The following is a 288,358-nucleotide window of genomic DNA, read 5'->3' as shown; positions in this document are numbered from 1 at the left end:
CCTTTCTCTCCCTGGGACACTGGTCACTTATCCTAGTGCATCAGTGTCTGCTGGTATAGGGACCTCATCTTCTCAACTTCTTTGGTTCTTGGTAAAGGATTATTGGTAAACACTATTAGTTGTTTCAAATGCCCCCTCAAATGCCATCAGTTGAAAACTGAGTCCAAGGTTTTCCCCTTGTTGAATCTGAGAGATGGTAACTATTGTGCTTTCCTTAAGGAATGTGGACTGTTTGAGAAGAGACACAGATATCCAAACAGGGTTACATTAGAGGGGAGCTGAGTTTGAACCTGTGGTCAGAGTGAAGCTTCTGAAGGCACCTTCTCAAGCTTGGACATTGGGGCTCACATGGTGGCAAACCCACACACACCAGAGAACACAGGACATTGTGGCCTTTCTAAGCAGGAACCAAGAATGGCAGTTCTCTGGCAGGGCCTGCAAGGGCACCCTCAACCCAGACCCACATGGAGGAAGCACGAGAGCGTTAGCCAAGGGAGAGAGAGTCACTGCTATGATGGGTCGTAGAGTGAGGTGGACCAGGAGGGGCTCAGTTACTAAAGGCTCAGGCTGTTTTCTATATCTCAAAAGTGAGAGGAATCACTTGCAGCCTCAAGTGAGAGGAGAAACAAAGTCTTTTCAGGAAAGGAAAGGACAAGGACATAGGATTGCATCCAACATGCTCCAAACCCAGTGTTCTTCCAGCATTGCCCCTGCAGGCAACTGTTTTGCCATTTATCAAGTATGAACATGTAGACACCCATCCACTCTGATCCAACTGATCCCAAGTCTTCCGTGAATCAGTCTTCTGAACAGGGTTGATTTTTGTTATTTGTGGGGGCTGGGTAGTTACATTCTACAAAATTCCTGAAATTCAGAGTCACAACATTTTTTAAAAGGTTTGCTTGAAATGCAGAGTGACAGAGAGGAAGAGGGGGCAGTAAGGAAAGAGTGAGAGGAGAGAGAGTGAGAAAGAGAGATAAACAGAGATCTTGCATACACTGACTTATTCTTCAAATGTTCACAACAATCAGGTCTGGACTAGCCCCATTTCAGGAACCAGGAATTCCATCCAAGTCTCCCACATGCGTGGCAGGTGCTCAAGCACTTGAATCATCTTCTGTTGTCTTCCCAGAAGCATCAGCAGGCAGGTGTGTGGAAAACAGAGCAAGTGGGATTTGAATCAGCACTCTGATATTGGTTGTAGATGTTCTAAGTGGTGGCTTAACCTAGTGTGCCACAACTTGCTATTCCTGGTCACAGTTTTTTGTCAACCAACCCATACATACTCTTGTTTTCTGTATGTTTCTGTTTAAATACATCTTTTATAAATTAAACTGTTGCTGTGTTGATATTGAGGACAGAGCCAACAGCATCATAACCCATGTTTGAACAAAGCTTATCTCACAGCTCCTACCTAGTCCAACAGGTTTCCCTACACCCACTCTGTGTGATTACTTAATTACCATCCTCATCTTGCAAGAGCCTAGACCCATGGCTGTTGTTAATACTGTATCCCTCCAGGATCTAGTAGAGGACTGACACATAATAGCACTTTATAAAAAATGTTTGAGTTAATCAACAAATAAGAGCAAAAGGTAAAATGTCTAGTCATCAAATGAATCCACAAATTTGTTACATGTATTTTTGAAATCAAGGGTAGAAAATATGTAAACTCTGATCAATTGGAGGGTACCGTCTGGAGCCCTGAGATTAGGAATGGCTTCAAAGCTCGGTGCACCAACCTCAACAGAAAAATGCACCACATATAAATGCGCAAGTCTGCCACAGGGATGAGAGGTTGCCACTTGGTTCCAGTGGGTGGGTTTCATCAACAGTTGCTTAGTCTTCACAATAATGCTTGGAGATTGAAGTTGTGCTCCTTGCTTTATAAATGAAGATGCTGAGGCTCAGAGAGATTATGTCATTTGCCTTGTGTCATTTGCTGGCAAATGCTGGAGCAGGGCTTCAAAGCTAGATATTCAGCCTCCCCTTTAAACCTGAGCCCTGGATGGAGAAGGGCAAGAACAGGGCAGTTGGCCATGTTGGGCATTCAAGGTGGACGTTTCACACGGGACCTGGTCATCAGAGGAGAAGACACAGTCAGGGTTGGACCAGCAGGAGGGATGGCCTGCTGCTGAGTTCCTATGCATGAGGCTTGGCTCCTTCTAACTCTTCTTCCTCAATTCTACAGCTGAGCACTTGGGTCCACATAAGCGAGAGCCAGGCTTCACAGGAAAGGGAATGGTCTGCCCATCTCCACCATTCAGCAAGGATGGGGGGAGGGACAGATCAAATGTGTCCTGGGAAAGGGAAAATCTTCTTGAAGGAGGCAATTCCAGCCTGTGGGTGAAATTGCAGGCGCCAAAACTGCAGCGGCTCTGGCATTTACTCCTCTGGACTTATTGTAAACATTAGCTCTTCTGAGAGCTGGCTTGAGGTGCAGGAGAATGAAGACTTCCTGAAGTCCTCAACCGAGAATAGCCAGGCTGGAGTCAGTGATGACTATCCAGCCTTCTACCTTCAGTTAGGACAACGTAGAGGCTCTTCTACATCAGGGCCTGGTGAGCCATGACCCAGGATCCAAGTCCAGTCACCACTCATTTTTGGAAATAAAGTATCATTGGCATACAGCCAGGCTCATTTGTTTGCATGTTGCCCATGACTTTTCAAACTCCTTTGGTCAGAGTTAGTATTTGTGATAGAGACAGGTACTACCTGACTCTTCTCAGTAAAATGTGCTGCCCCTATTCTCATGTGGTCTCTGAGGTCCAGGTGAGACTGAGTCGCTGCTGCCCCCTTCCTTGCTAGCACACTGCTTACACTGCATACTTCTGTTTCCTGTCTTCCATGCCCTGCTCTTTGGCTACTGTTTACCTCTTCAACAAACTATTGGCATTTGAATTCTTGTAGCTTGGTGTTCTTTTTTTTCCCTAAAGATTTATTTCATTTATTTGGAAGGTAAAGTGACAGAGAGAGAAAGAGGAAGAGAGAGAGAGAGAGAGAGAGAGAGAGAGAAATTGGTTGCTGGATCAGTTCTTAGTGGACAGGAGTTGGGCTAGGCCAAGGCCAGGAGTCAAGAACTCCATCGCAGACTCCATGTGGGTGGGCCATCTTCTGCTGCTTTCCAAGGTGCATGAACAGGGAGCTGAATCTGAAGCAGAGTAGCTGGGACATGAACTCTTACTCTGATATGGGATGCTAGCAGGCAGAGGCTTAGCCTGATGTACTACAGCTCCAGCCTGAGATTCATGTTTGTATGGAGGAGGCCAGAGCTCAGTCTGATGCTCCTTCTGCCACGTGAGGACACAGCAAGAGAAGGCACGGTCTTTAAAACAGACACCGGATCTCCTGGAACCTTGCTCTATGCCTCTGTGTGCAGTAAGCTTCTGTTATTAATAACGGACTCAATCTCAGGTATTTGTGATAGCAACTGGACCAAATAAAGGAAGAACGCTTTCCAAAGCATCAGAAGATACTCTGTTCTTGGGAACTAACCAGATTCCTGGCTAGCTTTGCCGTAACTTTCACCCTTTTCTTTTGTCCCTGACCTGTGAACTTTTGGTCCTTTTTTTGATTCTGCCTCAAATCTCGAAAGAACTGACACAGCTGATGCATTGACTGAGCTGGAAGCAGAGCTGAGTGCCATGCCTGTGGAAGGATGTCAGCTGAGCTCTCCCAACCCTTCACTCTTGTAGGATGTGAAAGCCCTGTCTTGCGGGGTGCTCACATACTGCTCAGAGGGCCAAGAGAATGGCTCATGGCTGTCCGACAGAAGGGGCAGACACCTCTGCTGCTCGTTTGTTTCAAACCAGCCCAGAGTGGCAGGCTGGGGACAGTTCCTTCAACTGCAGAACTTGGAAAAAATGATTCCTCCAGGATTTAGCAGGAGGATTTACCTACATGGAAAAGTTCTTTAGAAGTGCCTGGGGACTCAGCATGATGGCTGAGTGTCTAAATCCTTGTGTTGCAGATGTTAGGGCTCCATACAGGCACTGGTTTGTATCCTGGCTGCTCCACTTCCCATCCAGCTCCCTGCTTGTGGCCTGGGAAATCAGTAGAGGATGGTCTAGGGCCTTGGCACCCTGTACCTGTGTGGGAGACCTGGAAGGAGCTCCTGGCTCCTGGCTACAGATCAGCTCAGCCGCAGCTGTGACAGCCACTTGGGGAGTGAACCAGCAGATGGAAGATCTTTCTCTTTGTATCTCTTTCTGCAAATCTGCCTTTTCAAAAAAAAAAATAATAATAAACCTTAAAAAAAATTGCCTGGGACTAGTAAGCTGTTGCCTGACAGAATCATTGCTGCTGTTGCTCTGAGTTCTCCTCTTGGGAGTTCTCTTAGCAGGAGAGTATCAAGCACAGAACTAAATCTTTGCATCCACTAAAGATCAAAGTGGATGAGGCATCAACACCTTCTTAAAAGTCCCACCAGGCGCTGCTGGCCCTGCTTTTCTGCCCCGGATGCTGGAAGAGAACCCTCCTCCTGTGTGAGGTATTGTGCTTGTATAATCTTCTAACTGAGTAGTTGTTGACCAACGTGCTATTTAGAATGTCTACACAGTACATTTAAACAGTGTCTTGTAATCACGGGTGTATTGGAAAATCACTACACCCGCCAGCCAATTACTGCAGGATCACAGGGCTGAAAGGAACAGCCGATGCCATCAAGTCCAGCCGTGGGTTCCCAGCCCCAGCCTGGAGGCAGGACCCCGAGCTCAACTTCCAGTGGGAGCTCAGATCCAAACCTTATTTCACAAATGAAGCTTGTCTGAGGACCTTTCTTTGTGAAAACATGACCTTGAACAGGATCATTTCCTGAGACAGAAAAAAAAAAATCTAGCTCTATACTTAGCTTTGAGCTTGCCACAGCCCCTGGTTAATTTCTTATCCCTGATGCATTCTGCTCTCCTGAATTTCACTTGGGTCTCCAGTCCTGGCGCCTTGGGCCTTGCGAGACTGACACTCTTCTTGGGTAGCAGGCCTGGAGTCAGCTGGGCTCTGGAGCCGGCCAAGATTCCATAGCCCAAGGATGCCCAGCTGGGCGGGACAGAGAACACTGATCTTTTTAAACCCTGTATCTTGGGGCGCCCAGGTCGTGTGTCAGTTGCACCTCCTTCCTGGCCCAGCCTTCTGCCAACAGTATCCACAGAGCCACATCCATTTTCCTGCCGACATTTTCCCCGAGTCCAAGGCCTTCATTCTTGGGGTTCATTTGCACCGTTTCCATAGTGACAGCCACTTGTGGAGTTCTGAATCTCCCATCGAGATCCTTGCAATGGGCTGGCTAAGTCCCCGCGCGCCAGGCGTTGCATGCCAGGTTAATAAGACAAAGTCCGTTCTATTTTCTCCTTCCCTTTCTTGTCTGCTTTCAGCTGGAGGCAGCCTCACAAAGACAAGGGTCCTTTGGCTCGCAGGACCCTCAGGCCTCTGCTTATTATCCCAGGCGATATTTGGGACTGACCCAGCATGCACTCCATTTCCGCACTGGCTCCAGACGGCTGCTGGTCTGAGCGAGCCATGGCAACGACTAGAAGTGCACGCATCTGAGCAGGCTGTGAGCTGCTGCCCACGGTGCGGGGATGTGCCATCAGCTCAGGCTCATGCTTCCCTCTTCTGAAGGTCGGCTGATCAGAATGAAAGTGGTTCCATCATGAGGCATGGATTTCTTTATTGAAGGTTGGAATTAAGCTTATTTTGCTTTTTTTTTGTTGTTGTTTGCTTGTTTTTAAATCAAAAGTCAGTGCCAGGCCAGGGCTGAAGCTGGGAGCTGGGAACTCAATCCGTGTCTTCCATGGAAGTAGCAGGAACCCAAAGACTCGTTCAATCACTTGCTCCCTCTCAAGAGTGTACAGAAGTTAGGATTAGGAACAGAGCTGGGAATCAGACCTGGACCCTGAGGACTAGTCTAAACTGTTAGGCCACATGTCTGCCCCTTACCTTTGAGAGACACAGAGTACGTGTGTGTGTGTGTGTGTGCACATGGTCACAGTCACACACACACACACACACACACACACACACACACACACACTCTGTTCTCAACTGCTGGTTCACTCCCCAAAAGCCTACTGTGGCTGGGACTGGACTGGGCCAGGTGAGTCCAGGCTAAAGCAGGGAGCTGGGAATTCAGTCCGGGTCTCCCATATGAGTGGCAGGAACCTCGTAACTTGTGTCATTCTGGCTGCCTCCCGGAATGTGCAGTAACAGAAAGCTGAGTCAGGAGCCTGAGCTAGAGCCAGGAATTGAACCCAGGCTGTCCAACATGGGACATGGACATCCTAACTGGTGCCTTAACAGCTAGGCCAAGTACCTACTCCTACTTGAACCTCCTGGGAAACTTCCTATCAGTGGCCTTAAGCAGAGAAGCCTGAAGCTCTGTGTGTGCCCACTGCACGCATGTTTTATACATGTACAGAACCCAGTTGTCCCCTGCTTCCCAGGCTGTGTTGGTCTCCTAGGCTGTAAGACCAGACTTGCAAGAGGTGCTAATGATTGGAGGCAACAGTTCTACAAGGAGAACAACCAAGGACCTGTCTGATAAGAGGATGGTTGGATTGCAGCCCTCACCTGCTGCGGTTCCTGCCAACTTCAACAGAAGCAGCTCCTGTGTACCCCGAGCCCTTCTGCACACGTTCATGAGGTTTGGAAGCACTGGGAAAAATCTCTGCCTCCCTGTATTGTGCAAGTTACATGGCATGATTTTGTTGCTTGTTGCTGTTGAGTTGTTGAAATGTTGGAAGACTCTTAAAGGCGAATCCCTCTGCCTGGTGGATATTCTATTTTGTGTATGGCTGGAGCTTTTGTAAGGACACCCCAAAGAGCAGCATTCTTCTGTTTGGGAGACGCCCAGTCTGCTGAGGGGTGCAGGAGGGAAGGGTTCAACCTTCAGAAGAAAGCCTGAGAGCTCTGCCTGTCTGCTTTCATTATGGGTTTTCGCTGAGCACTTGAACTGGGATAACAGAGGAACATAATGAACCAGAGCCCGAGGCTTCTTGGCTGCAAATACAGCAAACGCTCCAACCAATGAACACGGGAATCAAACGCCCTGTGGAAAGCAGTCCCCTAGTGCTGATCTGTTCTGAAGGCAGGCAAGAGAAAAGCAAGAAAATTATCTAAATTAAAAGTAAATGCTCCTAATTGCAAATAAGAAAATGGAAATGTGATGATAGAATAAAGCAGCACATCAGGCTGTGTCTGGAGTCAGTAGGCTCTGTCAGCTAGCTTGGCACGCCATGGGCCCTGGACACGCTCAGAGCCTCCTGGGTCCTGAGCAAGTGGGGCTTAAGCACCTTGGGTTGGATGACCCACTCTTGTCTGGAGTGATCCTCCTGGTGCTGGAGGCACTGAGGTCCAGACTGGTTTCCTGGGTGTGTTCTGCAGCTCTTCATCAGCAAAGAACGTGTCTGTTTTACCATGCACCACTGCAGACTGTTCCAAGCAATAAGGAATCATTGCTCTGCCTAGCACAGAACCTGAAACAATGCAAGATTGGGCTGGTGATCCTGTGGCTCAGTGATATCACTCACTGAAGACTGGGTTTCTTTTTAACCTTCCTGCTCTGCCTACAGTGGTATCGGATTTATTGTAGGGCTAGCTTCTCTCCTAGTTGCAAGGTGACTGCCAGCTGCCCTAAGGGTGGCATACTTACTTGGTCATTTTCAAAGAGAGTGAGTTTGGCTTCTTCTATTCCATCTTAGCCCACCTCTCCATGGTAGACATTGGTGATCCTGTGGCGAAACAAACGCATAAGCTTTGGTTAGTAACTTTCCCTAGAACCACCACTGTGGCGAGTGTGGCGTAATTCTAATGACTAAGGCTAATTAGGACCTCCCCAACAGCTGAGTGTGAAGGCCAATCCCACTACCACCTCAAGTGCAGGACTGTGCCGCCAGCAACATGGACGTTCCCTCAAAGGAAGAAGGAGAGGAGGTAAGGCGGATGCACACAGAAATAAAATAGATGCAAATATAGAGGTACATATTCCCACACTTTATACATATGTACACACATACCACATATACACACATCACATATACACATGGTATATCACATATACACAAACCATATTACATCATCTACACATACCACATCTGTATATCACATATGCGTACTCTCTACACATATATCCACACCATGTATATGTGTCATACACAGCTTATCACACATATGTCATCATACATATACAGTTCACATATATATCACATATACACACATAAGTATAAGTGTAGTATGGAATATATTTTACATTGCAAGCTTTCTGGGTTTGGGTTCCCGCCGAAGCAGCACCTGAGATACGATCTTGTGGGGGAGGTGTTTGGAAGGAGATTCCAATAAATAGGAACAAGCAAGCAGGGAGATGGTTTTCTCCCTCACCATCTCCCTGCTTGCTTGTTCCTATTTATGCGATATATAGATGTGGTGTGTGTAGATGATGTAATATGGTTTGTGTATATGTGATGTGTGTATATGTATAAGTGGTGTGCGTATATATGTATATATGTATAAAGTGTGGGAATATGTACCTCTATATTTGCGTCTATTTTATTTCCGTGTGCTCCTTTTCACTTCAGCTTGCTTGTTAGTGCTTGTGGAAACAGACCATGGCCTGAACCCCTTTAGTATTTCTCAACATGTCCAGCAGTGACAGCGAGGACACTGTTCACCTGCTGCCAGGTGGCAAGCATTTTAGGTGATTTTTCTCATCGGCTCCTCGGCGGGAGTTGGAGGGTCTCACCACTGCTGCAGTGTGCTTCATGAAGCCTTGGCTCAGCTAAGGGAGCTGAAACTCACCAGGTTCTCTGAGGACCACACGGCCCCTGACTTGGCCAAGGACACAGAGACGGTCGCTGGCAGAGTGAGGATGTCTTTAGGTGTGAATCTTCAGGGTTCATGGTAGAGACATAGAAGCAGTGCTCGATGGTAAACTGTGGCCACATTGAGACTTCTTTTGCTCGGTGATTTTTTTTATTCCAGAAACCAAATGATCTAATTTTAGAAGCAAATTGTCAATATATAGCACATTGGGAAAATAGAATGCTGATAAAAGTTTAGCAACTGGCACTCTGGGGAAAAAAAGCTCCATTTTTAGTGCTGGCCATTTCTTTTATGTCAGTGCTCCCACGTGGCCAATTCCAAGCGAGCAGCGTGGAGCTGGAAGGAGATGCATGGAGCTTACCATTGTAGACGTAATGGGTCTGGATAACTTTACAGCACAGATGGCAGTAAAATGCAGAAAAATGAGGGAGCAATAAATTCATTACTCCGTTCTTCATATTACTTTTACATTTTAAGTTTATGAATCTGTCATCTAATTCTTAGTAATGCTACTGGTATACAAACCCCAGCAGATTGGCCACACAGTTAATCCCAGGCCTGCATGAGCTGCCTTTGGCACATCTCTAGAATGGCTTGGACAGGAAGTAAAAAAATTTGCTAATGCATTTCCGCTCAGTGATGATCAGAGAAGGTAGGAGGTAAACATTTACAGAGGGCGGATTGCTCTCTGTTGGGAGAAGTCTGAAAGGAGGTCTAGTGGTACAAAGGAACTGCTTTGGTTCAGCACTGCCTAGAGAAGCTACTCTGATAATGCAGCTCCATATGGCAGCTACTCGCCATGTGTGGGCTCCAAAACACTAAAGTTAATTGCACTGAATCTAATGAATTTAAATGAAATGTGAGCAGCTGCATGTGGTTGGTGGCTCTTGTATTGCACAGCACCACTCAGTCCTCACTGTGTAATCCATAGGCATGTCCACTGCTCCAGTCACATAACCCAATTCTGACAGACTCTGCCTCTCCATTTATTTACTGTATTTATTTCTTTTTAAATATTTGTTTTATTTTCTTGAGACACAGACAGTAGCAGGAGGGGAGGGGAGAGACAGCTGTGCGGGGAGAGAGAGAACCTTCACACTCCAAATGGTTGTAACAGTGGCCCAAGTACTAAGGCCAGCTGCTGCATTTTTCCAGGTGCGTTAAGTGGAACTGGATTGGAAGCTGAACGACGGGGACTTAAACCAGTGACATTATCTGGTATGCCAGCGTCAGAGGCAGCAGCTTCACCACTACAGCAACCCCTCGCTTCTCCATTTTTACCTTCTCCTCCTTCAGCCAGTCCTGGAGCTCCTTTTTTCCCCTCCTTCCTCCTGTGTATATTCAGCTGATGTTCGTATCTGGCCTCCACATCTGTCGCATTCACTTCACTGCTCACAGGTGCCACTTGTGGGTTACACATTTGCCTGTGAGCTGCGACACTCTTCAGCTGACAGGACCGGGTATGATTGGGCCTTCTGTATTGCCTTCTGTCTCAACCAAGGGCAGAGAGCTCCAGCAACATCACATTCTGATGTTCCACATCTGGCTCAGATGTGTGGCTATCGAACGAGGTGCCTGTCATCTGGTCTGTAGCTTCAGCAGCCGGTATCAGAGTGGACCAACTATTGTGGACAAGCCCTGGTGTGTCCTGTTTCTATTCCAGATCATGTTCAGGGAGGCAGGCCTGCGGCCCTAGGCTGGGCAGTCAGGAGAAGGCTGTGTGGCAGGTAGATGGGGCTGCCTAGTGGCTAAAGCTCCAGGTTGGCTCCTAACTGCACTTCAAAACATTTGTAGAAAGTAAAATTAATGGAAAAGTGCATTTTGGTGCAAAAACTCAGAAACCTATGTGTGATTTTTTTCACTAATACACACTTTCCATGAACTGTTCTATGCATAGGTTTCAGAATCTTTTACACCAACTTGTATGTACCTTTTAATTCTAATTTCCATGAAGTTTTTTCAAATATTGTTTGTATTTTACTTAGGTCTGTTTTGTGTCAGATTGACTCTTTTTTTTTTAATTTTGTTTATTTTTATTGCAAAGTCAAATATATACAGAAGAGGAAAGACAGAGAGGAAGATCTTCCATCTGATGATTCATTCCCCAAGTGGCTGCAATGGCCAGTGCTGCGTTGATCTGAAGCCAGGATCCAGGAACTTCTTCCAGGTCTCCCACATGGGTGCAGGGTCCCAAGGCGTTGGGCCACCCTTGACTGCTTTTCCAGGTCACAAGCAGGGAGCTGGATGGGAAGCGGGGCTCCCAGGATTAGAACTGGTGCCTATATGGGAATCCGGAGCTTTCAAGGCGAGGACTTTAGCTGCTAGGCCACTGCGCCAGGCCCATTGTATCATATTCACTCTTGCTGTGGTCTGCAAAGTAGCTGCTGGATAATTGCCTTAACAACGCATACATGCTTTGTGAGTTAAGATTTCCACTATTATTTTGAAATTCTACATCTGGAAAGGTCTGATTGAATTGGAAATCTCAGAGCAAGTGTTGCGGTACATTAAGCCACCACCTGTGATGCCAACATCCTGTGAAAGTGCTAGTTTCAGTCTCCATTGCTGTGCTTACAGCCTAGCAGCCTACTGATGCTCCTGGGAGGCAGTGAGCGATGGCCCAAGTACCTGGGCCCCTGCCAGCTATGTGAGAGACCTGGATGAGGCTCCAAGCTCCTGGCTATGGCCTGACCCAGCACTCATCACTGTGGTCAATTGGGGAGTGAGCTAGTAGACGGAAGATCTGTCTGTCTCTCCCTCACTCTCCCCTGTAACGCTGCCTTTGAACGAAATAAAACTTAAAGCAAAAAGGGTTAGAAATCTGTTGTGTTAACACAAAATAATTACATGTTTTATCAATCAACAGGAATACCAATAACTAGTGGTTTTTAAAAATTTCAACTGCTGTACATTTTTGGTGGATGTAAGAAAGACTACATTTTTGGCGTGTGTTTATGCAAAACTTTCATCTAAAGCACTGAAAGTTTCTCCTTTAAAAGTTATCTCATTAGTGACAACGTTCAAGCATTTGAAGAGCTCATCCTTTAAAGGTTAGCCTTTTTGTCAGCATTGGCAAACTTGGTGTATAAAACTGTATATTCTTAAAAGTAAAGTCACGGTTTCTGTTTAAATTCAAAGCAGTTGATAATATCCCGGCTCTTTTCAGCATGCTGAGCCAGTAGTTTCGTCTTTGGATGTGATGGTTTTCAAAGGGCTGGGCAGCAGTTTCTGCATTGGTTTGAGACACCTGTCTCCCGCATCTGGGTACAGCACTGGGGTGGTCTTGCATTCGTGGGCAGGACCTACCATTCTATGTGCTTCGTTGTGGCTTTAGTTTTATATATTTATGTCAGCGAGGTGGTACATTTTAAAAGTGTGTTATCTACCAACTTGCTTCTTTTTAAATAATTCAGTTCCTTAGAAGTCTCTCCATCAAATTTGCAAGATCCAAAATTAGTTTCATGTAAAATTGAAGGAAATTTGTGTTTTCCCTATCAACAGGCTAATAAAAAAAAAAATCTGTCCCCACCGCCTGCTTCCATCCACCTCTTCAGCTAACTGTCTGAGCTGTAAATGTGTTTCCTCTGCTCTTGCCTGCTTCCAGTGCCCTGTGACTGTCCACCTCTTGTGCTGGCGGCATTTCCTTGCCTTGGGGAGACTTTGGATTATTACACAGAAGTTGCAGAAAGAAATAATCAGTGTGGGGCCCAGCGCGGTGGCGCAAGTGGTTAAGGTCCTCGCCTTGCACGCCCGGGATCCCATATGGGCGCCGGTTCTAATCCCAGCAGCCCCGCTTCCCTTCCAGCTCCCTGCCTGTGGCCCGGGAAAGCAGTCGAGGACGGCCCAAAGCTTTGGGACCCTGCACCTGCGTGGGAGACCCGGAAGAGGCTCCTGGCTTCAGATCGGCATAGTATCGGCCCGTTGCGCTCACTTGGGGAGTGACTCATCGGACGGAAGATCTTCCTCTCTGTCTCTCCTCTCTGTATATCCGCCTTTCCAATAAAAAAAAATAATAATAAAGAAATAATCAGTGTGAAGTGTTTGATATCCAAACTACTATGTGTGAGTTCACTGTAACATGATTGAAAACGAGACTTTGAAATAAGAAAGTTTTTTTGTTTTGTTTTGTTTGTTTGTTTCTTAAGCTCCCTTAAGACATCGCAAGCGGGGGGGACTTGAACACTAGGCCTGTCTTTAAGCCAAGGCGGAAGTGTGCTTGGAAAGTACCAGAAGCTGCTGCCTGTCAGTCTCCTGTATGCGTGAAGTGGAGAGGCAGCGGAAGCAGAGGCTGGTGGCGGACGCGTGGAGCGCTGCTTCTCTCCACTGGGAAGGCAGATAGGAGGAGAGACAGAAAGATCTGCTGTCCCTGGTTCACTCACAAAGTGGTTTCAATGGCTAGAGCTGAGCCAATCTGAAGCCAAGAGCTTCCTCCAGTTCTCTCACGCGGGTGCAGGGTCTGAAGGCTTTGGGCCGTCCTGGACTGCTTTCCTAGGCCACAAGCAGAGAGCTGGATGGAAAATGGGGCCGCTGGGACACGAAGCGGCAACCATATGGGATTCCGGTGCGTGCAAGAGGAGGACTTCAGCCACTAGGCTACTCTGCTGGGGCCCCTGTGCTCATTTTGAGATCCTAGTCCTTCGTTTTTCTACTAGGAAAGGAGAATCATTAGAGGATATCAACAGGCAGTTCTTTTTAGGTGCAACTTTCTTTTCAACCACGAAAAGCAAGGAAAGGTTAAAAAATAAAGATTTTATTATTTAGCAAAATAAACATACCATATTGTCCAGTGATTTAAAAATATTTAGAACAGGTATGAGACTACTCTGTCACAAAGAGCATTTTTAGGGGAAAGAGCCCAACGTGGAATGTGACTTCTTAAACGGGAAATGCAAAGAAATCTTTCTTGGGCTCTTCTTAGATGTCGCCTTAAACAAAAAGCATAGTAACAATTTGCAGTTTGAGCCTTTGTGTGAGAAACTAGAAAACAACAGTCTAGATATCTAACTTTCTTAGGTAAAAAGCAGAAAATCTGGATGTGGTGCTATCTGATATGGTAGCCATTAGCCATATGAACTTGTTTAAAACATAAATTAGATAAATAAAATTGAAAAATTGATTTTCTGCCATGGTAGCTGCCGTTCTGCCGCTCAACAGCCGCATGAGACTTGTGGCTGTGATATTGGGTTAGGCAAAGAAATTTCTGCTATGCAGAGTTCTAGACAGATTCCAGAAAAATGTAGGGATGTTTCCTTTGGGTAAGAAGTATTCTGCAAATAATTTATCATTGAGGTTGTGAGAAATCTATGAAGAAAGCTTTAAGAATGTTTTGCAAAGCAAATTGAATGTATGGATAATTACTTTAAGTATGTGACTGTATAAAATGTTGAATGTAAAATTGTGAAATTTTTTCCTAAAGCATACATAAAAATTAACTCAAAATGGATCTACATCTAAATGGCAACAATAAGACCTTAACTATCGAAGATTATTTTAAATTAAATGGATTCAATGCTCCAATGAGAAGGTGTGGATTGATCAAATCGATTTTCAAACAAGAGCTAACTGTATGCTGACTTCTTTCCAAGGAATATACATTACACATAAACTGAAATTGAAAGGATGGAATAAAATATTTCATACCCAAAAGGAAGTAAAAGTAGTCATACAGCTGTGTCAGATTAAATAGATTTCAAATCAAAGACAATACAAAGAGACTATGGGGGTCATGAATAATGACAAATGGTTTAACTCAGTAAGAGGAAAATGCCAAACGTAAATGGATATGCACCCTATATCAAAACACTCAAATGTGTAGAATGAAGTTAAATAGACTCCACTACAATAATGGGAGGGGACTTCAAAGTAGAATGAAGGCAGTTTATAAAAGTCAGTACTTGCATCCCCAAAGCAGAAAGAGCTCAGAGAGGACCTCAAGGAGCTGCAAAAACAGGAACAAATTAAACCCAGAATTAATAAAAGAAAGGAAATGAAAAGCAAATGATCTAGAGATTAAAAAACAAAAACAGAGCAAGTCAATGAAACAAAAAATCTGATTCTTTGAAAAGTTAAAATAGACTAATACAAAAGGAGAGAAGATTCAAACACATAAAATCAGAAACGAAAATGGAGGTACTGCGACTGATGCCACAGAGGCAGAAAGCTTGTCAGACATGACTGCGAAAAACTCAACGGCGACAACTTGGATAACATTGAAGAGATGAACATACACACCTTACCTAAATTGAGTCATGAAGAGCTAGAGTATCTGAATAGACCAGAGAAAAGTAGCATGATTGAATTAGCAATGAATGTCTTCCATCAAAGGAAAGCCCAGGACCAGATGGTTTCACAGTTGAATTCTACCGAATATTTATGAAAGAATTAACACATCATCATCATCATCATCATTTTAAAAATAGAACAATAGGGAATTCTTCCAAACCTTCTATGAAGCAGATATTGTGGCATAGTGCATTAAGCAGTTGCCTCTAATGCTAACATTCCCATGTTACAGCACTGATTTGGATCCCGACTGCTCCATTTTTGATCCAGCCTGCTATTAATTTCCTGGAAAGCAGCAGAAAATGGCCCAAGGCCTCGGTCCCCTGAACCCACATAGGAGACCTAGATGAAGCTTCTGGCTTGGCCTTGACCCGGCACTGGCTGTTATGACCGTTTGGGAAATAAACTAGCAAATGGAAGATTCCTCTCTCTCTGTATCTCTCTGTCAAGTTACTTCAACATAATGAAGGCTATGGATAAGAAAAGCACAGGTTAACATCATGCAAAAAGTAGAAAAACTGGGCTTTCCCAATAAAATCCAAAACAAGAGAAGGATACCCCACATTCACTGTTTTCATTTAACAGTGTTCAAAATCCTAGGCAGGGCAGTTTGGTGAGTGAAAGAAATAAAGAGCACTCAGAGTGAAAAGAAGGGTTTGCAAATGATATGATGTGGTAGATAGAAAATCTCAAAGACTTCGCCAAAGTACTGTTAGAGCCAATCAATTCAACAAAATTCCAGGATACAAAGTCATTGTGCAAGAAATCCATGATATTGTTCCACAATGAAGTGGATAATCTGAAAAAGAAATCAAGAAAGCAATCCATTTCCAATAGTAAATTAGGGGAAAAAAGCCCTAGGAATATAACCAAAGTGGTGAGAAAAGAGTTTAACAATGGAAATTTATGAAAATCATTGAAAATTACCAGTATGGTAACCTAGTGGCTAAAGTTCTTGCCTTGCAGCGCCAGGTTCCCATATGGGGACCAGTTCTAATCCCAGTAGCCCAGTTTCCCATCCAGCTCCCTGCTTGTGGCCTGGAAAAGCAGTTGAGGATGGCCCAAAGCCTTGAGACTCTACATCTGCTTGGGAGACCAAAGCTCGGCTCCACTCGGCTCAGCTCCAGCCATTGCAGTAACTTAGGGAGTGAATCATTGGATCAAAGATCTTCCTCTCTGTCTCTTCTCTCTGTATATCTGCCTTTCCAGTAAAAATAAACATATCTTTTAAAAAGCTCACTGGAGAAAGAAACTGAAGGAGATTCAAAGTAGAAAGGCATTCTGTGTTCGTGGATTGGAAGAATCAATATAATAAAAAATTGTATGCTACTCAAAGTAATTTACAGATTCAACATAATACCAAAATTCCAATGACATTTTTCACAAAGCTAGAAAAACACCAGCAAAATCTGTATGAAACCACAAAAGACCTCACATATAGTCAAAGCAATGGAACAAAAAGAGCAAAGCAGGAGACATTACAATCCCTGACTTTAAAATATATTGCAAAGCCACAAATATTAAAACAGCAAGATGAATTTAATCTTCTATGAGTTTAATGTTTTCAGGTTTCACACACAAGTGGAACAGAATATAAACAATAGAAACAAACCCATGTATTTGCTGCTGCTGATCTTTGACAAAGGTGCTGAAAACTCACACTCATGAAAGGACAGGCTTTTGAAAAAATGTGCTGAGAAAATTGTATCTCCACATGCTGAAAAAGGAAATAGACACCCTTTTGGACATGATGAGACATGTCTGATCACCCCTGTCTCATCATGTCCAAAAGTCAATTCAAAACCGTCATATACTGAAGAACTAAATGCAAACCCCAAACTTTTGAAAACCAGAAGAGATCATGGAGGGTACATATCAGAACACCGGAATTGACAAGGAATCTTTTATTTGATCCCATAATCAATGGGAAGCAAAAGCAAAAATGCACAAGCGAGATTTCATCAAATGAAAGAGTTTCTGTACATTGAAGGAAATAAAGAGACAACATATAAATGGGAAGAAATATTAGCAACCTATACATCTGGAAAAGGGGTTAACATCCCTAACGTAGGGATGTTGTATTAAAGGACACGGTGAGTAGAATGAAAAGTCAAGTCTCTGGATAGGAAGAAATCTATTTTTTTTTTAAAGATTTATTTATTTATGTATTTGAAAGGCAGAGTTATGGGGAGAAGGAAAGACAGACCCTGTATCCACTGGTTTATTTCTCAAATGGCTGTTAACAGCATGGACCTGAGCCTATATAAAGCCAAGAGTCAGGAACTTCTTCCCAGTCTTCCACATGTGTTCAGAGGTCCATGCACTTGAGCCATCTTCTACTGTTTTCCCAGGCTACAAGGAAGGAACTGGATCAGAGATGGAGCAGCCAGGACACAAACAAGCATCCATTTGGGATGCCAGTGTTGCAGATAGTATCTTAGCCTACCCTTCCACAGTGCCAGACCCAGGAGGAAATATATCATATATATGATAATTAATAGCCAAAATTCATAAAGAGTTTCAGAGACCCATAAACAAAACAAAAAAAGATCCAATTAAAAAATGGACAAAAGGCTTGAAAAGACATTTCCATTTAAAAAAGTCTTAGACATTTTCTAAAAACAACCAATAGGCACATGAAATGATGTTCAACAGCTTTAGTTATTAGGGAAATGCAAATCAAAAGTACAGTGATATACCATTTGCTTTCCATTATTGGATGGTTATTATAAAAAAAAGTCCAGTGTTTATAAGCATGCAGAGTAATTGGAAGATTTGTGCATTTCTGATAGGAATGTGGAATTTTCATGTGAAATAATAGATGGGTCTTCAAAAAATTCAATTTAGAACAATCACAGGATCTAACAATTCCCAGAAAAACTGAAAGGAGGAACTCTGACCAGGTCTGTGCATATCCATGTTCATAGCAGCTTTATTCACAACAGCCAACAGGTGGAAGCAACCCAGGTGTCTATTAGTGGATGAATGGAGAAAATAATGTGATGTATAAATATTGTGGAATATCATTCAGTCTTATAAATATTTTTCAGTGTTTTTGTAGGTGTCTTAATGGATAAGTTATACGTATTTTGTGTAACTATGTTTTTTTTTTAAGATTTATTTATTTTTATTATTGGAAAGGCAGATATACAGAGGAGGAGAGACAGGAAGATCCTCTGTCCGTTGGTTTACTCCCCAAGTGGCCGCAATGGCTGGAGCTGGGCCAATGTGAAGGCAGGAACCAGGAGCTTCTTCCGAGACTCCCATGCAGGGTCCCAAAGCTTTGGGCCATCCTTGACTGCATTTCCAGGTCACAGGCAGGGAGCTGGATGGGAAGCAGGGCCACCGGGACTAGAACCGGCACCCTTGTGGGATCTCAGGGCATCCAAGGCGAGGACCTTAACCACTATGCTATCGTGCTGGGTCCGCAACTATGTTGCTTTGATACATTATGGAATGGCTAACTAGAGCCAATTAGCACATACATGTATTACTATGATTTTTTGTTGTTTTTGTGAGAACACTTAAAGGTTGACTTTCTATCAGTTCTTAAGACTACAGCTGGTGACATTTGGTGTAGCCATTAAAAATGTATCCTGGGACACCTGCATCCCACAATAGAAAGTACAGGTCTGAATTCCAGCACCATTACCAACTCCAGTTTCCTGCTAATGTGCACATTCAGAGGCAAAAAGTAATGGCTATCATCATTTGGTGGATCACAGTTGAGTGCTTGGCTCCCGGTTTGGGCCTGGACCCAGCTGTTGTAGGCAATTGGGGTATGAACCAGCAGATGGCAGATTTTTCTGTCTCTGTCTCTGTCATTGAAAACAATACATTTTATTATTAAATATAGTCAACATACTGTACAATAGATGGTCAGAACCTGTGTAACCAAAACTTTGTGCGGTTTGGCCAAGATCTCTCTACCCCATCAATGGCCATCATTCTATTCTCTACTTCTATGAGTTTAATGCTTTTAGGTTCCATATATAAGTGAGGTCATGTGACATTTGTCTTTCCAGGCCTGGCTTATTTCACTTAACATAATGTATTCCAGGTTCATTCACACTGTAGCAAATGACAGAATTTCCTTCTTTTTAAAGGCTTTTTAAAATTCCATTATCGTATTTTCTTTATCCATTCATCTGTTTCTGGACATTTATGGGTTTTCCATCTCGTGGCTATTGTGAATAATGCTGCAATAAACTTGGGAGAGTAGCTATCTCTTCGACATACTGATTTCATTTCCTTTGGATATATGTACCCAGGAGTGGAACTGCTGCATCATATGGTAGTTCTATTTTTACGTTTTTGAGGAATCTCTGCTATTTTCCTTAACAGCTGTACCAATTTATACTCTCACTGCAGAGTGCAAAGGTTCTACGTCTCTGCAGTGCTGTTTTCTCTTGTCTTTTTGATAACAGTCATTCAGACAATTATGAGGGTAAAGCTCATTGTGACTGTAATTTTCATGTATCTGATCATTAGTGATTTTGAACATTTAAAAATATACTTGCTTCCCATTTGTGTATCTTCTCTTGTGAAGATTTATTCAGGTAACAGGGATTTTTGTTAAAGATCCATTTGTTAATTTGAAAAGCAAATCTTGCATCAGCTGGCTTACTCCCCAAATGCGCACAATGGCAGAGGTGGGTCAGGTCCAGGCTGGGAACCTGGAGCTATTATGAGGTCTCTTATGAGGTGACAGAGGCCCAAGCATTTGGGCCACCTTCTTTTGCTTTCCTAGGTGCATTAGTAGGGGGCTGAATCAGAAATGGAGCAGTCAGGACTCGAACTGGTGTTTATATGGGATGCTCGTGTTGCAGGTGGCTGCTTAACTTACTGTGCTACAATGCAGGTGTACAAGGAAAAAATCTCAGGCATGCTATGACATGGATGAAATCTAAAGCCAGTACACTCAGTGGTTAAACTAGACGTAAAAGGACAAGTATTTTATGATCCACTTGTATGAAGTAATGACACTATTCGAATTCATGGAGGCAGAAGGAAGGCTAGTTACTTTTAAATGGTGAACTCCAGTATTCTGCTAATTTGTGTGACACACACTATTTTGTAGAGAGCACAATGCACTAACAATTTAATAGGGTTTTGTTGAAGATCTGTTTTTTTTTGTTGTTGTTGTTTTTTGTTTGTTTTTTTTGTTCCCCTGGTCAAGAAGGTCCTGTTTCAGAACACTCTGAACTTGTAGCTTATTTCAAGGAAACAAGTAAATACAAGGATAAATCACTAAAGCCTTGTAGTCAATAGATAAGTTAATTAATAACACCTGCTGCTAAGTTTATATTATCTGTTGAGCGTGATATTCAAGATGGAATAAAATGTCCAGTAGTTCAACATGCAACTCAAGTGATAAATTCTCTCGTGTTTCTCATATATACATACCCAAGTCTGTTTCTGCTCATGGTTAGGTTTTCCGCTCTCTTGGGTTCACTGCTCCCTCCAGCTTCACAGATGTTTCCTTTCAGAACACAGATTTATATTTGCAGGTTTTTACCCCCTGAAGTTGTGGACTTCCTTCCTGAAAGGATCAGGCCACTGCCCCCTTTCTCCACGAGGGTTAATGTGGTGCCAATGATGTTTTCCCTGCAAGGCACACCAAGTTTTGTTTACTGGTTGGCTGTACTGTGACCGGCACTGACTAATTGTAAATTGATGGTCATCAGCTGGAGGACAGGCTCATGGTTTCATGTCTGCTTTCTGGACACTGAATTCCTCAACACTAAGTTTAGACAGCTTTTCTTAAGTCACTTCTTACATTATTAAGGGGGCTATTCAGCTGCTATTGCTGCACTGGAAACTAAAAAGTAAATCTGAAACAGGCTGAAGGAAGCCTTTTCCTTTTGTTTGTCAGACTGGCTGCCTGGGTTAATCAGGTCTTGGAACAATGGTGTGAGGTAGGGCTGGGCAGTGTCTCCTGTGCATTTGTAAACCACTGATCATGTTTCTGCCTGGTTTTGAACCGGTGAGAGGCAAATGTGATAACCACTCCTGTGCCTTTTTTAGCCACCTTTGGGTGGCCCTAGTTGACTAGGAAGGGTCCTTGTGCTGGGCAGTTTTGTTTGGGACAGGTCACCAGCTCTCAGAGGGAAGGGACCAGCAGCAGGAGTCACTACATAGAAGCTACCAACTGGCAGGAATTGCAGACTCTGACCCCATAGAAGCTACTGGGGTGGGACCTGGGAAAGTGTCTTGTCACAAGCCTTCTGGGTGATTGTTTTGCACATTGAAGTTTGAGAATCACTGGATAAAGGAACCTCATGTTGCTTTCCTGGAATCTGTAGCCTGGGTGGAGGCCGTGTCTTTCTGGGAGAAGCAGTTGAAAACAAGGTCCTAAGACATCAGTTTTACATTTTAACCTAGATCCACCACTTATGTGAATTTAGGCAAGATGCTTATTTTCTCTAAGCCTCAAAAAAAAATTTTTTTTTTTTTTTTTTAGCTCTCTAAAGAAGATAAGGTAAAAACAAAATTTCAGAACACAAACCGGGAGTGTCAGAACTTAACTTCCTTGCTTTGGTTAGCTGATCGTTATTGCTATATTGAGGTCATAATCTACTAGGTGGAAAAAATATTAGTCAACAAAGACTAATAATTATGCAGGAAAATAAATGTAAGTATAGTACATTACCTGGCCATGAAGAGAAATAAGACTTCCATAATGAAAGGCTTATAAAATACTGACTTAACTGAAACTTGTGATAGAATTATTTCCAGATGGAGAGGGCAGTTGGCATAGTGGTTAAGATGCTGCTTTGAATGCCTACACCCTGTGTAAGGATGCCTGGGTCTGAGTTCTAGCTCTGCCCCCACGTCCAGTCTCCCAGGGGCAGCACATGATGTTCAGGTGGCTGAGTCCTTGCCACCATGTGGCAGATGTGGATGGAGCTTCTGGTTCTGAGCAATGAACTAGCAGACAGAAGGGCCAGGTCTCTCAAAGTAAATACAATACTTTAAAAATTAAAAGTAAGTTGTTTCTTTGGAGGTTGGAGGATGGAGAAGTCAAGGCAGTGATATGTGAGAGCTATATCTTCATTTATCATAAGTAGGGGTCAATAGAAAATGTTAAATTCTGAGAAAGCAATAAATGTATATAGCAGTATGTACTTTGAGAATAAGAAATCAGGGCTAACAATAAGCTTAAAAGGTTGAACATTGTGACATTCACAATTTGGGTTAGGGAAAGATTGAAAGATGTGGGATAGAGAATTGCTGATTTTTACTGTAATTATTTTGGCTAAAAATGAACAGCAATGACATTTTGATAAAAATATGCTTTTCTCTCAAATGATTGTCTTTGAGTTGCCAAAGTGTGTTTTAACTTGAAGATAGATTCTGTGTTTCCGCCATGTTTTCCTGGCACTGAGGGATGTGAGGGTGGCGTGTCCTCATTGCTGCCGGATGAGGGGAAGGATGGGGAAAGGATGCTGGTCAACGTACTGCCCCATGGGGACCAAGTGATGGTAGATAATGCATGTCACCTGCTTGGCATGGTTCTTGGCATGTTGTAAAAAATTAATACGCATTGTTAGTTAATCATAATTTCCTGGATAAATCTCTCCACTCCCCCCCTGCCCCCCGGCAGCCCATGTAGAGGGGCTAGATCCTTCTTGTTCCTCAGGTAGAAGGCCTGGGAATGTCCTTCTCAGCAAAGGCTGGGACGTCTTTAATGGGACAATATCATTCACTGGACACTTCCTGGTCCTGGAGCGTGGGAAACTCCACTAACTGGGGACTCACTACCCTGGGTCATCAGTTTTATTATCAGGAACCTTCATTGTTCCTCCTCCCCACTTATGGCTAACGAAGCCAAGGTCAAATAATTCCAGGACTCTCACAAGGCTGCATCCACTCCTGACCTCAATGCTACCACCACCTAAAGGCTTCTGTCTGGATTCCCTGGGCAGCAACATGCTCAGAGCTTGCTGCCTCTTTTTCTGGTTAGATTTCCCCCAGCGACCCCTCCCTAGCTCAGTATTTGCTTGTGAACATTCCATGTGCCAGTCTGCCTGAGACTTGGTTTACAGTCTACCAAGATAAAAGTGTTTGAACAAATACTTGTTTCTCCAACACTGTGTTGAAAAGCAATCAATCTTTCTGGCTATTTGATATGCTGACATGCTCCAAATACTTTCTGCTGTGGGGTTATTAGCACATTGTTCTCTTTCCACTGTTTGCCTGAGTAGGTTTTACACATCCCTTAGCCAGTTCAACAGATTATTTCTTAGATGAGAAATGGGTCAGGTGAAGGACTAAACTATCAAAACAGAAGTAGAATCCCAGGTCTGAAAAGAACAGGCTGATTCCATGAAGCATCACAAGCTTAGTATCTCGCTGCTCCTCTTCAGAACTACATGGACTTGCTGGTGGTGCTGAACTCAGTAACTGGTTTCCCTATTGGCAGAGGAAATCTCGTAGCTTAGCATCTGGCTGTCCAGGTGTGAGCCCTGTCTTTCATGTCACTGTTTCCCAGTCTTTAGTAGATTGCTTCCTGGGAACATGGCAGTCAAGCGTAAATCACAGATCATTTTGGAAGCATATGTAACTGTTTAAAAAAATGTGTAGGAAGTCACTGGTTTTGACTGAATTCATGCACCAGAGCCAGCAGACCAAACCAAAATGGAGTTACTTTTGGTAACCTTTTCCATCGCAAAACTGAAAGTAAGCTGTTCATCTGATCTTCCAAGAAATTGGGAGGCAGAGCAGCTGGGAGTGAACACGCCAGAGAGCAAGCTAGTCAAACTCCCAAACAGGCCAGGTTCAGTTGGTGTTACTGAAGTTCTTCGTTTCAAGCTTTAGGGAAAAAATTAGCTGATGTCAGCCCATCAGTTGTTCTGTTTGCTTTGTTTCTGTCGTTCTGTGTTTCTCATGCAGAACGACATGAGAAAGCAACTTGGAAGTAACCAATGCACATTTTGCTCTAGTTGAGCTTTCTCAGTCTTCTCTCTCTCCTCTGCCCAACTCATTGGAATACCTGATCTGTATTACAGAATGAGGTGGTGTCTGACTCACAAATCAAGCCAATTAAGATCTCTGAATGCATAGTCATTTTGTCCTTTGACAACATGAAGAGCGTTTTCCAGCAGGAAGGCAGCAATGTCGAGCCATGGTTGTGTTCATGCTGTGTAAACGGCACTGTGCAATGCCCTGTGCATCAGGGGGCTGGAAGCCAGGCATTTCCAAAGTCTGCAAGAATGCTGCCTGGGAGCTGCAGCAGTTCACTTCAGAGCCGAGTGGCCTGGCTCAGGCCTGCCCAGCCCCTTGTTCCTCTTGTTTTTGCTGGCATCAGGGTTTTCTTGCTCCTGAACTCTGAGGGAGGAGGTCTAACCTAAAATTGAGACATAAGCTTGGGTGCATGCCAAGGAATAAACACGTGAAAGGCGAGAGAAACATATTTCCATCTGGGAAGAACTCCTCTTTTCACAAATCTGTGAAGCTGATAAAAATAAATCAACGGAAGAAGCAAGAAATATGATAGTGCAAACCTTGAAGACTGGGCTCAATAGGAAATGTTTAACATGCCAAAAGTTGAAGACAGTTTGATACTGTTTTTTGTTCTCTTGTTCTGTTTTTGAAAATGAGTGTCCCTCCTTCTCTTTTCCAAGGAGACAGAGCTCTGTTTCCTTCCAATCATACAATTTTGCTTACTTACCATAGACTGGAAAAAACTAAGAGATGATACAGTATTTCATATTCTGAGCTTGTCATGCCATTTGCTATAAATTTAAAACATTAAAAGACAAAGCCAATAATAACTTGTAATGATAATGAATGTAGTTTTATATTTAATACATCAAACATAATGACTTTTTAAAACACAAAGCCAGTGATTGATTTTCTTCAGACTGTATTTACATGCCATGTATCTTTATGATCTTAAACTACTGAGAGAATTTCCAATGTGTCAAGTGCATTGAGATGCTAGAAATATAGGCAGATTCCAAGTGGTGAATATATCAGGTTCCAAGAGTCTGTAACTTAGCTGACTTGGACTTGGAAAGCATTTCTGATCAGTCATGCAAGGGTTATTGGGCCAGTCTATAAGATTCTATTTAACTTTTATGTACTAACATCCATACAACTGGGAGGAGGGGCTTCAAAAAGTTTGTAGAAACATGTTTATGAAAAACTAGGCAAGAGTTTCAAAAACAGTTTTGCACCCAAATAAACTTATCTTCTATTTCCATTTTATTTTTTTTAACATTTAGTTATTTTTGTTGGAAAATCAGATATACAGAGAGGAGAGACAGAGAGGAAGATCTTCCATCTGCTGATTCACTCCCCAGGTGGCTGCAACGGCCAGAGCTGAGCCAATCTGAAGACAGGAACCCAGAGCCTCTTCCAGGTTTCCCACGCAGGTGCAGGGTCCCAAGACTCTGAGCGATCCTGAACTGCTTTCCCAGGCCACAAGCAGCGAGCTGATTGGGAAGCGGGGCTGCTGGGATTAGAACCTGTGCCCATATGAGATCCCAGTGTGTACAAAGCGAGGGCTTTAGCTGCTAGGATACTGCGCTGATCCTCTTCTATCTCCATTTTCTGCAAACTTAAAAAACATTGTGTATTTATTTATAGGCAAATAAATAGTGATGGAGAGACAGTGAGCTAGAGTGTGCAAGAGAGAATGAGTGAACTCCCACCAAATGCTGGCTCACTCTCCAAATACTCACAGCAGCTGAGGGTGGGCCAGGCCAAAGGCAGGAGGTGGAGCCGAGTCAGGACCCCTTCATGCAGGGGTGGCAGGGACCCAAGTATTCACACCATTACCTGCTGCCTCTCAGGGTGCTCATGAGTAGGAAACTGGAACTGAGAGCAGAGATGGGACTAGAACCCAGGCAACTGGGATATGGGATGCAGGCATTCCAGGCAGTACATTAACTACTCCCACCAAGCACCCACATGGTGCATGATGTTTTTAGACTGGGCAAGTCTTTTCTGGGTTTGGACAAGGTTGGTCAAGATCACATTTCCATCAGCAGTCCCAAGAGAGAGGCTATTGAGTGTCAAGTGCTGTGGGAATCAGGAGTGGTATGAGGTCAAAAATAAAAAGGGGGTCCCCACAGAGTTTTGGGAGGTATAGGGAGCAGGGCTTCAGAGATTCTAGTTGTGGGGCCTTACATTTAGAGGGTTCCAATGGGCTTGCCAGGAGCTGGGAAAGACTCAAGGAGGACTGAGGGAATGGATGGAAAATGGGGGTGTGGAACAGGACAGGGTTTCAAGGGTATCTGTTTTCCCTGGGTGCCAGTGGCAACAGACTCGATCCCTGAAGAAATAATTGGATCTCTTCGCATTAATGTTTCTTGGCATTCTTACTTCTGGTGAAGAGTAAAGTATTCAGGATCTCCGTATTAGGCCAGAGCTAATTATAATTGTGCTTGCTAAAAAGAAGTACAATATACTGTTTGCCGTTTGACCAGGGCAAATTGGAACAGAATTAGGAGCATTATTTGGGGACTTTGGGCAGTGGAGATAAACAAGCCGTGCAATTCAAGATAGGAGGCTCAGCTTATCAGAATTATTAAAGCCGTGTAACTGTATCCATGAAACAAAAGATGCATTTATCCTGAAAACCACTTCCAGTGTGGGGGTAATCTATCACAGAAACAAGAGTTTCAGGCATGTAGTTCTGATAAAATGGCTCTATGTCTGCCATGGCCTCGCAAGGGAATTTAGAGTCAAACATGCTAACGCTGTGAGTTTTTGGTGTTGTCAAGGCAACCAGAGCCTTCGTCTTCTCAGTAACTAGAATCTTCCAAATCAGCATTAAAGACACCTTGTACATTAGCTGCTTAGCCACCTGCCACCAAATTACACAGATCTTCTGAAGGCTAGGATCTGCAAAATTAAGTCCAGTCGCTATGATGCGCCTCTCGCTTTGGCCTTTGCCTTCTGTGTTTTAAAGGAATAACTCCACCATCATTCACATAAAGTTGCAAAGCTGCTGTGATATATCTGAGCTCCTAGGGACAAGGGCTATTTTGGATATTCACTTAGCTATTGCTCCATGACAGTCACCAATCCACACAGTTATGGTTTTTTTTTTCAGAAATGATGGGATTTACAGAATATGTGGAGATGTTTTCTTGGCTTTCAGTCAACTGTTGGCTGAAGCTGACTGACATGGCACAAGGCTAGGCCACCTGATCTTATGTCCGAAGTTCAGGTTATTTCTGTTTGGTTCTATGGGAAAATTCAGACCAGAGCAAGACAGGTTTCATTAAGTGAACACAGTTGTTGCATGTTCTGCATGTTCCAGGGAGTTTGTTGGCTACTGCCTAGGATGCTGGCTTAATGGCAGCTGAGAGGCTGTGTGTAAGGGTTTAGACAGGAAGATGTGAAGAAAACAGGGTCTGATCTCCAGGGAAGACCAGATGTCAGTGAGATGGGCAAGGCCGAGATATACTATTTGAAGTAGGCTTCATAGGATTTTTATGGTTGCTTACACTGGAGCAGGGTGTTAAAATACAGGGATGGGAAAGGTGCATGAAATAGGTAGATCAAGACATGTTAGGGATCCAGATCAAGGGCCTAAACTTACACTCCAGCTCTACTATGTTCTATGTGTGACCTTGGGAATGGCACTCTCCTCTGAGCTATCCTCTGTCAAGATGTGTGAGATCTGAGGAACTGTTGCTCATCATAAGTACTCTATTATGGTGGTGGTGTTTTGCTAAAAATAGTTGTTTATTTATTTGTAAGAGTTAGAAAGAAAAGGAGAGATGGAGAGAGATAAGGAGGCGGGGAGGTCTTTTGCTTGTTGGTTCACTTCCCGTAATATTAATAATAACCAGGGCTAGACTAGGCTAAAGCCAGGAGGCAGAAACTCATCCTGGTCTCCCACTAGGATGGTAAGGATCCCAGCACTGGCGTTATCTGCTGTTGCCTTCCCAAGCATGGTAGCAGGGAACCAGTTCAGAAGTAGAACAGCTGGGACTTGAACTGGCATGGCACTCAATATGGGATACTGGTGTTCCAGGTGGCAGCTTACTCCTTCCCTATACCATATCTGTAACCATTTTCACTTGAAAGATCCGTTCATTTATTTGAAAGGCAGAATGACAGGGGCGTACAAAAGACAGAAATCTCCAACCTACTGGTTCACTCCCCAAATGACCCTAATAGTCTGGGGCTGAAGCTGGGATCCAAGCACTCCAGCCAGGTCTCTCTTCTGGGTGGCAAAGGTCCAAGTCCTTTCACTAATTACCCAGGAGTATTATCAGGAAGTGAGGTAGGAAGTGGAGCAGCCGGGACTCAGTATGGATGCTGGCATTGCAAGTAGCAACTTAACCACTGTACCACAACCAGTCCCAGGGCCCTAATCACTTGGGCCTCACCTGTGCTTTCTGTGTTCTGTGATGGCATAAAATGTGTGGCAGAAGATGGAGCCAGGTGTCAGACTCAGGTACCCTGACGTGAAATGTGGAGGTCTGAATTGTAAAGTCAAATGCCCATCCCCTTCCCTCTTTTGAAGTAGCACCACGTATAGTAAGCACCAGAAAGCAACCACAGTGTAAAAATCAGTTGTTAAATTCTTGATTTACTGTAGTTTTTCTTTGTATTTCTAGCCATAACCCCAAACTACTAGCCATGCTAAGTTTTCTTCACCATAACTGAGAATGTGAATCATTGTGATTTGATGTGAAATAACCTGAAAAAAGAATGACTGAAATGCTAATCTTGTACAGGTAAATAGGAAATTGGTTTTGAGGGAAAGATCCTCTATTTTATCATATCAATAAAAACAGTGGGGGCTATGAGTGTCCAAATCAATGGCTTTGAATCCTTCTTGACCAAAATGGGCTACAAGACTGATCAATATATCATTTTTAAAAATTCATTTCTTTTCCATTTTGCAAACTGTTCTGGGAAGTTTGATGACTATATTTCAGAAAGCATGAATGATTTCCACATTACACATGAGATAGGCATGTCATCAATCAATGTATGGTGTGGTAAAGCACTGTTTCTGCTTTGGCACACCCCTGATCCCTAATTATACATAATAAATATTTTTTTTTAGCAGCCAGCAATCTCAAAGAACTTTATTGACCCCAAATATTTTTATTAACCATTCACAGATACAAATTCACCTGCTCCCAAGTATTTATGTGACCTCACACTCTCAGTAGATGAACTATTGGGTTCTAAAAGCTCCCATGTTTCTGGCTCTATAGATTTCTGGGTATATTTTTATGATTGCCTCTGGCCGTGTTCTTTGGTGCTGGATGACCCTCTGTTTCTCTCTGGTAAGAGGGCGTGGCTGTGGGTGAATGCACACAGTTAAGCTTTCTTTTGGCCTATTCTGGAGGAAGCTGGCAGTTCCTCATCCCTTTCTTCCAGATGGATCCCATGACTTTCAAGTGTTCTGATGTTTCTGGGGAGAACACTGCTGAGTGGTGCATTACTGCAGGTGGCTCCTGTGTGTGAAGTTGGCCTCTCTGGATCTGTTGGTGATAGTCTGGTCTCTGTTTAGGAAGCTTGATTTGTGCTCCACATCATCTTGGAGATGGCCGATGATATGAGGGGAAAGAGTGGGGACTGAGAACACACAATGCTGTGGGGAAGGATGGTGCTGTTTCTCTGAATCCAAGCCTTTTATGGTCCAGGAAAGTCTGATACATTCATTTCTGCATTCCTTCACCAGGTGGTTCTTAAGACACTTGTATTTCCCACCCAACAAATGATGCTTTCCTGGTTTGTTAGGCATCTTAGGGGATTTATATTTATGCTCATGGTGTGTTTGGATGGAAGTGTGTATCTTCACTATAGCAAAGTCAGGGCAACCAAATGTATCCTTAAAATTCTGGACACTGGGTGAGAATTTAGAGAAAATTTAGAAATATGATTGTATCCAAGCTAGGAAAGAGGGTCCTGTTCGCAGAGCGCTGAGCCCAGACGCCCCCAAAGGAGTGATTTATTGTGAGCCGAGCCATAGAAACATTTGGATAAAAAGGTCCACCAGAACTATGTTGAATAGGAAACTTTAAACACCTTGAATTTTGAAATAATTACAGATGTACCAGAAATGACAAGAATATTGTGTAGCGTTTTGTGTTCTTTTAGCTTATTTAATTGTAGTATAATCCCAAAAGTAGAAAAAAGTTACTTTCTTCTTCTGCAAACTTACCATCTAGATTTCTGAATGTGCACTTGAGTGGTAATTTGTGTAACAGTCACCATTAGCTATCTCCAGAAACTTTATCATTTCCATACTGACACTCTGTGCTCAGTCAACCATAAACTCTCCATTCCTTCCTTTACCCAGTCTCTGGTGACCACCATTTTAATTTATGTCTCTATTATTTGCTTGTCCCATGTGCCTAATATAAAGAGTATTTGTCTTTTGGTAACTGGCTTATTTATACCCTGTGTAACATCCTCAAGTTTCACCCAGGTTGTAGCATGTGTCAAAATTGGGGAAAATGTTTGGTCACACCATTCAAGACTGCACTTGAGACATACGCGTTCCTTATGAGTGTCAAGACGCAGCGTTCAGGACCCATGGGTCTCCCACATGTGTGGCAGAGAGCTAACTACTTGAGCCATCTCTTGCTGTGTCCTAGAGGGAATGAGGAGGAAGTCGGATTTGGAAGCAGATCCAGGATTTGTATTCAGGCACTTTGAGATGGGATGTGCGCATCTCAAGTGGCATGTTAACCACTGTGCCAAATGCCGCTCTTGAAAGAGACTCTTACTCCACTGCCTGTTGGGGGGGTGGGGACAGCTGCATCATGAACACTCACTAACGACGTAGGAACGATGGGATCAGCATGTGTACTTACGCCTACTCACAGTGCGTTATTGAGAATCAACTGACTTTCATTTGGTCAAGCCATCTCACTTCATTTGTACAGCAAGTAGAACAAAAAATTGAATAATTTTAAGAAGCTACAGATAGAACAAAACTTGAGTCGTTTTCAGTTCATTTGAATGATTAGGAAGCAATTAGCCCATCTAAGGTGGTTTCCTTACAATAATGACTGTTGGTTTCCATTTTGCAGATGATGTTAAAAGCTTAATGTTCAAAAGCAGGTAGAGGACATTTTTTTTTAAATGAAAAGGGACTAGAAGGAGCTCTAAGAAAGTGAGCTTGTTGACGTATCCAGGCTCAAAACTGTTGCTGTGTTCACAGTCCTTTAATTTTTAACAAACTGTCGAAAACCCAGAAGCACAACAGGAGAGTAATGTCTTTTTTTTTTTTTAAAGATTTATTTTTATTATTTTTTTGTTGGAAAGGCAGATATACAGAGAGGAGAGACAGAGAGGAAGATCTTCCATCCGATGATTCACTCCCCAAGTGAGTGCAACAGCCGATGCTATGCCAATCCGAAGCCAGGAGCCTCTTCCGGGTCTCCCACGCGGGTGCAGGGTCCCAAAGCTTTGGGCCGTCCTCAACTGCTTTCCCGGGCCACAGGCAGGGAGCTGGAAGGGAAGCGGGGCCGCCGGGATTAGAACCGGCGCCCATATGGGATGCCAGGCGTGCAAGGCGAGGACCTAACCACTTGCGCCACCGCGCTGGGCTTGTCTTTCTTTTTTTAAGTGAGTGGTTGCTGTGTCTCTGGTACTGTGCTTTAACAACACACTCAGTTCATTTCAGGGCAACGTTTCTGCCTGGGTAGCAGACCCCTGCTAGAGACAGAGAAGCTGAGAAATGGAGAATGCCACTGTGGCCACAGGGCTCCGTGAGGAGCTGAGTGGGATTCACCCCCTGGCCTGCTGCTGCTGAGCCCATGTTATCTGTCTCCTTGTTCTGCCCCCCATGGGGAAGAGCAGGGTGAGAATTTAGTAGGTGTATCTGAATTATTTTTATGGGCTATCAAAAGTCCAATTTAAAAATGAAATGGAATGTTTACATTTGAAAACGCCACAGCAGGGATCTCTAACCCAAGAGATGGAATTATCTGATGAACCATGAACTGGAGAAAGCAGAGCGGATTCACTTTGAAAACCATTGTTGGCTTAATCATGTTAGCTGAGGGGGCGCCCCTGGCAGACACAGAGCTGTGCAAGGTGGGTGAATGGCAGAACAAAGCCTCCTGCTCTGAGGAGCTTCTAGAAGATTTATTTATTTACTTGCAAGGTACAGCAGAGGGAGAGAGAGAAAGTGCTATATTTTCCATTCACTGATTCACTTCCCAGATGACTGCAATGGCCAGGGCTGGTCCAAATCAAGGCCAGGAGTCTGGAATTTCACCTGGACCACCCATCTGCACATAGGGGCCCAAGCACCTGAGCCTTCTTCCACTGCCTTCCCAGGTGCATTAGCAGAGAGCTGGATCTGAAGCTGGAGCAGCTGAGACTTGAACCAGTGTTTGGATATAGGATGCTTGCCTCCCAGGCAGCAGCCTAAGCAGCTGCAGCACAGCATGGGCCTCTCCGACCATGTCAGAGAGATTCATGTGTGTGAAATTGACCAAGAGCCAGCCAGGCTTCCTAGCTTAGGCACTTAAATTTTTTTTTTTTTAAGTTAGAGTCTGCTATAGCATAGAAAAACGTTTTTATTATTATATAAGGTGAACAGGTTTCATGTATTTCACACTACGATTTTAGGAGTGTAGTGGTGCTTTTCACCTTGCCTGTGTTCCTGACCCACTCTCCTTCTCCTTCACTTTAAAAAAATTTTTTTTTTTTTTTTACAATGACACATTTTCAGTTTGCTTCACAACCACAGACTCCCATTTTATATATAAAAAAGGCATGTGATGTGGTCCAGGTGGCCATCAGTGTGTGGATGACACTTACATTCTTTAGGGTACCTCCCCTCTTGACTTCCAGAGAAACAGCCTGGAAATGAAGCCACAGGGAAAGAAGTCATTAAGGAGAACATGACTTAGTCTGCATCCAGATGACCGCTGAGAGAACGCCGATGGACAATGAGCTCGTGTGGCTTCATTCCCCAGGCGTCAGCGGTCAGAGGGAGCATGCACTCTGAAAACTTCAGCCAGTCAAAGAAGTGACTGATTCATTGTGGTTTTGTTTACATAATTGCAAATTGGTGAGATTTCATTATTGCATTTGAAACTTACAGGGGTCCCCATAGATTAGATTACATGGAGGCAACACAAGGTATCAACTGTTACTGTTCAAAAGCAACAAGAGGCTTTTTTCTCACACACCCTGTGTGTGCATGGAGGCTTGGTGGGAGCATGGCTTCAGGTCATCGTTGTGCTAGCATCACCTGAAGGTGATGGAGGTAACTGGAACATGAGCCCCGGAGGCTCCGACACCTCACTTCCTTCTCACACTGTTAGTAGCTCTGAGTTTCCCCTGAAAGGCAAGGGTAGTAGGAAATACAGAGTTGGACATAGTACATGAGCAAAATGAAAGATTATCATAGCTCTGGAGTTAGGATGATGGTTTTCTAAGATGAAAGCACATACTAAAATCCATTGTACTTCTATGTTAGAAATTAGACTTAGAGGCATTGGTGTTCTGGAGTAATAGGCTAAACCACCACCTGAAAAGCCAACATCCCATCTGGCCACTGGTTCAAGTCCTGGTGGATCCACTTCTGATCTAGTTTCCTGCTAATGGCCTGGGAAAACAGTAAAGGGTGGCCCAAGTCCTTGGGCCTCTGCACCCATGGGGGATATTTGAGCCAAGTTCCAGACTCTTGGCTTCTGTCTAGCCCAGCCTTGGCTGTTGTAAACACCTAGGGAGAAAACCAATGGATAGAAGATTTCTATCTCTGCTTTTCAAATTAAATGAAATAAATACATTTTTTGAATTTAATTTTTATTAACATTTAAAAGTGATTAAAAACACTTTCACTTTTGCTTGAAAAAAATATTTTAAAAGATTTACTTATGTAAAAGGCAGAATTACACAGAAGGAGAGACACACAGAGAGAGGTTTTTCCATCCGTTGCTTCACTTCCCAAATGGCTGCAATGGCCAGAGCTGAGTCATCTGAAGCCAGAAGCCAGACTGAGCCACTCTACAGCCAGCAGCCAAGGGCTTCTGGGTCTCCTGCATGGGTGCAGGGCCCAAGTATTTGGTCCTTCCTCTGCTGTCTCCCCAGGTGTACCATCAGTGAGCTGGATCAGAGGTGGAGCAACCAGCCCTTGAAATGGTGCCTATCAGGATGCTGATATAGCAAGTGACAGGTTAACCCATTATGCCATAATGGCTGCCTCCTAAATTCTAATCTTAGCATGTGCAGCTACTTCTACTTGTCCTTAGCAACCTACTTGGAAGACATTTCTACCCACTGACATGACAGCCTGGTTGCCTTGGGGCAATTCAAAGAAACATCTATTAAGATTTATTAGCTTCTCAAACTGAAAAGTTAAGTAAAACGAAATATCCTCTCCAGATGGGAACACTATCATTCTCTGCTTTTGTAATTCTGATTTTCGAAATCTGAACATTCTGGAACCAGCTTTAAAAAATTGTAAATACCTACTTTAAAAATCAATGCTGATCTGGATTGTGAACTTCCATTTACATTTTTATCAGAGTTCTGTCAAAGTGTCCTGAGACAAAAAGCTCCAAACCAAAACAATGGGAAGAAGTACTTTTTAATGATCCTGAGTGACATTTGGGAATAGGTGAATGTTTTTTGTTTTGTTTTGTTTTTCCAAAGTAAAATGCTCTTTAGAAAACTTATAGCTTATCTTTGACTTAGACAAGAATTTTTGTGTGTGTGTATGTGTGAAAGGTTTAGAAAGGTTTATTTATTTTACTTGAAAGGCAGAGTGATACACACAGGGAAAGACAGAAAAAGAGAGAGAAAGAAAACTTCCTTCCACTAGTTCACTCCCCAAATGGGCAGAGCTGTCAGAGCTAGCTTGGGCCAAGCTGAAGCCAGAAGCAGGAACTCCATTCCTTGTCTCCCACATGAGTTTCAGGGGTTTAGGTACTTAGACCATCTTCTGCTGCCTTCCCAGGAGGCATTAGCAGAAGGCTGGATTGAAGATGAAGCAGCTGGAACTTGACCTGGAACTCTGATGGGTTGGCTTGTGTCACAAATAGTGGCTTAACCCCTTGTATCCTATGGGGGAGATGGTTTATAACACACAGCATAAAGGCATCTCTAAGAGAAATGCTTTTGTTTCCCTGGAGACAATTTCTAATGATCAAAGAGAAAAATCAACGTTTTACTCTTTGTTAGTTTTTTTTTAAAGCAGAGGATGGCAGGACAAAAAGGAGCTTCCATCTACTGCTTGTCAGCCTGATGCCTGCAGTGGCCAGGACCGGACCCAGTAGAAACTGGGGCCTGGGATCTAATCCATGTTTCTCATAAGAGTAGCAAAGACCTAACTGCTTTAGCCATCACAGCCACTTCTTTTTTTTTAAAGATTTATTTTTATTATTTTTTCATTGGAAAGGCGGATATACAGAGAGGAGAGACAGAGAGGAAGATCTTCCGTCCGATGATTCACTCCCCAAGTGAGCGCAACGGGCCGATACTATGCCGATCCGAAGCCAGGAGCGTCTTCCAGGTCTCCCACGCGGGTGCAGGGTCCCAAAGCTTTGGGCTGTCCTCGACTGCCTTCCCAGGCCACAGGCAGGGAGCTGGAAGGGAAGCGGGGCTGCCGGGATTAGAACCGGCGCCCATATGGGATCCCGGGCGTGCAAGGTGAGGACCTTTAACCACTTGCGCCACCGCGCCGGGCCCTACAGCCACTTCTTATGGTGCCCATCAGCAGGAAGTCGGAGTCAGGAGCTGGAGCCAGATTGAACCCAGGTTCTGCCATATGGAACTTAGGTGTCTTTATAATCATGTGGACCGCTAGGTTCAGAATCAACATTTTCAATACAAAACAAATACTTGCCTCCTTTATTTTAAAAATGTTTCATGCTTCGTTTCCTTTATATTAGAAATGTATTATGTGCCGTTTCTTAAGAAGTCATTTATATGTCTAATAAATATAGTATTTTTGTATCTATAAAATCTAAAATAAATATATAAAAATATTTATAGAAGTATAATTTATATTTCTAATAAATGCAAGGATATTTCAGAAAGTTTGTAGAAAGGATAATGTTTATTCTGGTGCAAAAATAAATTTAAAGTTATGCATCATTTTTTTTTTTGGTAATACATATTCTCCACTAACATTTGAAAGGCCCTTTATAGGTGTGCAGATGCTATATATTAATGTCAAAACTACTAAAGGTTTGGGAGTTTTTGTAGCAAACAGAAACCCTGAAACAAAGTTAGCTGAATGAAGGCAGGATGAATGTCTTGAAAAGAGCTGTTTACTCGACCAGTGCAATAGCCTATTGGCCAAAGTCCTCGTCTTGCATGCACTGTGATCCCATATAGGCACTGATTCTAATCCTGGCAGCCCTGCTTCCCATCCAGCTCCCTGCTTGTGCGTTGGGAAAGTAGTTGAGGATGGTCCAAAGCCTTTGGGACCATGTACCCACATGGGAGACCTGGAAGAGGCTCCTTGCTCCTGGCTTCAGATTGGCTCAGCTCTGGCCATGGAGGCCATTTGGGAAATGAATCAGTGGATAGAAGATCTTCCTCTCTGTAGATCTGACTTTCCAATAAAAATAAATAAATTTTTTGGGGAAAAAAAGGACTATCTACTCCTGAGCGAGGAAAAATACAACCAACTGCCCTGTGAGTGGTTTATAAATTCACATATCAGGAAATATCCCCCTTGGAGCATCTTATGCATACATTGAGCTACCAACAAATGGCAAAAGACTATTACTGATTGGAGTTTTCAGCTATTTTGTGTGAAACTATATTAAGAATTAAATGAAGCAAAATCTTATCTGTGAAATCCTGGAGGTAAGGGATATAATGTTTTATTTATTTAATTGCTTATTTTTTAACATACAGTTTTTTTTTTTTTTAATTTGAAAGCTCAAGTTACAGAGACAGAGAGAGGATCTGAGAGAAAGCAACCTGGCATATGCTGATTCATTCCCAGATGGCGGCAATAGCCAGGGCATGGGTCAGGGCCAGGCTGAAGCCATGAGGCAGGAATCTGAGCTGGGTCTGCCGTGTGGGCAGTGGCATTATTGGCCCCTTTCCCAGGTGCATTAGCAGGGTACTGAGTCAGAAATCAAGCCAATGGGCCTCAAACTGGCATACTAGTACAGGATATGGCACATTAGTATGGGATATGGCAACATGCAGGTCTAGGATATAATATTTTAAATAAGGCAGGAATTTGGCAGGTTTAGAGCCTTCTGACTTAACAGCAATAGGTATTTGTAGCAAAATTTTCTGTAACACTATACACCAAAATCAGAGGCAGCTACAGCAACAACAAATCTTTCAAATGTGGATTTCATAGGAAAAAATGAGATTTGAAGAGTGAATGCAAGGCAATCTAACATTTATTTATTGGAAAGGCAGAGTAACACTCCTGTAAATGGCCACAACATCCACAGTTGGGCCAGAGTGAAGCCGTGAACCAGGAACCCCTCCTGGTATCCCACATGGGTAGCAAGAGCTCAAACACTTGAGTTATAATTGGCTGCCTCCCAGGATGTATGTTAGCAGCAAGTTGGATCAGAACTGGCAGCTCTGAAATGGGATGTCATCAATGTAGGCAATGGCTTAACTTACTGCACACAATGATGGCCCCTGGATTATGCTCCAGGGAATAAGCAAAATGAATATGAAACAAGCCTGGTTTAATGTAACTAGACTTTTTTGAAGATATCTTTTAATGTTGGATACACCACAGTCTGAATAGCATAAACTTCAAAATAAGGTAATAGTGTAAAAAGTCCTGGGAAAGTTGATGGAAAATGCTATTATGAAAAAACTATGCATAGATTTTAAGAATTTGTTAAAAGCCTACATTTAAATGTATTTATTTATTTGAGATGCAGAAGGACACACACAGAGAGAAACAGAGAAATTTCACATCCACTAGTTTACTCCACAAATGTCCACAACAGTCATGACGGGCTGGGGCCAAAGCCTGGAGCCAGGAATTCAATTCGCTTCTCCCATCTGCAGGGATTCCATCTACAAGGATGGGCTGGAAACAGAAGCACAATGAGGGCTTGAACCCAGGCATTCCTATATGGGATGTGGGCAACCTAAGCAGTGTGTTAACCACTGTACCAGACCCTGCCCCAACTTTGAACACTTTGATCCTTATCCACCTGTCTCCCCCAGTTTCTTATGTTCAGTGAGTTCAACTTTTTTTAGATTGCTCATGTAGGCGAGATCAAACATTAGTTGTCTTTCTGTTCCTGGCTTATTTCACTTGCCATCATGTCCTCCAGGTTCATCCATATTTTACCAAATGGTAGAGTTTCCTTCTCTTTTTGGCCCAAATAGTATTCATTTTCCTTATTCCTTCATCCATTGGTGGACATTTTCATTGAGTGTGTATCTTGGCTATTTTGTACCTATTAGTCTGCAGATATCTCAACATCCTGATTTCATTTCCTTTGCTTATATACCCAGGATGGTGTATCCTACGGTTGCTCTATTTTTAGTTTTGAGGAACATTCAAATTGTTTTCCATAGCAGCTGTAGCAATTTGCATTTGCTCCCATAATGTACAAGGGTTCCAATTTCTCTGCTCTTGATACACTTGTTATCTTTCATCTTTTTGACAATAGCTGTCCTAATGGATGTGAGGTGACATTTCATTGTGGCTTTGGTTTTTCATTTCTCTAATGTTCAGCGATGTTTAACACACTCTTGGCAGAAAGCTAGAGAGGAAGAGACTGAGAGAAAGAGCTCGCATCCACTAGTTCATCTGCCAAATGGCCACAACAGCCATGGCTGGGCCGGACCGAGGCCAGAAGAGTCTCCTTAACCTGCTCTACGACATGGCTGGTCCCTGCATTCATGATTTTATATCCTTTTCCCTAGAAAGCCCTTTACTTTAAGTTGTATACAATTTAGGCACCTTGAGTGCTGAGTCCTGTTCCTTGGAGTTGTTGAAAATTCTTTTCCAAAGGCAACTGCTCCAAAGATTCCCTGCCAGAAGTAAATTTCATGAAACCATGAAATGTTACAATAAGATAGCTCATACACACAATTCAAAAAATCTAATCAAGTTAATAATTATGTTGGATATTAAGAAAACATTCTTAATATGTAGTTAATAACCAAATTGTATGTTAGATGAGAACAAAGAAACCAAAAGTTATTCTAATGGTTGATTCTGATCTTCTTCAAGTTTTTGAGATTTGTATTTTGAAATGGAAGCTGACATCTCTTCCTGGACTTGGCAGGATCAAGGTGGAGTGGAGTGAGAGTGTGCACAAGAGTGGGTGTGTGCATTGGGATTCAACAGCAGGTAGAAGGGAACGAGATTCAAGAAAACACAGTGGGAGACAGTAGAGCTCTCCTTTCATTTATTATCTGTTCTTTTTTGGAAAGAACACAAGATGATATTTTAAAACTGAAATGTAATTAAAATAAAAAAAGAGCCACTTAGTAGCGGGCATTGTGGCATACAGGGCTAAGCTGCCTCATGGGACCCCTGCACCTGGTATCGGGGAGTTTCCATTGAGTCTTGGCTCTGTTTCCAATCCAGCATTCCTGCTTATGCATCTTGGGAGGCAGTAGGTGATGGCTTCAGTAGCTGTCTGTTGCCACCCATATGAGAGACCAGGATGGGCGAGCTATTGGCTTCAGTCTAGAATTTGAGGAATTAGCCTGCAGATAGAAGATTCTCTCTCTCTCTGCTTTTAAAAATATACCTAAAAATACTTGTACTGATTAATTCTGGGAGTTTGAATTAAAAGCTATTTTGCTTTTTTACCATATAGCATCTCTGTTCTTTCAGTAAATAGCATATATCAGGAATCAAAAATAAGCACCTATGCATCCCTGCTCTCACTGCACCCAACAACCGTGTGTGTGTGTGCGCGCGCATGTGCCATTCACGGAAGCAGTTACTCTACTGAAAAAAATCACTTTCCATTCTTCTTTATTTTCTCACTTCTTCCCAGTCTCCCTCTCTTTTTCCTTTAGAGTAAATACATAAAGGTTTACTAGCATCTTACAAATCTTCAAAAACCTCAAAGAATGCTTTATCTTATACCATTACAAAATGTAAGCCAGATACAAATTTTCAACTGGAAGAAATTTGAGGTAGGAAATCCCCTGGTTTGACTTGCGTATCTGTATGTGCGCATGTGACATACATGCAAAGGGGAAATTCATGTGTAAATTACCAATGAGTTGTAGAGAGAGAACACTGAGGCAGAAATTAGGCTCTAATTATCTGTCTATATTAATATGATTCAAGACATGAAATTGCCGAGTTTTATAATTGTGGGGAAATCTATTCCATCTGTGCCAATTCCCTAACCGGTTGGAGGACTTTTTATGGAAGTCCTGGATGGCGTGGTTTATTGCTTTTGAAAGTGTTCTGCCTGCCCCTTATAAATGATCAGCAGCGTCTCAGACTGGTGCACGCCCTGGGTGTAGGTCCCGGAAGACAAGCCAGCACAGTCATCCACAGGCATAGTGAGCAGAATGCATGTAGGTAGTCACTAGTTCTATTGTACACAGAAATGCTCAGAGGAAAAGTCGAATAATTCATTGAAAAGATAAGCTCCATTTAGAGTACAGCTCAAGGCTGCTATAGACCTGTTTCTATGGATTTTCTCTGCTTATTTTCTGCTCCTCAGGCTGCCCCAGGCCTTCTTCTGCCCTGGCTCTGCGCCTCAGGACATTTTGATTGCCAAGTCCTTAGAGCATCTCTACTAAATGCCTCATTAAGATTCCCTGGCTACTTGTTAACAAAGTTAGTGTCTGGTCCCCTGGTCCCATCAGATCTCCCGGTGAACCCACACCTGTATACAGTAGGTGCTCAGACATGGTCTTCCTGAGCATTCACTGCAGAGAGCCAGTCCTTTAGGTGGGGTTTTCCCTCTTCCAGTTTCCCCTCCCTCCCAACAGCCGATGCCACCTCCCCATCTGTCTCTCATCCTCCCCAGAGCCCACTCCCTCTGGGTGAACCACACAGTGAGACCAGACACTCTGTATTCTCGTTTCTGAATTGAGCTGGTATTTTGCCGCAAAACTGAGTACAATTTTAAGGGAATCCAACCATGAAGTGAAACTTAATTTTCAAAACCCTCTCTTTTCCAACATCCTTTGCACTTTAGTGAATAAACAGAAGCTCCATAATAAACTATCATTTTAAATCCAACTTCAAGCAATGGTTTGTGTGCATACTTGGGGAAGGGTGGGATTCAGTGAGATGAAGTGAGGATGGCCTCTGACGTGGTGTCTGGCGGCCAGGAAGACCCTGACTGCCTCTTGTCAGGGTGGTCCGGCCACATTTGTTTTTGTGGTGCTTGCAGTGAGTAGCTCTGCTTGGTAAAGAATCCTGAAGAACTTAATGAGCTGCATTTCCTCCCATGCCATGGGCTGTGTCAACACGATGCTAAACATTGTGACAATTTTTGACTGAATTGAATTAACTGACTGAATGTTTTGAAGTATTGACACAGCAGCAAAAGGAGTGAGAACCACAGTGAAGCCAGCTATTTGGGAGAAAAGTGGCAAGTTTTTCAAAAAGAAAAAAATTAGAGCCAAAGTATAAGAAGCCAGTGGAAGGTGTGAGTAGCCATTGGACTGTTGGAAAGCTCTCACCAAAGGGGCCGGCATAGGAGGTTTGCAAGGACATGAAAATATGTTCTCTGGGTGAACCATTGAACAGTGTCACTCCTTTATAAACAGAGCTGCCTTCATCGATGCTGAAGACACATAAGTGGAAAATGGAAACGTGCCCTAATTCTGGGGCTGATGGCTTCCTCCTTCTGTCCTGATGGCTGCTCTGTGCCTTGAGTTCCCTGCGCCACCCTCTCGTCCCCTCGGTGTGGGGGGTGGGGGCTGTCCCCAGCTTGATGCCTCCAAATATCCTGGATGTGGGAAATCTTTGCAAAGGACAGTTGGGGCAAGGGTAGCATTAACTAGGAAATATTTGCTCATTGTTTCAATTTTCATATGTTTAAAAAAATTGTTTTACATGAAAGGTCAGGTATATATGTACGTTTACAAGTCATCACCTATGTTGTTTTTGATGCATAAGATGTAATAAATAGTATAGTCATATTATCCCAGATGAATATACAGTGCACATAGCATTAAATATTATGTACAGTATTACCTCTTAGATTGTACAGTATCATCATACTGTGTTATTATACAGATAATACTGTATGCTACATATAATATAGAAATGTTATTTAATAATAATAAAGGTATAATATATAACTCCTGTTATACATAGTTCTCGTATTTTAAATAAAAGAACATTTATTATCCATATGCTATAGCTATATATATATACTCATATATATGTATATTAGTATACTATGTATATTAGAGCGAGAAAGAGAGAGAGGGAGGAGCAATGTCAAAGGTGCATTGTGCTCACTCACACAGGTAAGTCTAGGTAAGAGCAAATCAATTTGAGGGTCACCTGGCAGGTCACTGCTGAAGGCCCGTGACCTATGCAGCAGAGAGAAGGCATGTGTTTCCTGGCAACCTTGGGGGAATGAATGACACCGGGCTGCAGGCCCATCTCCGTGCACACAGCATGCTCGTCTGAGGCTCCCTCTCTCACAAAAAGATCCCCTTCAGCCACAGCCAGCTCAGTTGACAAAATTTCAGCCTCATCCAGAGGCCTCCGACGGCTTTCTGAAGCTGATGTAACTGGGTTTGGCACCTCCATGCGCTGGATGGCCATAGTTAGCTGGCTGCCCTCATTAGCAAAGCGAGACTTTCAAGGGGGTCAGTCACAGCAAGGCTGTGGGAAGGGGCTTTGATGCCCCTCGTCAGACAACTCAGGCAAACAACGGGTTTGACTGTTTTCTCCTGCCCTCCCTACATGGCGTTAATGAGCAAGATCCAATCAGTCTGTGTGGACACAGTCTTGAGCCACAGTCTGGCACCGTCTGCCCCTGGTGGCCTTTCTTCCGATTGAGTTTGTCACACACTGCTTATGTCAAAGAAAACCTGAGGATATAGATCCTTTTTTTTTTTTTTGTCACAGTATTTTATAGGATTTCTGAAGAACCCAGAGGGCATGCATGAAACAATAAGTGCAGCCCAGCTAAAATTAACTCCTGCTGGCTAGGATGGCTATAAATGTCAAGCTCTGGGGTTTTAAAGACACACAGTAGCTCCTACATAGCTTGTACATTTATAAGCATTATTGAGTTGGAAGATAATGACAGTCACATGTTGAGAATAGGAGATGACATCTTAACGTATGTTCTTCCTCTCTATGAGTCTCAGGAGTCCAATTAGTGAAACTTAAAAATGCAGCAACTTTAGTGCATGACTACAGAACCAGTGGGAATAATTAATATTAAAACTTTTGTCTATTTACAGGCCATACAAAACACAGAATAATGGGAGAGAAAACACGCTTGACAAAGACACTTAATTGTGTGATTTCACTCTGGGCTGCGTTTTTTAAAATGTACGTTTTCCTATTTTAAAATGCCTGCCATGTTATATTGTCGAATGTAATTGTATTTCTTTTGTCTTGTTATAATGAGATAAATGGCAAATCCATTAGAAGTATATGTATTAGGCTGAAGGATCTGGTTTTATCAGTTAGGATGCTTCTCCTGCAAGGGACAGAAAGTCCAACTCAGATGATCATGAACAACAAAGGCATCTGCTGGCTCATGTAACAGAGACGCATGGTGAGGCTTTTGGATTAGCTTAGCCAGGTGGCCTGGCTTTGTCTGGGGAAATTGCATCAGCTCTGCTCTCTTTCAGACTTAGTTTAATTCTTAGGCTACTTCCTATCCTGACAAAGAGGTGTAGCACTTGCTCCTGGCTCTGCATCTGACAGCACTTCAAAAAGCTGATGGAGAATGAAATTAAAGGCAAGTTTATTTTGGTGCAAAAAATTCGAAACCCATGCATACGCAAGTTTCTAGTAAGTTCATGAAAAATGTGCACTATGAAAAAATTATGTATGGATTCCAGGATTGATATGGTTTCATGGGTTATGTTGCTGTCTGTGATACTGGTATACTGTATGAGCACAGGTTCAAGTCCTGGCTGCTCTGCTCCCTATCCAGCTCCCTGCAAATGTGCTTGGGGAATCAACTGAAAATGCTCTATGTACTTGAGCTCCTGTCACTCATGTGGAAAGTTCCAAGCTCCTGGCTTCTGCCTGGTCCAGGCCTAACTGTCATGGCCATTTGGAGTGTGAACCAGTGGATGTAATCTCTCTTTCTGTCTGTTTCCATATTTCCACTGTAATTCTGCCTTTCAAATATACAAATGTTTAAAAATTTAATCTTTTCATGTCATTTTCCATCAATGTTTATAGCACCTTCATAGAATCATGGAGTACAAAAGGCACATATTAATTAGGAACATGTTATGCTGAAGATAAAATAAATTTACAAAATGAAAGGGAAGGGAGGAAATGGGAGGATAAGGAGAGAAGAGGAATGAACCACTCAGCAACAGCTTGTGCTCCCTAAGGAGGCTGGGCTGGGACAGAGCATCCAGCTTGGCACAGCAGGGCAGCAGTCCTTCTGGATCCAGGTTCTTAAGTCTTCCTTCTCTCCCATACCTTGCTGGGTAGGCCTCTCTTCTCAGGCTTTTTACCTCTGGGTTGGTCTCAAGGTGGCTGCTGAGTCACTAAGACTCACATGTAGGATTTTGTAGAAGTCAAATCAGCCTTCTAGCATCCTTGTATTAGGAGTAAGATAGAACTTCCTGGAACCTCAAGCTGCAGACTTCTGCCCATGGGTTTTCAGCAAGCATGGTCACCTGATTACCGAGGCACACACTTCCAAGTGCTCGCCTAGGGCCATTGCCTCTTTTTCTTCATCCACAGAAGCTTGATGTGTTTTCCAGAGAGGCCAGATGTTCATTAAAAAGTGCATCTCTCTGGGATAGACTTAAGATTTAGCAAAAGACAAGCACAAACCAGAATACTCAGCATGGGACATACTGTCTTGTTTTTTTCGTTTGTTTGTTTTTGTTTTTCTTTTAGTATAAGCAATTATTCGTGGTTGATCTGAAATTTGCATTTAACTGAAGTCCTGGATTTCTATTTGGCAAAATCTACAGTTTTCCTGCAAGTTATCATGGCTATGAGAAAACAGCTAGCTTGGGGCTTCTAGAACAATCTCTTTAAAAAGGGACTAAACTTGCCAGACACATTCCTTTTCATCTTTGCACTTTGCCCTTCTACCTTCCTCCAGCCTGGAATTCATAAAGAATAGCTAGTGCAGTCTTGCAACTGGGAGGGAGAATTCAGCCTTTGAGGAATGCAGAGAAGCAAGGAGAAGCCAGGTTCCCTAAGTAGCTCTGAATTGCCTCCTCCCAGATTCCTTGTTATAGAAAAGCAAACAAAGGAAGCTCCCATTTCTAAGTTACTTTAGTTCAGCTTCTGGTACATGGTGCCTGGCCTAGTCCTAACACAGCCACACCCTTGTTGGAAGAGCAAGGTAGATGGGCTGACCGTTCACCAAATTATTGTGTTTTCTTGCTGGCCACACAGTGGGGCTACATACCTCAGATTCCAGTAGGTCAGTGGGGCTGATAACTGGGTTCTGATGTGTGACCTGTGAGTGCAAAAAGTGTATGGACAGGCCCATGCTCCTGCTCTTCCCACCTCAACAAGAGCACAATTGATGCAATCGTGGAGACTTTGGCTAGCATCAACCTGGACCCCTGAAAGCTCTGTGGAGTAGATTCCATTTGCCTTGGGTCCTACGGTAAGAAAGGCATAAATTTTCCTTGTTTGGACCCTCGGTTGCGTTTGGTTCTTTGGGGTCCACTAAGTCAACATTATTGTCACAAGACAGACTGAGTCAGTCCTAGGACTCCAAGCAGGAATTCTGAGGTTCACTTTCATTCTGTCTGCTCCTTAATTAGCGGAATGGAATGTGCTGATTGGCTTAAGAAAAACCACAGTGAATTGCTGGGGTTGGAAGAAGAGGCCAACTTTCCTCCCTGAGGTGCATGGATCAGTCAGGGTACCAGGAAGAAGCAGATGACACACTCAGTTGAGAAATTGGAGGAGATAAGAAATTTGACGGGTAACAATTCTACCCAAGAGTTCAGTAGCCTGCAATGAGGGAGAGCCAAGCCTTAGCACCCCCTGGATCTGCAGGACCCTGGGTGAAGGTTTCTAGAACTGGAAGGCAGAAGTAGCCTGGGCCCAGATGGTGTGTCGACAGAGAGCTGCTTCTCCAATTCCAGGGTCTTGCTGGTCCACAGAGAGGAAACCAGGGCAATCATCACAGCTTGTAAGGCTCCCAGGTCTTACTTTCTTACTATGACCTAACCAAGAGCAAACAGTGTTGGCTGCTCTGTGACTCACCACCTGAATGTTTTTTCCAACAGGCTTGAATCCAATCCAAGGCCTTGAATATTTCTAGGCCTTGATAAAAGCACCTAGTTTGCTATCCAAAATACTGAAAGGAACTGGTCCCAGCCCTAAGCCAAATTGCTTAAATCTTTATAGGTGGGAGTCTTCAAATGGAAAATTAGTATTATGGAAACACTGATCATGAGGTTTTTTTTTTTTTTTACCAAAATAGTATGTTACTAACTTGGCAAGCTACATCAGAACAGGATCCAGTTTGAGGCACTAAAAAGGGTATGATATCAGTTTGAAAAGAGCCCTTCTAAGAATGGCAAGAATTCTTGGGGCCAGTGCCATGGCCACCAGGCTAATCCTTCACTCTGTGGTGCCAACATCTCATATGGGCACCAGTTTGAATCCTGGCTGCTCCACTTCTGAGCTCCCTGCTCATGGCCTGGGAAAGCAGTGGAGAATGGCGCAAGTCCTTGAAACCCTGCATCCACATGGGAGACCCAGAAGAAGCTCCCGGCTTCAGATCAGATCAGTTTTGGCAGATGCAGGTTGGGGAATGAACCAGGGGAAGTAAGACATTTTCCATCTTTCCTTCTCTTTGTATATTTATCTTTCAAATAAAATATGTATGTATATATTTCAAAGAGTATCATGGATTTTGTTAAAGACAATTCTAGAACAGCAATCAAAATGCTGGTCAAGTTTTGGTGGAAGAAAGATGAAGTCATTGATGCTTTATGAAAAGTTGGTGAGGAAAATGCCTGAAATCCGGAGTTTACAAGTGGATAATTTGTTTTAAGCGAGGAGGGTAGTGGATGGAGGATAGAGGGAGGTTGGACAGAAGTAACAAATTCTAGTGTTTCACAGCACAGTGGTTTGACCATGACCATAGTTTGTGATAATGTTATATTATGTGTAAAAAATAATATCATATTCTGTGTGAAAAACTGGAGAGAGGAGCTTGAAGGCTTCAAAAATAAGGAAAAGATAAGAAAATGAAAATGTAAAATACTGGATCTGATCAGTTACACTATATACATGTGTAGAAGTATTACACTGTGTCACCCCAGATGAATATATTTTCTGTGTTAACAACTTGGAAGACAGTCGTGTAATTGGGATTATAGATAGGGAGGATAAAGGTTACCAGGAACCTGATGGAGAGGATAAGGGTGAGTCACTTAACAGTACTGAGTTTTTGCCAGGAATGATGAAGTTCTGAGTATGGGTAGTCATAATGGTTGCACAGCATTGTAAATACATTGAATGTCATTGTATGAAACACCTAAGACTGGCATTTTAGTTGCAATAACAAAGTAGAATAAGAAAAATAATTACATTTAAATGTACATGTGTGTGGGAGAGAGAAATACAGTGAAACAGAGAGAGAAGAAATGATGTTGAAGATGTAGTAGTAGCAGATCGACCACACCAAGTTACTAGAGAAAAATGAACATTTAGCAGGAAATGGAACATGGAGTTCCTAGTATGATTCTGAAGACAGAAGCACAGTCAATGTAATGACAATCAAGAGGTGGAGCTCATGCAGTCTAAGCAGTAGCAGATGGGTCAAGGGCAAAGGGCGTCACAGTAGGTTCTGGGGATACTGAAAGCATTTTGCTTTTTCCTTGCTGGGAGGCCAAAGTTTGGGGCACTGTCTGTGGGTGCTTCCATGTAGCTGCTTTGGGGACTTCTGTGGACACAGTTGTGGCCTGGAATAAATCAAAGGCCTTTCTTTTTCCTTGCCCTGTGATCTCCTGTGTGGTCTCTGCAAAGACAGCTTCGTCTTGGAGCTTAGGGTCACAGGAGTTTGCGATGAAGCATAAGCAGGTCAGGCTCCCAGGGCAAAGCGTCTTGGAGAAGGAGGACGAACATAGGGGTGCCAAACCAGAAGCAGTCTTTATGTTAGGAGGGTGGAGAGGGAAAGGGAGAATGGGGAACCATCTTTCATTTTTACCCTGCTGCTTAAGGGTCAGAACCTGGGGGGCCAAACCATGACTCTAGCTAATTCTTTGATGTAGAAATCTCTTTGTCCATATGACATGTACATAGAAGGAATGACTTCTGAATTTCCATTAACCCATGATAGATTCCACGTTTTGTAGGTTGTCCAATAACTTATTTATCGAAGCATTAGTGTTGCCAGGACAACAGAATTTAATTTAGTAGTATTCGATTTACACATTTACTTTAATTCTTCCAGAGCTCTTTATTTAATTTTATCTTCTTAGGGTTTAAAAATGTTCCTGGTAATAGCAACTGGGGTATCAGTAATATCTATGGCTTTATTAATATATTTATATAATCTAATGACTGTTTTATTGGCCAGGACTTTTTGATCTCCTGCAATTGGCTTTATTCCATGATATTTTAATGCAGTGGATGCTGAAGACAATCTTAGATTGGTACTTTAGTGCTGAATGAATTTCCAATATTGATTTGTATTTGATGGTTAATTGTGTATAATCTTGGCATTATTTTTGTGCTTGATGATATTAATCTTAGCAGCACCAGTAATGCATTATTAAATCATATGTTGAATTGTTTTAGGTCTCCTATATATTTTCTGCTGTGGAACTTTTCCTTAATCGAATGATTTTGAAATTTTTAGTGACAAAAAAAGAGAAATTTTTAAATAACAGTCATGCTTTCTTACTCTGTACCTATTGAGTGAAGTGAAGCAGGTATTATGATGGTTACGATGATGATATATAATTTGCCAGGTCACTAATGCTTATTTTAGAGAAATTTAAAAATCAAAATATAAGGTAAACGTAGAAGTTATCTTTGTTCTATTTCTCAGATAATATATTGGTATTTTTAAATTTTTTAAATTTATTAAATGCTCCCTTGATTTTGGACTTTTCGGTTTGTTTATCAATTTTTATTGAGTTGTTTCTAATTTTTACTGTAATATAAGGGTACCTCTGAAAGTCTGTGGAGGGCCAGTTGTTTGACATAGTGGTTAAGACTTTGCTAGGACAGGAGGGCCTTACATCAGAGTAGCTAGGCTCAGTTCCTGACTCCTGCCCCTCATGCCAGCTACCTGCTACCACTGACTCTGGAATACAGCAATGATGACTCAGGCAGTTGGGTTTTTTGCTGTGCCGATGGGTGACCTGGATGGAGGCCCCTGCTCCTGGCTCCAGGCTTGGCCTGGCTGTTGTGAGGCTGTGGGAAATGCTGTTTAGCATGCAGGCCTCATCTCTTTGTCTCCAAAGCCAATAAAACATTTGTTTGAAAGTTCATGGATAAGTGAGACTAAATGGAAATGTACTTTATCCATACACTTTTTTTTTTAAAAGATTTATTTTTATTATTTTTTCATTGGAAAGGCGGATATACAGAGAGGAGAGACAGAGAGGAAGATCTTCCGTCCAATGATTCACTCCCCAAGTGAGCGCAACGGGCCGATACTATGCCGATCCAAAGCCAGGAGCCTCTTCCGGGTCTCCCACGCGGGTGCAGGTTCCCAAAGCTTTGGGCTGTCCTCGACTGCTTTCCCAGGCCACAGGCAGGGAGCTGGAAGGGAAGCGGGGCTGCTGGGATTAGAACCGGCGCCCATATGGGATCCCGGGCGTGCAAGGTGAGGACCTTTAACCACTTGCGCCACCGCGCCGGGCCCTATCCATACACTTTTTGAAGTACCCTATTTCCACTACCTTATAATCATGGTAGATACTTAGTTTGGTCGATTTAGTGTGAAGATTAGAAATAAGGTCTTAGAAATAAACTTTCCATGCTCTAAAAGATCCCTGAAGAATTGACTAGCAGTAGGCCTAGAGGTTAATTCACCCTTGCCCAACATCAGAGTGCCTGGGTTTGATGCTTGGTTCAAATCCAACTCCTAATTCTAGCTTCCTGTTAACGTAGACCATGGGAGGCAGCAGAGGTGTCTCAGGTCGTTAGGTACATGCTGCCCTCATAGGAGACTGTAACTGGGTTTCCAGTCTCACTCATTATGGTTATAAGGAGGGTGAATCAGCAATTGCAAAGACTCTCTCTCTCTGCCTTTCAAATGAATAAAGACATTCTTGAGTCAACTAATCATTGTAGATTCTTTCTAAGTCTGCCTCACTTAACGTGCAGTTAGGATTGTTGGTGAGACCAAAGCGTGCTGTTGTGCTTCATCACTCTCTGCCAGGGTGTGCCCTGTTGGATCTTTAGGGCAAGATGGCCGCAGGCACACAAATCTGAACTTCAGAAACTCCAAGCCAGGTCTTTTCCCTACCCACTGTCCCTTACATAAGTTAATATAAAAACAATGTGAAAGTCTCCAGCTCACGGACTGAAATCCTTTGGGCAGAAGAAATTTCTTACTTTGTTTCTCAGCTTCGTGATGACTAGCAGATAATTTTCTGTTTTGTAGAACTTTGCCAAGTTTGTAGAACTTGTGTCTTGTTATTCCCTCTGTAACTCAAACAGGAGACTAGGGGCAAATAGTGATTGCAACCACCAGCGTATGCATAAGCTGATTGGGGCAATGGACTGTGTTGGACCCTATATTGGCAAGCACATACAAGAATCAGGTCTGGGATCACCTCAGGTGAAACTTCTTCGGGGATTCCCCCCAACTGAACTGCTGGACTTAGAACTCCATCCATGAATAGAACTGTAAGTTCCATGATCTGACTGTGGAGTGCATGAGTCAGAGCTGGACCTTCTCAGTGGCTCAGATGCAGCAGTGGACAGCCTATCCAGATGCACATGGAGGGTATGGCAGTACATTGGAACCTGCAGAGGATACCTGGTACCATGCAAAAGATGGAGGACAGAACAAATTGATCAGCCACCCCAGGCAAGCATTGGCAGTGAATATCTGGGCAAACAGAGACTCTAGGGTAGACTATGTCGACCAATAGATTCTGGAGTGATTTCATTGTGCTTGGAATGGCGAGATTGGCAGTAATTCAGAACTGCTGAATTATTAAAACCTCTTGAGCAGAACCCTAAGAGCATGCCCCACATCAGGGACCCTGGGATGGTATCAGATGGCTATCCATCCCTGGGTGCAGAGGCATTTGGGAGGTTGGGTTTGGCTTCTTTGCTTATCCCACCCCTTCCCCCCCCAGATACAGAAAGGAAAAGAAAGAGAATATAGAAATGGTATTCTTATCCACATTCCTGTAGCCCTTGATCCTTATAAAGGCAAGGACCCAGTGTGGTAACCTAGTGGCTAAAGTCCTCTCCTTGCATGCCTGGGACCCCATATGGGTGCTGATTCATACTCTTGCTGCTCTACAACCTATCTAGCTCCCGGTTTGTGGCCTGGGGAAGCATTAGAGGATTGCCCAAAGCCTTGGGACCTTGCACTCGTGTGGGAGAAGTTCCTGGCTCCTGGCTTCGCATTGGCTCAGCACCAACCATTGCAGCTACTTGGAGAGTGATGAAAGATCTTTGTCTTTCCTTCACTCTGTAAATCTGACTTGCTGATAAAAATAAATAAATATTTTTAAAAAATTAAAGCAGAAAATTACATTAATAATTTATATGGCTTTTGCAACAGGTCTGAATACAAATCTGTTTCCATAATGGGAAAACAAAGTAACCCGGTGGAAATACACAGTGGACCCTTTGACAAAAACATTTCTTGTTTTTTTTTGTAACTGCTCAGGACCTGCAGCTCTTTTCCTGCATCAAATGACCATCCCACCAGTGCGTCAGCTGTGTCAAATACTTGTTTTCCCAGTCTCCCGTACAGCCAGTATGCAGGCAAGTAAATCATCACTCCTCCTCCCCACTTGACCAACCTTGACCCTGAGCACCAGAAGCAGAGATAGTGGCATATGTTCCCACTCTGATGTCAGCACCCTTGTTTCAGGAACAAGTTCATTGGCCATGAAGCAAACTCTCAGGTAAGACTTTGAAAACAAGTGTTTTTTTGGGTCCTAAGCTCAGGAAGCAATGGTTGGGAAGTTAGGGAACAGAAGGAAGCCAGGTACTCACTAACAGTTTACGTCTTTGAACACGAGCTTCAGTTCTCTGGGGATCACTGACAGGTGGGTTAGGCCAAGTCTCAGAGTTACCCTTGCTGAGTTGAGCAATCCAGCCTGAAGTCCTGCATTACAGATTATGTGTACTCCCAAAAGCCACAAGTAGCAGTCCTAATCCCATTGTGGGTGAATTTATAGTAAGGAAATTAGTAAGGTTGAATGAGCTCGTAAGGGCTGCACCCTCTCTGATAGGACTAAAGGCTTTCTGGGAAGGAATGTCCTAAAGAGAGGGTTGCTGGCTTAGGAAGACACCCTGTCTGAATCAGAATTCCTTGGTTAGAATCCTGGTTCTAGCTTCCTGCTGGTACAAACTCTGGGGGGCCACAAGGACGCCACCCATGGGAAAGACCTGGGTTGAGTTCCTGGCCCTTGACTTTTCCTTTGAGGAGTGAATCAGTGGATGACAGCTCTCTCAGTCTTTCTCTTCCTCTGTCTCAAATAAATAAACTTGAGAAGGGAGAGAGAGAGAGACTCTCCTACATATGAGAGACCATGTGGGGACATAATGGAAGCAGTCATCTACAAGCCTTCACGAAGCCCAATCAACCTGAGCCTTGATCTTGAACGTCCAGCCTCCAGTCTGCCAGGCCCTAAAACATCATCTCCTGCTCCCTTGTCCTGAAGGCCCCCTCTCGGGATGGTATCCGATCTGTCCCTCTGGGCATGGGCAGAGAGCCTTGCCACAGGGAAGGAGCTGCAGGTTCCCAAGGGCTCCAGGTGATGCCTGGATGAGTCCATTGCCAGGACCATCTGGAGGCCTTGATGTGTCCATATAGTCTTCCGTGGTAGCAGAGCAGGTTTTCCAGCAGACCAGTTTTGCACGGTTTTCATGCCTATTCCTTGTACTAAGTTGCTACCACCAAGGATTTGGAGAGCCACTTTCTCTGAAGCTACTTTCCCATGTTAGTCCATCACAGTTTGTTCCTGGTGTTTGCAACTAAGAACACTCACTGTTGTTTCTGAGTTCGAGCTGAAACCAGAGCTTATCAGTGCTATTTTGATCTCCCAGCCCAAACTGCAACAGTGGAGGTAATTCCTGCCTGAAACAAGGCGCACAATTAGATGACCCTGAGAGAGGCTTGCTACAGAAAAAGTTGACAGTACCTGCCTCAAATACTGTCCACACATGGACATTGTTTTCTCACGTGGCCCAGATGTTTTATTTCTAGCTAAGTAGTGTGAAGGGTAAAAATTGAGCAAGAACTGAAATATGTACAAATTTTTTTCAGAGCATTTGTGTGAAAGGTCTTCGAAAATGTATGAAAAATGTGTTTTGAAAAAATGATGCCTCAATTTAAAAAATGACTTGCACAAAAATGAACTTATTTTTTAATTTTGTTTTCCCACAAACTTTACTTTGTTTAAAGAGAGACAAAGACAATGGACCTCCCATCTGTTTTACTCCCTCAAGGCCCTCAATGGCTGAGCTTGGACCACTCTGAAGCTGGGCACTATGAACTCAGTCTGAGGCTCCCATGTGAGTGGCAATCAATCATTCAGGGATGGCTCCCAAGGTCTGCATTAGCAGAAAGCTGGAATAAGGAGTTTAGGGCTGGATATTGAGTTCAGGTAATTGGATGTCATAAATGACATCTTAAGTGCTGGGCTAGATGCCTTCCTCCTAAGTTAGCTTTTAGGAGAGACTCACTCTCAAGATAACCCACTAATCCATTAGTTCATGAATGCATTAACCTAGTCCTGAAGGCAGAATTCTTGTGACCTAAACACTTCTTAAAGATCCACCTCTTGTGACCCACAATGGAAACTGAATTTCAACTTGAACTTTAATTAAAAACTGTTTTTTGAATCTTATTTGAAAGATAGGAAAATAGAGAGATCCTCCATTATGATTCACTTTCCAAATACCTGAAATGGGTAGGACTGGGCCAAATCAAAGCCAGGAGCCCGGAGCTCAGTCTGGTTCTACTCTATGTGTGACAAGGACCCAAGTACTTGACTGTCAACTGCTGTCTCCCGGAGTGTGCATTATAGAGGAAAGGAGTCAGGTGTTACTAAGAACCCAACCCAGGCCCGCTGAAAGGGGATATGGAAATTCCAAGTGATGGCTTAACCAGTATACTAAATGCAGGCTCCTCAGCATGAGTTTTGGAGGAAACCCTACCATCCCACATGTATTCCCTCCCACACGTATTTCTCTCTCACAATGCAAATTATGATCACATTGTACCAAATAATCTCCCAAATCCATTTTTAAAAATCCATTGTACCAAATAATCTCCAAAGTCTGACCTGAGACTCTTTCCAGCTCCTGAGCCAGCAAACTCAAAACAAGTGATTTGCTTCTGGGAGGGAATGTCAGAACAGGCCGAGAGCAAACATTTACATTATCAAAAGGAGTAGACCTAAAGAGAGAGGTAACAGACTCCAAGCAGGGCAGACAAATCTTAAGACTCTAGAGGCTAGCTTGTTTACATGTTACTTTTATGAACACATTGACCACTAGTTTCAAATATTACCCACCATTTATAAAGTGCTTCTCACATCTATTAATAATTCGTACTAACACTACAAACAACAAAAACGAAACAAAACCAACCCAACCCTTTATGCAATGTGTGCATATTCTCTCAATGCCACCTGTACAAATTTTCTCTACCTGTAAGTATTATGGACCACTTGTTGCCATGAAATGTAAATGCTGGGATAGATGTATCACAACAGGAAACTGGAATCTGAGGCAAGACCCTGGAAGGATGCAGATAAGAGGAAGATAAAGTTTGAAATGCATAAAGCCATAGCTCCTCTGTAGAACAGTTTTTTGAATCTATATGGAAAAAAAGAGCTTATTTCCCAAAACTTGACAGAAGTCTTAGAAAATATATATTGCATTCCCAGTAACAATTTGTGATGTTGAAGGAAACTTTGCTAAAATGTCAGTGATTAAAATCAAGACTCGATTAGCCATGCACTAGGAAAGAATTACCTTGATATCCTCAGTGAAAATGCTACAAAATTGAGGCTATCAAAGAACTTGAAATAAAAAATTGTATAGAAAATGTTATCAAGGTATGTCATACATTCAATAAGGACATCTTAATTTCTAGATTTTAAACAATTTATTTATTTTAATTATTCATTTGAAGGACTGTGTGACAGAGAAAGACAGAGGGAGAGAAGTCTTCCATCTGCTGGTTTATTCCCTAAATGCCTGCAATACCCAGGTCTGGGCCATTTCAAAGGCAGGAGCTCGGAACTCCATCCAGGTCTCCCAAGTGAGTGACAGGGGTCCAAGTGCTGGGGTCAGATCCTGCTCCTGTCGCAGGCATGTCAACCTGGATTTGATGCAGAGCATCCGAGAACTGATCTGGCATTCTGATGGGGGCTTCAGTTAATGGCTTAGCCTGGTTAACTGGCCTCTAATTTCTAGATTTTTGTGATACTCCTGGTGTTTATTATTTTAAAAAAAATTCATAATGTTTTTATCTTCTTAAAAATAAATTTGGTCACACCTGTTTTTATGCTTAGACTTTTTATAGTGTTTTCCCTGAAGAAAGAAGAGCTCTTTAAGTTTAGGATCCCAAACATCTGCTTTCTTTGGTGAGCACAAGTATACTCCTTATGCCTCCAGCACACAGGGGAGACTCGTTTTAGGTTGAGCTGTAGGAATTCTGTCTCTAATAGTGTATAAAGACCATGCTCTGTTGATCTGGTCACTGTGTAAGAAATTCATTTTCTTCACAATATGCATGGTAGAGACAGAGCCCAAAACAATTAAGGAGGGGATGCCTATCTTCACAAAGGAGTGGCAGTCATATTCTATCACTGTGAATTTGGCAAGCAGTTGGAGTATTACTGTAATCATAGCTGTCATAGAATCCTGGCCTTAGCATTTGTCTCTGTGGATGCAGTAAACTAAATCCTACAGGAGAAAATTGGACAGATGCTGAAAAATGTACTTTTAATGTCATCTCCATCAGTATCAGCTTAGGTCACTGATGTCCAGGATAACATCCAGCTGCCTTGCATTGGTCCAGGTGCCTTGGCTGACCCTGCTTGATTTTTCTGATTCTGAAATGCCTACTTACTTCAAGAGGCTAAACATTCCAAAACAAAACAAAACAAAATCCCATCTTGTAAACACCCCTCAAGTTGTGGCCATCTGATAGAGCTAATCAATACACGTAGCCAGTTGTCTCAGGTTGTGTTCGAGCAGATGGCAGACTGCCCAGTACTCTTGTTGACACTCGTGAGGCAGAGAGGGATACAGGATAGGGCTAAGAATGATGTACAAATGGTATGAAGTTGTAGCTGAGACTTCAAATGGTTGCTGCAGAGTTCTGGAGCTGGGGTGATCATCCAAGGGCTATTCTTACTGAGAGATGTGGAAAGCCTCTGGTCCTCTGTGTTAACCATCCTGCAGGTGGGCTAATGTATTGCTGTGAGAACATGGTGCGGATCATCTCTTGCTAGACCTATGCTCAGCTATGACACGTTATACCTTGAAATGCACTTTGACAAGAGACTTAATAGCTTGGAAAGCCACAAGTCAGACTTCCTCCTCTATCCTGGAAACAGTTGACAAAATTTACCATCTGTTATTGTTGAGTGGGAGGGAGCAGGCTCTGTGGGAGACACTCCTATTACTCTACAATGATATGTGGGGAGGTAGCTGATGGTGAGCTCTCTTGGCACAATGCTCTAGTTCCTTGGGTCAATTGCTTCTCCAAGTCACACCTCAGCTGTGCACATGTGTCCACACATGACAGAGTGCATTGTTGATGCTGCATTTCAGGAAGGTTCCATACAGAGGGAAAGCGTTCAGATCCACTATGTTCAAGCATCCTAGTTTAGCCACTAGAGGACTACATGGATTTTTCAAGATGCTATTGGTTGGTGGTAGGACTTATTTCTTTGTGTTTACTTTTAAGAGTTCAAGAAGCAAATCTGGCATTGGTAGATTAAGCTGCCGCCTGCGATGCTGGCATTCCATGAGAGTGCTTGTTCAAGTCCTGGCTGCTCCACATCCAATCCAGCTCCCTGCTTATTTGTGAGGTTGAAAGAAACTTTTCTAAACTGGGCAAGCAGTGGAAGATGACTCAAGTGTTTAGACCTCTGAACCTCCTTGGGAAACTTGGGAAGAAGACCCAGGCCCCTAGCTTCAGCCTGGCCTAGTCCTGGCTATTGCCAGCAGATGAAAGATGTTTCTCTGCCTCTGCCTCTTTTCTTCCTTCCTTCCTTCCTTCCTTCCTTCCTTCCTTCCTTCCTTCCTTCCTTCCTTCCTTCCTTCCTCTCTGTCTCTCTCTCTCCACTCTGACTTTCAAATAAATCAAAGAAAGAGTTCAAAGAAGCTTATGTATTTTAAAATAATAGGCTGATGGGGGACCAGATTAATGGCAAAAAAAAGAGAAAAACATATTAATTTACAAGGAGTAAATGTCTTTGCTCTGGGCCACCCCCTTCATCCCATGCAATGTGGCATTACCGTTTGTGATGGTGTAGTTTGGGAGTAGGCGGTGCCAACACTTTTCCTGGAGGGGGCAGCAGCACAGGGATAAAGCCAGAGGACAGAGAGGGAATCCAGAGTGAGCAGTAGCTTGGAGATCCAAAAGCCTAGGAACAGGACAATGGCCTGTGCACCTGTTGCTCCTCTGGATACAGCCCATGCACTCATGGAATTGGGTTCAAGTCAGTGTTATCACTGTCTTGGAACAAAGTTCCTAGCAGGGTGAAGGGTGTGGGGATGTGCAGGCAGTAGATCACTGTGAAACTAATTTTTCTTGCTTATTAAACTGGTCCCCACTGTGAAGCAGGTGTTGAGAAGAGCCTGCTGAAGGCTGGGGCCTGTGGGATGTATGACTCCTCATCAGAACAAAGTCCCCGTCTCTGGTCTCCATATCATCACTCCCCTTCTCTGTTGGAGTGGTGAAATATGGGTCAACATGTTATGACTACTTTCATATCTCAGGAGTTATTTGATCTTTTAGGCTTAGAAGAAATGCTTTCAGACATATTGTGCAGCAGCAGTTCTCAATCCTGGCTGGCCATCAAAATGACGCGTGGAGCTTTTAAATATACACATAGCAGCAGCGGGTTCCAAGTTTCTGGCAGCAGTGGTTAGGGCTGCTGTGCATTTGAACAGTCTCATAGGGCTCTGACATGGAGCCAGGGCCCCACGCCATGACTGTGCAAACTCAGGTGAGAAAAATCGCAAGTAGAGAAGTCACTGTTTTCCCCAAGCCAAAGAACAAAGTCCAACATGTCATAATTTTGAGAAAAACCTGTGTCATTAGATCCTCCTCATTTGTCAGTAGGAGCTCCAGCACAATGGCTATGGGGATGCAAGGAAGTTAAACAACACCCTATAAACCTACACCTTACAAAAAGTGCTGCATTGTCCTCCCTGCTTTCAAGGAAATATAGATTTCTTTAAAAATTAAGGCAAGATCCTGAACTTTTTAAAGAAGGAGCAATTTTGTTGGTATAGGCAAGGTCAAAGAGTGTTGAAAAGATTCTGTGCAATGCATTGTTAGGAAAAGTCATGGGGCAATGAGGAGCTGAGCAGTGTCCCTGAAGTTCCTGCAATAGAAATGATGGCAGCTGTGGTCACATCAAGATGTAGTCAGAGACACAAGGGATTCACTGAAGAGCTTTGTGTTAAGTACAATTTCAAAGGATCACTTTAGTTTTGGCTGTGTAAAGATGCAAGGGAACTTCAAACAGTTCATGGACAATTGAATTTAAGATTTTTATATTGGTGCAAAATGTATTGAAACACATGTATAGTTTTTTTCATAGTATGCAGATCTTCTGCGAACTTTTTGGAGTCTGGGGCTCCCATGCAAGTGGGTGCCTTGGTCTGACTAAGATGTATTCTCTGGTTTCTCCTCTCTAAACTAGCTTACCTACCTATGAGTATAGTGGCCCATTCCGTGGAAGTCCCAAGAAGTCATTCCTCCCTGTTTAGCATTCCTTGAGCAGCTCCCATTCCAACAAGTCCCCAGACCTCCATCCCTGGGCAATCTATAGACCCCCATGCCTCCTGGGGACCTGGGTAGCATGTCCCACATATATTAAAAAGAAAGAAAGAAACTAAACAAAAAGAAAAGAAAATGGGATAGGCAAGTATGCTGTCTATTTTATAGTTAACACAAATTTGGCATTAACCAAGTCCAGAATGCCCACCAGTTACTTTCTTCTAGTGGTGTAACACCTGCCGAGGTACAAGGCAATCTAGGCTGTTGCCTATGGCTGGGACAGAATATGTGACTTTGAAAATTATTTGAGAGAATCAAGATGGTGGAATAGGGTAAGGACACATTGAAAAAGATAGAGAAATATTAGCCAGTGTGAAGCAGACAGGACACATTCCAGGAAATGGGAGAAGAGAGAACAATAGCAGAGGGATCTCCGGATACTGATAGACACAGGAAAGCAGTGGCAACAATGGTGTGGCATTGCAGTGACTGATATCCTAATGACATTCAGCGAACGGCGAACTGAACTCCACCAGCAGCTGGAACTACACCGGAAACAAGGTGGGAAGGGATTTTTACCAGAAGCTCAGCAGTAAACACAGAAAATAAACAGCTTGTCCTGCTGGCCTGTTTGATTTGACCAGCAGCAGAGACAGAGCAGCGGGTCCCAAACAGATGGTGTGGGAACAGCATGGATTTCACAGCCCAATCGGCCTCCTAGAGCCATTAGGCACCATTTTGTTTAACGAGGCAAGGACTAGGGGGCAGGACTGCACATGCACAGAGCTGGGAGTGAACTCATTTTTGACTCAGTGAACTGCAACAAAGTGGCATCCTAGAGATTCCACCCAAGACAAGTCCCAGTAGCCCTCAGACTTGATGGCCAGCAGATCAAAAATTCTAGTAGTGGCACATCAGGCACCATTTTGTACAGTGTGACAAGAATTTAAGACTGCAGGGGACAACAGTGAACTGTGCATGCACTGAGCTTGGCGAGAACTCACTGAGCTCTGTGCATTGCATTGGTCCCACAGGAAAGTAATACCGACTATGGCATCATAAGTATCAAATAGGTCCGTGTAGCCCCCAGACCTAACAGCCAACAGGTTCCGGCAAGATCAGCACCACCAACAAGCTAGCTATCTAGGACACCTGGTGTCTCCCTAATCCTGGGAATTGCTCCAAATAGAAGTGGGAGAAAGGTTGCAGAGACAATGGTGCAGCCTCAGCACAGTGTCACAAGAAGTGGAGACTGGTGAGCCAGGAGCTGGGGCTACAGAGACCATGGTGGAAATCTAAAATAAGAACACTGGAGGGAGTGGCACAAGTGATTGCGAAGAGTTGTGTACCAACTGAAATAAGTAAAATCAAACTGTAGACCTGTGGGTGACAGAGCTTAGAAACCTGCCCCAAGAAGAATCTGATAACCAGAAGTACAATGACCAAGAGTAAAAGAAGAGACAAAGGCTCAATGAATATTACTGAAGACTCCCCTGCAAAGGAGCAAAACCCTTTGCCAACCTCAGAATTAACTGAGGAAGACATTGAGAAAATGGGGGACACAGAATCAAAATGCTTGTTATAAAACTTCGTGTCAATAATGAGAAGTACATAAAGGAGGCATTCAAGGAACTCAAGGAATATGTCACATTGGAAATAAATCAAATGAAAGCTGACATATCAGAAATGAAGAATACAGTGCAAATTAAAAGCACAATGAAGAGTCTCCAAAATAGAATGAAGCAAGCAGAAGAATCTCAGAATTAGAAGATATTTCTTGTCACCAGGAGGAAAAAAAACAAAAAGCTAGAAGCAGAGCTGGATCAGGCCAAAAAAAAAAATTTCAAGAATTGAAAGACACTATTAAAAGGCCTAATGTAAGAATTATAGGAGTCCCAGAAGGTAGGGAAAGAGAAGATGGGTTTGCAAATATATTTAATGAAATAATCAAGGAAAATTTTCTTAGTCTAGATAAAAACTTGGGAAACATCAATGTTCATCAGAGAAATAGGTCTGTAGTTTTCCTTCTCTGATGGTTCTCTGTCCGGTTTTGGGATTAAGGTGATGTTGGCTTCATAGAATGAGTTTGGGAGGGTTGCTTCCTCCTCTATTGTTTTGAAGAGCTTGTAGAGGATTGGGGTTAGTTCTGTTCGGAATGTTTTGTAGAATTCTGTAGTGAAGCCGTCTGGGCCTGGGCTTTTTTTCGTTGGGAGATCCTTGATGACTGTTTCAATCTCTACCTCGGTTATGGGTTTATTTAATTCTGCAGTTGCCTCCGGACTGAGTTTTGGTAGGTGGTGGGAGTCCAAGAACTTTTCTATTTCTTGGTGGTCCTCAAATTTGTGGGAGTACAGTTCTTTGTAGTAATTTCTAATTATTTTCTTAATGATTGCAGTGTCTGTTGTTATGTTGCCTTTTTCATCTTTAATGCTATTGATTCTCACTTTCTCTTGTTTTTTTTTGGTCAATCGGGCCAGTGGAGTGTCTATTTTGTTTATTTTCTCAAAAAACCAACTTTTTGATTTGTTGATTTTATGTATAGTTTTTTTGATTTCTATTTGGTTTATCTCCTCCCTTGTTTTGATGATTTCTTGTTTCCTATTGTGCGTGGGACTCTTCTGCTGCTGTTTTTCCAGATCCTGGAGGTGTGAGGTTAGTTCCTGTATTTGGCGTCTTTCTTGGGCCTTGACATGCGCTCCGATTGCGATGAATCTACCTCGTAGCACTGCTTTGGCGGTGTCCCACAAGTTTTGGAATGTTGTATCAGAGTTTTCATTGGTTTCCATAAATTTTTTGATCTCATCTTTAATTTCTTCTCTGACCCATTGTTCGTTTAATAGCATATTGTTCAATTTCCAAGAGTGCCTATACTTCCTGGGGAGTTTTGAGTTGTTGATTTCCAGTTTCATCCCATGGTGGTCTGAGAGGGTACATGGTATGATACTAATGTTTTGGAAGTTGTTTAGATTCGCTTTATGTCCTATCATGTGGTCGATTCTGGAGAAGGTGCCATGCACCGCTGAGAAGAAGGTATAGTCTGTGGCCTTAGGATAAAAAGTTCTATATATGTCTACTAAGTCCAGTTGTTCTATTGTTTGTGTGAGCTCTGTTGTTTCTTTGTTGAGTTTTTGTTTCGTAGACCGGTCCATTGTTGTTAGAGGTGTGTTGAGATCGCCTACAAGAATTGTGCGGGTGTCTATGTCTTCCCTTAAGTCTGTAGTAATTGCTTTACGTAAGTAGGTGCATTAAGATTCGGTGCATAAACATTAATGATGGTGATTGCTTCTTGATGGATCTTTCCTTTCACCAGTATAAAATGGCCTTCCCTGTCTCTTTTGATGTTAGTTAGAATGAAATCTATCTCGTCTGAAATTAGGATAGCTACCCCAGCTTTTTTTTCTCGTCTATTGGCGTGAAATATCTTTTTCCATCCCTTCACTTTCAGTTTCTTTGCATCCTTTCTGGTTAGATGCGTTTCTTGTAGGCAACAGATGGTTGGGTCTTGTTTGATGATCCATTCTATTAATCTCTGTCTTTTGATTGGTGAATTTTTGATGCTAAAATTCTCAACAAAATCCTAGCCAATAGAATTCAAAAAATCATCAGACAGATCATTCATCCGGATCAAGTAGGATTCATCCCTGGAATGCAGGGATGGTTCAATATTCGGAAATCCATAAATGTTATAAACCATATCCAAAAACTGCAAAACAAGAACCACATAATAGTTTCAATAGATGCAGAAAAAGCCTTCGACAAAATCCAACACCTCTTCATGCTAAAAACTCTAGCCAAAGTAGGCATAGACGGGAAAATCCACAACATAATCAAAGCAATTTATGAAAAACCCAACGCCAGTATCATACTGAATGGAGAAAAGCTAGAACCCTTCCCACTGCGATCTGGAACAAGACAAGGGTGCCCGCTATCACCACTGCTATTCAACATAGTCCTAGAGGTACTTGCAGAGGCCATAAGACAAGAAAAAGAAATCAAAGGCATACGTATAGGAAACGAAGAAGTCAAGCTTTCACTATATGCAGATGACATAATCCTATACATAGAAAAACCAGGAGACTCAATACAGAAACTGCTAGAACTTATATGAGAGTTTGGCAGAGTGGCAGGGTACAAAATTAACGAACGAAAATCAACAGCCATAGTGTACGCAAATAACACCAAGATGGAAGAAAATCTAACCAACAGGATACCATTCAAAATAGCTGAGAGAAGTATGAAGTATTTGGGAATAAATCTAACCAAAAGCGTAGGAGACCTATTCGAAGAAAACTACAAACTATTTAAAAAGGAAATTGAACAAAACCTCAAAAGATGGAACAACATCCCGTGCTCCTGGATAGGCAAAATCAATATCATTAAAATGTCTATACTGCCACAAGCAATATACATTTTCAATGCAATTCCAATCAAATTGCCCAAAACATTCTTCACGGAACTGGATACAATGATTCAAAAGTTCATCTGGAAACACAAAAAACCACGAATAGCTAGAACCATCCTGAAAAATAAGAAGTTAGCAGGGGGACTCACAATCCCGGACCTCTGGACATACTATAGAGCAGTGGTTATCAAAACAGCCTGGTACTGGCACAAAGACAGAAAGGAAGATCAATGGAATAGAATAGAAGCTCCAAAAGGGAACCCACACAAATACAACCAATTAATCTTTGACAAAAAGACCAATGACAACTCAAGCAAGTGGGAAGGCCTCTTTAGTAAATGTTGTTGGGACAACTGGCTGATAGCCTGTAGAAACAAAAAGATAGACCCACATCTATCACCATACACCAAGATCCAATCTACATGGATAAAAGACCTAAACCTACATCCAGAAACCTTCAAACTCTTGCAAGAAAATGTAGGAAATACCCTGCAAGACCTAGGAGTAGGTCCCAACTTTCTAAGAAGGACACCAAAAGCAATAGCAGTTGAGAACAGAATAAACAAATGGGACCTCATCAAACTAAGAAGCTTCTGTACAGCAAGGGAAACAATCAACAAAGTAAAAAAGCAACCCACAGAGTGGGAGAAGATCTTTGCACACGATATAGGCGATAGGGGGCTAATTTCCAGGATATACAAAGAACTTCAAAACAACCAAAAAACCAAAACGAACAAGCCACTCAAGAAATGGGCACGGGAAATGGGCAAACATTTCACAAAGGAACAAATCCAAATGGCAAACAAACATATGAAAAAATGTTCCAGCTCCCTAGCAATAAGGGAAATCCAAATTAAAACATCGATGAGGTACCACCTAACACCAGCAAGATTGGCCCACATAAACAAGAACACCAACGACGCCTGCTGGCGAGGATGCGGGGAAAAGGGAACCCTACTCCACTGCTGGTGGAGCTGCAAATTGGTACAGCCTCTATGGAAATCAGTCTGGAGAACACTCAAACAACTCAAAATCTGCATACCATATGACCCAGCAATAGCACTCCTAGGAATATATCCAAAACACCTGTTTTACGACAAACCAACATGCATCCCTATGTTCATTGCAGCACAATCAGTAATTGCAAAAACATGGAAGCAACCAAAATGCCCATCAGCAGAAGATTGGATAAGAAAGCTTTGGTTCATCTACTCCATGGAATACTACTCAGCTATTAAAAAAAACAAAATGCAGTTCTTTGTGGCTAAATGGGCACAACTGGAAACTATAATGCTAAGGGAAATGAGTGAATCCCAAAAGATTAGATACCACATGTTTGCCTTGATTTAACGTGTAATTTTTGTTTGGTTGTTTGTTATTTTTTGAACCTGTCATTGATACTGTCTCAACCCAGATGTCTCGAAGAATGGAACTTGCATTATTTTTAACATATTGTTTACCCAATACTATGTCAATTAATTCCATAATGTTGTATAATGATACTGAGGCCTTGTTGGGGCTTTTAACTGACCGGATCTTTACTCTGTTAGACCTATCTTCAGACCATAGAAGGTCTCCCCAAGAGGCCACTGAACTTATCTGGACAATAGGACACGGAACTTTATGCTAGGCATGTGTTTGCAAGCAATGAATCTCAACTGAACTTGATCTATGGTTATGCAACAAGGTGGAGGAATCCACCATGGGGGGAGGGGTGTGGGAGGGGTGGGGGGAATCCCCAGCGCCTATGGAGCTGTACTACATAATACAATGTAAGCAACAATAATAAAAAAAAAAAAAAAAAAAAAAAAAAACTTGGGAAACAACATCCAGGAGGGTCACAGAACACTCAACAGGGTTGACCAAAACAATCTTCACCAAGACATATGATAATCAAGCTCTCTTCAATTGAACATAAGGAAAAAGTCCTTAAATGTGCACGTGAAAAAAAATCAATTGACATATAAAGGAATGCCAATTAAACTCACAGGAGACCTCTCACAGAAAACTCTACAGGCAAGAATAGAATGGAGCTATATATTCCAGATTCTAAAAGAAAAAAATTGTCGGCCCTGGATAATGTACCCAGCAAAACTTTCCTTTGTCTTTGAAGCTGAAATAAAATGCTTCCACAGTAAAGAAGAGTTAAACGAAAATGCCTCTTCCAAACCTGCCCTCCAAAGGACACTTAAAGATGTTCTTTTGACAGAGAAAAGGAACAGCACCCACCAAAACCAAAGGAAAATGCAAATAACATCCCAGTAGAATGAAAACAGAAGACTAAATCAATGAACAACCCATTGCTAAAATGACAGAATCAAGTTACCACCTATTTGCATTAATCCTGGATGTAAACAGGTTTAACTTATCAATCAAACATCACAGATTAGTAGACTGGATTTAAAAAAACAAAGCCCATCTATTTGTTACCTACAGGAGACACATTTCACCAACAAAGATCAGTGGAAACTATAACTCATGGATTTGACTTTTTTGTTAGTTTCATCTCTTCAAAACATTTTCTTCTGATTAAATTCCTCAGTGATTCATAAATCATACAGTAGCAGCATTTTCTTCAGGAAGGTTCTTGATTTTCTTTTTCATTGCTTCAGAGACACATTAATCATTCAGTAGCATGTTATTTAACTTCATGGTGTTGTTAATTTCTTTTTTTTCTTCCTGTTGTTGGTTTTGTTTTGTGTCTTTTCATTTAAGGGGATGTATAGGATCTGTGTAATAGAGACTGTCATATCCAGATGTAAGGATACAATGCAGTATGCATCTCTACTTCCAGATAAAGATGGACTCCCAATGAAGCTGTTTGCTGTATCTTGACAATAGGATGCTGGACTCTGCTATTGTCCTTGCCTGTAATGATGAACATATGACTGTGTATGAAGAACTATACAATAGTAATGATATATGGAAACTCAGTGAGGGGGAAGGGAATTGGGGAAGGGATAAGGAAAATCCCAGGGCCTTTGGAACTGTATCATAAAATGATAATAAAAATAAATTATGTGATAATACAATCACATAATTGTAATTATAAAACAATAAAAATAAAATAATTATAAAATAATAAAAAGCAGCAAAAGAAAAAAAGAGAAAATTATTTGACACAAAATGAACTTGTTATTTAACTTCTCCCAAACTTCAAAAAATGCTATTTATTTTAGAATCAGAGAGCCATACAGAGAAAGGAGGCTCCCATCTGCTGCTTCACTTTCCAAAAGCCTGCAATGGCTAGGACTAAGGCTGGAATGGGGCCAGAGCCAGAAGCCAGAAATGTAATTCAGATCTCACATGTAGGTGGCAGAATCCCTACCTGCTCCATAAACTTTTTGAAGCACCTCCTATAATCCTTATGGAATTAATTTTTAAAAAGTATCTTGCAGAATTTTTGAAAGTGATATCCAATGTCACCAGTATTTCTATTTGATTATAGAATATTTTGGAAACTGTGAATTTGCTCAGAGCTAATGGAATAATAGCATGTATTTCCACCTCCATAGATAGTGGGAGGGAGTTAAGTAGTTACAGTATACAACAACAATGAAGATGAGGTTGTTTTTCAACTCTTGGAATTAGAATGATGCAATTAAGCAGCTGACATTCAGATTTAGTCACTGGAAGCACCTGTCTTGCGTTTGAGGCAGGCTGGCAGGTTCAGGGGTGGAACTCGTTCAAAGGAAATAAAAGTCCTTTCTGGTGACAGTCAGTCAATTTAATTGCTAGCTTATGTTGTGTATCTGGATATGTTGGGATTTTTCTGCTTAACATCACCCTGACAAGTTGAGATTTATGTTTTTAGAAAACAACCTAAGTAGGGTTAATTTTATGGCTGTCACTCAAGTTGAGCCAGGTGTATTTTCTCATTTATTATTGTATTTTTCCTTGTGGTTTAGTCTTGGTGAGTGATGTCTCTTCAAAAATTGGAAGATCTTCCTTTCATAGGGCTGACTGTGTTTAGCTGACATTTCTGGGGTATCTGAATTGATTTAACAATAATCCTGATAGGAAAAGAGGGGTAGGCCAGAGCCAGAAAATGCTAATTTAATCAACTAATAATGTATGAAACTCTAAAATGCACTCAGAAATGTGAGTCAGCTTAGATGGCTCCTTTGTCTCCTCACACTTGTCCTATTACTCTAGGGCTCATCCACCTGGTGTAATTCTTGATTATCTCTTCAGCCTGTGCCTAGTGTGGGTACCTTATGACGGCCACCTCATTTTATCTCCCCTCCACTATGTCTTTAGATATTTAATACACTATGTATTTAGATACATAACATCGGAATCTTTATGTGATTCCACTCATGTAGTCACATAGGAAACAGTCAGACCCTGTTGCTGTGCAACAGGATTCTTTTAGCAGCAAATGATGGGTACGACATTCGTACATACAGTCCTCCTTTAGCATCCAAGAAAGCTAGTTCTGTGACACCCATGGATAAGAAAATCTGCAGCTGCTTGAATTCCTTATATAAATTAGTGCAGTTAACCTATGCATGTACTCCCATATGCTTTAAATAATCTCTAGGGGCTAGTGTTGTGGTGTAGTGGAAACAGCCATCTGAAATGCTGACATCTCATACTGAAGTACCAGCTTGAGTCCCCAGCTGCTAATCCAGCTCTCTGGTTCTGTGCTTGGGAAGGCAATGAGGGATAACCCAACTACATGGACCCTTGCTTCCCGCATGGGACACCCAGACAGAGTTCCTGGCTCCTGGATTCAGTTGACTGGGCTCCAGATGTTGTAATTTGGGGTCGTGAACCAGGGAATGGAAAATTTCTCTTTTTCTCATTGCCTCTTCCTCAATCTATTTTTTTCTTTGTTTTTGAGAATATGCATGGGACTTATTTATTTAAATAAACAGGGTAAAAATTCACAAAGTAGACATATTTTTAAAAATACGGGCTGATGTATTAAGTTTAGCCTCCCAGATAATTTTACACGTAGACTAAAAATGCATAGGAAAGGAGTTAACCGAGAGTTGGCAGCGTGTTTACCTGAAGTAAGACACTAAGGGTTACTACAGTGATGCTGACATTGAGGCTGACATCTGTTTTCTCCCCTTGAGGGAGAAATTTCTACAGAAATTTCCAATGCCATTGCTTCTTATTTTGTGACATGATCAATGCAGAGTCATAGCTACCCATATTCCAACAGAAGTCAGTGTCCTGTACTTTAGCGTGCTTTTGATCTTGAATGTGAATTACCAGTTTTTGATAAAAGCTGAAAATTGAGACCTCTACCAATAGTTGATATTTCCAATTTATTTGAGATTTTACTTTTAGATTGAGATGATATGATGTACTGAAACATACCCAATAATCAATCCATCATACCAATGACTTTGTGCCCTTTCCTTAAAAAATGGAGTTTAAACTGGCGCCTTCTTTAGTTCCTGGATAGTAGTGATTATAAAATCATTCTGCAAAGTTAGACAAATGAGTTATTGAATAAGGAATCATAAAAATTAGCAGGTTCAAGCCAGTAACGGAAACTCAGAAGCCCATAATTAAGTAATTTGTTGTACTACATTGTCATGCATCTTGCTTTTGTTCATTTCACTGTTTCAAAATACATGTCTGAATTTGACAATAATTCATGTAATTTCATAAGATTAAATCTTTAAAAATGTAATTTCATTTAAGATGTTTTTTGATAAGGAGTAATATTTTAACAATTCAGTTTTTAGCTTCAAATTCGTAATGTTCAAGAATAATACGAGATCAGGTGTTTGGCACTTTAGTTAAGTTACGACTTGGGATAGCCACCAGCTCACACTGGAGTGCCTACATCTGACTCCTGGCTCCCCTCTCTATTCCAGCTTCCTGCTCGGCTGCAGTAGGTGATGGCTCAAGTAGCTGGTACCCTGCCACTCCTGGTGGGAGACCCAGATTAAGTTTCAGGCTCCTGGATTTGGCCTGTCTAGTGCATTTGGGAAATGAACCAGCTGATGGTAGATATCTCTGTCTCTGTATCTCAACTTTGTCTCTCTGCCTTTTAAATAAATAAAGTAAAATATTTGGCTTCCCACATGAGATGAAATTGAAATAAAGACAATTTTTAAATGCATATAAACAACTGCTAAATTTTTTAGCAGGCAATTTTTGTACTGGACAACAAGAAGGCAGTCCAGGATGGTATAAAGATGTAAGGGCACAATGCCAAGAAGATGTAGGGTGCTGTGTTTAAACATTCCAATTGATGTTGTTTCAATTATGAGCCAGACTTGGTCACAGAATGCATAGTTTTCTCCTTTCACCCTTCAGGTTTTTAGTGTTCACTCTAGAATGCTTACAGAGAAGAGCTATGGAAAAAGAGTCTGTCTGGAAGGAGCTCTGCAGGACTTGGTTTGAACAGCTTTTGCCCAGCAAACTCAATGCTTCCTAAACCCTGAATTACATTCTTGCAAACCTGAGTGATAAAGTGAGGGCTAAGGGCAATTTCAATTGTGGATAGGTCCTGAAACTTCTCCAGCTCATCATGTGCTGTATACCAGCAGGTGGGCCACTGATGCTGGGTTTGGGCTCTGGCGTTTGGAATTTCAGCAGCCGTCAAACACAGCTGTCTAGCCATTTCTAGCCACTGGCTCTGCTTGCCTAGGTTTCTGATCTCCTTAAATCTTGGTATTTCCTAGGTCTCCAGGCACTGAACCCCCTCAGGCCCTCATGCTTCTGGCTTCCCCTTCATGCTACCCTCTTCCTATTGATATCTGAGTTTGGTTCACCACCTTCTGAGAACACTGGGTCACTCCTCAGTACCTTTGGAGATGCTGTTTTGGAAAATCTGTGCTTTCTTGTCAGTCTATCAAATTTCTCATCCTTTACTAAAATGTATGTATATGTGTATGTATGTATGTATGTATGTACATTGGAAAGGCAGATCTACAGAAAAGAGGGACAGAAAGATTTTTCCATCTGCTGGTTCACTCCCCAAATGGCCACAATAACTGATCCGAAGCCCAGGAATCTCTTCCAGGTCTCCCCAAATGGGTGCAAAGTCCCAAGGCTTTGGGTCATTATCCTCTGCTTTCCTGGGCCACAAGCAGGGAACTGGATGGAAAGTGGAGCAGCCAGGACACCAACAGGTGTCCATATGAGATCCTGGTGCTTGGAGGTAGAGGATTAGCCAATTCCCAAACTTCTCATCCTCGAGAACTCAGCTCAGAATTGGTCATTAAGATTTTCTACCTCTGAAGTAAGTTACAGCTTTAGTTTATCTCAAGGGGCCTCTTATGGCATGTTGTTGGTATTCAGGGTGTTTGTATAATAGCTACCCCCTTATCTGTGCTTTTAATTTTATCATTTAAGTTACTGTGCGCAACTGTGATATCAACATATTAAATGGAAAATCCCATATTTTGAGAGGGAGTGAGAAACCCATTCATATTGTTTTTTATTATAGTGCATTATTCTAATTGTTCTTTTTTATTAGTGTGCCAATTGCTTTCTATGCCCAGTTTATAAATTAAAATATATTATGTTGATATACATGAAGGTACATCAAAAAGTTCATGGAAAATAAATGTTATGAAAAAATTATGCACTAATTTCAGCTCTGTTTTTGTACTCATGTTTTAATTCCATTATACTCATGTTTAATTTCATTTTTTCCATGAACTTGTGAAGTACACTTATGTATAGGAAAAAAACAGCATGGTTCATTGCTATGTGAGATTTCAGGCAACCACTGGAGGTCTTGGAACATATCCCCAAGGCTACTTCCCAGGGATTGGTGGGTGGTGTGAACAAAAATGTATATTTTTGACAATTTTAAATTGTGAGCTCTTTGAAGCCAGGGCCTTTATTCTGTTACTTTTTTTAAAGTGCTATTTATTTATTTATCTTTAAAAATTTAAATGAAGGCAGAGTGTTGGGTTAGGGAGAGATTTTTGGTTCACTCTCCAAATGTCCATGACAGCTAGGGCTGGGCCAAGCCAGAGCTGGGACCTGGAAACTCCATCTGGGTCCCCTTATGGATGGCAGGAACACAAATACTTGGGCCATCATACCAGATGCATTAGTAGAAAGTTAAATTGGAAGCATAGGAGTTGGTATGTGAGTGGGCACTGCAGTATGGGTTGCAAGTGTCCCAAAGGACCACTTATCCCACTGTGCCTTAACACCTACTCTGTGTTCTGTAACATTTTGTTACTGTGCTTATCACAATGACTGAATTAGAGCAATGAATGAGATGCCTAGAAATTCCATTGCCTAGATAAATGTTGAAAACCTGGGATAATGGGTTACCCTGAGACACCTCTGCTGCCATAAATTGTTAAGGAAAACAAAGACCTTGGCGCCCCTTTAAGAAGTGCAATCAGCAAGCCTCTTCTCTCTAATGCTCCTGCTAAGCCTGTGAAAGAGAAATTCTAAAGACTTGGCTGTGTAAACCTTTTACTGTCATTCTTTCAAGTCCCCAGATCTCTAGTTCATTTCCAGTTCTGCAAGTTGGAGAAGCTCTCCATAATCAAGTGTTTTGTGGGAAAGCATGTTGGGCTTACAAAGGGAGGGGCTTGGATTTGTTTTTCTGATAAGAATGAGTCAGAATAGAATACCTTCAGCTAAAAACAACAGTATTTTTAAATGTACCTATTGTCAAAGGCTTTGGGCATAAGGTCAAATCATTGTATAATGGAAATATAGAAGCCAGTAGCAGATGCTGGGCTCATGCTGACTAGGCCTCTCCCACATATGCCAAAATAATAGCACAAGTTCCCACCAGGAAGCTCAAGTGCTGTCCTAGCAATGGGATAGGACACTCCAAAGATAAGACCTTTCATCGATGGGAACAGTCCTGGCTCTGACTTCCTCACCTAGTATGCAAGTGCTCTAAAGAAGTTTGGGCTCATTCTAACATTGAGTGCTAGGTGAGAATTCAAACTCCAAAGTCAGATGGCCTAGATGAAAGTCAGGTTCTTGCCTTAATGACTGTGTGATCTTGCACAAGCTACTTACCTTCCATGTGCCTCATTTTCCTCTTACGAAATGGGTTGTCTCGAAGAGAAATTAGTCAATAGATGTGCAGAAGCTGAATTAGCACCTGACAAGTCACAGGCACACTGGGAATGTGATCCAATACAGAGCTCTCAGGTTGGACTGGGATTGTGTCCCAAGAAACCCACAGTGAGTTGAAAGCATCATGAAGCAAAAAAAAAAAAAAAAAAAAAAAAAAGGCATTTAGAAAACCTAATGTCTGGAGTACCCTACACAGTTAAGCTCTCTAGTGTCAGCTTACCTTCAGTAGTAGGAGGGCTGACTGGGAGCTCTGACTGCCCCTGCTACCCAGGGTCAGCAGAGAAGAGCTCGCCAAATTCCAGTAGCCTGGAGAAAGCACAAAGCTCAACATCTCAAATAGGGTTTCTGCTGAAAATGTATCCCCTTCATACCACCATCACACTGGAAAATTGTTAAGTTTTCTAAGTCCAGGCTGTGGGGAATGTCTAGTCTGCAGTCTCTGTAAGACCCACTGATTCGAACCATTTGGTCTGGCCCTGCCAAAGCAACTGTGAGTGAGACTTGAAATTCAATAAATTTCTAGCAGACTAATTTTTAAGTTGATAATTTTGCATGGCTTGTGAATGATGCTCTAAAAGAGAAATTTTCCTTGGCAGAAAAACGACTGTCATTTCAGGAGAATGTTTAGGGGTGGACTGCAGGTGAGAAACTGAAAAACTAAGTAAGTACGTCTGTGAGTACCCCTGAACTAAGCACTGAGGAGGTTTAAAGCAGTGTTTAAGGTTCCTCTGTCCATGGAAAACAGCTGTGGTGTTATCAACTACACATGCGGGAAGCATCTACAAAGGGAAAAAACAGAGAGCAATGGCCATCTTGTTTCTGAAAATATAACTATTCTCAATCCTGAGTGAGGGCTAGGTTGAATATTGAGAAGGCAATCTGCAAGCATTCAGCTATCACATCTCGTATAGCTGTTTAATGGATAGGACACATGTAACATAGTTATATTCACTTGCTGGTTAAATTACCATCTTATTACATCTGTAAGTATCATAAGTTCTTTTATGTCCAATAGAACATTTCAGTCACAGTTTGTACCCCTATGTGTTTTGTTCCTAATGAATCTGTTCTTGATGATTCCTCAGATATAATCAGTTAAGGGAATCAAAATTGCATTACAAGATTAATTGCATTGTAAAACTCACTTGTAATAATCAAAAAATGGATCACCTACTTTCAATTAGTTTTAAATAACATTGCTTTCTAAATTCTTACTAATGTAATGAAGCTGAGGGAGTACACAATCTTTGTGTTGTCTTTTCAGCCAACTAGCAATTGAATATTGTATGTCTGTAAAGGGCTAAGTTTTGTGATGCTATAGCAAGATGAGTTATCCGTAGCATCCTGCCATTCAACCAGAGATTACTGCCTTTGCCTTTTCTTTTTTTTTTTAAAGGATTTATTTTATTTTTTATTGGAAAGGCGGATATACAGAGAGGAGAGACAGAGAGGAAGATCTTCCATCTGATGATTCACTCCCCAAGTGAGCACAATGGCCGATGCTATGCCAATCCGAAGCCAGGAGCTTCTTCTGGGTCTCCCACGTGGGTGCAGGGTCCCAAAGCTTTGGGCCGTCCTCCACTACTTTCCCGGGCCACAGGCAGGGAGCTGCATGGGAAGCGGGGCTGCCGGGATTAGAACCGGTGCCCATATGGGATCCTGAACGTGCAAGGCGAGGACCTTAACCACTGCGCCACCGTGCCGGGGCCCTGGCCTTTTCTTATTGTTAATTCTAGACATTTCAGCTCTGGCCAGATGTGCAAAAGAGTAACTTGATTTAAGCTGTTATTTTGCATCAACGATAGACAAGACACTGCGATCTAGTGAGGAATTCTGAGCAGGGGCTACAAAATGAGAAAAAAGGATGGTTTAGCAAACCCTTCTAAATAGTTGGATTAGTTTCCTGAGGATGTCTTGCAAAGTTTCACAAACATGATTGCTTTAAACAACTGAAATTTGGAACTTCCATGGTTCCCAGGGAAGCAATCTGAACTTGAGGTGTCAGCAGACCTGTGCTCCCTCAGGAAGCTCCTGGGAGATGCACTTCTCACTGCTGGTGGCTTCTGAAACCTGACCACCTTATTTTGGTGGTGGCTGCATCCCTCCAATTGGCCCCCATGGTCACATTATCTCCTCCTCTGTGTTTTCTGCTCTTCTATCTATCTCAAATATTCCTCTCATTTTTTCTCTTAGCCACATTTGTTTTGATTTTGGGCCATGACCTAGATAATCTAGAATGTTTTCTTCATCTCAGGGTCTTTAATTCTGTTCACAGATCTTGGGGGTTAGGCTGTGGATATAGTTTTTGAGTGGGGTTACCATCCAATTAAATATACTTCTTTGTAACGTATTTTAAATATACATATATATTTAAAGATTTATTTACTTTTACTTGAGAGAAAGGGAGAGACAGATAGAGGGATCTTCTATCTGCTGGTTCATTTCCCAAATGGTCTTATTGCCTAGAGCTGGGCCAGTCCTAAGCCAGGATCCAGGATCCAGGAGCAGCTTCTGGTTCTCCCATGTGAGTGCAGGAGCCCAAGGCCTTAAGCCATCTTCCACTGTTTTCCTGGGTCATGAGCAGGGAGCTGGATCAGAAGTGGGGTAGACAGAACTCGAATAAGTGTCCATATGGGATGCTGGCACCAAGGCAGAAGACTAGCCTGATATGCCAATACGCTATCCCCACATATTTTCATTGAAAAGATCTCACAATGCATAAAACAGTGGTTGCGGGCCCCGGCACGGTGGCGCAAGTGGTTAAGGTCCTCGCCTTAACCACATAGTACCGGCCGTTGCGCTCACTTGGGGAGTGAATCGTCAGATGGAAGATCTTCCTCTCTGTCTCTCCTCCTCTCTGTATATCCGCCTTTCCAATAAAAAAAATAATAAAAATAAATCTTTAAAAAAAAAACAGTGGTTGTTAGAGGCTAGGAGGGTAAGAAACAGAAGCAGACTGGTTAACAAATATTTAGTAGAGTTATACAGAAAGAAGATGTTCTATTGTTCTCCAACATGATAGGGTATTCATGGGTTATAGTAATTTGTTTTTACATATTTTGCAAAGAACTGGAAGATGTCCACAGGTTCTGAGCATAAAGGAATGCTACACGTTTAAGGAGATGAAAGTGCTAATTTCTCCCATCAGATCATTACATAGTATATATGCATCAAATTATAACACTGTACTCCATAAATATGTACGATTGTTACACATCAAAAATAAGAAGGAAATAAATAAATAAGAAGAAATAGTTGAAAATAATTAGTAAGGAAATAAAGAAAAAATGAGAAAATTGTCTTCAGGAAAATCTTAAATACCCTATTAAAGTATTGGTGCCAAAGGATGTCTCCTAAAGTAGCAGTAATTTTTGAGCTGCTCCATTATTTTTCCTCTCCATTTGTGTGGATAATTAAGAGTTCAGTATACTAAGGCAGTTGAACAGTTTGTGAAAAATGGAATTAAAATATACATTTATTTGGTTCCAAAGTTTTTTTTTTAAATGCAGAGTTTTTTTTTTTCACAATGTGCCTTTTTCCCCAAGGTTTTAGATGATCACATTTTTATGTACCAATTGCAAGGTCTAATTTTCTTTTACATTTGCTACAGTTTCTCAGCTACTCTGTTTATACATATTGCAATTCTAACATGTGTTAAACTTTGAGGAGAAATAGATCAGACTTAGTATGAGGAATATAAATTCCCAAACTGTGACAAATCTTAGTGAGCAGTGACAACTGTTTTTATCTCACTCTTGGTAAAGATGATGCCCTGGCCCCGGGATTCTCTCAGTGTTCCAGATCGCTGAAGTGCCATCTGGTCATGGGATAAGAGAAGAGAAATCATGCAAAGTGCTGCATAGAGACCTCTCACCTTCTGATTGTGGATATGGTGAGCTTGGGAATTACTATTCCTGTCCACACAGCAAGAGAAAAACTGAATAAAGTCGAATAAACAACTCTTCTTAGAGCTGTCATAGAACTGAAGTCACACGGTAAACTAGTGCCCTCCAAGTCTTCTTGGGGCTTATTTCTGCCAGCAGGCCCTGAGGTCAAGGGTGAGGCAACAGTGTTCTTTGTAGAACCACCACAGACAAACTGGTAAGGGATGTCCATTTATTCAGCACAAACTCCAGGGTTTTAAAGGTTAAGGAAGGGGAGGGCAAAAGGGCACAGACAAGTACATACAGGAGTCACACAACACGCTGGAGCAAGAGCCCCTGAACAGAAGCCTCCCTAACGGCTGGTGCAAAACCATCATCCCAGATGGGCTGCAGTTTGAATCTCAGCTGCTCTGCTTCTGATCCTGGAAAAGCAGCAGAGAATGGCCCAAGTGCTTGGGCCCTGCCACCCATGTGGGAGACCCAGATAGAGTGCCTGGCTCCTAGCTTCAGCCTGGCATAGCCTAAATATTGTGGCCATCTGGAAAGTAAACCAATAGCTGGAAGCTCCCTCTCTTGCCACCCCCCTCCCTGTGTCTTTTAAATAAATGTTTACAATAACAATAGAATTTCCTGGGACCCATACAAGAGTACTCAAACCTGAACTGTGGTGATTGCTGGTGGTTCAATGTGAAGACACTTGAGGGGATGCAGATCTTGTGCGGGACACATTTTGTATTTTCTTTCCCCTCCCCCCCTTTTTTGAAAGATTTGTTTATTTCTTTGAATGGTAGAGTTACAGAAAGAGAGCAGGGAAAGAGAAGGGTCTCATATGAGCTTAACTTGCTGGGCCACAGTGCTGGCCCCTGTGAGTTTTATATCTAAGAACCTTACCAGGTTGTTGCAGTGAAGATGACAAAGTATATTTATGTTTCTGGCAGGGTAAGAGTTAAGGAACTATCTGGAAATTTTCAGCACATTCTGTCTTCCTAGTAAGGTTCACCTTCAAGAGCTACTGTGTTATCAGAGGTTGGGCCTGTCCCCTTTGGGAAAGGTCAGACTACTCAGGCTCAGCCCCCCATTAACCTCTGGTTTCATCGAAGGGGACAATGGTCATGGGAACAAGAGACACGTTTCTGAAGGTTTCTGCCAATGGGCATAGGCTTATGAAAGGACTAATGAGCCTTTGTCATGGGACAGTAGACTACTGCTTCCCTCACTCCCACCTTATCAACGTATTTCAGGCTTCTGTATAGTAACTAAGAGTATCTCATCACTCAGACCCTACTGCAGAAGTCTCTATGGGGAACTCAGTCACAACACAAAGGAAAGAAAGAGGGGATACCTACACTTAACAAGAAACAGGTGCAGTCTACCCCCTAGCCACCTAAACAAAATCCTCCAAATGAAGACCTGTTTACTTCAGGCTGTTTGAGCAAGTACAACATGTTCAGCTTCCAAGAAAAAAAAAAAAAAATCCAAGGCGCATTAAAAGGTAAATGACACAGTCTGAGGAGATAGAACATCAAGAACCAGGCTCTGATATGGCAGGCATATCTGAGTAAAATTATAGATTGGGGATTTCAAGCCACTATAATTAACAGGCAAAAGGCTCTAATGGAGAAAGTGGACAGCATGTGAGAACAGATGGCTAATGTAAAGCAGAGATGGAGACTCTTACAATCAAATAGAAGAGCTAGAAATAGAAAAAAAGCACTTAACAGAAATGAAGAATGTCTCATCAATAGGCTGGAAAGAAGAATCTGAGCAAAAAATAAAGACTTCGTATTGAGGAAATTTGTTGATACTGGACTTGCCATGCAAGAAGTGTTAAAAAGACATTCTTTAGAAGGAAAACAAATAATATATATTAGAAACTTGGACCTAGATAAATAATGGAAAAGCATTTGAAGTTGGAATAAGTGAAAGTAAAATAAAACTTTTTTTTTCTTAATTTACCTAACTGGTAACAGCTGGTTAATAATAATAATAATAGTGATAACGTAGTATATTTGGCAACTGCTATTTGCGGGTAACTGAAAGGAAGGAAAGCAATATTATTAGGGATGAGGAAAAACTGGGAGCACTCTAAATTGCTTGCACTACATGTGAAGCCTGGTAGTAGTGTTTGACACAGGAATCGGATTAGTTGCAGATGTCTGATGCAAACTCAAGGGCAGCCACTAAGAAAAGCATAAATCAATATGTCAAAAGGAGGGGAAAATGGAATCATATCAAACGTTCAAAAGAGAAGACACAGAAGTGGAAAACACACACACACACACACACAAAGCAGGAAGGGCAGTAGATAGGGAACAATTCCAAACATGGTGTATATGAATTCAACTCTGAAGAGTTCTTACTCAACCATTACACAAGGTCATTTCCTCCAGCGGTGCTAAGAACAAGGATTGCACTGAGACTGCCTGGAGTACAGCCCTGGTGCTGCCACTCCCGGTTCTGGGACTCTGTGTTACTTCTTACTCTATACCTCAATTTTTTCATCTTCTATTATTTAATAGGACAAACTTTTTAATGCATGATAGCTATAATTTATATATTATACATATCACACACACATATATAGTACATAACAAGCACTCAATAAATGTTACCTGCTCTTGTTTTTTGAAAGAATCAGAACTGACTCTGTTAGGCCTAGTGTAGGTGATGTGCTGATTAAAATTTGAATTGCGTTTGTTTTGTTAGATAAGAGCACTATTTCATCTGTGCACGTAGAAAATCAGAAAATATATACAGCAAGTATATGTAGGTTCATTGTGAGACAGAGGAGAGAAAAAATAGCCCACTGCTGTGGTATGACTGTCTCTCCCTCCAGAATTCCTATGTTGAAATCCTAAACTTCAAAACAATAGGATTGGGAATTTGGGACCTCAGGGATGAGTGGGATTAATGCCCAGAAGGAACCTCACCTTCCACCTTTGGAGGACACAGCAACTGCTGTCATCTATAAGCTAGGAAGTATGCCCTCACCGGGGAGCCAGCCTGTCATGGCCTCGGAAGTCCTGGCCTTCAGAACAGTGACAATGAAGTTTCTGTGCTTTTAAGCTCTCCAGTTTATAGTACTTCATTATCCTCATTATGGCAGCCTGGATGGACTAACCAGTGTCATCGTGTCAATAAACATACTTCACATCTTTCCAGGCGTGTGTATGTAGACAGAATCTCAACATACATATACAAATGTATAAAGCAAATTTTTAAAAAAGATATAATTACGTATTATCTTGCCTGCTTATATATTCAATATATTCTTGAAAGTTTTCTATGGATAAAGATGCATTTATTTATTTATATTAATATGAAGAGAACAGATCTTATGAATACTACAGGATAAAGTTACATTTAAAAAATTTTAAATGTGTACTAATTTCACCTGAAGTTTAAAATGTATATATTATACATATCCCACACACACAGGTATATTGTCAATTTTTTCTGGGCTACTTTGTTGAGCCTTAGGAGTGCAGAGAGGTGCAAATGGGAACAGGACTAAGCAGCAGTCGTCTCGCCAGGAACTGGAGCCACCGGAGCACACATCCCTGACCTCTTCCAGGGCACTTCTCTGGGGACTCAAGCAGCAGCCGGCAGAAAATTGAAATCCCTGCTTCCAACCAACATGTTGCAATAGAACAGAGAGACAAAGTAGAGAATCTACAAAGGTCAGACATGAGGATTTTTCAAATGGCAAAGCCTATTGCATAAATAGCCAGAATTGTATGAAGGCCATTTATGGGCAAAGTGGGCTGAGGAAAATGAAGCAGAAAGTGAAGTTGAAATCCTCTGGGTTTAGCTTGGCATGGACCTCACCCAGAAAGGAGGTGGATTTTGAGGAGCCACGCCCTCTTCCATTCCCTGGTCCACTGGAGGCTCAGGGATGGGCTGGCCCTGAGGTTGCTTCTCATCAGCCTTTGCCCTGCAGATCTCAGCTGTCCATTAGTGGAGTGACCTCTGGATGCCCTTCCGTGTTTTAGCAGCTAGAACGAGGGCTGTGGCACACAGAGGTTGGGTGTCACCAGGCACATACTTAACAAAGCAAAACAGAGGCCCACACCCTAAAGCCTGTCCTGGTCACTGCTTTCTCTTGCTTCTTCTTTTTCCTCTAGCAGAGGATGGGTGGGGCCGCCATTTTGAAACATGGTTGAGCCTGAAGGAGCGTGGGAGGGTGGATATTATCAGCCAGTAATCTCAAAAACAAAAGCTTTTTATTGCTCTATAAAAAGCTTACTTCTGAAAAGTATGCTTATTGTTGAAAATGTGGGAAATAGAGATAGAAAGGAACACACAAAAGTTGTCATCCCGCCTCTGTGAACACTTTCGTATCCATCAATTCAGTGTTTTCTGTGTATGTTTATTTTTACAAAATGAATGAAAAATGACATCAGAGGGAATCAATGGTTATCTGCTCTTTTCCCTTTGCAAAATGTCGGAAGCATCTTTCCATGTCGCTAAATTCTAGTGGACAATCTGTTTTTACCTTTTCACTTTAATTTTTAAGAGGTGCGCGGTGACAACCTTCCATCTTTGTTTTATTTGAGCGTGAGGACTCGTTTTGATTGGATGAGGTTGCTGGAGCAGCTGCCAGAGCAGCAAGAGCTCAGGTTTCTCTTTTCTATAAGAAAGGCTGTTTTCTTCATCCACCTCCACGAAGCCAGTCCCATTCATTTCAGTTAATTCACGTTACTCATGCTGAAGAACACTTGCTTGCCCTGGTGCCTACCGCTAATGGGCACATTTTGTTCAGTGCACGTTTGTGAAATGTTGGTAAAGAGCAGATGCCACGTTTCCCCTTGTTGGATGAGTCACTGTCAGGAAGAAAAAGGCCACTCTTCCAGATCTGTCTGTGAGACTTCAGCCCTTTCACTGAGCTCCACTGTAACTGAGTGGTTACAGGGGTTGTTTGTCTCTGGGTAGGACCCAAGTTTTATTATTTTATTTTGCTGTATTAATCGAAGTAGACAAAGTATCTTTTGCAAGTTTGTGCCCACAGACCAGTGGAAAAAATGAAACAGTTTAAAAATGATAAAAACCTTGACTGCTGAGCAACTCGGTTCCCATGAGGGATAGCCTGCTCTTCTTCACTCATATAAAAAACAACAAGCAAACAAACAAAAAAACACCTGCCCAGAATTTATTTTCTCATGTGAGTCCTGCAAGTGAGCCTCAATATCAGGGCCTCAAATCACTAATGCTGGAGCCCAGTTGAATTAATCTGTTCCTATGAAATGCAACGTTCAGCTGTTGTCAGTAATGTCAGTGGCATTTGACTTTGATGCTGCTGTGTTAATTTTTTTTTTTTCCACCTCATTTTTGTGAGGCTCATTTCCGGGCCCAGCTGACTACAAGGCTCAAGCTCATGGCCAGGCCTGGGTGAGTTAGCCAGTCTTCACCTGTTTCTCCTGTTTGGTTCTTGTGTGTTTCTGCATGCCAGTGACCTTCCACATGTCTCTATGAACTTTGTGATGCACAAATTCCGTTATGGCTCATGCCTTTCTTTCTTTCTCTGTGTTTTACTTTTTTTCCCTCCCCAGTTTTGGCTTTCTTGACCTTTTTGCTTTTTTTCCAGGGAACTCCATCATCTGCCTCCTGCCCTCACACTGCTGGACCGAGGTTGCACAAGCCACACTGGGGGCACTGCAGCTGGCACTTTGGATGTCAGCAGAGCATGGTGCTGTTCCTGCTCGGTGGCACCAGTGTAATCATTCCTCCCCACGGCTCTTCAAAGTCAGCCCAGGCCAACTTCTGTCTTACTTTGTCTGTGTGCGATCCTGTACTGGCTGCCTACTTTCTGTCTTTGGCTGAACGTGTGTTTACTGTCTACATGACAACCAAGGCTGTGAGGCATTGTGGTTAGTCCAAACTGAGTCTCACTCTAGAGTAGAATCAGAGAAGCCTTCAGGAAGTTGGTGGGTGTGAGCAGTACAATGGGAGTCCTCCCTCTCCTGAGAGTGCCCATTCCATAGGCAAAATCCTAAAAGCAATGCTCCCTTCATTTTGGAGAATTTTGAGAGTTACCCTTTTTCTCCCTAAAACACTTTTGAATTTTTAGGTCCATTCCTTTCCTAACCCCAACCCCACCCAACTATCTATACAAGCATCCATCAACTACTGCTATTTCATGTAACTTAATAATAATGCTCTTTAATATGATTATATTTTATTTGCTTTTGAGTCTATTAAGAGGCTGATGATCCCTTAATTTCTCAGTGAACTTAATTGCAATTCTTGCCAAGCAGGTTGGAAATAGACTTCCTCTGTAGTTTGAAATGGATGTTAATAAGTGAGTCAGACCTTGGGTGTAAAAAGAACCTATTACAAGAATTAGAAAACAATTTATCTTTATTTGTAACACTACTTTTATTGAGCAGGAGGAATGTTTTCCTTGAGCCAGTTCTCAGCTGGTTGCAAGCCATGCTGTGGGAGCGTAATCTTCAACATCCTGCCGGTTCTAGAAGCTGCAGGGCTAGGAGCAGGGGGTCAGCAGGGCAATGATGAGCCCTGTCTTCCTGGCTTGCAAATGGGGCTCCCCAACCCTTGAGTCTGCTCATGGAGGGAGAGGAGGAGGAGGGAGAGGAGGAGGAGTAAGAAAAGGAGAGGGGAAGAAAAGAAGAGAGCAACTGGCTCCCATATGGGATCCCAGAGTGTTAACATGAGGACTTTAGCTACTAGGCCACCGTGTTGGGCCATGGATTTGCATTTTATCAAGAAGACCATGTTATTATTATTTTTCTTTTTTGCTCTAGTCATTCAAAGATTAAATATTTACCAAGTTCCTATTGGATGTTAGGTGCTATGTTCAGTACTTTGCTGAATTAATTTTATTTAAAAGAATTATAGTGTGGGGTCTGGCGGCGTGGCCTAGTGGCTAAAGTCCTCACCTTGAACGCACCGGGATCCCATATGGGCGCCAGTTCTAAACCCAGCAGCTCCATTTCCCATCCAGCTCCCTGCTTGTGGCCTGGGAAAGCAGTCAAGGATGGCCCAAAGCTTTGGGACCCTGTACCCACGTGGATACCCGGAAGAAGTTCCTGGCTCCTGGCTTCAGATTGGCATAGCATCGGCCGTTGTGCTCACTTGGGGAGTGAATCATTGGACGGAAGATCTTCCTTTCTGTCTCTCCTCTTCTCTGTATATCTGACTTTGTAATGAAAATAGATAAATCTTTAAAAAAAAAAAGCTTTTGGCTAGTTGGGAGTTTCGGGCTTATCTTTAATGAGCTATGCCAATTATTAGAAATGCTTTATCCTTACGTGAAGTTTGTTCTTATATTAGGCTGAGTTCAGACAGTGAAGTGACATAAATGTATTTTCAGCATGTACCCCTAGCCGGGCGTCCCAAGGCACTGCCATTGGGTGGGCACACTCCACCTGTGCTTGCTTAGTACATGTCCGTGTGAGAAGCCCAGTGTGGGGGCTTGGCCTTGGAGATAGGGAGGAAAGGTACCTTGTGGGCCTAGGCACTGCATCTGTCCCCAAAGTGGACACCAAAGTGGACATGTTCTCTCTCTCTCTCTGGTCTTCAGCTTCCTCACCCGTTCAGTGACTAGTACATGCCCTGGTGAGCCAAAGTCTGGCCATTCGAAAGGTCACTCGATATCAGCATGGGGCTCGGGCTGGTACATTTTCAGCATGTGCATAAAGGCAGAGTGACTGAAGCAGGGGATAAAAGGGGGTCATCCACCAAATCCTCATTTCAGGGGGTCTTGGGAAAGGGATAAACAGGAAGCTCCTATTTTCTGAAATGCCAGACTGAATTAGAAAGGGACTTAAGGGAAAAGGTGTTTCTTTTGGTGCCTAATATTGAAATCTATGTATAATTTGAATGAATTACATTTCCATGAACTTTTTGAAGTGTGTCTGTAAATTTCTCCTGTTTCTGCCCGGTGCCTACAACAGAACGTTACTCTAGAGCACTGGACATGTCATACTGTAACTCTGTGCTTACTTATCTGTCTCACTAGATTTTAATACAGGAAGAGATCATGCCTTATTCTCTGATAGATCCTCTTTTGCCTAATATGCCAAGTTATATACTGATTGGATGAAAATAATTTTTTAAAGGAATATTTGTTTACTTATTTGAAAGGCAGAGTTACAAAGCAAGAGGGAGAGTCAGAGACTTCCGTGTGTTGATGCACTCCCCGGATGGCCACACAACCAGCAGTGGGCCAGGCTGAAATCAGTAGTTTCATCTGGGTCTCTCATGCAGTGCACAAGAACCCAAACAGTTGGCCCATGTTCTACTGCTTTTCAAGGCCATTTGTAGGGAGCTAGATCAGAAGTAAGGAGCAGGGCCTGGCACGATGGCCTAGTGGTTAAAATCTTGCTTTGCATGTACCCGGATCCCATATGGACAGAGGCTCGTATCTCTGCTGCTCCACTTCCCATGCAGCTTCCTGCTTGTGGCCTGGGAAAGCATTAGTGGATGGCCCAAAGCCTTGGGACCCTGCACCTGTGTGGGTCACCCAGAAGAAGCTCCTGGATCCTGACATTGGATCAGTTTAGCTGCAGCTGTTGTAGCCACTTGGGGAGTGAACCAGTGGATGGAAGATCTTTCTCTCTGTCTCTCCTTCTCTCTGCAAATCAGCCTTTCAATTAAAAGAAAAAAAGAATCATAAAAAGCAAACAAAAAAGAACTGTCAAGCAGCTGGTACACAAACCAGTACCTATACAGCATGCTGGCCTCACAGGTGATGGCTTTATATGCAATGCCACAACAGCAGCTTCAGTAATTCTTTCTGTTAACAGCTTCAAAATGCAGAATTTTCTTAATATCTTTATTTTATAGTTCTCATTGGCTTGCAGGCATACTATACTGGTAAATAGGATAATTTCTCTAAAGTGCTTAAGATTTTTAGAGAAATTCTATATTATGCTACCAAGCATCTTAAGAGTTTATCAAATGAAACTGAGCACTAAAATTCACCATTTTACTTTCATTTAATTTACCTAAGTTGTTGCTTGGGAAAATTTGCTTCCATGGTAAGTTAGAGCCAACTGGGAATAAAGTACCCAATTTTACACAGTGCCTGGTAAATGGAAGGCATTTGATAAAACTTGACAGAGAATGAGTTGGTTAATAAAAAGTGCTCTAGGATTCACTGTCCACTACACTGAAATTAAGAACTCTATGCTTTACTGACTACCACACTTCCAATAGCACACTTTCTAAAAAAGTAAAACAGATAGAAAAACATAATGTTTCAATCTTGCATGTAAATGCATTAGTTGCTCATTGATGAAGTAGAATGTATTTCTCTTCGTTTTTCATCATTCATTGAAGTATTCAGAAAGTTCATGGAAAATGAAATTATGAGAAAACTGCAAGAATTTCAGAGTCTTGGGCATAAAATGAGCTTTTAAAAATCTGTTTTCACAGGAACTTTTTGAAGTTCCCTGTGTTGTGAGCTTTTGCTGCAGGGACTAACAACCTCACAGGTTTCCGTGATGGACTATACCATTGCCTCTTCTCATACGTGAGGGCTGCCGGCTTGCTGTGGCTCTGCTGGGCATGCATTGGCTTGTTGGTTGGGCTCCACTGCTTCTCCAAAAGCAGCCACAGATCCAAGGGGTGGGAGGACAGCGCTAAATACCAAAGCTTCTGCTGACACAGTATATGTCATGTCCACTGACATTCCACTGGCCCAAGGAAGTTACATCGTCACACTTGGCATCATAGCAGAAAGTAGGGAAAAACTCCCAGGAAGTGTTGTGATGTGGAATCAACAATAAGCACATCCAAGCTGACATTTATCAGAGCCACTATTTGGCCTTTTGAAATACTGGGGCCAGCATGGGCAGGTTAAGCAGCCACCTGCTACACAAGCATGCCATGATTCAAATCCTGGCTACTCCACTTCAGATCCAGCTCCTTGCTAATACTGCACCTGGGAAAGAAGAAGGACATGGTTTGAGCACTTGGACTCCTGCACCCACATGGGAGACCCAGAAGAAGCTCCTGGCTCTTGTTCTTGCAATAGCCCAACCCTGGCTGATGAACCAACATCCGGGGAGTGAACCAATGGATAGAAAATCTCTTTCTCTTTTAGTCTCTGTATTTCTGCCTTTCAAATAGATATTTTTTCATATATATATATATTTTAAAGCAAAAAGAAAAGCTGTTACTGTTTAAAATTGTAAATTTTGGAGTTCTGTTTATTTAATCTGAGCAATATTCATGGTTATAAGATCTTCATGAGGCTCTGTATAAATAGCACTCAGTTAAAAGTAGAGATCTGGGAGTTTTAGCAAAGGAAGAAACTTAACTTTGTAAATAGATTTTCTTGTGTGTGATGATGGTCAGTTACTTTTTTGTCTGTATATTTTCATGCCTGCAGAAAAGGATTTAAATTCAAGTGGACATATTGGGGTATAGCTACCACAAGGAATGATTTCTTGGCCAGCCAAATGAAAAAGACATGGAAGGACAAAGTTCTGCCTTAGTGGAACAATTAAATCATTTATCTGCTTGAAGGAAGGAGGCTGGCCCGATGACAGGTCTCTGCCAATTCTCTGTTTACAGGACTCTGAATTTGGAAATAAAGAAGTTCTTTTAAGACAGATGGTATTAAAATTCTTCTTACATCAGTAAGATGGCATTAAGAAATTCAGAAGCTAACTTGAAACAAAAGATGAAGAGTGAGAAAAACAGAAAAATATCATTTGGAGCATTTTCTAAGAATAACTTCTTCCGAGAACAAACACCACAGTTGCTTCTAGTTTTGAGGTATCCATTTGTTTTCCTCATACGTCCAATTGACATTTAATTAACACCTTCTGTGGACCAGGCATTGTGATACGTGCTGCTCGGGCAGGAAATGACATTTGTAGCTTAAGAGACCCAGTGAAATCAGCTATCCATGTCAAAAGCCACCATGATCCTTCCTCAGGATTTTATGCCTGTCATTTAAAAATGAGAAGTAGGCATTTCTATTGCATCTTACTACCGTTTTGGACATGCAGATGGTGAAAAACATGCCCTTCTTCTGGGGGATCACGTGAAGACGCCTTTCCTCAGGCATTGCTGAGGAACTCTGAGGCGACTTTCAAAGACGACCCATCACCGCTGACAGCAAGGGCTGCCTGTATTTGCGTTGGAGGCAGATCTGTGTACTCAGGGGCTGTTTGCTGGGGAAAGACTTAGGCAGAAGTTTCCTCAGAAGCGTCAGTGCCCCCTGGCAGAGATGCTCGGAGAGACCAACAGTTTATTTATTTATTTCTTCTTCCATAAAGGGCTGTAGCTGTGGTTCCCCCCAGGCCCCAAACGATAGAAACATGTGTCACAGCAATTGCTATGTGGCATGATCGAATCTTAACTGGTGTGCTAGCATCGGAATCTGAGTCTCGGTTAGAACCAATTCACAAGTAATCCTGGCAACCCAGCCGGCGGATCGAAGACCCCAGTCAGCCCTGCTGACTCACCTCCTCCTCCCCGCAGGGGGCCAGCAGCCGCTGCGGAGTGCCACCCTCACCCCCATTTTGTAGATTTGAAAATAGAGGCACAGGGAGGCTAAGAATTTGCACAAGGGCCAAAAGCAAAGGCAGCGTAGCTCCGGTTTCGCGCCTCTCCTCAGGCGAACCCTGAGCGCTGACGGAGAGGAAAAACGATTCCCGATGCCCGTTTCCCTTTGCTTCTATCCGCCTTCAGTGTGATTTTCCGGCTCGTCTGATCTGGAGCAGGAGTTTGTTAACTGCCTCCCTTATTTCAGGCGAAGAACTTTTCGCCGATGGCTCCTGGCGTTCCAACAGCAAAGCAGGCTTAACAATGAACGCTGATCCATTTATTACTGGAGGGAGGCTGGTTTCAGGCCTAAAATGACCAGTCTTCCTCTGAGGACAGACACATAGAACCCAGGAGCCGCAAAGCAAGCTCTGCCCCAGCCTGGTCAAAGCACTTCCCGCAGGCACGCGGGGACGCGTCCTCTTTGAGGAGAATCCGAGTTGTCGGCGGGGGCTCCCGGCTCCGGGCCCCGAGCGCGTCCCTGCGCGCGGCCAGGACAGCTCCCGCCCAGGGATGGGCGCTGCCCGCGGTCCCCTGGGCTGAGAGAGAGCGCGCGGGCGCACCCCCGGCGGCGCGCGCCCCGCGCTCTCAGGGTGCCAGGGCGCCGCCGGGGACCTGAGCCGGGCCCGGGGGAGAAGGTGCGGGAGGAGGAGGAGGAGGGGTGTGGGTGCGCAGTCGGCTGAGGAGGAAGAGGGAGGCGTGCGCGGGGGCGAGGGCCCGCTTCTCAGTCTCTGCCACCCTCAACCCCCCTCACCCTCCTCCTCCCTGCCACTCCCCCCCACCTCTCGCACCGCCACCGCCCACCTAGGGAGGCACAGGCGCAGCGGGCAGAGGTTCCCGGAGCCTACCGCGTCCCTGTCCGCCCCCGCCGCAGCCGCCGCTCCCTCCCTCCTCTGGTGCCCGACGTGCTCGTTCACCGCCACTTGGGTCGGGGCGCGCCGGTGGGTTTGGCCTGCGCGGCGGCGGCGAGGCGGGGAACGAGTGAGCGTGAGGGGCGGGCGCGAGTGTCTGTGTGAGTCACCGGTACCTGGAGTGCGAGCGACGCAGAGCCGGCGGCGCGGAGCCCGAGCCGGAGACGAGCCGGAGACGAGCCGGAGAGCCTCCGAGAGCGGCCGGCCCCAGGCGCCAGCCCCACCGCGCACCCACTCACGTCCCTGCCGCGCTCCCCTCGCGCGCGCGTTCCGTGGGCTCGCCCGTGCCCGCCGTCCTTCCGCCGACCCCGAGGAAGTGCGGGGCTCGCCGGGGGATGTCACAGCGGCTCCTCGGGGCCCCTAGTCGCCGACACCGCAGCAGCAGCCGCCGCCCCCGGGAACCGCGACAATGAATCCCCAGTGCGCCCGCTGCGGAAAAGTGGTGTATCCCACAGAGAAAGTCACCTGCCTGGACAAGGTGAGCGAGGGGGCGCGGGACTAGTCCGGATCTGCTCGGCGCCCAGCTGCACCTGCTCTGAGAAGTTTTGGCACGGGCGACCAGGCGAGCCTGAGCGGGCGACGTGTGTGCGAGCGCCTGGGCACAGGGGAGGACGCGGGAATGTCAAAGACCTGGGGTGGTCACTGTGGTGGCGGAAGCCGCAACGGTTGTAGTTGGGGAGCGCGGCTGTGTGGCGTGGGCAGAGCTGCTGCGTGGGGCGCGCAGTTCGCCGGCGAGGGGTCACAAGGCAGGGAGCGTAGGGGTTGTGCCACGCGCCCCCTCCAGCCTCCACTGTTGTCCCGCAACCATCGCCCCTCCGGCACCCTCCTTTCTCCCCCGTTTGGCACCTACGGTGCCGTGCCGGCGGTGGGGAGAGGCAAATGGTAATTAATATGTCACTGGGCGGCCGCTGCCGCAGTGCTAAGAATAATCCCCGCGGGAGCCGGGCCCACGGGAGTCTACTCCACCCGAGTGGGGAATTTCAGAGGAAGTGGCCTTGGCGGCGTTCCTCGGGCTCTGCCCCTTGCCCTTTCCGGGTGTGGATGGAGTTGGACAGACTGGGAGAGGCACCCGCATGATCCTTGAGTGACTGACAAAAGAAACCAGCAAGAGGCAGTGTCCCTGTGAATTTGCGTTGGGGGAGACAAATGCTTCGGTGGAGCAAGCTGCTATGGGACAGCGTTGGTGCGGTTTTGTGGGAGCTGGCCTGGGACTGGGGACCTATCGCCTTTACGTGGTCCTCTGCCACCCCCTCAGGCTGCCTGACTTCCGGTGGACATGTTTTCCGAGAGCCTGCGAACACTTTGAACTGGATTCTTTTTCGTTTTGAAGCCACTCCAGAGCCCCCATTGCTCCATTCACCGAGCATAGCATTCTTTCTGGTTTCTGGTTGAAGTGCGTTCTGTGCCGGTCCTGAGCTGTCCTTCCATCACGAGTGTCCGCTGTGGTGGGATTGATTTAAAACACAACTTTAATAGCTGCCTGCTGTGTTTATTTAACTGGAAGTAGTAATGCACCTGCAAGCCTTTTGTGGTAGTGTTGTCAGGTACCCACACTGTCATGCACAGCCAGTTTTTTGTAATCATCATGGTCAGAGTTGACATTGTACTAACGTTTTGACTGTTGACTTTCCCTCCCCCAGTATTGGCATAAAGGATGTTTCAATTGTGAAGTCTGCAAAATGGCTCTCAACATGAATAACTACAAAGGCTACGAGAAGAAGCCCTATTGTAATGCGTGAGTATCGTCAGTGTGGCGTGCCAGGTGTGCACAGCACTCCGGCATGGAAGCAGTGGTGGACCTGTCTGTTCTGGAGAGCTGCCTTCCCATGTCAGCCGGGTGTGGCAGTGGCCAGTTGTCTGTTTATGCCACTGACTCTGGGGCCCGTGTACTTTGTTGAAGGCTTCTGTCTCTATGTCTTTCTCATGTGGAGGGTAATTAGTGTGTGTATTCCACCAGGTAGGTTTTGGAGATGCACAGCTTTGCAGAGTTAGGACCATTGATTAGAAACTGCGGAATTTACCCATGGAAGAATGTGTGGGCCCTGATGTGTGTCAGGTAGATTTCCATTTTAATCATATGTTAATTTCCATTTTAATAATAGGATGTTGTCATACTGTGATTTTGTGTCTGAACTCAGTTGCTAGGGAAGAGAGTCTCGCTTGCTTGGTCTTAGGTGGGAGCACTGTGGAGATCCAGGAGCTTAAATAGGAAACCAAAGGTTTGAGACACAGCTCCTCCTGGCTGCCAAGTAGCAGTTGTGTTGTGTTGGGCCTACTGTGCTAGGCTGGGTTCTTTCTCCTGGTTAGCAGTAGGTGAGCATAGGAGAAGGCAAGCTTTCTAGTTTCTAGTCTAGAAGCGATGAGCCACCATTGAATGCTTTCGGTGTGGCAGACCAGACCAAGTTTTGAGCACTTGATGCACACTGCCTCATTCAATCTTGACAACCACTCTCTGGGTTAGGGGACACTATTATTACTCTCATGTGGTAGATAAAGAAATTGAGGCATTGCAAGGGAGGCCTCAGGAAAGGGCTTGGATCTCTCCTGGAGACAGCAAGCCAATCCAGCTTGGCCAGTCTGAATGGCTGCTTCCATTCGTGGCTGTCTGCTTTGTGTTTCTGTATTCAGATGAGATGGCTGAGCCATCTTCTTTCCTGTTCTGTGAGGCCGGCCTGGCCTGGAGGCGGCGAAAGACTTCAGGACCCATGTCCTTTTGGCTGAAATGTTGCCAGAGCTTCCTCCCCCTAGAATTTTGGAGGTAGATTTGCTCAGGGCTGCTGGGGAAGGAGGGCCAGCTGTGATATGTGTGTTCATCATGTATTGCTATCCTGGTACCATCCATGTCCATTTGGGGCAAGCCAATACAAGGAGATCCTACTTCTCTGGTGAAGAATTTTAAACACTTTTTAGTTTTTGTGTTTCCTCACATTCTAGCTTAATGTTTACACGTATACCAACAACTTTTAGAGAAATCAGAAAATGCTTTTTTTTTTTTTTTTTTTTGGCATAGGTGAAATCCACAGATAGTCCCTAAAGTTTTTGATGCTTTTGTCCCTCCCATCCCATTCTATGCCTCTTAAGGCAATAATGTGAAGCAAACATAAAATTTTAGGGTCTTGGTCTCCTGCTTCCTTTAAGAAAAAGTATAAATGACTGGTCAAAGATCAAAGGCAGGTGGCAATAAGGAGAAAATAAAGGGCCCCTATGAGCCATAAACAGAATTGTTCTTTGGTTAAAGGAAAGCAAACCCTTCTTCTGAAGCTTGGTTTGATCTGGCTTTATGGGCCACATCAGGATTCTTTACAGCTCAGTCCCCCTTGAATTTAACTCTGGTGCTCACAGTGTCTTTGGGTGCCCCTGGTCGGTCTGGAGGGAGTAGAAGAAAGAGCAAAGGGAGAGAGAGAGAGAGAGAGAAGCGGGGGGCGGATCCTACTTCCAATAAAGCTAGCCAGCTAGGCTGGGTAGTGAATTGAATAAGGGAGGCTGGTGCACCCAGGAAGCAGCAGATGACGCTCAAGCATTTGGGTTCCTGTCACCAGCCTGGGAAGCACTAAGTGAGTCCTTGGGTGCTGGCTTGAGCTCATCTCAGCCCTGGCTGCTGTGGCTGTTTGTGGGGATGAACCAGTAGACGGAAGATATTTCTTTATGTCTCTATCTCTTCTTGTCAGTCTGCATTTCAGATAAGCGAATGAAGCTGCAAAAAACAAAAAGACAGGGAAAGAGGCAAAGTGAATACATTGTATTGGGATGCTTGAAAATTCAGTGGCTTCTGCTTAGTTCAAGTTCAGTCCAGTTGCACAGGAGTGTCCCATTCTGTAGCACGTCATGGATGCGTCAGAAAGGGCTAGTCACCATTCTAACTTCACAGTGAATTGGTGCCCTGAGACGCTGAGATTCGGACCCCGAAACGACTAAGTTTTGTAAAGAAATACCCTCTTGAGGCTTCTGAGCCTGCAGTTTAAATATCTTTTAGGTATCTTTATGTTGAATATTCAGAGATTTTTCTGTCTAAAATTAAGTACTTACATTATTAGTTTTAAGGCAGAGTTTGGGAGTAGCTCCTCAGATTTTTTTCCCCTCCATATTTGCATCTGTTTGTTATGGAGCAGCTAGAAAGAAGCCAGGAATTCATCCTCAGAGGGTGAATGAGTGGGGAGTGGATGTTTTAGATTTATGTAATTTAGCTATAAGCTTCTGTCATGGGTGCAGAAAATGAAACCTGGCAGGTTGCAGATTTTGTCAGCTATGGGGTTCCATGCGGTGAGACTCTGTTGTTCTCAACTCTGGTTTTTGAAGGGCACTTGCGTCATGAAGCTCCCAGGGCAGAGTGGATTGCCCCTGGGGATCCGGAAGTGTCTGCTCTGACTCAGGTGGTGTCAATCAGCCAGTCCCTGTGGTCGGACCAAGGGCTGCCATCATTTCTCTGGGTCAGTGGTGGAAAATTGATTCTCTGATGCATATTGCTACCAGACGATGCAACATTCACTGTCCATGGAAAGGCGCCTGTTAGTTCTGTCTCGTTTGGATCGGGAGGCAGTGTACATCCAGGCCTCAGTGAGAACGACTCCTCTTCTTGTCCGTTCCCCTGGCCACTTTATACTGTAAAATAGTTTTACACCCACAGGAATGTCTTGGAGTTGAAGGAATAGTCCTGTTGTCTTCTGCAGCTCAGTTTCAGCCCCTTCCAGGTGCTGTGTACCCAGATTTGTGGATGTTCAAGCACCTTATTTGCACTAGCTTGGATATATCCTCCTGTATATTCCAAATTATTTCTGTGTCACTGAAAAACATCCAGCAAAATGCAAATGCCCTGTAAATGGTTGGTATCCTGCATTATTTACAGAATAATGATGAGGGAAGTCATATGTCTATGATTTTCCAGATGTCAATGTTTTTCTGAATATTTTTGATCTGCAGTTGGTTGAATCTAGATATACAAGCCCTGAATTCACGTGGATGTCCTCTGCTGAGAATCATTTTGTATCTTGCCCCATGTTTGCTGCACGTTTCTGCCCTGCCCCCCACCTAATCAAACATATAAATCGTTTTTGTTGAGCTGTTTGTCATTTTTTTTTAAAACAAAGGTTTATTTGATATTGATTGGAGAGGCAATATTATGAGAGGAGAGACTTAGAGTTCTTCCGTCTGCTGGTTCACTCTGCAAATGGCTGCAATGGCTAGTGCTGAGCCAAGCCAGGAGCCAGCAGCCTCCTCCACATGTCTCATATGGATGCAGAAGCCCAAAGACTTAGGCCATGCTTTTCTGCATTCCCAGGCCATAAGCAGGGAGCTGGATGGCAAGTGTAATATCTGGGACTTGAACCTGGCACGCATGTGGTACCAAAGGCCTGGCTTACTATGTCACTGTGCTGGTCCCTTAGCTTTTTGTCATTTTTATACCTTAAGTGAGCTTCAAACACCATGACTTCTTTTTCTGTAGAAATTATATCATATGCACCAAAAATAAGACATTCTCTTAAAGAATCAGAGTAGTACTGGCATTGTGGGATACTGACACCTGTGATGTTGGCATCCAATGGGGCAACCGTTTGAGTCTTTGCTGCTTCATTTCCCATCCAGCTCTCTGTTAATGCACCCGGGAAAGCAGTGGAAGATGGCTCAGTGTTTGGGTCCCTGTCCCCTATGTGGGAGACCTGGATGGAGTTCTAGACTTCTGGCTTCAGCTTGGCATAGCCCTGGCTGCCATTTCAGGAGTGAACCAACAAACGGATGATCTGTCTTCCCTTCACCAGACCCTAGCCTTTCCCACTCACTCCCGTACTTCCCTCCCACTGCACAGAAACGCTGCCTTTCTAATAAATAAGTGAAAAATATCTACGGAAATTAAGAAAAAAATTCACAATGTCCAATATTTGCCTTTCTCTTGTTGTCCTAAAGATGTTTTCAAAAAAATTTTTAAAAACCAGATCCAGACAAGACTCATACTTTAATTTGCTTAGTTTGAAAATGACAGCTTCTTGTGGCCATTGGAGATTACTCCTTTTTCACTGTCATATCTATTGATTTGTGTAACCTCTCTGCATTTTCAGGAAGAAAGACATAAGCAGCATTTTTTTGGGGGAAGTGACATACATAATTAAACTGAGAACCTTTAGGAGAAGTATTAAGAACATGTTTGAAAACTGGAAAGCATGCCCAGAGACATGTAAAATTTACTTTAAGAAACCATAAAGGCTCTAATTTTAATCGATACCTGAGGGCATTTTTTAAAATGGAATAAAGTAGTTAAGTACTTCTTTGGTAACTATGGTGCTTGTTTATATTCTCATGTGTTTAGAGAAGAAACAAGCATTCTGTTTGATTTCACGCAAAGGAGAACATGTATAAAATATAATGTACATGATATTTAAATTATGATCTTTTGATAGAGCAATCAAAGCATAGTCTGTACATTAGATGTAAGACCAAGCATAATACACATTGAGTTCCTAACGCAGCAGTGCACACTATTAAAATATTTAAAAACAAACTGGTCTACTTGAGTACGTGCCATGTTTTCATAAGCCTTTATGTTTCATAAGCAGGCAGTGGATTCTTCAGCACATTCAGATTTTTTTTTTCATCATGGAAATTGCAATGGAAAGAGGACTAAGCAATATATTTATTGCTAAGAGGTGCTGAGAAAATAAGACCAGATGATTAAACAAAACCATAGCTCATATTTATGTGCGAATCATATGCCAACTTAAACTGTAAACATTTTGCTACCCAGTAAACCCCACCAGGACTATAAATCCCAAGACCATTTGTCAAATACATTATTTAACATTGTATGTGGAAGTCAAAATTACATTTACTGTATGTTTGTAACAAGTACACTAGACCTTGAAAATTTTTTGAGTGATATTGCCCTTGAAAGGCAGCAATGCCACGGGCTGGCCAGTTAACTGTACTGTCACCAAATGTCAAGTTACATGAGGCTTGGGGAGGGGCCAAGACACAATGCTGTAGTTAATGGGATCTTGCCAATTATCTCCCCGAGGCACCCCCTTTGCTGACGTTTTCTGGGGCTGAACATTTGTCCTGACTATTCACAGTTAATGTCTTGTATCTGGGTCAAACATATCTTTAATTGTGAGGATACAAACCCACGAATATATGTGTGACATATGTCTAGTTATCCTTCCAAATAAGATATACTCTTCACCAAGGAGTTCCACTTAACAGGGTTTCAGGAGACTTTAAGAAATAAAGCTAGAGGAGCTATGTGTGGTGTTTACTTTCCCTCTGCCCGTGTTAGCGTTTCATCTCATGAATATTTATGGTTTCTGCATAGCCTGGAAGATGCTGGGCTGGTATCGCTCATGACAAGCTCTCCCAGAACAGTCAGTGCAGTTCTGCCAGTCTGTCTTGAGGGTCATTAACAGACCAGCGTGCCACTGGTCATTTCTCTGCTGGTTATTCCTCGTTAGCCCCTTTATCAAGGGTAGTCAGAAGATGTGCAAGGAAATAACATTTAAACCGCAGAGTATTTTCTGCATCTCTTTCCCTTGTCTCTGTGTGAGCCTCTTAAATTTGGTTCTTTAACACACCAAGGATTTCAGTTATCTCAAGGGGATTTATGAAATTGCTGCTCTTCAGTTAGCTTTAATTACTTAAGAATCTTCCATGAGCTAAAGCTTACAGTCATTGGAATTGTGGAGCAGGATGAAGCTGGATTTGCATTTTGGTTCCATCGTGTCCTGGTGAGGTGTCTCCTGGCTGTAAAATATCGGTTTGTTCACCAGTCAATCGGGGATAGCAATGCCGAACCCATATGGTTGTGTGGGGCTTAGTGGAACATACATGGCAAGGCTGTAAGTCCTTTGGCAACAGCGCTGCCCTTTTCTCAGGGATACTTTTTAAAAGAGTGAAGAATGGACAAGGAGAAGCCTGAAGGGTCTTCCTAAAGTTGTCAGAAGATGTGCATTAGCAAAAAACTGTTATGCATTCTTTATACTACAGTAAGCTTGCATTTTAATTCCATGTTCCCATAAGCTTTCTGAAGTACCCTTCATCTGACAGCATTGAAAGCTGTCCGTAAGCTGATGCCATACAGTATAGTCACAGATTCCTAGAGTCACTGCCCCCATGCTGTCGGGTATGCCAGCCAGTCCCAGCCCAGGCCTTTCCCCAGGCCAGCCCAGCAGGCAGAGACCATCCACATTGCAGGAACCTCAGGTTTACTTATCTCCACTGGGGGCTCTGCCTTGCTCACCCTAGCATCACCAGAACCTGACACTTAGGAACTATTCAGCAAATATTACCTATGTTGGAAATTTTGACACTTATGCTGGCATCATTGAGAGTTTTTCTTCTAGTGCCAATTCAGGATGTGACCCAGGTGCACTTGTTCTGGGGAGGTAGCTGGGGGTGGGTGGGTTGGGCTTAGGCTTTGGGGTGTCGATACAGGGGTCCTGTGATCACAGAACTTGACCACTGAGGGAGAGGGCATGGTGCCTATGGCCTCGGCCCATGTCCTGTTCTCTGTAACAAACTTGGTAGAATTAACTTCCCTTGCAGAGAGGCCCCATTTCAAAACCTGACATCTTTCTAAAATTGTTTCTTACTGTTGCCATTTATTTTGTTCTGGGCCTGATTATAGTCTGTAAAATGGGAAAATAATTCCTACCTAATTGGAGCTTTATCAGGATTAAGTGGAGAAATGTTGTAGACTTTCATATCCCCAGTGACACCTGTTAAGTGCCCAAATTGTCAGTGCATCCCCTTGTTTATAGCAAGAAAATAAAAAGTTGTTGTCTTGTATTTCTTGCTTCATGACAGCAGAAATGGTTAAGTGTGTGAAGTGTATGTATGATTAGATATTACAGGAGTTCTAGTTAGCACCAAGTGTAGCATGCATTGCCGGTATTTTTAGCTCTTCCTCATAGGATGAATTAAATCTTTGCTTCTTACTGTGTACCTGACATAGAGGAAGAGAGTTTTAGTTAGAAGCTTGGAGAGAAGAACAGAAAGCACTTTGAGCCAAGTGGACATATTCTAGTGCATGTGCAAAATGCTGATTCTTAGGTATGTTCCTATGGCTTGAATTTTAGTATCTTTGTAATCCTTGGAGAGGATCTTCATTGCAAGTCGTGAACTGAGTTCTGTCCTTTTAAAAAAATGTTTCCAGAAGGTGCCTTGATACATACTTTGTCTTCTTAAGAAGATGTGTTGAATATGGAATGATGTCAGATGAGAAAAGATTTCCAGATGAAGCACCACAGACATCTCCTAAGTCATGGGGAGATGCAAGGATAATGTGAGATATAGATGTGTATGCTTGCAGGTGTATTGATTATGTGTCAAAGGTCTGGGTGAGAAGACTATTGGGTATGTCTTCTTTAAGTGTTTTCAGATGCGTGCTTCACCAAGTGGTGTCTGGACTATTAGGGGTGAGAGGAGCGGACATAGCAACACAGGACACCGTGTTTGGAGAGCTTCCAGCCCCCTCAAAGTGTCTGCAGGAGAGTTGAAATTATTTTCTTTCCCTTGTTTCTGTTCTGCAGTAAGTGTTGCTGGGAAGGCGTAGGCTGTTGCCAGCAGGAGAAGCAGGACCCGGAATAATATTTATGAGCTGAGAACCCAGAACTTTGCAGGCACTCAGGCATAAGGCTGGCTGTTTGAATTTAGTGATGGAATATAACAGTTGTGCAGGTCTCTCTGTTGGGGCCAAAATATGAACACTGGACATGCCCATGAGAACAGGGAGTTGTGAGAAGGACCAGGTTTGAAGGGCCATGATTATTCATTTTAGCATTGGAAACCCAGTGTTTTATTTATAGTTAGCTGTGCATTTCCTGAAGTGCAGTCTTCGAGGGAGTCAATTGGTGGTTAACTTCTGTTTACTTTGCCACACTCTCTGTGGACTCATTCCCATTGAATTTGACAAAGAGCTAGAGGAAAACTAGTTTGATGTGTGCTTTCTTAAGCAGATCTGATCACTAGCTGTGCTGGTGGACTTATGCTTTTGCTGCAGCTCAGTAGTCTAAAAAGCCTGCTAACAAAAATCATTGGTATTCTTCCCTGCTGCTGTTTATTCTCCCAGGTTGGGTGTGGACCAAACGCAGAGAAGTTAGATATATAGGTAAGCATGTATATACATATATTCTCATAGAGGAATTGTATAATGGAGATTAACATACTGGGAAGAGAAGGTATGTTGGAGTATGCATCTCTACTCCTGAATGAAAGGAGGATTCCCAATAAAACTGTTAAATATACCATGACAGTAGGATACTAGACTTTTCTACTATTGTCTCCAGCTACAATGATACAATACACTTAGGTACCAGAATGATGGGCTTGTGACAGTTGTTGAAGGACTATACTGCTGCAATAATATACGGAAAAATAGTTGGAGGGAGTGAGGAAGGTGGTGGAGGAATTCCTGTGCATGATATGGTTCCACAGGCACAGGAGAAATAGGATGGTTGTGCTCTGCACAGGGGTCTGTGGGTCAGGGATAAAGAGGGGAAGCCAGGCAGTTACCTGTAAGTGTTGAATTTGGTCTTTCAATATAGTTTCATATATATTAGTTGATCAAGAGTGTGAATCTTGGGGCCAACATAGTGGCACAGTGAGTTAAGCCCTCCTTGCAAGGTCAACATGGCATATCGGAGTGCTGGTGGAGTCCTGACAGCTCTACCTCTGTCCAGCTCCCTGCTAATGCACCTGGGAAGTAAGCCAAAAACAGCCAAAGTACTTGGGTCGCTGTTACCCTGCCAGGCTTTGGCTTGGCCCAGTGTTAACTGTTTGTGGAATGAACCAGTGGATGGAAAATTTCTGTCTCTCCCTCTCTTTTGCTCTAGCTTCCAAATACATAAAGCTGATTCTTTTGAAGTGAATTTCAACAAGTTCAGGCAGTGCACAAGAACAGTAAGAGAACTGCATTCACTGTGTACCTCAGTATTGAAAGAGGGTCCCTACAAGGAGATGTGTTTTTGGTGGTCTGTGTTGGTTGGGATAACCTGTATCATCTTTCCATGTCCCCTCTCCCCACTGCCCAGACTAACTCCACACTGCCTTCCTTCCCCATGTCTTTGTCCCCATGCATTTAGTCTCCTGCCTTTGTTCAGGTACAAACTCTCAGTAATGTTTTCACTGTTCTCCAACTGGCCCATCTGTTCCTGTCATTCTCTTTTTGGGTGCTTTTCTTCCTATCACAGTCATCTTTTGAGAGCATGGTTGGTGTTAAGTCCCCTCTACACAGCCATCTTTGATGGCTTTCATTGCCTACAGAGAAAAAAAGCAAGTTGTGTTTCAGCAGACACTCAGGACTTTTTACAATCTGCCTTCCTTGATCCACTCCATTTACCCTTCTCCAGCCACAAGGGCTGCTAGCTCTGAAACCTTCAACAGGTTTCTTGACCTGAATCTCCATATCCTAACCTGTAAAATGGGTATTTGATTAAATTCCACCTCATGGGATTAAGGGTTCATTGGAATACCTACATAGTAAATTCAGGAGCACTTCAGGCACAACATAAGAAGTTAATAACAATCGTGATTTTCATCATTAACTGGACACAGTATTCTGACATTGTACTCATGCTGGTGTTATGCCTTGTCACTTGTGAGTTATTTTTATCTTTAAGGGTATGACCACCTTTGTGAAAGTATTCTGCGTGGCTCAATTTCTAGACTCTGCATTTGTTGCAGTTATTATACCTCAACCATATCACTTATCAAAAAGCTTGCTTAGCAGTCTGAGATGGTGTTCATCTGAGATTGTATCACGGACGTCTCAGCCTAGGCTTGCAGGAGGTTGTCATGGTGGGGTTAAGTCAGCCACAAGAGATTTGAGTCTTAGAGGGATTATTTCTGGCATGCCTAAGGATTCAGGATGGGCATGGCAGCCCAGCCTTGCAGTGTAATGCTAATGCTAACCACTGGGGTGAGCATCCATGCCAGCTCTCACTAAGGATGCCAGCTGCGAATCTAAGAGTCTCCATGCCACCCGCCTTCTGACCAATTGGCTGCATATTTGAGAGTTCCCACAAGGCCCTTAGATTTGATAATCATCTGCTAGGATAATTCATAGTACTCAGGAAATTGTTGCACTAAGATTATTGTTTTGGTATGGAAGGAATAAATCAGGAGCAGCAACATAAGGAGACAAACAGGGCAGTCTGAGAGGGTGCCGGACAGGGAGTTCATCTGGGCTTGCTCTGTGGAGGGGGGTCAGGATCTACCTTGTTGCAGATTGATGGGTTCCTTGAACAAGAATCTCAGCTCAGCTTTGCTGTCTCAAAATTTATTGGAGTTTCATTTTTTTTTTTATAGCATCACTATTCTTTTATTGCATCACATGTTTATATCAAGTTACCAGGGAAAGCATGTATCAAAATTGTGCTGAAACAAAAATCAGTTGAATGTGACATCAAAAAGACTATATGGGATACAGTGTGGGCTTATGGCATCAAAGGATTGATTTTGATTGCACGGTAGTATATTTATGATACCACAGTTCAAAATAATGAAAAAAAGCAGTTTCATGATATAAGAAATGCAGTTGTCATGTGTCACTTATACAGTTCTTTTACTTTGGCAAGAAAATAATGGTGTGTGAAGTCAACATTTTTTTTTGTTGTTATTAACATTGTATTATGTGATACAGTTTCATTTATTTTTTTAAAAAATATTTATTTATTTATATTGGAAAGGCAGATAGATATACAGGGAGAAGGAGATACAGAGTGAAAGGTCTTCTGTCTTTTGGTTCACTTTCCAAGTGGCCACAACAACCGGAGCTAAGCCAATCTGAAGTCAGAAGCTAGAGCCTCGAGCCTCCTTTGGGTCTCCCATGCAGGTGCAGGAGGCCAAGGACTTGGGCCATCCTCCACTGTTTTTCCAGGTTATAGCAGGGAGCTGGAAGGGAAGTGGAACAGCTGGGATATGAACCAACACCCTTATGGGATCCTGGATGTGCAAGGCAAGGATTTAGCTCCTAGGCTATCTCGCTGGGTCTGGAGTTTGGTTATGTCAGTGGCCTTATGATGTTCCTCCCCCTCCCTGGAGGAAGTCAGTTGATAATACCTGACTCAGAGTCCCTCTGATCGAGTCACATGGTTGGTCTGTTTGATTTGACTAGCTTCTGCCTTTAACCAGCTTGGTGATGTACTCTCAGATCTGGTTGGATGGTCTTAGGAATAGCTCTCTAATCATTTGGGCACTCCCAGGCATTTAAGGTACCCCTGACAGGAACTGCAGACTAAATCCAGTCAAAGTCTTTCCTATGCAACAGGTGCACTACATATGTCTCCATCAGATGTTTTGTTTCAACCATGGATATAATATTGCTCTTTCACCTCATCAACTTTTCCACCCCTTTGTGAAATGAGTGATGATCTGACACCCACCATGTCTTTTTACTCAGTCAACAAAAGTTGAGTAAGACCTCTAAATAGTTTGTGGCATACAAACAGGAAATAGGTGGGAGGACCTGACTACGGAGGGATCCTTAGTTTAGCTTTCTAGATTTGGTTTTGTAAATAAGTGAATCTTTCCTAGTAGCAAATTATACTCTCTCTCTCTTTTTTTAAAGATTTATTTATTTTATTGGAAAGGCAGATGTACAGAGAGGAAGATCTTCCGTCTGATGATTCACTCCTCAAGCAGCCGCAATGGCCAGTGCTGCGCTGATCCGAAGCCAGGAGCCTGAAACTTCTTTCCTGGTCTCCCACACAGGTGCAGGATCCCAAGGCTTTGGGCCATCCTTGACTGCTTTGCCAGGCCACAGGCAAGGAGCTGGATGGGAAGTGGAGCTGCCGGGTTTAGAACCAGCGCCCATATGGGATCCCAGTGCATTCAAGGCGAGGACCTTAATTGCCACGCTATCGTGCCGGGCCCGCAAATTATACTCTTGAGGGCAGGAATAGTTCTGGTTGACTTTGTGTAGTCCAACACCTGCTGTGTGCTCCAAAACAAAACAAAACAAAACAAAACAATGTGGTAATTTCTTTTGGTTATCTGAATGATATAGCTCCGCCATATATCTTTAAATTTTTTTTTTATTTATTTATTAGTTGAAAGAGTAGAATGTAGGGAGATATATCTATCTTCCCTCCACTGGTTCAATCTTTGAATGCCTGCAATGGCTAGAGTTGGACCTTTTGAATCTGCAAGTGGGTGACAAGAACCCAAGGACTTGAACTATCATGTTTTGTCTTCCAGCTTCATCAGCTGGCTTAGAATCAGGGCCAGGACTTGATCCAAGGCACTATGATGGGGCATGTGGGTATCCCAAGCTGTAGCTTAGTTAAGCTTAGTCCACTTGAACTCAGCCTTTTCATAGGTATTCTGAGCTAAGAGGGCTGACTCCACGAGAAGAAACAAACCTTCCTTTCTGTAAGGGAGTGTATGTGGATCCCAGGTGGTGCTGCTGTACCTGGGCTGCTAGTGTATGTAACCAGCTGTGCCCACAGTACACACTTGTTTTGCTCTGGAGATATGTGGATGTAGCCCGAGTACTGCTCCGGGAAACAAAGGAGGGCAGGAATGATGTGGCCTACAAAGGTAGTTGATAAAAATGACATTGTTACAACTCATTTTCCCAAGTCTTAGGAGTGAGTACTGTGTTTTAGACATCAGGCTAGGAGGGAATCTGAGGCAAAGTTTTTCAGGTGCCAATGCTCACTTACCGGTCATGTAATGTTTCTTCCCAGAAGTGAGTTTGAAGTTTGTTTTAAAAAGTTTGTTTCTTTATTTGAAAGGCAGAGTGAAGTAAATAGGGAATGGGGTGGTGAGAGATATCCATTCACTGGTTTGTTCCCCAAATAACTGTAATGTCTGGGGTTGCGCAAGGTTCCTAGAACTCCATTTTGATGTCTGACATGGGTGGCAGGTACACGAGCACTTGGTCCATCATCTGTTAATTTCTCAGGTGTGCTAGAAGGGAGCTGGATCAGAAGTGAAGCAGCTGGATCTCAAATCAGATGCTATGATATATGATTGGCATCCCCAGTAGCAGTTTAATCCACTGGGTCACTGTGCCCACCGTGATAGCTTTGATTTCTTCCTGAATTTGTCAGAAACTAAGTTTAATCTGAAATGAATGGTTAGATCCCCTGATGAAGAAAAAAATCTTTATATTCTGTGGTGAAAGACCTTTATTTCCTCTGTGATCTTTCATGTTCAGTGTTCATTCCAGAACTTGGAAAAAATAAATAAAAAGCTGGGTCAAGTCGGTGCTCTTTTCCTGGCAACCCTCCATGTACTTTGTCATTCTCTTTCAGTTCAGTCTTTTCTGCTACCAGTGATGTAGCTTCCTGGTTTTTTTTTTTTTAAACATTACATGAAATTCTATTTAAAAATGTCTAGCTGCTTAAGGCACATAATGATTAAGGGTTATTGCTGTCGGGAATAGAAACATCACATTGGAATAGTTCTTCCTCAGAGGCTGCTAAAGAAGGAAAACTCTGTGTAGAGGGTTTGCCTCTGCGGACGCTTTAAAAACAGTAGTTACGTAACGTTAGGTTTAATTGGCAGGGAGTCAGGAAGCTGCTGTTTGCGTGTCTCTTGTGTTCCCCTGTACCTGGAGGGCTGGTGGCTGAGGAAAATACCTGGTATGTGTTCTCGGGGGCCGCTGCCAGGAGGTATCTGGCACAGTGGCTGTTTGGCAGATCCTGAAGTAAAAGTGCATTGTTTTCTCTTTCTATAGTGCCTGCTCTGTAACAGACACTGAATAACACTTGCTGATTGGGTTTTAAAGTGCATTGACTCTGAGCGGGATGTGATGGTCCTTTAATTGACAGCAAACCTCCCAAGCCTGCCTTTTGCCTCTCCTGCATACTGATGGACTGGGAGGGATTGCTACCTACACAGTATTTTAAAATTAATTTCCCAGGCAGGAGAAAGCAGGTAGTGGCATAGAAGGAGTGCCTGGATGGAGGAAGGTTCGGGTAATTCCTAGCAGAGAGAGCCAGGGATTGACTGTCCATAATCTCCCATCTGTACCACTCATAGACACCAAAACAGTCACCATACCAGGTGGGGTGGGGACAGGCTGCCTGCTGAGTTGTAGCACATGAGAGGCTTGCCTGCCAGATGAGTCTGTGTGGGAGAAGAAACAAAACTTGATGGTAAAAATATGGTGGAGACCACTTGGGTGAGCATGACATAGAAGGAAAGCAGGGGCGTCTCCCTGCAGGGCAAGGCTGGTGCTGCCTGGAAAAGTCAGACACTGTGAAGTGCTGCTCAGAAAGGTGTCTGCTGAGAGCCAACAGGGGCATGCCAGTTGGTTTCTTGTTTGGCTTTTGCTTGCAGTGGCACTGCTTGCAAGCTGCTTTGGATGTAATTTTGGAAAATGCTAAGAACTGGCCTGTGGGGCGGTAACTACAAGGACTTTGGAACAAGTGGCCTCTGTCAGTCTGAAATTCACAAGAGTGCAAGGAGGAAATGCTCGTATGTACCTGTCCAGGATGAATGGTGGTGGTGGTGGGGATGGTACATTATCAGGATAGAGGAAGGGAGCAGGTGCCCTGTGTACTTCAGACAGTACAGTGCTGAACTCACCATCAGTGTTTAGCAAAGACGTGGGATAGGGGTAGCAGGTATTTGGCATAGTAGTTAAGTTACTGCTTGGGCGTCTCCGATCTTTTATCAGAGTCTGTCAGGATCCCAGGGTTAAACTCTCTGCTATCTGGGTCTGATGAAGCTTCTTGCTGGTAATGCACTTTGCAAGCAGCAGAGGATGGCTCAAGTAGTTGGGTCTTTTCCAGCCACATAGGAAGTCTATATTGAGTTCTGTGCCCCTGGCTTTAGCTTGGAGTAACCCTGGCTGTGGAGAGCATTTTGGGAAGTGAATCAGCAATTGGAAGATCTCTGTTTAAACTCTGTTGCTACCATTCAAATAAACATAATTTTAAAATGTATATACCAAGCAGACAAAAAGGAGTTAAAAAAAAGATAGTTCAAGTGAGACAGAAGGTTTTTGAAAAATAACATGTTGATTGGAAAAGTATTAGTATTTCAGAGATAGAAAAGGGGAAAATGCATTTGAAAAAAAAAAACCCAAAAAGCCACAGACGGCATCCTCAGGAGCTTTGTGAGCTTTGAAAAGCATAGTATTCAATTTAAAAAATGCACAATGGAGACTTCAAGAAGGCCACAAGCATGAACAGGCCCTGGAAGGCCAGGCCAGGTGGTCCATGGCATTGACGCACTCTGGAAACAAAAGGTGAGATAATAAACCATTGAGTTGTTCACTTCCTCTTTTGCTTTCATCTTTTCAACCGGAAAGAGTAGTTTTACAACCAGAAATGATCCACAGTCATCACTAGGCAACTGAAGTAAAAACTGAGAGCTGGTGGCAAGGAAGCGTAGAGCCAGTTTTCAAGGGGCTCAAGATTTTTCTTTGTAGCTCTGGGTCCAAGTGACTTGCATCTTGGGGATTTGAAAAGATCCTGCAAGCAGAGCTGAAGACCCAGTGCCTCTGCAGGCAAAGGTGAGGTGGTAGAACAACTAGATCTCTGGAGATCAAAGGATTCTGGGTCTTGATTGTAGCTTTCTGCTAAGGCAGACCCTGGAGGGCAATGGTGATGGCTCAAGTCATTAGGTTCCTGTGGCCCCTCTGTAAGACCTGTATTGAGTTCCTGGCCCCTGGCTTTGTCCTGTGTCCTGCCCCAGCTGGTGTGGGTTTATGTGGAATGAACCAGGGGTTGGGAGCCTTGTCTCAAATAAGTAAATAATACTAACAACAACAACAACAGCAACAATAATAACCACCCCAAAAACATAATTTTATGACGTAATGAGGAATTTTAGTTTAACAGTTAGTTAAGTGGGCATACTTCTGTAACAATTGTATGTTTTGTGTGGAGGTAATGGGCTCCTGAAAGGAGTGTATGCACGGATGCAGGGTGCATGTGCCCTGTGCTGGCCCTTCGTGAGTCCTGATTTGTTTTTATTAGATGTGCTCCCTGGTTAGCCTGTTTTCCCCATGGAAATCTTATCTACCCATGAGTTACTGTGTGTTTTGAAAAACAGCATTCCTTCTCCACCTCACTCTGACTTTGAAAACAAATCCCAAACACACTCCTCCCTTTTCCTCTTCATAATCAGATCTTAGCTTTCAATGCCTCCCAAATGCTGTTGATGTTTCTGTCTTGAATGAGCTTTTGGTGGACTCTTTGTCCCTGTGTACAAAAGCACACTTGTACCCTTTTGGCAGTGCGCTTGCAACCCCATGGGAAAGATGCCAAGTGGAAAGGTCTTGGGTCTTTAAGCAAAGGGCAAAGCCACCACTCCCAGGTTTCAAGTGTAATTCCTCCTCCTTCCTAAGAAATGAGCACCTCGAGATTCTGCAACCTTCTTGTTTCTCCTAATGCTTTGTGTTTTACCACAAGATTGGCCTGGAATTCAGTGCTTGTGGTATGAGGGACCTTCTTCACGTTTCTGGAAACCTTTATATCCAGATGTGGGGCTGGGCCCTTCGCCTGCAGGGCAGTTACCTGTGTGATGTTGATGGGGGTAGGGATAAGGATGACCAAGGCAGGTGTGCTGCAACCTTTGCCCTCATCACAGTGGAGATTGTTCTCAGCCCAGGAGTTGATTGTGGGGAGGAAGAGCCAATGGATACTCATGAAGAAGAGCTGGGCATGGAACATTAGCAGGGAGTTGGATCAGAAGCAGAGCAGCTGGGCCTCTAACTGTTGCCTATATGAGATGTCAGGGCCACAGATAGAGACTTAGCTTACCATACCATGGCACTGACATCAGAAAAGAAAATTCTTTTTCTTTCTCTCTGTTGGGTTTGAACTTCAGTTAATTTATTTAAAATTTTCAGATATAGAGTGTATTGAAAAGATTATTGACTGTGGGAATTTATTTTATTTTGTTATTTGAGGAAAAGGATTGTGTGTTGTCTCTGGTGTTGTGAATAGCATGGAGAGGTGTTTGTGGGACCTTTCCATCCTGTGAATTCTATGAGTGGGTGCCGCAGCCAGGAAGAGTGGATGGGAAAGCTCCCTGAGGCAGGGGTTCACTCTTGCAATCTAATGTTAATGTTTGATTGTAGTGTTCTGAGGAAGGTGTTGATAATATCAGGTGTTTTCTACTGCACCGGAGAAAAGTTTTCTCTCTGAAGAAGTTACCATTTAGTGTAAAGTTTACCAAAAGCACTGAAGAAGACGAATTGTTCTGTGTAACATGCATCATGACTGTGCTCACCGTGAACTGCTGTGGCTTAGGTGTGTCCTCTAGAGCCTGGGAGTGGGCAGTTTGGCCTGCTAGTGTGGCGATGTTGATGGAAGGGAGTCCTGCGGAGGGAGCCCTGTGAAGGGCCTTTAGACCGTGGAAGCATCACCTTTGTGAGTGGGTTAATGCTTTCTCCCAAGGATAGGTTGCTAGAGAAAGTTGAGCCTCACTGTGACCTGCTCTCTTGCATCTTGGCATGTATGCCTGCTCCCCTTCGCAGATGGTCGCGCCCTTTCTCCGGCTATACCATGTAGTGACACAGCATAGCCCCTCACATTTGAGGTGGTTGCCTGACCTCCACAGTGGGAGCCCAGATAAGCCTCTCTTCTTTATAAAGTATCCAGCTTTGAGTGTTTTGTTACAGTAATGAAAAATGGACTGAGACATGGACTTTTTTCAAGTTGCCCATTTTATTTATATGGCTCTATTTTACTTTACACCATTTAAAAAATATGGTGCAGTCCCAATCTTGCTTTTAACATGTAAAGCTTGTATTTGATTTCCATACTTGTCTCAAGAAGGTTATTTTATAGTACACGACATTATCATAGTACAGTTACAGTAGGTTTCTCTTTGTAATCTAATGTGGTCATTCAGAACCCAGCTTTTGAAATCAGCCGTATTTCCATTTGAGCTCTGGAAAAAACATGGCACGTCACCTCATCTCTCCAAGCTCAGAGTCTCGATTTGTGAAATGAAGGGAAAAATAGCACCTGCTGCCTAGAATTGCCAGGAGATGTATGTGAGATAATGCGTGTGAAATGCCTGACCCCTGAGTGTTAGCTGTTTCCAGCATCATCATATATTTATGAGCCAGCAACAGAATTGAGTTCTGGAGATTACAGGACAGAGAAAAATCCAGAAAGGCAAGAAAAGGAGATTTAGACTAAGGAGGCAACAGATGTTGGTTTTCTATTGGGATATTCTAGCATCCATGTTACAGAGACAAGAAAATGGATACAGTTATTTATCCCAAGGTCACTTTTTGTGAATAAATAGGAAATTATTTGTGGTTGCTTGATGCAATCTAGTTACAAATCTGGATGAAATTGTGTCTTCCTGGTTAGTTTTATTTGTTTGTTTGCTTGTTGCTCTAGATTTGTAATGGACAGGTCAGCAGAATGTACCTTTCTTGTGCAGTCTGTGATGTGAGCAATGGACCTGGGACACTGTATGACGACAATGGGAAATGGAGGTGAGAAGTTGTTCATTGGGTGTCAGTGAAATTCTTGGGGCAGATGAATTCGCATTTTCTTTCTTTCTTTTTTTTTTTAAAAGAGATGTATTTATTTTTATTTGAAAGGCAGGTTTACAGAGAGAAGAGGAGACAGAGAGGGAAAGATTTTCTATCTACTGTTTCACTCCCCAAATGGCCTCAGCGGCCAGAGCTGAGCCAACCTGAAGTTCAGAGTCAGGAGCTTCTTCCAAGTCTCGCCTTCCTCATAGATGTGGACTTGGGCCATCCTCCACTTCTTTGCTAGGCTATAAACAGGGAGCTGATTGCAAGTAGAGCAGCCCAGGACACAAACTGGCACTTACACAGAATGCTGGCACTACAGGTGGAGGATTAGCCTGTTGAGCCACCTCACCGGCCCTAGGACAGATGAATTTTAAATGCTGTACTGAAGTCACTGTCCTTGGAGTCCAAATTAGGAGAGTAGTGGACAGATGAGCCTGGAAGAGAAGCCACTGTGGACTGTATCTTGTATATTGTACCAGTGTGCTGCTGGACTCTTCCTGCCTTTCTGTGAAGCCCAGAAATGTTTGTCTCTTCTTTCGCATTATGCTTGGCAGGAATTCAGTCCTTCATCATACCCTGAGTCAGTGGGGAGTGTATTCATTCATATGCTAAAGTTGGTTGAGTGTCTGCTATAACCTAGGCATTGCCCTTACCATTGGGGAAAAGCAGCAAAGCAGGTACAGATCCCTGCCCCTGTGGAGCTTCCATTTTAGTTTCAAGGAGTAGACAATGAATAAAGGAAATAAATAAGTAAGCTACGGAAATTTGCTAAGTTCTACAGAGGAAAATAGGCGGACAAAAATACAGAGTCTGAGGGTTGGGCGGGGGGGTTGGAGGGTGACTTGTGGTTTAGGATAGATTGGTCAGGAAAGTCCATTGTTCAAATTTCAGCAATTTAAGCAAAGGCCAGGGGACAACAAGCGTGCAGAGTGTGTGGACTGTGGTTGTGCAGGGGTGAGGGGGAGAGCAGCTGCCTACCTGAGGGTGATGAGTGCTGAGACAGGCCTTCAAAATGCTGTAGGGATTGCTGGGTGGGAGTCACTGTGAGTGAGTAGGGGCAACTGCAGTGTGGAGAGAGCAGTGATGGTGTGTGATTTAGGTTTTCTTGGTTATGTTTAAGGCTTGATCATTTATTTGGAAAGCAGAATGACAGAAAGGGAGGGTGGGAGAGAGAGAGAAGAGAGTCTGTGAGCAAGCAATCTGCCATCTGCTGGTTCGTTTCCCAAAAGCCTGCAATGACCAGAACTGAGCCAGGAGACCTGGAACTCCATCCAGATCTCCCATACGGGTGGCAGGACCCAAGTACTGGATCTGTCATCAGAGCCTTTCAGGCACATTAACAAAAATGTTGGAATGTAAGCTCAGAGCAGTGGGGACTTGAGCCAGGTTTGGGATGCAGGCATCCTTCTGTGCACCACATTGGCCACCCTGACTTGGTTTTCTAACAAGGTCATGCTGGCTGACATGAAGAGAGCATCCTAGTAGGCCACTAAGGGGCTGTTTGTGAGCTTGTGCTAGTAGGGACAGCCACATGAAGTGCTGTTACTCTCCACGTAAAGGGGAGTGTGCTTTGTGAGCTTCTGCTAATAGGCACAGCCATATGAAGTGCTGTTACTCTCCATGTAAAGGGGAGTGTGCTTTGCTGTGAAAAAGAAGTCAAGAGTTACATGAGGCTCTGATCCTTGAAGGATTTTGTGGCCAGCAGTGATAGGACACGATGGCAGAGGGTTTCTGTCATTGTCAATGGGAAAATCTCTACAAAGGTGGGAACAGGAGCAAGCAGGCCTGGGCAGGGCATGTTAGTTGGCATATTGTTTTAGATGGAGAATTGAGCTTTTGTTTCATGAATGCAGATGGCTTTGGAGGGAACTTGGAGGAGTCCTGCAGAGCAAGTGTGTCTGGTTTTTATCCCGAAAGACCAGTTCCTTGCTTTGTCCTGCATTGGCTTGCCTTGCCTTGCTTTGCCTTCCCTTCTTCCCTACTCTTACAGTCAGCACCATCTATTTCCCAGTGGCTTAGCTGAAGAAACATCTCCCTCACTTCTTTTGTACATGGAACACCATCTGGGTTGACAGTGGAACCTTGTCCTGTGGCCAGTGTAGTCAAGGCTGGCACAGATCCACTTCCTGTTTGCTTTCTGATACCATGCTAGTACCCAAGCAGAAGCTGGGGAAGGGTCTCTTTCTGTGCCTGTTGATCTTGGAATGACTTTCTGATAGTAGGTATCCAAGAAATGATGGCGGCTCAGGTTCATCAGGAGCATGTGATGTAGTTTAAACTTCTGGGATATAGACGTTGGTGTACACAGAGTGTTGTGGCTAAGTATTCACCACTAGCCTTGTTCTTGGCAATGCAGACATCCGGAGCAATGGTGTGTGTGTTCCGCTGTGTGGGACTTCACAGCTTTTCTCATGCCTGCTGTGTGTGCTGGTCCTCTGCTCAGCCTCACTCTGGTGACCCTCTGCTATTTCAATCTTAGTTCTTGTCAGTGAAACATGAACCATGTTGTTTTGCATTGAAGAGACTTTTTTGGTTGCGGGGAAGTGGCAGACTGAATTTTATGGCAGCAGATATTCTCAGTAGAACTTGCCAGAAAGTCCATGTGAAGTGAAAACTTAGGGTACCCTGATATCAAATTCTGGTTTAAGACAAATGTGAGCTGTGTGTAAACCAGGGCATTGTAAATATGTGTGTTGCAGCTCAGGCTCTGTTATTTTACATTTTGGCCTGATGTGCTCAAAAACAATTATTGCCAGAGGGAAGCTTAGCTGAGAGATCAAGCCTAGGCAAACAAAGAGGCAGAGTGAGTGGAGAGGGTCCCCAGTGGGAGTCTGTTGAGTGACTGGTTGGATAAGGAGCCAGGACCTTTGCTGTGCTCTTCCCTTTCTGTACTACTGTCTATTGTTGACTTTGTTCTCCCCAGCTCCCGACGTTCAACAGGGCTGCTTTTCATGATCTGGTTTTCTTTCTAGTGTAAATCTTTACAGCCTCATATTGTTCTTCATGATACCTGTTTCACCTGTTTCATATTTATCTGACTCCTTCCTTTTTTTCTCGAGGATCTATTTTTATTGGAAAGACAGATCAGAGTTTTGAACAGATAGGAAGATGTTCTGGTTCACTCCCCAAATGGCCGCAACAGCCAGAGCTGAGCTGATCAGAAGGCATGAGCCAGGTACCTCCTTTGGGCTCCCATGTTGGTACTGGATCCTAAGATTTTGGGTCATCCTCTACAAGCAGGGAGCTGGATGGGAAGTGGAGCAGCTGGGACATGAACTGACACCCACATGGGATGTCAGTGCTTGGAGGTGGAGGATTAGCCAGTTGAGTCATGTTGGCCTCTCTCTGACTTATTCTTTAATGTGCTATGAACTTCATGAGGCCAGAGAGAATTTCATGATTTTGTTTGGTGTGGTTGCATTGTCACTTCCCCAAAACAATGCTTACATGTTGGAAAATATATATGCTTAATGAATACTGGTTTTATGAAGGATTCTTGAAGGAATTGAGTTTGAGAAGATTTGTGTCCTGGTTTCAGTCATATGCCTAAGGAGTCAAGCAACCAATGATGAGTGAAAGAGGGAGACTGAGGTAGTCAGAGCAGCTCTGGGCACCTGATTCAAAAATGCTGGGGAGCTGGTAAAATGGCTCAGCTGGCTAATCCTCTGCCTTCAAGTGCTGGCATCCCATATGGGTGCTGGTTCATATACTGGTTGCTCCAGTTCTAATCCAGCTTCCTGCTATGGCCTAGGTAAGCAGCAGAGGATAGCTCAAGTCCTTGGGACCCTGCATCCATGTGGGAGGCCTGGAAGAAGCTCCTGGCTTCTGCCTTTGTAGCCATTTGGGGGAGTGACCCAGAGAATGGATGATCTTTCTGACTCTCTTTCTGTAAATTTGCCTTTCCAATAAGAATAAGTAAATATTTTAAGAAAAGAAAGTGCTGACAAGTGCGTGTGTGGCGGAGGTCCTGCTGCTTCTCCAAGGCTAGTCCAGTTCTTCTGACTGCAGGACTGTGGGTTTGGACTCAGGCAGCTATGAAGGCTCCCTAGGGAGCTGGGTTTTCGGAGCCAAGAAGCAGAAGGAGATTGCTGTAGAATGTGGTGCTCCACAGCTGGCTTCTCAGTGGAGGAAGGAAGTTTTCTGTTAGGATGGGTTTGGAAGAAACTGACAGCTGAGGGGAGGCTACAGGCTGTGTTCACAGGTGAGCTGCATGAAGCTGGGTGCTGGGACAGGTGTCCTAGGAGGTGCAGTTCTTGAAAACTAGATGAAGAGTAGCATACATTTCAGAAATCTAAGTCTGCCATGAGTTCACAGAGTGGTGACAGGAAGAGGAAATCGTGAAGGGAGGTGGCAGTGGGTTGAGGGGTTGAGTGGGAGGTGAGAAAGGGAAGCCTGTAAATGGAGATTTTTCTTAAGAGGAGATTTGGAGAGGGAGAGGAGGAGAGGGAGGGGAAACAGAGATGAAGAGAGGGAGGAAGACAGGGAGGGAGGGGGAAGGAGAGAGGGAGATGGTGGAAGAGAGAGAGAGAGAGGGAGGGAGAAGAGAGGGGGAGGGAGAGGAAAGGAGAAAGGGGTAAGGGGAGAGGGAGGAACAGAGGGAGAGGGAGCTACAGAGATGGAGACTGAGACTGGAAGAGAAGCAAAATCAGGGGAAATACCAGAACTAGAAAATGGAGTGGGCTTTTACTTTGCCTGTGGGGGGGTCCCTTCTTTTGAGATAAGGGAAGACTCCCTGTTTCTGAGGTGGAAGTGGTGCTGGGCAGGTAAGGTGTTGCCAGGTTAGGGGGCAGGAAGAGTCCTCCTGCCCCAGTGAGGAGGCTGTGTGGGGTTTACGTTTTGCTCTGGAGATGCGTGTGGGCCGCAGTCCTGAGGTGCAGCTCCACTTCCGCCTTTATCACAGATCTTATTAACAGGTGTTGCAGAAGTATTCTGGGAAAGATTGGGGCACAGCTTCTCCTGCTTTTTCCTCTGACTTGAAAACTCAGCCGAAGCCCCAGGCACTCCTGAGATCTGGGAGAGAAAGAATTCTTTAAAATGATGCCAGGAAGGGTGTTGTAGACCTGGGGCAATCCAGCAGCCATTGCTTTCTGCACAGAATCCTGGGTTGACTAAAAGCCCAAGGCCAGTGTCACCAAGTCTTGATACCTTTGAGTCAGAAAATTGTGTCTGAAGTGGTTCTGAAAGTAATGGATCAGCCGCAAAGTAGCATGAAATGTTAGAAAACTACTGCAGAGATGGAATAATATCTTTGGAATGTGGTAATATCCTACGTTTATGAGCAGTTTCAGAGTTAAAAGAGAGATATATATATTCACGTTACCAGGCCATTGCTATTTTTCTCTATCAGTGAATCTCACTCTAAGGTCTTTTCAGAGCATCAACAAATCTGTTTCAAATGTGTTTGTTACTAAGCAACGGTTACCAAGAGCTTCTGTAATTAAGATGAAAGTTCCAAGGTAACAATGCCCTAGCATAGCACCATTTTCCCCATTTTCTGATGATGTAGGAGTGAGCTGAATAAAGGAAGACTTCTCTTGAGAACTCAACATCTGGCATTTATGGGTGTGTTGGCTGTTCTGTAGCTGGTCTGAGACACAGTGTTTGTGTTTTCCAAACCAGCAGTCCTCCGCCTGTGCTTGTGAAATGTGTATTCCAGGCATGGCCAGGTAGTCTGTGTTGGAGGCAGGCTTCCTGATGAGCTGTGTGGTGGTGGGAGCCACGTTGGTAACAGGATGGTGTTGTGCCACCTGCCAGGTGCAGCCATCGCAGGGTGGCTGGAGTATGCACCACATAGGATCAGTTCCTTTACAGTTTTTAATGACCTAGATTAAGCGCCCACACAGACCTGTTCTAGACTTTGTCTAACAATACAGTTGCTTTTTCTCTTAGTGATTTGTGAAGGAAGATTCAGATGCATTTTTTCCCCTATTCATCCAGCCTGGCTCATTGCAGGCACTTAACAAATGCTCCTCTTTCCCTCGCTGCTCTGTTTTGCTCCTGAGGCAAGAGGAGAGGTTCGGGTTTCCATGACAACCTGTTGTTGAATGACCTCCTTTCAGACCTGTTGTTAGATGTCCCATGCTTCTGAGTTGCGGTCCAGGGGGCCAGGCCTCACCTAACGGAGGGCTTTTCTGTTGAAAGATTGACTCAGGCAGAGTCAATCTTTTGAAGAGTCAGGGACCCTTCAGCTGCCTACCAGCTTGGTGTGTCCCTAGAGGACTTGCCTCCTGGGTTAGACCTCTGCCAGGAGAGTGGATTGAGTTCCATTTGGGCTCCCCATGTTCGGCTTGTGTTCTTGGGTAGGTCAGAATGACTTTAAACTTGAATTTCCTTCCCTTCTCATTGGGAACATATATGCTTGGATCATACAGTAGGATTGTTATAAATGTTTGGTAAGATAGAATATATGAAGTGCTGTAGAAAGATTTATTCAAGAACCATTTGCCAAGCAGCTGCTGTGTCAGGTACTGTTCAAGTTTCATGTTTGATCCCAGGTCAAAACAGAAATGTATCTATTCCATTTTTTTTTCAAAGGCAGTTTAATATTCCTTAGATCAGGTGTTTCAGGATTTCTTGGACGCTGCCTAACTCTCCATCTGAAAGGCAACAGCAGCCTTCCTTCCAAACAGTATGTAGAATACCCATCTTTTCACACCTTTGCAATTATACTCTCCAAATTTTTCAGTTGGTTGGATGAAAAATAGCATCTAACAGTTGTGTTATTTTCAACTCCTTGCTCAGTATTTCTGCCCATTTTTACTTCTGTGACTAGCCTTTTTTTTATATGAAAGAGTGAGAAAGTCAGGGAGAAGCAAATCTTTTATTTGTTGATCTACTCCCCAGATGCCTGTAACAGCTGGGTATAGGGCAAGCAAAAGCCAGGGACCAGGGATTCGGTCTGTCTCTCTCACATCCCAGCCTGTGTGCCGTCATCTGGGAAGCTGGGTCAGAAGGGAGCAATGATGATGTGACTCGGGCGCCCCAAGGAGAGATGGGAAAGCTCTGAGGAGCACTTAACGTGCTGTGCCACAGTGCCCACCCCTGTGACTCGCCTTGAACTGCTGAGAGTTGGATTTTCATTTTACTGTTTTGAAGGGGATTTTTGTGAATTAAAATGTGTATGTGTTTTTCTTGAGACAAGAGATCTGATATTAACCACTATTTTACAGAGGCTTTGAGAGGGCATGAAATAGTTGCAGGTAGTCAGTGAATGGTGGGACTTGGATTGGAACCTGGCTCCTAGTCGGCTTCTGCTGGTGGAGAGTGCTCTCTGGGAGTCTCCGCAGCCAGGGAGGGAGCTGATGGCTGGAAGGAGCATCTGGGAAGACCTTGCTCATACAGGGGAAACAGTGCCCAACATGCAACAACGCTTTTTAGCCTAACTTGCAGAAATTTTCTAATCCTGGGGAAAGTACAGGTGGCTAGGGGCATGCTTGTGGCTTTCTTCCTGAGAGGAGATCAAGAGTATCCGTTCTTTCTGTAGGGTGCCTCCTTCCTGCCTTCCGTGGGCTCAAGGAAGTGACAGGGCTGCCTCTGTGTGCTCCTCAATTTCCCAAGAAAAAGGAAGTAAGCACACTTCCCCCCTTGGTGCCTTATTTGAATAATCATGTTTTTTAAAAATTAAATAATTGTAATTTTCCTCATCTCTCTCTCTCTCTCTTTCTCTCTCTCTCTCTCTATATATATATGTACAAGAGAGTTAAAGTTTTTCTGAAATTAGCTTATTTCAGGGTTTTTAATGTGTTGCCCTGATGTGGTTTATGTGTATATAGTGAGGCCAAGTCTTAGGGTAGATACTCCAGAATTTTTTCTTTCAAGATTGGAAATAATCTTAGGGTCTGTCTGTTCTAAATCACTCATTGAGCACATGAGAAATTGGGATCTGGACACCTGGTTCTGGGTTTGTTGAACTTATCCAGTAATTCCTGATCAAAGAGAGAGCTTTGGGATCTGAAACTCCAGTAAGACTTCTGATTGTGCTATCTGATACCATTCTGACGTTTATCTGTTCCCACACCACTCCCCACATTTCTTACCCTGAAAATGAGGCTGGTTGTGGTTATTTCACTGAGCTGTTGTAATGCAGTTAATAGGACATTTTTAAAGTTTGAATTTTTAGCTGTTTGTACCTTCTGACAGCCCCACATAGCTTCACAGTGTGCTTACAATATGCTTGGTTGGTGCCTGTTGCATGAAGGAAAGGACAAGGTAATTGATAAGTATTTCCATGCATCAATCACACACAGCTGTGCAAGTGTTCACATACATACTCCTGACAAGGTTCTGTGGTCCACCCCCCGTTTTTAGGCACTGGGAATATTTGAAATGTCATAGGAAATAGTACTTCCACGATCTTAAAGATTTTAGAGCAGGGGATATTAAAATTCTCCTTAGATATTCATTTTGATTTTTCTTTTAAAGGCTTATGTATTTGAAAATCAGAACTATAATGAGAGTGAGAAGGAAGGAGGAAAGGAGAGGGAGGGAAGGAGAGAGAGAGAAAAAAAGAGAGAAAGAGAGAGAGAGAAGCAAGAATGATATCTTCTACCTGGCGGTTTACTTCCGAAATGGCTTCAGCAACTTGGTCTGGGTGAGGCCAAAGCCAGGTTAGGGTCGCCCATGTAGATAGCAGGGTCCAAGCACTTGAGCCATCTTCTGTTGGTTTCTCAGGAGTGTAACAGGGAATCAGAAACAGAACAGCTAGGACTCCAACTGGCATCCCAGAGGCACATACAGTGGTTTTATCCACATGCTAGTCCCTCATTTTGATTTTTAGTCCTTGATGCTCTTAGAACATTTCTTGTCTACTTCTGGCGTATTTTCCAGTTGTTGTTAATATGTGTTTTCTCATGTTCTGTCCAGAGTACCCTCACCAGGGCAGGCAGTCAGACCACTGGTGTGGTGCCACCCAGTGTAGCCAGACAGCTAGGCTGAAGTCTGTGTGATTAGGAACACAGGATGGCTCAGGTCGTGCTCAGAGTGGGGGATGGTACCAACCCCAGGGGGAAACCGTAAATATTTTTTGACTGTTTAGCTGTCTTGCTGGGCATATTTTAAGTCTGTGGGTCAGGAACACCAGCAAAAGGGATGGGATGCTTCCTAATAGTGGGTTATTTTCCAAGAAGAATGCTAAGAGAGTTGTCATCCCTTTGAGTTTCTGAATGAATGAGGTCTTTTGTCCTGTTACAAAGAGTGATTCAGAGTCCTTGGTCCTGGCTGGAGTGGCTGTGAGGATAGCAGGGGCAGGGCTGCCTTTCACCTAGACTTGCTTGGTATTAGACCAAGATTTTCCAAAAGAGGAGTCTACTGGAGGGATTGTGATGAGTGGGGCAGCGGTCCTGGACCCTGGTACCATACCAAGTACACTTTGGGGCAGACATTGCTTTGAGCATCCTTCATTCAAAGGGGAATACTGACTTTGGGTGCAAAGAAGACGAAATCCTAACATACTTGAAATAATACTTTCTTGCTCTTGTAAAGAATGTGAAATTTCCCTCTGATTCATTTTATTCAGTCCTGTCCCTTTATCCTACATTATTTTCTTTTCTACTTTTATTTATCTATATGCTTTTCTGTCAGTGGATGATTTTGAGTGCCAAAAAATGGACCTTTAAAAATTAGTAATTATTCTTCCTTTTTAAAAAAATGGAATTATTTTTATTGGAAAGGCAGATTTACATAGAGAAGGAGAGACAGAGGGAGAGAGATCCTCCATCTGCTGGTTCACTTCCCAAATGGCTACAGTGGCCGGAGTGGAGCACGTCCAAAGCCAAGAACCAGGAGCTTACTCTGGGTCTCCCACATGGGTGCAGGGACTCAAGGACTAGATTCATCCTCTGTTGTCCTCGCAGGCCACAGGCAGGGAGCAGGATCACAAGTGGAGCAGCTGGCCCATGAACTAGCGCCCACCTGTATGGGCTGCTGCTGCTGAAGGCAGGGGGCTTAGCCTACTGTGCTATAGTGTTGGCCCATATGATTCTTCTTTCTTTTAACTTTCGTTTTAAATATAAACTGTACTTCAAGAAAATTTGCAAGAATATTGCAAAATATTCCTATTTTGCTTTTCACTTAGCTCTCTAAATGATGATGTTTTAGTGTACTTAAAAAATCTTTCTATTATTTTTATATTCCTGTCTTTTTTCCCTGGATTATTGAGATAAGTATAGGTGTGGTATCTCTTGAAGCAAATAATTCATCATATATTTCTGAAAACAGTGACATTTGGCTACGTAAATAGCATATAATTTTCAGAATTGGGAAATTAACATTGAAATGGTGGTGTTACCTATCGACCTCATTCAAATTTCATGAGATAAAACAATAAAGTCATTTTTGTCTAAAGAAAATCCCAGATTATGTGGTTAGCTGAATTATATTCGTTGGTAATTGTTAATATGAACCAGTTTTTTTTTTTCTGGCAGTAACATTTTAAAGTATTAGAGATCTTTTTTTATTAGAATACTCAATTTTATATTTATTCATGATTGGATTAACGTACAGATTTGGTAGGACTGAAATTAAAGCTTAATTTTACATTTTAATTTTATTACATTATTTTACCTTTAATGTCTTGTTAATCTCTGTATGGATTTAGTAAATACTGTGGAAAGTAATAACAGTTTCTGGGTGTTTGGTTTAAATAACTGTCAATAAATTCAAGTTGAACTGATTAAATTCCCACTGATCTAGTTAGTTTGTAACTTGATCACATCTGCTTAAACATTTAAAGTAGTATTTGTGACTTAATGAGAGTACTTTAAAGAGTTTATGGAAAATAGAATTAAAAGCATAAGCATATTATGTTATGAAATATTGTAATCTATGTGTAGTTTCTTCATGGAACACATTTACTATGCACTTTCCAAAGTATTATCTATCTATCTATCTATCTATCTATCTAATATATGTATATATTTTTAAAATTTTTGTACCAAAATAAACTTTTCATTTTATATTTCACAAACACTTCCAAATTACCCTTTTATATTCAATATTGTTTTTAATCACTTCAGATGCCTGATAGATCACGCCTGGAGATCTTGGAATACACTTGCGTAAACAATTAAATAATTCTCCTAGATTAAAACTTAAACTTTTAAACTCAGTAGATATCTCATTCTCCTAAAATTATAATGTTGTTTGAATACACTTTTATTTCCTTGTTTTACTCAAGTGCAAATCTAAAATCACGACACGGCACATTTTTGAAGACATTAGCTTCTCAAAAGTTCTGTATATTTTAGTATCTAATTTACAAAGATTATTCTGAACTTCACACAGTTATTCATCCTCGGCTCTTGTTTATTTCCGTGTGTCTCGATTTAAATCTGTGGCTTTCAGAGTCGGGATGCTTGCTTCCTTCGGGGAGGTGGGTGAGCTTGCTAAGGGGACTAGGTGGTGATATGCTCCTCTGGACAGATTGGGAACTGAGGAGGCATACGTCTTCTTTTTCAGCTACAGAGAAATCCATTTTATAATCGCTATGGCAGCACAAGAGTAATCCCTGTGTAGTTGCTATAACAACCAATAGCACTTCACACCCTTCATACCCTTGGTCCCCTGGGTTGACCTCCTTATGTCTTCCTTTCCTCTGATTGTGCTAGACAGACCGCTGTGTCCTCATCCAGGGTGTAGTTGCTTCTCTACTTGATCATAGTCTGTTTTTTTTTTTTTTTTAAAGCTTTTAGCTGTATTACATAGTTATTTTATCTTCATCTGATGGGATTTTAAACGTTCTTTTTTAAAAGTGTTGGCTACAACTCTAAGGCTTCATGCTAATGAAAATGCCTTTCTCTAATTTTTTTTATGTTCCTTTGAATTACAGCCTTTGAACTTGACTTAAATGCCTGTAGAGAGTTCCACTGCTGTATAACTTGATTATGAACATTCCCAGGCCAGTCACAGGTCTTAGCATCTGAGAGGTCTGTGAGTACATCGTGGCTAGGGGTGACTGTGTTTACCTTTGAATTTTGCTGCTGACTTATTTTCAGATAGATCTGAAGGCTAACTCACAGTTGTAAAGAGAGACTCCAAACAGGAATAGATCATGTGTAGGAATATCATGAAGTCACAAATGACTGCCACTTATTATCATGTGCTCTTTCCATTGGGTAATTTGGTTTTATTTTTGCTTACTCAGTATCTGGGAAAATAGCAGTCACTTTCTGGTTTCATGGCAGGTATTCTGTCCTATAAATGTCCTTTTCTAGTGATTTTTCTTTAGTAAATGTTTTAGAATCAGTGGATCTGCGTTCCATTCATAGTTCAGGAGTTTGTGGGCTCTGTGACCCTGGGAAAGCTATGGAACTTGTCCTGTGGTAATGCTGACTTGGTAGTGGACATGGGGCTTGGCGAGATGTTCATTGCTGAACACCTGCTATAGCATCTTGAGCAAGTGGTCATGGAATTGTAGGGATGGTTATTCACCCTAGACATCCTTGTGTTCTGGTGCTCATCCCTTGTCCCTGGTCTGGCTAGCCTTCTCCTCCGACGTGGTGCTGAACTCGAAGCTTTCTCTTAGTTCTCCTGTAAAGTGTGCACTGCTTCTGTTCAGTTGAAATGAGGACACTCTAGTGAGTTCATGGAAGGAGCTGACAGCCTGACAGTGAAGACACTTTTGTCCCATATCTGAATGCCAGAGTCTTGTACCTGACTCTGGTTCCTGATTTTAGCTTCCTGCTAATGCAGACTGAATCAAAAAATCTGGTTCTTGCCACACCGCTGAGAGCTATGGACAGAATTCCCAGTTCTGGCTTTGACTCAGCTCTGACCATTGCGGGCATTTGGAGAGAGATATATTAAATAGGAGTTTGTATTATCTCTCTATTTCTCTCAAATAAATAAAAAAAGACATTAAAGAAAAAAGAATTAAAAGATAATATAATTTCCATGAACTTTTAAAAGTACTCTTATTTCTTCCACTTTGTAATCATGGTCAGTTTGTTCCAAGGATTTTTTTCTCTTTGTCTTTTATTTATTTATTTATTTATTTATTTGAAAGTCAGATATACAGAGAGGAAGAGAGACAGAGAGGAAGATCTCCCATCCACTGATTCACTCCCCAAGTGGCTACAATGGCTGGAGCTGTGCTATCCGAAGCCAGGAGCCAGGAGCTTCCTCTGGATTTCCCGCGCAGGTGCAGGGTCTCAAGGTTTTGGGTCGTCCCCCTCTGCTTTCCTAGGCTACAAGCAGGGAACTGGATGGGAAGCAGGATTCCGGGATTAGAACCAGCGTCCATATCAGATGCTAGTGCGTGCAAGGCGAGGACTTTGGCCACTGGGCTAGTGCACCAGGCCCTTCTCTGTGTCTCTTAAATGAGCTGCTGCATTTACCTTCTGGACCATCACATGGTGAACTCAGTAGGAGGCCAAGGACTACTGAGCTTGTCCCTCGGAATACCATCACTTGTATGTTCCCCCACTACCTGGTCTTGGAAATTCCTGGCAGAAAATGGGTACACTTTGCAAGTGTTTGGTGTGACTTGAATAATTCTTCCAATTGCCCTGGTAATGTGAGCCTGATTTGGTTTCCACTGTTTAAACAGGCCAACTTAGTGGGGGCTTCTTATCTTGTCGTTTCTGTTATAGTGGTCATCACCCTGTTGGAGGGGGGCTGGCGATGAGGAGCTGCCCGACCCCTGATCATTAGAAATCATGACACCCATCATCCCCCATGCTCATCTCCTTTCCACCATCAGTTACACTTGTGCTTGTATGGCAGCACCTGGAGAAAGTGGCCAGGCAGGTAGTGAGCTCAGTGCTACGGAAAGAGAGGCAAAGACAGAGCAAGCGAGAGTGCAGTGTGAGAGGGATCTTCGGTTTGATGGTTCACTTTCTAAATGCCTGTAAGAGCCAGGCTGGGCCACAGTGAGGCCAGGAGTTAGGGACTCCATCCTGGTCTCCCCCAGCAGGGGCAAGGGCCCAACTACTTGCAGCATCTTCTGTCTCAGTGGAATTTTCACGGAGCTGCATTGGAAACAGAGCACCCTCCCCCCACACCCGCACCAAGGTTCCACTGGCAGCCTGCCATGACAGGTCCCTAATCCTGCTTCCAGGGTCCTTAGAAGTCATCATCATCACAAATATCAAGGTACACATCGAAAGCCTCTCAATTGCAGTTTCCATCTTGGGTGAAGACGTGTTTGTGGAAGGTCCCACCGACACAAATGGCAGAGACGGAGTTTACACTCTTGAAAGCACAGATGCAGGCACGGTGAAGCTCACCAGGCTCCACTGGGAATCCCCGGACTGTCCAATCATAGGCCGTACTTTGCCCACGTGAGCCAGCCTGCTACAGTACTGGCCAAGTCCAGGTGTGGTATATAATAGGGGCATAGAGCCATGGCAGCCGGGGCAGGGAATACTCATGCAGAGCGGCGGTTGAGAGGAGTGTCCTTGAGAGCAAATGTATGAACTGGGCCCTTATCGCTGGAAGCGCACAGGAAGGACAAGTCGTGGCTGAAGTTAATGCAGTAAAGGGTGGCAGGGTCCGTGCCTTGTCACGGCTCTACCAGTTTCTCCTTGGACTGGGTGTCAAAAAGGAGAATGAGGGTGCCTTTCTGGGAGGTTGAGGCCACCACGTTCCCTAGCTGGTTCAATGACACGCAAGCCACATCACTGATGTGCATTAATGGTGAAAGGAGCTGATGATGTGCCAGGCTTTGTGCTTGCTGGGTCCACAAGTTGTAGGCTGCCACACTTGTTTGCTGGGAACACGAGCAGCTGTTTCTGGAGGCTGGGGCAGAGGTTGCAGAGCCCCTTGAGGTTGTCCTGGGTGTCAAATTCAAACAGCTTTCGTGGGTTGTTGGGGAAGGAGTACACATAGATGCGGTTCCTCAGCGCGAGCACGAGCTTGTCATGCGCATGTGCACAGCCAGCATGGGCTTGGTAAAGGTGAACTCTACTACGGGCTTGTCTTTGGAGTCCTTGCCCTCCCGGACATCATCCCAGATCAGCACAAAGGCTCACTCAGATGTCCCTTTTCCATCAATGGCTCCACATTGTAGATGTGTGCACCTGTCTCCATGGCACAGCAAAAGCAGCTTTGATCCTGGTTGAATCGCACGCTGGTCACTCCTCGAAGTGGCAGCTGAGCCATTTTCCAGGTTTGCCCCCTGGGATTGTGTTCCAACTCCAGTCTGTTTCTCCCTTGTGATCTCTCTCCCCCTGTCAAGCCCGGTTCTTGGTGGCGCCCGTGGCCGGGCTTCCCTGACCTCCAGGGTCTCAGCGCCCCTCGAGACATTGAGTCTTAAAGCAGCCATGTGGGAGGGTAAGGATGGAGCAGACCAGAAGACAGCCGGTAAGGTGGTCCTGGTGGAGCAGCCCTGTGGCCTCACTGCCTGCCATGGTTTTACAAGTTCGTTTGCTAAGAGAAACCCTAGTATATTCTTTCCAAATTTACATTGGAAGAGGAAAGCGTGTTTTCTTGAGTGAGGGACATCTGTGGGTTGGGATTCAGACTGTTTGCTCTCAGTTTGGGCTCTGGGCTGAAATAGGTGCTGAGACAGACAAGGCTCTGTGACAGCTGGAGTGACTCAGCAGAAGTGTCCAAGGAGGAAATGGATGGGGCTTCTGGGATGTGGATAAAGGAGCACCGGGCTCATGGTCAAGCTGAGCTTTGCCATTCTTGGACTTTAAAAGAGGCATGAAAGACTAAAATAAGTATGTGTCTGTATGCAGGTAAGAAATACACCACGAGAGGGACCTTTATGGGGAATATTGACTCTGGTGGAATTCCTCTGGGTGAACACAGTTCAATGTTTGTCAGAACTTAGCACCCTGAGCCGGCTTCCATTCCAAGAGGTTCTCCCTCTAACTGTAATTGGTACTTATGAATACTAAGGTTATTTGCATTTGCTAAATGCATACAGATTAATGGCATCAGTGTAAGAAGAGGAAAATCACCTTGGAAAATAAATTTGTCCAAATTGTGGTAACTAGAGGCTGATGGTGAACAACAGAGCCCTTGGAAGCGATTTAAAGTTGTTTATGATGTGGGCTTATGAGAACTAAATGGTGTTGTCCAAAACTCATGAAATGGTAGAAAATTCTGGAAATGAACAAGACTGAGAGAACCAACCCTGCCCCTCTAACATACTGTCAGATATTTCTTACATGGTTACCAAATGATTTGGAAACAGAATCACTGCAGGGTCAAACAACTGGGCCTGACAGAGCAGCTCTAGATCCAGGGCAGCACAACATCGGTTGGTGACATTGAAATTTGCTTTTTGTTTGTTTGTTTGCTTGTCTGTAGCATCAGTAATTTGCATCTGTTTAGAATTTGTCTTAGGTAACTGTACAGGTATGTGGAAAGCAAGACAAAGACCCTGGTTTGTACACAGGACAGAAATGGCCTCCAATATCAAGTGATCTCCAACAGGAGTCTTTAGGCTCTGAGATTCCAGGGAGTCACATGGGAGAATCAGAGATTTTGCCAAGGCAGTCACCTCACTTGTGTGTTTTCCTTTGTTTTAAGAAAACATTTATTGATTTGTTTTGGAAGGGAGGGAGGTGGGAAAGGAGATGAGATAGACATGGATGGATGGATGGATGGATGGATGGATGGATGGATGGATGGATGGAGAAAGAAATATCTCTCTTCTGTTGGTTCATTCCTAAATGCCTGATACAGTTGGGCTATATCAGGTCAAGGCCAAGACCGTGAAGCTCCATCTGTGGCTCCCTCATGGGTGGCCAGGAACCATCTGCTGCCTCTCTAGGTGTATTCGCAGGGACCTGGATTAGAAGCAGAGAAGCCAGCCCTTGAAGCAGCACTCCCAAGCAATGACTTACATATCTTGCTGTCCCACAAGGCCTGCCCCAATTCTGTTCTTATTTCTTTGAAACTGTACCCCTAGGGTTAACATGGCACTAGTATGTATTGGGTGAGCACAACCGTGACAAACTTAATTCATGTGTTAACCTCAAAATCCTTACAATTCTGTGACTGTGCTATTTTTTCTGTCCTCATGGTAAGATGCACAAAGAACCTGGTTCAACATCACAGCTTCTAAGTAGTGAAAGATAGACTCTGGCATCAAAATTCACATCCTTCACCCCGCCTTCTGCACCTCAGTGATAGGAGACCACAGAGTAATTATAACAGGTTACATTTTATCCATGAGGAACAACCTTCATGTCCTGGCCTCCTGAAACATGGTACTTTCTTCTTTGTATAATTTAACCAGAAATTTAATTTTGTTAAAAAACTTAAAGTTGTGATTTCCATTGAAATGGCATGAGGACAGCAACTTCACAAAATTGTTCTGAAGACATTACCCAAACACCTGGCAAAAGAATGAAGTTGGACTCCTTCCTCACATCAGATAAAAAGTTGCACAAAGTGGATCACAGACTGAAATATAAGAGCCAAAAATATAAAAATCTTAAAAGAACCCAGAGGCATAAATCTTTGTAACCTTGGATTAGGTGTAGTTTCATATATCACATTTAAAGCACAAACAGCAACCACCACAACAAACCAGACCTTATCAAACTTTAAAACCACCTGCCTGAACTCAGGTGCTTGGGTCCCCTGCCAGCTGCATGGAAGACCTAGATTGAGTTTCAGCTCTTGACTTTGGTGGGTCCAGCCCTGGCTTTTGTTAACATCAGTTAAATGAAGCAGCATATGGAAGAATACAGAGTAGTTACACCTGAATATTTAAGTGACAAACATCCCAATTAAAAATAGGCAAAGATTTGAACAGACATTTTTTTGAAGATGTCCAAACAATCATTAAATACTTGAAAAGTTGCCCAGAGCCATTTGTCCTTATGGAAATGCTAATCAAAGCTACATGGAGACACTGCTTGACACCTACTGGAATGGATAGAGTGAAAAAATACTCATGGCAACGATTGTTGGTGATGAGGTGTAGAAATTGGGACACATGGGCATTGCTGGTGAGAATATCAGATGGTACAGTAGCTTTGGAACAGCCCGACAGTTCCTCAGAAAAACTCAACGTAGGATTATCATACATTCCACAGATTCACTCCTTGGAATATACCCAAGATAACTGAAAATATATATCCATTCAAAAACTTGTTTGTAAGTGTTCACAGTAAACAGTTAAAAGCTAGAAGCAATCCAGATGTGTATAATTGATGAACGAGCAACCAAAATGTGGTATATATAGTGTGGAATGTGACTCACCCCTGAAAAGGAGTGAAATACTAATGCATGATATGACATGATGACTCTTAAAACTATTGGGCTAAAGGAAACGAACTGTACACCAAAGGCCACATGATATATGGTTCCATTTAGGTGAAATGTCCAAGATGGACATATCCAAGGAGACCAAAAGTAGGTTAGTGGTTGTCAGAGGCTCATGGGGAAGAGGGAGAATGAGAAACAGTTGGTTTGGATAAAGAGTTCTTTCTGAGGGATGGAAATGATCTGGTATTATATAGTTTATGGTTGCACAATTTTGAGAATAAACTAAATCCTAAATGACTTAGGTATTTTAAAGATGAACTTTATGATGTTAGGATATGTCCATATAAATCATATGCATGTATTTTTTAAAAATCTATATTTGCCCTTCTAGAAAAAAAGCAGGCACCAGAGTGACCAGTGACCATCCCCAAAAATACAACAGCAGGAAATTTGCCAACTTCATTTTGTACCAAAAAAGATCTTGTCAAATGTGCTTTCCTTTCTTCTTTCTTTCTTCTTATTCTCTCTCTGATACATTGTGACTGGAAGAAATGACTAATTCACTGAGAAGAAAAAGAGTTCATGGAAAATGGAATTAAATGAGTTTGTCCTGGTGCAGGGATATTTAGAAATCCATATATTTCATAATACATAGTCTTGATTAGCTTTTTGAAATTCGTGTGCCTGAATTTCAAAATGTTTTATACGAACACAAATTTTAATTCCATTTTCCATAAGCCTTTTGAATTGGCTTTGTCTGGGTCAGAGACTTCACATGTACTTGTATTACAAAGTGGCAGCATTTGGGGATATTGCTTCTCCCTAGCCTTTATCAATTTTGTTGTAAGCTTTTCTCCAGCAGGGTTGTTTTTGGTTTGGTTTTGTTATTGTGTTGATTTATTTATTTCTACAGAGAAAATTCTCACAGTGAACAGAATACAAGTCTACTGAGACCCAGTCTTGGAGCATGCACATATTGCCACTTTTTCATTTGGGTTTTGGTGCTAGAATAATGCCCGCCTCAGGATGAATTAGCAAATGCTCCCTGTGCTTTTATCCTAGGAAAGAAATGGGGCAGACTCAGTGTAAGTTCTTCCTTAAGTGTTTGATAGAATTCTCCAGTTAACTCACCAGAGCTTGGTGCTTTCTGTTTTGGAGAGCTGATTCATGTCAGATTTAATCTCTCATTGGATGTAGGCCTGTTCTGATTGTGCAGGGGTTGAAAAAGCCACCACTATCCTCTTTGGTTCCTTACTGGCTCTGGGAATTAAGCTGATGTGAGATAGACTAACAGGATAAAAGCTAACTGATTTATTTGAAAGTTCTATGTGGCATGGATGCCCTTGTATGGAAATGAAGAGGGGACGAAGTAGGTGGAACCAATTACTTTCCCACTGGACAAAGAACAAAGAACAATTAATTCTCCAGGGAGCCACAAAAGCACGTGGGGAGGTTTCGAAGATAGAGTTATCTCAGTAAGCTCTGTACAGATTGTGTTCTGATTTCTTGTCCTTGAGGACATAGGGAGGGCAGCTTTCACATGGAGATTTTATCTGCTTTCTAAAAAAATGCTTTCATTTTTAGTAAAAGCAGTCTTTTTGTACTGGCTGTTCTTCATTTAATGTAAATCATCAGTATTCAAGAACAGCCTGTTTTTTAAACTTGCTATCCTTTTCTTCTTGATCAGACTTATCTCTTAAGGAGTTGATCCACTTCATCTGTGCTATGTCTGTTTTTCATTGGCATGGATTTGTTCATAGTGTTCCTTCTTTATCCAAGAGGTGTCTGTGGTGTCTGTAGTGATGGCTCTGTTGTAATTTCTGCTGTTAGTAGTAGGTATTTTCTCTTTTTTTCTTAGCATGGAGATAGATTCAGTGGTTTTATTGATCCTTATGAAGAACTAGTTTTTGGTGTTGTAGACTTTTCTCAGTTATTTTCCATTTCATTTGTTTGTGGTCTGATTTTTGTTTTCTTTTTTATTGCTTGTTTTAAATTTAATTACCTCTCCTGTCTCTATTGTCCTAAAGTGGAAAATCAGATGATCAATTTTAGATTCTTCTATTCTAATACATGGATTCAGTGTTATACATTTTCCTCTGTCATTGCTTCCCACAAAGTTTGATGAGTTATGGTTTCATTCGTTTTAAAAAGGCAATTTCTCTTGTGATTTCTTCATCGACCCATGTGTTAGGTAGAGGTGTGTTGCTTAATCACTATGCATTCTAAGATTTTTCTAGTAAGCTCTCCTTTACTGCTTTCAGGCCTCATTCCATTATGGTCTGAGAGCAGATGTCACATGACTTCAATTCTTGTAAATTTGTGCATAATGGGTTATATCTTGGAGAATGTTCTGTGCGAGTGAGAAGACAGTATATCCTGTTGTTGGAATATGTGGTCTATAGATGTCAATTATGGCTGCCTGATTGATGGTGTGCTGTAGAGTTCAGTTATGTCTTTATTTTTTTTTTCTGCCTGCTGCCTCTGTTTGTTTTCTGGTGTTGACATTAGTTGATTCATCTACCTGTTTCTTCTTATGGTTCAATCAGCTTTTGCTTCATGGATTTTAATGTTCTGTTGTTAGATGTCACATCAAGGATTGTTGTGTCTTCTTGCAGATCAACCCCTTTTATCATCATGTAATGGTTTAAAAAAATCCATGATAACTTTGCTTTTAAGCCTGTTCTCTGAAAGTCATATAACCACCCCTGCTTTAAAAATCATTCATTTATTAGAGGAAGAGAGAGGAAGAAGTGAGTGAGGAGAGAGAGAGAGAGAGACAGAAAGAATAAATGAATGACTATGAGAATGAGAGGGAGAGAGCGTACAAGCATGTCCCAGTTTTGTGGCTCACCTTCCAAGAACATGCAATAGCCTGGGTTGGGCTGGGACTAAGGCTTCCATCTGGGTGGCAGAACCCACGTGTTTCACCATCATCACTGCCTCCCAAGGTCTGCATTGTCAGGAAGCTGGAGTCAGAGATGGGACTCAGTATCAAACCATGCACTCTGACAAGGATATTTAATCATCACCTGTCCCACTCTTTCACTTAAAAACTTGATAGCTTATTTGTTTGTTTGATTTGAGAGAAGGCTGGAGAGATAGAGACAAAGAAAACTCCCATCCACTGGTTCACTTCAGATGCCTGCAGCAGGGTAGGACTGAGCCAAGATGAAGCCAGGAGCTGGGAACTCTGTCTGGGTCTCCTATATGGGCTGTAGGGTTGCAAGTGCCTGAACAATCGCCTCCCGCTTCCCAGGGTGCACATCAGAGGGAAATGTCTTGAGCAAACACTCTCACATGGGCTCTCGCCATCCCGGTTGGTGTCTTAATTTCTAGTCAAAAGCAGCTTTTATCTACGTCTCTGCAGAAATAATTTTCTCCTCTGGTGTATTTGAGGATTGATTTTAACTTTTAATTTTCTGTAGTTGAAGGTAGTAAGTGATTTTCTTTTCATTTATCTTTTTGGGGGTTCTGTGAGCCACGTGGCTCTGTGGTATGTTGTCTGACATTTATTTTAAGGGCATTCTGAGTCATTGCTTCAGTTATTCCTTCTGTACCTTTTTTTCTTTCTTCTACTTGTAGTATTTTAATCATGCACATTTACACCTTCATATTCTTCCAGTATCTTTTGATGTTCTGTTTTCTTCAGTGTTTGTTCTATTTCATTTTAATTTTTGGAGATTTCTGTTGGGATATACCGAAGTGCAAAGATTCCTTAGCCTCATTGGGTCTACCAATGAGCCCATCTAAGGCACTTCTCAATTCTGACTCTAGCATTTCTTTTTTTTTCTTCCTTTAGAATTGCTGTTGTTCTGCTTCCATTTCCACTGCCCACTTGCATTCTGTTTTTCTTTAGCATCCTTAGTATAGTCATCATAGTTGTTTTAAATTCTTGGTCTGGTAAATCCAACAGCTGTGCTATGTCTGGTTCTGGTACTATCTCTGTCTCTTCAAATTAGGCTTTTTGTGTTTTAGATCTATTTTTGACTTTTTATTTTGCTAGTTGTCCAGGTTAAAGAACATGCTGCAATTAGTAGAATTCAGTATTCTACTGTAAGCTGTGTGGAAGGGTGTGAGTAGTTTGGTGGCATTCTGAGGTAATAGCTTAGTCTCTTGTGAGCTTATGCTTCTGGACTGTGAGTGCCAGAGGTGCTTTCCAGCCTCTCTCTCCTCCCCCTTGGGTGACACAGGAAGGTTGGTGTGGGCTGAATCGCTGTTTCCTTTCTCTGAAGTCAGTTAGGCTCTGATAAACTACTGCAGGAGAAATAGTGCCTTCTGAGGGCAGACCTTGTTTGGGAGAACAAAGTGTTCTGGATACTTCAAGGAGGAGAGGGAAGTTTTCTCTGGTATTATGTGAGAACCAAGTCAAGCTCCAAGCTATAAAATCCACTGAAGTGTCACTTCCCCTCCCCTTGCCAGGGACTGCATCCTCTGGAGTTTTTCCCTCCCAGATTGTGCCACCTGCAACTCCCTGCAGTTCAGTTACAGTTCAAGTTTTCCTTCCCAGCGCCTTTGCTTCTGGAGTCTCCCCGGCTCCCTGGATCCACCTGTCTGTGTCTCCCGTATTGGAGGAAGCAGTTTCCCTTTTGTCCTTGTATCTCAGACAGATCCAGGGATAGTTGTGGGTTTTTCAGTACATAATGCGATCTGCTTGCTGTTAGAGAGTGGTGACTTCCTAGTCTGTGATGTGAGGGACCACATGCTAGAAGCTCCCCACTTGCCATTCTTTCTGCAGTGCTGTATCCGCTGACAGCTGAAATCTTTCTGGAGTTCCTGAAGAATGAAGTTCAAGTGACAGTTCGAAGACCATATTTTATATTGGTTTCAATGCTGTTTCTCTGCTTTGTCTCTATTTTCCTTTTTTTTTTTTCATGCTTATTTTGGGTGTGTTTTAATAATCCTGGGCTGAATTGCAGGTTGAGGTTTGGGAAATGTGTGAGCTATGTGCTTTTACCTTCCAACTTTTTCTTTTAGTTTGCATCTCTCTCCAGTTAGAACTTTTCTGTTTCCAAGACCTTTTCCATTTATATCTTTACAAATTAATTGCCTTTGGGCCCGGCATGGTGGCGCAAGTGGTTAAGGTCCTTGCCTTGCATGCCTGGGATCCCATATGGGCGCCGGTTCTATCCCGGCAGCCCCGCTTCCCTTCCTGCTCTCCCTGCCTGTGGCCCAAAGCTTTGGGAACCTGCACCCGCGTGGGAGACCCAGAAGAGGCTCCTGGCTTTGGATCGGCATAGCATCGGCCTTTGCGCTCACTTGGGGAGTGAATCATTGGACGGAAGATCTTCCTCTGTCTCTCCTCTCTGTATATCTGCCTTTCCAATAAAAAAAAAAAGAGAACAATCAATTGCCTTTGTGGTGGATTTCTCCTTATTCTGATTTTAATTGCTTTAACTAAAATACCTAAGAGTAAGGGAAGAGGTGGCTTGCTTTGCTTTACAGTTTGGAGATTCATAGTTTAAGATAAGACAGCCACATTGCTCTGGTGATGGTGGAGGCCAGCAGGGTTAGAGCACGTGTGGAGGACCAACCACATGTGAGCCGGGAAGCAGAAAATAGGAAGCACTCTCAGCTCAGGTCACCAACCCTCTCCACTCAAAAGGCCTCTCCCTCCCTCCCTCCCTCCCTCCCTTCCTTCCTCCTTTTTTTTTCTTTTAAAATATTTTTATTTTTTTAAATTGGAAAGTCAGATATACAGAGAGGAAGGGAGTCAAAGAAGATCTTCTGTCTGCTGATTCACTCCTCAGTGGCTGCAATGGCTGCTTCTGAGCCCGTCCGAAGCAAGGAGCCTGGAGCTTCTTCTGGTGTCCCATGTGGGTGCAGGGTCCCAAGGTTCTGGGCCATCCTCGACTGCTTTCCCAGGCCACAAGCAGGGAGTTGAATGGGAAGTGGGGCACCAGTATTATAACTGGGGCATCGGGTTGATAATTGTGCAGGGCAAGGACTTTAGCCACTAGGCTGCCATGGGGCCCAGGCTCATTTCTCAGGTGTTGTCATGTGAGCAGATCTCCACCCTTGGCCCATCATCTGTGGATATGAGACTTTGTTGGATCCTCCTATTTATGTTTAAAAAATTGTTTTGAACACACACACCAACTCTATCTATTACACACACACACTGAGAGTGAGTGAGAGAGAGAGAGAGACACTCTATTTCTGTCCACTTGTTCCTTCCTCACATGCTTGCAGTGGATGGAACCTGGGCCACATGGAAGTCAGGATTTGGGAACTCCATCCATTTCTCCCTTGTGGGTGGCAGGGACCCGTCACTCAAACCATTCCAGGGTGTCTTCCAGAATCTGTATTAGCAGGAAGCTGGCACTTCCTCCCTTCTTCTGGCTTTATTGATTCTTATTTGTCCAATGTCGCAGCTCATCAGACTGCATTAATCTTACTTGGTCTTTAAGTGTCCCTTTAGTTCCTTAGCTTCATTCCAGAGAAAAGGAGCCATATACTACTATTTTACAGTTAGACCTCTTACACTGAAAAATGTGTTTTGATTTTTGTTTTCCTTAGAATTGACACAGTGGATGAATGAGAGTGCATTTAAAAATGTTAAATGTTTGTGTTTAACCTCTCTCTGGTCTCCTGCTTCCTGGGCCTGTGACACTGGCTCAGGATGGCTGTATTCTCTAAGCTCTGGATCTGGTTACAAAACAAAAATGTTTCTGTTCTGGAGGTTGTCATGAGGCTTACCAAGGCAGCTCTGATCTTAAAGGTGGAATGGTTTTGAAATGTATCAGCTGTTCTTCCCTTCCATGTGGGTTACTGGGGTTGAAGAATGGGCTGGGAAGGCGGAGTGGTGAGCTATGAAGGGCCCAGAGTTTCCCTAGAAGGTGGTCAGAGGAGACCAGAAGGCTGTGGAGCTGGCCATGCCTTGCCAGGTGGCTGCAGAGTTAGCTTCAGCCCCTGCAAGTTGGGAATTGGAGCCCATCCACATAGGCAGCGCGTAAGCCAGATCCAGGCACCTGGATCACATGCCTGAGCCTGTCATCTCTGGGACCAGAAGGGAGAACCATAGGGAAGCATAGATTCCAATACCAGGGCAGAAAAGAAGAGTGCAGCATATCTCACTCAGGCTGAGGACGACTGTAAATGTTTGAAGGACATTGATCCTATCAACCATGTACAACACAAACAAAACAAACGAACAACCCTGAGTTTGATTTCTGTCTGTGCCCGATGGAGCATGTGTGACTTCATAGGCAACTCTGGAGGCCACAGGGAGGGAAAGAGCACGTTTCTATTTCCCATCTAGGCCATATCCACACTGCTTTTGATAGTCAAGAAACCAAAGTCTTTCCAAAGTGCCTTTCAAGTTCATTTGAGTCTAGTAGATTTATTTCTGCTTTTCCACAAGGACAGTCTCCATTGCTTCACCCCTGTCTTGCCCTTTATTTTGCAAGAAAAAGGCTAGATGGTTTCACATGACACTTCAAGCAGTCCAATTCATCTCTTGTTTCCTCACCCCAACTTCTTTCTTTTTGCCATGCATGTAGGAAGTGATCCCAATCAGCCTGAAGAGGTTTATCTTTCTGCATTAAAGATTTTTTTTTTGACTTATTAGGGAGAAATATCACTATCTGAACCTGTGACCTGTATTAGGAAAAAAAAAGGCTTCTGGTTGATTATTATAAGTTGCAAACACGATGAGATTTATGTTTTCGGTATTAGACCTAAAAATTCTTTCATTATGAAGCCATAACTCATTGATTTGCTTTTGGTGTTGATTTAAGTCATAAAGGACAATCACAAATTTAGTAACTTGTATCAGGAAGCATTTTAGCCATTTGCAATGATTATCTATCTTCTAGATGCATAGAACTCTGTAGAATGGAGCTGGTGAATAACCCCCCCCCCCCCCCGCCCACTCACACATACTCGGCAGATGGGGATTTCCCGCAAAGAGTTTACAGGTATATTCTGTACATCTATATTCAGCCAATTGGATATTTTATGATAGATACATTCAGAGAGTTGTCTGTCTCCAGAATTCATTGAAGAGGTTCTACAGAAGAGGCCAATATGAAAGAAAAGGGTGAAAGTTGATGACATGGAGGTGGGAGAGGGGTGAAGAGGAGAGACCCAGATGTGGGAAATGGCACAGGTGCTTCAGAAAGAACTAAGAGGTGAGGATTTATGGGAAGGCAGGAAAATGTGGGCTCAGGGCTTTTAGAACATAGTAAAGAGTCATAAACTTTTTAATAATCAGAGTATGAATAAAGTTGGTGATAACTTAAAGAACATGCTGTATCTATAGATATGAAGTAAGAAGCAGTTATCCTCAGCCCACATCATTGCTAGTTTAAATAGTTTGGACTGTTTGCCAAAGGTGAAAGAAAGTTTGTAAATATGTTGGAGTGCCTTAAAAATACTAGGGAAAAGGTTTTATCTTTAAATGTGCTCAGGAAGACAGAAGTGCTGTAAGCTCTAGAGGCATATGGGGAGACCTGGTTGTCTTGGGTATAGGGGCCCAAGGTGTAGGTGATTTTCTATTGCTTTCCCAGTCACATGAACAGGAACTGGGTTAGAAGTAGAGTAACTGGGACTCGAACCACCATCCATGTGGGATACCTGCACTGCAGGCAGCAGCTTAACTGGATGTACCACAGCATAGGCCCCAGACTTTATTCCTGATACTACAGAAGGCTTATTAGGAGGATAGGTGCATTCATTGAGGGGTAATTAGAAAGTAAGATCAATAGATGAGGCAAAAATACTTGAGGAGAGGATAAGTGCTTATCTTCACTAAGCTTTGTTTCTCTCATTTTTCTTTTCTTTGGAAAATTTTTCCTGTTTTCAACTGCTGTCTCTGGTGATGGCTCAAGTTGATATCTATTCTGAATGTCATACCTGAGCACTGACTATTTTCCCATAACCTTAATCAAACCTTTGGTCTCTTGGTCTCTAACCCCGAAGTCTGTCTCTTCCAGGTGTGCTCCATGCCCTTTCCTGTCTGTGGTGGCACTTTGGGTCGGGTCACTCAGGCAAGAAACCGCTGATGATCTATCCCTGTTGCATGTGTCCACTCTCTCCAGGATTATGACCAGATTCAGAGATTTTGAATCTAGTGACCCTAGAAGTGCAGAACAAATATGGTAAAGTGAAGGCAGTGAAGGGCTGTCACTGGAGTTTCCTGAGAAAAGGCGCTGGTTGTAGAGTTTTCAGTTAATGCTGTTGAGATAGGTCTGTTTCAGGGCAGTAGGCACTGTGGAAGAAATCCAGACATTCCCTGTTCTGGAAATGCATTTTTTTTAAATAAATACCTGTTAACTTGTATATTAAATTCTGATGAATAAAATTTTGCTTCTAGTGTTATGAAAAAGCCTAAAAATTTTTAAAAGAAGCTTGTTATTAACCTTGCATTTCTGTCCAGCTGCATTTTTCTGTTATACTGATTGAGTCTTAGTTCTATGGTCTCCGGGCTGTCTTGGATGTTACTGTCTCTCTCCAGTAATATTTAAAGAGATGTCAGTACTTAATTTTATGTAGTAAAAATGTGACCCTGGCATTGGACTCTCTAGTGATAGTTCTAAGGTTGAGATTTTGTAGTTTTGTAGTCACTCATAAGAGGATGTTGTGTGCCTATGTTGCTTTTGGCTTTCTGTCACCTTGGAAGGCATAAAACCGAGCATTTAAAAACAACATCCAAACTTAGAACGATTTGGCAGAGTGTTCATGGATTATACTGTGACTGTTGAAATGCATTCAAATATTCTTTTGACTTCATTGACCAGAGTCTTGCTAGGATGGAATCCACGGGCAAGGGCTGAACCTTGGGACTACTAGCTTGCCATTATCATGGAAGTAAGACAGCCCAAGTAAACAGAATTACATCGTTAGAAAGGCTTAGTGCATCTTCTCATGAGAGAGGTAGAATTAGACAGAAAGAAATACACTTTCCTTCTTTGAACACCATGAAACAAAACATGAAGGGGTGTAATTTTGGGGTCCTTGATGTAATCTGCTGAAACAAGTTTTTTAGATATGATCTGCTGTTTTTTCTTTGGGGGCGGAGGCATGTCCAATGTTCTCAGTCAGATGTTTTCAGAGGTCTTCCCTCTACTTCAGGAAAGAAATCAAAGGTTATTGTGTGAAGCTTGAAAGTGTAGCTCCTTTAGATCCTGAGCCAGGATCCCATTATCATCCTGAAGCAAACAGCCTGTAAATACCCTCAGCTTAACACAGTGGAAGGATTGCTTTGAACTGAATTAACTGGAGAAGACATCCTGACACCCTCCCCAAGTGCTGACTTCACTGAGTGTGTGCCCTTCCTCTGGAAAGCTTCATTCTCTCCAGCAAGGGACTTCCTTTTTGTTCCTCTCATATCCTGATTCTGGGTCTTTTCACTTGCTGTTACGAAATATGTAAGAACAGTGTCAATTACTCTATGTTGAAGGAGTGGTGGGAGAGAAAAATCGTTATTCTAGAACCATCTAAATAATTAGTAAGTGATCCAGACAAGAAGGATCAGATGTGGAAGCCAATGAATGAAAGATTCTTGGGAAGTAAACTCTTTTTAGAGTGTCACCCTTTGCACTATTTGATTGTGCAGTGGGATTATCTTCAACTAGGGATCAGATATCAACTAGTGGAGCAAATGATGTGTACTCATAGATTCATAATCTGCCTGTCATTGAGTCAGTACTCCATCCGAGAGTATTTAACCTGAATTGAATTATAAATAAACTGCTGGACAAGTCCAAAATGAGGCTGGGGAAACAGTTTTGTGTGTGTGTGTGTGTGTGTGTGTACGTAAGGGAGTCTAAAGAAATGTGACATATTAATGCAGAATATGATCTCCGATTGCATGCTGGAGGAGAGACACAGCTGTAAAGGACATTTATGGAGTAATTTGAAAATTGACTTCATATTAACAGCGTTCCATCAGCATTAAATTTCCTGAGTGTTATAAGTTTGCACATGTAAGAGATTGTCTGTTGATTTAAGGAGATTATTATTGAAGTAATTGTGATTCAGTTGCCCTGATAGTTGCTGCCAGCTTTCAAGTGATATATGTATATATGAAGGGACTAGAAAATTTCATGGAAAATTTGCTATTTTTAGCTTCATTTTACCATGAGCTTTTTGAAGCCCCTCTCATATATATGTATGTATTTTAGAAAAGTGCACTACACACACAGCAGTCCCTTGGTGTCCGCGGGGACTTGATGTCAGGATCCCTTGTAGATACTGAAGTCTGTGGGTGTTCATGTATATTATATAAAAGGTCATAGTATTTACATGTAACTAGCAAGTCTCTTACATAGTTTAAATAATCTCTAGATTAGTTATACTACCTGTTACAGTATAAATACTATTAAAATCAATCGGGTATTGTTTGGCCACAAATACAAGGAAAAATTATGTTTTCAGAATAGATGCAGTTCACATTTTCTGAATATTTCTGATCTGGAAGGCTCTGTATGCTAGTGTTTATATGCTAATATAAATATTTGTGTCATGTTTCAAATATAATGATATGTGAAGTATATAGATTTGCTTTATCCACAAAGACATATATGTTCCTGTGTGTGACTGAAAAAAGTGCGGACTTATTTGATAATTGGTAGCTCAAGATAGAAGGCATCTTTGTTGCATTATTTTTGAAAGCTTTCTGAAAATTTGAGAGTTTCAAAATAAAAGCAATTTTTTGGAGAAAAGTCCCTTGGGGCTGACATAGCAGATAAAATGATTGAGGGGTTACAGTTCATTTTAGTACTGTCTGGATAAGGCCAAGCTAGATGAACCAGCCCATTGGACCGTAAGTATTCCCAAATGCATCAGATGAGGCTGATTTACAATTCAGAATGGAGTGTTTCAGAATTTGAAATATTGTCTCGTGACATCTTATTTTTTCTCATCTTTTTTTCCCATGATATTAACTTTGTTCTGTTGTAAATTTCTAGCATACAGGACTGCTGTAACGATTAATGCACTAATGTGTGTGAAAGTCCTTTGTAAATTGTGGAAATACTATCTCTGAGCCTTCCCGTGTTTAGGATGTGAGTAGTGCTGAATTATAATACCTCGAGCTGTATTTTAAGAGGATGCAGAGCTTGTATTCAAAGGAAGACAGGCTTATTCAAGGACTTTAGTAGATTCATCTCCTTCATAAAAGGAGTCATTAAAAAGCTCATGGAAAATACATATTATAAAAAATATACTCATGGATTTCAGACTTTTTGCACCAAAATAAACTTAAATTCTACTTTCCATGGACTTTTGTTTTTGACAGATCCTTCTCTTTTATTTAGGACAGTGAGTATATGAAATAAATGCAATTTGCCTGTAGTATATCTAAATCAGTGTTTAACACATGTAACAAATATTTGCTTTGTTAGTAATGAAACAAACCTTCACTTATTTTCTATGCTCATCTAATCAGTAGCAGTTAAAGAAAATCTTTCCCCAGAGATTGGAAATGAACAAGCAAGAGCTTCAACATAAGTCAATAGAACATTAAATAGGGAACAGCTCAGAGTTGCTTGCTGTGCTATTGTGATAATTTCAATTAAGGCTTTAAAGTGTGCTTTCAGAACTTTATTGTTCCACTAAAGATAGAATTAAGTCAATGTCTGAGGAGTACTTGGAATGAGTAAAGATACTGGACGTTTTGTTCCTTCCGAAGGAGACAGGCCAGAATATCTATAAAATGGTGACATTTTGACCCTAGCTGGAAGAAAGCCGAATCAAAAGCATTAGGGAGCAGCAGACATAACCCATTTGGTAGAAGAAACATTCTTAAAAGTTAATGAACTTGACAAGGGTTTTCAGCTACAGTGATTCAGGTGCAGCCTGTGGTGGGTGTGGGCTTCATTGGAATAGCTGAGGGCTGCGTCAGTTGGCACATGAGGCTATGATGATGCATATTAGCAACATTGAGTAATTACCATGCATGAGGATCCATGTGAAATGCCTGCAGTGTATTTTCTCAGTTAAACCTAACAGCACGGAGGTAGCTATGTTACTTGCAGTATTCTTATTTTATCAATAACATGGGTTTACAGACTTAAACATATGCAAGGTCACATGATGTAGTCACCAGGCAAAGACAGCTATGGAGTGAATTGTCACCCCCATATATCCTGTCCGCCCATCTCACCCCAAGTTTGTAGGTTGAAATTCTAACCTTCAGTGCGCTGATATTTGGAGATGGAACCTTTGATGAAAATGTTAGATGATCATGATGGCGGGTCTCTCATGATGGGGTTTGTGGCTTTCTTAGAAACGGAAGAGAATGCATGGATGAGAGAAGGATGCAGCGAGAGGACAGCTTTTAATAACCTAGGAAGTGGGCACGCATTGTCTTGAATTCACAGGCACTTTGATATTGGGCTTGTAGCACCAGACCTGGGGGAAATAAGTGGCTGTTGTTCAAGCTGTCTGGTCAGTGGTATTTTGTTACAGTAACCTGAGCTGACTGGTACAAGGAGATTAAAATATAATTGTCAGGGGCCCATATGTTCAGAAAGATGGAAGAAAACACAAATATTATACAGAGAGACATGGAAGGTATAAAATACACTCAGAACAAATTTCTAGATTTAAAAAAATACAATGAGAGAAAAATAATGGAGAAATTAACAAAGACTTAGATACTATAAACAAAGTATTTTATAAATTGTAGATGGAAGTCTCCAAAATGAAACAAAAGAAGGACTAAAAATAACAGGGTACTATTGATCAGAGGGGACAATAGCAACTTACCTGTCCCAAAAAAGTGAGGAGGAGAGCAACATCTTCAACAATGACAAACAATAGTTGTGTTAGGAAATGAAACAGGAAAGAATCTTAAAAAATAATAGCTAAAAATACCCACATTTGGTGAAAATTGTAAGTTCACAGATAAAAAAGCTCTACAGGGCCCGGCGTGGTGGCGCAAGTGGTTAAGGTCCTCGCCTTGCATGCCCGGGATCCCATATGAGCGCCGATTCTATCCCGGCAGCCCCGCTTCCCATCCAGCTCCCTGCCTGTGGCCCAGGAAAGCAGTCAAGAACTGCCCAAAGCTTTGGGAACCTGCACCTGCGTGGGAGACCCAGAAGAGGCTCCTGGCTTCGGATCGGCATAGCATCGGCCTTTGCGCTCACTTGGGGAGTGAATCATCAGACGGAGGATCTTCCCCTCTGTCTCTCCTCTCTGTATATCTGCCTTTCCAATAAAAACATAATAAAAATAAATCTTAAAAAAAAAAATTAAAAAAAAAAAAAAGCTCTACAGAACCCAACACGGTAGCCTGGTGGCTAAAGTCCTCATCTCGCATGTGTCAGGATCCCATATGGGCACTGGATCTAATCCCAGCAGCCCCGCTTCCCATCCAGCTCCCTGCTTATGGCCTGGGAAAGCAGTCAAGGATGGCCCAAAGCCTTGGAATCCTGTGCCCATGTGGGAAACCCGGAGAAAGTTCCTTGCTCCTGGCTTCGGATCATCTCAGCTCTGGCTGTGGTGGCTGCTTGGGGAGTCAATCAATGGATGGAAGATCTTCCTCTCTGTCTTTCCTCCTCTCTATGTATCTGAGTTTCCAAAAAAATGAAAAGGAAAGAAAAATTTAAAAAAAGAAAAAGACTCTACAAGCTCCAATTAAAAAGAAGTAAATAATACCATATCAAAACACATCACTTTTTAAAAAGAATATCTTTCTTGATAATGTTTAAAATTTTTTTTTTGAAAGCTATACATATACAGATAAAGACAGAGACAGAAGGGGCTGAGCCACTCCCTGTGATGCTGACATCTCATATGAGCCCTGGCTGAGTCCTGGCTGCTCTGCTTCTGATCCAGCTCCCTGCGATCATGCCTGGGAAAGTAATGGAACATGGCCCAAAAGCTTGGGCTTCTGTCACTCATGTGGATATGTTTCTGGGCGTCTGGCTCTGGCCTGACTTGGTCCTGGCTGTTTTGGCAATTTAGGGGAATGAACCATTGGGTGGAAATCTTTACACACCGCACTATCCTGTATCACTTCCTCTCTCTCTAACGCTGCCTTTCAAATAAATAAATAAATCTCAAAAAATATTGAAGGGACAATGCTATGGTACTGTATCTCATGTTGGAAGCCACTGCTTCTCATGTTGGGACACCAGTTTGAGTCCTAGCTGCTAATACATCTGAAAAAGCAGCTAAAAATGATCCAGGTGCAAGGAAACCCTGCCATACCTGTAGGGGAGAATGTGAGGGATTTCTAGACTCCTGCCTTTGGCCTGGCCCAGTCATCGCTGTTGTGGCCATTTGGTGAGTGAATTATCAGCTAGAAAAACTCTTTTGCTCTCTGACTCTCTGTTACTCTGCCTTTTAGATAAATAAATCTTGCCCAAAAGTAGTTTGTTAAAAAAAAAAAAAAGCTGAAGTGGCTGTATGCACGTTAGGCAGAATATATTTCTAAGCAAGTAATATGACTGGAAATAAAGAGCATCATATTAAAGTAATCAAGGAATTATTTCCTCAAGAGAATATAGTGATCTCAAATGTGATAGGTGATCCTAATCCTAAACTAAAAGGAGAAATAGCAAATCCACAGCTGTAGTTAGAGAGTTCAATACTTTTCTCTTGATAATTGATAGGACAAATAGACAGAAAGAAAGGATATATAGAACACTATCAATCAAATGACCTAATTGACATTTATAGAATATTCCACTCAACAACAACAGAATGCGCATTCTTTTCATTTCCCAAGACAGACCATATTTTAGGCCATAAAACAAATCTCAGTCAGTTTAAAAGGATTTATGTCATACAAGATATGTTCTCTGACCACAGTTGGATTAAATTAGAAATCAATAACAGATACGTGGCCTATTTCCAAGTTTTTGGAAACTGTATAACATGTTTTTGAATAACCTTGGTCAAAGAAGAAATCACAAGGGAAATTAGAAAATAGTTTGAGCTTAATGAAAATTAAAACAGCATATTATAATTTGTGGGTTACAAATAAAGTAAAAGTTAAAGGGAACTTTAGAACATCAAATGAATATGTATTAGAAAATAGCATAATATAAAGTTAGTGACTCAAGCTGCTTTCATAAAAAACTAGAAAAAGAAAAGCATGTTAAAGCTAAGTCAGCAGAAGAAAGGAAATAATAAAATATAGGAGCAGAAATCAAATAAAAAATTGAAAAAGAGATTAGAATGCTGGTTTTTATTTGAGAATAGGAAAAATAATAATAAAAAACTCTATGGCTAGAAGAATTACAAAAAGAGAGAGAACAAATAACCAATGCCAGGAGTTATAGACATGACATTATTATGTATGCTGTAGAAACTAAAAAAAAAAATAGGAAGGGCATATTAGGAACAGCTCTGTGTCTGTAATTTGACAACTTTTATAGGAAGTAGAAAAGTGTTTTGAAAGACATACTATGAAGAATGAAGGAGAAACAAGAAAATTGACACTCATGTTTCTATTTAAAAACTTAAATTTCTATTTGAAATCATTGCCACAATGAAAACTCCAGACCCAGTTGCCTTCACTGGAGTTCCACCAAATATTTCAGAAAGAAATATTAAGTCCACACAAACTCTTTCAGCCAGTAGTGAAGACAAGGTAGGTTTAACATTCACAGTTGGTCAGTGGTATTCCCATAAGCAAACTAAGCAAGAAATAAGCAAGGAATACCGTATGTATGTTTGTAGAAGAAGAAAAAAGCATGTGTTTAAATCTAGCATCAATTCCTGTTGAAACTCTCAGCAAGCTAGAAATGGAAGGGAATTTCTTCATTCTGATACAGGACGTCTATGAGAAATGGAAAGCTAACATCTTACGAAATGGTGAAAGACCATGAGCTGTCCACCAAGTTGAAGTAATAGAAATTTTCTTCATCACTTATATTCAGCAGAGTACTTGAAGCTTTTGTCAGTGTGGTAAGAAAAGAAAAACAAACAAACAAACACGCCTGGATTGTAAAAGACAGAGCTGTCTCTATTCCTGGGCAGTCTAGGAATTAAAAAAAAGAACAGTCTAAAATAAATTACTGGACCAAAAAAAAAATGAGTTAGGCAAGATTGCAAGGCATAATGCCAATATAAGAATTTATTTTTATTTTTGTGTACAAGCAATGACTGTATAAAACTTGCAATTGGAAATAATACCATTTATTAGAGCACCAAAAGTTTCTGAAATACTTAGGGATAGATTTGGCAAAACATGTGTAAGATCTGTAGACTGAAAGCTGTGAAATGTCGTAAGAAAATTAAGACCTAAGTCAATAGAGAGTTTTATCATATTTCTAAATTAGAAGTAGCAATATTAAGATGTCCATTCTTTCCAGATTGGCCTATATAATTCAACATGATCTCCACTGACATCCTAGCAGGCTTTTCATTTTATAGAACTTGGCATGCTGACTCAGAAACAAAATTAAAAAAAAAAAAAAGAACAAAGTTGGAAGACTTGCAGTGCCTTACTTGAACATATTTAAAATTACAGTCTTTGATGGTTGGTAGCTTGAAGGGCAAGGAGAGGGCAATGATTTTTTCTTAAAAGATGCCACGTAAATTAAATTGATTAATGAAAATTCTTTCAGCAAATTGTGCTTGAACGATTGTGTATGCATGAAAGGAGAAAATAAAAACAACCTCAATATTCACCTCACACTGTAAGAATTAACATTTGAAGTGCACCTTAGGTTTAATGTAAGAATTAAAGCACTAAATTTTTAGAAATTATTGACCGTGAATTGGATAAATATCTTTAAAATATAGCAAAAAAAACATGCAAAAGTACACAGATAAATTATACCCCATGAACATAGAAACATTTTTCTTTTCAGAAGATACCAATAATAAAATGAAATGGGAAGCTAGAGACTACGTGTTTGCAAAAAATATGGCACACAAAGGGCTTTTATCCACAATTTGTAAAGAACTTTGGAAAGTTAGCAATTGGGAGGAAAAACTGGGCAGATTGAAGAAGCATTTTGTCCCTCAATATCATTAGTCATTAGGCAGATGAAAAGTGCAAACACAAAGAGATACTACTGCACTAACATTAAAAAGACTGATTATTCCAGGAGTTAAAGAGATGGAAAAACTCATGTCTCATATGCTGCTGGTGGAGATATATATAATATAAATATAAGTAAATATATAAATATATTCTGGTGGATATTTATTTATTTATTTATAAGGTTCCCTGCTCCCCTTCTTCATAGAGAAAGAGCGAGAGAGAGAGGTTCCCCAAATGGCTGCAACAGCTGAAGCTGAGCCAATCTGAAGCCTCTTGTGGGTCTCCCATACGGGTGCAGAACTCAAGGACTTGAGCCATCCTCTGCTGCTTTCTTATTCCATAAGCAGGGAGTTTACAGAATCCGAGCCTGTATCAGATGCTGGCACATAGGCTGAGGATTAGCCTGCTATATCACGTACTGGCCGTGAAACAAACATTTTATGTAACAATTTAATAGTAACTTAAAAAGTTAAATACCATATCCCATAGTGTTCCACGCCAATATAATTGTCCAAGAGAAATTTTTTTCTTCTTTTTTCCCTTTTTAAAAAATTATTATCATATAATTTTTAAATGATATATAAAATTTCCTCCTGGTATTTCCCTTATCCCAGCCCCAATTCCCTCCCTCCCCCCACCTAGTTCCTCTGTATCATTACTAAAGTATAGTTCTTCATACACAGTCATATGTCCATCATTGCGGGCATGCACAATGGCAGGGAGAGAGTCCAGCATCCTATTGTCAAGATATAGTAAACAGTTTCATTGCAAGTCCATCTTTAGCCTGGAAGTAGAGATGCATACCTCATTGTATCCTCAAATCTGAATATGTTAGTCTCCATTTCACAGCTGCTGTAAATCCCCTCAAATGAAAAGTCATAATACAAAATGAATAATAGAAAGAAAAATAGAAATTTACAATGCCAAGAAGTTAGAGTATGTCACTAGATATGACGGTCTCCATTACACAGCTGCTATACATCCCCTTAAATGAAAAGCCACAAAACAAAATCAACATCAGGAAGAAAAAAGAAATTAACAACACAATGAAGTTAAATAACATGCTACTAAATGACTAACGTGTAGCTGAAGAGATGAAAATCAAGAACCTTCTTGCAGAAAATGATGCTGCTGTATGATCTATGACTCATTGAATGATTTAATCAGAAGACTGCTTTGAAGAGATGAAACTAACTGAAAACATCAAAACCCATGCGAAATAGTTTCGGCTGATTTTTGTTGGTGACAAACAAATAGATGGGTTTTGCTTTTAAATCCAGTCTACTAATCTAGGACGTTTGATTGAACTTAAACCATTTACATTCAGGGTTAATATGTATGGGTAGTACTTTGGTCCTGTCATTTTAGGAATGAGTTGTTCATTGGTTTAGTCTTCTGTTGTCATTTTACTGGAATGTTCTTTGCATTTACCTTTGGTTTTGGTGGGTGCTGTTCCTTTTCTCTGTCAAAAGAACATCTTTAAGTGTCCTTTGGAGGGCAGGTTTGGAAGAGGCATTTTCGTTTAACTCTTCTTTACTGTGGAAGCATTTTATTTCAGCTTCAAAGACAAAGGAAAGTTTTGCTGGGTACATTATCCAGGGCCGACAATTTTTTTCTTTTAGAATCTGGAATATATAGCTCCAGTCTATTCTTGCCTGTAGAGTTTTCTGTGAGAGGTCTCCTGTGAGTTTAATTGGCCTTCCTTTATATGTCAATTGATTTTTTTCACGTGCACATTTAAGGAGCTTTTCCTCATGTTCGATTGAAGAGAGCTTGTTGATCATGTGTCATAGTGAAGATTGCTTTTGATCAAGCCTGTTTGGAGTTCAGTGCCCCTCCTGAATGTTGTTTCCCAATTCTTTCTCTAGATTAGGGAAATATTCTTTTATTATTTCATTACATATATTTGTAAAACCAGTTTCTCTTTCTGTACCTTCTGGGACTCCCATAACTCTTATATTAGGCCTCTTGATAGTGTCTTTCAATTCTTGAATTTTTTGAAATTTTTTTTTTTTGGCCTGATCCAGCTCTGCTTCCAACTTTTTGTTTGCTTCTCCCTGATGACAGGAAATATCTTCTAATTCTGAGATTCTTTCTTTTGCTTGCTTCATTCTATTTTGGAGACTCTCCACTGTACTTTTAATTTGCTCTACTGTGTTCTTAATTTCTGATATATCAGCCTTGATTTGCTTTATTACTGCTATTGCTTGTGTAAAATATTCCTTCCTTAAATTCTTTGAACTTTTGTATGTGCTTCTCATTGTTGATCAGAAGCTTTAAAATGAGTTTTCTGAATTCTGTGTCCCCTATTTTCTTGATGTCTTCCTCAGTTAACTCTGAGATTGGCATGTGGTTTTGTTCCTTTGAGGGAAGTTTTCAGTAACATTCATTGAGCCTTTGTCTCTTCTTTTGCTCTTGGTCATTGTACTTCTGGTTAGCAGAGTCTTCTCCTTGGTGCAGGTTTCTACGCTGTGTCACCCACAGGTCTACAGTTTGGTTTTACTTATTTCAGTTGGTACACAACTCTTTGCTTGCAGCCAATTGTGCCACTACCTCCAGTGAGTTCCAGGTTTGAGTTCTTATGTTAGATTTTCACAAAGAACTCCGTAGGCCCAGCTCTTGGCTCACCACTCCCCACCTCTCTCACTCTCCTGTGATACTGTGCTGAGGCTGTACCGTTGTCTCTGCAACCTTTCTCCCACTTCTGTTTGGAGCAGGTCCCAGGATTATGGAGACACCAGGTGTCCTAGATAGCTAGCTTGTTGGTGGTGCTGATCTTGCCGTAACATGTTGGACGTTAGGTCTAGGTGCCACATGGACCTATTTTAACCAGTATGATGCCACAGTCGGTATTATTTTCCTGTGGGCCCAGTGCAATTCACGGAACTCAGCGAGTTCTCGCGAGCTCAGCACATGTGCAGTTCACTGTTGTCCCTGCAGTCCTAAAGCTTTTTGCCACAGTGTGCAAAATGGCTCCTGATGTACCACTGGCAAAGGTCTTGATCTGCTGGCTGTCAAGTCTGAGGGCTATGCAGACCTGTTTTGGCTGGAACCTGTAGAATTCCACGTTGGTGTAGTTAACTTGAGTCAGAAATGAGTTCATTCACAGCTCGGCGTATGCTCAGTCCTTATCCTTGCCTTTGCCTCCTTAGGCAAAATGGTTCCCTATTTGGCTCTAGGGTGCTGACTGGCTGTGAAATCCACCCTGTTCTCGCACTGCCCATCTGGGATCTGCTGCTCTGTCTCTGCTCCTAGTCAAATCAAATGGACCAGCAGGACGGACAGTTCTTTGTCTGGGTTCAGCTCCCAAGCTCCCAGTGAAAGTCCCTTCCCACCTGGTTGCTGGTGGAGTTCGGGCTGCTGGTGGAGTTCAGATTGCCTTAGCTGAATGCCGCTGCAGTATCAGTCACTACAACACCACACTGTTGTGTCCTTTCTTTCCTGTGTCTGACAATCTCCAGGTGCCCCCCTGCTGTTGTTCTGTCCTCTCTGCTTCATCCTGATTAAATGTTTTTCTGTTCGTTTAAACGTGCCCTTACCCTATTCTGCCATCTTGGTTCTCCCTGTCCAAGAGAAATTAAAAAGTATGTATGTGCAAACATGTGCATGGATTGTGGATGAACATTCATAGCATCTTTATTTTTTAATATTGAACAATTTTTTAAAAATTTGAAATCCAGAGATAAAAATAAAGAGATGTATAGTTCCAGTCCCCAAATGCCTGTAAGTCTGGGGTGGGCCAGACTGAAACCAGGAGCTCAGAGCCTGTTTTGAGTCCCTCACACAACAGCTCAAACACATGAGCCAGCATTTGCTGCCTCCCTGGGCGTGCATTAGCAGGGAAGCTGCAATTGAAGCAAAGTTAAAGCGTAAGACAGGCATTCTAGTATGGGATGTGGCTGTCGCAAATGACAACTTAACCACCGTATCATATACTAATAAAGCTGCCCTTCTCAGCAGCTTTATTTAAAATAAAAACAAAAACCCACTACACATAGCTCAAATGTCCATCAATAGGTGAATTTTGTTATAGTCAAACAATATCATGATAGCAATGTGAAAGAACCAAGCGTGAATATACTCAGCCTATATCGACCTCAACATAGTTACATTGAATGAAAGTAGCTGAAGAGAACTACTGTGTGTTTATGATCCCATTTCAGCAAGATTCTAGAAAATGCATGCTAATTGTCAGCAACAGAAAGTATATTTGTGGTTCCCTGGGATTGAGTTAGTGCAAAAGAAGGTGGAATGGATTACAAAGGAGTATGAGGAAATGTTCATGATAGAAAGGCCCGTTGTGGTGACAATTTCATGGGCACACACATACCAAGACCCATTAAGTTGTGTGCTTTAAATATGTGCATCATACTCTGTGCCAATTATACCTCATTAAAGCTGTAATAAAAGGAGAGAGAGAGGGACTTTTTTTTTTAAGACTTCATTTAGATTGAGTATTGGACAGGAATCCTAACATATTCCTCTGGTGAAGTCCTGAAGTGTTGTATTAACAGTTGTGGTAGAGGCCTGGGCATTTAATGAGAACTTAGGCTAATCTTCAGTGTCACAGTGAAGTAAAGTGATTTGTTCAGGACAGGTACATGCCATTCAGATAAATCTTTGAAAGAATCCCCTTTCTCATGATGCTCCCTTGAGAACATTCAGAAGACCAGCATGCCCTGTCCAACTTTGTGACTTCAAATCTTTCTTGGACAATGCTGTGTCCATAGGGGTTCTTGGTAAATAGATGATGGCCAGTTGAAAGCATGCTGTTTCCAAAACTGAATTATAGATGAGCCCTGCTTCACTTTGCTGGCATATTGGAAAGATGCACTCAGCAAGCGATAGATCCTATTACAGTTTCCACTTATTGGACATATTTAGTGTTTTCTTTGTGCACAATGTTGTTATGCTGGCATGCTTGAGTCTGGGAAAGCCTCTGAAGTGGAGGGTACTTATTCAGGGTCTGAGTCTGGTTGCAGGTGACAGAGAAGTCAAAAGACATTGGCTTAAACAACGTGAAAGAGCATCCAAGTCTATGCTGATGCAGTGGCTTTGCTTGGCAGCCAGGCTTGCTTTTCTCTTGTTTTCCCATTCGTTCTACATCTTTCTTGGTCTAGATATTTGACAGGGGATCATACCAAGTCTACTTTGCCTCCATAGGAAGGGCTTATTGGCAGAAGAATGGTAACTTTCATAGAAATTCCCAGCCATCACTTCTCTGTAGGGTCTTCTGGCCACTGAGCTGAAGGAGATGGCTTGTCGTTAAGAAATCAGGTCAGATATTGTGAGGCTGAATAGCAATTGTAGCTACAGGGAAGGAACTCAGTTTTAATCTTATAAATGATTATATTTCATGGAAGCCCATGATACTGAAATATTATCCAATTGTTTATTTCTTGCCTCAGTTAGAAAGTGGCATGGGGGGGGGGAGGGGGGAGCTTGAGTCCTGGGGCTGGATGGAACATGGGCTTAGTGTGCAGTCCGTGCCCAGTTGCTTCTGTTTCAGATCTATGAAGGAAGTAAATTATCACACCTCTCTAAAGTTACATTCTGCTACCTGGTACTAACACACTTCAGAATTTCAAGGAAAGGGTCATTGAAAGAGGAGTTTATTTTGGTGTAAAATTTAAAATTTTTATTTGAAAGAGTGTGCATGAGAAAGAGAAGAGGGAGAGAAAGGTGTCTTCCCTCCTCTGCCTCATGCCCCAAATACCCACAACAGCCAGGGCTGTGCCATACAGAATCCAGAAGCCAGGAAGGGGTGACAGAACCCTAATACTTGGTCTATCATAGGCTATCTCCCTGGATACTCATTAACAGGAAACAAGATTATAAGCAGAGGCAGGATTGAACCCAGACACTCAGATATGGCATGTGTGTGTCCCAAGCAGCTTTTAAATCATTGTGCCAAACACCAATCCCTGATAGAGAACATTACGAAATCCATGCATATGAGGAATCTTCACAAACGTCATGAATATGCATCGAATGAAAAAGCTTAACATGGATTTCAAATTATTTTGTACTAAAACACGCATCTTTTCATACAGATTGTCCATGGACTTTCCAAGTGCTCTGTGTTTTCCTCTGCAAACTTTCCCATGCAAGGTTAGTTGACATGTGGGAGTGGAACCATTGATAAAAACAACCTACAAGGCACATGTGAAGAAGATCATGGGAGATTTATCATTATTGAGTAGTTGGTGGCACACTCATTGCTGAGTCCTTTATTTATTTTTTTAAGGTTTTATTTTATTTTATTTGAAAAAGAGAGGCAGAGGCAGAGAGATCTTCCCTGACTTACCCCTTAGATGATTGCTACCAGAAGTCAAGAGCTTCACTGGGGTCTCCCAGGTGCTTGTAGGTGCTCAAGCACTTGGCCATCTTCCATTGTTTTCCCAGGTGCATTAACAGGGCATGGACAAGAAGTGGTATAGATGGGATACGACCAAGTGGCATATGGGATGCTGGCATCGCAGGCGACAGCTTAACCCATTATGGCACAATGCTGGTCCCATGGCTGAGTACTCTAAACTGCTATGGAAAATCCATTCCTTTGAATTTTAAGAAGTAGCTGAATTTCATTTTTCACAGGAAGAAGCCAAGTCATGCAAGGAATCATAATGAAACAGCTTTGTCTGGAGACCTGAAATGATGGGCTTGCTCTCCTTTCCTTTGCCTTGTATGTCCTATTTCTTTTGGAAAAAGTGGAATTTACCTAAAGAACGAAATTGCAAGAACTTTTCTTTGCAAGTCAGCCCTACAGGTTTCTAGGAAGGATGGGCCTCTGCATTTTCAGAGCCTTGACTGCAGCTTTATCTTTTACATAGGGTGCAGAGGTGTTGCCTAGCAACATCCATTCTTCCAGCTTTGCAGTCACAAAGCCCACAATGGAGCAGAGTTTGAGAGTGGGATCCTCCTGTCTTTGCTTCTTCATTTTGGTGAGGGAGGAAAGAAAAGCCAAATGGAGTGAGAAACACATTCAACCACATGATGCATGAGCTGCACCAGTGGGTGTTGAGAATGGTTGAGAGCCATGCAACTCACATGCAATAAGCAGGTGCCCCCATTAAGAGAATGAAAAGAGTGTATTCACAGCTGCCAAGGCTAATTAGGGACAGTCAGGAATGGAGTGAGGTGGTCGGATAGCTTGGGAATGGAAGTTGTTGAACAATTGGGTGACCAAGCACATTCATGTCTTCTTTCTTTTGGAGGGTGTTTGTTGTTGTTGTTGTTGTTGGTTAGTCCAGGTTAGTGGGCCCAAGGGAAATAGGAACAACTGGGTGAAGTTGTTTTATTTCCAACTCCTTTTCTTATTGCATGAAATCACAGCTCATACAAAAGTGAAGTTGAACAGTATGTGTTTATTTTGGCACAAAATTTTTTCATAGTAGTACAGAGTACATATGAAAAAAAACTGCATGAACTTCACAATTACTTTGCGCCAAAGTAAACTCGTACTTTGAATTTCCTTTTCCACAACCTTTCTGAAAACCCATGTAAGCGAGTAAGAAGGTGTTTGGGACAACCTGCTTCCAAGTCTAAGTGCTCATGTATCATAAATCCTTCCTTGGGCTTGTTCAGTAGATGGATGCAGCACCTGACACTTGGGATAAATCTGCAGCAACAGAAGCATTTGAGTGTCAGAAGTGCCCCTGGTGCCGGTTCCTGTTCTCCCTCCACTGCCTCCAGCAGCTCCTGGAGATTAAGTGGCGCAGCCTGGGCCAGCCAAGCAAGCCAGAGATTTCCAATCTGAGAGATTACAATCTTCCCTCTTGGCTGAGCCGTTTTCTGAAGTGAATCAGATGAGTTTTTCAGAGCTGAAGGAAGCCAGAGGATGAAATAAATAAAATCAGAGAGGAAATTGCAAGGGCTGCTGGTGGGGGAACATATGTTTTCAGATGATATTTTAAAATAGATGGGGAGTTGATGAGACAGAGATCCTGCAAACTGACTCCAGATGGCAGGAATAGCAATGGCAAGCTGGTGTGAAGGGACAGAACACAGGCTGGCACCAGACAGGGGGACGTGAGGCGGAGGCAGGGAGGAGGGGGAAGCTAAGCAGCAGCGTGGAGGGGAGGGGAGGGGCGGCCTGAGAGCGTTCCAGGTTTACAGAAGGGAATGGAGTCATTGTATCTGTACCCTTCACTGCTGGTTTAATAATGCACTCGGTAGCTTCATGTCAAGTAATAGACTTTGCTTTATGACTTGTTTATGAAAGAGGGTGATTTGCTTCACTTTGACGTCTTTGCTAAGGCAGTGGCCATCAGCAAAACGATTCAAGTGACCACCCGCAAAAGGCCTTGGAGGAAGTGAATCCGAGGGAGACTCCTTCCTGTTTTACTTTTTCTTTATGTTCAAATCATGATGACATATGTATATTGAAGGATGTCTGTGCTTTCCCTATTAAACCTGAAATGACCTAAGGTCATCATCATGGATTGATTGGGAGGGGAAGTGTTACTCAAAGAAAAAACGGAGAAATAAGAAATTAGTGAAAGAGTGCCTTCCCATGAAGAAGAGCGGAGGAATAATTCACCCACCTTCCCTTTGTGTGAAGGATCTCGTTTTGTTTGCATGATGATTATTAAACACAGGTGGATTTCCTGACTTTGAACCTGACACTTTATTTTCTTTTGGGGAGCTTTTTGCGACTGCCTGATGTTTTCCAGGAAGTATTCTAGGGCTGCAAGAAGAAACCTTTCTAGTTCTTCTGCCTTTGTCTTTGTTGTGAATACCTGCATTGTGTGTGTGAGACTGCATGTGAGTGTATGTGTTTGTGTGAGCATATGCAGGTGAGTGTGTGAGCATGCGTGTATGTGTGTATGTGAATGTGGGAGTGGGTTCTGTGTGTGTGTGCCAGTTGCTATCCGAGGGGGGTGGTCTGCAACTTGAGCCTCTCACTGTCAAAGAGCACACCCACACACATTTGGCTTTTGTCAGTTGACCTATCTTTACTGGTTTTTGGATTTTGCAACAACTGTTTATGTCCAGGTAGTTATTGTTATGGCATTAAGTTATCAAGGTTTACAGAAAATATTAAAATTCAAAAGATGAGTGTAGATGTTCTATTTGGGGCCATAATGAACAAGGCAGCAATTGTCTAGACCATTTAATCAGGTGATTGTCCTGGTGTCGCTAAGGACTTTCAGTTGAAGTTGGGACTGTTACACAAAGAAGAAGGCACCTTCATTTACAAGGTGGTTCTTGTCCTGCTTTAGGGAAGTACTAGTAATTTCAGTTTGTAGGATGAAGTCATTGCTTTTAGGGGGTTTATGTTTCATTTTCCTTAGATACTGACCCAGACTTCTCCTTGCTGTTTGTGTTTCTTTTGGACTTTTTCATTTGTGCTTGTTGCTTGCCATGGAAACTCATTTGTACATCTTTTGTTGGTGATGATGTAACCAACACAGTTAAGACAGAGCCCCCAGCCTGACATACATAAAGTGACTTGTTAGGCCATGCTGAGATGGAGGCTGGCGTGTTGCTAATGGGAACAGAAGGGTTGCACCAGATGATTGAGCTCATTTTGTTTGCTAAGGAACAACAAATAATAACTCTAAATTTTATTTGTAGACAGTTGGGCATAGTGGGTAACATTTTTGAAGATAGTAGTAGCTGAGAAGTTAAAAAGACAAGTGTGTTTAAATATAAGCTGAGTGATGGATTTATTAAGTATATATATATATATAAAGAATAACTGAATAGCATGTAGATTGTTGATACTGAGGCTGTTTGTGATCATGAAGGGATAGCAATTTTGTGGGGAGCTGGGATGAAAGAGATAATCCTGGAGTGAGATGATCCATAGAGATATACATTAAGGATGGACTGATAGGATAAAACCACTCCAAAGCACTTGTTAAAAGTATATTTTTAAAACCAAGCAACTCTACAAATTTGTGTGAATATTCTGTTCTTTATACAATCTAAGAACTACTAAACAACTTCTTCAGACTAATCCACTGCAAAGATTTTTGAGAAGTATATTCTCTTTGTAATTTATGTTAGAGCCATCTCTGGCTAAAAGAATGAATGAACTGAAGGTGTGGAGGGGGAAGGGCAGAGAGCTCAAGGAAGGTGAACAAAAGGCTGGGAATAATGGGATCTTAGAATTTGAGAAGTATTGAAGTCCAAGGTAAATTTTATTATTTTCTGGGGGTGGGGACAGAGTCTTGTTTTCCTGAAGTTATACAAAAAATATCCTTTATCTCTTTAAAATTTTTTTTTATTAATTACATTGAATTATGTGACACAGTTTCATAGGCTCTGGGATTCCCCCAACCCCTCTGCCTACCCTCCCCCCATGGTGGATTCCTCCACCTTGTTGCAGTATTACAGATCAAATTCAGTTGAGAGTCTTTCATTGCAAGCATATACCAAGCAAAGAGTCCAGCATCTAATTGTCCAGATATGTTCAATGGTTTCTTGGGGAGATCATCTCTGGTCTGAAGGTAGAGCTGGCAGAATATCATCCTGAACAGCAAACTTCCTTTGGGATTCGGGAGAGGAGCTTTCTCTGGTCCTTACTTAGTTCCAACTTTGGATCCCCATCCTCTTTGGCAATGACTATCCTTTATCTCTTAAATAAACAAAATGACTGTTTTTCTGTCCTTGATTTCTAACTTTATTGTTGCTTGTGTTTATGATTGACACATCATAATTGTACAGATTCTGTGGTACAATGTTATATTTCAGCACCTGAATATATTAGGTATATTTGGTAATCAGCATATCCACACTTCAATGTTAGGTCATTTATTTATGAGTAGAGCATTCAAAAATATTCCAGCTATTTTGAAATATATGTTTTTATGAACTCTAGTCATTCTAGTATACAAAAATTACCAGAACTTGCTTCTCTCATCTAGCTGTGACATTGTGCTTGCTGACTATTTTCCCCACCCATCTACCCTTTGGGGACCATTGCTCCATTCTCTATGCCTGTGAGAATAATTCACGTTCCACTTGTGAGACCATATGGTATTTACCTTTGTGTGCTGGGCTTCTTTTGTGTAATGTGATTTTCACCGGTTTCATCCATGTTTCTGAAAATGACAGGATTTTCTCCTTTCAAATGCAGAGTAGTATTCTATTGTGCATAAGCGGCAAGTTTTCTTTACCCATTTTCTGTTGATGGATACTTAGGTTGATTCTGTATCTTGGCTGCAATGAGTAGATATTGCTCAAAAGAAAACAAACAAATGGCCAACAGGTATATGAAAAAATGTGTAATGTCACTCGGGAACAGGAAAATGCAGCGAAAATCACAATGACATACTACCTTATTCAAGTTAGACTGACAGGAAAAAAATCAAAAGCTAACAAGTGCTGGGAGGATTGGAACAATAGCAGTGCTTACAGACTGACTGTTGGTGGCAATGTAAATTAGTACAACCATTGTGGCATCAGCACAGAAGGTCCTCACAAAACTGACACTAGAACTACCATGTGACCTGGAAGCCACACTCCTGCTGTACCCAAGGAAGAAGACATCGGTCTGTCAGATTTCTGTACTTTCTTGATTGTAGTTAACCAAATGGATCATTTTAACAAATTACATTTTTCTTTGGGCGAAAATAAAATTTATATACCTGTGAGGGCTAACCTATTTAAAGCAAAAAGCACAGAATTACTATTTTATTTAACATTGCATTTAGAGCATTCGAATCCTAAGACAGTCTGGCTTAACTTTTTCATTTTACTCATGGCAAAGCTGCAGCCTACCAAGGTTAGATAACTGACTCAGCCTAGTAATGCATCAGTGGATCTCAGAACCCAAGTTGTATCACCATCTGGTGCTGTTGGATGTGGTGTTGTGAGGGCTTGAGGGGTAGGTGTCTGAGGAAGATAAACTCCAGTCTTCCTTGTCCACCGACTGTCTTGGAAGTGGCCAGGAGGCAAATGCTGTTGGAGGTGTCCCTGTCCTTGAGGATGGCAAGTTCTAAATTCAGAGTCGGGGAGAATTAATATCACCCTGAAATGCTCAAGAAAGGTTCTGTTCTCATTTGGACCATCCCTACTTACTTTAAAATCCAGCCCTGCAGATTTTGATTGACTTCAGAATCCTTAAGCTGATCAATTTGAGTAATAGTTTAGTGATTTGGTTTCTAAAGGCAGAATTTTCCTCATTTAATAAGTATTCTCCCAAAACTTACTGATTTAAAATTAAGAGGACAATTTTACGTGTTCCTAGTATTATTGTCAGTGTTTATTATGTTGGCCTGGCTCTGCTCCTCTCTTTTCATCACTGCTTTTTTTTTTTTTAAGATTTATTTATTTTTATTACAAAGTCAGATATACAGAGAGGAGGAGAGACAGAGAGGAAGATCTTCCATCCCATGATTCATTCCCCAAGTGAGCACAACAGCTGGTACTGTGCCGATCCAAAGCCAGGAGCCAGGAACCTCTTCCAGGTCTCCCAAGTGGGTGCAGGGTCCCAAAGCATTGGGCCGTCCTTGACTGCTTTCCCAGGCTACAAGCAGGGAGCTGGATGGGAAGTGGAGCTGCCGGGATTAGAACCGGTGCCCATATGGGATCCCAGTGTGTTCAAGGCGAGGACTTTAGCCACTAGGCCACACTGCCGGGCCCATCACTGTTTTTCTTAAGCTGGACTTTGCCAAGCTCATTTAATTCCTTGTTCTGATGGTTCCTGCCTGTTACCACCCAAGGGGTCAGTCTACCAGGTAAAACTTTTTTGAGGCTCATATTCAAGGTCATGGGTTCTGGAGCATTAGTGAGTCTAAGGGTGCAATATGGAGCTGATTGCTGGAGTTCGTCTAGAGTTTCATATGGTGTTAGAACGCATGTTATTTAAAAAAACATTCCTGTTGGGTGGTCCACACCATAGTGCTTAGCAGTGTCCAATTTTGGATATGCTAGTGTAAATGGTCAGGTCACGTGCACATTGGCTCCCTCCCCCTGACTACAGGGAGATTTTTCTGAGGCTCTGTTGTCCCTTGCCTATTCCATATCAAATGGGAACTGTTGACAATAAACAGTTCAAGTCTCTTCTACAGTGTTGTTGGTCTTTCAGTAGATGAATCTATTGATTTATCGAAATTTTCAGGATGTTTGGCTCAGGAGCCAAGGGATAACCAGCTTTAATATTTGTCATCTGATGGTAATATCTGAAGTTACATGCTACCACCAAAGAGTGACATTTGAGAGAAAGCACACTCTCCGCCCCCAACTACTCCATGGAATACTACTCAATCATTAAAAAAAATGAAATCTTACCATTTGCAACAAAATGGTCCCAGTTAGAGACCATTATGCTCAATGAAACAAGCCAATCCTGAAAGGGCAAATATCATATGTTCCCTCCGGTGCAAAGCAAATTTTATGCAAAATACAAGATTGATAGATCTATAGGGAAACATGTATATACATATATTTACCTAGAGGAACTGTATAATGGAGGTTAACATGCCATAAAATGAAGATACATTGCAGCATGCATCTCTACTCCCAAATAAAAGGACTCCCCCCAATGAAATTGTTACATATACCTTGATGATAGGATGCTGGATTTTCTACCATTGTTTATACCTACAATGTCATGATACACTTAAACAACAGAATAAGGGACTCGTTACTGTTGCTAAAGTTTTATACTATTGTAATAATATAGAGTAAAATGTTGGGGGTTTGAGGAGGGGACTTGGAGGGGGAAAGCCTATTCCTATGCCCTATAAAGGCATGTCTTGCAAAATAATGTAAATAAAAATTAAAAATCATTACAGCTGGAGAGAGAGAGAAAAATATGGAGAAAGCATTCATCTGCTGGTTTTCTTCCCAATACTTCATGCTGAAGCCAGAAGTCTGGAACTCAGGCTAAGTGTTCCACATGAGTGGTAGGGACCCAGCTGCTTGAGCTCTTACTCTTGCCTCCCGTGATCTGCATTCCCAGAAAGCTGAAATTCTGCAGTGGAGCTGGATATTAGCATTGGGTATTCTGGTGTGGAATATAGCCATCTTAGCTGTTAGACAGAATGTTCGCACCAAAGGGCACATTTTGTAATAGCTGAGTGTAAGTCTTCAGGTATTTAAGAATTCACAGGAAAAATTGGGTGTTGATGTCACCCCCATGTCACACTATAGGTAGAGACAATTTTATGTGGAAATCTCAAAGTGGAAAAAACAGTTACCAAAAAAAAAAAAAAAGATAAAATGTTGCATGATTCCAAGAACGAAAACAGAATTTCTGTGTAAAAGAAGGTTGGTGAGATCTCCAGCGTGATCCTGAGAGCACAGGTTGCCTGTGTGGTAGATGCCTGGAAAACCATCCCAGGACATTGTCCTACCAGGGTTTTTCAAGAGGTGCAACAGCTGTGCAGGAAATAGTGTTTTGTCCAAGAAAAAAAAATCTCCTCTGTCAGTGGATGAACTTGGATATTTGGTCAGGATACAGATTTGTGGCTAAAGGAGTCCTCTGCATCGTTCTTTATTCTTGATTCTACCACCTCTCCCTACCTTGAGGAAAGCAGTTAAAACACAGTGACCACATGTAGTTGCACATTCTTTCTCCTCTTTCAGCTTGCTGGCAAGAAAGGCAATTTGTAAATGTTACTCAGTTTGCACAGGCTTAGCAGAGTGGATAAGCATGGGTAGACTCAGTACTGTGAGACAGGCTGCTGAGCTTGCTGTTGGGCACACATCTTAGATGAATGATGTAAGGGTAGGGGAGCCGACAGAAGCAGGGTAAAGGAGACCAGAAGCCCCCCTGTCTTAACCTTCCTTTTTTCTTCATTGTTAAGGTTTTGCCACATTCATGATCCTCTGGTATAGTGCTAATTTCTTATACTCTGGGCCAGTAGACCCTGACAGTACCATGCATTTCTTTGCCAAATACTAATCCTTTGAGTCATGAAGACATATACAGCCAAGTAAGAAAAGGCCAAATCTTGAAGAATCTTCATTTGCTGGAGTCACAATGAAAAAAAGGGACTAATTGACTAGAAGTGTTCTTAAAAATTCTTTTTATCTTTCCTGGTAGGTACAGAAGAAGCAAGAACACAAAGAAAGCATACTTTAAAAAAAATCAACCTATATTACCTATATTTTTCTTATTCTTTGGTGTTGAACTTCGACTTCACCAGAGAGAATGTACTGTGAGTCCACTTTGGCCCTTTTCCATATGGGCTGGAAACGGCAAGTTCCAGAAAGGCTTTGTTGTAGTAGAATTTCACCAGTTGCTTGGCATGGGTCCATGATGGACAGGCCAGGAAAACTGATAACAGAAGCTGGTGAAAAGACAGAGTCTTTTAATGTCTTCCTCAATTCGCTCTTCATAAGAGATATCAGATGTGAAGGGGCCTGGAACAGCTCCCAGTTTTGATGAGAGTAAAGTGAGTCAAAAGAGAAAAAGAGTTAAAAAGTGCTTTGAAGAACTGAGAACATTTGAATTCATAAGACATGCTGGCTGCTTGGGGAAGTGGCAGGTGCCACTGTTATTATTTTTCAGATGTGTAGATGAAGACAAGTCCTTGAGAATTAAAATATGGTAAACACTGTAACCATTTTAAACATACATGGGTAGATTGACCATGGAGATAAAATACACAGGATAGCTTGGCCACGTAGATTATAGGTGAGACCAACATCACATAACATGAAGAGGTATTAGAACAAATTGTCATCAAATTATTTCCTGTCACTTCTTGAGGCAAATAGTAACCAGTTGCATTTTGCATAAACTAAGTGACATTAGACCAAACCTGCTGCCTTCTTTGTGTGGGAGAGGCAAGTAGTGGGACTAGGGCATGAGGATACTGGTACTTCCTTTTGCCTATAGCAGTGGGGTGTGAATGAATAAACAATCACCCCTTCCTCATACCTTTTATCATGTTTGCACATTCAATAAATGTCCAGAGGAGTAGCAGAAGCCCCAAGGGCATGGTTTGCTGATGATATCGGTGCGTAGCTTGTTTGGAGAACATGCTCATTGAATTTCCAGATTTCAAGGAGTTGTTGATACTCTGAAAAAATATGAAAGAATTCAGATTGACCTTAACAAATTGGAGAAATGACACGCTATGGGATTAAATTAGTTATGGATAACAATATCAGTAGCAAACACAAGATGAGAAAATATTGTCCTGTAGTCACAACTTACACAGGAAATAGTAAGAATCTCAATTGGAGAGGTGGAGAACAGGAACCCAATTTAAGAGAAATATCAGAGATAATCTCGAAAGTGCCTGAGAGTTAATTGGCTAAGAAGATGAAATACTTTTGTTGTTTTGGATTAACACTCTTAATGTGTTGATGTCCAGTTAGTATCAGCCTTTGTTTCGTTGTGGTAGGAACAACATGAAATGTAACATCCTTGATTCTTTATTTTCATTTATTAAAATACTACAGCAACATCAAAAGCTCTTATAAATTTTGAGGAAAACAGATATTTAAGTTCAGTTAGTCCCACAGGAAAGTATTGTAACTGGGGGAACCCCTAGCAGCAGTAGAATTTCTTGTGTAGCCATTTAGCCTTGGTTTGTTCATTTTTAAAACAATTATTTGTTTTATTTGAGAGTCTGGGAGAGAGAGAGAGAAAGAGAAAGAGAGAGATCAAGAGAGAGTGTGTGAACACATCCTCCCATCTGCTCATTCATTCCCCAAATGATCAGGGGCTGGAACGCAATCCAGGTTTCCCATTTGTGTGGCAGGAAGCCAAGTACTTAAGGTATCAAGTGCTGCATTCAGGGTGTGCATTAGCAGAAAACCGAATTCATAAGCCAGAGCCTGGGCTTGGGCCCATGTGTTCCAGTAAGGGATATTGGTCTCCCAAACAGCATTTAAAAACAGTTTTTATTTATTTATTAGAGGGGAGAGGGAGAGAGTGAGTGATGAATCTTGAGTCACCCTTTTCCATCTCCTCTGGACCACAAGTCACCACTTTGTCCATTGTATCCACATGGTATTTGTTACCTACCTGTCAATCAGGGAGCAGCTGCCTGGTTCTCAGGGTGACTATCTTGGTGTCTCAGTGCTTGTGCTCATGTCACTCTTGCCTTATTTAAAGGTCCCAAAAGGGCAAGTGTGATGATGTTGCCAGTTTTATGGTAGAATTTGCTGCCAGCCTCTTGCTGTGCCTAATCTATAAGTTAAACTTGATGTGGATGAGTATGAGTATGTATGTTTGTAGGAAAAAATAGAGTCTACATAGGGGTTGATACTGGCTATAGGTTTGGTTATCAACCAAGGGATTATATAGGACCTAGAATTCAGAAGAGAGCTATTTAGACTGAACAAAATACAGGAATTGAGCACTGGGGACCGGCAGCTGTGAGCCATGTATGAGTTCTGAGTCAGGTAGAAAGTAATCATGACAAAACCAGGTGGGAACGTGACCACCCTTGACTTTCCAGCTCTTAAAAGCTGGAATTGGCCCGAGGTGTTTGTGTGACACACACAAAAATGTAAGTGTGACTAATATGTTCATTGTGGAAAATACTGTCTTTTAATTTAGAGGGGGAGAGCAAGGGGGTGGTGCTTAGGTACGTGTGATTTAGAAGATAAAGCATCCTGATTTGAGTATTCTTGTTTATAGCAAGAGTCTGCAGTTTTGTGAGGCAGAGATTTGTGGGCTAATAAATACAGTTTTGTAAGCAATTTGCTGTGAAGAGTATAATTCTTGAACAACTTAAGTGCCATATTGCACTTTCCTGGAGCTCATAGTGCACCTAGGGGAATATATGTAAGTCATTTTTGACCCTATTACATTGCGGTTGGGCAGGACTTCCAGTGGGGCGTTTGGAACCTGGGACGGAGATATGGGCTGGATATATATGGGTACTTCCGAAAAAAAAAAAAAAACTCATTGGAAATGGTGTTCAAATGTGTTTGATTATTTGGGGCAGGTAAAATTGTCAATGTATTTTATTTAGTTAATGTATTCCAAATGTCATGCATATTATATGTGCAAAATTATTTTTAATGTATTTGTTGGGATTGGCATTGTGGCACAGCGGGTTAAGCCACTGAATACAATAACTGGTATCGTATGTAGATGCTGATTTAAGTCTTGGCTGCTCCATATCCAATCCAGATCCCTGATAATATCCCTGGGAAAGCAGTGGAAGATGGCCCAAGTCTTTGGGACCCTGTATCCATGCTGGAGATCCAGACGAGTTCTAGGTTCCTACCTTCAGCCTGGTCAAGCCATAGACATTGCTGCTGTTTCAGGAGTGAACTAGAGGATGGAAGATCAAATTCATTCATATTCTCTCTCTCTCTCTCTCTCCCTCCTGCCCTCCCTCTATTTATTTACTTGAGCTCCCTCCCACCCCTTCACTGCTTGAGAGCGGTGCCTAAGGGTGGGTTGGATAAAAAAATGGGAGCTGAGGACTAAACCCAGGCCTCCCATGGTGGTGGCAGGGACCCAACCATTTGACCCATCATTACTGCTTTTCACAGTCCTGCATTGGCTAAACGATAGAATGGAAAGCTGGAGCCAGAAATCAAACCTAGGCACTCTGGTATAGGATGTGATCACCTCAGCCAAGAGGCCAGATGCCTGCTCCCAAATTTTGAAATCCATTTGTATGAGAGATCTTTAGACCTGGGGGAGTGAAATGATGGATGGATTTAGGCCGTGTCTACACTCCTGCCTCCCCCTCACTCCCCTCATTGTGGAAAGTAGCATCACTCTTTCTTCCCATGACCACTTCACGATGTGGTCCCTGCTCCTGGCTTTTTTAGTAGCTTCAGGGACTCCTCTTTGGTAGGGTCATTCCTGGGCTCTGTGACCTCTCACTGCATGGACTTGCATCCTTGTGTTATCCCACCCCAGGCCTTCACCTGTGTGCCCTCCTCAGCCTCTTGGGTTCTACACTCTTGGGTTATGAGATTGGCTCCACCTAATCTGTGTTTCCCACACGGTTAATGTCTCCAGCAGCCTTGTGTGTCTGTTTCTAAGCTGGTGAAACCCTTATGTGTATTTGCATTCAGACTGCTCGCATTTGAAACTGTCCTCATGCACTCTCTCAGATGTGTCTCCTTGTCTTTGTGCCTGATTCTGGAACATCATCCTTGTTCAGTCTCTATGCTCAAACAGAAACCAATTGTCTTTTTTTGTTTGTTTTTCTACTAACCCCCTTATAATCCAGGGGCATCAAGTTGATCTCCTTGACACATTGCATCTCACCTCTTGCTCCCCTGTCTCACCATCCTGCCTCAGGCACCATCTTCTCCATGAGGAGTGCTGCATGCCCTTCATTCTGTGGCATCCCAGTCCAACTCTGCTGCTGCTTCTGCCTCAGCGATTGTCCTCTTCATCTGGTTCATTCCTGCCTTTCCTCCCATCAGGGAGTGGTTCTTCTAAGAAGCCTCCCCTTAATCCGGAAGATTGGATTTTTTGACTATAGAAGGGTTTGGCAAATACATTTTATCTCACTTGCCACCCTCTGTCAGTTGGTTGTGGTTGTCTGGAATGGTGGGGTAAGGAAGATGCTGAGGTACCATCCTTCCTCCATGGGCAGGAAATGCCATTATTATTCTTTGGTCACAGTGTCTGCACTTGGTATGTATATGCCTTTTTGTAGAGTAGCTACTGTACATTGAAATTCTGTTTACTAAGTATTCCCTTCCTTCCCTGTGGGAGGATTATCCCTACTTTTCTGGATAGACTTGAATGGCCATGATGCTTGCTTTGGTCAATGAAGTGAAGCCAGAGGTGCTCTGTGTCGCTTCTGGGTCTGAATTTTATGAGCTAGGATGTGGTACACTATGTCTCTTTCCCTTTGCCAGGAGATTAGGAATCTTGTGATAGGGATTAGGATCTCAGGATGAGACTGTAGACCCATAGGGGATTTCTGAAGCACCTGTGATGCAGGTGAGAGAAAAAACTAGACCTCTGTCAGGGCCATATTTATTACAGCATCATTGAGTCTGTCCTACAGGTGCACAGTATCTACATAAAACAAGTTGGTGGCATTTTATCTTTTGACAGTGGTTGGATTCAGTATAGCAACTGGTTGTCCTATTTTAGATTATAGTGTGAACCAACTAATTCATTTGTAATAACCGGTTCCATTTTCTAAGTAGTTTCTAGGAATCTTTTTCTTTGAAGGATAGATTATGATGCATTACATTTCAGGAAGTCAAATGTTATAATAAAAACCTCAATTATATATAGGGCAGGACTGCAAGCTAGGGTAGTGAACCTGTGAAGTAATTTCCAAGAAATCACACAGCTGAATTGCCACCTATTCAAAGTATCAAAAACCCAAGATAGTAACACTATATGAATGTGAATTCTGGAGCTAGATTGCAGCAGTTACATAGGTGTTAGCAGGTTTACTTACTAGAATCCTCTGTTTTTAGCAGATTAGTTGCTGCCAGGTAAGAATTCTGTTAGAGACAGTTAAAAAAAATAGCACAGAAGGGAGACATTTTGAAAAAAAAAGAGGAGAGCTATGGAAAGATCAGAAGCAGGTGCAAGAATTCATAAAGCTTTGCAATCTGTAGGTCTTTTGGGATCCCTGAATCTCTGTACATTTTAGTAGCCAGAGGGCCTCAGCATGTTTTAAAAAAGATTTATTGACTTTCTATTGCAAAGGCAGATTTTACAGAGAGAAGGAAAGACAGAAAGAAAGATCTTCCATTTGCTGGTTCACTTCCCAGATGGCTGCAATGGTGGAAGCTGGGCCGGTTTGAAGCCATGTGACAGGAACCTCCTCCAAGCCTCACATGTGGGTACAGGATCCTGAGGCTTTGGGCCATCCTCGACTGCTTTCCCAGGCCACAAGTAGGAAGATGGATGGGAAGTGGAGCAGCTAGGACAAGAACGAGCACCCACATGGGGTCCTGGTGCATTAAGGAGGGAAGATGAGCTACTTGAGCCATAACGCTGGGCCCTTCAGCACTTATTTTTACAATGTGGAGATGAAGATGAACTTGAATTGTGTGAGTCAAAAGAGCATAATAATTTATTGTACTCTAAGAAGATAGGGTCTTGTAAAGATTTGTATAAACAATAAACATAGAAAAAGGAAAAACTTTGATTTTCAGGAAAGCTCATTATTCATTCATTTGGTGACCATGTATTGATTGTTGAGTACAGAAACCAATCTAGTCACTGTGGACAAATGCATTTATTTTTTTGGAATTCATGTGTGATGCTACGCTGTGCGCTTGACTTATGAAGAACCACAAGGTTCGGGAGTGTGGAGTTCAGAGGGGAGAGGCACATTCCAGATGGTGGTGGTGGGGTTAAGAGCATTTCCTTGGAAAAGTAACAGTGCTGCTGGAGCTAGAGGACAGTTTAGCAGATAACTGAATTGCTTGGAATTGATATTAAGGGCAGGGAGGACCCTCTGGGGAGAGCACAAAGCATGGGTGTGATTCCTTGCCAACTGGTGTCCGTCTTTAGTTTCTAGTTTCACCAGATGTTTGATTTCTACTTTGCACTTTTAAAAGAGGTTTATTTATTTATTTATTTGTTTGTTTGTTTTGAAAAGGCAAATTTACAGAGAGAAGGAGAGACAAAGATCTTCCATCCACAAGTTCTCTCACCAAGTGGCCACAACAGCTGGAACTGAGCTGATCTGAAGCCAAGAGCCAGGAGATTCTCTTGAGTGTCCCTTGCAGGTGCAGGGTCCCAAGGCTTTGGGCCATTCTTTACTGCTTTCCTAGGCCACAAGCAGGGAGCTGGATGGGAAGTGGAGCAATCAGGACATGAACTGGTATTTGTAAGGGATCCTGGCACTTGCAAGGCAAGAATTTAGTCACTGAACCATTGTGTCAGGCCGTACTTTGCATCTTCTGAAAGAGCATTGTCCAGGTTATTCTCAGTGTTTTAAGGAATGATTGTGTGTGTGTGTGTGTGTGTGTGTGTGTGTGTGAGAGAGAGAGAGAGAGAGAGGAAATGAAAAAGAAGCATTTATAATTATGTGGAAATAACTTCATCCTTTGTGAGTTACAGGGCCTTAGCACAATTAAGAAGTTAGACTTTATTTAATGCCATTGATTTTTTTCTTACACAAATTGTGCAGTTTTGCATAAGCATGTTTATTCGTGGATGTTTCTGAACACTCATATGAGAGTGATCTCTTTTATGTTGTCCTTACCGAGAAACAGCATGGAGTTGAACTCTTAAATTCCTGTGAAAACGATGAAAATGAACATCAGAGAGCATTGTTGCAGTCTTGCTTGCTGGTTTTCAGTATCAGTAAATAAATAGAAACCTAAAATCTGCCAGTTGAAAACATTTATAATTTGTTTTCAGAACACAGTTTGTCAAGACAGAAATTTGTCTTTGCATTTAAAATGCCAGTTAGGACACTTCCATCTTTTATCAGAATTCCTGGATTTGGTACCCAGTTTCAATTCCTAATTCTAGCTTCTTGCTGGTGCATACTTCATAAGGCAACAGGTGATAGCTCAAGTGCTTGGAACAGAGTCTCTTGACAGGGAGGGAGGCAGGAGCTGAGTTCCTGGCTCTTGGCTCCAGCCCCGGCTCTGCCCCAGCCTTGTCAACATTTGGAGAGTGAGTTAGCACATGAGAGTTCTGTCTCTCGGATGAGCACGTTTCAAAAAATGATAAAAAGCACATTTTACAAAAGATTTATTTAGTTGAAAGATGGGGATTTTGCATCTGCTGTTTCATCCTTTAGTGGTTGTAATGGCTAGATTTGGACCAGGCTGAAACCAGGAGCCTGGAACTTCATCCGAGTCTCCCATATGAGTGGAGGGGTCCAATTATGTTGGCCATATTCTGCTGCTTTTCCAGGCATTCTTACAGGATACTGGATTGCAGGAAGACCTTAATTTGCGTCCCTAAAAATACATTTTAAAAGAAATATTGACAAGAGAAAGTATAGATGAAGTAATTTTTCAGAAAGTCCAAAATGAAAAAAAAGCGTATTTTCCTAAAATGTTTCCTTACATTTTATATTGTTTTCATGCTGCCTGAGTGACTTGTCTAACCTACAGAGTGAGGTGTAAATGCAGAATTCAGGCTGTGCTTGGATCTGAGTGTTTATCTTTTATAGATGTACATTTGTGTTAGGGAAAACTTTTGCTTTTGCAACTTAGACTTTTTATGTTTATGTAGGAAAAGCATGTTTATGGCTTAAACATACTGGATGAGCATTTGTAAGTTGTTTTAAAGTATAGCTGAAAATTCATGACTGGAAAAATTAATCTCTGAAACCATGAAAAAGCAGTGGATTAGAATGAACAAAATCCCTGAAGGGCATTATGCCTTTGAAAAGAATAACTGTAAAGATTTTGAGAATAACACTGATATAATATTAGCAGTGCAATGGGTTTCAATGTGAAAGCCTGGCAGTTTTGCACTTCCCACGTCTCTGGCAGTTGTCTTCCATGTGCTGCTGGTTGGTGGTTAGGCAGAAACTGTTTGTGCACAGCAAGTATGACAAGCCATAGTGACACTGCCATTGGATGGAGGACATCAGATTGGCATAACCCTTTCACATTTGTCTGCACCAACCCAATGGTCTCTTTTCTAAAAAGCATTCATGTGCAACAGGACAAGCCATGCATGAACTCCCCACCAAGCTTCCTAATGAGTTGACCGAGAACCATGACCAGACCAGGTGGCTAAGTCATGTCCAGCCTTGGCAGCAAGCACGCTCTCTCCATGTGAATGTGCGTGCCCCTGTGTGTTGGCTTGAATGTTACTGGCAACTTTACAGGATAGAGAAGACAAGGTTATTCCATTCATTCAGTATTCTTAGATGTCTGCCTTGAATTCTTTAGATTTTTACTGAAGCTTTTCAGCTGTATTTAGTTGTATTTTTCTCTCTGAGCCTGAGGTTTAATATGCATTTTAAAAATGTTGTATGTTTTGTTTATTGAGTGTCTGCTCAGCTGTATGTAACGAGAAGGGTGAAGTATAGACTTTTGCCTGTAAAGCTGTGATGGAAAAATGGAAAACACTTCATAATCAGAAAGCAATTTGTGAGCAAGGAAATAATACCATGGCATTCCATAGCAGGCCATAAACTCATACACTGTGCAAGCGATCACTGTAACTAAATTAAAGGAATAGAGAAATTTGAGAAAGTCTTAAGGTCACTCCGCTCCCTCTGGACTTCTAGGATTTGGTCCCTAAGCTCTAGCACTCTGAGACCTCAGCGGCTGCTCTGTCAGATGGTCAGGGCCTGCAAAACCAGATTAAATTAGCCAAACCGCTGCGCTATGCAGGACGTTCCTTCACATCAGGGGTTTCCCCCAGCTGGCAGCTGTATGAGTGGTGACTCCCTGGGGATAAGCGAGAGAAACTCAGGAGGCAGGAGCAGGGCACCTGAAGAATTGGTTGGGATTCCGGGAAGAGCTGTAGGAATGTACTTCCTTCACCCCTCATTGGCTCTGCTGCCTTGCTGCTTGTAAAATTTTAAAATTTATTCTAGAGGCAGATAAACAGAGAGAGACAAGCAGACAGACAATGTAGATGGAGAGTGTTCCTACGTACCTGGTCCACCTCCCCATGTCTCCCATGGCTGAGGCTGGGCCACGCCTGAAGCTGGGAGCTGGGAGCCGGTATCTCAACCTGGATGTCCCCTCCTCCCAAGGACAGGAACCCAATTGTTTGTACCGTTTCTTGCTACTCCTAGACATTCTTACATGTGTAGGAAGCTGGAATCAGGGGCCAGAACTGAGTGCTGGTCCAGGCAGTCCAATATAGGAAGCAGACATCTAAACTGTTGTCTTACCTGCTGCGGTAAATGCTTTCTCCCAGTCTTACTCTTTCTCTTGGACCATCTTCCATTGCTTTTCCTGGCACATTAGCTGGGAGCTGTATGGAGGGCGCAACAGCTGGGGTTCAAACCGGGCACCCATGGAATATGCTGTTGCCTCAGATGGTGGCTTTACCTTCCACAGCCTTGGCCCTGACTACTGTGACTATTATTTTTTCTTTTAAAGATTTACTCATTTTTGCTGGGAAGTCACATTTATAGTGAGAAGGAGATACGGAGAGAGAGAGAGAGAGAGAGAGCTCTTTCACTTTCCAGGTAGCTGCAACAGCCAGAGCTGAACCTATCTGAAGCTAGGATCCAGGATCTTCTTTGGGGTCTCCCATGCAGGTGCAGGGTCCCAAGGCTTTGGGTCATCCTCTTCTGCATTCCCAGGCCACAAGTAGGGAACTGGAATGAAAGTAGAGCAGCCGGGATGTGAACTGGTGCCCATATAGGATCCCAATATATTCAAGGCAAGGACTTTGACCACTAGGCTAACAAGCTGGACCCCTGACTTTGGTGACTTCTAAGAAGGCTAGTTAATGCGCCACCATTTGGGATCCCATGATGTTTCTTCATGACGATGATGGGGCCTGGTGTGTTTGATAGGCCATTTCTGGACAGGATACTCTTCTTTCCACACTGCTGATAACCTTGTTGGTTATGATTGAGGTCATGTCTTTTATTCTCCATTGAAAAATTGCTTAAATACAAACTTTGTTAGAAGTGTTTTACACTTGTATCTGTGTATTAGTACTCGTCGAACTTTGAGTTAAATATTTTTTTAAAAAATTATTTATTTGAAAAGCAGAGCAATAGAGAGAGGGTAAGACACAGATACAGAGAGAGCTCTTCTATATGTTAATTTACCAAATGACCATAGTAGCCGGGACAGGAGCAGTCAAAGGCAGGATCCAGGGGTCAGAACTCCATCTGGGCTGCCCATGTGGGCGAAAGGAGGTCACAGTAAACCATGCACTATTGCTTTCCCAAGTGCATTAATAGGAAGCTGGATCAGAAGTGGAACATCTGGGATTCAAACCAGTGCTTGGGAAGAGTTGTTGCAAACAGTGACTTTACCCACTGCTCCAGTAACACTAGCCTTTTGATTATCTTTTTTTTGTCTATATGGACATATTAATTCTACGCAGACTCAGTGGGCTATAATCCATCATTATGTTCATTATTTTAAACTTTGAATTACCCTGTATCTGGCCAGTAGGGGCTTAATTAAGTTTCTGCGTCTTTGACACCAGTCCACTGTTCATTGGGATGCTCTGTTCATAGGATGCTCCAGTCTTGTTTTATATTGTCCCTTTTCTACCTGTGGAATCAGTGACTTCTCCAAGAATCTGTGATTCCTTTTAGCTTGGAATAGCATTGGGAAGCTAAGCACTATGTATACTTGCTGCTAGAGGCTTGGTATTGTCCCCAGATTGTCTCAAGGGACAGAAACGAGGAAGAATGTGTCTGTGGGTCAGTGCTAAATACCAGTGTCTCTATGCTTATTTTGAAAGTGCAAGTTCACACCTGTAATTCTAATTCCAGTTTTTTCTCCTTTCATATTTGCAATTCCCTTTTCTGATAATGAGGAACCTGGCTCTTTCCCCTTGGATGTGTTTTCTTATTGATCCATCCTCCTGTAGGTAGCAAGGTGCTCATATTTGCTTCCTGCTGCCTGTCCCATCCCCATGGAAGACTGCCATTTTGATCAGCTCTGGAGTGCAACCTACCTTTCATGGTTGTTATCCTGATTTGGCACAGGCTTAGGAGGTAAAGTAAAACAACTTCATGTCATTGGCCCTCAACCCATGACCACTGTTTTATTGGGATTGGAACGGGGTTATCCACATTAAAAGCAGCATGGCGCAGAGTGCAAAGATGTGGATGAGCATCCTTCCTTAGAGGAGTGCCTCATTCCATTGAAGTTGCTCTTGCCCAAAGAATTGGCTCGACCTTCCTTCGACTTTGCCAGCCTAGAAGCTCATCCTGTTATTCTGCAGGCAGTCATAGTAAAGGGAAAACAGAGATGCTGGAATGTCTTTGGGAAAATTGTATTATTTTTGTTACAATTACTCATTTGCAAGATGAGGAGCCCTTGAGAACAGAGGCTAGCTTCATATTACGCATATGGCATCCCATGTAAAACTTGTTGACGAGCTCACTGAATGATTTTGTCTTTGATTCAAACAGTTTTCTCCAGTGTATATGGCAGATTTAGTTCCAAATGACTCGGCTGTTTCCAAAAATGAAATCCATCCTCTCAGTGTGAGTATTTACCACAACTGAGATGAGTAAAAAGAATATATCTCTGGTATTGGATGCAATATCAAAAGAATAAACAGTGTTTGTTTATTTGAAAGGCAGAATGGCAGACAGGGAAAAAAAAATTTCCATCTGCTAGTTCACTTCCCAAATGACTGAAACAGCCAGGGCCGGGCTAGGATAAGGCAGAAGCCAGGAACTAGGACCTTATCTGGGTTTCCCAAAGGGGTGTGGATATCTTCTACTTCTTTCCCAGGCATATTAGAATGCTGCACTCAAAAGAAGAAACAGCCAGGACTGGCTGCAAGTTCAGTCTTCTGTACAACAATGCTGATTCTCTTTTATAGAATTTTGAGCAGCTTTAAGACAGAATAACTGTGTAATAATATCCCAGACTATTTAAAGGATGGGAGCACTCTTTTGTTGTGTGTGTATAAATTTGTTACGAGGTCCCTTTCAGAAGCTGGCATGGTGTAGCAGGTAAAGCTACTGCCAGTGACACTTGCTTCCCATATAGGAGCCGGGTTGTGTCCCAACTGCTGCATTTCTGATTCAGCTGCATACTAATGGGAGAAGCAGCAGAAGATGGCCCAGATGTTTTGGTCCCTGTCACTCGCATGGGAGCCAAGATGGCATTTCTGGCTTCTGGTTTCAGCCTGGCCCAGTGTTGGCCATTGCAGCCACCCGTGGAAGTGAACCAGCAGATGGATGATCTTCTGCCTCCCTGTCTCTGTAACTTTCTCAACACAAATAAGTAAAGATATATTTATAAAGAGAGATCCTTTTTGCTTTATGATCAGCTATATTTTAAAGGTTTTATTTATTTATTTATTTTTTTATTGGAAAGGCAGGTATACAGAGAGGAGGAGAGACAGAGAGAAAGATGTTCCATCTGTTGATTCACTCCCCAAGTGGCCACAATGGCTGGACCTGAGCCAATCCAAAGCCAGGAGCCAAGAGCCTCTTCCGGGTCTCCCATGCGGGTACAGGGTCCCAAGGCTTTGGGCCGTCCTCGACTGCTTTCCTAGGGCATAAGCAGGGAGCTGGATGGGAAGCGGGGCAGTTGTGATTAGAACTGGCACCCATATGGGATCCTGGCTTGTGCGAGGCAAGGACTTTAGCTGCTGGGCCATCGTGCTGGGCCCGATCTGCTATATTTTATATGTATCATACTCTAATTGCTTATGATAAGTTGTCAGCCATTCACACCCCCCATGTTTTTGTTTTCCCTGTGGTTCATGTTCTGAGTTAAGCTGAAACAACCTATTGGCAATTTTCTTGAATAAAGAATTGTAATCCATGCTATTAAAACAGTATCATAGCAATTATGGGTATGCAATATTCGTATTCTGTCCCCTGGGAGGGTTCTTCCAGGGATCATGGTTGGAAGCTTCTATAATATCTCCTAACAATACAGAAAAGTAAGATGGTATGCAAGCTAACCATACAGAAAAGCGAGATGGAGCTAGAGCTGCCCCAGAGGATGCGACAAACACAGTCATCATAAATGTCAACATATGTTGTTTCCTCAAAGCGTTTAGACAACTGCAATCCTTTAAAAATTAATAGCTTTGGTCATTTCGAAGGAAGGAAAGAGATTTAACAAATCAAAGAATCTGTAGTGTATTGTGTGGGTTTATGGGGCAGATGGGGAGTGGGTGATGAAGACAAATGGCACTGGGAGGTGGGCTGCCTCACTCCTCCATTTGGATAAGAGCTGATTTGGCCTCTGTGAATGTACTGGGGGCCATCTTACAGCCACTGGCATGCCAAGGCAGCAGAGAAGAGCCTGGGGTCTCAGACCCCTTAGTTCTCTCTGCCTGCCCCTGAACAGTTTCCTGAATCCCAAGAGAGCGTACTCCCACAGGTATGTTGGGAGGTAACTGCAAAAGCATCTTCTAACTAAATCAGAGATGAATTGCTATGGAAATCTCCTTTCCCCCTTGTTTTCTGTTTTACTTTCAAAGAATCTCAACATGGTGGCACTACTTCCTTCTTTGCTTTCCCTGTTCTTGCCTGGATATTCTTTGCACCAGAGTGACACCCCCATATGTCCCGATTTCTTGATGGGAGGCTCTGACTATTGTTACTAGGCAGGGTTGCACAGAGCAGGCTGAGATCCACACAACCGTGAAAGGATGGGTGCATATTTGGTTTTTGAGGAAAGTAAGGGAAAGTTCTAAGGGGAGCACATTTGCTACAGAGTTTTCCATTTAAACCTGGAGGTGATAGGAATGTACATGTTCTGATGTTTCTATAAAGGCTGTCAGGGTTTAATGAAGTCCCTCATGGGGCAGGGGCACGTGTGCTTTAATAAGGCTGAATGAAGTGATACACCCATCCCTGGATCAAGGATCAAACTGGAGTCAACAGTGCCACCAAGTGGCAGCAGGCTAACAGGCAGATCAAGATGCAACTCAACTTCCAGCACATTGCGCAAGTGTTTTTCTGTCTTTGTCTAAGAATAAGATTAAGTGTATGCTTCCAAGGTGGAAATAGGATGATTTGGAAAAGGAGCTTTCTTCTGGCATGCTATAGAATTCATGCAGATGATTTTTATTTATTAAGCAAACAAACCCTTTGAAGGTTTTTCCAACTGTGTGTGTCATAGGAGTGTGTAGTTCTGCATATTGGTGCATAGGGGGATCCATAAAAACAGAAGGACACAGGCTATGTGGGCTGGAAAGTGAGAAGTTTATCAGCATGTATTAACCAGGGATGAAGGTCCAGGATGATAAATATTAGCGGCAATAGTAAGGCGTATGGGTGAAATAAACGATTCTCTGCAGGCAGGAAAATCACTTATATTACTACAGTTTGTGATATTTTCATTTAGAGTATTTTTCTGATCATAAAAGTGTTTATTACAATGATTTGAAATATATATATTATTGTCAAAACCGTGCATTCGGCTTCATAAGCAACACAGAATGTTAGGGTTTTTTGGATACGCACTCTTGTCCATTCTTTCATCACTGAGCAGAGTGTACTGTGTACTCTGTAGTTGTGTTCAGCAGTAGTCTGTGTTTGTATATAAAATGTGGGATACACTTCCGGCTTTGGTTCTGGCGTTCTCCCTTTCTTTTCTGTAGGAAGCACTGTCTTCCTCCAGTATTCACCTCTTCCACTCTCCCACAAAGCCTGGTTTCCAGAATCATGAAGGAATGTTGAGAGCCATAGCTCTGGAGCCATTATTCCTGTGTCTCCGGAACAACCCTGACTCTCTGGTATCCATTTCATTTGCTAGTTCAGGTATTGATAGGATTGTTTTTCTCTGAGCTGTTTTTTTTTTTTTTTTTTAAGACTTCACTAAGGTCATTAATGTTGTTCAAGAGCCAGTAGCCAGTAGCTTGGCCTGTCGAAAGGTCTGTCAATTCTGTTTGCTTCACAGTGCTAACCCAAGAGGGGAGAGGATCCTTGGCTTCTTTGCTGAGGTAGGTGGGAGGGAATGGAGTGCAAGCAAGGTGCGGCAATGAGGAGGGGTCAAGCGACGCATGGAAACTGGTGGCATGCCAGCTGGTTATGATGTTGTGCTAAATGAGGTAAAGCGGGCATGAAAGGATCACCACTGTGTGATATGAGGCTGCATTTTTAATATCCATAGTAATTTAAAATGTGTCTTACTGTGCAGCAAATAAAGGAGGTGAGTGAAGGAATAATCTTCTCTCTCTTCCCCCTCTTTACTTTATAAGATGAATTAACTGTGCATTCTCAGCATTGTTGGGGACAAAATGACCCCAATAATTTCCTTTAATTTTGAATTTGATATTATTGATCATTTTTGGCTATCTGTGGCTATTTTATATATAATTATTTATTATGGTTTATGTATATATATATAAAACCATATATATAATGATTGCAGCCAGTTTTAGAAGTATGGCCTGTGGCATGAAGGACATTCACACTGTTAGGTAACCATCATTTATCTTGTTAACATCTTCATCCTCTCTGAACACTAAGCCCTTACACCACAGCTATGCATGATACAGTTTGTTTGAAGTGAAACACTAGCTCCCTTTTCCCCTCTCCCTATCCCCTTACAACCGTCCCACTTTCTGTCTCTGTGAATTTGACCACTCCATACACCTCATATACATAGACTCACACAGTATTTGTCCTGTTGTGACTGCTTCCTATCCTCCGAATTGACCCATGTCATAGCATATGTTGGAATTCCTCTCCTTTTAGGGTGCATGCCCTATAGCACCTCTGTGCCATGTTTTGTTTATGAATTCACCTGTCTGTGGTCACTTGGAGTGTTTGGATATTTTGGTTTTTCTGAGGAGTGCTGCTGTGAACATGGGCGTAGAAGGATTTGTATGAGCTCTTTTCAGTTTTTCTTGGTGTATGTTCAGCAGTGGAATTTCTAGCTATTTTGGTAATGTAAAAGAATCTCAGTTTTTCGTGTGATACTTTAAAAAATTCATGAAATGATAGCTTGTGGTTTTGATTTACGTTTCTGGGATGATTAATGATCTTGATCATCTTTTTGCATGTTTATTGGCCATTTGTATATTTTCTGTGGAGAGATGCATATTCAAATCCTTTGCCCATTGTTTGTTAATTTAAAATTTTATTCTTATTTATTTGAAAGGCAGAGTGATGGAGACTGGGAAAGACAGAGAGATGGACACAGACAGATGTGCAGACAGATATAGGCAGAAATATTCCATCCTCTGCTTACTCCCTGAATATCTGCAACAGCCAGTGCTGAACCAGGACCAACCCAGGAAACTGTAGCTTAACCTGGGTCTCCTGTGTAGGTAGCAGGGACTCACCTGTTTGAGCCAAGATCTGCTACTTCCCAAGAGTACACATTAGGAGAAAGCTGGAGTCACAAGCAGAGCCAGAACCTAAGTCAGATACTCTGACATGGGGTGTGTGCAGGCATCCCAAGCAGCATCTTCACTGCTCACCCACAGTCCTTGGCCCATTTTTAAGTTGTTTTGTTTTGTTAGTTATTTTGTTGTTGCACTTTGAATTTTTTTTTTTTAAACATTTCACAGACCAGTACCTTACCAGATAACGTGCTTTGCAAATCCTTTCTGAGGGCAGATAAAGTGGATTGACAGTTTAGGTGGATGATGTCTGAGGGGGAAGAAACCCACTGACTTGTGCTGTGATTGAGGCCAGGAGAGAAATGAAGTGTCCTCTCTGGACTGGAGACCAGGGGCAGAGTCTTTCATTTTGGGGCACCTCCATCATGCTTCTTTTAGGCCTGGCAAGGGTAGAGCCACCCTTGGCAGTGTTCCCTGTCACTGTGTCAGACTGGTGCTGTGAAGTCATTGCCATTGGATGTAGCATCACAGATCATCAAGCTAACTGCCTGAGACAATGATTACCAAGTAATGATGGGTCTGTTCTTGGGTCTTGCTACTTTAGGGGACGGATAAACAAAGCACTGCCCCCTCCTGTTATTCCAAATGATGTCTCCGTGAGTCTTAGACTACTTTAGAGAAGTGGGGAGGCTGGCTACTTGGCAGGATGTGTGCCCTCAGTGCTCGTATTTCTGCTAGGTTTCTGCAGATTCATGACACAAAATGTCATCGTTGTATCTTAACAGTTTAGAATAGAGGAGCTTTTTATTTATCCTATTTTCCTTGTTCTTGTTTTTTATTTTATTTTCTAATAATCCTGAAAGAAGTATAATGAGTAAATGAGAAGCAGCAAATTATGCCTCTGTGCATGGATTTCATTTTTTTGCATTCAAATTAATTTATCTTTTAATTTCATTTTCCCAGTGAGCTTTTTGGAGTACTGTCATATAATCATCTTTCAGTTAACATTCTTTGTCAAGAGGAGAATGCAAGCTGAAAAGCTTGGGACCAGAAATGTTTCGGATTTCAAAATTTTAGGATTTGGAATCTTTGCAGATAAATAGTGAGGTATCTTGGGGGATGGAAACCATTTTTAAAACCCAGATGAATCTGTGTTTTATACATACCTTAAAGCTTGAAGGTGATTCCATAGACTTTAGTGATTTATGTGCATGAAACAAAGTGTAGGACTTTTACTTGGCTTTTGGAATGTGTAAAATGTTGTGCCCGGCATGCTCCACCTGTATGAGCTTCCAGGAGTCCTCTGGAGGGCAGTCCCAGGATCTGTGCTTGTGATGTCATTTCAGCCTAAAAAGACACGAAGTTCTTGTAGGGTAGGTACATGGATAAACATGAACAAGTGCAGTTAAATGGCAGGTGTTGTCATTTCAGGATGTGACTAAGCATAGTTCACAGGCCTAGGGTGAGGAATCTTGGAAGGGGGCGGATTTTGAAGAACATTTTGAAAGACTAGAAGCATTTGTAACATTACTGCTTCCTTTGCTATATATGTTAACAGGATGCCTGGAAATCAATGAAGTGAGTGGGGTTTTCTTAGGGGTGGGAGCTGTAGGGGAAGAATGCAGTCAGATTATTGATTATAATGCACGAAGGACTTTTTCTTCCTCCCAGGATTGGGAAGAGGTATGCTTCTTAAAAGGGTGCAGTTGGCCTTTACAAATTCTGTGTTCCTTCCTCGTGGAGGCCACACATGCCTCTCTCTGTCCCAGCACAGCAGAGTTGCTGATGGAGCCGGGCATTGTAGTACTGTTCCTCTCTTGACTCTGGTTTGTAACCTGAGTAGAGATGACCCTACAGCTGAGCCTGAGCTGCCTGGGAGCTCTCTTGACACTCCCTTCTTGTCTTCTTCCGTCTGTCCTCACCCCTTCTTCCCTCCTTCCTCGGCAGCAGTCGCCTCCTGGCAGGTGTCACCTTGGTGCTGTTATCTTCTAGTTGCCCCGTCACCTGTTCCTCAGGGTTTTGCTAGTGACTCTGATAACAATGGCACCTCCTATTTAGTGAGGCTATAGTGGCCCCCCCAAAAGAGTCCCACTCGGATCCTCAGAATGGCCACTCTTTGAAATAAAACAAAAGCAAAGATTTTGAGATGAGCATGTGCTAGTTCAGGGTGAGCTTGTGTGCCAGGGTTCAGGGTTCAGGGTACCTTTCTTAGAGAGAGAGCAGGAAAAGGCACAGAAATGCAGTGGGGACAGAGCAGACACTGGAGCACTGCAGGTGTTAGTCAAGGAAGGGAAAGAGTGCAGACATTCACCGACAGTTTGGAGAGAGGCCTCGTACACAAATGAAACCACTCAGAGCCTTGAATTTGGACCTGTCACTTCCTGAACTGCCAAAGACCACATTGCTGCTGTTTCCTGTCATCATGTTTGTGGTGACTTGTAACAGGAGCCCCAACAACCCATTCCAGTCAGGGTAGTGGACTGCTTGGTGATTGGGTACAGAAGTAGCCGGGTATGTGGGAGCAGTCCTACTGGTAGTAGTTCAGCTATGTTCCCATGTTCGAACCATCTAGAGAACCTTTAAAATGAGTGGATGCTAGGGCTGGGCTAAGGGATTCATATTGTAAAAAGTACACTAGTGCTTTTTAAGTGCAGCCTGGGTCCAGAACCGTACGTCTCTCCCGGCTGGACCATTTTACAGGTAAGGGACCCAAGTCTCAGCCAAGTTGCCTTAAAGTTCAAAGAAAATTATTTATTATCTTTTTGTGGGGCTTGGGAGAGAGAAAAACAACTCACTCCAGGTGGACAGAGGAGAGACCGTGTTTGTAAAATTTCAGGAAAAAAAAGGAAGGGGAAAGGATATCATTTATGTTTGGGTTACGCAAGTGATGTGGTGAGAGGAGAAAGAACTTCTCTGCCAGTGCTTTACAGTGACCTTTCCCAAGCCTGCTTTTCAAAGAGTGCTTGTTCATGTGTACAGGACAAGGCATTTCTCCCCCTTAGACATGCATGCCAGTTTTAAATATGTATGATTTCCATGACTACCTAAATGAAGACTCTCAATCTCCTTATTCCATTAAAAAAAATCCAGATAGTTCAGATTTCTGTATGACCAAGGAGATGAATAATTGTGTTTGAAAACTTGTTGTACGTAACCACTTTCTTAAAGTAAATAACCGTGAAGATTTAATGTTCAGAATAATTGGTTTTGTTGCTGTGGTTGTTTTTTTGTTTTTGTTTTAAAGACTGCCTGTTGAAACAGAACGGTGCTCTCAGAGATGTGCTATTAAATCTTGTTGCCCACTGAGGTTATGCACCCTTTGGAGACCCATAAAGATAAGGGCAACAGGATAATTGGGATATTATGTGCTCTTTACAACAGAGTGATTTAACCCGAGTAGGAATTGCCTAGGCGCTCAATTAATCCCCTGGGGAACAAATGAAAAAATATATATGCGATATATTCTGGAGGTATATATTTAGGTGCTTTGATATCGTGGAGAGTCTTCCATTAATCTGTCATTAATTTTAACCAGGGCAACGGGAATGGTGCTGAAAGCGTATCTAGATAATCGGAAGTTAAAGAAGCCCACCGAGAGAGTGACTTCAATGATCTAATCAGCTTTGCTTTTCACAGAAGACACGGAACTGAGGTCCTGACAACTCGAGGGCATTCACAGGCCCAGGGCACTTTTCAGAAGAGTCTGGGTATTTAGCCCCAGTGTCCTGGCCAAATTCCAGCTCCCGTAATGCCATTTTGCCTCCCGAATCGTCCCCCTGCCGCTACCAGAGGATTCAGTATTATCCTTGCCTTCCTGTCCCAAAGTGCGGGGCTTTGTGTGGAGGTGGCCCTGTGTGCAGCAAATCGGCTGCTCCATTGCCATTATGAGCGCATGTGTGCGGGCTCCAGCGGGGCTCTCCCTAAGCCGCTGCAAGCCCGTGTAGGGGAGATTTACACAGCTCGCCCTAGCAGGGGAAAATGGCAGAGGACTGATTCTTTTGGAAACTTGTTTTAATCTTTTCTAATAGATGGTGTTGTGAATACAATTAGAAAAAATGAGAAGATCAGGATAGGAATAGCATATTTATCTCATTTTGCTTTATTTGGTTCTATGAGAAGGTTAGAAGTGGTTGGGGACTGCAGTGTGTCATCCTTGATTAAGCTGCCACCAGCAGTGCTGGCATACCAAATGTATGCCAGTTCAAAGCCCAGCTGTCCCTCTTCCAATCCAGCAGAAGGTGGCCTTGGTACTTGGATCGCTGCACCTGACTGGGAGATCCAGAAGCCATTGGCTCCTGGCTGCTGCCATTGGGGGATGAGCTGGTGGATGGAAGAACTCTGTCTCTCCCTCTCTGTTCTTGTAGTTCTGCCTTTCAGATAAATTTTAAAAATCTTTTTTTTTAAAAGACATTTATTTATTGCAAAGTCAGATATACAGAGAGGAGGAGAGACAGAGAGGAAGATCTTCTGTCCAATGATTCACTCCCCAAGTGATCGCAGTGGCCGGTACTGCGCCGATCCAAAGCCAGGAGCCAGGAGCTTCTTCCAGGGCTCCCACACGGGTACAGGGTCCCAAGGCTTTGGGCTGTCCTGGACTGCTTTCCCAGGCCACAAGCAGTGAGCTGGATGGGAACTGGCGCCGCCGGGATTAGAACTGGTCCCCATATGTGATCCTGGCACGTTCAAGGCGAGGACTTTAGCTGCTAGGCCATGCTGCCATGGCCAAATAAAGAAATCTTAAGGAAATGATTATCATTGCCACTGATTTCTCTATCCTCATTGGTGTCTGTTCTAGGTTGTCTGAAAATATATAAAATGAGCCATTTGCTAGGGAAGTCTAAAAATTTAACACTGTTCCAACATGCAGAATGTTTCCGTGGAGAATAATGAAGAGGCAGGGATGCCATGATTAGACAGCCTATGTCTCATTCATTGAGAAAACTGTGATGCAGTGAGCAAGAGAGTAGAGTAGTCCTTTTGGCCTGGGCAGGGATTTCTTTACAGTCAACCTGGATAGCTCACCAAACTATTTCTGGAATCCTGCTTTTGGGAGCAATCTGTTCCCAGAAAGAGGGGGAAATTTCCATTTGGCCTGCTTGGCTGTGCCTAATGTGGCATGTACATGTGGGTGCAAAGCCACAGGAAGACTTGCTGCCTTTCGTGAATAGGACTGCCACTGACTTTTAGCAACGCCCATCTCAAGTTTTTGGAGAATTAAGTACAACCAAGGGAGAACTGCTTGAGGGATTAAAAACAACGAAGACAGAAAGGAGCCAGTGGGTTTAGTACCAAGTGGAGAATAGTCACAAAGAAGACAGGAACATTTAGAGAGTGTCTGGGGATAAATGTAAATATTTCATATTTAGAAGGTTGAAACTGACAGTAAAGTGGTGATCAACCTGTCCAGATGTTCAGACATCCCTTCTGACTCTTAGGGTTGTTAGTGGCAGAAACTCAAATAGAAACAACCTAACATGGAAACAAGCAGGCTGAAGCTTCTGTCGCTGAGAGCTCAGGAGACCAGGTTTCAGAGTCTAGGAGGTCAGCAGCTGCCCTCCTGGCCCTGAGTCTTTGGTTGCCTCTTTACCCATGGTGGCAAGATAGTGTTTCGCTATAGTAGGCTATAGTGAAGAGATCTTTGCCCAGCAGTTTGGATGGTAGCATCAAGATTATTTGCCTGGCCCTGATTTCAGTCCTATACTCATCTCTTAGGCTGGGTTAGTTGAGTCAGCCATCCTCAAACCAAAATCTCTCAGTTCATTTCAAAGGGAAAGTGGAAGTGACACTACCAGAAGGAATATGGATGGCAGACACCAAATACAGATATCTGTCGCTGACAGAGCAGATTACTTAAACAGGCTGACCAGGACAGTTTTGGCCTTGTGAAAGCATTCAACCTTATCCAGGTAAAACCATCATGGGGCTGGCCTCCTCGTTGTATTTTACACCCAGCAGGAAAGTTTACCATGTTGGTGTTTCTGCTTGTAGCTGAATTCCTCTAGGGAGATTGTCAATGTTACTCCAAAAGGCAGTGTATCCCATTTCAATAGGAAGTTACTCTTTTTCATATGAAGTTGTAAGTTTCCTCCCTTTTCCCCCGACTTTCTAATAGTCTGTTTTCTGCTGTTTGGATGTTTGTGGAGTAATTTAATCTTAACACGCTGGAGCCTGTCTGCTCTTTCAGTCTCGATTGTCTCTTGGCTACATTCGCTTATTTCTCTGAGCTGTTTCCCCATCACCTTTGCTTTCTGATTCTTTTGTGTGGTAGGAAGAAAGTCAACAGGTGCTCATTTCAGAAGGTGTTCTGTCTCTTCTATTTCATGGCGGTGGTTGGGCATGTGATTTGTTTTTAAAAGTTTCTCATGCATTTGAAAGTTTCAAGTGAATTACAGTTTGGAGCTCAATGTTAAGTTCATCACAAAATCGAACTTTGAGAACAGTATTCTGAAGCAAATGGCAATGATTTGAGGAAACATGTGCTTAAGTATCTTTTTGTGTGCTCTATGTTTTCTATAAGGTGGAGCAATGCAGGCATGATGATAATGGTTTTGATGTGTCCTTTAAATAGTTCTTGATATAGTTTAGTTCAGTTATACAGGCAAACTATTAGAAAAAAAAGTAAGAAAAATCAATGTAAGAGAACAGTGGCTTTATAGATCAGGGTTAAGCTTCTGTTACACAGCGTCTAGACCCTGTGAATGAACTGTGAAGAAGGGTTAACTCATTTTTCCCTCCTGTGTTGTCCTCTTAGTAGCAATGGTGAATCTGAGCAAAGAATATCAAAACCTTGGCTTTCTAAAGGACATTTGAGGTCATAAGGTAACAATCTCTTATTAATAATTCCTTGTTTCTGAGGCCAAAGAAACAATCTTGTTTTCATCTTGTCAGATGTCTTTTAGATAGTCTTTCTTCAGAGAAAGCTGTGTATCTTTCATTTTCTGCTTTTTCCATTTTAAACCAGCCTACTTCATTTTGCTGTGCTTTTAAATTTTCGTTTATTGTCATTAGTGTGAAAATAAAACCTTAACAGTTATGAATTACTCTCAACTTTAGAAGAAATAGCAAATTTAATCATATACTTAGGTGGTTATTACTGTATTCATGAAAACTTCACTAAGTATGTGCCTTTTCCCAACAGCTCCAATGTTCATATCTTATATATGCTCTGTAAAAGTACGTGAAGAAGGAAATTTGACATCTTTTACAAGTGGTGCTTCTTTTGAGCTACAAAGGAGAGATGGGTGGGAAGGAAGGAGGTGAGCCATCCCACAGGAATGCTGTGCCTCTTTCTTTGTATTTCCATAAAGTTCACTGCTGATGTAGAAAGATGGATGGATCCAGAGTTGGCAGAACTATTAGTCTAAGTCTAGAGGAAGGTGAATTAAGGATGGAAGTGTGGAAAGATAAAAGAGGAACGCTAACGTATAACCAGGTAGGAGAAAGCGTGCGACTGCTGCTGGTAAGACTTGAAGGGCTGCTTGTCAGATGTGATTTCTGTTGAAACCCATCTCCTGGCCTCTGTTAGTGCTCATACCCAGTGCAATTTCTTTTCCAGCGACTGTTCCAGGAATGAGGTGCCAGATGGAGTGAAAGTGTGACTGGGTAGGGTGACGTACTATTAATAGTCCCATCTACTTGTGATCCTTGGGGCTTTTCAGCTTCAGGATTAAGGACTAATGTGGAGTGACAGGTGGAAAGGGGGCAGTGTTCCTACATAGTAGGTGTTCAATAAATGACATGGGGTTTTGTGGAGCTGCTCATGGTGGGTGGCCCCAGCTTTGCCTTAGGAATCATGAGTTAAGGCAGTGGTTTATCTTAGAACAGCTTAAATGCACGTTTCAGAAGCATCCAACCTGTTATTCTTCTCCAACCCCCATTTTTTTTAGTAAGATTTTATTTATTTTAAAATCGGAGAGATCATCTGTCTGCTGGTTTCCTTCCTAGAAGGTCCTAGAAACCTGTGCTAGGCTAGGCTGGACCTTGGAGTTATTAGCTTCTTACTGGTCTCCTGTGTAGGTGAGCACTCGAGCCTGTGTAGGTGAGCCATCCTCTGCTGGTTTTTCCAGCCCATTAGCGGGGAGCTGGATTGGAAGAGGAGCAGCAGGGAGTCCAGTGAATGCCCATATGGGATGCCAGTGTTGCCGGCAGTGGCTTTACATGCTTTTGTCTGCCTTTCTTTGGAAACAAATACTTTCTGAGCTCTGTTAAGTGATTAATTTTGGCACTGTCTGTGGGAAAGCAGTAACTGATCCCTTATTTTTGTTTTAAATTTTATTTATTTTACTTAAAATTCAGAGTTAGAATGAGAAAAAGGTTTTGTCCTCTCCCAAGTCGGGAGTCAGAGGTAGCAGGGATGAGAACCTGCACGCATATGGAATGCTGGTGCTGTGCAGGTGGAGGATTAGCTGATAGGCCTCCGCGCCTGCCGCGTAGTCCCTGATTTTGGGGGAGTGAAGGCTGTGTGCCTTATGTTTGGTTATATCACACTTGCTTTTATTTTTAATTCTGACACACTTGTGCAGGGACAGACACACATACATGCACAGACCAAGAGAGCAGTCGTATGTGCTGGTTCATTCCCTAAATGCACACACAATGGCTGTGTGCTGGAGGTTGACACCGGAAGCTGGGAAATAAGCCTGGGTCTCCCACATGTGTGACAGGGTTCCCACCACTTAGCCATTCCCCACTGCCTCCCAGGGTCTCCACAGTAGGAAACTTGAGTCCAGAAAACAACCAGGATTTGTACTCAGCAACTCTGATATGGAAAATAGGCCGCCTGAAGGCCCAACACCTGTCCCCTCACAGGTTCTTTATAGTTCCTCATATCCTCCAGGAGTATTACAAAACTAAAAGAACCAACTAACCAACCAACCAAAATTTGTGTGTTAAGTAGAAAGTTGTGGTTAAACCATAAATTAAATAGAAAACAAACTTGAAAGAGTTCTGTGCCTGTAATTAAAGTGGATGCTCGGTTCTGATTTCCCCCCTTCCTCACACTCACTTCCATGTGGATGAAGGCTCCTTATGCAGGAGAAACACTTCATGCAGTTCAAGTCATACATACCCGTGCTCGGCAGCCCTGGGTGGATGGGAAACCTTTATTCTCATCCACATACACATCCCCAGATACCAGCTCTAGCATGCTCCCTCTCACCCTCTCCTCTCTTCCTCCCTTTGGTCCGTCTCATTCTCAGACTCCTTATTTCCTACACGTCATTTTTCCTTTCCAGACTGCTTATTGTTTTCTGTCCCTCCATTGTTATGGTACTTGTCACCATAGCACTCAGCCTAATGGTAGCTGTGCTAGTTATTGTATCTTATAAAATACAACAGGTCAGCTTGTTGGAACAGAATTTACATTACGTTTCCCATTATGGGTGTTTAGAGTGAATTGGAACTGCTTTGATAGGTTAAAAACATGGCTTGCAGTATTTTCCACTGGAGTTATTGAAAATACATCTCTGAAAATTGTGACTTGTAAAACCTCAGCAACATTTAATAAAGAACCAGAATACATTTAATTAGAAAGGATCAATAAAAATATTCAGTTGCCTTTAAAAGGTTAATAAGACCAAACTTCTAAAGGGATTTGTGCATACTGTTAATTCTTTCATAAGATTGAATTCAGGTTCTACCTACTGAATGTGAAGGTAAGAATTTTCTTTGTATGCTTGCCACTGTGTTTACTATTTTTGTGGTCATTAGTCTGGATTGTTTTTCCAAGAAGGAAACACCCTGGCCAGGTAAGAATCAGTGCTTATATTGGCTTCACAGTAAAATTCTAAAATAGTATAAAAGTTTTAAGGGCGTGAACAAATCTGTACACATTAAAAGGGAAATGTATATATTTTTAGACACTTTGTTTGAATTCATATTGTTTTCTGATCTTATCTCTCAACTTGAATTTATGCTGTTTTTCTATTTAAAACCTTCCCTGTTGCTGGCAATATTTTCTAACAACAAATACAGCAAAACAAAAGACCCAAAACTTGAAGTGACAAAAGCTTTAATTTCAGAGATAATTTTTTAGAAATAAATTTTAAGATCTTTAAAAAGTATTTGAGAGCCAGTGAAAGATTGACAGACAGACAGACACACACACGCACACACCCCCTGTCCACTGACTCATTCTCTGGATACCCATAGTGGTCCTTGACTGGGGCTGAAATGTGGATTCAGGATCTCTGTCCAGGTCTCCGGCCCATTCAGACATGTCTCAAAGTGTCTCTGTTCTGCAGGGAGAATCAGATGCAGAATAGAGCCAACATGAATTTGCTGGGTTTGCATAGATACTATTCATGGTTTCAGTTTCAGTGAATGTCATCACAGAGACAGAACTTTACTAAGTTAAACTAAATATATTAGCCAAAAGCATCAGGTGTCCAATGACTCTCCAGGGTTGTGAACTCAGAGGACAGGAGCTACAGCCTATGTCCCTGGTGGCAGGTATGCGTGGATCTCTGAGCACTGCTGTGAAGGTCCCACGTGCACAGGAGCCTCTGAAGAGGTCAGAAAGGAAGCTGAAAGGGATGAGGGAGGGAGGTCAGAGCTAAATATTTGCAGTTGACAGTCCCATGGCAAGGGGTGGAGTGAGGGGGTGATGGGTTGCTGTATCCTTTTTCAGCCCTTGGAGTACTTGTGGTCACAATACAGGGCAATCCTAGGTATCCCAAGGCTGGTTCCACGCTAATGCTCATGTGATTATAGCTCTTTTTAATATTTATTGCTTTGTCTTCTGCATATTCAGCTTCCCTGTAGGTTTCTTTAGTAGCAACATCATGGTTCTAGGTTCATCTCGCTAGTCAGAGCCTGCTCACCCTTTCTCCTTCTGTTCCTTCAATTGGTTCAATCTTCTCTAGAACCAAATATCTGCAACATTTAAGGAAATGGATGTCACAGCACCACTGTATCCCAGAGACCCTGTCTCAAGCAGTAATGTCATTAGGTTGAAGCAGTAATTGACTGGTGGAAGACTCAGATGCTTGGCTTGTCTTCAATGTTTCAGATGCAGAAACAAAAGGAACTGCTTTCCCATAGCACTCCCAGGCATACATAACCAATTCCTTTTGAAATTTCATCACTTTCTATCTGATTACCATTTCCTTCTTTCCCCTCCTCCCAACTTCTGCTGTCTCTCACCCCTGACGAGTCGTGATGGGGAGTTTTCTTAGCTCAATGGCTGAGAATTTAGCTCTATTGAATTGTCCCCCTGCACCTGCTGAAATCCCAGAGGGAAAAACTTGGCACATGAAATCTAAGTCCGTCTGATAAAATTAAGCTTCAGAAACTATGCAGCTGCTGTGTACTCATGGAACACTACTAGAATCTTCATTGCTGCTTATCTATTCTAGTTTGACATCATTGCTATTTTCATCGACTTGCATCTCGCATCTTGGGAAGTGGGAAAATAAATTTCAGGATAATCATTTCATCCTGCAGAAGCAGGCGCATGAGTTATACAGCCACGTGCCTGCCTGCCTCTGTAGTTTATGTTAACATGAAGAGCAACAATGTACAGATTATTGTCTCTACAGCAGTATTGCAGCTGGGAGTGCAGTGCTTGTCCACACACCCACTGGAGAAGAAAAAGCCATACTAAAGAACCACATTATTTACGTGGCTAAGCCCTTAAGGATTTAGTGAGGCTGTGGAGGATTCATCCATCTTCTGGAGGCAAAGTATTGTTTGTTGTTTTTCTGTTGTTTTTCATTTTAATTCATCTCAGGCTCTCTGAATATTCATTGATGGCCATAGTGCTAGCAGTGCTGAGACAGAGCTGTGTTTGTCTCAGCTATACGGAAGTTTGTGTAGGTGATCTTGCTGTTCATACACAGAAAGGTAAATTTATTCTGCTGCTTGTAAATTATCATTCAAGAGATATGTATTAGTTGTCTTCAAAGTAGACAGCACAATATAAGAACTGTGGATATAACAGTTTTCCTGCTCTCATGGAACTTATTTTGGTAAAAAGAGACGAATAAAAAGGAAAAGGAGGGGGTGGGTGTTTGACTTAGTGGATAAGAAGCCTGCAACCCACAGAGGGTGCCAGGCTCTGACTTCTGATTTCAACTGCCTGCTGATGGAGACCTTAGGAGGAAGAAGAGATTGGGTCCCGTCACTCACATTAGGAGACCTGGCTTGAGTTTCCAGCTATGGGCTTCGGTCTGGCCAAGTCGCAGTCCTTGTGGGCATTTGGATAGTGAGCTAGAGGTTGAGAACCCAATTTCTCACAATGTCTCTAAAAGGGTTTAGGTAAGTTATTTTTATGTCCCATGGCAATGATGCTATAGAAACCAGCAACCAGGGCTAGAGAACAGCAGGTTTAAGGTCAAGTTCGTACACAAGGCTCATGGATGGGCTCTCTAGATGTTTGAGCAGAGGCTTGCTAAGAGCAGTGTAGGTGGAGAGGAGAGTGGATATGAAGGTTGAAAGTACCTTTTCAATATCAGTGTGTTGATAAGACTTTCAGTAAATGGAGATAATACAAGTCAAGAAGGTAGCAGTACAGGAGCAGAAGATGATACAGAAAGGTGGTTTGGAGAAAGCAGGCATCCTATTGAGTCCTTCAGGAGATGTGAACAGTTTTGGTCTTTTCTCTGAGGAAAGGGATAATAGTTGTGGTACATCTGATTTACATTTAGAAGTTCTGTCTGGTGGTCATCTTGGGGGCGGGGGCTCTTGGAGGTAAGGGGAAAACAGGACCCCATTAGGGGTCTGCTGAGATGATCCAGGTTGGACATGGTAGGTTAGCATGTTGATGGTGATGATCGGAGGAAAGGTTATGTACTGGATTTATTCTGGAGGCAAAGACACAGACGTTTCCCTTTGGGATGTGGGGTATAGAAAATGAAGTGGATTGAATATTCCTCCTTTTCATTGGTTTGAACAGCTGATCATTAAGGAGTTAATCACTGAAATTGGAGAGACTGGGGAGCCTAGACAGATTTTCCAGGGGAACAGAAAAGTTTTAGTTGGACCTTGTTAGTTAGAAGATGCCTGTTAGTGGAGAAGAGAAGTCACAAGGGGTGAATACATGGGTTTGGGGATCAGCAGGGAGATCCTGGATGCATTTGTGGGCAGAGAAGAGTTTGTTTCAAGCCTATCAGTGGTTGAGATCAAATAGGTTGGGCTGTATATGGAAAAGGAAAGATAGATCCCGAGGCAAGCCCAAGGTCATGGGGCTGAGAGCCACTCATGCATGCTGGGCATGGTTAGCCAGTGGTTTAGGAACATGAGAACCATGCACACATGCAGAGTTGGGTGCTGGTTGATGGTTTAGGGAGATAATAACCCTTTCTACATGCTAAGCAGAATGGGCCATGATGTAGTTTCCTAGGGCTGCTGCAACCAAGTGCCAAACTCAGTGGCTGAAACAGCCAAGATTTATTCTCTAACAGTTCTGGAAGCTGAAAGTCTGAAATCAAAGTGTCAACAGGGCTATATGTGCAGTTGCTCGAGCGTGCTTTCTCAACCCCTCTATTTTAACTAGAATATAGATAAATTTATTTGGTTAATTTTTTATTTGAAAACAGAGCAACTCATAGAGATAGGGAGAGGAGCAAAAGGAGGAGAAGACACACACACACACACACACACACACACACGGAGAAAGGGAGATATTTCTATCTGTTGGCTTGCTTCTCAAATGGTTGCAGTAGTTAGGGCTTGGCCAGACCAAAGCCAAGAGCTAGGAACTCCACCCATGTCTCCTTACATCACAAGTACTTTAGCAATCTTCTGCTGCCTTCCCAGGTGATTTCATGGGAAGAGATGCCTTTCCAGGTGATCAGAAGAGAACCAGCTAAAACTTGAACTGGTACTTTGATATGGGATGTTGACATACAAGTGCTGGCTTAACTCATGGAAGCACAACATCAGCCACTTTGTTCTCTTTGATGGTGCAAGGGAGAATCCCTCTTCATCTGTTTCAAGTTCTGGCGTTTGCTGGCAGCCTCAGCCTTCTGTGGCTTGGAGGTCCTCCACTCGAGTCACGTGGGTGTCTTCTGCCTGTGTATCTGTGTCCAGATTGTCTCCTTTTTTTTTTTTTTTTAACTGAAGTAGCACAGGGTACCTGAGTTAAGCCTACCATTTGAGAGAAAGAAATCTTTTCCTTCCTTCATTATTTCCTTCCTTCCTTCAGACAGAGCAACAGAGTAAGTGACAAAGAGACAAAGAGATATCTTCCATCTGCTGACTCATTTTCCAAATGCCCTTAATAACTGGAGTTGGGAAAAGCTGAAAGTGGGAGCCTGGAACTTTATGTGGAACTGTATGTGAAAAGCAGGGGCCCAAGTACTTGAGCCATCATCCACTGACTTTCTATGCACATTATCTGTGAGGTGGATCAGAAGGAAAGCAGCTGGGAATTGAATCAGCCGCCAATATGCAATGCAGACAGAAGCTTAGCTCACTGCACTACAAGGCCGGCCTTGTCTTTATCTGTATTCTAGAAGTAAATTCATGCAAGCAATTTAACCTTTATTTATGTGAAGAAACTTGAAAGCAACAGAAGACAGAGTCAATTTATCTGCTGGTTCACTCCTTAAATACCTGCAACAGCCAGAGTCGGTCCACCCTGATGTGCAGGAGTCATCACCCTTGCCTTCCAGGAAGTGTATTAGCAGGATAGCTTCAGTCTGGAGTGGAGCTGGGCATTGAACCCCAGCCCTTTGGTGTGAAATGTGGGTGTCCCAAGTGGCATCTCTAGTGGCCAGTGCACCAGGTGACCACTACTAAATTTTTCCCTTTTTAGAGAAAACCATTCCTACTGGATTAAGGCCCATCCTACTGCCTTCATCCTAACTTGGCCAAATTTCTTAAGTCAAGTAAAGTCATGTCTTTTGATTTTGATGTTAGGACCTCAACAATTCTTTTTTTGCACCCACAACAGCCAGCAAAGTGGGAGGAGGATCAAGAGAGCGGCATGCTCTGGAGCCAAGTGAATCATGTGCTTCAGAAGGGGAGGATGGGTACGCTGAGTCAGATGCTGCTGAGTCAGCAGATCGGAGGAAGACAGAGAGGGTTGACATTTGGATTAGGCGATGTAGAGGTCATTGTCAGCTGTGCAGTGACTGGTTTCAAACAAGCAATGTGAATGAGAATTGGCTTGAAGTTTTGGACTCTGAGAATGCAGAATTTTCTCCTGTTAGAGAAAGCCGATGTAGAGAGCTATTTGGGGGAGTTTTTATAAAAATGGGGCTGTGAAAGGAGAATCAGAGTTCTAAGGCATTTTTCTTTATGTACTGGGAAAAACTGGAGTTTGTTTACATATGAACCAGTAGAGGGAGGAGGTAGTTATGGGAAAAGAGGGACAGCCTTTGGAGTGAGTAGGCGAGAAAACCCAGCTACACTCATGGCTGTTTATCAGGCAGTTCTGATGCTTGCTTAAGTTTGAGATCCACTGTTCCTGATGGTATCTGAGAGCCTCTAAAAATGTGGAATCTAGAAACAGGCACTTGGCATAATGGTTCAGGAGCTTTTTGGGATGTTTGTATCTAGACCAGAACGCCCAGCTCTGAGTCCCAGTTCTGCTATGGACCTGCTCATGTGTACCTTGGAGGCAGCCAGTGATGGTTCACATAACCTGAGTCACTGCCACCCACATGAGAAATCTGAATTGAGTCCCTGCTTTGGCTGAGGTCAGTTCCAGCTTTTGCAAACATTTGGGAAGTGACCCAGCAGATGGGAAATCTCTGTGTGTATCTGTTTGCCTGTCTGTGTCTCTACTTCATATGTAGGTAATATTTTAAAAAAAGTATTTTTTTATTTCTGGGGCTTGTGATATCTTTAACTCATTGGCTGAAAATGGACACCCCCTTTTGTTTAGAATGATTATTCCTTAATGGGTATGAGGGGAGGGCGGAATGAAATCTGACCACAGCTACAGCCAGCGGATGTACTGTAGGCAATGATATCTGGCCTTCTGTGCTCCCTCACTGAGAGGCTTAATCAGCTGCATGGTCTCTTTAAGTGACAGTTCCAGCCAGTTGGAAGTGCCGCTTCAGCATTGTGGGGAGCTGTGGCAGCCGCTCAGCTAGAGCTGCTATTTTTAGATGACCCTGCATCAGGCCCTAACAGAGAGAAGAGATTGCCATGGGGATTTGAAATATTTGTATTTGGCAGGACTCAAATGCTATTTAACAAATCAATGTCCTAATACCCAAATGCTATTATATCGAATTTTATGTATCAAGTTTACATAAAATGTGATCTAATATTTCCCCTGAAAACCTCCTATGGAAAAAATTTCCAGTTTTGATTGTCTGATGATGATTCTAAGTTTTTTTTTTTGGTTCATTATGAAGTGTAGCTGTAGGTTGACACTCTAAGGTGATGACAGATTTGACTTCCTTTTAGTCTAAAATATGCAGTTCATGGAGAAATGACCATTCTTTCTTTCTCAAGCCAGCTGAAGTTTGCTTTCAGTTTCCTAATACTGAAGGACTAAGCACAGTGCCAACAGTAGGAAGAATTTTAATCTGAGCTGTGACTGACTCAAATTTTAGTAAGAGAATGTGGTGAGAACAAATACTTGGCTGACATAGAACCGTGGGCTTTTCTAGCTGTTAAAAATGGTTGGAAGGCATTGGCTGTGTGTGCATAGTGTGGTGGGAACTCTGAGTGGGGAAGGCTCCGTGTCCGTGCTCTCTGAGGCTCCCATCAGCAGAGGTGTCCCTGCCCTCCTTGTTGTCGTCACATGGGACTGGAATCAACTTTTCACCTGGGAACCGTACTACTCTCATTTAATGAATCCATCTCAAGAAGTCTGTAATGAGACTTCTTGTGTAGTTCTCTGGGATTTAGCTGCTTTTGTTTGTGGTTGAGTCAGAAGCGAACAATTTCACCTGGGACATTGACTGTACTGTAAGAGGATGTGCTGCCGTGTGCTTAGCATGGTGATGCTGAGGGCGAGGAGGATGTGGCCTGTGGGTGGGCTTCCAGTCTCTGATGCCTGCGCTCACCACCCTCCTCTGTGCCACTGTCCCCTTGTAGGAGGATGACGATAGAAGCAGACACAGGTAGCTACCCAGGTGAGGGGTGCTCAGCCCCACAGGATGGATTAGTGGGGAACAGGGTGACTCGGGAGATGTGACTGGAGGATTTTTGATGCATCATGGCTGGAATATTTGACAGAGATTTAGGGTGTTTTACTTTGTGCATTCAGTTACTTTTCTATCCATCTATTTTAACTTCACCAACACCTAATATATAAACAGATCCAGAGACAAAAATCTGCCCAACCTCACACAGCTGGCAAGTATAGGGACCTAGGGCATCTGAATCCTGGTCCAGGTGGTTTGTACCTGTAGTCAAAGAAATGTTTGGCTCAGAGTGTGCCAGCTTATGTTCTGAAACAGCCTAGAGTTTGTCAATTACCTAAAGGAGGTTGCAACTGTCTTTAAGTTTCCTTGAAATTATAAATTGCTGGATACAATACTGATTTTGCAATACTTTGGGAGGTTTTGAGAAAGTTTTGTGCGAGGGTATGACTGAGATAATTCTATGTTTCATGTTGTATTTGATAAGCCTGTTATGAAATATAGCTGGTTCTGTTGGAAGCTGCTGTTTTAAAATACAGCATCAAATTTACCCACATTGTCGGTTTGCAAAGTGGAGGTTTTTGGCTGGTTAGTTTTCAATTGTGACATTTTTTCCCCTTCTATTTTCCCCCTATTTTAAGACTGAATCTTCATAAGAGAATAGAGCTGTGTATTTGAGGTGCAAACAAATTTATAGATTGCAGTGAAGGTTCATCTGATGGAAGAGTTGATGCTCAGTTTAACTTAAAGCTCTTTCCAAAAGTTTAAAAGAATGGGGGAGATGCGTATAAAGACTTGTATAAATGAAAAGATTTGGTGAAGGGCAGTTGTTAGAGTATCACAGAGCAACTGCCACCACTGTTTCCAGTTCAGCTTTCTGTTCATCTGTGCCCTTGAAGACAGTGAATGATGGCTCAGGTGCTTGGGCTGCATCATCTGTGCGGGAGATCCAGATGGGGTTCCTGATTTCTGGTTGCAGCCTGGCTCAGCCCTGGCTGTTGTGGACCTTCGCAGAGTGAATCAGCAGATGGAACATCCAATCATCTCTCCTTCCCTTCTAATCTGTTGCTGTGTTTCTCAAATAAATAAAGAAACAAAGGAAGATTTTGATGCAAAATATTGGAAATCCATGCATAGTTTTTCTTAACATGCATTTGTCATGAACGTTGTGAAGGCCCTGCATGTTAGTTTAGGGGTAGTTTGTTCCCACTATGACACAAAAAGACAGGTCCAGCACGGTTAGAGCTGAACCCTGGTTTATGACAAACATGAGGAGGTCCAAGCAATTGTGCTCCTGGGAGCAGGCACTGTTACCCTCCAAATGAATGCTCTTTACCTTGAAGGGGAATGTTGGTAGTGGTCTGAGAAATACTCCGTGCTGATTGCATCTGGCTGTAGGAGTGATTTGATGTTTGCCTGCTTTCCATTAATTGCCATATCTTTCAGGAAAAGTAGAAGGGCACTTAGAACTTTCTCTGGTAGTAGAGAAAGCTGGTGTTCAAGGTTTATGATTTCCTGTAGAACTGTGGAGAAGCAAAGTAAGTCTGGTTTGAAATGTTCTTTCATATCATGTTAAGTCATGAATAAATGAAAAGTTCAAGCATTTCTAATCCAGTCTTTGAATTAACTTTTTATTTATTTGTTTTTATTTGAAAGAGAGAGAAAAGAGTGAGGGGAGAGGCAGAGGGAGAGAGAGAAAAAGAGAGAATATCATCTCCCATAGATTGTTTTACTCTTTAAATGCCCACAATAGTGGGGCTGAACCAACCAGGAATTTGGAACTCATTCTGAATCTCCCCGATGGGTAGTAGGGATCCAATGATGTGATCCATCACCTGCTGCTTTCTAGGTTTGTGTGCTAACAGGAAGCTAGAATCTGAAGCTGGACTGAAACTTGAATCCACGTATTTTGATATGGGGTGTAGAAATTTCAATCAAATACTAAGTTATATAGCCATGCCTGCCCCTCTTTATTAGTTTTTATGAGCAAAAGGGAGTACTGTACAGGAGAAAGTTCACAAACTGGAATTAAGGATTTGAGTATGGGTTCCACACCCCACCTGCCACCCCATTACTCAATAGCTTTGTGATGCCAACATATTCCCTACTGAGAGAAACTGGGAACTCTCCTCATATCATGATGCTCTATGTCTAACATGGCATCTGTCCCTTGTCATCCCACCAAGTGCAGATGCCATGCCAGGGAAGACGTTTGAGCATAACCCATTGGTCTGCAGTGTGCTGGATCACCTAAGGACACCTGAGCCTTAAAGGAAACCACATTTGTTCATGGAGTGTCTGGGTCCATAGCCATGCTGCTCTTGATGGCTTTCATACATGCTTCCCTGAGAGTTTCTATGCACCATTTTTGGTAATACCTTTTCATTTTGCTGGGGATACCTCCAAGTGGTGTCTACTTTTGGTGTTAATTTTGTTGGATCATCTATACTATCAACTCATCATGGAATTGGGTGCAGAAGCAGTAGTAAAATTATGGTTTCTTTAGCAAAATTTGCTAGTATATGGCAGGCTTATTGAAAGCACTTGAGAAATAGTAATTCAACTGTATGAGGTAGATTCAGTTGTCTATATATTTTTAAAGATTTATTTTTACTTGAAAGAGTTAGAGAGAGAGAGAGAGGATGAGAGAGAGAGAGAGAAAGAGAGAGAGAAGATAGGAGAGGAGAGCAGAGCAGAGCAATGGGATGATAAAGATGAGAGTTCTTCCATCAGCTTGTTTACTCCCCAAATGGATGCAGTGATCAGAACTGAGCCATCTGAAGAAAGGAGCCATGAGCTTCTGCCACATGGGTGCAGCAGGGACCATTCTCCACTGCTTTTCTAGGCCATAAGCAGAGAGTTGGATGGGAAGTGGAGCAGCTAGGACTTGAACCTATGCCCATATGGGATGTTGGTGCTGCAGGAAGAGGTTCAGGCTACTATGCCACAATTCCAGCCCTTCACTTCTTGTTTTAGAGAGGAGGAAACCGAGGAATGGAGAGGCTAGATAACATGTCAAGTGATAGAGCCAATGAGTTGTAGAACCAGCGTACAGTTAGGTGCAGAACGATTACCTTAACATAGTGAAACAAGTGGGTAGGTTTTCATTTATGTCACATGACTGTGTTGTGTCCTAGCCTTTGTGTGTCAAAATACCTTCACACTGAAAGCAAAGACCTATTGACACCAAAGGTCCCTTACCGCCAGCATTGTTTCTTTGCAGTGTGTGAACTAACAGATGTAGAACTCTTGCTAGTTGCATATTGTTCTCTTTGCAATGTGTCTTTAGGTCTCAGATTTTGCCAGGACTGAGAATCATCAATAGTTTCCCTGAAATTATGGATTTTACAAGGTATGCTTGGAGTCTCTCTCAATTTTGTAGTCTTAGCTCAAGGTTGCATCTGGCTACAATGTTCCTTATAAAATGAAGAAACTAATGATTGTAAATCTATATGGTAGAGGTTTATGAAACACTCCCAGTATGTGTGACAGACAACTCCCACCGTAGTGAGTGGTGCTGGTTTTGCTGTGTGGAGTCCATCTTCTACAAAGAGATGGCTGGAACATCACTGAGTTGTCATTTGAGCCCAGAGATAAGAATTCTTCAAAACCAGCTTTGTTTCATGAAGTAACACCACGGCATCCAAATCTTTGTGTCTGGGGAATTAATTCTCATATTTCATGACATTGCAATATTGGGGAATTTTTGGAGTCTGTCATTGGAATAAATGGCAAGTCATACATTTATTTTAATCTAGAGTTTCAGTTAAATAAAATTTTATTCAAAATTTTATTCAGATGACATCATGTGTGCTCTTAAGCAGAGCCTGGCGTTTTCATCTTTTTCCAAAAATTTTTAGGCCATTTTGGAAAAATATATTTATGCTGTAGTCATTCCCTTTATCTGTGTCCAACAGAATTTAAATGTAAAATGTGAATGGAAAAGGACTTAAAGCATTTCTTTGGGTTTCTCACACTTCAAAGGAAATGGCCAAAGTTTGTTCTGGAGCCAGAAAGGAAACCCTGCCCTGACTGACCACCAGCTGCTGTCACTGGGGTGATGCGGCTGCTTCCGTGACTGGCAGGACAGACCAGGGGACACAGGGATGCCAGCAAGGAATCTGCTTCAGAGTGCTCAGGACATTGTCAGCTGTCGCCTGTGCTTCCCCCAGCCAGCCTGGTCCAGGGGTTGTTAGACATAATTGACCTGACTGTGCCTCAACTAGCATTTATCGTTTTCTTATTAACAGTAAGACGAATGATCAAAACAAATAGAAAATAACGTATCAGTGGGAAACTGAGTAACTGGTACTTGAACCAGTAGTCTGCTAGGAGATTCTGGCATAGCTGGCAGAAGCCCAAGCTGCTATGCCGCAAAATAGCCCTTAGTTTGTATTGTTTTCTAATAACTTTCTCAATGACTTATTATAACATGGCTTAGGACTCATTGATATTTTCTAGCAACAACTTCTCCCCCTTTTAACTGTGTAAGTCTCATGGACTTCAAGTCAGACTCAAGTGGTCCCTGGAAGTCTTGTTGCCAAGCTCTTTTGGGTGTTGTGGACAACTTCCATCATTTGTAAGACGAGAAAAATGAACAACAGAGACAAAAAGTAGTTCTCTTCCTAAAATGTTGCCTTGAGCTGTTCCATCATTTTGCACAAACCTTTGAGTTCATTTGTTTTCTCCTATCTGTGTGGCTCTTAGAGTGACACCTGCTGATAGTCCCACCTGGCCACACATCTTCAGAGCCAGTTCTTGAACAGGATAGGACAGCACACCAACTTGAAAAAACCTTCAACTACTCTTCTGGTTGCACTGTTGATGCCATTTTTGTCCTCAGTTGATATTTGAGATTTTCATTAATATTAAATACTTAAAAACCAAAATGATCTCTGATTATAAATCCCTAAAAAGTTATGAAGGCTTTTTACAAGAGGGTTGATGGGATTGCAGTTTCATCGGGTTGAGCCTCATGTGGTCATGCCCTATTCATGAACATTAGAACTGGGATTTTATAGTTCATCTTCTTTTTAAATCCTGATTCTGTATCAGGCGTGATATTTTCTGCTAAAGAAGGACACTTGGTGTATTCTGTTCATGCTTGACTGCAATCAGTGTGCCAGAGAACAGGCATCAGGATTTGGAAGCTGAAATGCCTGAGATCAAAGCAAATAGGAGCCCACGCAGTGATGTGAATTAGAGTTATGTGAAGAGGGTGGGCAGCCATTGCAATTTGTTGGACACTGTCCTAAATTCACACTGAGGGTCCTGTGTCTCAGAAAGCCCCCAGGTGTGGGCCAGGCCAGATGAGATGACTGATGAGCCTCAGCCAGTTTTCCTGGGTGATTTGAGACAGAATAAAAGAGGCAAATCTGGAGTGCTCTTCTTATGCTGTTGGTTGTTGCTAGTTTCCAGGGAAGTCAGTGCAAAGTGATGTATAGCCTAGGGTATTTGAAGGAACCCTGGACATTCCCCTTAGCAGTAAGAAGCCAGAGCACAAGCCCTAAAACCGGCATGACTTTACACATTTGCACAAAATATGTAACGTATTTGATCTCTTGTTTTTTCATCTCTGAAAAAGAAAAATGTAATAGGCACATGTCTTACATGTTGGTTGTGAGGGTTGATATTGTTATATTTAAAAGGTAATTGTGGGTAGGGTGTTATGAAAGATTGATGGCTTGAGAAAAATGGCCAAAAACTAAGAAATGCAGACAGAAGTCCCAGAAAAATGCAAATTAAGAAAGTAAACAGACTCAGTATTTATTTAGTGATGTCCAGGGCAAAGAAAGATGCTATCTTATAGACCTAAGTATTGATTATGAAGAACAGTGTGTTCTGTGATGAGATAGTAGCAGTTTATCACATTGAATTATCTATAACTTGGAGCTGGAGCACCTGAGATATTCATTGATCCCTCCTCCTTCATTCATTCTCTCAAGGTCATCCATTCCTGTACTCTTCTGGTAGCTTTAATGTTCACTTTGGTTTTTGGGAGATGCTGATATTCTCAGTTGTAATAATGAAGCATTCTGGAGAGGCAGTTGTTCAACTAGCTGAAGTTCTATACCAATAAGTGATGATGCTTGCAATTTTAAAATATGTATCAGGAGGGAAATACTCAACATACAGCTTGTTTTGCTCATGTGAGGCTTCTCTGCATTGCCCACCCCACTGTAGAGAAGTCAGAGGTGGAAATGCAACTATTTCTTAGTGAGATTATAGACATTCCTACAGGAGGGCAGGGGCAACAAAATAGGAAACCACAGCAACTAGAGGGAGATGAGAAAGGAACAGGGGCCAACATGGCAGCTCTTAGTTTGACTGTGTAGATGGGAAGAATTTTTGGAGACTGTGGCAGCTGATAGGCATCTTAAAAGAATGAAGAGATTTCTATGGCATGGTGATGGGGGAGACTGATAGAGGAAGCATAGCTGTGAAGGTTACTTACATGGCAGTCTAGACTGAAAGTCCTGGGGTGTCTTGTATCACACCATTGGCTTGGGTTCTGATAGATCATCAATATGATGAGCCTGGTTGGAATCAGTTGATTTGCTAGGGTCTCGCTATAACCCACAATGAACTGGCAAAATCTCTTTTCTGAAAATACAAAACTGAGACCCTGAGAGTGGGCTGGCCAGACAGTAGCTGTCTACCTTCATAGTTAAAAGCCATGAAATGCAAGTAGGATGTTTAATTTTATATTTCAATCTGGCTGGTCCATGACATCTGCTTTGTGATCAAGTGTCAATCTGGATTTGACCGTGAAGATATTTTTTTTATGAGATTCAAATTTAAATAGGTAGGCTCCAAGCACAGCAGCTTACCCTCCATGAGGGAGTTGAGCCATGTATAGTTGAGGGCTTCAGGTCTTCCAGAGAAGCCAGCATTCTGCTTTTGCTTTCTCCCTATCTCTACCCTATTGGTTCTGTTTCTCTGAAGAGATCTATTTCATCAGCAACTATTTTGTCCTTACTACTTTTATGTTTAACTCATGTGACACTAACCAATGTATGTCTAATGTCATTGGGCACTTTGTTTTTATGTAGAAATTCATCATGTCTAAGAATAGAATGGTCTTATAGGAGCAGGTGCACGGCGGGAGATGCTCTGAGTGGCAGCCATCAAGAACTGTCAGGATGTGCCTGTATTTATGTGTTTTCCCAGCATGCTGTGAGTCTTGCTTGGAGGAATTTGGTATTCAGAAGTCAAGAAAGAAATTACATTGATCTGTAATGTGGAACTGTCACAGTGACTGATGGAACAGCAGGTCCTTCAGAATAGCACACAAAGAGAAAACAAGGAGACTGAAACTGCCCAAGCAGATGACAAGGGTCATGGGTGGGATGCAGGGCAGAAGTATTTCTACTGATGAAGTTGCCACATTAGAGATTTCTGTGCTAGGAAGCTTCTCACTTTGCATTGCGATTTGTTGATCTTATGACGTGTAGAAGTCATTAGTCAAATAGATTCAGAGATTTATTGGTTGTATGAATGTTCTGTGATCCTGATGTGCCTCACAAGGAAGGAAGCTTATAACCTCCAGGGCAGTGACATTGTGGGGAAGGTGGCCCTGTTGACATGGTGTGTAATCCTTAAAATTTATGTATTTCTTCCTGTTCCATCTCAAGGGATTTCTTTGGGCCTGTGGGAAAGAGGGCAGCCCCTATTTATGATATGAGGAAAGGGAATCCCTTTGGATGATGTGATTTGGTCAAGGTCACAGAACTTCCCAAAGGTATAACCAGGATTAGGCTCAATTTATTTTGGGCACTGGACTTTCATAAAACTTGAACATGTTTGGGTAGTATCTAAGAGGTCCTTAGCCAGTAAGAGTAGATAGGACATTACTTAAGATGCCTGTATCCCATATTAAAGTGTGTGAGTTCCAATCCCAGCTTTGGCTACTGACTCCAGAATCCTGTTAATGTGTACCTGGGAGACAGAGGAGATAGTTAGAATCTTTGGGTTCCTGTCATCCACATGGCAGAGATCTGAATTGGGCTTCTGGCCAAGCCTTGGCCACTATGAGGGTCCGGGGAATGAGCCAATAGGTGGGAGCTCTGTCTCTTTGCCTTTGAAACGAATAAACATAAATTATTATAAAAATACAGTATTTGATTTTCAGTTTTATTTTAATTATGGGACAAAATAGAATATGTTTAAAATACTTTTAAAGCTTCATTTAGGAAGTTATTAAATATAAGGTATTCTGTTACTGAGTGGGCTTAGGGGAAATGTGGCATTTTATCTAGCATTATTCTAAAAAATACCCAAAAGATTTTTATTGCATTTTGTACAATTTTTTTTTATCAGACATCTCAGTAGGTCTTGTTCTTAAGCACACAGTTCTTAAAAGATGGGATTTATTCAGATATTGGCCATTTTTAAAAGATTTATTTACTTTTACTGGAAAGTCAGATTTACAGAGAGGAGAAACAGAGAGAAAGATCTTCCATCTGCTGATTCACTCCCCAAGTGGCCACAGTGGTGAGAGCTGAGCTCATCCAAAGCCAGGAGTCAGGAGCCAAGAATGTCCTCTAGATACGTTACTCAGGTGCAGGGTCCCAAGGCCGTCTTCCACTGCTTTCCCAGGCCACAAGCAGGGAGCTGGATGGGAAGTAAAGCAGCTGAGATACAAACCGTTGTCCAAATAGGATCCCAGTGGGTGCAAGGCGAGGACTATCTTAGTCATCACTGTGTTCATGATCAAATCAAGCATCTTGAATGTTTGTTCTGGGGTGGATCAACAAGACACGAAGAAAAGTGCTGAGTAAAAGTGACTTAATGCATGATCTGCTCCCCCCTGCGGCCTTTTCATTAATAGGATGTCATTATGACCAGCTTCCTGTGTATTTGAGAAATCACAATGTTTCATTCAGTAGATCATACCTCATTGCCTATGTACCACTGTTGTGCACATGGGCTAAAATGGCATGCTTATACTCTTTTCTACTTTTATTTCTTGAGCAAGAAATTAAATATTTTAAATATTTCTTGAAGCAGGGTGTTAATAGTGGGTTTTCTTGGGAGGAGTGCCTTATGAGTGTGTGAGTAGTGAAGTCGATATGCCTTTGCCTAAGGAAAAGGAGGGGCAGGTACTGACACAAAGGTTAAGATGCCCACATCTCATATCACGTTAGCTTCCTGCTAATGCAGACTCTGGGAGGCAGTAGGTAACATCAGAAGTACTGAGCCCCTGTCACCCACGTCAGACACCCAAACTGAGTTTCCAGTTCCTGGTTCCAGCCTGCATAAGTCCGGGTATTGCAGACATTTGGGGAATGAGCCAACAGATGGAAGAAATCTCTATGTTTTTATTTATCTATTGCTCTACTTTTCAAATAAATGATTGTTTTTAAATGAATAGGACTATGTTTCTTTAATGTGAAAATTGAATTTTCTAAATTTTCTAACAGATCATTTTGTATTTGCTGGGTGGTCAGATTTAATCTCTGGGCATACATTTTTGGTTTCTGTTAATTTATTGTCATATGTATTGCAATTGAGAAACCATAAAATACGTTACTGGATTATATAGTGACATCAAGTTGAAGTAATACTTTCAAAGAATTTTGAAATTGGTTTTTTATTTAGCAATTTATGGAAATTTTTGATAATCCACATATATTTAAAGAAAAGAGTTTAATTTCTATTTTCGTAAAGTAGTCTATAATTACCATTCTTCTGAGAATATCTACATTTTGAGCCAGTTACATCTTTTTATTTTCAGCGGTTTCCAGCTAGCTGTTCATAGCATCATTTTGAATCAATCTTTCAGTTGTTCATTAATTCATTCAATTGTTTCAGTTTTTTCCCTCTCCCGAGCAGGCATCCAGCTGGTGAGGATAGTGGGCATGCATGCAAGCAGTGCTGCTGTGCTGAGAGTCACATAGGCGCTGCTGTGAGCATGGGACTGGGGGCAGAGGAGGGTCTGAGCAACAAGAGCATGTGAACACAATTGTAAATGTTGGTGGAGGAGCACATTCATGGACTGGTGAAAGCAAAGAAACTGAGCTAAAAATCTCTGCTGGGGAAAGGAGCTGGTGAACAGTCATTTTCTTTAACATTTCTTTCCTGCTTCAAAATCAGACTAAAGTGCTGCATGGATCACATTTGTGTACTAAACAATAAGTTGTATGAGAGGTTCCTAGAGGCAAAACGGAGTAGGGTTGGGGCCAAATCTGAGATGTCTGGCAGAAAACCTTTGTTGATCCACTGTTGTCTAAACATATTGGATAGCAGAGTATTTTTTTAAAGACATTAACCATCTAATGAATTGATTTTATTTGAAAGAGAAAGAACACACACACACACACACACACACACACACACACATACACACGAGTGGGGATGGAGTTGTAGAGAGGGAGAGCAAGAGAAATAGAGATCTTCCGTCCACTGAGACATACCCTAATTGATTTCCTATAGCCAGGGCTATGCCAGGCTGAAACGGTGAGCCAGGAATTCAGTCTGGGTTTTCCTTGTGGGTGGTGGGGCCCAAGTACTTGAGCTATCACCATTTACTTCAGAGAGTGTACGTACCCTGGGAGCTGGTATTGGGGCAGAACTGGGTCTCAACCCACTGTCATGGGGCAGAGCTGGGTCTCAATCCTAGGTGCTTTCTAGGACATGTGGACAACCATTTGGTGTCTTAACTGCTGTGTCAGATGCCCATTTGGACAATTTGATTTTTAAAGCTATCTTGTGGCTTTCAGGTTCTCCCTGGCCTGAAAGCTTTTTGACCAGCACAGCTGTGTTCAGTAGGGCTGTGTGGCCCCCTGAGTAAGGGGAGGGCCTGGGAAACCTGGGCACCAATGGGGGCTAGGATAAGCCTTTGGGCTGCCCAGCTGTGCACTCTAAATCCTTGGGGTATGGATTTGCTGGAGGACATGGGGAGCACGCAAGGTGGTTGTAAGCAATGACCTTTGAGTTGATGCCCAGGTAAAGAATTACTGCTGAGGGACTTCCATGGATAATGCCACTGTAAGTGGTAAGTGAGGGGCTGAGACCAACTGGTTTGGAGTAGGAAACAGGAGGACCTTTAAGGGTCAGATCGAAGTACAAGCACACATGGGAGACCTGAGCTGGGGTAGTTATTGACCACCACTGAGCACCACTCACTGGCACACACTAAAGTTAAGGCTGGGTTCTACTAGTGAGAGTCAAAACACGGGCGGGTGATGTTAGGATGGGCCATGATAATAGTTAGCATATGAGAGAGTCAGGTCTGATAGTGGAATCTGTGGGGGATATGTGGGTTCACTTCTGTGGAACAGGTGGGAACAGGCCTGGCTGGGGAGCTGATGAGGACAAGGGCTGGATTGAGGGCAGCAGGCTGGGCAGGACATGGCTACAGTTTCCCTCATTACGGGTGTGAATGGGGTCTGGGGAGCAACAGATTGGGCTACACTCCAGCAGTCACTGTTGCTATTTAGAGCCAGGGTGGGTATAGAACAGGCTGAGTTAGGTCTTGACTCCTGCTGAGCCACGTGAAAGCTGTGTCTGAGCTGCAACACCTAACAATAAGAATCAAAATGGGTGTGGGTCGGCTGAGCAAGGCCACTGTTCCTGCTAGGACAAGAGGTGGACAAAGTCAACCCAGGTCAGTGCGTGAGATGTGCCACTAGGAGGAGGAGACCTGATAGAGGAGCTTGGGAAACTCCTTCGTCAGCACACAGTCCCTGCAGATGAGTGCAAGAATCAAGTCAAGGAGCAGCCCAGACCATGCCAGATTACAGAACGCACCAACATATGTGTGGGTCAGGTCTAGGGACAGACCAGGCTGAGAACAAGGACAGGGTACAGGAGAGGCCAGGATGGTTTGTGTTAGGACTGGGACAGGGATCTGGCAGGGCCAGGCTAGGGTGCAGCACCCACAAGCAGGAACTGAAACTGGGACAGGCTGGACTAAGCCAGGCTGTGCAAAGCAATAGCAGATGCTGAGCTGAGGTGAACCATGCAAGCCTGGAGTCAGTGGGTGATGGCTTCACAAGCTGGGCTTGGGTCACCTGGCCTGGGTCCTGGGGCCCGCTTCTGAGTGGGGAGCTGGGTTCATGAGCCTCAGGAGTCGGGGATCTGGTGGGGCTTAGGTTGCCTGGCCTGGAGGTTGGGGCTGGGTTCGTGAGTTTTGAGGGTAGGGGGAGCCAGCAGGGCTTGGGTTGCCTGCCTTGGTCCTTGGGCCCACCAGCTAGGGTTGTGCCAGATTTGTGAGTGCTCGGGGCAGGGAATCTGATGGGGCTCTGGTCACTGGGCCTGGGTCCCTGTGCCTGTCTGTGAGGTGGGTGCCAGGTTCATGAGCCCTTGTGGTAGGGGATCTGGCTGGGGGGGAGGGCGGGGGCTTGGATCACCCGGGACAGGTCCTTGGGCCTGCCTGTAAGAATATGTCCTTCTCAGTGAAAAAGGCGGAGCAGTGGATGCAGACCCTGATGCTCAAGGAGAATATGGCAGCCCATTTGGTACTGTAGCAGAAGAAGGAGAGAAGAACAAATTGGACAACTGCTCCAGCCAATCGATGTTAGCAAAAATCAGGGTGAATGGAGACTTGAGGTTGATGAGCCAATGGACATTGAGAGGGCTGCATCATCCCTGGATTGGCAAAATCAACAGCATTTCACAACTATTCAAGCCACTTGGGCAGAACCCTTGAAACATGCACACATCGGGACCCTGGGTTGATATCATGTGGTGGTTCCCCATTCCTAGGTACTGGGACATTGGGGAGGCCAGATGTGGCTTGCTTCACCCTTTATCTCTCCCTTTCCCCAAGAAACAAGAAGAGATAGCAAATTTGGAGACATTATTTTCACTCACTTTTCCTTAACCTTTGATCCTTCCCACCCTGATCAACTATGTAACCATTATTAAAAATAAAAAATCCTGTGGAATCAGTGTTATGTGGTCCTTGCTCAGGGTATATTCAACTGAAGTCAAGATATTCAAACCTCAGTTTTCTGTTAGAAGAAATGTCTTATCACATCAAGACAAACTTGTAGAAAGGAGCTGGGATGCAAATTTTGGATCTAGGCTAGTGGGTTAAAGACTATAATTCCTCTCTCACCCTGAGTTGACAGCTTTTATAAGTTTTAAGTTAAAAAAAAATTCAGATAAAGGGATAAATGGACAGAGACATACAGGCACACACAGATAGACCTGCATATACACAGAATTCTCATTTGCTGGTTTGCTCATCTGATTCTAGCATGGGCTGTGCAGGGGCTAGAACTAATCTGGAAGCTGATAACTCACTCTTAGAGTCCTGTGTAAGTTGCAGGGATCCAGTTGCTCAAGTCATCACTGCTTCCCAGGGTCTGGTTTAGTAGGAAAGTGGAATTGGAAGCTGGAGGCAGGAACCAAACCCAGGTACTCTGATATGAAACATGAATGTGTTAACTGCTAGGATAAATGTTCACTCTATCAACTATTTTCATGTTATACATTTTAATTTATTTGAGTGACAGAGAGGGGCAGTAACTATTTCCCATCTACTGGTTTACTTCCTAAATACCTAGAATAGCCAGGGCTAGACTTGAACCTGGACCAAACTGAAGCCAGGAGCCTAGAACTTAGTTTGGGCCCTCCCATGTGTGTGGCAGGGACCTTAGCCAACATTTGCTGCCTTCAAACATCTGCAGTGGTAGGGAGCTGGAATCAGAAGTGGGCTGGGACTTGGACACAGGCACTCGTTATAGGAAACAACATCTTAATCACTGTGCTAATAACCCCCTTCTGTATCGTTTGGCAATGATAGAAAACAAATACGTAGTCCTGTGTATGATGACATAGCCTGGTACTTCTATATTAAGGAAATATAGCAACTCTATACTTAACTATGTTAAGTAAAAGTGGCAATTTTAATAATTAGATATGCAGTCATTATTTGTTGAAAGGATGAATGAGAGACCTCAGTGTTTAATGACCAATGACAGTTACAACATATACTGTGCTCTGGTTAGGAACAGTGATAATATTAATGTGTTCCCATATTTCCATCTGCAGTGTTATTGGAGTAAAAGGAAAATCTAATTTATAATAAATTAGTAAGAGAATTCCTCTCATCATGACTCTGTGTCTCCATGCACAACTATGAGTCACGTAGACATAACTTTGTTAAAGAGAACATTAAATTTTGAAGATTTGTATCTAACTGGTGTCCCTCTGAAATGGGAAGAATTCAAAGAAAGGGATTAATTATCTTGTTCATTGTGCATGGAAAGTACAGTTAGAATCTTGGAGATTGGTAAGATTACAGGCTTTCCACATTCTGACAGGCCTGCTTCTAAATCAGTCAATGTTGAGTGCTGTCTTTTTGTGGGATGACAAGTGGTTGGTGTTGCTCCATCTCATTGGAAGAAGAAAAGGCTCCAAAATGGCTCTGCCATCTGTTGGATATGAAGTGTGGTACGGAGGGTGAGAGCGTGTAGGGAGGGAAAGGTGTTGCTGGGGAATATTGCAAACCGTTTTTATGTTTCAGAATTTACTGTTATCAGTGAAAGAGACCGACTTCTGTCAGATTTAAATCGTTAGGAGCAGGGTGGAGGGTTATGGGAAGATGCAGGTGGAAGCAGTTCTTCCTTGTTGATTGAGCCTGCAGTCTTTCCCTCCTTCTGCAATTCTTGGGATATTGTTTTTGGATCAGAAAGGGACAGTCATTCTTGGAGGACTTCATTAAATGGTTCGGTGGAGTTAACTACTGCTTTGCACATGGTCCGTTTTCCAAGGGGTAGGGGAGACACATCTGCTGGTTCATAACCCCAAAATGGCTGCAGATTCAGAACCCAGGTCCTCCGAGAGGATAAACTGATGTCTTAACCGCTAGGTTAAATATCTTACCTTAAACATGTTTTTAATGAGCAAAAATTCTTTGTTCATTAAATACTTCATTGGCTTGAACCTTACAGATTTCAATTAGTGAACAAAGAAAGTTTAATTTAAAATCAAAATTCTTCAATCTTAGTAACTTTTACTTTAGTCCAGTGAATAATCTCACATATTAAGAATATTTGTGATTTAAGGTAACAGAAAATTACCCTGAGTAGTTTCAACCAGTAGTTCTCAGTATTTTTGGACTCAGGATTCTTTAAGTCTTAATAACATGGCAGACTTGAAAAGTGTTGTTCACATGTACTCTGTCTACTTATGTTTACTATTTCAAAAATCAAAAAACCTTATCGCATTCACATTTATGAAGTTATTAAAGTTTCATGTGCCTTGCCTATAGATTGGGACTGCAAAATTATATCTTACAACAGTAGCATGGAGAGTACAAGGTTACAAATAACCTTCATTGTAGCATCAGACACGTGGTTCAACTCTATTAAGAAGCAAATGGAAGTTTTTAGTCCACCTTTCCAATCTGGAGTGAAGTGTTACATCACTAATGCAACTTTATTTTCTTTGGCAACTCTTTTATGTTCAAGCCCTCATTCTAGCTTGAGAACTTGGTAAGTTTCTAGAACACGATTTTTATGTACATCATGCAGTGTGTGCTACCCTGGGGTATAGCTAAGTTACTGGGAGTTTTTGTACGGTCTCAGATGTTGTAGGAGGCAGTGTTTTGGTTTTCTTGCCTGGTTCTCAGTGCTCGATTTACATAGGTCGTGGCTAAGCTGTCCTTCTCCCTCCCCTCCCCCTCCCCCCCCCCCCCCCCCCCCCCCCGCGCCTCCCAGCTTTTTGTGTTAGTGGCTCTGAATCTTGCCTCGGACTGTGAATTGGACCATCACTAGACTGCATGCACTGGGCCCTACAGGCACAGCTTCTCTGGGCTATAGGTGGCCTTTTTGCCTGGACATGGTGTGGGTATCTAAGCCATGCCTTGGGGTGCACAGTCTCCCTCTCTCCAATCTCTTATTGCTTTTCTTTAACTTAGTCTGAGCAATTTTTCTCTCAGATGCAGTTTCCACATGATATTTTTTTTTTCCTCTTGAGGGCACCTGATACATTCTCCTGAATGGCTTTAGCTGTAGGAAACACCAAAGAGGGACTTGTTTTATCATAATCGTGGGCTGTGACAGGAGCACCTGCTTGAGCAAGGATCTGGGGAAATGGAAAGGGGAGACATGGGGAGGAACGATGTTGGTTTAGGCTGAGCGTAACTGCTCTAAAATATTTAGGAACAGAAGTATTTTAGACTTTGGTTTATTGGCATAGACTTTATACATCGAATATTCCAAATCCAAAAATCTGAAATGCTTCCAATTCCAGAACATTTTCAGTGTGATGTGCACTTGTATTTTGAAAGACCTCCACAGCCAAAAGAAGTATCCCACGTGTCAGTGTATTCCTGGTGGTGCTTCTTGCATCTTTCTGTTCAGTCTGTGCTTTATAAACTGTGGATTGAACTCCATATTGCAGGAGGATATTGACTTAGTGGTTCAAGGGCAACATTTTAAAAACATGAGGGCCACTGTAGGCATCTGAGGAATGAACCAGTGGGTTGAAGTGCTCTCTCTCAATTTGTTTTTTTAAGGAATAAACTAGAAAAAATGGAAAATGTTTTAGGGCATCACACAAAACAAGCCTAGGTATTCTTTTGAAGCTTTCATTGTACACTTGTCATTGTGTATACTGAATTGTAAGTTAACAAGCTTTTCTTACTGTGGGATATATTCAATTCAAAAATGCCATTTTCGGTCATTTCCAGTTCTCATTGAATTTACTATGTTGTTTGAATTTTATGTTGAGTAAAAATAATTGTTGTTGGAGTTTCTTATTGCTATAAATCCCTAGGTTGATTTTTTAAAAATATGGAGCAAATGGTTGTAGCTTCGAATCCCTGCAGCACTGAGGGAGGTTGTAGGCAGAGTGGAAAATTATCTTCCTTCTGATGCTGTAACTCTGCAGGCAAGTGTATTCTTGCTCTAAAAGCTTTCCGCAGCTCTTCTGTCCTTGTATTCAATATTCTCCCAAGGCGGTGTCTTGTAAGGATTTTTGGTTCTTCTCCTATACATCTAGATTATCCTTTAAAGGTGAAGGTGTGAACAGTTCTTTGCTACCTTTCTTGTTTTTGAGCATCCCATTAGCTTCCATCTCATAGTATCTGTTTATTCCTTTGCTCCTCAATATGGGACTTTGTTTCTTTTTTGCTTCGTTTTATCTGGAAAACCACTAATTACCTCATTTTTTTCCCATTACTGTCTCTGAATTGGCTGTCTTATTACAATTACCATGTACTTAAAATTTTTGCTGTAAATATCTGACACTGAGTAAAATTCACTGTTTTTTGAGTATGACTCTCAGATTTGGCAAATGTTTACATATAGTCAAGTGAGCAGCAGTGCCGTTGGCAGGTCATCATTCCAGACGCTCTCAGTCTGTAAGCAACCCCATGCCCTTCCTTACTGACAGCCCATGCGAGCCACTCATTTCAACAAGCTTCATTTTTAAGTTTTCCGGTAGCTGTTTGGTGTTTTTTTTTTTTAAATTTCTATTTTTCTTCACAATCTGTTCTTTGTTGATTTGATTTGATCCTGAAAAATTAACAAACACTGAATCTGCAAATATCAAATAAGTAGATTGTGTGGGTTGCAGGGAGATTTATTCTGTGGCTCAGGGTTGTTGGCAGCACTTGCTGGGTGCTGTGTTGAGGAGAATGTTGTGTCTTTTTTATAGAAAGACTGGTATGATTTGCAGAGGTAGCATATGGGCTAAGTATAGACCACTGCTTCAGCTGTGGTGCTGCTTCTTCTTAGTTTCTTACTATGTATTTGGCTGATTTTTTTGGCCATAATTTTATGCATATAATTATAAAACTTTTATGGAAAATGTATAGCTGAATGTAATATGATGTTTTTCATTTATACACAGATGTTTTCTTTAAAAACCAAATTATTGTGTGATTTTCTTCTGCCTTTAACCTTTGAATTATGTTTACTGATGTCGCACACTCAGGAGAGGTGATGTACTTATTCTTCAGCTGGGGAATACTGTGTGACCTATGTGACCGTTCCTATGTTTCTGATGTTCTGTTTGCTTGTAATCTTTGTTTCCAATGCCTTTCAGACAATGGCAGTGTCTTGGATACACAAGTACTTGGCTATCATCAGCAGTGCCACAAATCACAAGGCTGCTGTGTGTCATATACTTCCTTGTTTGTTTATTTCTGTGATCAATATCAGCAACAGCATTGGGAAGAGTCTCCTCTGCTAGCTTGTATTTTTTTTAACATACCACGTAGGTGTGTGTGTCTGTCTGTGTTAATTTCTCACCTCTTCAACCTTAATTCAAAATGTAGGTGACACATTCCAATAGCTGATAAGCATTTCCTAGTGCTGTAGGTCAGGTTTGCTGTGTAGTCTCCTTTGATGATGTCTTTTGTTATAAATACAGGAGAGGAGTTACAATGGAGTCCTGCTGAGGGAGTAAATCAATAGGTGGCAAGTGGTGTGACCCTTAGCTCAGGAAAGAGAATTTGGTAAATTGTTAGGTTATTGACTGCCCTTCGGAGAGCCAGGGGTCTGGATTTTGTAACTCTTTTCAGCTGAGGTTTGTCTTGCTTGTATGAGAGGCCTGCATTATCATAATCCATTTTTCGCTTTTATGTAATCTATCAGCGACTCTCATAAGCCTCCATTCTGAAGGCCAGTCCCCATTTACTTGCTCTAAGTCACTGTCTCTCTCTCTCTCTTTTTTTCCCCCAAATCATAAAATTGATGTTTTGCAAGTAGTGGCATTCTGTGTGAGTTGTTTATGGAAGTGCTGCAGGGAGGAAGACGAATGGTAGAATTAAGAATGAGATGATGGCTGGGGAAGGAAATTCATGAATAGACAGGGCATCAATATCAGAGCAAGACATGTGAAGGGAGTGTGTTAAACTGCAAGATGCTGAAAGAATGTCAGCATTGCATTCATCATGTTTCTCTGACTTGTGTTGAGCAGTGCAAATGAGACATGAACTTTTTTTTTTTTTTACTTAAGTAGTGTATTAGTTACAAGAAGCTCACATTGACCCTAAACTTTTGAAAGAGGTGTTATCTTAAAATGCCCCTGCCTGTGGAATGGTGATTCCCGTATCAGAACTGTATCTGGAACATCAGTGAAAACATTAGGAGTTGGTGATGTACTCCTGTTGTCATCACAGCCTCCACACATTTGACGTGAACATTTGTGTGTTGACGTAAATAACATGTCTGAAGAGGTATCCAAAATGCTTTTTCTTCTTTTTTCTGGGATATGATTGATAGTCATGAAATTTTCCAGGAACTTTTGCTTAGGGGGGAAGCTTGCACGTTTTCTCCTACAATATGTCATTTTTTTTTTTTTTTCTGATTCTTAAGCTGATGGACAAAATCAAGTACAATGAAAGTCTGTTTTAAGATATCCTTTCCAGGAATGAAATACAAGTGAAGAATGGTGTTGGAAGTGAGTGCCTGCTCTACCTTGTCAAATTGAGAGAGGAAAGCCAGGCACTCTGCTCTTTGGGGTACGAGTGGGAATAGAGACCAAGTGGGAGGAGGAAGAGCGACCAGGCAGGTGGGGCTGAGGGAATGTTTACTAAGGCAAGGCCCGGCTGTTTGCCATTCCTCCTGCGGCAGTTTGGAGCTGGCTCCAGTTCAGGTTTTCTAGGCATTGGAGGAGGTCTTCCTTAAACAAATCTGTTTCAATTTTCATCTTTTTTTGGAGACACAGTGCCACATAGACATGAAATCTGGGCGCAGCTGCTTTTTTACACTCCTGCCCTAGACCTCCATCTTTTGCAGATAGCTCGGATTCTGGTCCCCTGGCTTCTCTGGTCCTCATTATTGTGCATGGGCCTGTGGCTTTTAGAGTCCTTGGAGACTTTTCTCTGCTGAGCATGGGCTGCCCCTGCTCTGTGTTTTGCCTTCTCCGCAGGTAGTTCTGTTGCGTGTAGTTTTATCACAGTCTGCTTTGTTGCCATTCTCTTTCTTGCTTGCTCTTCTCAGCTGGGCTTGTCTGTAAGTTCCCAGCCCAGCTTCACATGGCTGCCTGCCCCTCTGTGCCAGGGCTCAGATGCAGGCATTGGCAGTGAAGTTAGGGTACATGGCACAGGATTCAGGAGCACACCCTTGAAGGGTCATCTCATCCCATGTGCGCACACTACCTTCTAGGTTTTCTTTAGTTTTTGAAAGAATTTTTAAAATGTATTGATTTGAGAGGTGGGGAGACAGGAAGTGAGGAGAGGCTCCCACCCACTGACTCATTTCTTAGACACCTGTAATGGGGCACATCCTGGAACCCAGGTCTCCCAGAGTGGCAGAACTACTTGAGCCATCTCTGATCTTGTTATGGTCTGTGTTAACAGGAATCTGGAGTCAGGTACTAAATGTAGGTGCTTGGACATAGGACCCATATGTCACAACAGGCCTTCTAGCTTTTTTTTTTCTTTAGATTTACTTATTTGAAAATCAGAGTTATAGAGAAAGGGAGATGTAAATAGAGAGAAGGAATGAGGGAAGAGCAAGAGAGATCTTTCATCTGCTGGTTTATTCCCAGATACCTTCTGCAGTCAGGACTGGGCCAGGCTGAAGCCAGGAACCAAGAATGGATAGCATGGGGCAGGCATCTGGGCAATCTTTCTCTGCATTTCCTAGGCTGTTAATAGGGAACTGGGTTGGAAGTGGAGCAGCTGGGACATGAACCGTTGCCCATATAGGATCCTGGCTTCGCAGGGGTGGCTTAAATTACTATGCCAAAATACTAGCCCCATGCTTCCTAATTTCTCAGCCAGATGCCTACACTGCATCCTGCTGTCTCCTCTACCTGGGAGCTGTTGGGAACAGGCTGATGGACACCAGTACACATGGATGTCCTACTCCATGTGAAGGACTTGGAAGAAGCTCTTGGCTTCTGGCTTCAGCCTGGCCCAGTCCTGGCTGCGGAAGGCATCTGGGGGTAAACAGTGGCTCATGGACGGGCCTGTTTCCATCTGTCAGAAATCCTGTTTGATTTGCAAGTGTTGTGATAACACAGTTGGAATATCACTGTGGTCACAAACTCAATATTTCCTATGGGGGCTGTATTTATTTTGTCTTTGCTTGCTTGACCATTCAATGATAAATGGGAGAGGGATGTTGAAATCTTCCACCATGTTAGTGGATATGTCACCTTTGCCCCTGTATCAGCATTCTATTCCCTCTCCATGCTTCTCTCCCTTTCTTGTTCACATTCTATGTGTGTGTGTGTGTGTATGTGCACACACACATACACACACCAGGTTTTTAGGCTACTCTTATGTACTTTTACACTTATACTTTTTTGATTAGTTGAGTACATATCACTGTGTAGTGTCTCTATTTTCTACACCTTTCTTTTTAAAAAAGTATGTTTTCTCATATTAGTTTAGCTATTTTACACTGAATTAAAAATATGCCAGTGTTGGTCTTTTAACTGGTATGTGTTGCCCATTCACATTTTTATGATTATTGAGTTGTTTCTCCCAACTGTGATTTCTGTTTCTCCCATTTATTGTGTGCTGCCTTTTCATGCTCATTTCTTTCTTTACTGTGTTGAATTAGATTTTTGACTTTCAAAAAATTTGATTGTTCTCTGCTTTTTAGGATTTGAATTCATATAGTATATTTTCATTCTCTGTGGCTATCCTTGAGATTTTATGATGTGTATTTCATCAGTGTCTACAATCTGATAATATCCTTTCTTATGAAGAATACTTCAATTTTTGTACCACTCTTTCAGCTTGTCCAATATTTTAGTTGTATTTAGAAATCTAGGATGGTAGACATTATCACTGTTTTGCATAATGTGTGTGTAGATGGCCACGTGCATAAACACATTGCCTTTTTTCTTTGCTTTCCATTCATTTTGCTTGCCTTGGAATCAAGTCCTTCTTCATATCTAATATAAGTAGTATCATAACTGATCTCATGATGGTGATTATTCTCAGGGTCTGTTTGCTGAAAAGGGTTTTTTTGTTTGTTTGTTTCCATTCTTCACAGATAATTTTGAAGACTATGAAGCAATGGCTGTTACAAGTGGAGTTGTCCATTGGCTCTCTACATTGGGTGTGACAGTAGTTAAGTAAAGAGAACCAGAGAGGGTGGTCCTTAGTGCCCACGAGCAGGAAGATTGAGGCAAGAGTGACAGACCACATGAGTGGCAAAAATAGGGGTGGAGTAAGGCAATTTTTTTTACTTCTCCAGGAGTTGAGAACAAAACATAGATTAGAAATTCATCACGAAGGGGGCTGGTGTTACAGGGATGCTGGATAATGCAGCACGTGCGATGTGGGCATCCCATGTGGGAAGCTCTGGTTTGAGTTTCACCTGCTCTGCTTCTGATCCAGTTTGCTGCTAATGCCAAATCCTCAGGGCCCTGCTACTCATGGAGTGGAACCTGAGTGGCATTCCTGGTTCCTGGCTCAGCCTGACCCAGCCCTGGCTGTTAGTGCCATTTGGGCAGTATATGAGCAGGTAGATCTCCCTCTGCCTCTTAACCCATCTCTGTCACTCTGCTTTTCTAATACATGAATTTTTTAAAAAAGAATTTGTTAGAGAGAGCTAGAAATCTAGAAATCAGCAATTTCCCATAATGAGATAGGTTTATTTTTATTATGTAATGTTTCTCAGCCTTACTGCTTTTGACATTTTGGACAGGATAACTGCCAGGGAGGCGTAGCATCCTTGATGTCTGCCCACCCATTGCCAATAGTGACCACCTTCCTTCTCCCCTCTCCCATGTGTGACAACCAAAAACGTCTCCAGACATTACTGTAATAATATGCAGGCTTGACAATATACAAAATCATAACAATTTTGGCTGTATTAGGTGTACAGTAGATGTACAGTAGATTCTGTTGAAGTTCTTCCCTGTGATTCCAGCAGCGATCTGAAGGAAGAGCAAACAGGACTTTCTCTCCCTGTTTAATAAATGCAGGTGCTGAGGACAGAGACTAAGTCACTGTAGCAAAGCGAAGTGTAAGTAGTATACTACTAGTTATCATAATAATAGTAGTAAGTACTTGTTGTAATTAGTGATAACTGTTTGTTGAGTGTCTGCTCTGAGCTGGGCACTGATTTACATATTAATTTTGTAACAAGCCTAAGAAGTGCTATCTTTATTTTATACATGAGGAAATTGAGGTCAGAGAATTTAAGAAACCTATCTTACGACTCAGAGCAGGTAGAGGGAAGAACCAGGTATTCCAGGTCGTAAGCACTGGGCTCTGGGGGCCAGGGAGTCCCCTGGATTCTCTTTCCTCTCCAGTAGGGTTCTTATTTTCACCTCCAGTGAAGCTTCTGTTTGCTTTCACAGACATCCACAGCCTGATTAGGATGGTCCAGTAGTTTGTGTATAGCTTTCTGTTTTTATCAGCTGAATCTTATGGGTGACTTTGGAGTCATTTTTCTGTGATCTGACTTTGGTCTTCCAGATAAGTCTTCCATTATTCACTTGATTTTTCTTATTTGTAAGATAGCATTTCATGGAAAGCTGGATGCTTGCAGCTCTTAGCCCACTCAAGATACATAGACATAGGGCCTGGCGCAGTGGCGCAAGTGGTTAAGGTCCTCGCCTTGCATGCCCGGGATCCCATATGGGCGCCGATTCTATCCCGGCAGCCCTGCTTCCCTTCCAGCTCCCTGCCTGTGGCCTGGGAAAGCAGTCGAGGATGGCCCAAAGCTTTGGGACCCTGCACCCGCGTGGGAGACCCAGAAGAAGAGTCTCCTGGCTCCGGATCGGCATAGCATTGGCCGTTGCGTTCACTTGGGGAGTGAATCATCGGACGGAAGATCTTCCTCTCTGTCTCTCCTCTCTGTATATCCGCCTTTCCAATAAGAAAATAATAAAAAATAAATCTTAAAAAAAAAGATACATAGACTTCATTCAGTTCCTGCATACTTCTGCCACCAGGAGGTCAAGTCTGTTTATGATGCTTAGACATTTCACTGTTTCCCCAACTCTCAAGCAGCTCTGAATGTATTCTCTGTCATATCTTCACAATTATGGTTTATTTTCTAGGAAATTTAATAGTGTGTCAATTCATCTACCCTTTAGCTTGGTGTTTTTTAAAGCTTGTTTTCTTGTTCTCCTTGAGCCTGCATTTCTCATGCTGCCATGCCTTCTGTTCCACCTCCTGGCTCTTAATAAAGAGCAGGAAGAAATGCCCTATCTCCCCTAGGCTACGAAGAAATTCTCTTCTTTCTAGGATTTCTATTCAGGACATGTATTTTAGGAAGACTTTTTCTAACCTGTCAGTATATTTGAAAAGAGCTGCAATTAACTGTATGATACCACCAGTCGGCTTCAAAGTGTTTTTATATTCTCTGTTCCTGTGATTCCGTGAGGGATTGCTAGACCCTCAGTTTGCTTCCATACCTCGTTTTCTGCTTCTGGCTCTTTGCTCTTTCCCTTTTGTAGGAAGAATGAGGTAGTGGTTGGGTAGGAGTTGCCCTCAGAGTAGAATATTGTTGGATTGGTTCAGGGTTGGGGAACGTCCAATCCTGCAGGTCATATAAGGCCCATGAAATCATTTGGTCTGTCTCTGCTGAGGCAATTGAAGGTGGACTAGACAGCCAATAAATTTATAGTAGGCTAACTTTTAAGTTGATCATTTGTATAGCCCACCCAGGGTGCTTTAAATACCTCAGTAACTATTGGCAGAAAAAGAGTTCCCCACCTCTGGTTTGGATGGACATTCCCAGAGGGGCATGCTGGTGAGAAATCACCAGTTCATTAGGTTTCTCCAGATGTTGTAGTTATTTAAAACATGACGCAGTGTGAGCAGCCGTCTCTGTGATTATACTCATTTCATCCGAATCTTGTGTCTCCAGCTCAGTAGGCCATTTCCACTTTCCTCGACAGGCACTGTTTTTTCTCTTTTGTAGACCATGTTCTCTTGAATGTTACCAGCTCTGAATATAACACGGTCTCCCAAAGCCTCAAGTTCTAATTCATTTTCATCCTGTTGATCCTTGAAGTTTCAGATATGCATTTGTTCTTTTCCCTTAGCACTTATTATTTTGGCTATGAGTCTTAAATTGAACTTTTTGGGGGAACTACATGAAAACTTTGGGTAATTTCTTGCTGCTATGCACGTTTGGAGAAAGTTATGTGTAGATTATCCCACTGCTACAAAGTCATTATATTTCAGGATTGGAAAAGGATATTGGAGAAAGTGTAAAGCATTGGCATCTGTTGATAGTTCTGACATAATTGCAAGTTGGCTCAGTCTGCGAGTAAGTTTGCTGTTTTGGTCATCAGGTTCTCAGAACACATTCTCAAAAATCAGCAGTATCATCTCCAGTTCTTTTTTGAGCACTACTCTCTTTCCAAATAGAACTTAGGATGAGATGCCAAGAACAAACGTGTAAAATGGTGTTGTTTTACAGGCATGTATTTTATAGGCTCAAATCTATCATTCTTTCTCATTGTGAAGTTGAATGGTGAGACTAATTAGATGATTTCCATACTTCAAATTGAGAGGCTTGGGTGGGAAGTAGAGCTTTATTAGTATCTAAATAGAAGTCATTTTTGCCTTGTGCAGAGGAAATTTGTGCAGACTCCCAGTCTCAGGATCTTCTTTAATTAAACAGTAAAGGGGTTGGCATTGTTAAACCTCTGCCTGTGACATCAGCATCTCATACAAGTGCTGGTTTGAGACTGGCTACTCCACTTCTGACCAAGCTCTCTGTCAATGTGCCTGGCAAAGCAGCAGAAGATGGCCAAAGTGCTTGGACCCCTGCCACCCACATGGGATACCTAGATGAAATTAAATTCCAGGCGGCTGACTTCAGCCTGGCCCAGCACCAGGTTGTAGCCATTTGGAGAGCCTATGTATGAAAGCTCTTTCTCTTTTCATTCTTTCTCCCTGCCTCTCTCTTAGTCTCCCCTCTCTGTAACTCTGCATTTTAAATAAACGAATTTTTAAAAATGGAATTAAAATTTTAATTAAGCATAAGTAGCAGGGAGAATGCATCTCACCAAGTGTGTCCTCAAACTGATTTAATGTGTAGATGGAAAGATGCCATGACTAGCAAGAGCCTTGGGACGGGAAAGGAAAGTACTTCCAAGCTCCATCATAACAAAAATCTGGAAAGTCAGGAGAGTTTCCTATGGCAAGAGGCATCAAGGGTAAATTACTTTGGGAAGTGGGGTGGAAGGCAGAATGGGGTTTTAGGTAAGGGGAACAGTGTTCCTGGAGCCGTGGGAAAGAGAAGGGTAAATCCTGGGATTGAAGTGGCCCCAGGCCCAAAGCATGGCATGAGAGTATAGTGTGTGCAGAGAGCTGGGCACAGGGACTTTGGGAGGCAGATGTCAGGGACTTCTAGTCTAAGAACAGTGGGCAGCCACTGACAGGGTTTACTTGGTATTTTCAAATATTTGCTATGACAGTTGGGAGTGGGAGGGCAAAAATTAGTTACCTGAGAGATAAATGGCCCATTATAAGGAAGTAACGTGGGAGGGGCATGTCTGTATTCATGTGTAAATGGAATTGAGGCATACTGAGAAGACAGGATCAATAGACTTGGTGATTAATGAATGGATTGATTGAATGTATGAGGAATGTAGATTGTATACCAGTATCTGACATGGATACCTGTGCACTAGCCAATGACAATGAGGATAAAGGGGAGGGATCAGGGCTCTGAGGGACTACGGAAGAGGGAGAATCCATGCTGGAGGATGTTTCAAGATGGAGGGAGGGCCAAGCAAGAAGAAGACTGAAAAAAGTCTGTGTGTGCAAGAAGTGTTTATAAAGCTGGGAAGAGAAACTACTGGAAAATTAGCTGGAAGTCAGACACAGAATTGAGGATGGAGCTGGAAGAGAGCTGGGCAGGAGCAATGAGCTTAGGCCAGTTCAGAATAAAGTTGGGCTGAAGGTAGAAGGTACATCTGTTGCAAAGGTTGGGCTGGTATAGGGAGGGGCACTTGGAAGTATTGAGAGCCCTGAACAGGCCTGAGTGTCCACAGGATGTGGTCAATAGGACAGAGTCTGGGTCGACATTTTGAGGGCAGAGTGGGGACAACTGAGTTGTAGTCATGAGGATCTGTGAGGATTCCCAGTAATGACAGAGAGATGGCCCCAGTGACACAGAGTGACACAGGGAGGGTAAAATGGTGGGTGTTAAAGCACTGCTTTGTAGTATTGAATTATGTTCTTTTTAAAACCCTCTCTCTGCAGACACTACCCAAAGCAGTCCTTCACGACGGTGGCAGACACACCTGAAAATCTACGTCTGAAGCAGCAGAGTGAACTGCAGAGCCAGGTAGTTTCTAGAAGGCCTGTACCATTGCATTTTTGCTGAAAATTAATTAGAAGTCTGTTCTTCTGAGATTGTTGCCATCATGCTGTTTACGAGCGTCTCTAGCCCCCAAGAAACCTCCAGGCAGATCCGTGGGGAGTTCCAGGTGAAGGTGTTGAACAGTTTGTTTCTACTCCTGGTATGCCTGGATATCCTCAGAAGTGCTGTGCATGTGGAACTAGGGCAAGTGAGTGAGTTCTGGTCAGAGTGTTTCCCAACAACTCTGATGTATTTGGTCCTAAATATTTAAAAACATTGGATAAATAGCTTTTCCACACCACATATGTAGGGAAGAAGCCAGGTGTCAGTTTGACCCAGTTGCAATGTGAGTGGGGCTCACACCCTGTCTGTGCATCTCACACCAGCCTCTAGCTGTGTTGGCAGTGCTGTCACTTGATTCATACTTCTCTTATGTATGACACTGACAGCAGGAACAAAGATTAGAACTCCACAGTTGGCTCCCAGTCAACCATTTTTGGATGACAACTTGCCTTCAATATGGTGAAACACATCCATTAAGACTAGAGCTTTGAATGGCGGACACTGCAACAGGGACATTTGATACATCCTGATACCTTAGAGAAAGATGCTGGCAGCTGCATAGCAGCCCTTTGGCCGACAGCATAGGAAGACTGTGTGTGGAGGGAGGAGGTAGGCTGTGTTGCAGGCTGCCGTGGCCTTTTCATTGGTTTGGCCCAGGACTGTCTCCCCTGATTCTTTGTGTTTTTGTAGAGTGAGGCAGCATGTGTCTTCTGCCTGCTTTGAGGGTAACAACAAGTGTCCAATGAGGCAGGTGGGTGGGAAAGCATTTTGAATAGTTAAAAAATTGTGTGCTAGTGAAGATTGCTGCTGTTCACAGTGATGGTGAGGATGACGGTGGCTGTACGGGTGGTAACAGTCCCTGAGAATCCCTTGATGGTTGCAGCAGTCCCTGAGAATCGTGTGAAAAAGGAGGAGAGCAGAATTTGTGCAAGGAGGAGTCATCCAGCTAATGGCCTTTGAAAGTGTGTCTGCAGTTCTTCCTAATGAGAGTCATCAGCTGCTAGTCACTCTGGATCGAATGATTTCCCAGTAATGTGCTTTACCTAATTGCATAGGAGATTGTGATTCCCTCCATTCTCTTTCTGGGGGGCTTGAGACCACTTCTCAGTCCATTTAATGAGAGGAAGTAGAACTCGATGCAGAATTTATTGCTGATTGATGATGCTGCGAAGACTTGGTTAGGAGCTGGTTTCTTAGTTTGTGTGAAATCCCAGTGTTTATGTGCTAAGCCTTGAGTTCCAAAGGTTGGGTACTGTCCAGAGAGAGACAGTGTTACAGAGAGCAGCGTGCACACCCGTGCTTACTCACTCACATCACCGTGGTGCCAAGATTCAGTTCCAGTGTGTGCGGATCCAATAGCTTTCTTCTCATCAAGTTAGCAGTAATCAGAGAATCCAGGAGAAATGCTCAGAGCACTTTAAAAAATAGAGCTAAGGCTAGCAATCAAATACTTGTTTCCTGCCTGTCACATGCCAGGGCCCTGTGCAAGAGGATTTGTAATTTGCTGATCTTGCCTTCACAGAGTTTCTAGGGTGCCTGGGAAAGAGGCCTCACACGCAGCATGGCTGTGTTTGGTCAGCCAGGGAAGGCTCTTGTGTGAGTTGGACTGCATTGTGCCTTGTGCTAGGCCTGAGTTTTACATGGAACCACTAGGGCTGAGAAGAATCCGGGATCAATTCTGTCACCTTCCTTTTGCAGGATGCCCTCCCTCAAGGGAGTAGTCATGGGTGTCCTCAGTGTGCCCTAGGAGCAAGCCCTGGTCATTTTTTTTTTGCCACATACTTGCTTTGGAAATGCAAAGGGGAAAAAAAGGAGGTTGCAGTTTTATGAAATGCTGATTTCAATCTCCCTCAGGTGGCAAGCTGCAAGCTTCAGGAAGCAGGAAATATACACAGTTATAGACTGGTGGGACGAGTGCTAATAAAGATATGTATAAATGGTACTGGGATCTTCAAGCAGTGGTCAGGGAAGATATCATGCTTTTTTAATTTTAAAATATTTTGCTGAAATATGATCAGACATATAAAGAAAAATGCGGGCCTTTATCAGGCAGACAGTGTAGGGAAATTTAAGTTAATTCATGAAGTGTGTGTTGATTGCCTAGTGCATATAAAGAATTGTGCTAGACATTTGGGCTGTAAAGACATCATAATCATCATAAAAGGCCTTGTTGTATTCCAGGCATGTCATCTTGTCATTTTACATGTATCATTTCATGAAATCTCAAACAACTTTGTGAGACAGGTACTTATCATTCTCCATACTTTAGAGAACTTTAAGTGCCTTGTTGTTGTGTTGCTGGTATAGAGTCAATGTGTGCATCAGACTTCTATGTGTGCATCCTCAGTGTCCACATTCCTCACTGGTGCCCTGGCTCCTTTACTCAGACAGCTCTAGCAAAGATCTCAAGCACATTATTGCAACACAGTGGATAATGCAATAAATGTATAAGTAGGATTTTTTGCATCCTATAGTGGAGGTGAGAAGGAGTCAATGAAGTAAAAACACTTCTGTAAAAGAACTTTTATTTTTGCAGAAGCATGGCGAGATATCCTAATGCTCAGTAATGGTATTTAATTGAATTACAATTTACTCAGTTCTGCAACAGAGCATTCCCTTAGAGTGATGATATCTGGAATTCTGAACAAGCTCAACAATCTTGATGGAAGATTGACTGTTAATATATTATGTATTGATTTTGGTAATTGGTGATGCTACATAAATCAAAGATGCTCATAGCACCAAGTCTTCAAATTCTGAAATCTTTTAGAATTGTTTGGTTAAAACTAGTTCATTAGCCTACCAAATGAGCAAAAATGAAGGAAAAGTCTAAATTAATTTTCACTTGAATCTATTAATGTATTTAAAGCTATACATTGTAATCTCTTTCCCCCCTTTTTTTTGTATTAGCCTACATTCCTCTCTTGAGAGGAGATAAATGTAGCCAATATTTGAAAACTAAATGCTAAAGCTGCCAGGCTTTTTAAGAATATGTATTAGGTCTCTAACTGTCACAATAAAAGGACATGAGAGGGCTCATTATGATGCTGGTTCTGGCTAATCCTCTGTTTGTAGAGCTGGCATTCCATATGTGCACCGGATCTGGTCATAAGAACTCCACTTCAAATATGGCTCTCTGTTTATGGCCTGGGAAAGCAGTGGACAATGGCCCAAAGCCTTGGGACTCTGCACTTATGTGGAAGACATTGAAGAAGCTCCTGAGCTCCATCTTTGGACTGGCCCAGCTTTGGCCACTGCAGTTGTTTGGGGAGTCAACCAGTGGATGGAACACATCTCTCTCTCTCTCTCTCAAACTCTGTGACTCTTTCAAGTAAAAAAAAAATCTTTATATATATATATATATATATATATATATATATATAAAGATATATATGTATATGTATATATATAGATAGGTAGATAGGTAGAGAGAGAGAGAACATGAGAGTGAACAAGTAAACCTGGAGTTTGTGATTCAGAACTGATGCTAGCACATGCTTTGCAGGTGTTCTCCAGCTTGTAAATAATTGCTAAGTGTCCACTTGGCCAACCACTGACCTTGATGGCTGTGGACATAAGAGAAGGAGTTGCTCTTTCATCATCACTGCTTCCCTTTTTATTACACATCACAGGCTAAGCTGCATCATAGGCACAGCATCGATGGTGTTGAGGAGCTCCCTGTGGCCTGTGCAGCCCACTCAACAAGTAGTAGAAGTTAAACTTTCCTTCTAGTGAAATTAGACTCTGTAGTTCACCTAGCATGACATGAGACATTTATTGGCTGTCCTGGCCTGACCCTGGCATCTGGCTGGCACCCTTTACAATTTTATTTATTTATTTATTTACTTGCTTACTTACTTACTGGAAAAGTGAGGCCTGAGTTTCAAAACCCTGACTTGGAAACTGAATTTTTTCAAACAGAAATACTTTGTAAGTTGAAGAATCTCAAAATTTTAATAACCAAAGCTGGATCAAAAGCCATTTAGGAAAGAAACTTCAACCTTACATAGTAGAAGATGTTTCCTTCTGTAGGGTGGGAGGAAAAGCCACAACTGTTTGAAGTACTGTGAGTTAGAAGAATGTAGAGACTTCAAAAGCCATGGAAACGAGTCCTCAAAGGGATTTTGAGAGGAGGCCTTCATCAGAGAGCACACTGGCACTTTGGGGCTGAGGCAGAGTGAGGGCCAACCCCTGGCTTCTCTTTGGCTTCCTATGCTCTGGGCCTTTGGCAATCCTGGGCTTTTATAGGGCTGAGTTTTTTTTTTTTTTTTTTTTTTAAAGACTGCTCAAAAAACAAAGGTACAATGCTAGTTCTGTCCCTACTCCAGTTGATTGACTTAGCTGTTTGCAATCAAGCTGAAAATAATAGGAATTTGGGGCTCACCATGTTCTTAAATGAAGTGTGTATAATTTATAAGTGCTGATAAGATGAAAGATTGAAAATGATTATGGATAGGATACAAATCATTCTGGAACCCTTGATTCCTTTTAACCTTCATTTTTTTTCAGAAATGTAAAAAGCATGGCTCATACAGAATATGATATATGATAGTTATAGGTGAGAAAGTAATGAGTTTTTTTCAAGGTCTTATTTAATTATTTAGTTGCATGGCAGAAGGAGAGAGAAAGAGAGGGAAGGAGGGAGGAAGGGAGGGAGGGAGAGAGAGACAGAGAAAGAGAGAAAGGGATCTTCGATTTGTTGGTTCACTTCACAATAGCCTGACCAGATCTGCCATGTGGGTGACTGGGGCCCAAGTACTTGTGCACTAGTAGGGACTTGGAACAGAAGCGGAAGTGGGAGTTGATCCCAAGTATTCTGATATGAAATGCGCTGGTATCTCAGGTGGAATCCTTTGAGCTATAGTGGCCATCCCTGGTATTGTGACTTTTTATAGAGAACAACAATTGGAGATTGTTGTGGAGGGAATGAAGACACATATTGAATGTAACCCCTGAAACTCAGTAGATAGTGGTGCGGCATGCTGGCCTGTCTTCAGCTTGCTCATGGCACTGTCTGTACCTCCTTATTCTGTGTGCCATCTCCACAGGGTTTCTTTCTGAGTTATCTGTCATCTAATGTTCCAGTAAGGTGTTAAATAAATTACCTAACACCAAACTCCTCTCAGACGGCGGCTACATTGCTGAAGTCTGATTTCCATCAAAGCAACAGATCATGGATTGGGGAGCTTTGTTTACTGTCTGAAGAGTGCAGAGCTACTCCAACAGCGGCATTGTGGTCTGGTGGAACCCAGAGTGGTAAATCAAGTAGGAGGCATGTGACATGGCAACTGCAACAAGACCAGCAGAGAGAGCTCAGTGCGTGTTTGTTATGATTTCAAACCTTTGCTGGGTGTTGGAGTGTGGCTACTCCCTTCTGTAGACACAGACACACACACACACACACACACACACACACACACACACACACACACACACACACACTGGAGCCTCAGGGTACTATGCTGCATGCCACCAGCTCGGGCCCCACTGCCGAGCGTGTATCCCTTTGTCCCACCTTCCTGATCTCAGCCGACTCTGCTCTTTGTGGCATCTTCTTATGTCCCTCCTAGCCGGGTACAGCTTCAGCCTTTGGCATGCAACAGTTGTCTCTGCAAGCATTTTTGTTGTTAATTTTTTGGCCTACTGGTCTTAGACAGACCACCTTTCAAACATGCCTTTTCATTTTCTGTTTTCTTTGAACCTGGTTTTGGCAGCTTACACGTCCCATCTTTTGATTTCTCACCATCTGATGCCGATTTCTGACGCTCTGGTGATGCCTCTTGTTTGCTGCAATCCACACTTTCTCATGTGTGTCCAGGCCAAAGTCCACAGGGACAAGCTGCAGCGTGTTTCCTTTCAAGGTTCTGAGGCAGTGAAGATGATGAGAGATTACGTTTCACATATAGGAAGGGATGAATGTGAGGAAGAACTTCAAAGGAGAAATATTAATACACTTGATGTGGTGCATTTCTTTCAGGGAACACAGCATGCTGAGCAGATGTTAATTCTAACCTTTGCAATTTTGCTAACCTGCATCATTTCCTTTAAGTCAGGTTCTTTCTTTCTTTCTTTCTTTCTTTCTTTCTTTCTTTCTTCCTGCCTGCCTGCCTGCCTGCCTGCCTGCCTTTCGTTGTATTCCTGGATAAAATCATCTAAGAAGCTAAAATGCGAGTATCAGAGGCAGGAAAATAATCCGAGATGTTTTGATTAACTGTGTCACAATGGATTTTACAACCTTTAATCACAGGGCCTGTTACCCTACCCACCCCCTTCACTGGGATGCCTTATGTCCATCCCATCTGTTTCTAGGGACCCAGCCACGGTGGCCCTTTAATGCTCTCTTAGCTTATCTTTCTGCTCTCTTCTCCATTCCTACTGCTCAGGGTGGAGGGTATGGGTGCTGTCCCTTGGACATACAGGGTGTTTGTTACTACCAAGTGTGTCAGAACGAGGTGTGAAGCCCCTGAATGAGGGATTTGAATGTACAGTCAGTTATCCCTGACTGTGGAGTTTGCATAGAAAGCGTTTAGAGAAGAAAACTATGTCTGTCTGAACAGGTGCAGACTTTCTTCTTTCCATTATTCTCCTAAAGGTACAATGTGACAAATATTTACCTGGCATTTATGTTGCATTAGTATTGTAAGTGACTCTGAGATGTTTTAAAGGGTACATAAGAAGATGTGTGGGGTTGTGTGTAATTCACATGTTATTTTTCGTTAGGGTTTGGAGCTTTCATGGGTTTAGGGGTCCTTGTGGGAACTGAAACTGGTTCCTTGTGGTCTGTAAAGATGAGCAACTTTTCAACTCCAGGATTCTGGGGTCATGAGTATATCACGTATGATGAGGACAGTATTTTACAAAATAGGAAATATTATTTTCTACCTTTCTCTCCCATAAATCCTGTACTATAAAAGGAGTAGAGTGACTACTGCTTTGGGAAGTGGGAATGTAGTCCCCTGAAATGGGGACACCAACTTTGGTAGATTTTCTATGGTAGATTGTATACAGTAGGCAGGAAGCTTGACAGACTGGAATATGACTACATCCTGCCTTCAGACTGGACAGCCAGAGAGAGCGTATCAGGGAGGCACAGCAGGTGAAGCGAAAGGCCCATAACAGAGATGCCCTCTCCACAGGATAGCTTCAACTCCGACCCCCATTCGTGACAGCCTTGTGAAGCATGGTGGGTATGTTGGGACCTGACTAGCACTTCCCAGCACACTGAAATAGCTGCATCATTACACTCTTAAGTTCCCATCAAGTGAATTTGCGTTATGCTCCTTTGTCTTCTGGTATTCCAAATATCTTAGGGAATGGCTAAACTGAAGTGAAGAAGTCTAACAGAAATAGTGTTATTGTTGGAAGTGTTGTAAGAAGCTCTTTTGCAAAACATTACCCATTGCAGGGAACAGATCAGTCATGCTATGACGTAGCAAGCAGAGAGGTAATCATTTTATTTGGATTGGTCTTACTCTTGGTGTAGTTTGTTAATTCTTATAAATGCCTGCTTTCATCTTTGTTCTCAGAGATTTTGGACTAAGGGCTAGCAGTCGTATTAATTCACTAGTTACTGTGCAATAATCAGGCTGAGCAATAATCAGGGTTATGTTTTACCATTTGATGAGACAGGTGATAATGGGTGTAATAAAGGAGAAGGAATGAACAGAGCTCCCATGAACTCAGAGTAACGAGTGTAGATCAAGAATCAGATTCTCCCCTGAGAGGTGCAAGGAGGCCCACCTGTTTTTTTTTTTTTTTTTTTTTCTCCTTAGCATTAATTTCAAATGGAGAAAACGTCTGGCATTCTTGATCTCAAACCTTTCCTCGAAAAGCAGTATCACATTAGAACCCACCTGTGTTTTCTGTAATTGATTCTCTGAGAAGCTACTTTAATTATTTATTAGCTGTAATCTGCATCTCCCAAATGCCTGCCTTGGCCAGGTCCTGCCTGCTCTGAGGAGTGGGGGTGTGGCTGGAAGCCAGCTGGGACAGGGAGGAACAACTGGAACAGACCCAGTCCTGACCCGGAGTCATTTATGGGGTGCCCTCCGATGCTACTGTACCAAATTCTGTTGACAGTTGCCTCTCTGCTCCATTAGTGCATACCCCCATTTGACTTTCCATACTTTATTTTATGGCAAACTGTTTATTCTTGCCCTGAAAGGAAACCAAAAATGATCAAGTGCCAAACTGTCTGAGAAATCATGTTTTTTGAGAAGAAATGAAGTTTACCTGGTTTTGGAGAGAACAACCTCTGACCCAGCACTTGTGCTGTGTTATAAGCTATTTCTAGAAATTGCTCCTTCTTTAAATCATGTGGACAAAAATGGTTTAGAATGCTTCATGAACACAGGAAAGCTTCTTCCGTAAAAGCCACACTTTTCGGTTGTCATCATTGTCAATGAAACCAAATTGTGTCATCCACAATTTCCTTGTCCTTTTTTCATTCTCCAGATCTAGATGGGTGGCCTGCCCTTCACCATTTTTGGGTCAGGGATCCCTTTGAAAATTTGATAAACGCAACAGATCTTCTCTATTAAAAAAAGTCCTAAGCTCATGTTAGAATGTAAAACACCAACTTGAGAATCGAGTTGCAAGGAGGTCAGAGGACAGCTAAGCCCCACAGTGGGCCCCTAGAGAGCCCTAGGCCCTATGCGAGTGGTCAGTCTGGCCAGGGAACCAGAGAAGGAGCCGCAGCTGCACTTAGAGTCATACGGAGTAGACAGGCAAAGAAAGAAAGGTGGGTGGCATTTTTGCTATTGTAGCTCAATTCTGATTTACATCAGTTAGGATATTAACTGTCTTGGAAATGTGAAATGTTACTGCCCTTTTAAAAAAAGCGATCTATCAGCAACTGCTTAAACTTAAAAATAATACACACTCATCCATCCAGAGCTTCCACTCCTGCAATCTTCCATAGCAATGAAGCCATCCGCACAGAAAGCTTGTGTATGACAATCACTTTGATAGCATTGACCATGGTAGCAAAAAGCAGAAAACAGAGTGAGAGCCTGCCTGCAAGAGAATAGTGGAATAAATTACGATAAACCATACCACAGAAGAGCATGCAACCATTACAGAGGTGCTACTAGAGCTAGAAAAAAAATGCCTGGCAGGGGTGCCCACAGATGCTCTTCAGTGAGAATCACATGTGCAGAAAGGTGGAGAGACTACAGAACCCTCCGGGTGAGCAAGATGTGCATGCTGATGTCTGTGTGAATCTCTGATTAGGATTGCATGTGCGGGCAGAAGAGTATGAAGTAATCTAGGCGTTAATGCTGGCTCCTGGAGTGTATGTAGAGTGAGCTGCGCAAAGCAAAGGAAAAACGTGCAATAACTTTATGGATAGATCCATTTGACCTATTTGGCCAGCCTGGCATCTTCCTGCTGACTTCTTAAATGGGTTTCTTGGACTCATTTAGCAGGTGGTTATTGGATGCCTATTTTCTTTCACTCAAAGAAGATTTTGTTCTGTGAAGTACTCATAATAAAATGTGTGTGCATGCGTGTGTGTGTGCGTGTGTGTGTGTGTGTGTGTGTGTGTGTGTGTGTGTGTACAAGCCAAGGACTGATTGTATTTGACTTAAGCATCTTTTTTTTTTTTGAGCTAAACATCTTCTTAATGTTAGCATTTGAATTTCCTTTCCTCGGTTTTTCATGTGTTTGTTTATTTGGTTGTGAGGGTGTAAAAGTGAGATCTACAGATATAACCATCATGTGAGAAAGAACCTAAGCATTTGTTTTGAGTGAAGTCTTAATTTTTCCTTTTTGCCTCTGCTTAATGATTAATTCTCCAATTTGTTCACAGAGGTGCCCAAAATGCTTGTAAGAAAAATACTGAATGCATTCAGAGGGAAAACACATGTAAGGTGATTTCTGTATACCAATGTTTCTCAAATTGCGGTCTCTGCCTACTCACATCACAGTTTTGAGCAGATACGTTGAAAATGCTCATTTAGCATTAAGCTTCCACTTGTGGTGCTGACATCCCATGTGGGTGCCAGTTTGATTCTTGGCTTCTCCACTTTTGATCTAGCTCCCTGCTGATGTGCTTGGGAAAGTGGCAAAGGATGGCCCAAGTGCTGGGCCTCTGCACCCACGTGCTTCTGCCACTACACCCACATGGAGACCTGGAAAAAGCTCCTGGCTCCTGGCTTCAGATTAGCTCAGCAGATGGAAGATCTTTCTCTGTTTTTCCTCTCTCCTTTCTGTGTAGCTTTGCTTTCAAATAAAAACAAACAAAAACACCCTGCTCTTTTATAGGAGCCTAGAACTCTGCATTAGCTAGTGCGTCAGATAATTCTTATGCATGCTGTGGCTCAGAAACAACTCCATAAAATTTTGTCCCAAATAATGAACTCTCCTGCCATTATTGTACAGAGTTCTACTAAGACTTTTCTGGATACGTGAATTTCTCTTCCATGTGGGTGAGGAAAGCTTGCATGTTTTGCCATGGTCTGTGTTCAGCGGGCTCTTGTATTGCTTCTTTGAAGGACTGACCTAGGCTGATCGGGCGAGGCATGTGGAGTCACGTGCTGCTGTTTAAGGGCTCTTAGCATTTCCACCACTGGTCACACTCCAAGCAAAGCAAATAAAGATAATACAAGGGATGCTTTCATTCAGCTTTTAATTTGATTCATAGAAACTCTGTTAGTTTTTTTCTAATATTTAAATGGCCTTTAATTTTTTATTGTTTAATAATGCCTGCATTTTAGGAGGTTTTGTGAAGGCAGAACCTTTTCAGATAACTGAGTAAATTATGTATAATAATAAGGTAGATATGAATAGACTTGACTGATTTAAAATAATCTATAATCTGATGCTCATATTCATATGTCTTTAATATAACTAAACCAATATGTAAAAATATTAAAAATTTCAGGTTATAATGCATTTTTCTGTTTATAGCTGTGTGATTAAAGCTGGAATTTGTACCTGTACTCACAGCAAATTATTTTGTGATTATTTTTTGGTGATTTTGGGTATGTTTATAAATTTTTGCATTAGAAGTAGTAATTAAATTTTTAAAGTGTTTGGGATTTATTTTCGTATCTTTCTGCTTCTAAGAGGTTTAGATAAAGTTTGAAAATTTCAGAGTAATTGAAGCAAAGTCTAGTTTATATGAAACGTAGAATTATGTTACTAGCTTTCTGCATTCCTCATGTGATTGTACCTGTGGAGACAACAACTTTAGTCTTTTTCTGATTGGAAAGGTCTTGTCTGAGAACCATTTATCTCCCCAGCGGGATACATACAACCCAAGTCGATGCAAGAAACCCATGACGTCATCTCTCGATCAATACTCATCGATTAAGTAGAGTGGGTTTCAGAGCTGTGTTAGCTAAGAGGTACTAACAGGGATGCAGAAGGAAAAGTCATATTTTGTCTTTGAAGAATAATGTGGTTCAGGAAGTAGTGCAAATGCACATTATGGCATAGTTCTGTAACAAAGGCCCTTTCAACAGTGACCAGGGAATCTGGCACAAAGGGCTGCTTCAAAGGAGTGACTATGGGACAAGTAAGGTGGTGAGGGCAGGGACAGATGTCCTATTCACTTGGCAGGAGGCAACTAAACAGGAGCAGATCATGAGGAAGGCATGGGCAAAATCCATACACTCTTTCCATCCTGTTGGACAGCAGGGAGGCCACTCTTGTGTTTCCGAGGGTGAGTGAAGCTGGAGCAGAGATGACTGACGAGGGACAGTGCTGTGGAAAGATCATAGCCAAGGGAATTTCTAAAGTGCCGAGCTTGGAGAAATTCAGGAGGGGCAAGACGAGGAAGTCAGAGGCTACATCACAGTGATGGTGGCTATAAAAACAGAGAAGGAATCCGAGTTCCCTTTTTGGAGGAAGTTGGATATTACAGTTAAGTTGGGAAAAAAAAAGGTGTGCCATGAAAATATTTGTGAAGCTCATCGAAAGTGACACTGGGCGCTGGGCTGAGAAACCTGATTGATTTGTTTTTAAATCCATCTTTTCTGTGGATTTTTGGTTGAAAATTCATTTCTATTACAAAGTGTTGGTATCATGCAGCAGATGTTTGATTTGGTAAATATTCTCCAGTTTAGAATAACTTGATAGGATTTCACACAGTAGGGGGTAAATAAGTGACTGAATTCCAGTGTGTAGTTTGCAGAGTGATCTGCGATTCTGTACCCATTTTTTCCTACACAGGATACAAAGTTCTCTTACGATTATTTGTGGATAATTTTTATTTGACTTATAATAGACTTTTGTAAATTAAGATTTAAAAGAATATCAAAAGAAACTTTCTCCTTTCCAGATCAGGAACATTTTCCTCTTGTGTAAAAAGCACCTACTCCATTTTAAAGGTTGATATTTACACTTAACTGATACTTTTCATCTTTGAGAAAGAAAAACAGAATGTACTTTTAAAAAGCCACCTAACCAAACAAATCACCTTGATTACTGCCTACAGAGAAAAGAAGTTGACTGTGCAAGTGTTTCCCCCCACCCCATTTTGTTGTGTGTGTTTAGATACATCCATAAAAGTGCAATGAGTAATGTTGAAAAATAGAGAATCATTAAGATTGTATTTGGTGTAGTGGGTGTAGAGAATGGGCACATCAAATTGCTACCTTACAGAGGAAGGAAATCAGTTCTTATTTTCTCTTGGAAAATGAGCAAGTGACTAGTGAAAAACAAGACATGCATTTGCCAGAGCATGTTGACTTGCTGAGGAGCATGAAGCTCCTGTGAACTGTTCACATGTGGTTTGCTAAGCTAGTTATCTCCTAATTACTGAACATGGGGCATTACCAACAAAGGCCTTATTTTCCTGGATGTTTATTCCATTGGAATATCTGTCATAATACTATTTGTTGCTTTGCAAATCACTTATTTGAGAAAGGCATGGAATTAGATCCCTTTTGCAGAATAGGGCAGGCTTGTATTTCACTAGGCACCTCTGCTTCCATATAATGTCTCTAACACAGACACTGCACTCATGGCACGTGTTGGTGCACACCACTCTTCCTCTTGCATCAGGTACCCTTTGTTCCTATTGAAATGACCAGGCAATACCCGCTTCTAGAATCTGGCAACTTGTTGGTGGCTGACTCTGGGGTGGGTAGTCGTGGGCAGGCCTGGTTTCAGAGTAGATTTCTCCAGGCAGCCTCCATCTCTCTGATATTGTATCTACTTTCTGTAAGAAAGAGGGATCTAGAGAGGCTCATTAGGGAATGCACTCAGTTCTACAGGGCAAGATGTAGAAGCCTGGACACACAAGTCAAGAACTTATTTTTCCAGCTCTGTCTGCCAGAGACTGGTTCTCCACCTCTCTCTGCTCCTCCAGTCTTCTTTGTTGCCTGTGGCTCCCACCTTGGCCCGTTGTGGTCACTGCTTCCCTTTTTGCCTTTGCTGATTGTAGTTTCTGGCTCCTTGGTGCATCTACTTTCTTCCAGAGCTGAGATGCCTTTCTGTTTGTAATAAGGATGAAGATACTTTAAAAGTTCATGGAATAATGGAGTCAAAAAGTTTGTTTTTTGTAAAAATTGTTGAAATCTATGTACATAACACATCTTCAGAAGCTTATGGAAATTTTGAAAAAAAATGTGCATGAGTTTGAAATGTTTGTACTAACATAAATTCAATTTTTAATTACATTTTCCACGAACTCTGTATTCTCTTATAATGAATTCCCTTTAGGTATATCTTTATCCACTTGGTATTTCTCTCAATGCTTTGTTCCTGTTATTGCAGTTGATGGTCTCCTGCTTAACTTTAGAGACCTCTCTTCTTTGTTGATGGTCAACATTCGGCAGCTTGGCATGGACAGGAAGGGAAAACCCTGTTTGTTTAGGAAAAGTCACTTTTGACTGGGACCATAAATGCACCCATGATGTTTTCACAGCATAGCACTGGGCACTAAGTTAAACCATGCCCTCCAAATGTGGCTCTGGGCTGCTCTGCAGCTGTTCATTTGGGTCACACCATGATGGAACCAGCATGTCATAGCAGAGCTGTAACATGAGAGCACTGCGAAAAGTGTGTGGAAAATGGTGTAGGAAGAGTTCTGGTTTGGTGTAAGATAATGTTTGAGACCTGTTGTTTTATTGTGTGTGTTTCCTACGAGCTTCCTGAAGGTTGTGCACAACCTTTCCTGGTGGCGGCACTTCTTATCCCTTCACCTCCCTTTTCCTCCCTTTCAGAGAGATTCATTGAGAATGAGGAGACTGCCACAGGCTGCCCTCCAAAACTGCAGCCATTTGTGGCAGCAGTTAGAACTTAATTTTTTAAAGCTTTCCATCCGAGAAGGAAGTGCTTTATAGTAAATGAGTATATTGCTGGAAATCACTTATCCGTGCAGTCTTCATTATATTCCTTAGTCATTATGGTTTGCCTCACGTGATCTTTTCTCAAACATCAGCATTGTCGGCGGAACCAGCGATGAAATTGCATTTGTGTGAATTAGAGTACAGATTATTATGGGAGAAAAAAAAGACATTAAAGGAGAGAGTCATGGTTATGTTTGAATAAATGTGAGAAGCTCCCCAGCCCCAGGCCGTTAAAGAAGAGGCTGTAAAAGGATCATGGGACCTTCAAACCTGATTGCCTTGATCAGGTCTCAGGCTACAAGTGGGAAAATGCTTTGACCTTTTCAGTCCTGGATGTGTCAACCCTGATCACATGATGGGTTTGATGTGCATGTCTTATGGGGCTGGGACACTATAGAATCACATGGCCCTGATTCTTACCTCTCAGCTCTAACACACATCAGCCTATCAATAAATGCTTCTTGAGATAGTCTGAAAATAGCTTTTCTCTCTAATGGTTGTTTTGTCTTTGTGTTGTTTTACTTTGTGTATTTTTAATTTCATCCCAACATAACTGGCTTCTCTGTGGTCTTGGTATGGGAAAGGCAGCCCTAGGATTGGAAAACTTTGGGCCTTGCAGATGGTAGTAAGGAGTTAAACATGCATCTGGGAAAGAGACTTATTACTTATTGAACAAACATGGGCTTCTTTACTTGGCTCTGACCCCAGACCTTACATGACCCTACCTAGGCTGCATGTCTTCGCTGGCTGCAGTTAACTGGTTCTTTCTATTAGTCCCTGGACTCTGCTGTGAGGGTAACCTGCTCCTAAAGACATCCTTGTCTTCCTGTCATCTCAGCTTTGTCCCCCTCTTCCCTGTGCTATGTGGATAGAAGATCTCAGTAGATATGTGAAATAAATGAATGAAGGGACTGCATAGGGGTTAGTTGTGAATTTAGACTGAGACTGTCACTTTTATGGAGTATCAGCGTTGACATGGTGTAGAGTTTTAAAGGCAAAGACAGTTAAGCTTTTCATGTAATGTGCAGATAGGATAATATTATTGCTCTGTGGTTTATTGCAATTTCTGTTTTTCCATACAACCATCTGCTGGCTTGTCTGTTTTTTATTCTGGTGTCAAATATGAAACATAGAGATAGCATTTTTATTGTCCTTTTCTCTTGCCTTCTTTTATCTGCAGTCAGGATCATGATTTCTAAATGTCTGTTGTAGTGAAAACTCCAGCAAGAATACTACCTGCATTCCTTGTAGATTCTAGATGAATGAGTGAGTGTGTGTGATTGGAAATGATAAGATAGTTTTTAGTGGAGGTTAAAAATTAGCCATTCATGGGGTTTACATTATGGCATAGAAGGGTGAGCTGCTACTTGTGATGCTCTCAGATCAGAGTAGGCTTCCTTCTGATCCAGCTCCCTGCTAATGCACCTTTGAAGGCAGCAGAAGATGGCTAAAGTGCTTGGGTCTCTGCCACCCATGTGGGAGACCCAGATGGAGCTCCTGGCACCTGGCTTTGGTCCAGCCCAGCCCTGACAGTGGGTGCCATTGGAAAAGTGAACAAGCAGGTGGAGGACCTCCTTTTCTCTTTCTAGGTCTGCCTATATCTCTCTAACTTCCTCAGAAGGAAACAAATAAAAGAGGAGTGGATGGAGAAAGAAATAAGGAGAGAGGGAAAAAAGCAAAAAACAAAAACAAACAAACAAAAAAAACAAGAGATGAAGGAAGTCAGCATTGTGGCCTAGGAGGGAAGGTTACTATCTGCAATGACAGCTTTCCATATAAGCTTTGGTTTGAGCTCTAGTTGCTCCATTTCAGATCCAGGTCCCTAGTAATGGCCTGAGAAAAGCGTGGAAGATGACCCATGGGAGACCCAGATGAAGCTCCTGGCTTTGACCCTAGCCCTTGGGGCCACTTGTGCAATGAAGCAGCAGATGCTTAAAGAAGGGCGAGCTTACTGCTATCTTTATTTTGTATCCTTCTGTCACTAAAAGTGATTCAAAGTCACTCTCAGTGAAAGCTACTTAGAGTATACTTATGAATGTAATGAAAAAGTGAGGGAACAAGGTATGGACATGTGGTAGGAGAAATGGAAGACCCAGGGTATTCTAGATGTGTTGCTGGATCACTCATGGGCAAGTGACCCTCCAGAAACTCCAGAATGAGTAAAAAGGAGACTGTCTATAGAGACCTGAGTGACATGTTAAAGAAATTGGACTTCACCATCGACTGTGGATATCTCAAGTTCTCTGAGAGAGTGTGATTTGCTGAAAATGATGTTCCAGGGAGGTGAGTCAGATGGTTCATGGATTGTACAGGTGAAAAGTTGCAGTATGGAGCCAAGTTAGGAAATATCCATTGTAGTAAAAGCATATGATAATCAAGCAGATAATCAAGGGGCTGAAGGAAAAGGAGAGAGGATTCTGAAAGGGCGTACATGTTGAAGAATGATGTGTATGAGTAGAAAAGGGGACCATAGAATTTCCATTAGAGTTAATTATAGTTAGCAAACCACTGGGAAGGGATGCTTGGCAATGTTTCTGCATGTTGTGCTCTGCTGCAAGTACTATACCATTAAAAATTGCCTATGTATCAGAGAGAGAGAGAGAAAGAGAGAGAGAAAAGAAAGAGAGAGAAGAAAGAGAGAGACAGCCAGCTAGTTCTCACTGCTGCTTGACTTCTCAAATGCCAGAAACCAAGAACTCAATTCATAAGGAGCTAAAGTACTGAATCATCACTGCTGCCTCCCAGCATTGCATTAGCAGAAAACTAGGTTCAGGAACTTGGATCCAGGTATTTCAGTAGATGACACAGGCATCAGAACTGCTGGGCTATTATCTAACTCAAGCACATTTTTTCCCTTAAGCTAGAATTGTATGTTTATTTGGTGTGTGGTGCTAGAGAAGGGTTGTCTAATGGAGACTGTAGCAACATCACACCCAACCACAAACCCTTCCCAGCCACCTCTGACTACTCCCAGGCAGTGCCACTGGAAGAGCCAAAAGCTTTGCACGATGAGTGCTTTTGATATTGTTGTCAGGACTGTGGTCAAGAGAAGGACCAGGGTCTGCGTGCCATTGTCTCTGTAATGCCAAAACAGTAAATGATGCAACAAGGGTGTGAGTCGGTGAATGAGTGACTTCAGGATCCGATATTGATGAGAAACTTGATGGTTATTCAAGGGGGAAATGACTTCCAACTAGATGGGCAAATGGTGATATTTAGAACACCAAAGAGTAGTAATCTTGCTTTCTAGAATCATCTTCAATAACAGTATAAAACAGACAGAGTTTTGGAATAAGACATTTATAATTAACAGAGGAGAAATACATGGTTTGCAGACCACATAGAGTGAAGGGTTCTCCAGTTTGAACATTTGTTTTTCACAATGACCTGGTGGGTGATTGATTGCTCACACATTTCAAGCATGTGTTCCTGGGTATCTGTGGAGACAAAGAACAGAGAAAATCCCTTGCATGTAAATAACACTAAGTTATCCAGCACTCACAAAATAAGGGTAAGGGCTGCTGTTTAAATCTATTTAGCTTTGCGATTAATCTTGACAGCAAAGAATATCAGAAGTGTTCTATAAAACTTTGTTTTGCGATCAGTATGTTACTTCTAAGAAGGTAATGTAGTTATTGGTGCCTTGGAGGGTAAAGCTGTCCGTTATACGGTCTAACCCACACAGCAAGCCGCTGGAATGTGCAGGCAAACATGAGGGTCCAGGAGTTAGTGAACTTGGTTTCAGTGTGTCTTTACTGCACCCTACTCTGTGGCCTTGCACAAGTGATGTAAGCTGTCATTTCCTTTTTTCTTTTTTTTTTTTAAATTGCTGGGTTTTTTTCCTCTCTAGGTTAGTGTGAGGTTGGGGATGATGTTTTGGAACCAGCAGTCTTAACAGGTCCCCTAAAAAACACTCAGCAAGGTAACTGTTCTTAGGACACTGGCATGTGTTTCCCCAGTACTGCACCTGTGGGAATCCTGACCAGTGTTCCAAGTGACAGCTGTTCTTATTTTGGTGGGTAAGTTGGGGAGTGTGGCTGCAGAAGCACCTTGGGAATAGTATCCTGGAGTGTGGTTGGATTTCTTTGTCTCCGGGTCAGGCCCTCTTGCTGAGCCTGATGTAGGAAGACCCTTGTGCTGGGTATCACTCCCTAGATTTATGGCTCTAGGGGAATATTTGAAAGCTTCAGTTCATTTCTGTAAAGTATGCTTACCTTGCCAACATCACTTGGATGTTGTGAGGACCACACAAGCTGACGTGCGTCTGGAAACTGGAGGAAGTATAGGAGTGCCAGGGAGCAGCCTGAGGGGGTAAAGCACTTTAGAAGGAAGCAGAAGAACCAGGTCAGTGCCAGATTCTGGCAACATGTCAGGGAATGTCCTGCTGCTCCTCGTGCCATCGTGTCACAAGTTTAAGAATGAGAGAGAGAGAATTCCTCATTGATATTGGTAAACTTTGGTGAATCTGAATTTATAAACAGTGAAATTACTTACAAAGTAACTTACGTGGGAAGACTGATTTTTTTTTTTTTGCTTGTTTTGGAAAATACTCAAGGGACAGCAATACTTTGAGGGCGTGGAGGTTGAAGACGGAGCCTCAGGAGAGATCATTGGACCCAAGGATGGCCAGTCAGTTGCTCCTCAGACCTTTTGATAAAGGGATGACTTCCTGTGGTTTTGCTAGTGCTGTCTGTGAAATTTGAAGGAAGCAGTAAGAGAAATAAAGGCAAGCGAATTTATTGTTTAAATGTCTGGAAGCTTGAGGCAAATCATAAGGCTTTATACATACAGGATATGTTAGCATCTCCTGGGGCATTCCAGTGGCTTAAATCAGGTAGTAGCTTTAGAGTCATTCCATTGTATGCCAAAGGATGTTCCTGCTCAGAGACATTCCAGGTGGCGAATCTCAGTTTTGTGATGAGGTGTAGCCCTTTTGGCATATTTTCTGTGAAATCGACGAGCTTGGGCAGGAAATTGCTTTCCCAGCCTGGGCATTTCCTAATAACCCGAAAACTCTGGATCATGATGATGTATCACACGGCAGTGGCACAGCCATTGATTTTGTGGCAGTCTGTATAAGAAGCATCTGTGAGCTCCAGCCTTCCATGGTTCGGTGACCCCCCAAGCCCCGCTGAGAGTGTTATCGGAGTTATGAGCTCTAGCTTACTGCTCGCTGCACCTTGCCCGGGGAGATTAGTTGTGGAGAGGAATCTGGCTTTGGAAGGAGGACTGCTCCCTTGGTGAGATTAAAATTGGAAGCACAGATTTTTTTTAATCAACTGAAAAGTAAGAAAGAATTAGTACCGCAAGAGGCAAGCTGGTTGAGACAGCAGTAAGAACTGCTGCTCCCAGCATCCAGCTTACAGCTAGCCTTCTGCACCCAGAAATAATTCTTTCCAAACCGAGCTGCATTTGCAGAGTGTGCTAAAAACAGCAGAGTCAGCTTTGGAACATGTGAAAACCACTCAAGAATAAATTGCAAAAGTAAGTTTTGGAAGGAAAAAAAGGGATGTTTTGACGTATTAGAGTTATTAGCAACAACTGACAAAATCATGGGATGATTAGGTGAGGAATTTGTTTCTTGTAGGTGGCAGCTTTTATTTTATTCAAAAAACTATACCTACTGTCCTGTACTTATTGGTTTTCTGGCAGGAAATCTGGGCAACTGCCTGCACACCTGATGCACACACACCAGTCTGTGGCCTTGCTAAGAAAGTGGCATTTGCTGAGATCAATGCAAGCACCATTGATTAGGATGGGCTCCCTCTGTGGCAGTCTGTCCATCCTGGGTGCCTTTTCTCAGTTACTGTGAGGTGCTGTGCAGGGTTGATGACAGCATCAACATTTGTTTGCAGTATCATTTACCTTTTGCATTTTCCTCTGGATTTAGTCTTTGTTTCGAAAACAAGGGGGCTTCTGATGCCCTTAGTAGTTTCTTCCGAGGTGGATATCTGTGATGGAGTTCCAGGAGAGGGGTCTTCAGTGCAGTGTTGTTTGCTAATTGCTTGTATGGGGTAACTTGATTTAACGATTTAAAAAAAAAAACAAAACTATTTACTTGATGGGCATAGTTACATAGAAGGGGAGTGAGGGATACGTATATATAGAGAGATCTTCCATATGTTGCTTGAGTAAATCAGGAGGCAGGAGTTTTATCTGGATCTATGAAATGGGTTGCTGGAGCCCAAACTGTTGGACCATCTTCTGTTGCTTTCCCACGTGTATTAGTAGGAAGCTGGATTAGAAGCAGAATAGTCAGGATTACCAAGCTATGCCACAGTGCCAGCCCTGCTTTAAAATTCTTAAAATTTTGGAATTCATAGGTGATGGCCAATGAAATGAATTATCTTTTAGTATGAAATGTGAAGACAAAAGGACATTGAATTCATGACATTGGAATCATAACTGCAGTGATTGGTGGAACTGCAATGTACATTGTAGATGTGGTTGTTCTGTTTAGGTCCCATGGATTAAACCTTATTGAATGAGCCTCCTAGAGATGCCTTACTTATACTTTGCCTTGAACTTTCCTTATATGGAATCAGCTTCAAATTCAAATACATTTCGATACATGGTGGCTCTAAAGATAGCAATTAAATATGAATCAAATTAGTGAGTGACAAGGTATATTCCATTTAGGTTAGTGTAATTAAAAACAGGAAAAAATGATTTAGTTGGCTAGTCTGAAAGATCAAACAAGATTAAATGGGAACAATGCTTTGCATATTCTGAGGATAGCAAGTAGAGATAAGGTAACCTGCCTGTGTTAGCTGTGAGATGGTTCTGTTGTGAGAATGTGCAGTGGTTTGTATTGGTTCATTTGGCATTGTGCAGGTCTGGGGGTAATCTTTGTGCATATTATAAATTGTCATTGGAGAGGAGAACAATGGGGTATGTGGCCGAGGCCTTTTAAACTTTGGCAAACCAATGTCCTTTACTCTTTAGGGAGTTGACAGTGCCCTGAATTAGGGACTGAATATTGTCTGAGGTTGATTGCAATATGTCTGCCCTTTCTTATCATCCCTTTTTAGTATCACGTGCCCATCTCTTTGCCAAGTGACTGTCGAGGGGGCTGCCATGGCCCTGAGAATGTTGGACATGGCCTCATGACTCATGCCAGCCCATGGACTTTGAGCAGTGCTGATGCTGGTGGCAGTGCTTCTGTGGTTGGGCTTCTCTCCTGCTGCTGAAGTCATCCAGTGTGAGGATGTGTTCTGAGTATCTGCTGTTCTGATGGTCTAGGAACAAGTGGAGACATATGGAGCAGACAGGAACCCACTCTAAAACGTAGAGCCTGTGATAGTTGACTTGTGGACTCATGAGCAAGAAAGCTAAATGTTGGTTGTTGTAAATTACTAGTCTTTGGGTAGTTTCCTGTGTACTGTAATTGTGGAAATAGCTGCCCTTGTCACATTTTCATTTGTATCAACAAGTTTCTTTTGTATTCAGATCCTTGTCCCATCTTAATAAGAAGTTAGTGTCATTCAGGACTTAGTGACATCCTTTGGCTGCAATTCAGTGATATCTTCTGTTTGCAAAAAATTCATAGCCAGAGAAGTTCAATGACTATGTCTTTCCTCTTAATGTAGCCTCCTAAATATAGCTTTAATTAGATACCCCAGTTTAGTTGTGCTTATTTTGAGTAGATTTAAATTTCCTAGGAACCTTTCAGATTATCCTAAAAGGAAATTCCATTTAAAAATCCCATGAAAACATTTGTAGTACAAATAGCTACTCTAATTGAAGTTAGTTTAGGTAGAAAATCAATGTGGAAGAAGAGAATAGGTAGCTTGGGAAAGATGGTTGGGGTGAGGGCAGGGGCTTGGATTTGGAGGCTGAGTCAAAGGGCACTAGGTCTGCATCAGCAAGGGCTTTGTGAAATCTGCACACTCCGGCTGCTCAAGTGGCCTGCTGGGCCTGGTACTTGTGCTGGTGGAGCCCTGCAGCCTTTCCCTGGTGCCTTTTTCTCATCCTCTCTTCAGAGTTAGGCTCAAGGATGCATGCAGTTGGTGGTACCCAGTTCATGAGCCTCTCTTCTAATTGCAAGGAAGACTGAGAATGTGAATTTACTGTTTCTACATTGAGAGGAAGCCAGGGTTAACATGTGGAGAACTTATAAAACTTAGGGAGGGTGTTCAAAAGATGGCAGATTATCATATAATGTGAAAAATAATATCTATTCAATCCCTAGTGTCTATCTCAGAGCCAACATACATTTACTATTAATTTCTACAATAACTCCTCAAACCTAAAAGTAAAAGCAGTTTATCCAAGTGTTTTAAAAAAGACGATCATAAATATAAAACAATTAAAAGCCTCTCTCGGTGGTATGCGTTTGTTGCTGGACAAGACACTTTGTTTACAATATCCTCAAAAAGCAAACAGGTAAATTTTTCTTCTTTGCATCAAAATCTCATTTACACAGAGTCTGTGATAATAAATTTGACTAAGCTGATTTTATCAGTTTCACCATATGGTGGTATTTATAATGAAAAGTTCAAAAAACCCTCAAATTTTAGAATCTTCTATTTATAGGCAATTCTGCTTAATTTAACAACCTTTTTTTTTTTTTAAATCAAGCTTCTAGCATTGTTTGATTCCTTCAGGGCTTGGCAGTCATAAATCTAGCTTTAAAAATCTCCAATACAAATTTTTTTATTATGTCAGAGATTCAATTCCCCATTTAAGTAATAGGAATGGAGTCTAGAACATTTCATTTACTGCAGAGAAAATTGTTTAATGAAGCAGTGTGGAAATATCCCATACCCATTGATAGGTTTTGTGTATTAAATTATAGCCCCTGTGTCCCTGTAGAGAAAAGCTGTCAAATATCAGGGTTTGTGTTAGGGATGCTAATTTGTTGTGTGGAACAGAGCCTAATTGACGGACAGCATGCTAGAGATGTGAAAAATAGAATGCCCAGATTTATGGGCTGGGTAGGGAGCAGGCAGTCAGGAAAGCAGAGGCAATGCGAGTGATCTGAAAGCAAGGGTGTGTGTATTGGATGTAGTAGCAAGTGGCAAGTATTCTCTCTGAGCACACCTTGATCATCTAGTCCCATTGGGACCGAGGCAAAGAAGGTTGCTGCTTTCCTGGGTTAGCTAACCATGGGTTTGGTGAGTGATTCTGGTTTTGTAGCAATCCACTAGCTACACAGTGTCAGTACTGTGAGATTTCTTTGACCTGAAGTTAAATACCTTGGTCAATTTGGACTGATATGTCAAGATACTGTAGTTTGCATGGTTTAAGCAGCAAATGTTTATGTCTCAGAGCTCTGAAGTCAGAGAAGGCCAGAGGATCAGCAGATCTGGTGTCTTCTGGGGCCCCCTCCTGAATGCAGGTAGCCTACTTTTCCCTGCATCCTCACATGTTAGAGTGGGAGTGACAGTTGGCACGCTGCTCTCTGCTTGTAAGGACATCACCCCTTTCCTGAAGCTCCACTCTCAAGATAGCATTGACTCCCCAAGGCCGTCACCTGCAGCTGCCAGCACAGTGGGGAGTAGGCTTGCACAGGAGTTTTCAGTAGTAGTAGTTCTGATGAAGGAGTTTGTAACTTCCTTTGGCAGTTTGGTGAAATTTGTTGGCTTAATTTTTTAGAAAACGTGTTTTCAGTTGCATGAAATAGAGTGAATCCATGACAGATGATATTAAAATACAGTAACCCAAATATTTAAAATGAATTTGTAATTAAAAACATGGCTTCTTTATTAAGATAAGTAGCATGATAGCAAAGTAATGACAGTATAAGTGATACATGATATCTATGGCTACTCTAATGTGATATGAAAATGCCTGATTTTTTTTGTCAAAAAATTTTCTAGGTCACGGGTTCTGCTAATATTGCGTGAATAATTGGCAGAAGTGCACAGTGTCAGTTAGAAGTGGTTAAGAGTAAAGGTGTTCTTTCCGTATCTGCGTTCATTGCCTGCCTGAATTCTTAGTGATGGCTTTCCCCTTTCCTGCATTGCCTCTGCAGCCCTCAGTGCAGAGACCCCTGCCACAGCTATGATGGAATGTTCATTCCACGGACAGGGAATACCTCATCAGTCAAAGGTCCTGTTACGGGGCTGCTGCCTTGCCTCATTGATCACTGCGTATGTGTGCCCAATATCAGGGCCTTGCTATGATTTTTAATATTCTTCTTAGCCAGAAATGCCGCCAATCCCCCCTCCCTCACCTACCTTCTCATATTTTAGAAATTTGTCACTTGTTTGGCTTTTTTATTTTTGCGTATTAATTGTGATCGTCTAAAAACTAATCTGTTGGGATTTTGATTTGTTACACTGAATATACATGCAAATTTGAAGAAGTGTTGGCATATTTACCGAATTTGCCAGGATATGAAGAGTGTGTAGCATCTTCATGTGCATGTATAATTTTCACATACTGCTAATTAAGATGAAATGCTGTTTTGAATGATCATATTTGGAAAGTCTTCACTAATAAAAAAAACAAAGCTCAGAATTTAAGGTGATGAAAAATATTTTTAGACTAGACAAGTTGGGGCAATTAGTGGTTTTGAGAAGATTTTGGCTGTCTTAAAAAAAATAAAAAACAGTGGTTATTATGCATGCAGCTCCCAAGATCACAAATCTCTCCATGTATGTTAGTCATCAGTACTTTCGGAATTGACCATCAAACTGGCTCACTTATTCAGCAGATTTTTCCTGAGTACTAAGTGAATTCTAAGCATTTCTCTAGTAGCCGAGATTCAGTCAAGTGAAGAGAGTGAGTGTCAAGGAGAAACATTTGTCTCTGTAAAGTGCTTTTGCGAGAGGCAGGTGTTTGGTGCAGTTAAGATGCCCACAGGAACACCTGCATCTGATATTGGAGTAACTGAATTCAAGTGCCATCTCCACTCCTCGTGCCATCTTCCTGCTGGGGCACATCCTGGGAAACCAGCAAGTGATGGCATAGTTAGGTTCCTGTCATTCACGTGGGAGACCTGGGTTGAGCTCTGTGCTCCTAGTCTGATTCACTGTGGAATGTGTGGTTTTGGGGGAGTAAGCCAGCAGATTGATTTCTTTACATCTTTCTGCCTTTAAAATAAAATATAAAATGAAGAAAAGTGTTTCTGAGAGGCTAATGACTGGGAATGTCCCTCTGACTTTCGTCACATGGAGCTCGTGGGTAGCTTCTGGCATGTGGCGGCTGATGAAAGGTGGCTTGGAACAGAAACATGACCCAATAATATAAGAAAAGTCTAACAGCGAATGTGGACCCCTGTTTAAGAGGATCTTGCTAGTAACAACAGCAGAAAAAAATTGGATTTTATGTAACATTGTATGTCTACATAACTAGTGGTAATGCTCCAATAGAAAAGGGACATTTGATGCGGAAGTGGAGAGGATGGTTGATTCTTGGAGCAAAGTCCTTAACAGGGTAAAGGATGACAAGCATCCAGTGCTCAGAGGGAAGGATTGTTCTTACTTGGAGCCAGCAAAGTTCATCCTATTGGACCAGAGAAAGAAGAAAGGATTAGCAATTTTTTTGTGTGTGTCGAAAAATAACGAAGCTTTCTTCTGAGCAGTTCCAGTTCCATGATGAAATCAAGGTTATCAGAAAGAAGTCAGGGAGCAGATGTGGAATGCTGAGTAGGAAAGGTAGTGTGGAAATACTTTTTTTTTTTTTGCTGGGAAATGGGAAAGTGATGGATGGAGGACCAGTTGTGGGGGCTATCAGCTAGAGCTTAGTGCTGAGTTGAAATGATCGTAACTTAAACTGAGCTAGAAAGCCTGGCTGTGTGTTTTTTTCTTCTATACTTGTCATTTTGTGTGAAGTGGAGAGTTAGGCAGAGAGCTGAGTTTTACCAGGCTTGGTGGGTGGCTGGGAGAGTGCAGTAGGAGAAAAGAGGAATAAAGAGTTTGAGAGTGATTGCAAGGAAGTGATGCTATTGATGGACCAGGAAATGGAATTATAGCAGAGAGAATAATACATGGCGATTCCAGGACAATATACAGTTGAGAGGATCAATGGAGTGGAAGTCCTGGTGAATTCAAGGATTTGTTGGTATTAAAGAGTCAAGGGAAGAATTGGAAAATAAGGGATGCTGTCCTAGATGGGGGGGATTAGAAGAGACTTGGGAAGCAACCCAGCTGTTGATCACATGCTCTAGACTGTGATGCTGCTACTGGGAGGCTGAGCTGAGTATGGGACAGAGACTTTAGAGAGAGTTGGTCAGGGATGGAGGAACTAGCATGGGAAAGCACGGTGACCGTGTGTGTCATCATTAAGAATGTGGGCAGTAGAAATAAAGAGTAGTGGAGTGAGCCAGTGTTGAATGAGCTTGTAGGGAGGGTGTGATAACTGCAGAAGGATGTGATGGGGATATGATGTAGCAGCAGGCACTTTGTAGTAGCTGGGAGGACAGAACACTGGAAGCAGCAATGGGCAGTCCTGGGGTTACCCATCCCAGCTTTCCATCACTGGGGCTTCAGAGAAGCTGTGTGCCTAACCATAGTTTGGTTAGAATGAAGGAATGAATGAGACGTATACATGTGTGTTTTGTAAGAAAATGGATTCTAGTGTGAGAAAGTAATGATCTTGCTTATAACTTGACCAATATAATGATCTTATAAGTAGTAAGGGGGGCCTTCACAAAGTTCATGGAAAATATGTATCGTGGAAAAACTATGCATTGGATTTCAAAAGTTTTTGTGTGAAAGTCGAGTTTTTCATTAACATGTTTTGAAGTCCTTCGTATGTTTATGATTATAGCAATATGATATGTTGTCTTATAAATAACATGTATTTTTTATTTGTCAGCATAAGTCTAACCAATGCCTTAGAAGTGTAGACAGCAATAAGATGTATTTCTCAGTTTTTGAAGCAGCTATTGTAGAGAAAGAGCTTTTATCTGCTGGTTCACTCCCCTCATGCTCACAGTGGCCAGACCAGATGCTGAAGCTGGGAGCTTTGAACTCAAAACAGATCTACTAAGTAGGTATCAGGGACTCGACCAGTAGAGCTTCTTCCCAGTGTCTGCATTAGCAGGAAGCTGGAGGAAGGAGCTGGAGATCCAGTATCAAATCTAGGCACTCTGATGTGAGACAGGGGCATCTGAACTGGTGGACCCATTGCCTGCCCTTGGGATGGATTTTAAAACTCAAATAATAATTTCTGAACTTGTTAAATAGGATTCCAAAAATGGTAAACTAATGATATCTTTTATTGGATGGAGGAGTAGGTCGCTAAAGATGCCCCATGGTTGGATAGAATGAAAGAAGTCTTCTATAAAATAGACGACAGGTCCTGGCTTAATAGCCTAGTGGCTAAAGTCCTCAACTTACGTACACCGGGATCCTATATGGGCACTGGTTCATATCCCTGATGCGCCACTTCCTATCCAGTTTCCTGCTTGTGGTCTGGGAAGGCAGTAGAGGATGACCCAAATCCTTGGGACCCTGTACCCACATGGAAGAATTGGAAGAAGCTCCTGGCTTCAGATCGGCACAGTACCAGCTGTTGCGGCCACTTGGGGAGTAAACCATTGAATGGAAGCTCTTTCTCTGTCTCTCCTTTTCTCTGTAATCTGCCTTTCCAATAAGGGTAAATACATCTTGAAAAAAACAATAAAACTTATTAACCTGCTTCTTCATTTTAGTATTTGGGAAAAGTATGTTTTCATATTTTCTGCTCAAATTATTGGTTTTAAATGTTAAAGTAAAATTGGCTAGGACATATTGTGGAAGCAAAATCTCAAGAGAAAATAATATTCTAAATATATAAATGCCTGAAGTGGAATGAGTTTGACTTAGTATTCATTATGGCTTAATAAATCCTGCTTTGTTTCAAAAACCTGTAAATTCTGTGTGTTTTGACATAGTAGAATTTATTGTTGAAAGGAATTTTAGAATATTGTTCAGTTATGTCTACCTTAGCCAGCTTTGAGTGATGACTAGCTGGGCTGGTTTCAGAGCTACCAAATTGCTCAGTTCAGATCTAACCCCCAAATACTTGGGCATTTTGAAAGGGAGACAACGGAAATACTTCCTAAGGTCAAGGAGAAAGGTGACATTTCCATTACTGCTAGACTTATTACACTTTTTGTATTTGTTTTTGAGCAGGCTAATCTGGTGATTACAAGAGCTGAGCCAGCCTTTGAACTGTCAGATTACTTTGCATGAATTATATATATGGTAGGATATTGTATGGTTATGTTGTACTTGGGGAAAAAATCACATTTACACAGCTACATTTACATTAGAATTACTGAAGGGGACAGTAAATTGCCATGTGCTACTGCCTCTGTTGGGCACCCAAGGACTTGGCCAGCATTGATATAGATCGTTTACCCTGTGGAACATTCTAAAATGTTTCAGTATCCTTAAAAGGATGTGCAGTTACACATTTTATTGATTGCATAAATAATTTTATCACCATAAACATAAAATCATCCAGAGGGCCTTCTTCTAAGAATCTAACACACCCACATTTTAATTTCCCTTCTAGGCCTTTTGCATATTGATACATGGTTTTTGCTTTTTGAGATACTTTTTAGTCACAGTCTACATGTATGTTTTTATTCAGCACTACTCCCCACTATGAATATTTTACTTTGATAATATAGGTGAATAATGGTAGACTTTGGGATGTTTGTGGGATAGTATTTTTTTTTTCATTTTATGTTTTTGCCAACTAGGAAAAAGTGCTTTTTTCAATACTTATGGACATTTCAGACTAGCTGCAATGATTAGCAAAACTCAAGGAGAAAATGTTGCTGGTTTGTCTGGCATTTAATTAGCAGCTTAGATTGAGATTTCATGGTAATAAACTTGATCTGTGTTCTGGTATTTTAAGTGGAGGTAATCGCATTAGAATGTCACAGACCTTGATTTTAGCAAATATTTCTTGAGAAAAATTTTCCATGGCCATGGAAGGAGTTTCTGGGCTCCATTTGAGATTACAGAAATGTGAAACAGTTTTCTTAGTGCACAAAATCAGGGTGAATTTCAGTGTGGTAAGGAAGGGCTGCAGTGAGCAAGTGCTCAGGAAAAAAGGGAGATTTCCTATGACTGCTGTGCTGTGGTTTGTCTGTGGCTTGAGAATGGGCTTCAGCGGTTGGGAGTTTGGTCTCCAGTGTGGTAGCACAGAAAAGGTGGAACCTCTAAGAGATAGGCCTTTGTGAGAAATGGTTAGACCATGGGGTACTGTCCTCATAAGGGATCAGTGTTGGCCTGTGGACTGCATTAGTTCCCGTGAGAATGGATTGTTAGAAGTGAGACTGACATCTCTCCTACCTTGTTCTTCTGTAAGAGCCTCTTACCCCATCCTCTCTCACATACACGCTGCTGCATGTGCTCTCTCCATATTGTAATGTAGCCAGAGGACCCTTGCCAGGACCTAGCAGAAGCCAGTGCCGTGGGCATGGAGCTTCCAACTGTGAGCTAAGTAAACTCTTTACTTGACAAGTGGCCCAGCCTCGAGTATTTTATCATAGCAACATAAAACTGAATATGACTATTCTAGAATGAAAAGGTGATTCTGGTTTACAGACCTCCTCCAATTTTTTACTTTGCTAACTTGAAATAAGCCGAGTTCAAAATTTTATAGGGTAAAAACTTCCCTGTGTCAATACCTGATGAAACAGGGGAATGAGTTTTACCTTGAGGCTAAGTTTACAGTTAGGTTGCTCAAATTACATATTGAATACTTGAATTCCATGCCCACCTCCAACTCCTGACACTTAATTTCCTGCTAATGCAGACCCTGTGAAGCTCAACCAACTGGATTTCTGCCTCCCGCATGCTAGACTTGACTATAAATTCCAGCTTCAGCTTAACCTGGCCCTACCTATTAGGCACTTAGAGATTACCAGTAGATAGGAGGTCTACCTCTCTGAAATAAATAATGAAAAAAATTAAAGTTACAATGAAGCAAAGATACTCTGGTATCAGATTCAAACTTTAGTAACTTTCCTTCTTTCTAAAATATTCGTTTGTTCAGTTTTTAAAATTTTTACATGAATATTGTAAATAACATTCAGCCCCACTGGTTATTTAGTTTTGTTTCTTGAACCTTGTCAGAAAAAACTGACAACTACATTGTTCATATAGCTTGGAAAAATAATTTTATTATTAAGTTGTCATAATATCTAAGTTTTTCATGTAAAATGGTTGCAATCAATGTTGCTCTGCAAGTTTGATATTGGATTTTATTATATATTTGTATGCTTGTTTCTAGTATAATCTTCACTTTTAAAAGTTTGAAGAATTTTTTTCTAACTAAAGTTTCTATTGAATTTTTTGATGTTTACTTAGAAAATTTCATTATTAGAAAGTGTCTTTTCCATTCTCTATAGGTTTTTATTAAAAACTAATTCTTAAGTGAATTGTTTTAGTATTTCTACCTTGTGATAGAGTACATAGATTTATGAAATACTTTGATTGGGATCAAGTACTTTCTCCATAATAAAGTAATTGCTGTAGGAGAATCTTAAATACCAGATCCCAGAGGCATTTAAAATAGGACTTGGTTCACAGAAGTGTAACTTACACAACCAGTGTTTCTTAGTGTGTTATAAATTGGGCATAATCCTCTTATTGTGCATATTGTAGAGTCTTTTTCTGGAGCTTCTCATACCCCTGATAAGTGTATATATCTTATTAGTTTGTGGCTCGTTTGCTCCGTTGGCCAAGCCAATATATTAGTGAGGTTTGGGCTCTGTCCCCAGACAGCCAATTACTTTAATTTCTCTCTGCTCTCCTTATAGGTAGACTGCACTGTTAGCAATGGATGCCTTGAATGCCTGTGAGGGATACATGAAGCACAAGTCTTTGTAATTTGAGAATAACTGGTAGTAAGTGTATGACTATAGAATACTGTAATGACTGAGGGAGGATTCCAAGGTTCAATGCTTTGGCAAGCCAGAGGTCAGAAAGTTTTCTTTCCTTTTGTTGATAATTTTTGAAGATGATTATAACATAAGTCAGGCCAATTTTTAGTGTCTCCTTTTGCCTTAGAACAGAAGTATGTCAAGTGGATGTTTATTTGCTGATTATTGCAAATTACCTCAAGAAAGTTCTCACTACTCTTTATGGTTAATTCTCCAAATATTTTCATTGAATAAAGCATCAAACTTTCTGAGAGCTACAGAGTATATGTAATTTTCTCACCCTAAGTGAGAGATATAATTCGCAGAGAGGCTGTAATGTCAGACCAAGCATTGAGCCCAATTCTGTTTTGGATTGGGTTCCTTCATCTAGTCTCCACCACCTTGCTGTCATGGAAGAATCCATGCCTAGGCCAGGAAACCAGCTTGCAGGGTTAGTACCTTCCTTACTCTTAGTAAAATTGTAGTGTGAGCATAGCATCCTATGACTGTTTTGAGCTCTTACTGGGATCCATTTTGAGATTAATTTTATTCAGCACCATGGTGATTGACCTGGTACCAGCATTTATGATCCCCCTCCTTTATATTTCTTATTATTTATCATATTTATAAAGGGTGAGAGAGAGAGAGAGAGAGAGAGAGAATGAATTAGGTCTTTCATCTTCTGATTTACTCTTTCCCAGCCAGGGCTTTGGCTGGGTGGGTGGCAGGCAGCCAAGTACTTCATTCAGCATTTACTGCCTCCATTGGTATGTGTTAGCATGAAGCTGGAAGGGAGAGCAGAATGAGGGACTTGAATCCAGGCACTATGACTAGGGACTAAGGCATTCCAAGTGGCCTCCCAACTGATGAGCTAAACACATAGCCTTATTATCCCTTTAAAAAATTATTTATTTGAGATGTAGACTTGGAGAGGAGAGAGAGGCAAACACACACACCACCACCACCACCACCACCCGCTTCCCCAGAGAGAGAGGGAGGGAGGAGAGAGGCTTTGCTCTCTAAATGCCTACAATGACACAGGAGGAGTGTGGAGGGAGTGGGAGGTGCAGAACTTGCTGTAAGTCTCCTGTGATGACAAGAAGTCAGTTACGCGAACCAACCCTGCTGCCTCCAGTGGCCTGCAATAACAGGAAGCTGGAGTCAGGAGCCAGGGTGATGAGATGTGAGACACAGGTGTCTCAACTACTACACAGATTCCTTCCTCTGTTATCCCTGTTGATAGCCTTTTCTAAACAAAACTATGGTGGAAAAATGAAAGATCAGAATGTCTGGAAAAGAACTAAGGATAGTGAGAAAAGACCTTTTTGATGAAAGGGATGATTGAAAACTTTCAAATATCTAAATGTTTTCACTATGTGTTTAAAAAGTGTAAAGGCTCAGCACATGGCACTGTTGGCTAAATCCTCCTCTGGCAAGCAGGGATCCCATTTGAGTGCTGGGACCCCAGATACTCCACTTCCTATCCAGATCCCTGCTTGTGGCCTGGGAAAGCCAAGTAGGATATGCTCAAGGCCTTGGGACCCTGCATCTGTGTGGGAGACCCAGAAGAAACTCTTACCTCCCGGCTTTGGATTGGCTCAGTCCCAGCCATTGTGACCATTTGGGCAATGAACCAGAGGATGGAAGATCTTAATCTCTGCCTCTTCTCTCTGTGGAAATGCCTTTCTACTAAAAACAAATCTTAAAAGAAGTATTCAAGGGGGCAGCACAGTCGGGTACATCAGGCTAATCCTCAGCCTTGTGGTGCCAACATCCCATTTGGGTACCAGTTTGAGTCTTGGCTGCTCCACTTCTGATCCAGCTCCATGATTATGGCCTGGGAAAGCTTAATATTACTAGCCATCAGGAAAAACACAGATCAAAACCATGCTGAGATGCTGCCTCCCCCTGTCAGAATGACTGTTAGCCAAAAGACAGAGAGTAATCAATACTGGAGACAATGTGGAGTAGGGGAATTTTTATATACTGTTGGTGAGTATGCAAATTAGTATAGCTACTATGGAAAACAATATATAAATTTCTTTAAAAAATACAAACTAGAAATAGTCATATGACCTAGCAATTCCCCTACTGAGTATATATCCAGAAAACGTGACATGTTGATTAAAGGGAAACATGTGTTACCATGCTTATTGCAGTGCTGTTCACAATAGCTGAGATGCGGAATCAACCAAAAAATGTAGTGTATATTCACCATAGAATAGTATTCAGTCATAAACATTGAGATTTTGTCATTTGCAGCAAAATGGAGGAAACCAGAGAACATAATGGGAGATGAAAAAAAACGAAAGAAAGATCTGAATACAGAATGTAATCTTTGAGACTGAGTGTGCATAAAGAACAGAGGGACTGATCGTGGCTGATTAATTGCGAAAAATACGTCATGGGAATGTAAGATGTTAACAGTGGGAGAAGCTGGTCACAAGGTGTATGGGAGCATTTTTTACAAGTTAACAAAATTCTGGAGAATCAAGATGGTGGAATAGGGTAAAGACACATTTAAGCAGAGTCATTAGCCAGGATGAAGCAGTGAGGGCACATTCCAGGAAGTAGGAGAGGACAGGCCAACAGCAGAGGGGCACCTGGAGACTGACAGACATGGGAAAGCAGCAGAGACAACAGTGTGGCATTGCTCTGTTCCCAGTGGCAGTCAGCAAGCAGTGATATGAGCTCCGCCAGCGGCCAGATGGGAAGGAGTTCCCCGGGACCTCAACAGGAGAACCCAGGCAAAGAACTGCATGTCCTGCTGATTTGTTTGATTTGACCAGGAGCAGAGAGAACAACAGATCCCAAACAGGCTGTGTGGAACAGAGTGATTTTCACAGCTTAGATCCCAACAGAGTTGCATCAGGTGCCATTTTGTGTAGGGAGGCACAGGTTTTTGGGGGTGAGAATGTGCATGCACTAAGCTGGGAGCAAACTGACTTCTGGTTCAGTGCATGGCACTGATTTGGCATCCTACAGGTTCCACCCAAATAGGTCTGGGTAGCCAGCCCCTACGCCTAAGAGACAGCAGATGCAAAATTCCACCAGTGGCACATCAGGTGCCGCTATTCTGTAGAGTGTGGCAAAGGCTGAGATTGGAGAGACAACACTGAGCTGTGCATGTGTTGAGCTGGGAGCAACCTCACTTCCAGTTCAGTACATTGCACTGGTCCCACAGGGAAAATAATACCAACTTTGGCATGCAACAGGTCAAAATAGTAACTGTGTAATGGAGATTATCATATCCAGATGTGAGGATACAATGCAGTATGCACCTCTACTTCCAGATCAAAGATGGACTCCCAATGAAACTGTTAAATCTGTCTTGAGGACAGGATGCTAGACTCTCTGCATGCAACGATGGACTTATAACTGTTTATGAAAAACTATAGTATTGTAATAATATAGGGGAAATCAGTGGGGGGTAGAGGACTTTGGAAGGGGGTTAAGGGAAATCCCAGAGCCTATGGGACTGTATCAAAATAATAATAAAAATGGAAAAAAAGCAGTTTTATTTTGCAAATTAAAACTAATCCACAATGAGTTTAAAAAACATTGTGGTGATATGGTCACTTTCTTTGCTGAAATAAACAGCTCAAATAGTAACACCCCAGCGAACTCCGCAGAACTGAAGTTTTGCTGACGTTCAGCTTCCATTCTAGAGAAAGGCTGGGACACTCTGACTGACATGGATACTGTGTGTTCTTGGCCTAGGCACTGGTGCTGGCCATTATCCTCAAGTGTAGGAGTTTGCTGAAGACCTCCCACGGGAAATGCTGCTTGAGAATACTTAAGACACTATCTACTAATGTCCTCAGAGTTTCTGTGGCATGCCGTGCATTCCAAACCCTGTGCAGATGCTTGCTGAGCGTCTACTGTTCAGAATTATCTGAAATGCTCTTCTGTTAGTGTGAGTGATTGGGCTTTGATCATAAACAGCTGTGCTAAGTCATAACCCAGCAGATGAAAGGTAGGATAGTGAGAAGAAAGTAATCTGGATGCCTATCAAAGCCCTTTAGATATTTGATATGGTAGCAAAATGGAAATGAATGTAGCAGGACTCTTTCTGTTGCCAGCACCAGAAAGCTCATCTCCAACAAACTTGAAAAATGCTGGTGCAAGTCACTATGGAGTCCACTGCTGTGGTTGGAGTTAGGGTGACAACACAACACCTAGAGGGGCCAGCGGATGTCACCAGGGCCTGGTCTATCTCCATGTGTAAATGCTGTGTTTTCTGGGATGGCTGCATGTTTGTGCTTACTTCATGTTGCTTCCAGCTCATGTCCTGGGAAATAATATTGTAGTGGAAGAGAAGCTGCCACCTGCAGTGTCCCTCAGTCTCTCTGAACCCTGATTGGATGTCATGGTCACACTTCCATGTCTGCATGAAATCCTAGCCCTTGGCCCTGATGAACCACCTTTCATGAATTTGGGGAGAGCCAAGTTTCAGAAGAAAGTTGATGTGCTGTTTTCCAAAGGAGTCAATGGGTGCTGAGTATTCAAAACATGACATATGTGACCCCAACATTATAGAATATTTTGCTTTCCTGCTTATGAAGTAGTCCTGTGATGATTTTGCCCGTGTTGTGGGAGGTGGTAGATTTCTCCCTAACAGTAGCAAGAGAGTGAGATAAACTATTCTGTGTTTGTGAATTCGATGTTAAAGGCTCCTCACTGGCTTATTATGGCCTGTGTCTTTGTTGAAGCTGCTGTGGCGGACAGGCCCTCCAGCAGGACCCCTCCTCGAATCACTTTGCACGTTTTCTCACTAGCCGATGCTCATCAGGATGCAGGAGGTAGGCGCTGGCCCCTGAATGGCAAGACTTCAGATAAATCAGGCCATGGGTTGGAGAGGACCCCAGTGAGGTAGCTTCAAAAAACTTGCTTACATACTACTGTGGGAGTATTTTGTTTCAGAACATTTTTCTGGAAAAAGTCCAAATTCTTGCCTATTGGTTGGGAGAGGAGGTAAAACTTAAAATGCTCCTATTTTCTAAGATGACTTCAACATGTATGGATCCTTTCATGCAAGATGTCTGCTAACTGTTGCTCAGAGGCAAGGAATGCTGGCTGGCGGGATGGCACTCACATTGCTAAGGGGAACGGTGATGTCTCTGGAGCTCAGGGTCGGGGCGGGCAGTGCTCATGTCTTTGTCATTACATGGGCACTAATTCATGACAGTCACCTCCACACTGCCATGGCAGTCATTGCTGTATGTCTGTGGTGCGCCACCTATGTGCGCAGTTGGTGCTGTTTCCCTTTCTTCATTCTTCTGTAGCTACTTTGTTTCCTAGTGTAACTTCTACCTTCTCAAGTATTTGCTTTTGTTTTTCTTTTCCTATTGTTTTCTGAGCTGAAAACAGATGCTGCTCAGTCTGTGCACTAATGCCATAGGAATTTGCTGGGCACTCCTAGCACTGATGCTATCCATTGTTATGGTTTGTATGCACAACTACAGCATTGGTTAGCCACTTAGATCGTATCAATTACATTCTTCCAATGTGTGCACTACAAACTTTCAGTATAAACTCATCTTGGGTGAATATGTTTTAAAATAATATCATTTAAAAATACATCTATGGTAGTCTAGCAGCTAAAGGCCTCACCTTGCAAGCACCGGGATCCCATATGGGCACCGGTTCAAATCCTGGCTGCTCGCTTCCCATTCAGCCCCCTGCTTGTGGCCTGGGAAGGCAGTGAAGGACTGTCCAAAGCCTTCGGACCCTGAACCTGCGTGGGAGACCTGGAAGAGGCTTTGGGCTCCTGGCTTCAGATTGGCTCAGCTCCAGCCATTATGACAGCTTGGGGCACTCCCATCAACAGATGGAAGATTTTCCTCTCTGTCTCTCCTCTTCTCTGTATGTCTGATTTTTCGATAAAAATAAAATAAAAATCTAAAAAAAGTGCATCTGCCAAGTTAGTGTTGTGTCAAAATGGGTAAAACTGCATCTTGTGAGCTGACATCTAAGGTGGGCACTGGTTCATGTTCCAGCTGCTTCACTTCTGATTCAGCTCCCTGCTAACTGCCAGGGAAAAGCATTGGAAGATGGCCCAGATGTTTGGGCCGCTGCCCCCCACATGAGAGACCAAGATGAAGTTCCTGGCTGCTGGCTTCATCCCAGCATAGCCCTGGCTGTTGTGGCCATCTGGAAAATGAAGAAGCAAATGGAAGATACCTCTCTTTCTCTCTCTCTCTCTCTCTCTCTCTTCCAGTCTTTCCCTCTTAAAAGAAATATTTGAAAGGCAGAGTTAGAGAGAGAGAAGATGAAGCCAGGAGCTTCTTTCAGGTCTCTCAAGGGAGTCCAGGGGCCCAGAGACTTGGACCATCTTGTGCTGCCTTCTTAGGCCATTAACAGGGAGCTGAACGGAAAATGGATTAGCTGGAACACAAACCAGTGCCCATATAGGATGTGGGTACTATTGGTAATGATTTAACTGGCTGTGCCACCGATTTGACCCCCAAATAAACAACTCATTATATATTGATAATATTCTGTATATGATATATAGAATAAAACACATTATAGGTGTTATATATGCTATATAATGTTATATAACATTCTTATGAATTATATATATGACATTATCTAATAACTTATTTTATATGTCATGTTATATACTATAGTTACATGTGTTATATATAATTCTCAACTTTTATACGTTTATTCAAATAAATATGACAGAGACACAGAGAGTAAACACCCCCTAGCTACTCCTGTAACGTCTGCAGAATCTGGGCCTGGGCCCAGCTGAAACAGGGAATGAAATGCAGTTGAGCTCTCTCATGTGGGTGGCAGGGATCCAGTCCCTTGAACCAATACTGCTGCTTCTTCGGGTCTGCAGTAGCAAGGAGCTGGAGGCAGGAGTGGACCAGGATCCAAAGTCAGGCACCTAATGTGGAACGTGAGCATGCCAAGAACCATCTTAACTTATATGCCAAATGCCTATCCTACATTGTAAAGTTTGATGTTAAACTTTGTTTTGTTTGCTCAAAGCCCTAATGTATTTTTGTATTATTTTTATTCTGTGAATCAGACTAAAGAGAATAAGTATGTCAAAATATAATTCCACCTTACTGTAAAGTTCTATTCTGTACAAATTTTTAAAAATCTAAAATACGACATGCTCTGTTGAAGTGATGTTTTAGGTTAGTTCTGCTTTGGAAATTATGTGAGTAAAACAAATGTGTTCCTTGTAAGAAATAAAATAGACAACAAGAAGCAGGTACAGTAACACAGTAGATTAAGTTGCTGTTCGGGATCCTCGGATCCCACATTGGAGTGCCTGGTTTAATCCTCATAACTGCTTCCAAGCCGACTTACTGTTGATTCGATCATGTGACCCGGTGAATGATGGCCTAAGTGCTTGGGATTCTGCTATCCTGTGGGAAATCTGCTTGGGTTTTCTGGTTCCTAGCTTTGGCATGGTTTAACCTTGGTTTCTGTCGGCAATTTGGGGTGGAAAAAAAAAGTGTCTCTAGTATTCTACATTTAAAACAAAGATACTTTTCTAAACATGCAGATAAAGCTGAAGTTTTCTTTGGTTGTCTTTTGCCTCTTCATCATATTTTACCTCGTAGCTTTTGGGGGGTATATATTTTTCAGGCTTTTTATGTATGTGTGCATTCCCATGCAAGAATAACTACTCATAGGATATCTAATTTTAGATATATGTAATTTAATTAAAAGGTTTTATGTTTTGTGCATCATCCTGCAAGTTTTGTTTTAAACTTAAAATGTTCTATAGATATTAGAATACTAATTGGAGAAATGGAATTGATCTACTTTTCCCTTATTAAATCTAAACTCTGTGATTCCGTAGCATGGCCCTACTCTAGTGAGGGAATTTTTATCTTGAATTTTCTCTCTTTGCTGTATGTTGCTACTCCCTGGGACACATGTCGGAGGGTCCTAAGGGCAAGGATGGAGCAGTGGTTCCCATATCGCTCTCCAGAGTCACAGCAGTTTTTACTGTTACCGCAAGTCCATGAGACTATGAGCAGCCCTACACCTTTCCAAGTTTTCGCTATCATCAGGCGACTCAGTGTTGTGCATGCTTCCCTTTTCTTCTCACTTTTACTGAGAACTGTCATGAGTGGGGAGATTGGTTGATGAAGCCACTTTATACTAATAAGCTGTATGTTCTGTGGGGTTTTATCGATCTGTCTTCATTTCGATGACTAAAAGGATTTGGTGTTCTGATTAGAGTCTTTAATCCCAGATGAGCCTTTCCTGGGACTGGGATTAAAAGGTCTGAAGCCAGGGGAGTGTTAGTGAAGCTAGGATATTCATAGTTGGATAAACTGACATCTAATTTTAGGTCGGCTCTTTAATGGGGGATTGTGTGGCGATTCTGTGTGTTCTTCATGTTTAGTTTCTTAATTTCTTTCGCAGCATTTCCAGGTAAATTGGGAGCCTGGAACATTTAAATGAAAGGAAAACAGACTCCTAAACATATTTATTTATTTTTTATCATCAGTTTAATTTTCATGTACTTTATTACCTTTACATATTCTTTGGAAAACCATATTTTATCCTATTTGTTCTGGAGAAAAGGCTAGGGATGAGAGGAAGGTTTGGCTTGAGTTACCGATAAAATCAAGGAGGTGTTTATTATTCTCTGTGTTACATCAGGAAATTGGAAGGAAATGGTGCTCCCTAACTTGACAGCGTATTAGGACACACTGTGGTTAGCAGAGAACTTTCAAAGATACCCTTCTGATGCTCTTGTTACATTTGCCTTTTAAGTTTAAATGCTAGTTGGAGCAAATAAACATCGCTGATTGCATGATTCTTTTCACCTCTGGTGCGGGGGGTAGGGGTTGGGGGGCAGCCTTTTGGTTGATTGGATCTCAGGCAGAAGAATTGGAGCAGTGCTGGATTTGGTGGAATTAGCCTTTTATCTTGCCGGGACCTCCTCCCTGCCCTGTGGGCTCCCAGGCCAGTTTGTCTGGGGTAACTCTCCCGTCTCCTGCACGCCCAGCCTTGTGCTCTTTGTGTGAGCTGTTATCCATTTCAGCGGATATGGTTTGTTACCTCCATTTGTACTATAACTAGAAATTTGATAAGGTTATGTGCTTGTCAAATGATTTAGATGTCAGGTGCAGATGAAGCAAAGCAATTTTGACAAGTCAAACATTGGTGCCAAGAGATGGGCAACAAGGATGACCTGCTGAGAGAAGAAAGTAAAATCTCTTACTACCTCACTTTCTTTCTCTTTTAACTTTAGGTCAGTACTTTCACCTCTTTAATTTGTCTCCTCTTAAGTGAATGTGACATAGTGACTTCCGGCTTCTATCTAAAGGGCAATGCAATGGAGGCCTGGCTGGGCGGGGAGATGCTGGCATTTAGGAAGATTTGACTTTGGGTATTCAGATAAAAACATCTGGGTCTGGAAACTTTATCTATGACTGAAGCTGAGATTAAGGCCTTAGAAGACAAGGTTTATTAATGCCAGTGTCTGTTCACAAGTGTATTATGAGAGCCCTGTATTTTTAGTAAGCTATGCTCCCTGTATAAGGTAATAGCAGGGGCCCTGTGCTCTGCAGTGCATTTGGCGTCTTGCATTTTGCAGTGATTGATGCTGATGCACTTGCTGTATCGGCCACTTCATGAGGAGGCAGCAGGGCCTCCAGCTGATTAGGTTTAAGCTTCTACGAAAGGCACCCTCCTCCTTCTTTCCTTGATTGATAAATACCCCCACCCAAGCTTTCTCAGTGTCTAAAAAGCTTTTTATAGAGCACGTTGAATGTATAGATTTGCTTTGGTAGCTAGTTCAGCATTAAATCCCTCATTTTTCTAGTGATAAGCCAGGCAGTAGTGGCTCCGTTAAAATTTAGCCTGACTGGGTAGGAATTTGATGTTTCAGTTGAGAGTTAAGACTCCTCGGGCCCGGCGCGATGGCGCAAGTTGTTAAGGTCCTCGCCCTGCACGCCCGGGATCCCATATGGGCGCCGGTTCTAATCCCGGCGGCCCCGCTTCCCTTCCAGCTCCCTCTCTGTGGCCCGGGAAAGCAGTCAAGGATGGCCCAAGGCTTTGGGACCCTGCACCCGCGTGGGAGACCTGGAAGAGGCTCCTGGCTTCGGATCGGCATAGCATCGACTGTTGCGCTCACTTAGGGAGTGAATCATCGGACGGAAGATTTTCCTCTCTGTCTCTCCTCTCTGTATATCCGCCTTTCCAATAAAAACATAATAGGAATAAATCTTTAAAAAAAAAAAGAGAGAGTTAAGACTCCTGTTTCCTACATGGAGGTACCTGGGTTTGACTCCTGGCTCTGGCTTTTTGCTGATGCAGACCCGGAGAAGCAGCAGCTGATGATGGCTCAAGTAATTGGGTCCCCGCCACCCATGTGGGCACCTGGATGGAGTTCCCAGGTTCCGGGTTTGGCTGGGTCCCCGCCACCCATGTGGGTACCTGGATGGAGTTCCCTGGTCCCGGGTTTGGCTGGAACAACCCTGACCCTGCCCTCTGCTGTCTGGCCATTTGGGGAGTGAAGCACTAGAGGGGGAACATTTTATCTGCCTGTTTAACTATTTATTTTACTCTCACTCTCTCTCCCTCTCTCTTCTTGCTGTCTCCCCTGTTCTTTCTCTTGTGCTTCTCACATAAAAAAAAATAATAAAAAAAATTGAACATGACCAAGGGATGCTTCTGGAGTTGGAAGTATGATTCCAGTCTCATTCCTCTTGACTTGATCTTATGCAGTTGTGTAATGAATGGAGGTCTTCCTGTGCAACTCATCTGGACTGGGTTTTACTATATTCTGAAAGCACAATTCAAGGAGCTAGTGAATTTATCTTCAGGGATACTTTTGTTTGAGTTTATTTAGAGAAATGAAACACACACACAATGCTTGTAATAGCTTCTGCTACTGATATATTGATGGTGCTGACAAAGAGAAAACTCAGACCAGATGGTTTTCAAACAGTGGGACCACCTGGTTCCTTGGCAAAGGCATCTTATTCCTGTTCCTCAAATGGTTGTGCTTGGGCAGACAGTAAAATGTGAGAGTGAGATGGTTGTGGGCTCAGATGGAACAGCGTTCTAAAATTGGAACTAGCACAAGTTGAATTCTTACCCATGGCAACCTCAAGCTAGCCCTTTCACTTTCTGTATTTGTTAGGATCCTTTTTTTTTTTCATTCTTTCCATGTGGAACTATAAAATTCCATTCTGTATGTTTACATATGAAGTAAAACATCTCTCAGGATGCTAGTTTTATAGGGAGAAGAAAGGCCCTACGTACTTTTTTTTTAAGATTTTTTTTATTTTTAATTTTTATCAGAAAGTCAGATATACAGAGAGGAGGAGGGAGAGAGGAAGATCTTCCGTTTGGTGCTTCACTCCCCAAGCTGTCATAATGGCTGGAGCTGAAGCCAGGAGCCTCTTCCAGTTCTCCATGCGGGTTCAGGATCCCAAAGCTATGGGCCGTCCTTGACTGTTTTTCCAGGCCACAAGCAGGGAGCTGGATGGGAAGCAGGGCTGCTGGGATTAAAACCGGTACCCTTATGGGATCCCGGGCGTGCAAGGAGAGGACTCTAGCCGCTGTGCTATCGTGCCGAGGCTGTACATACTTTTGTAAAATTGACCTAGAAATAGAGTCAGCTAGATCCTGTCAGAGTCATTGATCCCAGGGAGCTTTTTCTTTTTTAAAGATTTTTTTTGAAGATTTATTTATTTTTATTGGAAAGTCAGATATACAGAGAGAAGGAAATAAAGAGAGAAAGATTTTCTGTCCACTGATTCACTGGTTCAACACAATGGCCAGAGCTGAGCCAATTCGAAGCCAGGAGTCAGGAACTTTTCCCAGGTCTCCCACATGCATGCAGGGTCCCAAGGCTTTGGGCTGTCCTTGATTACTTTCCCAGGGCACAAACAGGGAGCTGGATGGGAAGTGGAAAAGCTGGGAAATGAATCAGCAACTATATGGGATCCCAGCAGTTGCAAGGTAAGGATTTAGCCACTAGGCTACCTATCTGGGCTCCCGGCCAGGGGTGGGATGGGGGTGGGGTTTAAATCAGCAACAAGAGTGTTGTTGCACTTGCGCTGCCATGAAATTACGTTGAATCGTGAAACCTGATAGTATAAAATAACCAAATGATATTAATTGTTGTGCAGACTTATGGAATAATTTATATAATTATTATAAACATTATATTAACAGTTGAAATTTGGCCCTTTTTTGAATTTTTTCTATTGAAATCAGTTATTAAAAGTGTAAAAATATTGAACTGATGTGGAAAGTTTTCTAAGTTCATGCTTCAAGACTTCATGCTCTTAGTTTCATTTTGAAGTAGTTACCATAGGTAGTGAAAGCAAATCTGAGTTTGAATTCTGACTGTACTACTCACCAGGTAATGTATGCTTGTTTTGGGTCATAATCACCATTTCCAAGTTTCTTACATTCCTTGGGATGCTCAGGTGTGATAGACATCCTAAGCCCCATTAACTTGAATGAAGTAATTTATCTTGAGGATATCAAGGTGCAAAATGCAATGTAGGAACATGCCTCCTGGGGCCTTGGGAGGTATGAGACCCAGGACAAAGACACTACCAGGCGGGAATATTGCTTGACAGATGGACTGTGTGTCTCTCTCTCTGGGTTCTGGTGAGCAAACAAGGCTGCTGATTGTTCCAAAGCTTTGTATGTGAGAGTTTTACTTAGAGAGAGAGAGAGAGAGAGAGAGAGAGAGAGAGAGAGAGAGAGAGCATCACATTGCACTCTAGGTCTTAACTCCCAAGTCCTACAAATACATCTTGACAGATGAATGCCTTGTGCCATTCCATGGTGGTTGAGGAAGTAAATTTTGTATGAACATGTGGCACCAGTTGGTTAACCTGAATGGATACCACAGGGCATGGGACCCTTACTGGAAGGAGGGAGGGTTTGAGTGGAGGAAATGATGTGTATCTGCATTTCTCAGATGTAAAAAATGGTGACCTGTTTCTCACAGTGCTTTTGAAGATGAAGCAAGATAGTCTGTCAGGTGCTTCCTATAGACCTTCAGTAAGCATAGTGGCTATTACACAGTGGGAGACAACATGGCAGCGTTTCTTCAGACTGACACCTGGTCAGGGTGAAGCTGTTACTGCCAGCTGAATAGCCCAAGAAGCCTTGGCTCCTGACACAATTCCTCTGCACCACAGATGCGTTTATGTCTGATAGTTCCTTCCCAATTAGTACTATACTAGTTGTAACATACATTTTTACAATAATCTCTAAACATTTGTTGAAAGTTTGTATTTTATTTTTGAAAGAAAGAAGCCAGGAGTTTTTTTCCATGGGTGCAAGGTCCCAAGATTTTGAGTCATTTTCCACTGCTTTCCCAGGCTGAAGCAGGGAACTGGATGGGAAGTAGAGTAGCCAGAACATGAACTGGTGCCCATATGGGATGTTGGCACTTGCAGGCAGAAGATTAGCCTATAGAGCCATCACAGTAGCCCTTAAAAAAAGATTTTAAAAAGAGGACAAAAGGAGAGGGAAAGACAGATAGAAGAAACTCCATCTATTGATTCATTCCTCCTGTGTCTTCAACAGTGGGGATGACCAAAGGCTGAAGCTAAGAGCCAGTAACCCAATTTAGGTTTCCTGCATGGTTGGCAGGAATCCAAGAATAGGAGTCATCAACTGCTGTCTACCATGGTGCATGTTAGCAGAAACTTGGAAAGAGAAGTAGAACCTGGACCAAACCAGGTACACTGAGGTGGGTGTCAGTGCCCGAGGCATGCAATGCAGGTCTGTGTTTAAAAGAAATTCTCTATTTTGGAAATAATCTTGTGTTTTTTTTTTTTTAAATTAAACATGGGATATTAGGTAGTACAACTTATCCATCACGGATTCAGATGAATGAGCTTATAATCATTTTGTATTCTTTTTCAGTTTTGCTATTACAGGATTTTCTTTTTTTTTTTTTTCAGTTTTGTAGAAGTGGCAGAAGTATGGTTTTTTACAGAAAAACAGTTGGTGTTTGTCTGATAGCTGATGCCATTGCAGGTGTAGGAGGGCTGTTAGGAACAGTTGTAGTGACATTATCAATCTGCTAGGAAGCAGGCATATGTAAGAAACCGGAAGAGTCATCTGTCACTCGCATCAGCTGTGACACTGCCAAAGGAAGACAGGTTATTTTCATTCACTCCTGCCTGTTGTGTGAGTTCAGCCCTGTTTGTTTACATTTGCTTGCTTCTTGGTTTACCCTCATTTCTACTCTTCACTGTCGTTGAATTGTGGTTTTGCTTTTCTGAGTTACTGATGTCCTAAATAGTTATTTGCTAACAGGAAGTTCTCCATATCCTGATGTTTTGTGATTCAAAATATGCACACAGGAATGTTCCCTGGTATATCTGCACATACTGTTCCCCTGTTCTATCTTTAATTTGGGCTGGCGTGGTCCCTTCTTGTTTAGCATAACTTCAGTGGTGTTTTGTAATGATCATGTACTGAGATGAGACTGGCTATCGGCAAAGGAATGGCAGCTAAGAGAACATGTTTATAGAAATAGAACTTAATAAATAATCTGAATTGTTAAATTGTGTCTGTGAAAGTTTTGGTGGAAATATAAATTGTACATAAATGTTAGGTCTCAGTTTCCTTTATGTAGATATGATCTTTTTTCTTTGAATCAATATTATAAACAGCATTGTAACTTTGGCAGAAGTATTCTCCTGTCACTCAATTTGTGATTAATGGAAAATTTAAGCTATTGGCCTTTATGAAAAAATGCTCGCACATCACATGTAGATACAAAAAGGAAATGTTATTGACCAGAACAATACTGAAATAATTGCAAATGCCCCTGTTAGAAAAAAAGTACCTGGAAGCACATTTTAAATGAAATGTAGACTGTGGTAAACTTGACTTTGGGTGATTATTCTTGTCCTTTTTTTTGTGGTACCACAGGCTCTGTTACAGATAAAGAACTGGCTGAAGTTTTGGGTTCTGCAATCTTCCAGGTCCTCTATTAAGAACATTTTGTTGGCTGCATGTCCATGTCTGTTTATTTACAGGACATTGTTTGTATCTTCTTGGTGTCTGATTTGCTGCTTTTTTTTTTTTTTACTGTGGGGTTTCTTTCTTTTAATATTTACCTCATCTCTGTGAATGGCACAGTGGCAGACACACACGCACACACTCACACATAATCACACACACACAGATCATCTAACCACTGGGTCACTCCTCACATGTCTGCAAAGAGTCCAGTCTGGGTCAGGTTCAGCCTGTCCAGAATTCTATCTGGATCTCCCATTTGGGTAGACACTTTACCTACTGCAGCATTAATGCTGGTTCCTGGTTTTTGTTTTGTTCTTTTTATTATTTTTTTTCATTGTCAGATAAATGGAAAACCAATGTGTGGGAGAGACAGAATGGGTGCTGTCAGAGAGACCCCACTGCTTGGTAGCTCTGTGATGTCCTCAAACTTTCTTCAGCTAAAAATTGAAGCCTTTTTAAAATATATTTTTATTTATTTTTTATATCTATGTAAACATCATAAACATGGTTAAGAAGGATGTATGCCCACGTGGACCACTGACTAGGGTGAAAGGTTCAAGGAATGGAGGAAGGTAGATGACACAATTGCTTCCATTTTTTTTAAACCTTCCTGTGTATCTGATGGGAGGAAGAAGAGAAGGAACCTAGGCACATCAGTACCTGGAAATGGGTGATGGCCACTTGATGTCATCCTGGTGTTCCTGATGTGGAGCATGTCCTGAGGGTACTGGTTAAACGATCTGGACAGTTCTTAGATGCTGTTGATTTCGTTGTTTGAAGGTTGAATAAATTCTTTCAATGTTCACTGGCTGACATAATCTACCTTGAAGTGTCCACTTGCTCAGATACTTGCTGTTAAAGCATGCCCAGAAGAGTTGTCCAATTTCTTCTGCCCTCCACCCTCTGCCATGGCACTAGATGTCTTCTGCAGGCCTCAATAAGCTTTTATGTCTGCTGTGCATCTGAGCATGCTGTCCAACGCCCAGTTTTCAGCAACTGAGGAGTCCCAGTTCTGACATACTCACTCTACAGTCAGAACACAGACTGGTTTCCCAGTGGTTGGAGTTCCGAGTCCATAGTCTAGTAGAAAGTGAACTTCAAGTTGAGTATTTGTAGGCCTCACGTTGTAGTGTGATGGGTAAAGCTGCTGCATATGCTGCTGACATCCCATATAGGTGCTAGTTTGTGTCTCTCCTGCTCCACTTCCTATCTATATACCAGTTGATGGCCTGGGAAAAGCAATGAAAGGTGGCCCAAGTGTTTGGGCCCTTGCCACCCACATGAGAGATCCCAGTGAAGCTCCTGGCTTGACGCTGGCTCTTGTAGCCATCTGGGGAGTGAATCAGTGGATTGAGATCCGTCTTTCTCTGTAACTGACTTTCAAACACATAAAATAAAAAAAAATGCTTGCTGAGGATATATCTGAAGAAAATGTATGTAAAACACATTTACGTTTTTCTTTATATTCCATGTTTACCCAAAAGGGACAGAAGTGGCTCTCAGATACAGATGTTGGAGGGTGTGTTCTCTAGATGTTTTGTACTGTGAGTGAGAACGTGAATGGGCACCCATAGTAGTGGAGGGCTGAGTCCTTATACACCTCCCTGCCAGTACTCAGTAGAGCACCAGGGACATGGGACCCACTCCACAGATGGTAGGTGCTCCTGTTACCATCTTGTTTAATGCTCATGAAAGTGCTGTTTCCCTTGTCTGATGATCATGCTCATTTTGTACACAGCGAAACTGGGACTCAGATTAAGTCATCTGCCTAAGTCACACAGGTGCGAGAGGGCCAGCAGCCCAGACAAGTTTGTCTGCACTCTTAGCCAACACATTGCACTTGAATATTTTGGGGTGACTTTTGGTTATCTTAGCTGATGAAGAAATTAATTAAAATTCACTTTATTATGTATTTAGAGTATTTGCATAGTTGAAAATGTACATGCAATTTAAATATGTGATTTGAAAAATATTTGAAAGGCAAAAAGAGACAGATTCAAAAAGAGATCTATTGTTGGTTACTTTCCTGTTGTCTACAACAAGCCAGGGCTTGAGCCAGGCCACAGCTAACAGCCTGGAACTTAGATCTCCCATATAGGTAGAGAGCCAACTATTACTTGAGCTGTCAGCCATTGGCCCTGGAGGCACACATGATCAGGAAGGAGGATTGGAAGCAGGAATGGCTCCCAGACCCCAAATGCTCTGATATGGGATTCAGCTGACCCACACACAGTGTTCTAACTGCTGGGCCAAATGTCCATGCCTGTTTCCTTTTTAAAGTTAAGAAACCTAACATCTGATAAACTGGGATTGTGAATATCTCTGAAAAACTGACAAATCTATATGTATCACCAAGAGCCTCTGCAAATGTAGTTGAAGACTAATTTAAGGTTTTGAAATCTGTGAAAAAATTTTAATGCCGCCTAATTACATGTAAAATGGTCATTAGAGTTACAATTCTATTTAATTAACCGTAAATTTTAAAATGGTGAGACTAATTTATAAAAAAAAAAGCAATTCTACTCTTGAGCTCATTTCTTGCATTTAACATTAATTAAAATTAACTTCACCTTAAAAACAAAAGCTCTTAATCAGATTTCCTTTGATAGTATTTAATGCTCATGCATCACTGGGAGATTAACAAGTACAAAACTCCGCCGTAATCCACCTTGAAATAGCTGTAATCCTGTAATGTTTGCATGGTGCCCAGCAAGGCATAGTGTGACACAGGAAGCACAGGGTCCGGTGCTCCAGAATTTAACATCTACACAGTCATCCAGTAGGGTGTGTGATGGGACACTGCATCTTGCAGACCAAGTTCAGCATTTTATATGTATTTTTTTGTCACCATCATCATTATTTGAAAGACAAAATTGGAGGTGAGATAGAGATCTATCTGATGGTTCCCTCCTTAGATGGCTGCCATTGCTATGCCTGGGCCAGATCAAAGCTACAAGCCTGGGGCTTCCTGTGGGTCTCCCACATAGGTGGCAGGACCATTTTCTGTTGCTCTTCCATATGCTTTAGCAGGAAGCTGGAGTGGAGGTAGAAAGGTTGGGACTGGAACTGGCACTCAAAATGATGCTGGTGTTGGCAGGCAGTGGCTGAATGTGTTGCATCACAATGCTGGCCCTGCTTGTAGGTTTAAAATAGAAATCTCCCTGTGAGTTATGATCATCTCAGGAAAGGTTGTAAGATGGACCATTGATTTCATTGTGTCAGAAACTCCAAAATACATAGAGTAAAGGACTCGGTGCGACTGTAGGTTTCAGGCTTGCCATAAACACAGGATGCCAGGCGGCTGCAAGGCTAGGCCTTGTGTCCTGCTTACACGTCTGCCTCGGGAGTGTCTCTCTACCCTGGTCTATTATAATACACACCACGCGCCTCCTTCAGCTCTCACTGGTGAATCTTTGTTTGGAATCTTCTTTACAAACATTTTTTCATACTTCATGACTTGTGTTTTCTCTGCTTTGATGCTTCAAGTCTGTTTGCTGATATAATTATACAGTATACTAGCATGAAGAAAACTTAGCATGACTGATGTCACTTTCTGCATAGGGATGTCCACTGCCTAGATCACTTCCTATTTATGAATGTCTCTGGGTTTTGTTCTTACGTGGATGAAAATGTCAACTAAATTACTGGTTATCCCATTGTTTTCTTCCTACTTGTCATATTTGTTTAGTCTCTGAGTAGGTGAACTTCCCCATCTGGGGTTTTAAGATTGTGCTTCTGCTTTCTTTGAACACATTTGCATTGTAAAACATTTTGAAAAGGGGACTGGCTTTGTGACACAGTAGTTTAAGCTGCTGCTCAGGATAGCTGTGTCCCATGTGAGCACCGGTTCCGTTCAAATTCCAGATATTCCACTTACAATCCAGCTTCCTTCAGTAGACCTGGGAAGGCAGTGAATGATGTTTGAAGTACTTGGACTCTTGACACCCATTTGGGATACCCAAATGGAGCTCTGTGCTCTTGGCTTTGGCTTCACCCAGTGCCAGTCTTTCTGGCCAGTTGGGTAGTGAACCAACAGATGGAAGATTTCGGTCTCTCCTTCTTTCTCTGTCACTCTGCCTTTCAAATTTTTTTTTTTAAAGATTTATTTTCATTATTTTTTCATTGGAAAGGCAGATATACAGAGAGGAGAGACAGAGAGGAAGATCTTCCGTCCGATGATTCACTCCCCAAGTGAGTGCAACGGGCCGATACTATGCTGATCCGAAGCCAGGCGCCTCTTCCGGGTCTCCCACGCGGGTGCAGGGTTCCAAAGCTTTGGGCCGTCCTCGACTGCTCTCCCAGGCCACAGGCAGGGAGCTGGAAGGGAAGCGGGGCTGCCGGGTTAGAACCGGCGCCCATATGAGATCCCGGGCGTGCAAGGCGAGGACCTTTAACCACTTGCACCACCGCGCCGGGCCCCAAATTGTTTTTTTTTTTAAACTGGCTACATATAGAAGAATTCAGTACAAGTACAGGTTTTGTAGCCCCCTGAGAAAAGATCAAAGGTGCAGCTTTCATCTAGGGCACCAGTCATCCAGAAGCTATGGAGTCCATCCCCTCATGAGCAGATCTGTTCCCTACTCCCAGGAAGCTTGTGTTCCCAAGCTACTTCCAGCCAGACATTTACCAGTACTCCTGGCTTTTGCTCTGCTCAGTGCAATGTGTCTGAGATTCATCCTTATCCATCCAGAAAGTAGAAATCCACTTACTACCAGTTCAGATTATGTTGCAGTGTGTGAATACACAAGAGCTTATTCATTCTCTTGTGGATGGATATTTGGGCTGTTTCCATTTTTAAAGATTATTTATTGGGGCTGGTGCTATGGCTAAGCAAGTAAAGCACCAGCAGGGCCAGCATTCCATATTGAGTCCTGGCTACTTCACTTTCAGTCCAGCTCCCTGCTAATGCACCTGGGAAAACAGCAAAAGATGGACGAAGTACTTAGGCCCCGGCTCTCATGTGAGAGAGACCCAAAAGAAGTTCCTGGCTTAGGCTGGCTCTGGCCCAGCCATTCTAGCCATTTGGAGAGTGAACCAGCAAATGGAAGATCTTTTTCTCTTTCCTTCTCTTTCTGACAGAAGAAGAGAGAAATAGAGATCTTTCTATTGGTTTGCTCCCCAGGTGACCACAACCATGCAGGCTAGGTCTGGCCAAAGACAGGAAGAAGTCTAGATCTATATTCATGTCTCCTGCATGACTGGCAGGAACTCAGGTATTTTGACTATATTGTTCTGTGTTCCCAGACACATTATCAGGGAACTGGACCAGAAGCGGAACACCTAGAGTTTGAACTGGCACTCATATGGGGTGTTGATGTTACAGGTGGCAGATTAACCTGACATGCTACAGCACTTACTTCAAGTTGTTCCTGTTTTTACAAAAAAATGCTCATCTATTTGAAAGTCCGAGTTATACACACACACACACACACACACACACACGCACGCACAAATACGCAGACATGCATGCACACACATACACACACATGGTCGGGAGGGCAGACAGTGGGGGGAAGGGAGAATCTTTCGTCCATTGATTCACTCTCAAGATAGCTGCAATGGCCAGGGCTAGGCCAGGGCAAAGCTGGTCTACCTTGTGGGTTGCAGGAGCCTGAACACAACTTGGTCCACCCTCCAGTGCTTTTCTGGGAACGTCAGCAGGGAGCTGAATCAGAAGTAGAGCAGCTGGGGCATGAACTAATGCTTATTTGGGATGTCAGTGTCACAAGCAACAGACTTACCCACTACTCCACAATGCTGACTTTCAATTTTTTTTCTTTTTTTGAAAGAACAGAAACAATGCACTCATGAAGTATTTGTCTGGGTCCCTGAGTGGGGACCCAGTCTGGGCTGGATTTTCCTGCAGAGAATCTTAATTGATAGGCTTTCCTATATGCCCACCTCCGACCTTTCTGAGTCTTGTTCCTGTTTATAGTTTGCTGTTGAACCATTTATCAGTCTCTGGTCCCCATTGGTTTCATTCATCAAAAATGGCTATTCGTTAACAATGGCCTTTATCCTTAATGATGTCTCTTTTCTTCATCATTTACATTTTATAATGATTATTATAGTACATGTAACATTGGAGAAAGAGGGTTTATATCTGTGTATTCACAATTTGATTGACAACTCTGCTCACCATTCTGCTTTATAAGTATTCCTTTTCAGGCCCTACAAGTCTTCCCCCCTCCCAGATATAGATTTATACATGTAATAAATAGACAAAATAATAAGAATAATTTATAAAGTGCATCCTGGGCAGCAGTAGGAGATGGCTCAAGTAGTGGAGTCCCGGCCAGCCACTAGGAGACCAGGAAGGAGTTCCCAGCTCCTGGCTCTTGCCTTAACCAAGTGCATTGCAGACATCTGAGGTGCAAGGCAGTTCAAGGAGATGTCTCTCTCTGTATTTCTTTTTTGTCACCTTTGAGATAATAACAGATTAGCAAAGTCTGTATCAACATGTATACATGTATGTAGTCGTATGTATATGTATATATTTGATATGTAATGCTTATATGTAGTTATGATTATACTGTGATATTTATGTTTTAAAATCTTTTAAAAATATTTTTAGTATTTACCACAATATGCTTTTGTGAGCGTTGGGGTTTTTCCCTTCTCTTCCCCTCTTCCTTCCTCACCCCACCCCTGCTATCATTCCCCAAATCATAACAGTAGTATAGGCCCTCAGTAACAGTTTCTGCTGTTTCACTGTATTATGATGTGCTAGGTATTGGAAGAGATGGAATATCTAGTAACAGGCATATTGAATGAAGTCAGTCAGTTCTCAAAGGACAGATATCCTATGTTCTGTCTGATACAAGACAACCTTTAGGCAAACTACCAAATAAATAGATCCAGGTAACCAAGTACATGCACATACTGTCACAGATGAACAGTATAATGGAGACTAGCATGGAAAGTAATGTTACAGCATGCATCTCTACTTCCAAAGAAAGTAGGACTCTCATTTTGACATGTAGATATTTATTATTTTAAAATATTTATTTATTTGAGAGAATGACGGAGACAAGGACAGAGGACTCTTGCATCTACTGGTTCATCGCTACAGCGAAGGCTGGGTCAGGTCAAAGGAGCAAGGAGCTTATTATGGGTCTCCCACAGGCTGTGGGGGCCAGGGACTTGGGATTTCCTCTGCTGCTCTCCAAGGCAAGTTAGCAGGGAGCTGATCTGAAACTGGAGCAGCTGGGACTCAAATAGGTGCCTGTATGGGATGCTAGCACTGCAAGCACTGACTTAACCCACTATGTCACAGCACTGGCCACTACAGTGTGATATTTGAACACATATATACAACATAAACTAATGGAAATGGATTCTTAAATCTTTCCAGCTCCTTATCATTTTTCTAATGTTTGGAGCCTGGAATGTTTGCACCAAAATAGACTTACCTCTGTTTTTTTCTATCTCAAAGTGAAACTGAATGATTTATTTGTGCTAAATGAATGGAAATAATGTATTCAGAATATACTTCTTTGTACACTGCACGTGCTCACTCTGGGGAAATAAGTAGTCATCAATGTTAATGTGCTACCGTCTTCCACACTTGTTTTCTATCAAGCAGCGCAGTGTCTGGTGGTCATGATGTCGTGCCGTGTACTAGTTTCCACCTGATTTTGTGGAGCATCAGAATGTGCTCATTCCATCTGACTGTGCTCTGGGACCTGTTCACCCACTTTCCTCTCCCCCCGCCCGTGCGTCCCATTCTCAGCCTCTGCAGTCACTGTTTTCCTTCATGTCTGCTTTGATCAGCTTTCCTGTGTGAGAGAGAACGTGTGGGATTTGTCTTTTTGTGTCTGGCTGCTTTTATTGTACATATTTGCTGGTTCCAAGCATTTTGCCTTAAATAACAGAATTTCTTTTTTTTTTTTTTATGGTTGAAGAGTATCCCTGTGTATGTGGTATGTGTGTGTACATACTATACTTTTTAATACATCAGGTCTTGCATATCTTGGCCATTGTGAGTGGTTTCAGCCTTTTAAAACTGGGCCAGGAAGCCCGATTCCCACACTCTTCCTCTGTAGGAACTCATAAGTGCATCTTGTTCATGACTTCAAACAAAGCACCACTGGCGCACCCACTTTGATGAGGTGAGCACACCTGAGAACCAAGGTCTTGAGAAGTGAAGCGAGAAGGAAGCTGACACTGCTTGATGCCCTTTGAGAACGTGACAGCCTCTTATTGTGTTTCAGGAGTCACTGATTTTCACCGTTTAGGCATTCCTTAATGGGCAGCAAGTCACAGTTCTTTATTTTCTTGTTCTTTTTCTGTAACTGATGGTAAGGAATATGAGAGAAATCAAGGGAATAAAGATCACAATAAATATTCACTTTAAATTCAGGTCTTTGGATTCTTGATTCGGGGTTCTAATTTGTGCTATGAGAAGATAGCTATGTATATATGAAAGCTCTTTAAAAGTTAAGTAGATCGACTTACAAAATAACTTTATTTTTGTGCAAAAAGTTTAAAATCCATTCACGTGTGAAAAGGTTTTTAGAGGGGGCCAGAGCCATGACTGAACAGGCTAATCTTCCACCTTCAAGAGCCAGTTTGTGTCCTATCTGCTCCACTTCTGATTCTGCTTCCTGTTTGTGGCCTGGAAAAGCAGTGGAGGGTGACCTGAGTCTTTAGGACATTGCACTCATGTGGGAGACATGGAGGAAGCTCCTGGCTCCTGGCTTTGGTTCAGCTAAGTTCTAGCTATTTTGGCAATTTAGGGAGTAAACTAGTGGATGAAAGATTTTTCTTTGTCTCTTCTCTCTATATACATTTGCCTTCCCAGTAAAAAAATGTATCTTAAAAAAGAAAAAGATTTTAGAAAATATCTATGATGAAAAACAATGCATTGATTTCAGAATTTTTTGCACCAAAATAAATGACTGTTAATTAAATTTCGACAAAATTCCTGAAATGTTTTGTTTCAGTGTTGCTATTTCCTGTGTAACATATTCTTTAAATTCCTTGAACTTAATGTGCTTCTCCTTTTTGGTAAGAAGCTTTATAATGAGGTTTCTGAATTCTGTATCACCCATTTTCTTGATGTATTCTTCAGCTAACTCTGGGATTAGCAAAGACTTTTGCTCCTTTGTATGTCAGTCTTCAGTAATATTGATTGTGCCTCTGTCTCTTCTTTTGATCTTGGTCATTGTACTTCTATTTAGCAGATTCTTCTTTTCAGGAAGGTTTCTAAGCTCTGTCATCCACAGGTCTACAGTTTGATTTTGCTGATTGCAGTTGGTACACAGCTCTTTGTTTGCAGTCACTTGTGCCGTTCGCTCCGGTGAGTTTCAGGTCTGGACTCTTGTGTTCCATCATGGTCTCCGCAGCCCCAGCTCCTGGCTCACCATTCTCCACCTCCTGTGACACTGTGCTGAGGCTGTACTGTTGTCTATGCAACCTTTCTCCCACTTCTGTTTGGAACAGTTCCTAGGATTAGGGAGACACCAGGTTTCCTGTATAACTAGGTTGTTGGTGGTGCTGATCTTGTTGGAACCTGCAGGCCATTAGGACTAAGAGCCACCTGGACCTGTTTTGACCTGTTGCATGCCAAAGTTTGTATTATTTTCCCTGTGGGACCAGTGCAATGTACTGAGCTGGAAGTGAGGTTGCTCACAGCTCAACGCATGCACAGCTCAGTGTTTTCTCTTCAATCTCAGCCTTTGCCACACTCTACAATGTACTGAGCTGGAAATGAGTTTGCTCCCAGCTTAGTGCATGCACATTCTCACCCCAAAAACCTGTGCCTCCCTACACAAAATGGCACCTGATGCAACCCTGGTGGGATCTAAGCTGTGAAAATCACCCTGTTCCACACAGCCTGTTTGGGATCTGTTGTTCTCTCTGCTCCTGGTCGAATCAAACAAATCAGCAGGACATGCAGTTCTTTGCCTGGGTTCTCCTGTTGAGGTCCCGGGAAACTCCTTCCCATCTGGCTGCTGGCAGAGCTCATATCACTGCTTGCTGACTGCCACTGGGAACAGAGCAATGCCACACTGTTGTCTCTGCTGCTTTCCCATGTCTGTCAGTCTCCAGGTGCCCCTCTGCTGTTGGCCTGTCCTCTCCTACTTCCTGGAATGTGCCCTCACTGCTCTGCCCTGGCTAATGTTTGTCTGTTTAAACACATCCTTAGCCTGTTTCACCATTTTGATTCTCCAGAAAGTTTCTTGCACAGGTAATACATGCCATATATAGACACTAATATATGTGTACAAACACATACATGTATGTATTAATGCAGATATGCACATGAATAATGTCAGCACCATATACAGACTTTTGCATACTTGTGCAATATAATGTTCTCATTTATACACACAGAATGTCAGTAATACATAAAATGTTAATGTTGGCATTGAATATTTGAAGTAAATATGTTATTAAGTTGCTTTTTTTCTATATTCATTTTTATTGTAAAGGTAGATCAGACTTCTAGAGAAATTGGGGTAAAGATCTTCCATCTGCTGGTTCACTCCCCAAGTGGCCGCAATGACCAGAGTTGTTCTGAACTTAAGCCAGAATCCAGGAGGCAGGAACTAGGAGCTTCTTCTGGGTCTCTAACATGGGTGCAGGGATGCAAAATTTTGAGTCATCCTCTACTGCTTTCCCAAGTCATAAGCAGGGAGCTAAATAGAAAGTGCAGTCTCTGGGACATGAAATGGCACCTGTATGGGATTCTGGCACTTGCAAGGTGAGGATTTATTCATTGAGGCATCACACCAGGCCCTAAGTTACTTCTTAAAATGTAACTTTTAATAAAGAACATTTGACTTTAAGAATCCATTTTCAAAGTGACTTGTCCAATTGTGTAGGAGAATGAGAGGCTCGCTTGTTAAGTGAGTTGTTGAGTCAGTGCATCGGAACACTGTGGCTAGTGATTTCAAAATCTGAACCAGGTCAGTGCGACCCAGCTGAATCTCTGTTCTCTCCTCTCTCCACTGCATGCTCTAATCAGACAGAGCTGTTTCTTTCCAGGGTGTGTGACTCTTCTCTTATCCTAAATCTGAAGGCATAGTCTTTCCTCTGTGTCTCTCCCTGTCCTCCTTCCTTCCCTTCTTTTCCTTCTCCCCCTCTCCCATTTCCTCTCCTACCCTTTCTTTCTCTCTCCTTTCTCTCCTCTCTCCCTTTCTTCTTTCTTTCTCTCTCCTATCTCTACTTTGTCTCCTATCCCTTCTTTTTCCCTTCTTTCTCCCCTAGTAGCTGTGGGGCTTGTGATTCCTCTGTGATTCTTTTGAGCAACCCTCACAAGCCAGATGTGTTAGGTTCTGGGTGACAGATGAGTCAACCTTTAACATTAGCCTGGGTGGACAGAGGGGATGTGAGTGGATGGGTGTATGGGAAGAGGAGGACTGAGCAATGGCTGTGTATGCTAAAGCGCTTCTGGATGGGTTCATTCTTGACTCTAATTGACTCTGCTGGTGTGACATCATTAAAAAGGATTTGGAAACTTCTAAACAGTGCAGACCATTGTGAGGGAGGGGAATATCTGGCCAGCGAGCTGTGTTAGAGCTCCAAATAATCACTTCTGGCCCTGCCCAGGCAGCCACAGGTGGGTCTCAGGAATTCAACAAATCTGTAGCAGAATAATTTTAAAATTGATAACTTTGCATGGCATAAGAATGATGGTATGAATTTTGTCAGAAATTTGCCATCCCTCATTTAGAGAGGTGACTGTGCATGTTTCCTAAGGTTCCTTTACTATTTCTTGTGGACGTGGAAAGGAGTGTTGATTGGCAGGCAGCTCAAAACCTGTGGTTCCAGAATTTAATGATCTTTCCTTTTACTTCGTCCTCTAGAAAGGGCTATACAAAAGTTCTCAAAGAATATAACACGAAGCATTCGTGCCTGTGCCTTCTCTGAAGCTAGTGTTTAAAGATCTTAGGGTTTCACTTACAGACCTCTCTTCTCCCATCGTCATGTCTTGCTATTGCAACCTTGTCATAATTCTTCTTTTTCTCATTTTACTATGCTGCACCCTGGTGCTTACTACTAGCAAAGCTAAATGGCTTCCTGCTTAGTTAGGCATAAAACACTGAGAACGTGCCTGTGTGTGTATCTTCACACACGCTGGGTGATTGAGGGTTAGAAGGCAAATCTCACTCAGCATTTTGTATAGAAGAAAAAATATTGTAGCTTATTTGACCTCTTATTTATGGAATAAAGAAATGGGTTTAGCACTTTTGTAAGGTTAAATGAAAATATGGAGAGAAAATGAGATATTCTTAAGTTAACAGCAAGGAGAAAATCTAGATCTCTCTATTCACTATCATCAGGGATTCTTTTTTTCTTTCGAGCTCTTCTGGTGAAAGAAAATCCTCCAGTAGCCTCAAGGATAACACTGCTTGAGAGAGATGATTATTTAAATACAGATGTGCCTGTATAAAAATAGTCATCCCATGTACAATTAAGCAAACATGTCAGTTTTCAAATGTACACTGATAGCTGCACTTATAGAATCATTTTTTATGTGTTTCACTCAGTTTTAATGACTGCTAACTTGGTGCTTGGATTTGTGAATATAAAAATGAAGATTATGTGGGTGATCAAAATATATTTCTGTGTGTCTTGATATCCAGCCATAGAAAACAAGCAACATGTAGCAACCATTTCAGTCATTAAGATGGGAGCTATTTCACTGCTGTGAGGCGGTACTGGCCTTAGGCTAGTCCTAGGAGACTTAGGACTCTTAGGAAATTTAGGTGCTTCAGTCCCCTAGGAAACAGGGAAATTCAACTCTATTGCAATGTAGTTGAAGAAAAGTGTATTTTAAATACTGAAAAAGGCACCTCAGCACATAGAATACCAGAACCTATATAACATTTTTCATCCACAGAAGTTGCCAGTTTAAATGAACATTTTCATAAACATCTGTGAACCTGACCGTGGGAACTACAGCCCTGTGAATTCCCATGCAGATGCTTTCCTTATGGGTCAGAACAGAAGCTTCTTAAGGACAAGCTCTTGCCTGCTGAGTTTGTTTGCCTCCTCTGAAGGGAACTGTAGGCTCAAAATGATATGTTTGCACTGGTGAGACAGCAGGAGAGCAGATGTAGCTTCATCTGTGCCATCATTTACTTCTTTTGTGGTAGTGATATTCATGGTGTTAATACTGATTGCCAGTACATGCATTACGTGGATCTATTAAGTAACTGTTGTTATCATAACCATTTTACAGATGGGAACACTGAGGTATAGTGTGGCTAAGTAATTTTCCTAAGGTTGCGCAAAAACTCTGCCTGCAGATGAGCCAGTCCAGCTCAGCACTCCCTGATCTTACTGGGCTTTCTGCTGAGAGCTGAATTTGTGGGCATTGCTGCCTATTCTGTAGCTATGGGGCTTGTGATTCCTCTGCTTACCTTTTCTTTTGCTTTTTTTTTTTTTTTTTTTTGTTAGGTCAAGTATAAAAGAGATTTTGAAGAAAGCAAAGGGAGGGGCTTCAGCATTGTTACGGACACTCCCGAATTACAGAGACTGAAGAGGACTCAGGAACAAATCAGTAACGTAGGTGCCCGTTTTCTTCAATGACATGTGATCGCCTGAGGTGTGTTTCTGGATGACTCAGATTGGAAGAGTTGGAATGCAGTTGTTGCTGTGGTGTGCAAGAGTTGTTCAGTGTACTCACAAAATATACCGTCTTCATCCAGGGAACGTTGACCCTCTCAGTTCATCACAGTTATCTGGAGCCTTTTGTTTAGTTATGGTAGATTATTCTCTTGTTCCATTAAGTGATTCTCAGCTCTTGAGTTCTTCCAAAACAGAACTTGGGATTTAAGAGGTAATCTTTTGCTATATATATATATTTAGTCGTCTTGAAAACTATTACATGAATGCTTGCTAATTATATGTGTATATAATGCCTTAATTTAAATTGCTTGAATATTGGTTGAACTCCTATATTACAGTTGTGTTTTAAAATGAACATGTGTATATGCAATTACTTTGGGTCTGAAAGCTTGTTTGGTGATACATTTTCTTTGAAAAAGAAAATTGGAGCTAGTAGAAATACAAAGCCCCTAAGGAACAAGGGTAATTCAGTGCTCAATAAAGGGTAAGTGTATAAACAACTCCTCTTAACTTTAGATTCATGCATGGCATTTTTTTTTTCTTACACCATGTTATATGAAGTATCTCATAAGGATTTTCCATAAACATTAGCCCACTGTTAGATATACAATAGAAAATATGAAGATGGACAGCTGTATATGTGATATAAATGTGTAAGCAAACGTACAAAGTTCACACTTTCTGTCAGAACTGTATTTTGTATGTCAGCTGTACAGTTGCAAAAATGTGTTTATCTAGATGTTCTAAGTGAAGTCGCCTTAATCTCCAGGAAATACTGAATTACCAAAAAAAATTGGCCATCATCATGATATATATATGTGTGTACATACGGCTCTCTAAGGATACTTCAAAAATTTGTGGAAAATGGAATTAAAAGCTAAGTTTCAGGGTAGGAGTTTGGCACAGTGTTTGAGCCTCCATTGGGACACTCACATCCCATGTTGGAGTGCCTGGGTTTGAGTCCTGGCCTGGCTGTCCATTCCCACTTCGGACTAATGTTACACTCTGGAAGGCAGCTCAGGTACTTGATCGCCCTGTCCCCTTCAGGGAACTGCATAGTGCTTTGGGTCGCTGGCTTCAGCCTGACCAGGTTCTGGCTATGGAGGCATTTGGGAGAATGAACTGGCACATGGGAGATTGTCTCTGTCTTTTCTGTCTGATTCTTTGTCTTACAAGTAAATAAATGGATACATTTTAAAAAGATTTGTTTACATTGTACAATGAATTTTGAAATCCATGCATATAAAAAGCCTTAAAAATGTAATGAAAGTATATTATGAAGCAGTTATTCATGGGTCACAAAATCTTTTTGGTAGCAAAATTTATCTTTTAATTTCATTTTCCATGAATATTTTCAGGTACCCTAATATACATGCACAGATATAATTTGCAAATAAATTATAGGATATAATTTGAGAAAAGGCCCTTTTTTGAAGTTAAAAATAGTTATTTCTTTCCTAATCTGAATTTTCTTTGCAATGTTATGTGAGAAACATTGGGTGTACATTCAGAATTTCCTTAATTGTAATAAACATCATAAATAATTACTCCATTAAAAAAATGGTTAATTGTTGCATAAAATGTTTTGGAAGTGGGAAGAGGCCACAGCCAAACTATTTTGCCATATTCCCTAAGGTTTACTCATTGCTTGATCTTTAATTAAACATATTATATTCATAAAGATTTTTTCCATTTAAAAAAGTGTTGAATAATAAGGATTTATGATATTTGTCTCTTGGTTTTTCCAACAACCTGCCAATCGGTACTGAAGATCTTTTCTCACTATTCTTCTCTTGAATCACAAACCTCTTTCTGCTTTTAAAAATGCAAATTAGATTTATATTCTACCAACAATTGCCTCCAGTAATGTTTTTTCCTTTGGATTGTTTTTGGAGAATGTTTTCCTTTAAAATCAAAGCAATTTTGCAAAAAAAAAAAAAAAAACAAAGCTGTATCTTAAATCACAGAAAATGGTTTCAAAAAGAGCTACACATTTCTACTTAAGACATCATGTAGCAGCTTATATAAGGATTGCAGTCTATTCTAAGGTAAGACTTTTAATTGATATTCAAATTAAGTCAGCATTCAGTTTAATTAGATAAGAATCTCACTAACCTTTATCATTAGCAGGAATATACATTTTATTCAATACCAGAGGTCATTTGCTGATCCATTCTTAATTATGCAAAAAAATCTTACAAAACAGGTATGTATTAATCTCTTTATCATATACATAGTAGTATTTATAAAGTACCATCTAGATGAAACCTATGTAATTTAGACAATACTGATTTTTTGAAGCATGTGATTTAGATGACATCTTAATATAAAAATTTTACAGTGCCTCAATATTAGCAATCATGGGAATCTTGCAAGCCGTTATTTTGCCCATGAGGAGGTATGTTAATGTTTAGATAGCAGTAAAAAAAAATGTAGATTTCATAATGATGCTATTAGGTAATCCTTTTAGGAAAGAAGGGAGGCTGTTCAGCATTGTTAGTGCTGGTGAGTTCATTATTCATTTATAGAACTACAGCTTCATGAGCTGTTTCCGTCACCTTACTGGGTTTCTGTATTGTTCAAGGTTCTTTTTCTATAAGAAACGTGGGTTGATCTTAGAAGTGGTACTTTGACTAGTGGAAGCCAACTGAACAATATTGGCTGAAACCCAGACAGAAATTTTTGACAGTGACCTGGGATGTGCCTGTTTGAGAAGAAGGGGGTAAGAAAGTGTTTAGACTAGAAAGATCCAGAATCTTCCTATTGGGAGCTGACTTGGTCTCAGAATGATGAAGGATTTGTTGCTGTGTACCTTGAGTGAAGCTACAGGTTTCATATTGGTTAATGTAGGAGAAATTAACCTGGTCAGGAGGGATCTGCATCTTTATTTTCCCCCATAGTTTCATTTTCTTATTTGTTTTTAGTTTATCTTTGAATATTGTATGGCTTTTTCTAAACTGCCTTTAATCCCCTTTGGATCAAAGAAAGTATAGAGACATTAAACAGTGAATTTGATGACAAGTGCTAGGTGTTTGGGGTAATATGTTATGGCTGACTGGACATTTTTGATTGCTTGTGTCTGTGTCAGTGTTAGGAAATGTTTTCAGCTGCTCTCATGTTCTTTGGTCTACGTTTGAAATAATTTGAAAATGCCCACACAGTCTGCATATGTTACTGAGGTGTGGGATAAAATGGAACTGTAAATTTCAAATTGTGTGTAGTGAATGAGGTGACAGAGGGTTTACCCTGCCTAACTCTCCTCTAGTGTTCATAATGACAGCATGTTGAACATGGGAGATTTATTAAGTACTGCAATTTAAAATTCTTCTGCTATGTTACCCCTGCAGTGTAACTCCAGAAAGAAAAGAGGCAGGGTTCCAGAATTTACTGAATGGTTGGACAGAAGCAGAGCTTAGCTTCTAAAATGGAGAGGTATTTTTCTTTCAATGGAATTCCAAATAATGCCTTTATTTCATTGGATAGATTAATATTCATTTAGAAGGTGACTGGTTGCTTATGAAACAGTGTTGGGCTGGGGAGGCTTTTTAATAGGAACTCAGGAAATTTAGAAATTGAGCTTTTGCTCAAAAGTGTATCTCCAGCCACATGCAGCCTGACAACCTCTGTGGACAGTGCTAAGCACTGTGGGCCTTCACATTTTCTCAATCAAGTCACTTAATTGCCATCCTTCTCCGTCCTGTTTCCTAATTCTCAGATGTAAATTGAGAAATGGCAGACATGACCTTATCTATCACTGCATTTAAAAAAAATAATATGTTAGGAAAATGTTCTTATGACACTGTACAAATATGAATTGAAAAATGATGTGCCCTTGGGCATATTAACAAAAAAGAACAGTTTTTTCATATCAGTGTGACTCTAACTCCTGTGGGTTATTCTGAAAAGCGTCCTAATTTCAGGAGGTTACCATGTTCAAGTTTCTGAGTAGAGCACTCAGGGTTCCTGCAGCGGTTTGCCGCACTGCAGTGTGGCCAGCCATCTGGGGGACCCCGTCTAGCCTTCAGAAGATAATTGATGTGTTCCATTCTGCCTGTTTACACATTGCTATAAGCTGTAGTTGCAATTAGCTGAGGCCAAATAGAGGTAGATTGTGAAGTAAAATGGTCAAGTCAAACCCCAAGAGACTTTTACAGACTTTGTGCTGTAAGTAAAAACTAGATGTTTATTTCCTAATTTATTTCAGGGAGAAGAAAAGGAAAAACCAAACAGATGACAAGGTCATGTATTTCATTGAATGACTGAAATAGTAAGTGTGTTATTATTTGATTTGTGCACTCCTTGGTCCACAAAGGCTCGTGTTTCTTCTGAGGATGTGTGTGGGAGGCTTGAAAATCCCCCATCTTAGATTCCTGGGCTGTGGATAATAGAGTGTTCAGCTTCTCTTGGCTCCTTCTGTACTTTGTCAGACCATAGAGCAGGCTATCTGTCCATTTCACAACGTCCCTTTGGCTACCACTTTCAGTTCAGCATGCCAATTTATACGAAGTGCTTCCTTACTTTACAAGAAAAGCTAAGATCGAAGGCTTGTTCAACATTCTAGAAAAAAAAAGAGCTGTAATTTGATCATGCAATGTAATTATTTTTACTTTGATACAGTGAGATAATTTTTCACAGAGTTCTTAGAATGGAAAATAAATTATATGGCCATTAATAAGCTCACATGGATACTGCTGATTTAGTTCCCTGAAATTTTGCGAGTTAGCTTCAAAAATATTAGATTATTGGGACTAAGCATAGTCTAATAATTGAGTAGCGGTGTCTATGGGCTGTTAAAAGATTTGATTCAAAGTTAGGTTGAGTGTAAGGGTGAGCACGAGGGTAGAGACGATTATCTAGGGATTTGGTTTCTGTTTGTAATTTAAATAAATCATCTTGACAGAGACTGACTGTAACCATGTCCAGGCTGCTGACAGTGTGAAATTGAGCTGTATGGTGGACAGAAGACTAGCAGTCAAGTGAAATCCCCAAAGGCAAAATTTGTTATGTAATTGGGTCAACTCATGCATGAGAAATGCATGCTAATTGTAAACTGGTGGCAAAATCACTGTGCGTGAGGCAATTAGGTTTTGTAGGAAACCAACTGATGTACCAACTGATGTAGAAAGAGTTTTTTTTTTTTTAATTATACAAAATATTTTAAAGGTAAGGCAGGTCCACTCAATGTTGAAACAGTCGCCAAGAAGCCCAAGCTTTGTAACTAATGAAAAACTTCCAGGAACACTTCTGACTTTGAGTTCAGTCAGGTACACAAAACCAGTTGAAAGGAAACTATTTCAACTCATCACTGGGTGGATTAACACAGATGATTAATTATGGGGTAGTGGTTTCCTTATAAACCCTGGGAAGCTAATATTTCTCTTTAGTGAATCTGTGTGTTCATTTAACGGGCCATATGTGGTCTCCAACTCATCTCACCGAGAGACACCAGCATGTCCCCAAATACTAGTGGGCCAGTAGCATTATCTTTAAAAGCAGAGATCAAATATGTCAAAGAAAGTGATGGGGCAAGAGGGAACTTTCCTGCTAATACTTAACACATGTAGGAATACCTCATTCATTTTGAAACACTTAGATGTACTCCATTTAATTAGATCCTCTGAATAGCCTCTCCTCGGGGAAGGTATTTCTATGAGGAATACTTATACTTTCATGAGAAAAATGTACAGAAAATTACCTCTCGGTCCTTTCTTGTTTCCAAGTCGTGGTTTCTCTTACACCTGGTTTTGCTTTATTTTTCCATGTAGGGCAGGACTTCAAAGGCTGATCTCTTCTTTTTATCCTCGATGTTTTAGCCACAGTCACTTAAAGATACAAATACATCCCAGACCAGTAATTACTTGTGCATGGCAAGTACAAGCATTGTGGTTGTCAAATGGCATTGTCTCAAGGGGAGCTTTGGGAAGAGGCCCCATCGTAATAAAAGAATTCGCACTTAGGACTTCTTTTTTGGAGACAAAGATTAAGAAGCCAGCAAACAATTTCTGAAGATCCTTCTTTTGTGAAATCCTTCTCCTCCATTCCTTTTTCTTTTCAATTCCGCTGTGGTCAGGCCCTTATCCTGCCCAAATGGACTGCAGTGGCTGCTTAATTGGCCTCATCTCCTCCCAGGCCCGCTAGCTCCTTCCTTTGTATCTTAAACATTATCACCAGACGAGTCTTTCTAAAATCTCTCTTTCATCAAGACCCTAATTATGACCCACTAAAAAACTTCCCTTGGACCTCCACTTTGAGAAGGATCAACTCTAATCTCCTAAACCCCTAATTTTGACTCTAAGGACCCTCTACAGGTTTGCTCCTAAATTATTTTTCACCTTATCTTTCACCGCTCCATCCGCCCCATTCTTCCATTTGTTTTACGCCTGGCTGCTTATTCCAGTCTGTGCTTTTGCATGAGTCATTCCTTTTGTTTCAGACAACTTCATACCATTTGTAAGTGACATCCCTGATCCCAGGCACCCACTCAAACTCTAGCTACCACAGTCTTCTTTTCCTCTGAGTTGCTGCAGTGTCTCGGTACTGGAGGGCTGTCATTCACACTGCAAACTTCACATATCATAGTTGACATCTTGGTTTTATTAGTATTTCAAGGGACTCTGTGTCCCATCTCTGTAACTTTGAAGGGCATCAGGTCTTTTTCAGAGGCTCTTTTTGTTTTGCAGTGCGCAGCATTATACTTGGAACTTCATCTTTTTGTCATGTTCTCAGCTTGGGAGCATTCCTTTCCTTGGTGGCTGGAACAGTCTCTTGGCCCCTCTCTCTTGCCTTGAGTTTGCCTCTGCTCCTGCTCATGTTAGTCACATGGTTTCCTGTAAAGGCTTCCTAAAACACGTCTGATCATGTCGCACTCTCTTATCCCATTGATGGCTCACTACAGCCTTTAGGATAAAATGTGGAGTTGTTTCTGTGGAGTACAAGGCTGGTGCTTGTGTAGCCTTAGTGAGACCACTTACCTAGGTAGCCCCACTGCTTCTTGAGTCTCACCTACTTTGCACCTCCCCCAAGCCCTCCTG

General features: G+C 42.3%; 1 protein-coding gene, 1 long non-coding RNA gene, 1 other non-coding gene and 1 pseudogene across 4 annotated transcripts; 3 read left to right on the top strand and 1 right to left on the bottom strand.

Moving 5' to 3' along the window:
- The first annotated feature begins 88,979 nt into the window (after nucleotides 1–88,979).
- LOC121148039 (LIM zinc-binding domain-containing Nebulette-like) lies at nucleotides 88,980–283,530 on the top strand. Its single transcript, XM_040968017.1, has 5 exons — nucleotides 88,980–89,516; nucleotides 90,679–90,773; nucleotides 221,477–221,561; nucleotides 281,157–281,264; nucleotides 283,458–283,530. The coding sequence occupies exons 1-5, from the start codon at nucleotides 89,448–89,450 to the stop codon at nucleotides 283,494–283,496; spliced, it is 396 nt and encodes a 131-aa protein (XP_040823951.1). The 5' UTR covers nucleotides 88,980–89,447; the 3' UTR covers nucleotides 283,497–283,530.
- LOC121148040 lies at nucleotides 115,171–138,683 on the top strand. Its single transcript, XR_005882499.1, has 4 exons — nucleotides 115,171–115,181; nucleotides 118,534–118,540; nucleotides 122,700–122,706; nucleotides 137,887–138,683. It is a non-coding gene; the product is annotated as an uncharacterized LOC121148040 (long non-coding RNA).
- On the bottom strand, nucleotides 123,458–124,629 carry LOC121148038 (annotated as a pseudogene). The gene is made up of 2 exons (XR_005882498.1): nucleotides 123,838–124,629; nucleotides 123,458–123,772 (listed from the first exon to the last, which is right to left on the bottom strand). The product of XR_005882498.1 is annotated as a WD repeat domain phosphoinositide-interacting protein 4-like (transcript).
- On the top strand, nucleotides 149,192–149,264 carry LOC121148280. The gene has a single exon (XR_005882545.1). It is a non-coding gene; the product is annotated as a small nucleolar RNA SNORD113/SNORD114 family (small nucleolar RNA).
- Nucleotides 283,531–288,358: the final 4,828 nt, after the last annotated feature.

The sequence above is a fragment of the Ochotona curzoniae genome, unplaced genomic scaffold (genome assembly GCF_017591425.1).
Source record: "Ochotona curzoniae isolate NIBS_2020 unplaced genomic scaffold, NIBS_Ocur_1.0 scaffold_4683, whole genome shotgun sequence".
NCBI lineage: Eukaryota > Metazoa > Chordata > Mammalia > Lagomorpha > Ochotonidae > Ochotona > Ochotona curzoniae.
Note: the sequence above shows the minus strand (reverse complement) of the source record. Positions and strands in the feature narration are given on the sequence as shown.

Bases quoted from the DNA above. Each gene is read 5' to 3' on its own strand.
- LOC121148039 (XM_040968017.1), top strand. From the start codon at position 89,448: ATGAATCCCCAGTGCGCCCGCTGCGGAAAAGTGGTGTATCCCACAGAG. The intron at 90,774-221,476 runs GTGAGTATCGTC...CTCTCTCTGCAG, and splicing joins AAGAAGCCCTATTGTAATGC to ACACTACCCAAAGCAGTCCT. The intron at 221,562-281,156 runs GTAGTTTCTAGA...TTTTTTTGTTAG, and splicing joins AGAGTGAACTGCAGAGCCAG to GTCAAGTATAAAAGAGATTT.